The following is a 214,794-nucleotide window of genomic DNA, read 5'->3' as shown; positions in this document are numbered from 1 at the left end:
AAAAAAAAAAAAAAGAAAGAAAATGTATGTGTGCAGCTAATCAGGTTGGTCTGTTACAGGTATTATCGTGGAACAGGCGCATACTTTTTGGCAGCTTTCCAGTCTTTTTCTTTTATAATTGCACTTAGCTTTAAGAACAGGTTGGAATAATACTTCACCGTCACAGTACAGCCCTTTTGAAAGTAATCTGTTAGATTACACCGTGCTGATTCCAAAAAAAACCCACAGAATTTCCTTGCCAGCACTTGATTGCACCTTTGCCTTTTCCTTGGGAAGGGAGAGGAGTGATTCTGCATGCTTCCATTATTTTAATATTTGTTTAGTTACGGATCATAGGGGCTCACATCTGGTGAGTATGGACTTGGCACACCCAGTATCCTGAGCTGGATATCATCATTCTTCTTTCTTCTCTTTCTTAGTGATTCCCTTCTACTTCTCTCTCTCTCTGGGTAACTCAGAATTTTTTTTTTTTTTTTGGCCTGGTGCAGAATAAACCTCAGGCTTCCTTGCACCATATGACGAATAATAATAATAATTATTATTATTTTGATAAATAAAATAAAATTGTATAATTATTATTATTATTATAAATTTATTTAATGTAAACAAATTCTCTTGATAAAAATAAATTGTATTGTATTGTATTATTATTATTATTATTATTATTAAAAACTTAATTAACAGGATGTTGAGACTTTTAATGGGGACAAACTTTTGGAATGACCTAAATAAGAGAAGGCAATTTTTGTTGAAATATAAAATACTGTATCCAGTTCAAAAACTGAAGTTAAATTGACTCTTGAAAAATCTTAACACTATTTTTGAAGAGTCGAATCTGCAAAGAAATGTCTCACATAATTTAAGGAACCCAAAAGCAATTGTTTTTCCTCACCCTAGGGTACTAAATAGATTTGGAGATAGGCATACAATGAATATAATAAACAACTTGTTGGCTAGGGTAGATTTCAGGCTCCGGAGAAGTGTACAGGAGAAGTTATTCTAGCTGCAAATTAAAATTTTTAATAAGAAAATTTTTGATGCTCAATGATACAGTAGATTAGAATTGCTATGCAGATAAATTGCTAACTCTGTTTGCAGTGCGAAATGTACTGTATTGTGATTTCATTATCTTTTCTGTTAGATAACAAATTTGTATGCAAAAACTGTTGTAAATGAAGAATTACAACTTGTTGTCAAGAAATTTACTTTTCTTAACAAGTTCATTTATTGTAAACAAATTCTCTTGATAAAAATAAATTGTATTGTATTGTATTATTATTATTGCTCTTATTATCTTATTTCTCCCTGATTGGGGATTCCACCTCGTGACGAGTATTGCTACCAAGTACACAGGGTGGTTGTTGTTATGTCTGGTGTTACTGTTAGTCGTGGAACTCTCCGACTATCCTAAAGGTGTTCAGGATTGCGACTTTCTGGAGTGCCTGGTACGTGTTCGTTGGGAGACCTATTGCTGCTAGGCTGTTATGTAGGGTCTTTGGTACCATGCCTGTGGTTGACACGATGATCGGGATGGTCGTTACTTGTTGCATATGCCATGTTTCTTTGATCTCCTGTCTTAGGTTCGTGTACTTCCTGATTTTTTCCCCATGGGTTTTCTGCAGGTTGCCAGTGTTGGATACCGCTGTCAGTCAGTTAGGTAGCCTTTTCTTTCCTGTCCACAAGTGTTATGTCTGGTCTCTTGTGCGGGATTGTCCTATCCGTTATTATGGCGCGATCCTAGTACAGCTTGTGGGTTGGGGTCTCTAGTACTGCTTGGGGTTCGTACTTTATTATTATTATTATTATTATTAGCCATATGGTGCAAGGAAGCCTGAGGCTTATGCTGCACCAGCCAAAAAAAAAAAAAAAATTCCCACATTAACCTGAGAGAGAGAGAGAGAGAGAGAGAGAGAGAGAGAGAGTCAGAAATAGAAGGGAATCACCAAGAAAGCAAGAAAGAGAAGAATGGTGATGACTTTTACGGTACACTTTCTTCGATCAACTGGTATTTCCTTGCTAGCTTCTGATGTATTATCCTGGCTACCTGATCGTGTCTTTGAGTGTGCTTAGTCTGGGTGATCAGACCTTGTATCCCTCAGTGATGTGTTGGATCGTTTCTGAGGCCAGGTGGCATCGTCGGCATGTGTCATCGGACACTTCGGTTCCTTTGTGATGTATTTTCTATAGTTCCTGGTGTTGATTACCTGGTCTTGGATGGCGAGCATGAATCCTTCAGTCTCGGGGAAGAATGCCCCGCTCGTGAGCCATGCATTGGAAGCAATTTTATATATGTGATCTTGATGGAGATCATTGTAGTGTTCTGCCATGGAGTGTCTTCTCTGCCCATCTTTCTAGCCTCGTTGTACCTCCTGGTTGGGGGGGGGGACTTCTCGCTTAGGTTGAATTGGGTATACCGCTTGTCTATCTTCCATATGGCCTGGTGGAGTGCTGCTGTGTGTTTCTGGAAGTAATCCTTCAGGTTAACTATTGCTGTCTTCTGTTGCTCAATGAGGTCTATCAGGCCCCTTCCTCCTTCCCGGGCAATTTTTTCGTTTCTTCAACACCACTCGAAATCTGCGTTTCTCCACGGCAGATTTCGGGTGGTGTTGGCGGCTCTTGGTCATGATATCCTTCATCTGTCTTTCTCATGATATCCTCCAGCTCGGTGTTAGTCCAATCAGAGACGCAGGCTTCTGAGTCTCTGATGGTATTTTTCGGTCAGGTAGGCCTTAATTTCCTTGTGCTGTAACTGCTGAGCCTGCATCATCCTTAAGTATTTGTGAGCCTCTTCCTCTGCCATGGTTTCGATCTCTTTACCACTCTGCAGCTGGTAGTTTCTGTTGACTAATTTTCCCTGACATAATCCGTGGGTCTTGCATTTGTTCAGACCAAATTCCATCCTAATATCATTGCTGAATTCTTCGATGATCTGGAGTAGTTGCTGAAGGTGCTTCTCGGTTCCCGCGTAGGGCTTGATGTCATCCATGCACATCAGGTTGGTGAGGGTGTACAGGTTCTTCCTTTCTTCTTTGAGGTTATATCCGTACTTGCTACTGTTGAGCATGGTAGATATCGGGTTAAGTGCTAGACAGAACCATAATGGTCTCAGGGCATCTCCCTGAAAGATTCCACTCCTCATGGGGATTGGCCTGGTTGTGATGTTTTCGACCTTAATAATGGTTCTCCATTTCGCCATAGTTTCTCCTAGGAAGTTTATCACTATTGGATTGACTTTGTAGATGTTCAGCACCTCTCTTAGCCAGCTATGAGGCACGGAGTCGAAGGCCTTGCGGTAATCGATGTAGGCTGTGTACATGTTTCGGCGCTTCTTGTAGGCTTGCTCCATAACCGCGTCATCTATGGTTAATTGTACCTTGCATTCTTTGCTCAGCCGCTTGCATCCTTTCTTCAAGGATGCAAGCGGCTGAGCAAACCGGTCCCAATCCACAAGCTGTACTGGGACCGCGCCATAATAACGGAAAGGACAATCCCGCATAACAGACCGGACATAACCCTTGTGGACAAGAAGGAAAAGGCTACTGATCTGATTGACATAGCGGTACCCAACACTGGCAACCTGCAGAAAACCCATGGCGAAAAAGTCAGGAAGCACACGAACCTAAGACAGGAGATGAAAGAGATGGTCGAGGAACTCCAGAAAGTATCAATCCTGAACACCTGTAGGATAGCCAGAGAGTTCCTCGACCAACAGTAACACCAGACATAACAATAACCATCCTGTGTATTTCGTAGCAATACAAGTCACGAGATGCTATACCCAATCAGGGAGAAATAATATAAGAATAATAATAATAATACAATTTCATTAAATACAATACAATTTATTTTCATTAAAATTGTTGTATTGTATTATATTATTATAATAATATTATTGTTATTATAGTTTATAATAAAAATTTATAATTTATTATAATAATAATAAAAACGAACTCCAGGCAGTACTAGAGACCCTAACCCACAAGCTGTACTGGGACCGCGCCATAATAATGGATAGGACAATCCCGCACAACAGACTGGACATAACGCTTGTGGAGAGGAAGGAAAAGGCTACCTATCTGACTGACATAGCGGTACCCAACACTGGCAACCTGCAGAAAAACCATGGGGAAAAAATCAGGACGTACACGAACCTAAGACAGGAGATCAAAGAGATGTGGCATATGCAACAAGTAATGACCATCTCGATCATCGTGTCAACCACAGGTATGGTGCCAAAGACTCTACATAACAGCCTAGCTGCAATAGGTCTCCCAGTATTTGCATTCACATGATGCTACAAAATACTGTAGGATTCCTGTTAATCGTCGTAATTGCTTTTTATTAATTTGGTTTTTACTTAAAACATTTTTTTTTTCAATTAGAAGTGAAATTCGTGAAATCTTTATAGAACAAAAACTCTCTGAGGAAGGCACACTTACTCATGAAAATTTCATTAATTCATGAATGTTTATATTAGTATGCAATTGGCTTAGGAAAAAATTTGAAAAATTTTTGGTGGAACCCCGATCTATGAAAATTCAGAGATTGGGCTCCACCCTCTTAGTTCTTAACAACAGTTCCCAATATTAACAGCTCTACTTATTAGACATAAGTTATTCTTCCGGGTATTTAACACTGACTCTGATTTGTAGAGGTATAGATTACGCAGTAATCTATACCTCGCAGTAATATATTACTGGTATAGATTACACAGTAATCTATACCTCTACAAATCAGAGTGCAAAATGTAAGGACCAGTCAGATTTTCACCTGTAGCTTCTCATAGGAGTGGCCTGGATAACGGAAAACCATACCAAAGAAACCTCGTGAGGTACAGAAATGATGAAGGTCATAACAACGGAAACAAAACGGTACAGAGGAACTTTATTCAAAAATGGCAACATAGCACTGGCTGCCATGATACAGATGCATCACTGCCAAAGATGGAACAAAGGGAAGAGGTGGTCCCCAATAGTAGATATGGCCACCCCTAATGTCGATGCAGGCTTTTCACCTCCTGTACATACTTAGAACAATGTTGTTGATGAGTTCTTGCGATAACATCGTCCATTCCTCTGTCGGTCCCATCTTCAGCTGGTGAATATTTTCTGGTGGGTGTGAACGTGCCGCTACGCGTCTTCCCAGAGCGTCCCAAATGTGTTCGATAGGATTTAGATGGACTGAACGGCAGGCCAATCCATACGAACAATTTCCTCACTTTGCAAAAGCATATCAACAGCTGCAGTTCGATGGGGTGTACCGTTATCATCCATAAACACGAACTCCGGGAAATGGAACCTCGGAACAGACACACATGGGAAGTATTACCTCAGTACAGCAACGTGCACTGGTTACAGTACCGCCTTCCAGTATCTGCAGTTGTGTACGTCCATCCAAGGTATTTAGGTATTTGGTATGTTAAAGGTCTAACGGTTCCTGAGATTTCTCCCATCCCCGCGCATGTTCTCTGTATCGGTCAAGCCAGAGATTTAAAAGTGTGTGGGATATGTACTATGTAGTATGTTGTGCTCATTGTTCATCCGGCCTGTTAGCCGCTGGGCCCCTAGTGGGGCAATGTCTACCCAGACGAGACACCTCAACCGCCATATCGATACCTTTCAGTGATGTTTGCGGGGTGATACCGTGTGCCAACCTCTCGCCAGATTAGCTGACATCCAGAATCGCTGCTGAGACTGAATCTACTCTCATCAGTAAAAAGTACCTTAAGTAAAGATTTTGTGGTTGTAACCTTTCGACATAGTGTTGGTCCTTAAGTTTTGCACATCAATGTAGTAGACGCAAATGTGCACATTGGGAGATTAAGTATGCTTCCACAAAAAAAAGTGTCCTCGTAGGTCACTTGGTAGCATCACCGTCCTCTCCACCCCGGGGTGGAAAAGACTTGAGTTCGAATCCCATCTATGACGGGAGGGGTATTTTTCACAACGTGGCTGATTTAGTCGGTCTCTGGCGAGGGTAGCATGGTTTTTTCTCCCGGAAACTCGGGAGAAAAATAACATGCTACCAGCAAACAGCAAATCGACCTCAGAACACATGCCAGTTACAGACAATATATGGAGCAACACGGCCTTAGTTGCGGATGTTCCTGAAACTCAACAACAACACAAAAAAGTTCAGAACCCATTGAGAATTCAGGCGCTAGTGCATTGGCTGCCAGAAGCAGTTAAAATGAAGCTGTGAACTCTTTTGGCCACCTTGGGTCTGTATGGAAGTATAAAAACAAATTTTTTTGTGACGCAACATCATTTGTCTATTATTCATTCTCCATGCTAATATAGTGTAGGAAAAATAGGGAAAGTTAAGAAATTCACTAGTGCAGAGGTCCCAAAGTGTGGGGCACCCTCCCCTGGGGAAACACTTTGTTTTTTTTTTAGGGGGGGGGGGGCTTGATTTTTTCATGAATCACTTTTTTGAACGAAATATGGACAAACCAACTCACTAATTCAGATACGAAGCTTTTGTTTTTTAATTAATTTCTATTATTCGTACTTTTTTCTTTGAGATTAAATGTTCTGAAGTAAATATTAATTTTTAAATATATATATACAGTATATTTATAATTAAATTTCAGATCAAATCCGTTTATTTGAACTTGTTCTGAACTTAGGGGTAGGCACATGAAATTTATGAAAATTTCATGGAGAAATTTGGTTGGCCCAAATTGTTCTGCAGGGAATTTGGCAAACTACAATTTTCTGCGGGCAGCACGTAAAATAAAATGGTCTTTTAAAGTAAAAAACCAAACGCCATAAAAAATTATTTTATTCATTCATTTTTATTATATATCTAAATCAATGAGATATTTGTTTTTCTTTGTGATCACTCAATTTTTTTAAATTTAATTTCAGTATTCGTAGTTGCACAACTTAATTGATTTTCCAGATTTTCATCAGTTATTGAAGCTCGAGATGTACTTTAAATAAATTTAATTTTTGAAAAAGAAATATTCAGAAACTTATGTGGATCTGAAGGTGCTCAATGTTTTTTTTGTGCAAAAAAACCTTAATTCGGGATACCTTTCTGCTGTCACACGTTGCAGAGGCGGCTTGGCCATAGACACTGCAACACCCCCATCTATTTAAATCTAGATATACAGTGAACGGAATTATATGAAATTTTGTGAAGAACAACGCAACACAGTGAATATTTTTATTAACAGAACCCGCAAATAGTATGCGTATCCTCTATTTCCAGTAATAATTTCAATAATAAACGAATAAAAACACGAAATCGTTTCCAACTTTGAAGTTTATTTAACCGTAGGCCTCACTGTGCGCAAGGCAGTGACACATTTTGCATTCTAGTGACTATCTGTAGTTGGTTGCCATTGGAAACTTGCCAATATACATTTTTTATAGGTGAAACGAATCAAAGTCACTGTAAAGCGCGCAGAGCAGATTTCATCGTTGGCCATGATGGGGTGTGTAGCCACAGTGTCGGTGTCTTTTTGTTATTCACCCGAATTCCCATTAAGTAACTAAATAATATCAGTGTTAAGTCAATACCCAACATTCAACAGTGACAGGGCCGGTTCTGGTAGGTTCTGGTGCGTGCATGCACGCAGGCGGCCAAATCCGTAGGGCGGCCGATAGTGCACTTTAAAGGATAAAATTAAAATGTAATTTAATATTATTGTAATATAGTGGTCGGCCATGAAACAGCGAACGTGGCATTGCTAATAAATAATATTATATTCTCTAAAGGCCCATTCACAATGAAAATTAAACATAAAAACAAGTAATATAAAAAAAAAAAAATTTTGTCAATTCCTACTTAGGTCAACAAAGAAAAATATTATTTTAGTTACTTTTTATTAAATAATTACAATTAATATAAATATGTATATACATATGACAAAATCACAATATTAAGTGGGGAAAAAAAAGCGAATTTCCTTGCAATTTTCCATTTTCCTTTCTATATATGCTGTTGGACTATTATTTTTATTCACATGTTTCATTTTCCATTTTGTTCCCTCCTTGACTCAGACTAGAACCCAGAATGAAAAAAGAATCTGAAAAATAAATTTTTTTCCAGCGATCTACACGCTTCGCCACTGACGGTATTTATTCCTAACTTTATATCCTGCTAAATATCTTATATAAAAGAAATTTTTTTCTCCCATATAAAACTAAAATTAATTAATTAAATTTAATTAATGAATTAACATTTGAAAAAAACTGTATTAACATCAAGTGTCATCCACTACAAGTTTAAAAAAATTGATTTGAACTTGAGTGGATGAATAAAAAGTATTTTATTAACGATTGAAAATTTGAACAAGATATATAAATATATATATAGGGAGAGTGTGAACTAATAGTAGGAATTTAATAACGTAACGAACGTTAACGTAAAATTAAGAAGTCATACCAACATTCACAATGGGAACATAAACATGACCGTAAACATATTTGGTAACCATGGAAACACAACATACTCTTCTTTTATACTTCAAAACATTGATGTTTTCATTATATAGCTGTGCAGTTTATGGTTATAAATAACGCCGAAGTATACATGTGTTTTGCATCAGAAAACTTGGAAGTGCAAGCACAGGCGATGGTAGGTTCATCCGTTCAACCAGAGAAGGATTCAACAATGGGACTTCCATAACCTCTACGACTGTGTCTTGTTTTAAACCACGTAAACAAAAGCATAAAAGCTTGGAGTTGGCAAACTTTCATATTAACGTCTTATGATTAAGTTTAAGGTTACACTAACGTAATTCATTATGAATGGTTTCATTAAATAACATAGGTACAAGGTTTATGCTTATGTTACGTTTAATTTTCATTGTGAATGGGCCTTTATTCCTGTACTGTTAATCTTAAAGCATCATTGTTTTAATTGTTAACGGAACCGAAAGGAAATTTTAAATAAAGAGAGAAATGCGCACGAACGTCGTTATTCATTTAAATATTCACCCAACAGTCAATTCTCTTGTCGACCGTTTTCGACATTTTTCCAGCAAAAAATTCGTTACTACCGATCCGCATTGATAAGGGCGGCCAAATATCTCTAGCGGCTAACAGCTCAAAACCGGCCCTGAATAGTGTAATTATGTGATTACAGCTTAATTGCGAATTGAGCTTGAACTTGGTAAGTTGAAGTTATATTGTGAGGTGATGTGTAAGTAAAACATTAGTAAAATAATAAGAGGAGTTTACCTCAATATAGTGCGTAGAACACTTCCGTATGATACCCTCCTTATGATACCCTACGGAATGATTCCGTATGATACCCTACGGAAGTGTTCTACGCACTATATTGAGGGAAACTCCTCTTATTATTTTACTAATATTATTATCAACGTAGAACATATTGAGTAGTACAGCTCTGATTCATACTATGTAAGTAAAACATTATTTCTACGACACACGATTTTGTAAAATTTGATTCGATCATGGCCTCCATGCTTCCCCATGAAGTAAATCACGTGACAGTGAATAAACTTCAGCAACTTAGTTTTTCATAATTATCTCTCCAAGAAAAAAGTGCGATTAAAAAAGAAGGCCGCCCCACACTAAAGATTCAAATTTCTCAGTGGGGAATAAGTAATAATAAGAAATATATTCGCAGTTTTAAAGTGGTTGTGAAGTTAAAAATGCATTGTTTTGTTTTCCTTGGTTACTGTTCGGAGGTGATTTAACGTGGACAAAAAGTGGCTTTACAAACATAAAAGAATGAAAGAAAAAAACTCTAAACATGAGCGTTCGAAGAAACATAATGTGATTATGTGATTTCACTTTTAGGAAGCATAAATATTAAAGAACAGCTTAATGAGGCCTACAGACTTCCGAACTGCAAACATAATAGAAAAGTTACCAAGAATCGCGAGGTGTCACTTAAAATAATAGACCTCATTAAATTTTGTGTAGAGTTTGAAATCCCTTTACGTGGATATGACGAAAAAGATGATTATAAAAATCCAGGAGTATTCAGAGGATTAATAAATTTTGCCTGTACGTTAGATTCCAATTTAAAGAACCATTTAGAAAGTAATGCAGCATTTAAAGACATTTAAAAAACTATTCAGAATGATATCCTTGATTCTTGACTATTTGCTGCAAATATTCCCGGATGAAATAAAAAGAGAAATTAAAGAAGCTTCATTCGTAGCTTCCATGGCTGATGACACAACAGATGTTCCAGAACATCAGGGCCGTTTTAAGAACTCTGCTCCCCCCCCCCCCGGCGAATTTCCAATTGTGGCTCCTATTCAGTTTAAATTTTGTTTTTTAATTTTTTTTTTTTTGGGTCTCTCAGTCGCATTCCTAGCCCTAAATGAGGCTCCCAGTAGGCCGAGGCCCCTGGCGTCTGCCGTGTCTGCCCATGCGTTAAAACGGCCCAGCAGAACATGTACAAATAGTAATTGTTGTGAGTTATGAATTGAATGGAGACATTTTTCTGGATTTTTCACTCCGGATAACCAAACGGCAGACGGAATATCGAAGTGCATTCTAGATCAGTTAGACATAATCCTCAAAGGAAATACTCAAAAACTGGTTGCTCAGATATTTGATGGCGCAAGTGTGATGAAAGGCAGGAAAGGGGGAATTCAGGCTAAAATAAAAGAAGTACAAAAATGCACATTTTATTCACTGCTATACACACCAACTGAATCCGATGATAAGAAATGCAGCAAGTAGTACCCGAGATTCAAGAATATTCTTTTCGAACCTCACGTCGATACCAACATTTTTCTCGAGATCACCACAGCGTCTCTCTGTTCTCAAAAAGCATATGGACAGCCGTGTTGCCCGACCTTCCCCTACAAGATGGAACTTCAATATACGCACCGTGAACAGCGTTTATGAAAATTTTGAATCCTTAAAAAAGTGCATGGAGGAACTACAAGCGACAGCAAAAGCAGATAAGACGATTTCAGAAGCCACTGGAATTTTGCACATCTTGAGTAATGAAAAATTGGAGTTCTGATTAGAACTTTTCCATCAAATAATGCCTCACGTGGAAGTTGTTTATAATCAAATGCAATCTCGAGAAATTGAGACAGTTAAAATACATGAATATATAGGAAACTTTAAGAATGCCATTCGAAAAATCAGGAATTAAATGTACTGTGAAAATCCTTCAAAAACACTCATGCTTAAAGCGAAGGAAGTATGCGACTATGTAAGTGTTGACATGCACTGTGCTGCCACTTTATTAGGTACATCCCTGCTGTGCACACAAATGGTTTGTCGCACAACGTTGCAATTCACGCGATCCAGTTGTGGATATAAATGCAGCAGAACGACCTTTCTAGTATCAGTTAAGCATACAAACCGTAGCAAGCATGGGGAAAGGAGTGATTTAAATGACTTCTAATGTGACATGGTAGTAGGTGCAAGACGAAGCATATCTGAAACGGCACTTCTCCTGAACTCTTCACGCACCGCAGTTTCAAAGATGTATCGAGAATGGTGCAACGAACAGAAAATATCCTCTCAACGGCACTCCTCTGGAAGAAAATTGCTTGTTGATGGGAGAGGTTAGAGGAGGATGGCTAGAATTGTGCAAGCAAACAGACGGGCCACAATGTCGCATAACACGTCAGAATACAACCTTGCGTGGAGCGCAGAGCAAAATATCGTAAGGGACCACTAGTCGCACTTTGTCGCCAATGGGCTGCTACTACAGCCAACAGCCACATTGCGTACCTTTGTTATCAATGAAGAACAAGAGAACACGCCTTCTGTGGGCACAGCAACACCTGCACTGGACTATCGAAGATTGCAAAACAGTTGCTTGGTCTTACGAGACGAAGTTCCTGGAAGGCTCAGAATTTGGCGAAAACAACATGAATCCATGGACCCGTCATGTCTGATGACTACTGTGCAAGGTGGCGGGGGCAGTGTTATGGTGTGGGGAATGTTTTCTTGGCACACGTTGGGTCCATTGATACCCATATATTCATGTCTGAATGCCACATCGTTGCTAACCAAGTTCAACCGTTCATGTTGACAGTTTATCCTCAGTCAGATGGTTACTTCCAGCAGGATAATGCGCCGGTGCACAAAGCACGAATCACTACGGAATGGTTCCAGGAACATGACAATGACTTTTCTTTGGTGCAGTGGCCCGCTCAGTCCACGGATCTCAATCCTATTGAGCATCTTTGGGATGACCTGGAAAGGCTGTTCGCTGCAGGCCTGCACCTCCGTCGAATCTCAAGGAACTGCTTGACACACTCATGTCTGCATGGACTCCATTCCTGCACAACGTTTTCAGCATCTTGTTCAATCCATGCCTAGACGTATTCAGGCTATTTTGAAGGCAAAAAAACCGGCACTAATGAAATGATGAAAATTAAATTGAACCATGATTACTACCGTTTACTTTATTGGAGTATATAATTATTAGTTTACTGATTAGAATCAAAAGAGCATTGCAGCCCAATATATCCTATTATTACAATCTTAAATTAAAAGAGGAAACCTCTTACCTTTTTAAGAGGGTTGATTCAGCCTTTTGATAACGATTTTTACAGTCACACGTTGGGTCCATTGATACTCATAGATTCACATCTGAATGCCACATGATATCTAAACATCGTTGCTGACCAAGTGCATCCGTTCATGTTGGCAGTTTATCCTCAGTCAGATGGTTACTTCCAGCAGGATAATGCGCCGGTGCACAAAGCACGAATCACTACGGAATGGTTCCAGAAACATGAGAATGACTTTTCTTTATTGCAGTGGCCCACTCAATCCCTGGATCTCAATCCTATTGAACATCTTTGGAATGAGCTGGAAAGGACTGTTCGCTGCAGGCCTACACCTCCGTCGAATCTCAGTTCCTTGAGATTCGACTCATGTCTGCATGATACTCCATTCCTGCACAACTTTTTCAGAATCTTGTTCAATCCATGCCTAGACGAAGTCAGGCTGTTTTGAAGGCTAACGGAGGCCCAACACGCTACTTGTTAGATGTGCCTAATAAAGTGGTAACAAAGTATAGGTGAGAGATATTCTTTTACAATGCAGTTAATTGCTGATAAATTGTTTAACAAGGAGAACTTTATTTTTCGTACGAAAATGCCCATGGAAGAGGTACGGGAGACTACTGAAAGAGAAAAACTTCTTACGGAATTACAAGTTTTCTATAGCGGACATGTTCTACACATTTATTGCAAATTAACTGACTTGCTGAAATTTATCTCAGAAAATAATCTAGCTGAAGTTCTTGGTGAACTTAGAAAACTCATAAAAGTTCTTTTGACCATTCCAATGACTACTTCAGAGCCCGAACGCTGCCATTCGACATTAAAAAAAAAAAAAAAAAAAAATAGAAACATTTTTAAGGAGCACTATGAATCAGGAAAGGCTTAATGCTGAAGCAGTGCTTTCAATAGAGAAAAGCTTGGTCAGCAATGCACCAAACTTGAATGAAAAAGTTATTAACCTATTTTCAACAAATAAAAACCGAAGAATGGATTTAGTTTTTAAATATTAAATAAAAGTTCAAGTCTGTTAATGGTAAATGTCTAGGTAATGCTTTGTAGTATTTGTAACTTGCTTATTATTATTACTGTGTATGTCTACATGTCTAATAACCAAGGCAATTTAATGTAACTTTAAGACGCAGCAGCCCCAAACATCAGAGTCACGAGCGGCCACTGCATACGTGATAAAACTTGATTTTTGATGGCGTGGTGTGAATGTGTTTTAATTCATTGTTGCACTGTAAATCAATTACTTCCATTTGCAGAGTTTCCAGTTCGAAGAAGGGTAGGAATGGTGGGGATACGGTGAAGTACAACTGGTCTGGTATTATATTTCTCGTTATTTATCATGCTTGGTGAACTAGTGAAATAATTCCCACTGATGTAGTCAGTAGCATAAAAATCATCTGTGGGACACAAAAAAGAATGTGGTGGGCCGCGGGTTGGTCAGGCCTGTTTTAAGGGGTTTCAAGGTATAAAAGGTTAGGAACCTTCGCACTAGTTCTTTTATTCATTATGAAAAATAGGTTAGTAGAGGGCGCTGTACTCTAACCTTGGTGGAAACAGGTGATACTGATTGCTAACATTTTATATTGTATAGCAAGCTAGCGTTCCTAAGCTTGGTGCTCTCGTTGTGTTTTTAAGGTTCAATACAAACTGACAACATTTAAGTTTGTCACTGAAACAACTTATCATATGTCTTTATTATTCTGACAGACATATGGGAAAGAATTATTAAGTTATTTTCTTGAAATAGTATTTTAAGTTGGAATAAAAATTGTTTAGTGATTATTGTTATATTAAAACTGTATGTATGTAAGATGAAAAATTTTTTTATTTAAAAAATTCATTCGTTGTTTAATTAAGTTCAGCGAGTTATGTGAGTCATATCAAGAAAGCGTGGCGGGACTGGGATTGTTCATAAGAATTTGTATTCCGTTCATTATATGAAACAGTGAGTTTATTTCTAGAAAATTATTTTCGGAATCAACTGAATTTATTGCATCATATTTTTTGAAATGTTTAGGTTAGATGAAAAGCAAAAAAAAAAAAAAAAAAGAGCATATAGTTGAGTAACTCCCTCTGCTCCATTTATGAAGATTAGTTGCCTGCCGCAACTAGTTATATTTGTGTGTGCGTATCATTCATCGAGCTGCATTTAATGAAAAGTTCTCTTTATTTTGTAGCGTCTGGTGAATTTCACAGAATTGGGCATAGAGATATTGACCGAAAGGAGAGAAAATTCAAGGTTAGGAAGATTCTTACAAAGAATATCAGAGTAGACATACACAGAAATATTGTACTACTTTTAAAATTGGAGCAATCATAGAATAATTAAGATGGGTAATACAGTAGTGGATTCAGGGGTATGCTTCTTAGGTTATTCCAAAAGCAGGTGCTTGTGTGTTATGCATCTGCATTATCTGTAAGCAGAATAATTTAGATTTTTAATTTTTTTGCTTGATCAATTTTTGTGAATTTCAAATTGTGGTCACAATGAAATCTTGCTTAAAAAATGAGTAAATATAAAATATAAAAAAATAAAAAAATAAATATAAAACTTTCCATACATTTATTCCCAATAGTTGATAAGCATTCCATTTCAGTAAATAAACAATGGGAGAAAGAGTATGAGTGTAGCAAGGTTATTAATATAATGATTTGAGAAGTGCATATGAGGAAACCATTCAGGCTAAAAAGAGTAAGGTTTCAGGAATAAATGGTTCAATACAAACTGACAACATTTAAGTTTGTCACTGAAACAACTTATCATATGTCTTTATTATTCTGACAGACATATGGGAAAGAATTATTAAGTTATTTTCTTGAAATAGTATTTTAAGTTGGAATAAAAATTGTTTAGTGATTATTGTTATATTAAAACTGTATGTATGTAAGATGAAAAATTTTTTTATTTAAAAAATTCATTCGTTGTTTAATTAAGTTCAGCGAGTTATGTGAGTCATATCAAGAAAGCGTGGCGGGACTGGGATTGTTCATAAGAATTTGTATTCCGTTCATTATATGAAACAGTGAGTTTATTTCTAGAAAATTATTTTCGGAATCAACTGAATTTATTGCATCATATTTTTTGAAATGTTTAGGTTAGATGAAAAGCAAAAAAAAAAAAAAAAAAGAGCATATAGTTGAGTAACTCCCTCTGCTCCATTTATGAAGATTAGTTGCCTGCCGCAACTAGTTATATTTGTGTGTGCGTATCATTCATCGAGCTGCATTTAATGAAAAGTTCTCTTTATTTTGTAGCGTCTGGTGAATTTCACAGAATTGGGCATAGAGATATTGACCGAAAGGAGAGAAAATTCAAGGTTAGGAAGATTCTTACAAAGAATATCAGAGTAGACATACACAGAAATATTGTACTACTTTTAAAATTGGAGCAATCATAGAATAATTAAGATGGGTAATACAGTAGTGGATTCAGGGGTATGCTTCTTAGGTTATTCCAAAAGCAGGTGCTTGTGTGTTATGCATCTGCATTATCTGTAAGCAGAATAATTTAGATTTTTAATTTTTTTGCTTGATCAATTTTTGTGAATTTCAAATTGTGGTCACAATGAAATCTTGCTTAAAAAATGAGTAAATATAAAATATAAAAAAATAAAAAAATAAATATAAAACTTTCCATACATTTATTCCCAATAGTTGATAAGCATTCCATTTCAGTAAATAAACAATGGGAGAAAGAGTATGAGTGTAGCAAGGTTATTAATATAATGATTTGAGAAGTGCATATGAGGAAACCATTCAGGCTAAAAAGAGTAAGGTTTCAGGAATAAATGGAGTACATACAGGTATATTAAAGAATGCAATAAGGGAGTGCATCATACTATTAGGATTGCCACTAAGATCATCGTTAGACTGTGGGTGATTCCTTTTGACTAGAGAAGTTGTAGCATTGGATTCCTTCCTATTTGTAATATATATATGAATAAAATTTAGTGACAGTAGATGCAAATGTCTGAATGGATGGAATTTGTGTGTGTGTATATGTTTGTATATATATATATATATATATATATATATATATATATATATGCTAGAAAATCTAACTGGTTATAGAAATACTGGTTTGATAAAATTAATTACAAAAAGAATGGAAATAATAAAAATGAAATAAGCACTTCGTAATGTAAATCATGTTAATCTGAGGATTAATTACAAATAATGGAATAAAGGTCGAAAATTGAATGGATCACTGACATGCAACACTTGCTTCACGCATTTTGGATTAGTGTTCTGAATGGTAGTGCTGTGCAAAACAGGCTGATATTGTGGAGGGTCAGTCTAGAATTTATACTAGAGTTTTGCCTCTGTGAAGTATTCTTTCTTGGGTGGTATGGTAGTAATTAATTTGCTAAATAATTTATCTGAATTTCAGAGTATAACGGATGATAGTCTTTTAATATAATTATTGATTTCGCTTGAACTTCCATATATTTTTTTATATACATATTGTTTTCAGTAACCTATTTTGATTGATGAAAATTAGCTGTATGATATTTCTTGAAATAACTAGTGATTATTTTATCTAGTAAATAGGGATTAGGTTGATTACATGGAGCAACATTTTTCCCCCCCTTTTAAATGAAAAAATGTGATTCAAATGTGCTGAATTTATAATTAAATGTAAAATCCCATATCACCCACCAATTTTTTGGAAAATAAAAACAAATGATCCATGTTAAATTTTATTTTCCCTTTTAACAAAAGTGACATTTGAAGTCATTTAAAATTCTTTTGAATTGTTTGAAAAGCTTTATAGCTGAAAGCTGGTGTATTCATAATTAGCCCAATAGTAGTTCATCAGCTTGCTTGATTCCATCTTTTCTGGCAGTGCTCTTCCATATTAGAATTCTTAATGGAACCTTCGTATGGGTGTGAGTGAAGAAAATGTTGCTTTCGAGATAGTCCATTGTCTTATAAGCTCTTAACACTCTTGAGATCAGCATGGATTTTTGGCTTTAACACAGCCTAAGAAATTCACTTTGAACACAATGGTGCTGTGCTAAATGTGAAGTTTAGCAGAGGTGGTGTTGCCATCTAGGGTTGCTTCTTGTGGAAGTCTCATGCTGCTTTTTTTTTTCTTTTTTTTTTTAGAACATCATCAAACACTTCTGAAGATGCCTTTATAGGCACTAGAAGCACAGGAGTAATAAGGCAATGTTTTGAATTTTTAATACTTGGTTGGGGATCAGAACTCCACCTCACATATGCTAAACAAAACCCAAAGCCAGTATTGGCTATGGGAATCTAATCTAGTCAGTTGTTCTTAACAGCAGATGAGTGCTGTTATATGATTTCCCCATAAGAATAATTGAGTAGATAGATAGACATTTCCATCACATAGTAGAACTACCTTTACACTTTACTTTGTGAATCAGTGAATAGTCAATATTCATTCAGATTGTTCTTGACCAAAATCCTTCAAGATAGTAGAGTGGGTCACTTGTTTAGAAAAAGTGTGTACTTGAATACTACTAGAAATGGAGGGAATTCAGGAGTTTGTCTTTTGGGCTATCTATATCTCAGGTATATTAAGCAGAGTTCTCCCCCCCCCTGGATTATTTTGTTTTTCAAAACAGTTCATGGTGGGGGGGGGGACTCTGCACAACATACAGATTGGCCTAGGTTTTAGTATTAGTAGTGGTAACAATGCAAGAAAGCTTCTACACCATTAGCCAAAAAAAAAAAAAAAAAAAAGTTAGTCAATCAACACTTCTCTGCACCCATTCCAAAAGAACTACATCTTTCCTAAAATCATACTTCCAGCTCTGTATGTGATACTAAAAATATAGCCTAATAATTATACAACAGGATAATTGCTTCCTTATCCTTGTTCATAAAATTTCTTTATATCATCGAAAAAACCTCATGAGCTATCTGGCATCCTGTCTGCACTACCCACATCTGGCTGCATAATTACCTCCAGGTCTTTTTCATTCTTCACTACACTGAGTGTGGTAATACACAGTTTGTAATCTGGGATTACTGCCATGCATATGCAGTATCTTGCATTTGTCAGTGTTAAATTACAATTGCTACTTTCAGCCCATCTGCCTAATTTTTCTAGCATACTCTGGTTACTGTCTCATTAGCTACCCTGCCCACCCACCTTCATATCATTTTTAAGCTCAGACATCAAACCTGATATGCCTTCATCAGCATCATTAATAAACATAGGAAAAAACAGTGGACCCAGTACTGAAATCCACTAGTATTGTTAGTCCACAAAAAGCAGTGCACATTAATAACTACTGTCGTCTCCCACTTAACCATCTCCTTATCATTAACAGTAATGTGCCCTTAATGTCAGGTTGCTTCAGTTTATATAGCAGTCTCTTATGTGCAACAGTGTCAAAAGCTTTTTTTTTTTTAATCCAAGTGCAGAATGTCAAAATTATTTTTTGCACTCAGTTCCTTAGATATGCATCATAGTATCTAATCATTTTGATTGGAGAAGATTGCTCTTTAACAAATCCATGTTGTGACTGCAATATTACTGCATTCCTGTATAGATTGTCCTGCGCTACTTCATTAACATAATTTATCCCCTTTGATCCCCTTTGTGAATTGGGGATATATTTGCACTTCTACAGTCCACAGGAACCTTTTCTGAATCCAAGGATGCTCTAATAATTATGGCTTATTGTTTGCTTACATCATTTTTGTCTCCCTCAATATTATTGAATGGATCCAATCCACCACTGGTGCTTTTTTCTTTTAGCTTCAATATCTCTTCTACTTTCCTCTTAGTTATCAAAAAAAAATTCATTTAGCTTCCTGTTAGAATTTGATAAACATCTAGCCTTGCCATCCCTAAAAAATGCCTGCTGTGTGAATGTAGATGTAAAATACTTATTCAGTCTGACAGCAACCTGAGCAGGATCATAATGATCATCAGTTAAACTGCTCATATATATTAGTTTGATCTTCTGTTTACAGAAGTAAAAAAAAAAAAAAAAAAAAAAAAAGCTTTGCTACTTTTCTCTGCATTCTTTGCTGGAGACTTCTCGTAATCTTCCTTAGCTTGTTTAACCTCCTTTGTGACCTGATTATGTGCTAGTTTATATCTACCGTAGGGTTTTCTATCACCTGATAATTTATGTGCATCCCATACATTTTTTTTTCTCTGCTACAAGTCTCATTAGTGCATAAATCCATTTTGGTCTAAGCCTTGAAGAGTATCTCTTATTTGGTATAAAAAGCTTAGGAGCTTTTATGATTACTTCCCTGAATGCTTCCCATTTAGAATTTGCTTTCGGTAACATCAACAGTTGGCTCCACTGTTTAGAATTTAAAAACTGTTTGTGACAACTGTAGTGACCTTTATGTAAGCAAAAGCCCTACTTCCCTTTGCCATTGACAAATACTGTCAAGGACAAAAGGAAGGTCTTTTGCTTTTAACTTTCAGTATCTGAAAGTTAATTTCCCATTATGACATTCTGATTTACTGGCCCACTATATATGTATGTAGAGTTGCCTGTTTTAGTGATCACAGTCATTAGGCCTGTAACATACTCCTACTCTTATTTTTGTTTTCCCAGCTGTTATGTCTTACCATAGCTTGCAGTTGCTGTTAATCTGTGTATCCTCTGTAGCTAACAGTTTACCCACCTACCTTACCAAGAGAGGCTTAAGTTCTGCAAATTGCAGTGGCTAGAGACTAGGCACCTGCGTGGTGATCTGATTGAGGTATATAAGGCCTTGAATGGGTTGAGCATGCTGAATTCTGATGGGATCCTTCCACTTGTTCAGATTACGAACCTAAGGGCATAAATTCAAATTAAGAAAGGACAGATGTAGAATAGATGTGCGGAAATTTGCCTTTAGCCAGCGGGTGGTTAATTGCTGGAACAAACTTCCATCTGTCGTTGTGGAAGTTGATAGGTTATATAAATTTAAGGAGGAACTGGACAGGCATTTGGAGGGAATGGTGTGATTTTTTTTTTTTTTTGGCTGATGCTGCATAAGCTCATACACTTGCTTTCTTGCATCACATGCCACTACTACTGTTCCAATAGCATTCCTGTAAAAACAGTCTCTCCTATTAACAAACACAGACAATGCCAAGAAAAATTGAGCACATTCTCTCCAGTGCCATATTGATTGACAAGGCTCTCATCACATATTTCCTCCTATAGTGCCTAGGTAGAATTGCAGACATCATGCAGAACATGTTGAAATTTGCCTATATGTGCAATAAATATCAAAGGTGGACAGATCATAGCAATGCTTTTTGGTTGATTCTAATAGATTTGCAATCCATAACACAACGATTTTAGTCGTTCTGTCAGCGTGAAAAGTGTATATTTCTTAAAAATTACATCATTAAAAAATTCTATTATAAACCAAAATACTGTTACGCTCATTTTGGGATAAACTACCTTCACACATCAAATCTCTCCTATACTGTAAAAAATTCATCACTGATGAATTAATTGCTTTGAGCTTGAGAATGATACCTGTATCTCTTTTTAGATGTAGATAGCTGATGAAAATCGTAAATTTAAAATTTACTATCTTAAAATAAGATAAACAACTCTTATAAAAGCGAAGACTGTGAGAAACTAACATTTTTGAAAATTAACTACCTACTGGTGCAATGACCTGTCCATTGCCAGAGCAACACTAATCACATCCAGTGTCTTCTCCTGTGAGGAATATATCTATCTGTGTAAAAGCCAAAACATGTTATTAAATTCTGTATCAATAAAGGGTTATTTGAAACATTCAGACGTTTGGGTTACTTTTGGTAACGTAATGTGTGTGTTAATATAAAAGCCTGAAATCCAGTAAATCATGAATTTACCAATTCAATTTTGTGAAAATCTGAATCTTTTCTATTATTTGACTGAAGTATTCTGTATTAAGTCTGACATGTCTTTACCTATGTACACTCTAGAAGGAAAGGGATGAATCAGATTGGTCCACTGGATATTGATGGTTCAACTGTTGATGATCCTGCTCAGGTGGCTAACAAACTAAATAAGTATTTTGCATTTACATTCACCCATGAGGAATTATACAGGGAGGGGAATGCCAGAGGTGAGTTAAACTCTGGCAGTGAGCTAGATAATTTTGTAATAACTGAGAGGAAAGTGGAGGGGAAATTGTTGAAGATAAACATAAAAAAAAGGCACCCGGGGTGGACGGGATCTATCCAGTTATATTAAAGGAGGCAGCAAAGGAAGTAAGAAAACCCTTAGCCATAATTACGAGAGCTTCTTTGGACTCAGGGGAGGTACCCATGGACTGGAGATGTGCAAATGTAACCCCAATTCACAAAGGAGGATCAAAAGGTAACACAAATAATTATAGACCTGTTAGTTTAATTTCTGTTTCAGGAAAATTAATGGAGGGACTGGTTAAAGAAGCACTGCAGGATCATCTAGATGAGACTTCAGTTATAGCTCGGACACAGCATGGTTTTGTTAAGGGAAAGTCTTGCCTGACCAATTTGATTGGATACTACGATGTGGTCACAAAGGAACTGGATGCAGGGAATAACTTTGTTATCATATATTTGGATCTTAGAAAGGCTTTTGATACTGTTGCACATGGAAGACTGCTGCACAACTTGGAGCAGTGTGGCATTGGAGGCAAATTGCTGCTATGAATAAAGGGATGGTTGAGTGGGAGAAGACAGAGTGGTAATCAATGGGCACTGCTCCTTGTGGACTAATGTTAACAATGGAGTCCCTCAGGGTCCATTGTTGTTTTCTGTATTTATAAATGATATTGATGATGGTATATCAAGCTTGATGTCCAAGTTTGCAGACAATACGAAGGTTGGCAGGGTTGTTAAGGACACTAACGACAGTACGCTGCTGCAACAGGATCTAGAAAAGTTGAGCAGATAGGCAGAGAGGTGGCAAATGAAGTTTAACATTGACAAATGTAAAGTACTACATATGGGAAGCAGCAACCCCAGAGTGACGTATCAACTCTGTGGTACTACACTGACAGTGGTAGAGAACGAAACGGACCTGGGGGTAATTGTGCAGGCAGATATGAAGTTTTCTGTGCAGTGCAGACAGTCTGCAAGAGTAGCTCATAGTGTCTTGTCAATGATATACAGGAATTTTTCTAGCAGGGATAAGGAGGTGATTATCTCCTTATATAAGGCAATGGTCAGGCTACACCTTGAGTACTGTATACAGGTCTGGAGGCCTCATTTTAAGAAGGATGTAGAGCTGCTGGAACGAGTACAGAGAAGGGCAACAAGATTAGTGAATGGAACAAAGGGTTGCTCTTACGAAGAAAGGCTTAAATTTTGCAAATTACAGCATCTGGAGACTAGGCACCTGCAAGGTGATATGATTGAGGTGTATAAAGCCTTGAATGGTTTGAGCATGCTCAGTGCTGATGGAATTCTTCCTCTTGCTCAGAATAATCATTTGAGAGGGCATAAATTCAAATTGAGAAAAGGCAGATGTAGGATAGATGTGCGAAAGTTTGCCTTTAGCGAGCAGATGGTTAGTTGGTGGAACAGACTTCCATCCTTTGTTGTGGAAGTTGATAGCCTAAATAAATGTAAGGCTGAGCTGGACATGTACTTGGAACGAATGGAGGGGTGAAATGGGAGAGTTTTTTTTGGCTGATGTTGCATAAACTTGCTTTCTTGCATCATATGCCTATCCTAATGTCAATACATTTCACTTTATTTTAGACTTTACCAATCTGAGACAGTCAATTGCAATATTTAAGCTTTAATGAATTCTCTTGAATGTAGTTTGCACTGGTTAAAGTCTATTCAAGAATTGCATATGCCTATTTTCTATTTTATTATTATTACTATTAGCTATATGGTGCAAGGAAGCCTGAGGCTTATGCTGCACCAGCCAAAAGTTCTGAATTATCCTGAGAGTGGGGGGGGAAGTCAGAAGTAGAAGGGGAATCACCAAGAAAGAGAATATTCACTATATTTGCAGTGGTGCTTCAAATATAATGAATATTTTACCTTAAAGAAGCACTGCAGGATCATCTAGACAAGAATTCAGTTATAGCTCAGATGCAGCATGGTTTTGTTAAGGGCAGGTCTTGCCTGACCAATTTGATTGGATACTATGATGTAGTCACAAAAGAACTGGATGCAGGGAATAACTTTGGTATTATATATTTGGATCTTAGAAAGGCTTTTGATACTGTTGCACATGGAAGACTGCTGCACAAATTGGAGCAGTGTGGCATTGGAGGCAAATTGCTGCTATGGATAAGGGGATGGTTGAGTGGCAGAAGACAGAGAGTGGTAATCAATGGACACTGCTCAACGTGGACTAATGTTATTAGTGGAGTTCCTCAGGGTTCAGTGTTGGGTCCGTTGTTGTTTTCGGTGTTTATGAATGATATTGATGATGGGATATCAAGTTTAATGTCCAAGTTTGCAGATGATACAAAGGTTGGCAGGGTTGTTAAGGACACTACTGATGCTATGCTGCTGCAACAGGATCTGGAAAGGTTGAGCAGATGGGCTGAGAGGTGGCAAATGAAGTTTAACATTGACAAATGTAAAGTACTACATATGGGAAACAGTAACCCCAGAGCAACGTATCAACTCTGCGGTACTACACTGACAGTGGTGGAGAATGAAAAGGACCTGGGGATAATTGTGCAGGCAGATATGAAGTTCTCTGAGCAGTGCAGACGAGCTGCAAGAGTAGCTCATGGTGTCTTGTCAATGATAAAGAGGAATTTTTCTAGCAGGGATAAGGAGGTGATTATTCCCTTGTATAAGGCAATGGTTAGGCCACATCTTGAGTACTGTATACAGGTCTGGAGGCCTCATTTCAGGAAGGATGTGGAGCTGCTGGAACGGGTACAGAGAAGGGCAACAAGATTAGTGAATGGAACAAAGGGTTGCTCTTACGAAGAAAGGCTTAAGTTTTGCAAATTACAGAGTCTGGAGACTAGGCACCGGAGAGGTGATCTGATAGAGGTGTATAAGGCTTTGAATGGTTTGAGCATGCTCAATGCCAATGGGATTCTTCATCTTGCTCAGAATAATCAGCTCAGAGGGCATAAATTCAAATTGAGGAAGGACGGATGTCGGATAGATGTGCGGAAATTTGCCTTTGGCCAGCGGGTGGTTGGTTGGTGGAACCAACTTCCATCACTTGTTGTTGAAGTTGATAGCCTAAACAAATTTAAAGCTCAACTGGACAGGTATTTCGAACCAACGGATGGGTGAAATGGGAGTGGTGTGTGTTTTTTTTTTTTTTTTTTGGCTGATGCTGAATAAGCTTGCTTTCTTGCATCATATGCCTCTACTAATGCTAATGCTAATAACTCTGCAGGGATAGCAGATATATCCATCCCCTATGCCCTTTTTTAAAAATTAAAAAGGGAATGAGCCAGTAAATAATTTTTCTTTATGCATTGTCCAGTTATCACATTTTCAATTTTTGAACAAAGGGCATGGTGGAATATATTCCCTATCTACAAAAGATGATTAGTGATGGTGCAAAAAGAAATACAGCAATAATTTTGTTTCATTCACTTTTTTAAATTTTAAATGTGGGGATAGTAAATTCACCTTATTCCAAATAGAGTTATGTTTGTTACCCATACAACTTTCTGGGGATAGCAGATATCTCCTGTTTAAAAATCAAAGTTAGTGAACCATTGATGTGGAACATTCTTTGCTATTTTTGGCTTTTACCAAAAACAATTGGTAAGTGCTAGGATTTACTGGATTTTGGGCTTCTGCAGTAACACACACACACACACACACACACACACACACATATATATATATATATATATGTGTGTGTTTTTTTCCCGCGTCTCGTCATTGTGGTAAGTTTTCCTTACACGTTATACTATGCCGTAAGTAATCAGGAACTGGCCATTCCTTTCTTCTTCTTCATTCAAGATTATATTTGATTCTTACTTTCCAAATTGGCTGTTTAATTCTATTACAATACCAGGTTCTCTTACTAGAAGGGACGGGAAGTTACGCTCCCGGTATGTTCCGACGTAAATTTGCCTTACTACTATTCCTTCACTTTATCTATATGCTATCTTTTTCTACATTTCATACCTCAAGAACTATTAGAGCAATTCGAGGGGGATTGAGGTACTATTACTTTTCTATCACCTAATCTCCGTTCTCCTTATTTAGCAATAGCTGACTATCTTTTGTCATCCAATAACATGTTATATAGTATTATTGGTTCTTTACTGTCACCATTATTTGCTTTTTACTTTGATTTCGTTGTCTGGGCTATCGGTCGGGCTAAAGTCATCTAGCTTGTTAACCACCTTAATTCGTTTACCTCTCTACCTATTTATCTTCTATCCACTACTATATTCTAGGTTAATCTTAACTTAACTTAGTTGTCACCTTACAGATATCCTTATGATATCTATTGACCATTCGTCAGGAATAACAGGCAGATGATGACAGAAACTGATAGCTCGCCAATTGTAGGAGGACACATTGTAAGGGTTAGCCCTCGATAAAGTCCTTTGCAATGTGTCCAACCTATCTTTACTACAATTGGCTTGACATAGTGATTTAGTAATTATCCTTATATATATATGTTTCATTTTTGCATATAACCATTGTTTCCCTACCAGGTTATTACCATGGACCAGAGACAGCTATGACAGCTATCACAGCACTTAGTTACCACCTGCTCATTCACATTATGTTCATAGATATTAAGACTGATGTAATGTTTTATCTAGACATTGATGGCATTAATCAGCTCTTCTCTCCCTTGTCAGGTTCTTTGTTTAGGTTTTCACTGATTGTATCACCATTATAATTAATTATCTTACGTTTATAACTGTTAACTATTTGCCATATCCACTATATATATATATATATATATATATGAAGGTGTTTCTAAATTATAGAGACATAATTATAGGGGTATCTCTACATAACAAAACAAGTAAAAAAAAAAAAAAATTACACAAACCTGTTTGGAAATGTCTCCTTTCTGAGTTATAACCCAGTTTTTTTATGTATTTATTATGGTGCAAGGAAGCCTGAGGCTTATGCTGCACCAGTCAAAAAAAATTTGAGTACACAGAGAAAGAGAGGTAGGAGGGATTAGCAAAAAAGAGAATAATGATATCCAGCTCAGCCTTAAATTTATTTAGGCTATCAACTTCTACAACAAAAGATGGCTGTTCCACCAGTCAACCACCTGCTGGCTAAAGGCAAATTTCCACACATCTATTCTACAATGGTCTTTCCTCAATTTGAATCTATGCACCGTCAGGTTCTTAATCTGAGCAAGAGGAAGAATCCCATCAACATTCAGCTACTCTCCAGGCACTGCAATTTGCAGAACTTATGCCTTTCTTGGTAAGAACACCCCTTTTTTGGCCTCACGAATCTTGTTGCTTTTCTTTGTACTCTTTTTTGCAACTCTACATGATTCCTAAAATGAGGTCTCCAGACTTGTACACAGTACTAGGTGTGACTTGACTATTGCCTTCTACAAGTGCAAATTGTGTTAGTTGTCTGATGGCACCAGGAGTTTCTCCCATCTCCGTGTTGTGTACTCTGTTTAGCAACTGGATAATCACCTCCCCGTCCCTGCTAGCAAAATTTCTATATGTTATTGACAAGACTCCATGACCTGCCCTGGTAACCCGCCTGCACTGCTCAGAGAACTTCATACTTGACTACACAATTAACCCAGGTCTTTTTCACTTTCCACTTCCCTGAGTAGTATCACACAGTTGGTACATTTCTCTTGGGATATTGCTACTCATATGAGTATTTGCATTTGTCAATGTTAAACTTCAGTTATCACTTCTCAGCCCATTTGCCCAACTTATCTAGATCCAGTTTGAGTGGCATACTGTCTTTACTGTCATTAACAACCCTGCCAACCTTTGTATCATCTCCAAACTTGGACATTAATCCTGATATACCTTCATCAATATCATTTATGAATACACAGAACAACAATGGGCCCAGCACCGAATAACATTTGTCCACAACGAGCAGTGTCCATTGATTACCACTCTCTGTTGTCGCCCACTCAACCATCCCTTTATCCATTGTAGCAACTTACCCTTAATGCCATACCTCTCCAATTTGTAGAGCAGTCTTCCATGTGCAACAGTATCAAAAGCTTTCCTGAAATTGAAGTATATGATATCAAAATTATTTTTGACATTCAGTTTCTTTGTGACTACATCATAGTATCCAATCAGATTAGTCAGACAAGACTTTCCCTTGACATACCCATGCCGTCTGAATTATTACTGCAGTCTTGTCTAGATGATCCTGCAATGCTTCTTTAACCACTGACTCCATTATTTTACCTGGAACACAAGTTAAACTATCAGGTCTATAGTTACTTGTCTCCTTTTGAAACCCCTTTGTGAAATTGGTGATACATTTGCACACTTGCAGTCTATGGGGACCTTCCCTGACTCCAAAGAAGCTCTCATAATTATGGCTAAAGGTTTGCTTACTTCCTTTGCTGCCTCCTTTAATATAACTGGATAGATTCCGTCCACCCCAGGTGTCTTCTTTGTGTTTAACTGCAACAATTTCTCCTCCACTTTGCTCTGAGTTATTACGAAATCACTTAGCTCGTTGTTAGTTTAACTTCTGGCATTCCCCTCATTGAATAACTCCTCGTGAATGTAGATGCAAAATATTCATTCAGTTTCTCAGCTACATGAGCATGATCATCAATTGTCAACCCATCTATGTTAAGTGGTCCAATCTAATTCATCCCTTTCCTTCTAGAGTTTACATAAGCAAAAAACTCTGCTGTTTTCCTTTGCCAAAGATTTCTCGTAATCTGCCTTTGCCTGCTAACCTCCTTTTTGACTTGATTAGACAAGTTTATATCTACCATAGGCTTCTGTGTCACCTGATAATTTATATGCATCCCATACATTTTTCTTCTCTGCCACGAGCCTCATTAATTCATCTGACATCCATTTAGGCCTGGGTGCCTCCGAAGCCAGGTGGGAAGGAGCAGCAGTGCTTAGCACATGCTTCTTGATTAGACTGGGGTTTGAGCCCGTCACCACCAAATATGGAGGATGTGGAAAGGGCAAGGAATGAACACCGCATATCCCGGAGTAATATGGCCTTAGTTGTTAATGCTCCTAAAAAAAACCAAATGACTAACTATTTAGGCCTGAACCTTGAACAGTATTTCTTAGTTGGAATGAAAAGCCTAGTAGCCTCCAAGATTAAGTCTCTGAAGGCTTCCCATTTAGAATTCAGTGTTAGTAACATCATGAGTTGATCCCACTGTACAGAATTTAAAAACTGTCTGAGAACCCTGTAGTCACCTTTACTAAAGCAAAAGCCCTTCCCTTTAGCCTTGATGGTAGTTACATCTTTAAGTAATTCCCATATCAGTACATTGTGATCAATGTCACCCAGTGGTTCCTTTATTTGCAAATTCTTAATGCATGAATAATCACTGCTGATAATCAGATCAAGAATATTACTCACTCTGGTTGCCTTTTGAACATGCTGCTGTAGAAAACAGTCATCCAATAAATCCAAAAAAAAAGTCTTGCTAGTGTGCAAGTGACCAACCCACAAGGGTATAAAGTAATGGGCCAAAATAATTTTAATGGTGAACTCTGAGGTACACAGAAGAGAGCGATTAGTGTTCACGGAAGAGAGCTATTTGTGTTAGCTCTTTTAAATGCAGTTTTCACACATCCTTTCATCGTGTTTGGCAATCACAAAATACTGCCAAAAGCATTAGCTTGAAATGTGGCAACATAGCCTGCCTTGACCTTATGTTGACTGCTGCACACATTCAGAATGTGGATTCTCCTCATTTTTCATAGATTTTTCAAATACCAGGACCTTAAGGTGTTCCCATAAAAAAGATATCCAGATCAATGATCCACTGACCATAACACCACCATTTCCATTTAATTTCTCTTGATAGTTAACAGTCAGATGGTTATGCACCAGTGTGGTGGTCCCTAACCATCTTTCCTGGAAAATACTCTGGAACACCTTCTGGTAATTCAAGCAGAGTACAATTATTATTTTATTAATTTTTTTTTAAAAAGAATTCTGCCCATCACTTGTCTAATATGCAGAAGTGGCCATAATTTGCAAAGGGAACATTTCTAGATTTGTTATATGAACTTTTTTACTTGTTTTGAAATGTAGAACTGCCATTATAAATTTGGTGTACTTTAGAAATACTATAAATTTGTTATAATTTTTTACATACATTTTAATTATTATGGTTTATATTTATACATTTGTAATCCATATAGAACATTGTCACTCTAGTAAACACCATACAAAAGTGTGATAAAATGGAGCAAATGCGGAAAATTAACAGGTTTTTTTTTTTTTTGGACTAGTGCATACCAGGCCAAAATGGGAAAAAATAAACTTTTGTATATATATTGAGATACCCAGCTGGAAGATGTTATTACATCTTTCAACTTTAAGTAAAGATAGAGATACCATTTTCAAAGAGAAGTAGCATTCAGAAAAGAATTGTCTGGATTGCAAATGGCACTGACAAGTGAGAACCTTCTAACCATTCTCTCACTGACATAGTACAAGAGCTTGCAACTTATGTGGGGGTGGTAGATTCAATCACTTGTGTAGATTTCTTACTTTGTATAATATGATTCAGATGCTTTATAAGCAATAGAATGAGTTTGTTTTTGGTGTTTTAAAGTAAATTCTACATATAAAACAAGAACTATCGGGAGATATATATATATATAGTACTGTATGTAGAAAGTGTGAAGAAGATTTTTGTTTAATCCTATTGAATCTACGGTATACACCAGAAGTGAATTTGACGAAATGGATAAGGAATGTAGCGATATATGGTAGGATGAGGTGACCAGGTAAGATATGAAAAAGAGTGACAGATAGTTAGCAAGAAACCTTCGGGAGGGTATCAAGCTCAGAGGGGATTCAAGTGGTGGTAACCTGACCTTTTTTCGCCATTATGGCAAGCATTCATTAGGGCACATTATTGAAGTACAAAATAAAAATACAGTAATAAAAAAATTTTTTTGTTAATAAACAGTTTATCAACTAGTCCACCCATGATTCTAAAGAAGAAAGATCAGGTTAACCCCTCCACTTTGGGAGGGATTCAAGCTCCCATGAGAGTGGGGTAACATGACCTTTTTCCACTATTATGGGAAGTGTTAGGGCAAGTTATCATTGAGGCAAGTGACCATTAGGGCAAGTGAGACTAAACCAATGTAATCGTCTGTTGTGTTCATGCACCAATCAGTACATAATTTGCCATGCCTACCTGTCAATAAATATACCGATAGCACCTACTGTTTGTTTACCGAGTGAGCAGCACTAGTTTGCGTGTCAGCAAACAAATTTTCTGGGTAAGTTAACCAATGTTTCCTCCCGTGGTTGTCGTATTGGCTTTATTTACCTTCGCCATCCATGCGTTTCTCTTCTTATCTAACAGTCTGATTCCTAATATAATTTGTTCCATTCTTTGCTGTATAGCTCTCAGCTTCTCTTCTATTCTTTTGGTGAATGCCCAAGTTTCACTTCCATATTTACCCCAGGGGCTCACATCTGGTGAGTATGGGTTTGGCGCACCCAGGGTTCTGAGCTGGATGTCATTATTCTTCTCTTTCTTGGTGATTCCCATCTCTCTCTCTCTCTTTCTCTCGGGGTAACTTGGGAATTTATTTTTTGGCTGGTGCAGCATAAGCCTTAGGCTACCTTGCACTGTGTGGCTGGTAATAATAATAATAAAAATTAAAATAAGAAATGAAAAGGCAACCAAAATAAGACTACACTGGAGCGTTTTTCACAATTTCAGTGTAATGTAATGTAATGCAATGTAGTCTTATTTAAACACTGCAATGTAGTCTTTTGGTTGCCTTTTCATTTCTTATTTTAATTTCTTGCCAACTATCTGTCTCTTTTTCATATCTTACGTGGTCACATCCTACCATATATTGCTACATTCCTTATCCATTTCGTCGAATTGGATTAAACAGGATTAAACAAAAATCTTCTTCACACTACACACACACACACACACACACACACACACACACACACACACACACACACACACACACACACACACACACACACACATTATGGCTGTAGGGTATGTTTTGCTAATGCAGTGTCCCTGATCCATAATCAACATTATCTTCCTTAATGTACTCTTACTCTCCACCTTCTATGATTACTTAGCTTCTTAATACTATTATTCTTTTATTACACACACAGTGGTGGACAAAAAAATTGCACCACTTGCAAATTTTGTAAATAGTTTTGCATTGTGGGTTGCAGAAATGTTTTGAAATGCATTTGTTAGATGGGATGTATACCTCTCAATGATGAAATCCAATATAAAAATATTTGTTAATTGGTTTTTAGGAGCATTAGCAACTAAGGCCATATTGCTCCGGGGATATGCGGTGGTCACTCTCTGACCTTTCCGCATCCTCTGTATTTGGTGGGCACAGGCTCGAACCCCTGTCTAATCAAGAAACGTGTGCTACGCACTGCTGCTCCTGCCCACCTGGCTACGGAGGTGCCAATATAAAAAGACTCCACCACCTGATATACCTAATTGTCATAAATATCTTCCCAAAGGATAAAATGTGTAATTAATGAAAATATGAGAAATCATGCAAATAATAATCATGACAACCAGAAATACATTTTATTGCATTTACGTGAACAAACTGAAATGACAAGTTAACGTAATAGTATTGTGTACTGTAAATCAGCAAAATAAGTCCTCAATATTTCTCAGTTCCTCCTCGAGCTGCAATTACAACCTTGCAACGATCTGGCATAGAGTTAATCAACTTCTGGATTTATTGTTGCCCAGTTTTTTGGTACCACACCTTTACAATGCTCTCCTGCAGCTGAATCTTACTTGTTGGCTTCTTCTGAGCAATTTTAGATGACATTATGAACCAGCAATTTTCAATGGGATTCAAATCTGCACTGTTGCCTGGCCAGTCCAACACTGTAATGCCAGCATTTCTTAGGTATGACTACACCTTAAGGGAGAAAAACGAGGGAAAACATTGGTGTATGTTTTAAGCCTTATGAGACAAGAAGACAAGCTTATCATTAAATCTAAATAGCATAAAACTTATCAATTTTGCTGTGTGGCAAGGTGCTGAGTTCTGTTGAAAAATGCAGTTTTAGATGTCTGTGTGGTGATCCCTAAAATGGGTTTCAGGCACTCCTCCAAGATAGCAGTGTAGATTTCTGCATTCACCGTTTAGTTAATTAACTTAATTCACCCCACCCCTTTGCTTATTAAGCATCCCCAGACCATCTGACTGGTGGGGAATTTTACAGTCGATGTTATGTAGTCAGGGTGATATGCCTCTGATTTTCGTCTTCTGACATATATCACTTCCCATCCGAGCCACTCAGGCTGAATTTCGATTCTTCGGAAAAGATGACAGTGTCCCATTGCTCTTTTGTCCATGAAACATGCGTTTTAGCCCAAGCAAGTCGCTTCTTCATCATTTGTTGGGTCAACAAAAGGCTTCTTCTTGGGCCGATAGGCATGCAGACCACATTCTGAAAGCCGTCTTTGGATAGTTTTTGTACTTGTTTCAACACCAGAGGCCATCTCAAAGTCCAGTTTTAGATCAGGAGCACTAGCATGGCGATTACGAAGGCATAGCCATTTCAAATATTGATCTTAGGAAGGTGTAGTCACTCTCTTATGGCCTGATCCTGATCTTCTCTTCACATCACTGGTTTCACTCTTTAATTTCAGCACCCGGGATACTGTTGACTGGTGGCAGCCTATTTTATCAATGATAGCATGCATAGAAAGCCCTTCCTGGGGCAGAGCAACAACAACTACACTTTTTTTTTTCTTGGTGTCAGCTGAACATATACAACCCCAGGAGCTCACATCTGGTGGGTATGGGCTTGGCACACCCAGGGTCCTGAGCTGGATATCATCATTCTTCTCTTTCTTGGTGATTTCCTTCTCCCTCGCTCGCTCTCTCTCTCTCTCTCTCTCTCTCTCTCAGGGTAACTCAATTTTTTTTTTTTTTTGGCTGGTGCAGCATAAGCCTCAGGCTTACTTGCACCATATGGCTAATAATAATAATATGGAGCCATACTTGCACCTCTGCAAAACAGGATATATACACCCTTCCAATGGCTGATGCAATACCTTGCAATTACTGTCTGATAAAATACAAGCATTATCTGCCGCAATACCTTTGCTTTGCGACAAACAAAATGACTGTAATCCAAAAATATCTTGTACGTTTCACTGCAAATGTTAATTTTTTTTTTTAAGGTGAGCAGTATTTTTGTCTGCCACTGTATATATATATATATATATATATATATATATATGAAACATTTTGATGAAAATGTCTAAGGCAGGGGTGGGCACGCATGAGGTCAATGAGAGCCGCATTCCGGTTTTTCATATATTATAAAGAGCCACACCATAGTTACATAGTATTAAATACACAAATTCAAATTTAATTTAATTTAATTAATATGATTACATATTCTACACAAGCCTTAAGTGCTATGTAAAGTATACATATATAAGAAAATATAATTAAGAGAAAGAAAATACAAAATAATTATTTCAAAATTTTAATAATAAAAATGCATTAATAAAAAGTATAACATTTAACGAAGACCTTTGGTCAAATCTTTGAAATTTGGTGTAAAATTTGTTAAAGCCGTTCGCAGCAATTCAGCGAGATGATGATTGGTCAACTGTGAATGATATTTCGACTTCACGAACTTCATTGTGGAGTACAAAGATTCACAGCAATATGTTGTACCAAAAATTGAAATTAGACGGCAAGCAGCTTTCCTTAAATGTGGATATTTTGATTCTGGCATGAGTTTCCAAAATTCAATTACATTAGTAGATTTGTGCTGCATTTGCAATGCCTGATCCTCTTTCATCTCTAATAACTCCAATTGCCCAGCCGCTTTTTCAACAAATATTATTTCAGAAATTGGAAATCCATCTTCAATAATATCACAAATAAATGGGTTCACAAAATATGCAAATATAGATTTCAAACTTTTCAAATCTTCAAACCTATGTTCGAAATCTGCTTGCAATTCTTCCAATTTTTCTTTGTATTCGTCTAACTTTTCTTCTTTGATATTAATTATATTTGCTTTTACTCGTGGAAAATGATTAAATATTTTGTTCTTAAGATCGTACACAAAAAGCCGAAGTTTAGCTTCAAAACTAAATACAGTTCGTGACAAATCAATAATTTTTTCCTTTCCTTTCCTTGTAATGCCAAATTAAGTGTTTGCAAATGTTCTATAATGTCTGTAAGGAACATTAAGTCAGAAAGCCAAGTTTCATTTTCTATGCTTTTACATTTTACAGAATTAGCAGAAATGTAAATGCTTTTACATTTCTGCTAATTCTGGGTATTTTTTACCTTTTTCTTTTGTAAATGTTATGATAGGATTTAGGAGTTCCACAAAACGGCCCAAAACATTGTAAGTTGACAGCCATCTTACAACACACCATAGGGATAAATCACTGGGCAATTCATCTGTTTCGTTATTCCCTCGCAACTCTTCTAAAAAGTTCTTAAATTGACGATGTGTTTTGGCATTTGTTCTAATTAAATTCAAAATCTGCAAAACAATCTTCCACACATTTTCGTATTTGAAGTACTTCGCTATGAGATGCTCGCGGTGAATTATGCAGTGAAGAGGTAAGAAAAGTGAAATTTTAGGATCGCTGTTTAAAAGACCAATGAGACCTTGGTTTTTCCCTACCATTGCAGGCGCTCCGTCAGTCGCAACACTTACAAGTTTATCACGAGGCAATTCAAACCTGTTCATTACTTCATCAAGCGCATTTCTAACACCGATACCGCGAGTTGTTTCGATAAGAGCTACTAGGTCTAACATTTCTTCCTTCACATTTACGTCTGCAGATACATAGCGGACAAAAACGGCCAATTGTGGAACATCCTGAATGTCTGTAGACTCGTCGAGAGCTAAACTAAATGCTGTACAATTTTTCAAATCACACATCAAACTATTTTCAACATTTTTACTAATTGCACCAATACGACGCTCAGTTGTATGGCGTGACATAGGAACCTGTGCGATCAATTTATGCAGTTTTGTATTATCTGGATCCAAAACTTTAACCACTTCTTCCAAGTTTCTTTTAATAAATTCCCCTTCTCCATATGGACGTTTGGCACGAGCAATATTCCAAGCTATCAAAAAACTAGCTTCGTTTGCTCTGTCATCTTCGCGAATAAAAGAAGACAAGAGTCCTTGTTGCTTATGAAGACCAGATTGCAAGGACTTAAGTTTCTCTGTTCGCAATTTTGAATTTAATGGATATTGAGTTGCAAAGTGGGGATGACTTACTTCGTAATGTCGACGTAAATTCCTTACTTTGTAGTTTGCAATTGTAACTTTACAAATAAGACACAACGACTTTCCATTATTGTCAATAAAAGCAAAATTTTCTACCCACTCTTCTTGAAAGATTCTATTTTCTTGTTCGTATTTTCGTTTTTTGATATTTTCTGAGGTCATGTTATCAAAAAATTTAAATAACTTTAATTCCAAAGTCTGAAATTGAAACAAAATAATTAAATTAATTTACGGCGCGGAAAAATTACACTCGTAACGTTTTACGCACAAGTCCACTGATGGCGCCAGCAGTGTAAATGCGCACGGATTTATTTATAATCAAAATAAAAATAGCAAGATATCTAGACAAAAAAAAAAAAAATAAATAAACACAACATAAAATCCGTATAACAAAATATTAGTTACTTAGTTATATTTTTATAATTTAACAAGATTCACTGAAAAAATTTCTGAAATAATAAAAAAAAAACGGATTTAAATTTTCAATGGGAGCCGCACTTAACTCAACGAAGAGCCGCATGCGGCTCTGAGAGCCGCATTTGCCCACCGTTGGTCTAAGGTAACAATCTGTAAGAAGTTTAGTTGAATATAGTTATACTGTCTTTGATACTTGCTAATTAATAGTAATAACTGGTCCTTGAGTCCTTGAGGTTGTCAAGGACATTAATAGTAGACATTAATAGTAATAACTGGTCCCTGGTCCTTGAGGTTGTCACAGACATTCTCTCAGATATGCCAGACAAGCTGTACTTGCTACCTGGGAGTCTAAAACGCTGATGGAACTGATATTCGGGTGACACTCAAGTCAAGTGGACCCAATTTCGGCGAAGTCCGGACGGTCTGTGACAACCAAATCCTCTGCTTGCACCTTCATGATGGTGGGACTGTTAGTAATCCTGGGTATAACCTCCATGCACAAGCACATGGTGGGTGACCACCCAGGTGTGAACCAACGTAAGCAGGGGTCGAGGTGTGGCGCCCACACCATATGGAGGAATGCCGCCCCTCTATGTTACCAGGCAGTACTAGGTGGTAGATGACTCTCATCAACCGGTGAAATACCACCACTTTGCTTATTGGAGGCTTGAAGTGGTGGAACCCATGTTTAGTCTCTAGAGCTAAGTTCCGGTCAACCCTTCCCTATCTCTTCCATCATGCAGTATGATTGATGACTCTTGAGGTTATGATGAACGTTGTGGCGAGATCCAATATTCCTTACATTTCGAGGGTACAGCTCTAAAACGGTTTTCGCAGGCCGGCCGCTAGTTAGTACACCGGACCGAACCTATTGGTAACTCTCTAGGAGGCTTCCGGATCAGCTAGTGTATAATCTTGCTACCTGTACTCTGCCAGATAGTGACTGGAGGGAGTCCGAGTAGTGTGTATGCGGGGAGCATTGTCGAGGCCACGTTATGTCAAGGATCTGGGTATATTCTTCCCACATGTACGCCATATCCAAAAATTTCATTACTTCATACAGCATGTCCCACCCACTTTTTCTTACTATTGAATACACCATGAATTGTCAAACTAATAGAACAAGCTTATCTGCGAAAAGATCTAAACCTCCCAAGGATTTCCTAATTCATTTCACAAATATACGTGGTCTCAATTCTAATCTCAACGATGTCCATTTCCACTTGCAGTCTGCCAAACCCCATGTACTTTTTCTGACAGAATCTCAGTTATCGGTTGATTCAACTACTGTTCATCTCAGATGCCCAAATTATTCGCTGTATGATTCCTTTCGCCTCAAAGGTGGTACTTGTGCATATGTCCGTTCTGATATTCCCTGTCAGAGACTTGGCAATTTGGAATCTCCTCTCTTTGATCTTCTCTGGCTTAAAATCTCTCTACCTCATTGTGTCAAATTCATCTGTTGTCTCTACCGTTCTCCCAACTCCACTAATCACTTGGAGCTCTTTGACTTCCTCTCGTTGCAACTTGACTTTCTCCAGTCCAACTTTCCTAACAGTGAGGTAATTTTCCTTGGTGATTTTAATGTTCACAACTCCAGCTGGCTTCCGTTTTCTAGTCACACCGACCCAGCAGGTCGAGATGCTGAGGCTTTTGCAATTACTAATGACCTAGCACAGATTGTTCATTTACCTACAAGAATACCGGACAATCCGAATCATACAGCCAATACGCTTGATCTTTTTCTCACAAACAACCCTTCTAAGTACACGGTCGAAGTGAGAGGTCCTTTAGGCACTTCAGATCACAACTTGGTGATTGTCTCTTCTCCAATGGAACCTTTATCTCATGGCTATTCCCAACCTCGTGTTGTTTGGCATTACAAGAATGCAAAATGGGATGACCTGCGAGACTTCTTTTCTTCTTTTCCTTGGTCAGATTACTGTTTCAAAACTCCTGATGTCAACGTTTGCTCAGATCGTGTCAGTGAAATTATTCTTGCAGGAATGGAATTCTTTATCCCACACTCCACTTTAAAATCTCGTCCTTTATCTAAACCTTGGTTTTCCAATAAATGTGCTAAGGCTGTTCAAGAGAAGAATGTTGCATATCGTAATTGGCTTGTTTCTAATTCTTCAGTTTCATTTTCTGCCTACACCAAAGCTCGCAACAATTGTAAAGCAGTTATTAATCAGTCCAAACTAGAGTTTGAACAGGCTAAGAGTAGAAAACTTGCTTCTTGCCCTAATGGTAGCCGAGCATTCTGGTCTCTTGCCAAAGTTATTGGCCGCAACTTTTGCCCATCTCTGCTTCCACCTCTGTCCAAACCAGATGGTTCTGTTGTCACTTCAGCCAAGGATAAAGCTGACCTGCTAGCATCCCATTTTTCTTCCAGCTCATGTATTAATGAACTTGGTAAAACACCTCCCACCATTCCCAACACGGTCCATTCAATGCCTCCTGTGGTCTTCCGTCAAAAGGATATCAGAAGGATTTTGATGAATCTTGATGCTAAGAAAGCTCCAGGTCCTGATGGTATTTCTCCACTTGTTCTCAAAATCTGTGCTCCTGAACTTACTCCTATTCTTTGCCGCCTTTTTTCACTTTCTTATTCCAAAGGTGTTTTTCCTTCTGCTTGGAAATTTGCTCATATCCAGCCAGTTCCTAAAAAGGGTGACAAATCCCTCCCATCCAATTATCGTCCCATTGCAATTACTTCTACTCTTTCTAAAGTAATGGAGAAATCAATTAACCGCCAACTCTTAAACTACCTAGAAACCTTCCGTCTGATCAACGATCGCCAGTATGGATTCCGTCGGTGTCGATCCACTGGTGATATTCTGGCTTATGTTACCCATTTATGGACTACTTCAATGGAAAGGTTCGGTGAAACACAAGCAGTTGCTCTTGACATCTCAAAGGCTTTCGATCGTGTTTGGCATAAAGGTCTTCTAAACAAGCTTCCATCTTATGGTTTGCCAACTGTTTTTAGTAATTGGTTATCCAGTTTTCTCTCTGATCGCTCACTGAGGGTGATGGTAGATGGCTCTCTGTCTTCTAACTTCTCCACTAATGCCGGTGTCCCCCAAGGTTCAGTTCTTTCCCCCACTCTTTTCCTCTTGTATATCAATGACCTTCTTCCATTGACTGGAAATCCTATCCATAGTTTTGCCGATGATAGCACATTGCATTCAACTTTCCATTTTGAGAAACCTTGCCCTGCTCAATCAGCTTCAACTTCTCGAAAATCTGCTACCAATTCCTTAAATGCCGATCTTCAGGTAATTCTCCAGTGGGGCAAAGACAACTTAGTTGATTTCAACCCTTCTAAAACTCAGTCTTGTCTTATATCTCGCAAAAAGGATTCTTCTGCTCCTATGCTTATCTTTAGTGACACTCCAATTTCTAGGCAAAAGGATATATCTCTTTTGGGGATTACCCTGACTTCTAATCTCTCTTGGCACAAGCACATTACAAATATTGCTTCCTCTGCATCTAAAAAACTTGGTTTTCTCTTTCGCTCTCAGCGTTACTTTTCTTCCAAACAGCTGCTCACTCTGTATAAATCGCAAATCCGCCCTGCCATGGAATATTGTTCCCACATTTGGGGTGGTGCCCCCAAAACCTCTCTCAGGCTTCTTGATTCCATTCAGAAGAGGGCAGTTAGGTTAATTAATGATTCATCTCTAACGGAGTCTCTCCACTCGCTTTCTCATAGACGTACTGTTTCTGCTGCATGCCTCTTCTACAGATATTTCCATGGGCACTGTTCTTCTGAATTGGCTTCTATAATTCCCGCTCTCTCTTTCAAAACAGTCCGAACACGTGCCGCCACCAGCCATCATCCATTTACTGTCCAACTTCAAACCCACAGAACCAACTTTTCATCTTCCTCATTTATTCATTCAACTGCCGTTTTCTGGAACAACCTTCCTTCATACGTATTTCCTGAAAATTACAATCTACAGAAGTTCAAGTCCAATGTCAACAAATATCTTCTTTCGTCTTCTCAACCTCCAACCCAAGCACGGTACTAAGTACTATAGGTTCTAATACCTCTCGTGTTTGGGGTTCACATAAAAAAAAAAAAAAAAAAATAACATGTTGTTACATTACAATATGAGGTGAATGTGTATTCTTATTTTTCTTGGTGAAAAATATTTAACAGAAATATCTTATCAGAAACACTAAAATAGGGATAATGAGGTGATTATTCCCTTGTATAAACCAGTGGTTAGGTCACATCTTGAGTACTGCACATAGGCCTGAAAGCTTCATTTTAGAAAGGATGGTGAACTGTTGGAACAGGTGCAGAGAAAGGTTATCAGTGTAGTGAGGATAACAAAGGGGTATTAATTCTTACCAAGAAAGGCTTCAGTTTTGTAGATTGTTAGAGACCTGCAAGGAGATCTGATTTTTTTTCTTTTTTTTTTTTTTATGAAAACCCCAAACACGAGAGGTATTAGAACCTATAGTACTTAGTACTGTGCATGGGTTGGAGGTTGAGATGACGAAAGAAGATATTTGTTGACATTAGACTTGAATTTCTGTAGACTCTAATTTTCAGGAAATACGTATAAATGAAGGTTGTTTTCAGAAAACAGCAGTTGAATGAGTAAACAAGGAAGATGAAAAGTTGGTTCTGTGAGTTTGAAGTTGGAGAGTAAATGGATGTTGGCTGGTGGTGGCACATGTTCAGACTGTTCTGAAGGAGGGAGTGGGAATAACAGAAGCCAATTCAGAAGAACAGTGCCCATGGAAGCATCTGTAGAAAAGGGCATGCATCAGAAACAGTACATCTATGAGACAGAGTGGAGAGACTGTTACAGATGAGTCATTAATTAACCTAACTGCCTTCTTCTGAATGGAATCCAGAAGCATGAGAGAAATTTTGCGGACACTGTCCCAGATGTGGGAACAATATTCTGTGGTGGGGCAGATTTGCGATTTGTACAGAGTGAACAGTTGTTTGGAAGAAAAATAATGCCGAGAGCGAAAAAGAAAACCAAGTATTTCAGAAGCAGAGAAAGCAATATTTTGTAATGAGCTTGTGCCAAGAGAGAGAGATTAGAAGTCAGGGTAATCTCCAAAAGAGATATATCATTTTGCCTAGAAATTGGAGTGTCACCAAAGATAAGCATAGAAGCAGAAGAATCCTTTTTATGGGATATAATACAGGACTGAGTTTTAGAAGAATTGAAATCAACTAGATTGTCTTTGCTTCACTGGAAAATTACCTGAAGATCGACATTTAAGGAATTAGTAATGGATATTCAAGAAGTTGAAGCTGATTGAGCAGAGTGGGTTTCTCAAACTGGAAAGTGGAATTCAATGTACTATCATCAGCAAAACTGTGGATAGGATTTCCAGTCAATGGAAGAAGGTCATTAATATACAAGAGGAAAAGAGTGGTGGGGGTGAAGAACTGAATCTTGGGTGACACCAGCATTAGTGGGGAAGTTAGAAGACAGAGCGCTATCTACCATCACCCTCAGTGAACTGTCATAGAGAAAACTGGATAGCCAATTACAAAAAACAGTTGGCAAACTAAAAGATGGAAGCTTGTTTAGAAGACATTTATGGGAAACACGATCGAAAACCTTTGAGATGTCAAAAGCAACTGCTTGTGTTTGACTGAACTTTTCCATTGAATTTGTCCATAAATGGTTAACATAAGCCAGAATATCACCAGTGGATCGACACTGATGGAATCCATACTGGCAATCGTTGATCAGATGGAAGATTTCTAGATAATTTAAGAGTTGGCAGTTAATTGATTTCTCCATTACTTTAGAAAGAGTAGACGTAATTGCAGTGGGATGATAATTAGATGGGAGGGATTTGCCACCCTTTTTAGCAACTGAGTGGATATGAGCAAATTTCCAAGCAGAAGGAAATACACCTTTGGAATAAGAAAGTGAAAAAAGGCAGCAGAGGAGTAAGTTCAGGAGTGCAGATTTTGAGAACTAGTGGAGAAATACCATCAGGCCCTGGAGCTTTCTTAGCATCAAGATTCATCAAAATCCTGACATCGTTTTGACGGAAAAAACAGGAGGCATTGAATGGAATGTTGATAGGAATGGTGGGGGTTGTGTTACCAAGGTCATGAATTGGAAGAAAAATGGGATGCTAGCAGGTCAGCTTTATCATTGGCTGAAGTGACAATAGAACCCTCTGGTTTTGACAGAGGTGGGAACAGAGATGGGCAAATGTTGCAACCAATAGCTTTGGCAAGAGACCAGAATGCTTGGCTACCATTAGGGCAAGAAGCAAGTTTTTTACTCTTAGCCTGGTCAAAATCTAGTTTGGACTGATTAATAACTGCTTTACAATTGTTGCGAGCTCTGGTGCAGGCATAAAATGAAACTGAAGAGTTGGAAACAAGCCAATTACGATACGCAACATTCTTTTTTTGAACAGCCTTAGCACATTTATTGGAAAACCAAGGTTTAGATAAAGGACACGGTTTTAAGGTGGAGTGTGGAATAAAGGATTCCATTCCTACAATAATAATTTCTCTGACATGATCTGAGCAAATGTTTACCTCAGAAGTTTTGAAAAAGTAATCCGATCAAGGAAAAGAAATCTCGCAGGTCATCCCATTTTGCATTCTTGTAATTCCAAACAACAGGAGATTGGAAATGGCCATGAGATAAAGGTTCCATTGGAGAAGAGACAATCACCAAGTTGTGATCTGTGGTGCCTAAAGGACCAGTCACTTCGATCATGTACTCAGAAGGGTTTTTTGTGAGAAAAAGATCAAGCATGTTGGCTGTATGGTTAGGATTGTTTTGTATTCTGGTAGGTAAATGAACAATCTGTGCAAGGTCAATAACAATTGCAAAAGCCGCAGCATCTCAACCAGCTGGATCTGAGTGACTAGAAAATGGAAGCCAGCCGGAGTTGTGAACATAAAATCATGAAGGAAAATTACCTCACTGTTAGGAAAGTTGGAGTGGAGAAATTCAAGTTGCAAAGAGAGGAAGTCAGAGTTCCAAGTGATTAGTGGAATTGGGAAAACAGTAGAGACAACAGATGAATTTGACCGAATGAGGTAGATTTTAAGCCAGAGAAGATTCCAAATTACCAAGTCTCTGACAGGGAATATCGAAACTGACATATGCAGAAGTACCACCTTTGAGGTGATAGGAATCATACAGCAAATAATTTGGGCAACTGAGATGAGCAGTGGGTTGAATCAACCTATAACTGATTTTGGATTTTTTCAAGAGATAACTTTGCTCTGTTAGTCTGACAATTCCTGGTGTATTCAATAGTAAGAAAAAGTTGGGGGTGAGCGGGGACATGCTGTATGAAGTAATGAAATTTTGGATATGGTGGACGCATGGTGAGAATATACCCAGACCCTTGACATAACGTGGCCTCGACAGTGACCCCTCTCCCCCCACACGCACTACTCAGACTCCCTCCTGTCAGTATCTGGCAGAGTAGAGGCAGCAAGATTATACACTAGCTAATCCTGAAGCCTCCTAGAGAGTTACGAATAGGTTCGGTCTGGTATACTAACTAGCGGCCGGCCTGCGAACACCATTTTAGAGCTGTACCTTCGAAATGTAAGGAAGTTTGGATGTCATCATGGTGTTCATTATAACCTCAAAAGACATCAATCATACTGCAAGATGGAAGAGATAGGTGAGGGTTGACTGGAACTTGGGTCTGGTTACTAAACATAGGTTCCACCACTTCAAGCTTGTAATAAGCAAAGTGGTGGTATTGCACTTGTTGATGAGAGTCATCTACCAACTAGTAATTTGCGGTGTATTAGTAGATTGAGGTGTTTAAGACTTTGAATGTATTGAGTAAGCTAAAGCCGACCGGGCTAGCCGAGTGGGTAAAGAACCTGCCCGGCAACCCAAAGGTCGCGGGTTCGATTCCCGCCTCGGGCTTGGATCAAAGTACTGCAAAAACCTTGGGAGGTGCAATATGGCCACAGAAGCCGATGCGCCAACAACTACCAAATCAAAAAAAAAAAAAAAAAAAAAAAAAAAAAGTAAGCTAAATGCTGATCTTGCTCAGACAACACATGAGTGACAAATATAAATTGAGCAAGGATGGTTGCAAGATAATGTGTGGAAATTTGCTTTCAGCCAGAATGTAGTTAATTGTTGTTGTGTGAGTAGTTTGAATGAATTTAATGAGGAACTAGCCAAATTATTAGATTGGTCTGACTGGTGGTGTGAATATTTTTGTTTTGCTGGTGCTGTATAAACTTGCATTCTTGCATCATTTGTTACTGTTAAATACTATAATATGTTGACCCATATTTCATAGCATCTAGAAAAGTCGGCCGTGCTGCTAGAGGTTATCATCTTTTCAGGTGTTGTGTATTATGATTATTTTGGTGTGGTGACTTAGTTTTCAGATTCAGTCTGGGTTTTTGGTGAAATTTTTGAAAAAATAACTGATTGCAAACCAAACACCATTTTACAAAAAATATATGTATACAGTAATGTGCAGTAATGGGGCACTTATACTTGAATTAAATTGAACATGGGAGTGCCTGTTCTTCTGTATTTACGATGGATTTTTTAGGATAGTTTAATAAAATTTAATAATGGTTTAATAAGGTTGTATCATAGTGGCATTTTGAGTACTCTGAGGTGCCACCTTTTACACCAATGCTGTAAGTTATTGAACCTGATACCAGTATTTTATCATGAATATATATTGTTATAATTTAGCAGAATCGTTTAAGGCATGATAAATTTAAATTGATTTGATTTAATAGAGCTATCCACAAAAAAAGACATAAATGAAAAATTAATGAATAATTTCTCTGACATGATCTGAGCAAATGTTTACATCAGAAGTTTTGAAAAAGTAATCCGATCAAGGAAAAGAAATCTCGCAGGTCATCCCATTTTGCATTCTTGTAATTCCAAACAACAGGAGATTGGGAATGGCCATGAGATAAAGGTTCCATTGGAGAAGAGACAATCACCAAGTTATGATTATTATTATTATTATTATTATTAGTAGCTAATATAGCTAATAATTATTATTATTAGCTATATGGTGCAAGGAAACCTGAGGCTTATGCTGCACCAGCCAAAAAAAAAAAAAAAAATCCCAAGTTACACTGAGAAAGAGAGAGAGAGAAGTAGAAGGGAATCACCAAGAAAGAGAGAGAAGAATGATGATATCCAGCTCAGGACCCTGGGTGTGCCAAGCCCAAACTCACCAGGTGTGAGCCCCCGGGGTCACTACATTGGTCAGCTTTAAAGAATTATAGTAAAGAAACACTTGCAAAATTTGCAGTAACAAATTTTCCTGTGTAAGCTGTATGTTGCTATATTAAAAATCATTACATAAATTTGTCTAAAATTTTTGGTTTCTAATTTTACTGTTTTAAAACAATTACAGTAAACCCCCGCTATTCGCGGTATCTGTATTCGCGGTCGCTGATTTAATATAAAATGAAAAAATGTGAATTTTAAAGCGCCGTGAACATTTTCCGCCATAAAAAAACATTGGCGTGGCTAAAATTATCTTTCCGGGTCAAAACAGCGCTCGGTGGGTGGGGGGAGAGGGGTAACAAAATCGCGAGCGTGGATGTTTCTCGCTAATCCTTATTCAGTATGTTTTATGTGCTTATCATGGAAGGTTTCGTCGTTTGCTTTTAATTTATATGCTTATAAATTGAATAAATTTATCAATTTATAAATTGATATGCTTACAAAAGTGATAAATCTACTGTTTTGCAGTGTAAAACAGGCTTTTCCGAGTGTATTAACGGAAGAAAGTGACTTTATTGTGGACAAGTTCTTTCTAACCCGTACAAAAATATGGCCACGAATAACAAGGGAAATGTGAAAAGATCAAAGAAGATGATGACATTAGTGAATAAAATTGATTTATTTGATAAAATTTCTAATGGTGAAAGTGTCTCAGTGGCAAAACATTATAAAATCAATGAGTCAACGGTACAATCAATCAAGGAATCGGAAGAAAAAATCCGCCATAGTGTCTGTGAAAACGCGCTATTTGCTTCAAAAATTGCTCTGTAACTTGTGAAGTTAAATTTAGAAAAAATGGAAAAGGCTTTAAATCTGTGGATAGAAGACCGAACTCAAAATAAAATTCCGTTAGGTTCACTCATCATTCGTGAAAAGGCAAACTCCTTTATCAACACTTTAGCGAAACTGTCGATAGCACTGGCTGGATAAGTTTTTTAGCTAGCAAAGGTGCTAGTTTGAAAAATTTGTTTGAAATTTCTAATAAATATTACATTTAATATTAAATTGTTTCTTAATTTCATTTCGATGCCATATGCTTGCATTTCACTATGTACTGTCTATGTACATAGTCATGAAGGTACATATAATACATACATAGACAAAATATTTTAGACTAGTTTTTCTTATATATTTCGTACTTTGGAACGGAACCCCTTTATTACTATGGGAGCCATAACTCAGTATTCGCGTTTTCGGTATTCGCGGCATTTCTCAGAAACGTAACCCCCGCGAATAGCGGGGGTTTACTGTATTTGTATTGCAAAATAACAAATTTGTTTTAATGCACTTTTTTGACATTTTTCATAAGAAACTTGAAATACTTGTACATAACTTTGAATAAGCTTGATAATAAAGAGTTAACTGATCTACATATAAACTACAGTAAACCCTCACTATTCGCAGTTTCGCATATTCACGGTCGCTGATTTAATATAAAATGAAACCTGAAAAAATGTGAATTTTAAAGCGCCATGAACATTTTCCGCCATAAAAAAAACATGAGCGTGGCTAAAATTATCTTTCCCGGTTAAAACAGTGCTCAGTAGGTGGGGGGAGAAGGGTGACAAAATCGCGAGCGTGGATGTTTCTCGCTGATCCTTGTTCAGTATGTGTTATGTTTCGTCGTTTGCTTTTAATTTATATGCTTATAAATTGAACAAATTTATAAATTGATATGCTTACAAAAGTGATAAATTTACCGTTTTGCAGTGTAAAACAGACTTTTTCGAGTGTATTAATGGAAGAAAGTGACTTTATTGTGGACAAGTTCTTTCTAACCCGTACAAAAATATGGCTACGAATAACAAGGGAAATGTGAAAAGATCAAAGAAGGTGATAACATTAGCGAATAAAATTGAGTTATTTGATAAAATTTCTAATGGTGAAAATGTCTCCTCAGTGGCAAAACATTATAAAATCAATGAGTCAACGGTATGATCAATCAAAAAATTGGAAGAAAAAATCCGCCATAGTGTCCGTGAAAACGTGCTAATTGCTTCAAAAATTGCTCTGTAACTCGTGAAGTTAAATTAGAAAAAATGGAAAAAGCTTTAAATCTGTGGATAGAAGACCGAACTCAAAATAAAATTCCGTTAAGTTCACTCATTTGTGAAAAGGCAAAACTCCTTTATCAACACTTTAACGAAACTGGTGATAGCACTGGTGGGATAAGTTTTTTTCAGCTAGCAAAGACTCTGGTTTGAAAGATTTGTTTGAAATTTCTAATAAATATTACATTTAATATTAAATTGTTTCTTATTTTCATTTCGATGCCATATGCTTGCATTTCACTATGTACTGTCTATGTACATAGTCATATTATGAAGGTACGTATAATACATACATAGACAAAATTTTTGACTTGTTTTTCTTATATATTTCATACTTTGGAACGGAACCCCTTTATTACTATGGGAGCCATAACTCAGTATTCGCGTTTTTGGTATTCACGGCATTTCTCAGGAACGTAACCCCCGCGAATAGCGGGGGTTTACTGTATTATTTGGATAAATCTGATACATAATTATTGAATAATGAAAAATACCAAATAAGCAGAAGTACCATACAAATCAAATTTATTAGTATTATGTACACAAGGGTCCACCATTGTGGAAACTATAAAAATTTTCCTTTATTTTTTGAAATTTAATAAAAATCTATAAAATCTTAAGATATGCTTAAAATATGTAAAATGCTTATATATATAGAAACATCTTTGTAACAAAAACAGTGTAGTAGGTTCTAGAAATATAAAAAATAAATACAGAAAAAACTTGAGTGTGAAATATTCACATGCATTTCAACTATTCCCTAAATGTAATTTTAAATTTATATTATAAATATAATGCATGATGGAAAGATTGTTTGTTTTATGATTGCCTTAACACAGATAATATATGCAATACAGTACATTCAGGTTCATTCAGTTATCAAATAACATATCTCAGTGGTTACAAACTTCAGTGCTTTACTCAAGAAGTGTTTACCAGAACTTCACATTATATTTGTGTGCTGGGTAACAGTGAGGTTTGTGCAATGATTCTTTTTTTAGTATAGGAGATGTGCAGAGGGAAAATGGGGCACTTATTGGAATGAAATTTGATACAAGGATTCTGAGCTAACCCTGAAGTTTTAAAAAGGATCAAACCACTATGATTTCTTTCTCTAGGGAGTAAATTTGGTGTTAGTAGCTATGGAATTTGACCAGGAATATGCTGTAAGGGGGTTCTGTGAGGCCCTTGTTAAAAAAAGAACAGCTTGATAAAATATAACAGGCTTTTGATCAGGTATGATCCTTAGCTGAAATTCTTGAAACTTCAAGAATCTTGAATCCTTCTTGTTAACAAATTGGCAGCACACCTCTGAATTTGATCTAAAATATTTTCAATCAAATGTGTTCTAAAATTCTGTTATTGATCAGACTTACCTTTTCAAGTAATTTCTGAACATTCAAATCTTCAGGGAGCAATGTAATGTATTCTGAAAGTTTGGTATCGATCAGACTTTACCTCAGGTAATTCTTGAGTTTGTTATGTTTGTTATTTGGTTTTTAGGAGCATTAGCAACTAGGCCATATTGCTCCGGGGAGGGCTCCTCCGTAGCCAGGTGGGAAGGAGCAGCAGTGCGTAGCACATGCTTCTTGATTAGACCTGGGTTCGAGCCCGTCACCACCAAATACGGAGGATACGGAAAGGTCAGGGAATGACCACCGCATATTCCCCCGGAGCAATATGGCCTTAGTTGCTAATGCTCCTAAAAACCAAATAACAACAACAACAGCTCCGGGGATATGCTGTGGTCATTCTCTGACCTTTCCGCATCCTCCGTATTTGGTGGTCACGGGCTCGAACCCTGAGTCTAATCAAGAAGCGTGTGCTATGCACTACTGCTCCTGCCCACCTGGCTATGGAAGTGCCTAATTCTTGAGTTCCCAAACATATTTATGTGCATACATTTTTGTAGGAAAGGGCTGTTGTTGGACAGGGACAATGGTATTGAAATTGTTTCTACCGAACATGAAAATTGATTCATTTGGACAAAAGCTTTTAAGGGTTTCAATAGTTTTATGCTTAAAAAAATAATAATAATAAAAATTATAATCTGTTTGTCATAATATCTTTAGCATATGTACTAATTTATTCAAAATTATTTTAAATAAATTAATTTACTGAAATGTATATGTTAAGAATTATTATGGGCTCGAATGTAAAAGCATTGTTTTGGATTAATAAAATGATTTGTTTAGTTTTGTTTGCCTTGTAGTGAACTGTTTGATAATTTTAAGTTTTTAAACTGTTTTATTTATTAATTTCTTTATAGAGGGTTGTCACATGCTGATTAAGGATGTGGTTCCTGTATAAAATGTACAGTTGCTGAGGGCCTGATCAGTTTTCAGTATAGTCATCAGGATCTCCAAGTCTGTATAGTTGATAAAATGTCTAGCATTTTAATTTTCTGTAGCATTGTGCTATTAAAAGGTAAAAAATAACTTCATATACATATTTATATAATATTAATAAATATTTAGCCCTTTTTAAGTTTAAAAGATGTGTGCTCTTCACCTTCCCAAAGGATTTTAATATTTAACTATTTAATCCTAGAACAGTCATGCCCAAAAGTGTACCAATAACAGCAATTCAGTTAATTATTGAAAACTTCAATAAAATGAAAGGAAAGGAAGGAATTGAATCACGTTTGGCCACTTTATATATGGGTTAACTGTTGATGACCCTGCACAGGATGCAGACAAATTGAATAGTATTTTGCATCTAAATTCACACAGTAATTTTTTAGGAAAGGAGATGCCAGAAGTTTAACAAACTATAATGAGGAGCTAAATGACATAACTGAAAGGAAAGTGGAGAAGAAATTGTGGATGGACATAAAAAAGCACCCGTGGGAGCCGTGGAATCTATCCAATTATATTAAGGGGGGCAGCAAAGTAGGCAAATAAACCCTTAGCCATAATTATGAGAGCATCCTTAGATTCAGGGGAGGTCCAGTTCCTTATGGACTGGTGAAGTGCAAATATATCCCCAATTCATAAAGGGGGATCAAAAGGCGATATGAGTACATTACAGATATTAACTTAATGTCTGTTGCAGGGAAAAAAATGGAATCACTGGTTAAAGGAGTAATGCAGTACCATTTGGACAGGCATGCAATTATGATAGGTTACTATGATGCAGTGACCAAGGAACTGGATGCAAAAAATTATTTTGAAATCATATACTTAGATTTCAGGGAGGCTTTTGATACTGTTGCATGTAAAAGACTGCTGTACAAACTGGAGCAGTGTGTCTTTAAGGGCAAGTTACTGCTATGGATAAAGGGATGGTTAAGTGGAAGAAAACAGAGAGTGGTTATAATTGGGCACTGCTCTTCGTGGACTAATGTTATTAGTGGGGTCCCCCAGAGTTCAGTGCTGGGTCCGTTGTTGTTTTCAGTATTTATAAATGACATTGATGAAGGTATATCAGGCTTAATCTCTAAGTTTGCAGATGATACGAAGATTGGCATGGTGGTTAATGACAGTTATCAGGGCGAGCTACTGCATGAAGATCTAGGAAAATTTGGTTGATGGGCTGAGAAATGGCAACTGGAGTTTAACATCGACAAATGCAAAGTACTGCACATGGGTTGCGGAAACCCTAGAGCAGAGATTCTCAATGGGGTGAAAATTGGTTTGGGGGGGGGGCAGAAAAATCATGGATATTACAATGATTTGTTGCCCTCCAAAGTTCATCCCTACCCAACAACATCTTATTCCTTAATATTTAATTTCTCTCATTGGGTTTTCTTTTCCCTTGAGACAACTGATTTTTGACATATATTTGGAGTGAGTAAGAAATTTTGATAAAAGCAAGATAGTGGGCGTGATTTAATTCAACCATCTTTGCTTTTCATAGTCATTAAATGCCTAAATGCTTTCAGAGGTAATGTCTTCGCAATCCTTGCTATTGTGCCTTTCCAACAACTGCGAGCCTGGTGGTGGTGTGGTTGGTGTGGTTTATTTATTTATTCTTTTGTTTCATTGGTCAATATATGAGACACATGGATGGGATGAGGAAATGTTTCAGTCTGTTGTTTCTACTTTCTATGCGACAATTAGTATTGATTTATTGTTTTCTCGTGGAAGTTGTTTATTTTTGTTCCACAGTGCTTTTGTGAGTGAACTGGGCTATGAGAGTTAAATAAAAATAGTTTATATTTTATTATTTAATTCTTTGTAGTTATCCAACCCATTGTGAATCATGCTGAAAAAAAAAAAAGTGTCAACAGTATCTGGATGAATATCCAGCTTATGGTTTTATTGAAAGCCCTTTCGACTCAAGATAGCCTAATGTGTTTTATGTGTAATAGTTTTATCAAATGAGGCTATGAAACCATCAAGACTTTTAGACCACTTAAAAAGGAAACATCATGATAAAGTTGGATGAAATGATTGCATCTTATAAAATTGCAGAAATCATTGCAAAAACGTGTAGTGCTCATACAGTTGCTGAGACTGTTATACGACCCGCATTAGAGACTGTAGTTTCAACACGTTATGAGATGTCTTTGGCTAAGAATGCAAAGAGAAGTAGCAAAGAATTCTTTGCTAACATTAACACCAGAACATTAGCCCACTACATATGAATGGTTTAACCATTGATGATCCTGTTGAGGTTCCTGACAAGCTAAATAAATATTTTGTCCCTATCTGTACAAGAAGATTTTAGGAATACCAAAAGTACACTATGTTATAACTAGAAGCTAAATGATTGTGACAACTAAGAAGAAAAACCATTGAAGCTAAAATTAAATAAGGCACCTGAGGCTGATGGATGGAATCTGTTAAATTATATTAAAAGAAGCAACAACACAGGCAAGCAAACCTTTGACCCTTATTAAGAGATTACTCTTGGGATTTGAAGGAAGAGTTAGCTTAGGAGGAGGGGTTAGATTAGAGATATGCAAATGTCTGTCTTGTTAACAGGGGCGGGAGGAAAGATATCAGAGAGTAACTACGGAGCTGTAGGCTTGACATCTGTTCCATGGGAAATAATGAAGTCACTGGTTAAAGGAGTAATGCAGAACTATCCAGCCATGAACACAGTTATGCAGCAATCACAGCATCAATTTCTAGTGATTTTTTTTTTCTGACCAATCTGATTAGCTACTATGACAGCTGCAAAGGTACTGGAAACAAAAAGTAATTTCAACATATACTTAATTTCAGAAACTTTTAGTACTGTTTCATGTGAATGACTGCTATACAAATTTGGAGCAGTGGGGCATTAGGGAAAATGCTATGGATGGGTCAGGTATAAGGAGATTGTTGAGTGGCAGAGGACAGTTGTTCCCAACACACATTGCACTTCTTGGACAAATGTTATTAATAGATCCCAGGCATCGGTGCTGGGCCTGTTGCTGTTTTCACTGTTTATTACAATACTGATGAAGGCATACCAGGTTTAATGTCTAAGTTTGCAGATGTTACAAAGGGCAGTTGATAACAATAATCAAGGATTGCTATTGCAACATTATCTGCACAATTAACCCCCCCCCATGGTACTGCATAAACTACCATACTAACTGAATATCATACCAACTGTGTAGTACCACACTCAAGTTTGCAGACAATGAAAAAGACATGGGGGGAGGGTTAATTGTGCAGTCAATGACATTCTCTGAGAAATGCAGTCAGGTGGCTGGGAGAGTTCACAGGGTTGTCATGATTAGGGTTCGAATTTTTATGTATTATCATATTCATTTTTTGTTTACATAAAGGCATGAAACTTAGTGTGTCCATGTTACATGGTCTGAGGATCCTAAAGAAGCATGTTTGTAATTTCATATTTCATCATATTTTACACATTAGGTCATAATTTCGAAAAAATCATATTTAATAGCATATTTTATACTTTTCAACATAAAATTTTCATATTTCTGTCTTACGATAATCGACAAATTATTTATCAAATTAATTTTAATTATATTTCTAAAAAACTGTGGGAATTTACATTTAATAATTTCACATTCCAGCGTGGGCGGGCACAAGCGGCTAAATCCCACAGTCATTTCGATTCGTAGTGTCATTTTAGCTACAATTTAAAACTTTACAGTAGTTTTGCCTTATACTGAGCTCAACAAATTATTCGTTCAACTTATTTTATACAGTAGAAACTTCAACTGTTGGCGAAATGAAGCCAAAATTGAGCATTTTTAAAAAATGGATTTCTTCTGTTGTGAAAGAAGAGTCCAAAGACACATAGCAAATGGATGAAAAAATAAAATACAGTAAACCCCCGCTATTCACGGGGGTTATGTTCCTGAGAAATGCCGCGAATACCGAAAACGCGAATACTGAGTTATGGCTTCCATAGTAAAAAGGGGTTCCGTTCCAAAGTATGAAATATATAAGAAAAACTAGTCTAAAATTTTGTTTATGTATGTATTATATATACCTTCATAATATGACTATGTACATAGACAGTACATAGTGAAATGCAAACATAAGGCATCAAAATGGAAATAAGAAACAATTTAATATTAAATGTAATATTTATTAAAAATTTCAATCCAGCGCCTTTGCTATAGCCAAAAAACTTATCCTGCCAGTGCTATCATCAGTTTCGCTAAAGTGTTGATAAAGGAGTTTTGTCTTTTCACAATGATGAGTGAACTTAACATAATTTTATTTTGAGTTCGGTCTTCTATCCACAGATTTAAAGCCTTTTCCAGTTTTTCTAATTTAACATCACGAGTTACAGAGCAAATGTTTGGAGCAATTAGCACGTTTTCACGGACACCATGGTGGATTTTTCTTCCGATTTCTTGATTGATCGTACCATTGACTCATTGATTTTATAATGTTTTGCCACTGACGAGACACTTTCACCATTAGAAATTTTGTCTAATAACTGAATTTTACTCGTTAATGTCATCACCTTCTTTGATTTCACAATTCCCTTGTTATTCGTAGCCATATTTTTGTAGGGGTTAGAAAAGAACTTGTTCACAATAAAGTCACTTTTTTCCGTTAACACACTCGAAAAAGTCTGTTTACACTAACACACTGCAAAACGGTAGATTTTTCACTTTTGTAAACATATCAATTTATATAAAATTAAAAGCAAACGACGAAACATTCCATGACAAGCGCATAACACATACTGAACAAGGATTAGAGAGAAACATCCACGCTCGCGATTTTGTCACCCTTCTCCCCCCCACCCCCCATTGAGCGCTGTTTTGACAGGGAAAGATGATTTTAGCCACGCCCATGTTTTTTTATGGCGGAAAATGTTCATGGCGATGTAGAATTCACATTTTTTTTTAGGTTTCATTTTATGTTAAATCAGCGACCGCGAATAGCGGGGGTTTACTGTATTGCAACGCATGCAATAAAGATGTACGTAAATTAATTAATAAATATAATATCGGTGTAGATACACTATAGGTAACTCTTAAAGAACAATTACGATAGTAGTGTGAAAGGCATCATTTCGTCTGTATCTCATATTGTGTATACTGTATCTCATATTCCTTCACAATGAGTAGCACATGTATTGCACTACCTCGAATAAGTTGTTATGTTATGTTATTGTTGTTATTTGGTTTTTAGGAGCATTAGCAACTAAGGCCATATTGCTCCGTGAATATGCGGTGGTCATTCCTGACCTTTCCGCATCCTCCGTATTTGGTGGTGACGGGCTCGAACCCCGGTCTAATCAAGAAGTGTGTGCTACGCACTGCTGCTCCTTCCCACCTGGCTATGGAGGCGCCTCCTCGAATAAGTAACGCTTCACTAATAGAGAAGACTATTGTTACTTATTCTCGGTGAGTACCACCACCCAGACGGCACCGTTTCAAAGCTAGTTGAGTCTTCATCTGTGAGTGGTGGTAAGACAAATAATAATAGTCTTCTCTATTAGTGAAGCATTACAGGTAGTGCAATACATGGGCAACTCGTTTTGAAGGAAGAGCACAATATGAGATACAGACAAAATGATGCTTTTCACACTACTATCGTATCTTCGCCGATATTATATAGAATCTTACTCTTAAATATTATGACTTTTGCATTTAGTTTATTTAAGTAAATTAATTAATTACCTGGTAATAGATCTATCATAATTTTTATTTTTGGATGCTTCCACATATGGACATCCAAATTTAATGCTCATGCATATTTAGTTTTAATATGCATGCCTTTTACCTAAGTTGGTAAAGTACTTAGCAACTTAAGTGTTAGTAGCCTAGTACCTTAGCCTATACATTTTGGTTTTCGTATGTTTAAAAAATTTATTTTAATGTTTATATTTCAAAAAAAAACCCTCAAATTGTGATATTTTCATTATATTACTTGTTAGAAATTTATATAACAAGTCGTACGTTAAAAGAATAAAAAAAGTAAATATCATTTATACTGTATGTAAAGTTAAATTATTTAGTCATATTTGAGGTCATATTTGGTTAAATTTAATGACATGTTTTCATCGTGTTTTGACATTTTTAAGGTCATAAAAATCTGAACCCTAGTCATGATATACAAGAATTTTGTGAGAAATAATGAGGTAATTATTTGACTCTATGAGGCAATGGTAACACCCCACCTTCAGTGTTGCATACAGGAGTGACAGCCTCATTTTAGAAAGGATGTAAATCTGTAGAAATCGGTGAAGGTGAAGAGTTGAAATAGTAATAGAGGCATATGATGCAACAAAGCAAGTGTATGAGCTTATGTAGCATCAGCCAGAAAAAAAAAAAAAAAAAATTCACACAACCTCTAAAAGTTTGTTCAGTTCCTCCTTGAACTTATTTAAGTTATCAACTTCCACAATGACAGATGGAAGTTGTTCCAGCAATTAACCACCCCGATGTATAGAATTTAAATGCTGAGACAGTATTTAAATTCTATACAGTGGGACCAACTGATGATGTTACCAACAGCAAATTCAAAATGGGAAGCATTCAAAGAACTTATCTTGGAAGCTACTAGGCTTTACATACCAACTAAGAAATATTGTTCAAGGTTTAGGCCTAAATGGATGTCAGATGAACTAATGAGATACATGACACAGAAGCCTATGATAGATATAAGCTGGTCTGTAACCAAGTCATAAAGGAGGTTAGGGCCGACCGGGCTAGCCGAGTGGGTAAAGTACCTGCCCGGCAACCCAAAGGTCGCGGGTTCGATTCCCGCCTCGGGCTTGGATCAAAGTACTGCAAAAACCTTGGGAGGTGCAATATGGCCACAGAAGCCGATGCGCCAACAACTACCAAATCAAAAAAAAATAAAAATAAAAAAAAAATAAAGGAGGTTAGGCAGGCAAAGGCAGATTATGAGAAATCCTTGGCAAAGGATACAAAGAAAAACAGCAAAGAGTTCTTTACTTATGTAAACTCTAGAAGGAAGGGGATGAATCATATTGGTCCACTTGATATCGATGGTTCAACTGTTGATGATCCTGCTCAGATAGCTAACAAACTAAATGAATATTTTGCATCGACATTCACACATGAGGAGTTATTCAGCGAGGGGAATGCCAGAGGTGTATTCAACTCTGGCAGTAAGCTAGATAATCTTGTAATAACTGAGAGTAAAGTGGAGGAGAAATTGTTGAAGATAAACACAAGAAAGGCACCTGGGGTGGATGGGATCTATCCAGTTATATTAAAGGAGGCAGAAAAGCAAGTAAGCAAACCCTTAGCCATAATTATGAGAGCTTCCTTGGACTCAGGGGAGGTACCCATTATGGAAATGTCTTGATGAAACCGTTCTCCTTGTTCATCACTCACATCTCCGAGATTTTCAGGGAAAAATTCTAGATGGGAATGAAGAAAATGAATTTTCAACCACATTCAATAGCCCATGTTTTTATAGCACTCAAATAAATTAGGCACCAACATTTCATTGTTTTCTTCTTTCCTATTACCCAAAAAACCATGTGCTACTGTCTTAAATTATCTATCACCAAGCTGTCAATTCAACTGCCTTTAAATGGTTTGAAATGTATCTTTCAGGAGTTTCCTAATTTTAGGTTCTACGAAAATTCCTTCCTTAAGTTGGGCATATGTTAAATTAGGAAACACACTTCTCAAGTATGCAAATCCCTTACCTTCTTTATCTGGTCCCTCCATGAAATTTTTCATCAATCCAAGTTTGATGTGCAGGAGTGGAAGAAGAACCTTGTTTGGTTGCACAGAAGGAATATATTTTACATTATATTGTCCTTGTAGAACTTGTCCCAGTGTTGCACAACATAACGTTCTTTTGTCGCACGGCTGCCCCACAAACACAAAAAACAACAATATTTTGTGAACCCCCCCCCCTGCAAACCAACAAGCAAACCTTAAGATGATTGCAATGCAGAACCTTAGACATGCTTTCATGACTTTAAGTCCAACTGAATGAAACAGGAACTGATGGAAATTCGTTGTCATTATGATGCCATTAGGATTGAACAGGAAGACCAACTTTAGTGACAGATGAGAACGTTGAAAAAAATTTGAGAGATGGTCTTCCAAGGCCATCAGATGAGCAATTTACTAATTGCAGAACAGTTACACATTGACAAAGAATCAGAACAATTTTGACAGAGCCATTGGGTGTGAGAAATGTGTACGTGCAAACAATTCTGTGCATCCTTACAGATTATCAGAAGAAGAAATGTGTTGAAGTTTGCATGTCAGATTTGAAAAAAATTCATGAAACTCCTAACTTTCTGGATTCAGTGATAACAGGTGATGAATCTTGGATATTTCAGTATGATCCACAAACCATCCGTCAAAGCATGGCACACTTCTCCTCCCATTTTAAAAAAAGCAAGAATGTCTCAATTGAAGATAAAGTCCATTCTTGATGTTTTCTTTGATTGTGTGGTTGTTTATCATGAATTTGTCCTGCCAAATCAGATTGTTAATCAGAAAATCTTTGTTGAGATTTTAGGAAGACTGTGAAAAATAATTCGAAGGACACTGCCTAGTTTATGGCTGGACAAATAGTTTTTACATCATGAAAATGCACACTGTCATTTGTTATAGCGTTAATTCCGCCCCTCCCTTTGTTTTCTAATTATGGTTAAGTAATGACTGAAATTACCATACCCGTCCCACCTAGATATCTTTCAAAATTTCAATTTAATAATAACCTAGAGTTTCACATAAAGAGTAAAAACAGATTAAATATCATTAAGAAAAGAGCATATGTTTTTGTAAAGAAGTTGGTGAAATTAGTTGCTATAACTGTGCAATAGAGATGTGTTTAAAAGCCTACAGTTTTTAGCCAGCAACAGCTATTTCGGCTCATCACTCACAAGTTCAAAGAGATAGATTTCTATATACACCAGAAGGATTCACTCAGCCCGGAATGTAAATTTAGGGCTAAGAGAGGAGGCAAGAAGCCATGATACTCATGTGAACAGACATCTAAGATACCTCTCAACCTATGTAAACTCTGCATAGATGTAAGCAACAGCTTTACCTTTACCTTAAAAGGAGATATGGAAGAGTGGCTACATGTGTAGCAGGGATATTCGTTACATAGCATGATGAGGGGGTGACTAGTTACCCCTTTGATTAAGTTTCCAACACGTACCGACCGAGTGTCTTAAGACATGGATCTCCCCAATGAGAGCAAAGTGTTGAATAAACAGTTTGGGAGAACTTGGGACATAAAAGCGGATCTTCGGGAGAGAAGTGGTGTGATGAGTGGTTCGAGAGAAGAGTTGGGCAGTCGTTATTGTGGAAGGACCAGTGAGCCAAGCCTAAGGAAGAAGCCAACTTCTGTTGAGACAATGCCCAGAGTCGCCTGAATTGACTGAGGAATCAAGAATCGTTTGCTGATTGAGCCAGTGCTACATCTTAAGCTGGTAAGTCGAAATGATACAAGTATGGAAGCATTTGTAAGCATGATAATGAGATGGTTTCTTTCTAGTTCATATAATTTATATTTTAAACGTAAAACACATAAGCTTTTCTATTGATTGCTTGAATATTTTTGGCAAACATGAAGTGTCATATTATGCCTATATTAATGGAAAGAATGAAGTGTGTATGTTCTTTCTTGTAATAAATCATGTTATGTTTTGTGTTATAAAGATTTCTCTTTTCTCTGCCAAAACCTCTCATTCAACCAGAGAGCAATAGAGTTAAAGTATGATTAAAGGTTTATTGCGGCATTGAGTAAATTATTTGCATAATTGCTCGATGTTAATCACAACCCTCAAGTCCAAACTGCGGGATGGAGAGGGGAAGTAAACTTCTCCCTCTTTGTTTGAGGGTATACGAGACTTTGTCCTATAAAACCACTAGACAAAAACAGAAGAGTAGAAGTCGATACCAGACAATACCAATAGGCGAATATGTTAAGTTAAAATAAGATAGCCAAGAAACGTCCTAACTACACTAAGAAGAAAAAGTATTAGTTAACGCCTAGTCTGGCTATATCTTTGCGGCCACGCCCTAGAGCCCACGAAAGCTAGAAGAGTGTGTGCTGGTTAACACATTCCTCTGTCCCAGTGCGAGAGTTTTTGATGAAAAACAAGATCGCAACATGGGAGCACCTGCCATGTTGCGATCACCAGATTTGCCATTGTACAACTTTTTTCTGTTCCTGAGAATTAAAATCCACTTCAAAGGTTTGAGGACTTAACAGACATTCAGAATCACACAATGCAGCAGTTAAAGGCAGTATCTTCCATGGACTTCCACTGCTGTTTTAGGTCCTGGAAATTGATTGGAGTGCTGCATAAGCATGGCTGGAGAGTACTTTGATGGGCATAAACATAGCTACATAACTATATTATACTATTTTAAAAAGTGTAAATGTAAACTTATACACTCATGTTATTTAAAATATTCAGTAAGGTGTGGATCTGGTGCATTTTTAAATCAATTCCTGTTCCACAGTGTTCTCAACATGATTTATTGCAGAGAAATTATTTTCTGTTGCAGTTGGAAAACCTTCATTTAATCTATGCAGTACATCTGCCTTCCAGGCATCCTGGCAAGTAAGTACAGTAATCCATTCTTTTCTTTTTTTTTACATTGTCATCATAATCTGTTTCATCCTCTTGTTCTTGTTTTTTTTTTCTGGAAAATTATCTGTGCATCATTTAAATACAATCCACTAATTTTATTATCGCTGTCAACATTTTTGAAATTGTCAAATTAAACTGTTTCAGTTACACCCAAAGCAGAAATTAGATCATTCCAGCTATCACTTATTTACATCCTCCTCACTCTCCACAACAGAACTTGTTGGAAATCCAAGTAACCTGAAGTGATTTGTGACTGTTTTTGCTTTTCTCATAGCATGCAGTAAATTGATTCCAAGAACATTTCTATCTTCTGTGTCTTGGATGTACTTCTGTACAATTTGCTTTCAATATTTTTTCTTAAAATTCTGAATTAAATTCCTTGGCCCAGAGACTGAAGCTTTGATGTTGTGTTTGACAGAATAAATTTAATTGAAACAGCAGTTAATGTTGGAATAACATCAAGCTGTGCACTTATCAATAAATATATATATATATATATATATATTTTTTTTTTTTTTTTTATTTGCTTGTATGATCTGACTTCAGCAGCCATTCAGAAAAAGAATTGTGTTATCAAAGCTTTAGTCATCTTCATAGGGAGGATTTTCATACCAGAAAATCTTTGTGCCTTCAAAGATTTTTAATTCACCAGAGAGGGTAATTTCTTCTTTTCATTCATGTTGCTACCCAAAAGAGGAGTCAGTTCTTTACTATGCTTGGCACCATCAAGAAATTGCTTTCAGAGTCATTGTTTCAACAGCAAACATTTGTAGAACAAATCTGTGTCATCTCCATTGAATGTATCACTAGGACTGTAATCTTTTAGAATTACAGAAATTTTTGCACCATTCATTACAGATCTCATCACTATATGTTTCTCCACAAGTATTTTGAAAAAAAAAATAGTCATGGAGAAACATATTTGAACATATTTTTTGTGGAAATTTACTAGCCATCCACTACTTGTCTTAAATCCTTCATGATTAAGATTTTTAGCCAGTTCTTCAGCATTTCCATGAATGGGTGGCTCACTTAAAGGAATGTTCTATTCTTGGAACTGAGAAAACCACTTTAATACACATTGGTCTTCATCTGGATAATGTGCATTACTCTTGTTTCTTATGTCTCGTTTGCAGATAAATGCTTTTATATTTGCAATTAAACAAGAGTTTATTGATAGCTAGTAGAGACAAGCCTCCCCGAGACAGGGGCGGTGACGTGTCCCCGGAAGTTGACTTGTTGATGGGGGGGGGTACGGCAAAGGATCAATAAAGGATAAATTATAGATTAAATATTTTAAGTGCGAATGAGCTGTTGCTCAGGTAGCGCATTATACAAGTAGTGTAGGTTAGTGATGATGATGATGTTTCTTAAAATTCTGAATTAAATGTCTAAGGGATTGGGTACGTTCTCTCCTTCCAAACTCATCCTTATTTGCTAGATAAGTCGAGAGTACGATAAGGGCAGTCCCAAATTCAGCCGCAATTATAGACTTCCTTGTGGCCTTCACGAACCGAGTAGATACATACACTTCCACCAAAATGTATGTATATACTTGAAATCAAAAACCAAAACAGGCTAAACTGAAAAAAAAAGGAAAAAAAGAAACTTACCCTATCTTCTGTCTTTCCAATCCTGTAATAATTTTATCTAATTTTTTAATTTTATTCAAATTACCCATTTCCACAACAACAAATGGAAGTTTGTTCCAACACTCAGCCACTGTCCTAGCTGCCTGTGTATAGTGCTCAGAGAACATGTCAGATTGTATAATTAATTTCTAGGTTTCTTTCATTTTCCACCAGAATAACATACCCAAATGGTATGTTATTCTGGAATTTCCTGTATGTGGTACCTTGAATTTATCAATGTTAAACCTCAATTGCCAGTTCACAGCTCTTCTGTCCTATTTTTCTAGGCCTTATTGCAATAGTATGCCTTAATTCCTATCATGAACCACCCTGCTCAGTGATGTGTTATGCAGATAACTTAGCTTACTTAGTAACAATTGCTTTTTTTTTTTTGAGACTGTTGTTCCAATTGTTTTTTTGTTATCCTAAAACATCAATTTATTGAACAAAAGAAACTAAATCTCTCCTACCTTAATGGTGAGTTTGTTTGCCCTGTCTGAAAAACTTCTTTTTAGAGTTCAAATTCGTGAACATCTGATGTAACTTGTCACTACTACAAATTAGAGTAATTTTTTTATTGTTAACAAATTCATAGCTCAATTCAGTAGTTAACAGTAGTGTTGTAATAATTATTCAGAACAATTAACCAAGTATGCCCACAAGCAGCGTCAACAGTGTGGTAATGAAAGAATGAAGTAATGAGATAATGAAATGCTGTGGATGTAGGTTTACTTGTAAAATTTCTGTCATGCTGCTCTTTTGCCTGATAAACCAAGTTTAGGGGGATTTTAAGATACATGTGTGCAGTTTTTAGAATAAAAACATTGGGGAACATCTTTCTCAACTTTTTTTTTTTGTCAACTTTTTTTACAAAAAAAAAAAAAAGCTTATTTAGACAAATTCTAAAGTTAGAAATTATGAAATTTTATTTGTAAACTCTAATCAAATGATATCTTGAAAGTTCAGGAAAAAAATATAGCATAAAAGATGTTCACATAAAATTTCCTAACTTTAAAACTTTGAGTTAACAAACAGCTGGTGCATGTTAAATCTGTATATTGCATGATTTCACACGTAAGTTTTTAGATCTCATGCCTCAGGTAGGCATTCCAAAATGCAGAAATAGATTTGTATCAGGATTTCAAAGTTTATCATGTATGGGACAAAATACATTCTAATGTTGATATCTTAAAATTATAGTGTCTCAAAAGTTCCAGAACTGATTTTATAAAAATTCTGGAAGTGCTTACAAATGGTACTTTTTTACTTCAAAGTAATCTACCTCTGCATCAGTGTAACATTGTCACTGAAAGTTGTCCAAGCAAATTTGGAAGTCATAGAAAGTTATATTATATCTGCTTAAACACATGTTAAAAGCATAATAAATAAATTTGAATTTCAAGTTATGTGCAGTCATCAAATTCTGATATTTAGGAATATCAGAAATATAGTGTCACTGTAATATTGAATGTGCAGAATTTGAATATGGCTAGTATTCAAAATTTCCTTTCTGTAGACAGGAGATTACAGAGCGGGGTTAATGCTCTGGTGAAGAAATGCATAGAACCTAAAAGATTGTAAAACAGTATACTCAGTTGCCATGGGTTATCAGTAATGTTGAATTGGTCTGGTGTTAACATAAACACTGGAATATCAAAAATCAGAGTATGAATATGTTACAGGACAAATGATTATGATGAGTATAATGAACAGTTGTACAGATGTATAGAGTGGACCAATAAATTGAACGTTTTACGATGGGGGATTTCAGCTTTCTGAATGTTGATTGAAACTTGAGGTTGGAACATTCTGAATTTACTGTATACAGTCGAATCTCGTTAATACAAAATTCAAGGGACCTAAATTTTCATGTTTTGCAATAACGAGGTCCGTCAAAATTTTGCCTTTTTTTTTTGTACGTACTCCAAGAATAATAATAAATAATAATAATATCAAAAATAAATGAAAAAATAAATTAATTTAAATTAATAAAATAAAAATAAAAGCCTTGTCTAATAATACAGTAATAGAAATAACACATTTTTTTAAAGATTTTATTTTATTTGTAAGGTAAACTAAGAGAAAAGCAATTAACGGAAATGAAAATATTGTGCACTATATATTTTGAAATATACAATATTTTAGTATCACACTAAAAAGAATTACAATCTTAATATAAAAGGAGACAATACAAACCATTAACTTTTTAATAAATTATTAATCTAATTTAAAGAAAGAATCCAATGTTGTTTATGCAGTGTTTTTCCTATATGCATTTTTAACTATAGCACAGATCAAATGCAATGTTATTTCTTTATCAACGTTACTGCGGGCCAACACATTCTCTATTATGCTTAATGCATTTTAGGCATTTTTTTTTAGATGGCAGTGTGTACACTTCACTTTTGTTGTCGCTGGTAACAAAAGCATCATTGTTTTGCTTGGTGCTCAGCAACTCATCTGTTTATGGCATTTCTGTGGTAGCAACTTCATCATCCACCTTCATAAACTCTTCAAATTTGCCAATGAAATTCATATGCTCCTTCAAATTTCCTCATTTTCAATGTTGCTATCACATTCATCTGCTGGACTATGTTTTTCAATGATATTCTCTCCAAAGCCACTCTTTCTGAAGCAAGTTGATTATTAAACTTGATGCAATACTGTCCCAGTCAATAACAAGATTATGGATATAGCATCCAAGACATTCCAATTTGGCTACAAATTGTTCCCTGCTTCTGTGTTGCTGATCAAGTACCTTATCAGGTAGGCTCTGTATTCTCTCTTGAGGTTATAAATGATGCCTTGATCCAGTGGCTGCATAAAACTGGTGATGTGGGGAGATAAAAACAATGGCCGTATGTTTGTCAACTTAAGTGTCTCGGCAGAATGTGCTGTACCAAGGATCTAGAATCATCAAAATATTCCTTTTTTCTGAAGCTATTCTTCTGTCTACTTTTGATAACCAAGACTATAAAATTTTGACCATAAGTCAAGCACTTCTATTGGCCTTATAATCACAGAGAAGTTGGTTAACTTCTTTAAAATGTCTTAGCTTGGATAACTTACCAATTAGAAGTGGGCTTAGTTTTGTACTGCCATCTGAATTACAGAACAGCGAGTCTTTGTTTACTTAATTTTCCACCATGACAAGATTCTCCTCAAACAGCAAATGTTTTGCTGTTTGAGGAGAATATTATAATATATTAAAATAAATTTGTCTCGTCAAGATTAAAAATATCATCATTTTTCAAGAATGGACCGCACAGAACACAACCATTCTTTGCCTTTTCTTTTTCGACTAATCCAGACTCGTGACAAACATTTCACGAAACCAAGTTATTCCTGTTTTTAAATTTTTGGAGCCAGCCACTGCGCATTTGAAGTCGCTAATTCCATGATGTTAGATAATTTGCCTTTTCTTGTAAAATCGCACCTGATATTGGCAAATTAGATGCAAGATTTGTTGGTACCACTCAAAATGGATGCTGGGATGGATGAATATACAGAGCTGGCCAGTCAAATAAACCAGAAAAAGACAGCATGGGAAAGTTAGAGCAATGAAAAGTACTGAAGCCTACAACAGCTACAAGTTGTTCTGTAATACTACCAAAGATAAGATTAGGAAGGCCAAGTCTCAGTAAGAGAAAGAAATGGCTAAGAGAGTAAAGGAGGAGGACAAGGAATATTTCATGTATTTAAATACAGAAATAAAATTGGATCCTTGTGCACCTGATGAGGAAAAGCCTTATAAAACTCAGCTGACGTTGCTGATGAATTGAATAAGTACTTTGCATCAGTCTTTACTGACGAAGGACTCCTTATGCTGAGAACAGGCTGCACGAGACTGAGCCACATGAAATTAATGATTTCTAAATTACAGATTACTGTTTATTAGAAAAATGTTCGAGCCTAAAGGCAAGTAAGGCTCCCGCAGTTGATGGCATACACCCAGTAATTTTGAGGCAGTTGATCAGAGAGTGTATTGAACTATTGAGGTTAATTATGAGGGCATCTTTGAACCTGGGAGAGATTCCTTGGATTGCAGAAGTGTCAATGTATCACCAATACATAAAGACGGTTCTAAGAGTGAAGTTGGTAATTACAGACTGGTTGGTCTGACTTCAGTGATAAGGAAAATCTTGGAGGCAATGGTTAAGAGTGGTAAATCCAGTTATATTTAGAGAGAAAAGGCATTCTGAAGGATATAAACATGGGAAAATCATGTTTACTAAATGGTAAGCTATTTTGACACAATTACAAATGACTTAGATGTAGGGAAGAACTTCGACAATTTATTTGGATTTTAGCAAGGCATTTGACTCCATCCCTCTTGAGAGGTTAATGTATAAGCTGGAATATATTGGGATTACTAGAGAGATTCTAAGATGGATTCAGGGTGGCAGAAGGTTGTGATTAATGGATATTCTTCATATTAGTGTAATGTCAGAAGTAGAGCCTCCCCAAGGATTGGTTCTTAGCTCACTTTCGTTTTTTTATTTTCATAAATTACATTGAAAAAGGGATAGAGAGTGTGGCGTAAATATTTGCAGACATTGTAAAGATCAGCAAAGTCATTAATGATTGGTGTCAGTGTTTGACACCAGTGTCTCTTTTTCAGCAGAGTCATTGATTGGTGTCAAACAGCCATTAATGATTGGTGTCAGACAATGTCAACGTTTGCTCTGATCGTGTCAGGGAAATTATTCTTGTAGGAATGGAATCCTTTATTCCACACTTCGCTTAAAAATCTCGTCCTTTATCTAAACCTTGGTTTTCCAATAAATGTGTTAAAACTGTTCAAGATAAGAATGTTGCATATCATAATTGGCTTGATTCCAATTCTTCAGTTTCATTTTCTGCCTACACTAAAGCTCGCAACAATTGTAAAGCAGTCATTAATCAGTCCAAACTAGATTTTGAACAGGCTAAGAGTAGAAAAGTTGCTTCTTGCCCTAATGGTAGCCGAGCATTCTGGTCTCTCTAGCAAGGGCATGATGCAAGAAAGCAAGCTTATATAACTTGTCTTCAATCAGCAAAAAAAAAAAAAAAAAAAATCCCTTATTATTTCACCCATCCACTTTCTCCAAATGTTTGTCTAGTTCTGCCATGAATTTGTTTAAGCTATCAACTTTAACAACCATAGATGGAAGTTTGTTCCAGCAATCAACCACCCGCTGGCTAAAGGCAAACTTATACAAATCTGTCCTACAGCTGTCTTTCCTCAATTTGAATTTATGCCCTCTCAGATGATTATTCTGAGCAAGAGGAAGAATCCCATCAGCATTGAGTATGCTCAAACTGCTCAAGGCTTTATACACCTCAGTCTGCAGGCACCTAGTCTGCAGGCACTATAATTTGCAAAACTTAATACTTTCTTCGTAAGAGCAACCCTTTGTTCCATTCACTAATCTTGTTGCCCTTCTCTGTACATGTTCCAACACCTCTATATCCTTCTTAAAATGAGGCCTCCAGACTTATATACAATACTCAAGGTGTGGCCTGACCATTGCCTTATACAAGGGGGTAATCACCTCCTTATCCCTGCTAGAAAAATTCCTGTATATCATTGACAAGACACCATGAGCTACTCTTGCAGGCCATCTGCACTGCTCAGAAAACTTCATGTCTGCCTGCAGAATTACCACCAGATCCTTTTCACTCGCTACCACTGTCAGAAATGCCTCACGGAGGGTTTCTTTCCAACTTTGTGGAAGATAGCCGAAGTCAGACATCCTGAAAAACCCCACTAAACCCCAGGACATGCCAGGCTCGTACAGGCCTATCACTCTGCTGTTGATGCTGAGCAAGCTCTTTGAGTGACTCATCTACCACAGAATTGAAAACCGATACCAGAATGCTCAATTGATGTCAAGAAATCAATTCGGTTTCAGGAGGGGATGCTCCACCACTGATGCCCTCGAGAGGATCATTTATGTAGTCAGAAACTGTAACTGGAAATATTTCCTCCTCATCTCAATTGACTTCGCTGGAGCCTTTGACTCCCTCTGATGGCCCAGTGTTCTGGCTAGGCTCCGGTGTGCTCAGATCCCATCAAATCTATTTTGCTGCCTGGAAAGCCAAAGAATCATGGTCAGCACTCCCTTTACCTCTGTATCAGACCTGTTTGCAAGGGCTTCCCCCAGGGATCCATCCTGGGACCACTCCTGTGGAACCTGGTACTTGATGAGTTTTTAAATCTGGATATTCCAGTTGTCACTACACAGGCATATGCTGATGATCTGATTATGATGCTTCAAGCAGACAGCAGGGCTCAGCTGGAGGCCATTAGGCAATCATGCCATACACATGCTACAGGATTGTGCCAAGAGGAATCTTCTAACGATCTCAACCGAAAAAACAAACTTAATACTCCTCAGGTGCTCTTGGATCTCAACCGAAAAAAACTCAGTACTCCTCAGGTGCTCTTGGATCTCAACCGAAAAAACGAACTCAATACTCCTCAGGTGCTCTTGACCGTGGTAGACCTGCACTAATCAAAATAAATGGAGTGACCATCAAACTCAAACAGGAACTAAAATATTTAGGAATAATACTAGACCGAAACTTGAACTTCACATCTCATCTCTCTTACCTCAGAACCAAAACAAGGAGGCTCTCGGCCCTGATAACCAAAATCACCAGGAGGCACTGGGGACTAAAGAAGAGGGCGCTATCCCTTCTATACAAAGCACTCTTCATCCCTATCCTGACCTATGGTGCAGGTGCCTGGTATCAGAAAGCAAACACAGCAGTCAACAAGAAAAAGAGTCGATTCACCGATCCATACTATTGACAACAACTAGAGCCTGCTGCACGGTGAGCACCCATGGCTTCCAGGTCCTGGTGGGCTTCCTTCCCCTGGAGATTGTGCGCTGTGAGCTGCTGCACCAACATTCGAAAGGAAGAATCACAACTTATCTAGACTACACAACAGATCCACAGAAAAACAAATCCTCAGAAAATAAGAGATTAGCATTAGTAGAGGCATTTGATGCAAGAAAGCAAGCTTATGCAGCATCAGCCAAAAAAAAAAAAAAAAAACCCCCACTTCCACTTCACCCCTCTGTTCGTTCAAAATACCTGTCCAGCTGAGCCTTAAACTTATTTAGGCTATCAACCTCCACTACAAGGGATGGAAGTCTGTTCCACCAACCAACCAATCGCTGGCTAAAGGCAAATTTCCGCACGTCTATCCTACATCTGTCTTTCCTCAATTTGAATTTATGCCCTCTCAGGTGATTATTCTGAGCTAGAGGAAGAATCCCATCAGCATTGAGCATGCTCAAACCATTCAAGGCTTTATACACCTCTATCAGATCACCTCGCTGGTGCCTAGTCTCAAAGACACTGTAATTTGCAAAACTTAAGCCTTTCTTCGTAAGAGCACCCCTTTGTTCCATTCACTAATCTTGTTGCCCTTCTCTGTACTCGTTCCAGCAGCTCTACATCCTTCTTGAAATGAGGCCTCCAGACCTGTATACAGTACTCTAGGTGTGGCCTGACCATTGTCTTATACAAGGGAATAATCACCTCCTTATTCCTGCTAGAAAAATTCCTGTATATCATTGACAATACTCCATGAGCTACTCTTGCAGCCCGTCTGCACTGCTCAGGGAACTTCATATCTGCCTGCACAACCACCCCCAAGTCCCTTTCATTCTCTACCACTGTCAGTGTAGTACCACAGAGTTGATACGTTGCTCTGGGTTTGCTGTTTCCCATGTGTAGTACTTTACATTTGTCAATGTTAAACTTCATTTGCCACCTCCCAGCCCATCTGCTCAACCTTTCCAGATCCTGTTGCAGCAGCATAGTGTCAGTAGTGTCCTTGACAACCCTGCCAACCTTTGTATCGTCTGCAAACTTGGACATTAAGCTTGATATACCATCATCAATATCATTTATAAATACAGAAAACAATAATGGACCCGACACTGAGCCCTGAGGGACTCCACTAATAACATTAGTCCACGATGAGCAGTGTCCATTGATTACCACTCTCTGTCTTCTCCCCCTCAACCACCCCTTTATCCATAGCAGCAATTTGCCTCCAATGTCACACTGCTCCAATTTGTGTAGCAGTCTTCCATGTGCAACAGTATCAAAAGCCTTTCTAAGATCCAAGTATATAATATCAAAGCTATTCCCTGCATCCAGTTCTTTTGTGACTGCATCATAGTATCCAATCAAATTGGTCAGGCAAGACTTCCCCTTAACAAAACCATGCTGTGTCCGAGCTATAACTGAAGTCTTGTCTAAATGATCCTGCAGTGCTTCTTTAACCAGTACCTCCATTAATTTTCCTGGAACAGAAGTTAAGCTCACAGGTCTATAATTACTTGTGTCAGCCTTTGATCCTCCTTTGTGAATTGGTGTCACATTTGCACATTTCCAGTCTAAGGGTACCTCCCCTGAGTCCAAGGAAGCTCTCATAATTATGGCTAAGGGTTTGCTTACTTCCTTTGCTGCCTCCTTTAATATAACTGGATAGATCCCATCCACCCCGGGTGCCTTTCTTGTGTTTATCTTCAACAGTTTCTCCTCCACTTTACTCCCAGTTATTTCAAGATTCTGTAGCTTACTGCTAGAGTTGAATACACCTCTGGCATTCCCCTCGCTGAATAACTCCTCATGTGTGAATGTCGATGCAAAATATTCATTTAGTTTGTTAGCTACCTGAGCTGTATCATCAACAGTTGACCCGTCAATATCAAGTGGACCAATCTGATTCATCCCCTTCCTTCTAGAGTTTACATAAGTAAAGAACTCTTTGCTGTTTTTCTTCGCATCCCTTGCCAAGGATTTCTCGTAATCTGCCTTCGCCTGCCTAACCTCCTTTGTAACTTGGTTGCATATCAACTTGTATCTATCATAGGCTTCTGTGTCATGTGTTAATTTGTAAGTATCCCATGCATTTTTCTTCTCTGCCATATGCCTCATTAGTTCATCTGACATCCATTTTGGCCTAAACCTTGAACAATATTTCTTAGTTGGTATGTAAAGCCTAGTAGCTTCCAAGATAAGTTCTTTGAATGCTTCCCATTTTGAATTTGCTGTTGGTAACATCATCAGTTGGTCCCACTGTATAGAATTTAAATACTGTCTCAGTCCATCGTAGTCGCCTTTACGGAAGCAATAACCCTTCCCTTTACCCCTAATGGTAGTTACCTCTTTGAGTAAATCCCACTTCAGCACACTGTGATCACTGCCACCTAGTGGTTCATTTATCTGCAGATTCTTAATGTATGAAGAATCACTGCTGATAATCAAATCAAGAGTATTACTCCCTCTAGTTGCCTCCCGAACATGCTGATGTAGAAAACAATCATCCAATAAATCCACAAAAGCCTTGCTAGTGTGTGAGTGACCAGCCCCCAAATTCCAGTCAATATCTGGGAAATTAAAATCTCCCATTATAAGACTCTCTGATTTACTGGCCCACTCTATTTCCCTGTACAGTTTCTTATTATACTCATCAGAGTCATTAGGCGTATAGCACACTCCTACTCTCAATTTTGATCTCCCAATGCTTATGTCACACCAAACTGACTCAATACTGCACTGTCCAGCGATGTCAACTGGCTTCACTTCCTTGGTTTTTATGTGTTTCTTAACTAATAGCATAACCCCTCCCCCTTCCTATCCTGTCTATTCTTTCTGTAGACGTACTCCCCAAATTCCAGTTCTGCATCCCTTATATCTGTGTGACACCACGTCTCTGATATCCCAACAATATCTGCCTTTGATGTTTTGAGCAATACCTCAAATTCATCAAATTTATTTACTAAACTCCTAGCATTGGTGTACACGCAAGTATACCTGCACCTGTTTCTATTCTTAGCTACCCTAACACAACCCATGTGTTTACTTGTACCGCAATGGCTCCCAGCAGTCTCTGAAATATCATGCATCTTGATTTTCAGGCTTCTGCTCATTCTAATAGAAGCAGTGCAAGAATCTCTTTCACCTCTGCCAGTGGCTACTGTCAATCTATTGGTCTTTGTCCCCCCCGAAGCTAGCAGTTTTCCGACCCACCTAACACTGCCTCGATAGCATCAGCAAATATTCTTGCACCCTTTCTATTTAAGTGTATCCCATCCCTGTAGAAGAAATCTCTCCTGTTAACAAGTACAGTCCAGGCTGACAAAAATTCTACCCATTGAGCCTTGCACAATCTTTCCAGGGCCGAAGGTTAACGGAACATCTGCAATCTATCTGGCAAAATAGATGGAATCTTACTACATAAGGGCAAGTCACCAAAAAATTTATACCCTATGTCAGCAGGGTATATCCTATCTCCCCGTCCTGGTTTTCCCCTGGCTTGCACACCACATTCCTTCTTACGGGATACGGCTCCTTCAGGGGGAAACTCCACGAGCTGGTAATCTCCAACAACCCGAGCTGTAACTGCGGGCAGGAGAAAACCTGGGAACACCTTATCCATGACTGTGACAACTATGCGAACCTCAGATGTCAGCTATACACATGTATCAACTCCGTTGCTAAGGAACCAAGAAGAAATAATATTGCAAGAAGAATATAATTACTGGGCTTTCACTCTTTGCCAGCAAACTCTTTGAAAGACAAAGATCCTTGCCAACATCATCACTAACCTATGAAAACACAGACGTTACTACCTGAAATGACTGCAAAACTCTGAACTGGTGACCACCTGAAGTAGATACAACACCTGAACGTGACGAACTGGACTTGACTTCTGGACTTGGACCTCCACCGGACTAACACAAAGATGAAGATTGCAACTTGGACTCGGACCTCCACTGGTATAACACAAAGGTAAAGATTGCATCTTATGATGCCATACAGCCATATGGCGCCCAGCTAGACGCTGCCTAGCCTGCTTTTTACTCCTCTTTCCCTGGCAGTGGGGGAGGGGACAGCCTGCTGTCTCCTGCCACACCCCTCTTTCTCCTCTGGTGGGGCCTGGGCATGCCCCACTATTTCAACAGGGGTCATCTTCCCTATCGACCCCCCTACTTCCAATTTCCAACTCCCCAGCCTTCTGCCTCCCCTCCCATCTCTTTCCCCTTACACAGCACCTGCCCCACACGTCCAAATTTAAAACACCAAAATTCATGCCCGACCTATTAGGAAATCTTATCACTTACAGCACATATTCCTTATAGCCCCTCTAAACAGCATATAATATACCATCCCAACTGTGCCCAAAAGAAAAGAAGAATTTTTTTTTTTTTTTTTAGGTCCTAGCCACTGAAATCTCAGGAAAGTAGGTGGCAGGACCTGACAGAGCAAACTTTAAGGGAACACCTGGTTGGCCTCCACGTGGTGGTGTACGTAAATGTCAGGCCCCTGATGGGACCTGAAGGCTAACAAGCCAGATGAACAAGGGGCACAACATATTACACAACACGTGACCCACACTTTTAAACCTTGACAGCGTACTGTCCTCAATACAAAGAACATATGCGGAGAGGGGGTAAATCCCTGGTGCCGTTAGACCCAAAAATACTCTGTCATTGTCCTACACAGTTGATATGATACTCTGGGATTACTGCTTCCCATATGCAGTACTTTCCATTTGTCAATGTTAAACATCAGTTGCCACCTCTCAGCCCATCTGCTAAACTTTTCTAGATCCTGTTACAGCAGCGTACTGTCATTATTGTCATTAACAACCCGGCCAACCTTCGTATCGTCTGAAACTTGAACATTAGGTTTGATATACCATCATCAATATCATTAATGAATACTGAAAACAACAATGGACCTAACACTAAACCCTGGGGGACTCCACTAATAACATTAGTCCACAAAGAGTAGTGTCCATTGATTACCACTTTCTGTCTTCTCCCTCTCAACCATCCCTTTATCCTTAGCAGCAATTTGCCTTCAATGCCACACTGCTCTAATTTGTGCAGCTGTCTTCCATGTGTAACAGTATCAAAAGCCTTTCTAAGATCCAAATATATGATATCAAAATTATTCTTTGCATCCCGTTCCTTTGTCACTACATCATAGTATCCAATCAAATTGGTCAGACAAGACTTCCCCTTAACAAACCCATGCTGTGTCTGAGCTATAACTGAAGTCTTGTCTAGATGATCCTGCAATGCTTCTTTAACCAGTCCTCCATTAATTTTCCTGGGATAGAATTTAAACTAACAGGTCTGTAATTACCTGTGTCTCCCCTTGATCCTCCTTTGTGGATTGTGGTCACATTTTCACATCTCCAATCCATGGCTACCTCCCCTGAATCAAAGGAAGCTCTCATAATTATGCCTAAAGGTTTGCTTACATCCTTTGCTGCCTCCTTTAATATAACTGGATAGATTCCATCCACTCCAGGTGCCTTTCTTATGTTTATCTTCAACAGTTTCTGGTCCCTTTGCTCTCAGTTATTACAAAATCATTTAGCTCACTGCCAGAGTTTAATACACCTCTGGCATTCCCCTCCCTGAATAACTCCTTGTGTATAAATGTAGATGCAAAATACTGATTCAGTTTGCTATCTACCTGAGCAGGATCATCAAAACTTGAACCATCGATATTAAGTGGACCAATTTGATTCATCCCTTTCCTTCTAGAGTTTACATGAGTAAAGAACTCTTTGCTGTTTTTCTTTGCATCTTTTGCCAAAGATTTCTCATAATCTGCCTAATGTCCTTGGTGACTTGCTTACAGACCAGCTTATATCTACAATAGGCTTCTGTGTCACCCATTAATTTATATGTATCCCATGCATTTTCTTCTCTGCCACATGTCTCATTCATCTGACATCCATTTGTGCCTAAACCTTGAACAATATTTCTTAGTTGGTATGAAAAGCCTAGTAGCTTCCAAGATTAATTCTTTGAAAGCTTCCCATTTAGAATTTGCCATTGGTAACGTCGTCAGTTGGTTCCACTGTATGGAATTTAAAAACTGTCTCAGACCGACATAGTCACCTTTACGAAAGCAAAAGCACTTCTCTTTACCGTTGATGGTTATTACCTTTTTGAGTAAATCCCACATCAGCTCACTGTGATCACTGTCGCCCAGTGGTTCCTTTATCTGAAGAGTATTACTCCCTGTAGTTGCCTCCCGAACGTGCTGCTGTAGAAAACAATCGTCCAATAAATCCACAAAAGCCTTGCTAGTGTGTGAGTGACCAACCCACAAGTTCTGGTCACTATCTGGGATATTGAATTCCCCCATTATAAGACAGTCTGATTTACTGGCCCACTCTATTTCTCTATAAAGTTGTTCATTCTGCTCATCCAAGTGATTAGGCCTCTAATCACTTGAATGAGCTTTGCCAGTGTTTTTCACACCAAACTGTCTCAACGCTGCACTATCCACCCATATCAACTGGCTGCACTTCCTTAGATTTATTGTGTTTTTTAACTAATAGCATAACCCCTCTTCCCTTTCTTTCCTGTCTATCTTTTCTGTACACATTGTTAATCCCCAATTCCATTTCTGCATTCCTTATATCTCTGTGTCACCACGTCTCTGATATCCCAATAATAACTACCTTTGATGTTTTGGCCAAGACTCAAATTCATCAAATTTATTTCCCAAACTCCTAGCATTGGTGTACTCACAAGTATATGTGCACCTGTTCTTATTCTTAGCTACCCTAACACAGCCCATGTATTTACTTGTTCTGTGATGACACCCAGCAGTCTCTGAAATCCCCTACACCTTATTTTCCAGGCTACTGCTAATTCTAATAGAAGTGAATTGCTGAAAGTGAATGCAAGAATCACTTTCACCTCTGCCAGCAGCTGCTGTTATTCTATTAGTCTGCATATCACCCCCAAGCTAGCAGTTTTCCAACCCACCTAACACTGCCTCGATTGTTATGAAACACCTAATAGCTTTTATGATTATTTCATTGAATGCTTCCCATTTAGAATTTGTATTCGGTAATATCATTAGTTGTACCCACTGTATAGAATTTAAAAACTGTCTGAGACAAGGGTAAAGGGAAAGGTGTTTGCTTTACGAAAACTAAAATCCTTCCCTTTACCTTGATGGTAGTTGCATATTTAACTAAATCCCAAATAAATGTACTGTGATCACTGCCACCTTGTGGTTCTTTTATCATCCTTTTTTATGAATAATTGCTAATAATCAGATCAAGATATGATTGCCTTATTCCTCTTGTTGCCCCTCTAACATGTTAACTGTAGAAAACAGTCATGCAATAAATCCAGAAAAGTCTTGCTATTGAATGACCAACCCACAAGTTGCAGTCAATATCTGGAAAGTTAAAATTGCCCATTTTAAGACATTCTGATTTACTGGCCCACTCTATTTCCTTGTACAGTTGTTTGTTGTACTCATCAGAGCCATTAGTCTTATAGCACACTTCTACTCTCATTTTTGCTTTCCCAGTGCTATTGTCACACTAAACTGACTCAACATTGCACTAGACACCCGTGTCAAATGGATGTACTGCTTATATTTAATATGCTTCTTAACTAAGAGCATAACACCTCATCTCCTCCTCTTCTGTCTTTCCTTTCTGTATACTTTGTACTTCCCATAATTCAAATTCATCATCACATATGTCTGAGTGACACCATGTCTCTGCTGTCCTTACAATGTCTGCATTTGATGACAATCAGTACTGCAAATACATCAAATTTATTTATAGGGCTCCTAGCCTTAGTGTGCATGCAAGTGTATATGCACGTGTTCTCTTTTAGCTACCTTTGCACAACTCATGTATTCAGTAGTTCCATGATGATCCACAGGAGGACCTGAAATCCCTGACATCTTGCGTTCCAGGCTGCTGCATTTTCCAGTAGAAATAGTGCAAGAATCACCTTCACCTCTGCCTGCAGCTCTAGTTAATCTGTTAGTCTGTGTACCCCTCCAAGCTATATCTGTGTGACGCCATGTCTCTGATATCTCAAAAATATCTGCCTTTGATGTCTTGACCAGCACTTCAAATTCATCAAATTTATTTACTATACTTCTAGCATTGGTGTACATGCAAGTATACATGCTTCTGTTGTTACTCTTAGTTATCCTAACACAGCCCATGTATTTACTTGTTCCATGATGACTCCCAGCCGTTCTTGAAATTCCCAGCATCCAGGCTGCTGCTCATTCCAATAGAAGCAGCAAGGATCACTTTCACCTCTGCCTGACTACTGTTATTCTATTAGTCTGCGAATCCCTCCAAACTTAGTTTTCTGACCTCCCTAACACTGCCTTGTTAGCATCAGCAAATATTCTTAAAATCCTTTCCATTTGAGTGTATCCCAATCCTGTAGAAGCAGTCTTTCCTGTTAACAAGCCCAGATTACATTGATAAAATTCTGCTCCATGAGCCTTTCTCAATCTGCCCAGTGTTAAATTGATTAACAAGGCTGTCATCATGTGCTCCTTCCTATGTCTGGGCAGAATTGCAGACACTTTCAAATTGAACTCTAACTCAATTTTTTCCCCCCTCTCTCCCCAGCATTGACCTGTACTGTGTTAATTAAGTGTGCAGATCTATACTCTTAATTTTATTAGTGCCAATGTGTATTGTACAACAATATCACCTTTTTTTCCCTTAAAAGATATCTGCTCTACATCAACTTTTGGCCTTGCAGACATACGCTGGTCCTATTCCACCTATCCTTTTGTGCAATATTTTTCCCATTTCCCTGACTATAGAAGCATTGACAACTGGTTCCTGTGGGACCAGCACATTCTGCTTGAGGTTTCTGCTGTGTTGCCTGATGATCAAGTGCAGGCACTGATGTGGACTGCTGAGAGCTTGATGTGCCCTCCAATATAAATTCTTCGTGGGCATCCACTCTGTTCTTCAAGCTCTCATAAAGGCCCATAACAACGTTCAATTGGTGCCCGATACCCTCATATTCCTTACATCAAACACACAGCAACAAGCTCTGAAATTTGTGCAGTCTTTGACATAAAGGATTTAATTCGAGCACTGAGTGGTTTGATAAATTTTAGAAGCACCACAGAATTCCGGAAATGGTTTTTGTGGAGGAAAGTCTTCATGTAACTGAAGAAGATTGGAGGAACAACACCTTAAAGAACATTTTGGAAGAATATGAAGAATTTTTTTTTTTTTTTTGTCTGATGCTGTATAAGCTTGCTTTCTTGCATCATATGCTTCTATCAATGCTAATATGAAATAAAATATATAAAGAATAAATGTACCCATGTTTTCATTTTTTTTTTTTTTTTCGAATTAGGTCGCAATTTACATAAAAAAGATATTCTCTGTGTAATGAAATGTCTCTATAATGAATTTCTTGCTACATTTATCGAATTCATTATTGCGAAGTTTGACTGTAGGTTGCTTTTTATTTAAAGTATATGCAACTTCCCAACACCTGGGTTTTGATTCTGCTTGGAGTCTCATCAGTGGGTAGGTAGGCATACAAAAATTTATTGAACATGTTGCTCATAATTTCTTTCTGTGTGTAGCTGTGAGTAAACTGTGTTTTCTATTTGTGCATTGATTTTATTATTTTGGATGCACTTAGCCATAAGTTGTCCACAGCTGCTTCAGAAAGGGGCTATGTCCGACCTATACAATTATGCAACAATATAAAAGGTGCTAAACTGTCTCTAAGCTTTCATTCTGAACTATAACAGTTATCTATTCCCAAAGTTACCTGATGCTCATCCCATTTATTTCTAAAGAATTTGCTATATTGTTTAAAATGATTGATTTGAATAAATAATGGTAAATGATGTCAATAAATGGCTAATTACAGAACTTAATGTCTTCCTCACAAATTAAGTGATGAGGATTCCATTCCAACAGTAACAGTAATGAAGGAAGCAAACTTAAATGATGGACGAGGGGAGAACTGTGAGACCAAGAATTAGCCACACAGAGGGAGCAGCAGCATTAGATAAAGCTCTTTGCTCCTTGGAACAAAGAAATTGTTTCCACACTCAATCTTCTCTTCTTTCTTGAAGAATTAGTGAGATTGTATAGCTGCTGATAGTTTTTATGCTTTCCCAAAGGAAGGTCAGAAATTTTATCAAAAAAGATAACCATGAACAGTTGGCCTACTATGCTAGTTTAAATGGAAATTTATTGGAACTTTGCTAATGAAATATATTAGTTATTTTTACAACTTTAAGTGTTGTAATGTATGTTACAAACTTCCCTACTTTTGTTGTACTTTTTACATACTCAGTACTACTGTATGGTAGTACTTCCATTCTCAACATGCATTAACTGTAATGCCATAAATACAGTAATAAATGAGTCCCAGACTCTTGTTTGAAAATGTTGGATTTCTGTTAGCTCAGGTTGCATTGGTCTCATTTACCTGAGATAATTGAGGTCTTTTATTTGTATAACATTTTGGATGAATAATTTTCTAGTTATTCCAAATTATAGATGTAAATGTATTTCAGTATAAAATTTCTATTTTAGTTTTAATGATAAATAACGTTGAGGAAAAAAAAAAAAAAAAAAAAACAAACATTGTTTTTAGCAGGAAGGAAGAAGGGATAGCAGCTATGGATTATGCCATGCTCTGTTAGACTAATAGCATCCTCAAGAGAAAATGAATTCAATGGGTAATTTATTTTTCTGTTTCTTACAGTATATACATAGAATGGCTAGTTAATTAGGCATATCAATCTAATTGCACATGCATGTATCTACCTACCACAGACACACAATCCCTCATTATCTGATGTTTTATGTAGCTTGGCATGAACATATGGTCTGTGAAAAGCCAGTTCCTTGGATGGTGAGGATGTACTTAATAAATTTCCATTTCCACTAAATGTATTAAAAAAAAAAAAAAACAAGCACCTCTTTCTGGAAGATATTCTGTAGAAAATTACCAACTCATAGGCAATCATCATTTAACTGTAATCTTTACTCCTGGATAAACTTAGTTCCTGATTGTAGGCCACATTTAAATTGAGATTCAATCTCATGACAAGAATATTTCTATAATTTCTAAATAACACTGGGCAACACTTTTGCACTAAATACACATTCATTTACACACACACACACACACACACACAGAGAGAGAGAGAGAGAGAGAGAGAGAGAGAGAGAGAGAGAGAGAGAGAGAGAGAGAGAGAGAGAGAGAGAGAGAGAGAGATTATTGAATATCAAAAAAATCAGGAAGCATTTGATTGTGATTTTTAAATAGTTATTCTTATTTCTGTAGCTAACAAATTCCACTGTTGCAACTCTTTAAATTCCAGGAATTTTGACATAATGCTTTTGCAAGTGAGAGTCTTGGATCATATCATTGAATTTAATTTGTTCTGTTAATTGTGATGTTTCATTTTCAGGAAAGTATATAGTATCTGATGTAATTATCTTATCTTCATCATCTCTTGCCTATATAGTTGAGTGAGTAGAAACTGGCCATCTACATCTATGCAGTATTGGTTTTCATGGTGTTGAAATGCTGTATTGCTTTTCTATGAAAAGAAACTAGAAATTTTTGTTATTCAAAATGTTTGTTGGCTCTTACCTTATTTTGTGAACAGTAAAAAACAATGTTACTTATCCTTTTAACCATTGTGTGAAGTTTGCTCTACAAGATCTATTTTTTATGTTTGGGGTTCAGCTTTTAATCTCCAAGGTCATAGCCAATACAAGCAATAAGCTGTCATTATAATTTGTGGAATTGGCCTTCATTGAGTGATTGTAAATTTACCACACATGTAACAGAAATTATCCACTGGGAAGACTCAAACATTATTTTTTGAATACCTGTGATCAAGTTAGTTGTTCTTTAAACAACAGCTTTAACTGGTGTATTGGTGGTAATGCATTGAGGGCTGAAAAAAATACACATTTGAGCATGCTGCATTTATGGAAATGATCAAATGGGGGAGGATGTCTTATTTTTATTCTTTTAAATGTTTCTGAACGTGGTCAAAATATGATTTAGTTTATAAAACTTAGAAACTGCATGAGCTTATCTATTTGAATATACTCGTATTCTCTAACCTATGTCAGGACACAAAATGAAAAAGAATGAAGTTATAAAAAAATTAATGTGAATCTTGCTCTCCTCATCCCACATAATCTGAGTTAGTTCTCTGTTTGAACTGGATTTTCTCATTCTTGGTTTAATTGTTGTTCCATATCATTCCAGTGGTGGTGGTGGTTGTTGTTGTTTGGTTTTTAGGAGCATTAGCAACTAAGGCCATACTGCTCCAGGATATGCGGTGGTCATTCCCTTCCTGCATTCTCCGTATTTGGGGGCGACGGGCTCGAACCCCTGTCTAATCAAGAAGCATGTGGCACCACTGCTGCTCCTTCCCGCCTGGCTACGGAGGCGCCATTCCAGTGGTGTCCAATTCAATTCATATCTGGACTCAACTGGAAATTGGAGGTCTACATTATTTTCTTCAAAAACTGCATGGCTGCCATCTCTGGATTTATGATGAAGAATCCTTTTCTTTTTATTTGATTCCCCATTTCATTGTTGTTTTGTAGTTGGTGACAAATAGTTTCTCAGTTTTTTTGCATGAAAGCAGTTTTTCTCCATCTTTTCACAAAAAGTAATAAAACTATTAATTGGATATTTTAAAAAAATTTTGCAAATATTTCTGCTTAGTTTCATTACGGAATTGGGTGCCGGGTGTGCTGTGCTATGGTGTCATTGCAAAATATAAATGTGCAATAATAACATTGTTCACTGTAATGTACAGTAATTTCTCAGTATTAGTGTAGTGTAGTGTGAAGCTAATCAATAATTCCTTTCACTAAGATGCCAAAGAAATACAACATAATTTCAGAACAGGCATACACAAGATTTTCCAAGTTGTAAAATCTGAAAGATGTAACGTGTACTGTGCCTTGTGTACTATGAGTAGATGTAATATTTCAGTTTTAATCAGTGGAAAACAATTTAATCAGACATTTTCAAAAAAAAAAAAAAAAAAAAAAATAAGGATTAATAACAGCACACAGCACATAGAAAGAAATACAAAAGCAGATGTTGCATTTCCTGGTGGTTGATGATGATAATGGCATATTTTCTTTGCTAAATGTTTATTTGCATCCTTTTCTGATAAGTTGTGCTGATCATGCAGCTGATTGTTCAGAAACGTTTCCTATAGCAAAAAAAATATATATACAGGCATACCTCGAATAACGAATAGGATGCGTTCCATGAAATTACTTTGTTAAGCGAAACTTCGTTTTCAGAGGTAAAAATACTATGGCCAGAATAGGGATACGTTCCTACCTAAAGAAAATGAAAAGCTTTTTTTTCGAACAAAGAAAAGTTTTATTAAATAAACAGTCGACTTACATACAAAGTGAAATCACATTTTAAAATAGGAGCCTAAAGTTGATTGCTTATGCTTTTTTCTCTTTCATTTAACAATTGCCTATACGGAGTTATTGCATTTAACACTGATCGCTTAACAATAAAACTTCTTCCTAAATCAGGATCATTTTCACTAAAAAAATTTAAAACGTTTTCAATGTCATTTAAGCACCTTTTTAAATCTTTGGTTGTTAACACTTTTTCGGCAGGAACTTCTTTAACTTCATCTTCATTATCTTTGTCTTCGTTGCTAACAAGGTTTTCTAAATCTTCCACTGAAAAACCATCATCTTCTGCATTCAATAAATTTCTAACATCCTCTTCATCGACATTTTCGAAACCTATTGATTGAGCCATCTGGATAACTTCATTTCTAATTTCTTGGATGTTATTTTCTTCTTCTAGTACAACTTCTGGCCATATTTTGCGCAAAACTCCATTTAAGCATTTCTTAGTGACTTCTTTCCAAGAACTATCAATGTTTTCAATTGCGTTTTTAATGGTGTAGTTTTTCCAAAAAGTTTTAACTGTCATTTCCTCTTTATCCTCTAGTTCAGTTAAATTGCTTAATGTTCGATGCAGATAATAAGCTTTAAATGATAAATGATGCTATTATTCCCTGATCCAATGGTTGAATCAGGGAAGTTGTGTTTGCTGGAAGAAACACAACTTTGACAGGAATGCATGTGTCCAACGTGTTAAGATCAGTATGATGTCCAGGAGCATTGTCTAACAACAAAAGAGCTTTTTCTTCAAAGTTGTTTTTTTGACAATACCGTTTTACTTCAGGACAAAAGTGGTTAACAAACCAATCAGTAAATAACTCCTTGGTAACCCACGCTTTTCTATTTGCTTTCCATATTACAGGTAAATTCATTTTTATGTTACCTTTTAATGCCCTCGGATTTTCTGAATGGTAAACTATGTAATAACAATTTTAATTTATAATCGCCAGAGGCATTTGATCCAAAGAGTAACGTTAAACGGTCTTTGGCTGCTTTGAACCCAGCAGCTGATTTTTCTTCAATAGAAATGAAGCTTTTTGTTGGTAGCCGTTTCCAGAACAAACCGCTTTCGTCAACACTGAACACCAAATTTGGTGGAAAATTTTCACGTTCAATTATTTCCTTTAGTTTTTCTGGAAACTTATTTGCAGCTTCTGTTAATTTTACACTATGAATCCTGGCCCGTTTTTTAAATTTCTCGAACCAACCACGAGAAGCCCAAAGGTTTCCGTAATTTCTTCAATTTGTTTAGATTTCAGGTGATTAAACTGGAATATTTTTTAATGTTAAATGGGGCTTGAAATTGCGGACTTCGTTATATCGAAGCTTCGTTATCAGAGGTAACGTTAACCGAGGTATGCCTGTATTATGAAATTACATGTACAGGAGAAAAAAAGTAGTAATGACTTTAAAAAAAAATGAGCCATTTTTGATTTCTACAGATGGCAGTAATCAAAGTTATTCCAAACTATATCCCATTGTGGTGACCTTTTATAATAATAAAAAAAAGAAATTGTCAAATTGAAAGAATCTTGCTCTTGGTGGTGCCAGATAAACTTAAGATAGTGATGCTTACAGGGTTCAGTATTAGGTATCTTCCTTTGAACAACCTGAAAGAATGTGGGATTCCTTGAAAAAGCTCTCTGCTACTTAGTGTTAATAATGCTCTATGGTAGGCCTAAAACCTGGAGTAGCAAGGGTATTAAAAGAGAGGATTGAGCACTTGGTGACAATTGGCTGTCCATGTAATCATATTGATTTGTGTTTAAAAATTAATCAGATAGTATGAATCAGAGCTGTAATACTCAATATGTTCTACGTTGATAATAATATTAGTAATATTGTATAGTACGTAGAACACTTCCGTATGATACCCTCCAGAAATTAAAACGGAAAAAACAAAAAAAATCGACAACTTACCGGTACATTAAAGTAAAATATAAATAATTAAATAATCAATTTAAAACAATTAAAAATCAAATTAACGCAATTAAAAGAATCTAACGAAAAAATTCAAAACGATTTTCCTTCCTTACTTCCTCCCTCCTTCCTCACTTCCTTATCAAAAATCGTTTTGAATTTTTTTGTTAGATTCTTTTAATTGCGTTAATTTGATTTTTAATTGTTTTAAATTGATTTTGAATTGTGTTAAATTGATTATTTAATTATTTATATTTTACTTTAATGTACCGGTAAGTTGTCGGTTTTTTTCGTTTTTTCCGTTTTAATTTCTGGAGGGTATCATACGGAAGTGTTCTATGTACTATATTGAGGTAAACTCCTCTTATTATTTTACTAATTGATTTGTGTGAAAAGGGAAGGCATGCAGGTCCCTTTTCAGGGACCTGCATGCTTTCCTCTGAAAGTGGGTGAATATTTGGTAGGCATTTTCTACTATCTAGAAAGAAGTGCTACAAGGAAAGATAGATTTAAACCATTTCAATTGATGTGCCACTGAAGTAAAAAATATTTTGAAGAATGTGTGTACATGTTCTGTTTTTGATGAAGTGTGTAACTAGACTGGTAGAACAGTAGCAACTTTTGACAAATCTGTTTAAAGAAAAGGTTAGAAGTGGTGTGAAAAGCAGTATGAGCACTTTTTAAGATTGCTAAATTGAAAAGAACAAGCGACCACTAACTCTGTTGAAATCCAATTCATGATTCAAAAGTTTTGAAAGAAGACAAATTGATAAACTTAAGAAAAAGAACTCTTGATTGCAAACTTCTAGTAAATGCTATCCTAAGCAGGTAAGTAAGTTGATAATTCTAGGCATTTTATCCTTTTCACTCATGTAGAGCACCTGTTCATGTTTCTCTCTTCTGGCTTGAATAAAGCAATTTGTTTTTTATTTTGAATGTTATGCCAATGTTTGGAAATGTGAACATAGCTCTTCAATCCAGCATACCTCCCACCCATGTACTGAGGTCATTATTCCTAGGTATGTTGAAGAATATTATTTTAAAATTTATTTTACCAGCAGGCATTTCTGATGCCAAAGTTGTGTAAAATCTGAAACAAGAGGAGGGAATTCTGGTTTTTGACTCAGTGGGGAAGTACGTTATGGCATTATGACTACATGGTGTTTCCATTAGACTACAAGAATTTCCATTAGGCTACAAGGGTTTCCATTGAAAAGTTAAGTTGTTAAGTGTTGCAGTAGCACAAATTCCATCAATTGGCAGTACATCATTTTCAAATTTGAAATTTTTTGTAGACAAGTTTCCACTACTTCTTGCCATTATTAAACATAAAGAAGTGGATGAAGCAATAAATATTTTGCATCATCAGTTTTGTCAGTTTCAGTGTGAGAACCTACCAGATGCTACACTGGTGTGCAAAATTTAAGGACCAGTCAGATTTTCACCTGTAGCTTCTCATAGGAGTGGCCTGGATATGGGAAAAGCATACCAAAGGAACCTTGTGAGGTACAGAAATGATGAAGGAAACAACACCAATACAACAACGGAAACAAAATGGTACAGGGGGACTTTATTCAAAAATGGCAACATAGCACTGGCTGCCATGATACAGATGCATCACTGCCAAAGATGGAACAAAAGGAAGAGGTGGTCCTCAGTAGGAGATATGGCCCTAATATTGATGCAGGATTTGTACCACCTATCCATACTTAGAACAATGTTGTTGATAAGTTCTTGCGGTAACATTGTCCATTCCTCTGTCAGTGCCATCTTCAGCTGGTGAATATTTTCTGGTGGGTGTGGACGTGCCGCTAAGTGTCTCTCCAGAGCATCCCACATGTGTTCAGTGGGATTTAGATTGGGGGAAATGGGCAGGTCAATCCATACGAACAATGTCCTCACTTTCCAAAAGCTTATCAACAGCTGCAGTGCGATGGGGTGTGGCGTTATCATCCATAAACACGATTAACGACTCCCCAAACGAGAACACCTCGACCACCATATTGATCCCTTTCAGTGATGTTTGTGGGTTGATACCGTGTGCCACCTCTCGCCAGATTAGCTGACATCCAGAATCGCTGCTGAGACTGAATCTGCTCTCATCAGTAAAGAGTATCATAAGTAAAGATTTTGTGGTTGTAACCTTTAGAAATAGTGTTGGTCCATAAGTTTTGCACACCAATATATTATGAAAGAATGAATTATACAGTAGTCCTTGGCTGGGGAAATGACAAGCGTACAAATGAAACTTGAAATATAACAAATTATCCTAAGGCATGCTTGGCATTTTAACAATTTCGCATAGCGGTGCTGAGAGTGATAGAATATTCAACCAGTTTAGAAAAACAAAATCTGAGTTCAGATCTCTTTTTGCAAAGCTTTGGAAATGCTCCTGACATCCAAGTCCAGACAGCAAGTCTATTGTTATGAACAAAATTTTGATCTAACATTTATGAAGAGGGCAAGGTCTGCAATAGTACTTTTCTTGAAGCAAAGCCACTGTTGTTCTGACTGTTTTGAGACACTGAGCAGATACAGATTAATAGATTAACAATAGCTGCAGCAGAGGTGAAAGTGATTCTTGCACTGCTTCTATTGGACTGTGCAGCAGCATTGAAAGTAAGGTGCTGGTGATTTCAATAACTGCTGGGGTCATCATGAAACAAGTAAATATATGGACTGTGTTAGGGTAACTAAGAGTAAGAACAAGTGTATGTATACTTGCATGTACACCAATACTAGGAGTATTGTAAATAAATTTGATAAATGTGAAGTGTTGGTTAAGACATCAAATGCAGATATTGTTGGGATTTCAAGGATGTGGTGTCACTCAGATATAAGTGATGCAGAATTTGAATATTAACTGTTTGAAATGAATATTTGATTATTGACCATTCAAGGCCTGATTGAGGTGTATGGAGACCTTGAATGGTTTGCGCAAGCTCAGTGCTGATGGGATTCTGGAAAGACGGTTGTAGAATAGATGTGCAGATTTTTGCCTTTAGCCACCAGATGGTTAATTGCCGGAACAAACTTCCATCAGTCATTTTGAAAGTCAATAGCTTAAATAAATTCAAGGAAGAACTGCACAAACTTTTAGAGCAAATAGATGGATGAAATGGAGTTTTTTTGGCTTGCTTTCTTGCATTACATGCTTCTACTAATGCTAATGTTAGCATGGGGAGTATAGTGTATATAAGAAGGACAAATGTCAGATGTGTCATGTATTCTTGTTTAGGGAATCCAGGGTTCCCCCATTTGCCACTATAGCTTCTGTACTTGGCATAAAGCCAATGCTAGCCTTATAGGTTTGTGAGGTATGGTTGTGTTGTTTTGTTGTTAGCCAGCTTCTGATGTTTTGCAGTTCTCAAAAGTGAGGGAAGTGAGATGAAGGATTGTGGTCAAACAATTGGGGTTAGGTGCTAGAATAGAACAGTTGGAGTAAAAGTAGAAAGCACTCCATTGAAATTTAGAAGATAGAATAGAAAAATTGAAAAGTGTAGATGTACAGTGAAGTCCAAATCATACCCTCAAAGGGTCAGCAATTCTGATGACAATCATCAGAGAAAGAATATCCTACCCAGGACTAGGTTTGCAAACTCCCACCCCTCAAGGGGTTCAACAAATCTGACGAGTCAGAAGAACATCCTACTGCAGATGGGGTTAGCAAAACTCCCACTCCAGCAATGAAGCCAGCACGATTCTTTGCTAGGTGAATCCCAGCATAAAGCTGCTCACTAGTCCCTCCAGGAGGGATGGGGGTCAAGAGGCCAGAGAATATCCCACTCGGTGCTTCCGTAGCCAGGTAGGCAGGAGGAGCAGTGCGTAGCACACGCTTCTTGATTAGACCGGGGTTCAAGCCCGTGACCACCAAATATGGAGGATGCGGAAAAGTCAGGGAATGACCACCGCATATCCCCGGAGCAATATGGCCTTAGTTGCTAATGCTCCTAAAAACCAAAAATAACAACAACAATATCCCACTCTATCAGGAGCCAGTAAGATTTTAGCTCAGCAGTGGCAAGTTACGAGAATCCCACTCGGTATTGGGGTCAGCATCAGTCCAGTTCCTGAGTCACAAGTAAGTTGGTTATTACGTGCTTTGAAAAAGAATCTTTAGGTGATTATTGTGTATAGTTTGATGTGGTAGTGGACCAAGGAAAGGTCTCTTGAAGTTAAACCTAGCTTCTGGTGTTTTTGTTGGTGATCTTGCAGTGATTTTAGATCGTGAACATCTAGAATTTAGGGTTTCTGATAGCTATTCCAGGTGTTGTGCACTTAATTCTTCTTTGGAAAGCTTTGTTTGCAAATGTGGAGAACGCAATAAAGTTAGAAGATTCTTGGCAGTTAATATTTTGAGTCTGAATTCGCATTGCAGCTCTAAGATCAGTGTAATGGGGACATTCATAAAGTATGTGTCTCGACGTTTCTCTGTTTCCACGGTGATAGTACGGTGTTGGCGAAGAGCTGAAATGAAAGATAATCATTTAAGCTGCCATGTCCTGGTGAGAAGTAAAGTTGCTTCAAACCTTGGATTGAACAATTAGTTGTTCCTTCGAGTACTCTTAAACTGTTGGTAGAAAGGACATAGTGTAGTTTGATTTGCAGTACTGGGGGTTCCCCCCAACTCTGAGGTACAGTACTCTGTAAAGGTGTGATAGTGTGAGTTAGCGTTACACCACAGGGTGGCATGTGGGCTGAGTCAGTAGGAAGGACTCTGGCAGGACAAACTCTATGGTCTTCCCTGAGCTTCCCAGGGAAGGCCCAGAAAAAATAAAAATGAAGAAAGGAAGATGGGAGAGATAGTGCAAATAGGGGATAAAACAGTGGGGACAGTAGTGAAGGTGGTCACCAGGTTGAAAAGGAGTGACAGTAGGGGAAATCTCTAGTAGGAAACCCATCCTGCCCCAGAGAGGAGGAATTAAAAAAAGTGATGGTGGGCTAGCCACCAGGCAAAAGTGCGATTTGGCAGTCCACTTGTGAGGAAGTAAAGATATAGGGGAAGGAATCCTTACAGTAGTGAAAAGGAGGAGGGATAGAGTGGGGGTAGGGGAGGAAGTAGAAGCAAAGAGGTGGATGTAGCTGGAAGCATCCACCTTAGGGATTTGATAGGGAAGGAGGTTGGGGGGGGGGTCATGGCTAAAGCCCACGAGGTTGCCACGTGGACATGATCCTATGCCGTTAGGGTGTAAGCAAATCAGTGTTGCCAGGGCAGACATTCCACGCTGTGACAGCATCAGAATCCCACACCTAATGGCATCAGCACCCTAGGTTAGTCAAAATGGACCTCTATTAGACAGGGTATCTCATGGTATTGAGGTGCACTGGTGTATCCAACACCAAGCATGGTGTGAGCAAATGGGAGCCATCAGTGGCTCATCCAGATCTACTCTAGGATCTAATCTCACACTGCGACAGTGTCAGCATCCTACACCATTAGGCGTTAGTCAAAATTGGATGTTAGAATCGGGTGGTCCAGTTAAGGTAGTTATTTAGACGAGTGCTTAAGTTGGGTCCTCTCCACAGTCTCTTACTCTTTGGGTCCCATTCATATTTATTGGAAGAGTTGTGAATACTGCCTGTGCTTATTCAGTCAGTGCCTTTGTAGTAATGCTCATGTGTGACAAAAAGGTTTCATCACCATTTGGCACTGGTGTATCCAACACCAAGCATGGTGTGAGCAAATGGGAGCCATCAGTGGCTCATCCAGATCTACTCTAGGATCTAATCTCACACTGCGACAGTGTCAGCATCCTACACCATTAGGCGTTAGTCAAAATTGGATGTTAGAATCGGGTGGTCCAGTTAAGGTAGTTATTTAGACGAGTGCTTAAGTTGGGTCCTCTCCACAGTCTCTTACTCTTTGAAATTAAGTGACATCTGTGGTCCTCATGTGGGCAGTGATACATAAAATGTTCCCACATTTCACTTACACTACAGTTACATGTAGGATCATCAGTAATTCCCAGAGAGGTCAGCTTATCCTTGAAGGATCCATGTATTGTGATAAAGAACGTCGATGGACATCTGGGAAAAACCACGGCTGGGCCTTGGAGTTTGTCAGTTTTACCTTCGATTAAAAGCACCTGGTTATCACACCTTTGGTACTTTCATCCCAGCGTACCTGCTGTATTCTGTGAAGTATCCTCCACGATACACTTTCTTTCTTGTTTGATATCTCTATCAGTATCAAAGCTTATGTTAAGGATAGTTATGGCAGTACCTTTCTTATGTAGGAATATCATGCCATGCCAGGACTTGTAGGGCAGGAGTACTCGCAGTACAGCACACCCTCATGGAGAGAAGCAAAATGATTTGCTGAATTGAATCTAGTTTACCTCTTTCTTAGAAATGGCACCGTACAACCTCACCATAACATATCACTGGGAGGAAAACTACTTTGTAAATCAATGCTAATGTTCTCTTTTTTTATCCCATTTAGTTCAGGTTATTCTGGCTATCATGTGAGCATACTTTCTGACCTTTTTAGTCAGATGCTCCAAGTGCATATAGAAAGTTAGTTTAGTATCAAAGATGATGCCCAAATATTTGTGCTAAATAACCAGTGCGGTGGTTCTACCATTTATCTTTATGCTGGGACATTTTTGTAAGGTACCCTTCAGAAGCATTGACCTAGTCTTTTCACTTGAAATAGAATTTGTGGATGCAAATCCAACACTGTATCCTGTCTTGGGCATGGCTTGCCTGAAAATACAGGCAAGCCATAGAAAGGGCATAGTATATAGTGTAATTTGACCAACGGCACATAGGATTTCCCCAACTCTGTGAATTGGTACTCTGTGACATGTACAGGCTTCTGTAGAGGCTAGATAGTGTGAGTTAGTTTGTGAAGTGTTAGTGCAGGGTTATTTTATGCTGTTCATCCAGCCACTTAGCCTAGGGATCTGTGGAGGCCACAAACCCCTAGTTACTGTCCCCTGCCATGTGTAGGCAAGCCGGGTCAGCAGGAAGAAATAGACTGGAGGAATGAACCCTGAAGTTGCCTGAAACCCCCCTAGGGAAGGGCTCAGAAAAAAGGGGTAAAAATGGAAGTGGGAAAAGGGGTGAAAGTTGGACCCCTGAAACTGGATACCTATCCTGCTTAAGCTGGGGGTAGGTTTTAAAAGGTAAAAGATTAAATATGTAAAAAGGATATTGTATGTCTAAGGTCTCCCCCCCCCCAGACTGACATCAATAAAATAAATAAATATATTTTATTTTATATTTATTTATTTTTTTTTAATTGTAAATAAAGTGTTTTTAGTTACACGCTGATGATTAAGCTTCACACCAGCTGGAAGATAAATTCAAAACTGTAACTAAAAACACTTTATTTACAATAAAATTTACAATATTTTATCAGTGTTAATTATATTTTATTTTATATTTATTTATTATTTTTTTTAAATTGTAAATAAAGTGTTTTTAGTTACAGTTTTGAATTTATTTATCTTCCGGCTGGTGTGAAGCTTAATCATCAACATGGTTTGTCCCAGCCTTGTAGGCCTATTTAGAGATATGACATCCATCACCACCTGTATCTTCTGTATTCAAGTAGAACCTATGCAAATGGACCTGCAGTGTAGTATGTGTGTAATGTGTTGTTTAAAAAAAAAAAAAGGCCTCTTTGTCACCAGGGAGCAGGTACCACCCATGTATCTGCTTCTTGGTGCCCTTAAACTGGTAGAAAGGACAGACTGAATAGTATTAGTAACGGCCGCATGGTGCAAGAAAGCCTATGGCTTATGCTGCACCAGCCAAAAAAAAAAAAAAAAAAAATCTGAACAAAACAATGATAAAATAAATAAAATAAATAAATAAATAATAATAATTAATAAATAAAAAAATAATAAAAAAAAAAATTTAAAAAAATTAAACCTATCATCCTATGCGCTTCCCTTACCCGAAAGTACTATCCAGATGACTTTTTAATTTCCCCAAACTGTTGGCCTCTACCACCCATGAAGGCAGCTTATTCCAGTAATTTATAACTCGCTGGTTAAAATAAAACTTCCTCAGTCCAATCTAAACATTTCCCCCCGTAACTTGAATTTATGCCCCCTAGTTCTAGCATCATTTATAATCTTGAAAATTTTGTCCTCATTCATTTTACTGATGCCTCTCAGAGCCTTAAACACCTCAATCAAATCTCCTCTAAGGTGTCTAGTTTCCAAACTCTGCAACCCACATATTCGAAGTCTTTCTTCATAAGGACGCCCTTTTGCCGATCTCACCAGGCGAGTTACCCTTCTTTGCACCCTTTCAAGAAGCTCGATGTCTTTCTTTAGGTGCGGTCTCCATACTTGAACACAGTATTCCAAGTGTGGTCTAACATAAGCCTTATATAATGGGATTATCACGTCCCTATCTCTACTTGCAAAAGTTCGATAGATCATCGATAGGACACCATGGGCCTTCCTTGCAACCTGTTTACAATGCTCAGAGAATTTCATGTCTGACCGTATCGTAACACCCAAGTCCCTTTCCTCCAGTACTGGGTTTAGTTGAACTCCACCAAGTGAATAAGTTTTTTTGGGATTACTGTTTCCTAGGTGTAATACCTTACACTTTGTTGGATTAAAGCACAGCTGCCATTTTTCTGACCATTCCTGAAGTTTATCTAGGTCTCTCTGAAGAAGCTCAGCTTGACAGTGATCATTAACTACTCTACCGATTTTAACATCATCTGCAAATTTAGACATCATGCCCTCTATCCCTTCATCAATGTCCTTTATGAAAATTAAAACAACAGTGGTCCTAATATTGATCCTTGGGGAACCCCACTTGTGACATCAACCCAATCTGAGGAATAGCCATTTATCACAACCCTCTGCCTCCTGCCCTGAAGCCATCCTTCTATCCATTTAAGGATTTTCCCAGTGATTCCAACCTGTTCCAGCTTATAAAGCAACCGCTCATGTGGGACTGAATCAAAAGCTTTGCTGAAATCTAAATAAACAATGTCGAAATTATTCCCTAAATCCAGCTCGTGAGTGACCCTTTCGAAATAGCGAACCAGATTTGTTAAACATGATTTTCCCTTTACAAAACCTGCTGAGTATCCTTGAGAATTTCAATTCGATCCAAATGATCCTGAATTCCACCCTTGATCATTGCCTCCATGATTTTCCCTACTACTGAAGTCAGACTGACAGGTCAGTAATTTCCAACTCACTTTTAGAGCCACCCTTATATATGGGAGATACATTTGCACTTTTCCAATCCAAGGGAATCTCCCCAGAGTCTAGTGATGCTCGCATAATTAGCCTCAATGGTTCAATGCACTCGCTTGCCGCCTCTCTTAATATTATAGGGTATATTCCATCAACTCCAGGAGCCTTACTGGTCTGTAGGCTCGAAAGTTTTTTCATTAAATAATCTTGCGAAATTTCAATATCATTAATTACATATTTTTAAACTTCGCTCCCACAATTTCCCATTGCCACAAAAGGCTTTTCATTTGTAAATATCGATGCAAAATAACTGTTGAGTTCATCTGCAATGGCTGCTGGTGTATTTATTACTATCCCCTTTCCCTTACATAAAGGTCCGATCTGGTTTGTCCTGCTCTTCTTGGCATTTATATATGTGAAGAATTCTTTATCCCCCCTCTTTGCTCTGTTTGCTAGTGATTTCTCATAAACTGCCTTTGCCTGTCGAACCTTTTCTGTGGCTCTATTACACATCACCTTGTAGCTGTTATAGGCTTCAGTACTTTTTATTGCTCTGTAACCTTTCCATGCCACCTTTTTCTGCTCAAGTAATGTGGCAACTTCACTATTCATCCAACTTGGAACCCTTCTCGTGGAGTATTTTTTTAATGGTATATACGCATTCAAGGCATCTGTGATTAATGTTTTAAAAGCGTACCACAGTTCAATTGTATTCATTTTCTGCACGATATCTACCCAGTTAATAGAGGCCATGTAGTACCTTAAGGCATCGTAATTTCTTTTTCTGAAATTAAAACCCATTCCTTTGCCTTTTACTTCTGCTACCTCTCTCGTCATCATCCACCGTAGAACTCCGTGATCACTTCCTGCTACTGGTTCCTCTACTGTCAGCCCTGTTATGTCATCTGATTCATGTGTGATGATGAGGTCTAGGATATTCTTTTCTCTAGTACTTTCCCTGACATGTTGATACCAATAACAGTCATCTAGTTGATTTAAAAATTTTGTTCCCCATGTCGAGTTTCCTTCCCATTTACTCCAATCAATTAGAGGCAAATTGAAATCACCCATAATAAGGCATTGACGCTTACTTGCCCATTCCATTTGCATGTAGAGGCTTTTGTCATAATCTTCACAATCACCTGGTCTGTAGATTACTCCTACTCGCATTATACCTTTGTTTTCAACTATCTCACACCATACAGACTCTATACTAGCATGTGAAATGTCTGAATCCGGGAAAGCTATCGTCGCACTCAGGCTGCTTCTGATAAGAAGCATTACCCCACCACCCCTTCTATCTACCCTATCCTTCCTAAATACATTATACAAGCTGTACTGAAACTCATCCACCCCAATTTCCGGGTGGCACCACATCTCTGTAAGCCCTATTATGTCCGCGTTACTTGTTTTAACCAGCAGTTCGAATTCGCTCATTTTATTGACGACACTTCTAATGTTACTGTATAAACAATTAAGATTTACTGTTCTTGTATATTTAACAACCCTAACACAACCCTTGAAGTTTTTTAGGCTCTCTTCCCTGATATTAGCTACCCGCTCACGTGAAACGTCTTTGCCCCCAGAACATCTAGATAATACGTCCAGTTGGGGTAACAGATAAGAACTCTTAAGGTAGTGCAAGAGTTACATTGACCAATATTATCAGATAGGAGGGGTCGTTGCTCTTAGTTAAGAAACAGTCTAAGGCATTGCTTGATATGGGTGGCCAGTGAAGTGTTGAGTCAGTTTGGTGTGACATAAGCACTGGGAAAGCAAAATGAGAGTAGGGGTGTGTGTTATAGGCCTAATGACTCTGATGAATACAACGAACAGCTGTACAAATAGTGGGCCAGTAAATCAGAACTTCTTATAATGGGAAAATTCAACTTTCGAGAAATAGAATGGAACTTGTGTGTTGGGCACTCATATGGATTTATTGGGCACTTTTATGGATTTATTGGATGACTATTTTCTATAGCAGCATGTTAGAGAGGCAACAAGAAGAATAAGGGCGTAATATGCTTGATCTGATTATCAGCAGCAATTATTCATAAAAAATATAAAAAACCACTAGATGGCAGTGATCACAGTATATTTATTTGGGATTTACTTAAAGACATAACTACCATCAAGGGTAAAAGGAGGGATTTTCGCTTTCATAATTGTGACTATGGTGGTCTCAGACAGATCTTAAATTCTGTACAGTGGAGCCAACGGATGAATTTACCATCAGCAAATTCTAAATGGGAATCATTCAAGGAATTAATCACAGAAGCTACTAGGCTCTTCATACACTTCATCTAAGAAATACTCTTCAAGGTATAGGTCTAAATGGATGTCAGATGAATTGATGAAACTTGTGGCAGAGAATAAAAATGCATGGGATGTATATAAATTATCAGAAACACAGAAGCCTATGATAGATGTAAACTAGTCTGTAATCAAGTCTTCACAAAGGAGGTTAGGAAAGTGAAAGCAGATTACAAGAAATCTATGGCAAAGGATGCAAAGAAAAGCAGCAAAGACTTCTTTACTTGTTTAAACCCTAGAGGGAAGGGATAAGCAAATTGGTCCACTCGATGTCGATTGATTGATAGTTGATCCTGCTCAGATTACTGACAAAGTGAGTGTATTTTGCATCTACATTTCACACATCTACACATGAGCAATTCTTTAGTTTAGAGCATGGGTTCCCAAAGTGGGCAGTACCGCACCCCCAGTGGGCGCTGAAGCCTTCTAGGGAGTGATAGTGGGTTCAGAAGCAATTGGGGGCATTCAGGCGGTCTAGGGGATGGTAGCTCCTTATCCATATTTTTCTCCTCAGGTACAGTGGACCCAGTTAAAAGGTCAACTAATAAATTCCATAATTTTTACTCTATGGACACAGCTGAAATTCGCTATAGGTGAAGCCAGAACTGTTTTCTTCGATTTTCCCACTTCAATTTTCAAAACCTTCTATTGAATTTCACGCAAATGACAAAAATGTGGCATCAAGTGTGTATTTTTCTAGGCCTTTTTCTGTTATTTTTCTAAACCCACCCTAATTAGCCTAGGGCCTTTGAAACGCGACAACGCGAGCTACTGTGAGTTGACATAAGAAGCAATAAAGCGAAACAGTAGCAACAACTGTTTTTGAAAGGCGAACAGATCGTATTTCCTTTCTTCAACGTGTATTGCTCCTACAAACAGAAAATCAGGGAAATCCATCTTTTAGAAACGAGAAAAACTGGTGTAAAACTGATAACACTGCAATGCTTATTTGATAAAAAAAAAGTTTGCTTTATTGTAATTGTTTTTAGTAAACAATATCGGAACAGCAGTTTCCTAGGTTTGATCTTCTAACGAAATTTCGAGAAAATGTTTCTATTTGTAGCTGCGTTATAAACTTCAAAAACTGGTGTGCAAAAGAAGAAAAAAGAAATCATCCGCTATGAATAACGGATTGTTTCTTGAAATGTGTGTTTTTCACAAAACAGCAATATTTTCTAACAGTACAAAGCTAACAGATTGTGACTAACGGCTGCTCAAAAAGTATTCTTAGAAGATATTTGCTTGTTACGCTTTGATGTCATCGCAAAGGGAGAAATTCTGTTTTAGTACAGCAGCTGAATAAATTCACTATCCAAGGTCATAATGCTGTTCTGAACTGCAATAAACAGATAAACCCCGCGGAAAAATAGATTTTCTCCCCATCACTTCTCTTGCTTTGCTGTGGTTTTTGGCGAACAATTTCACACAATCAAGTCGGTGACTGCTAAATGTGATGCGGTTTCTTGTATTCTCTCTCTCTATTTCGGGATCTCTGACCGTGTGATCTCATCTCGTCCTGGAGTATAAACAGAAAATTTGTTAGTTGTAATGCTGCCCACCAATGGCACCAATTATCAACTCTTTTACTGCCCTTCTAATTTTCAATATGTGCAGATAATTGACTTGGGCAAAATTCAAAAGTGCTATTTCAATTAGGAGCAAAAACCGTTTGCCCCAACATAATGAATTATTTTAGGTACAATAAAGCACGACTACTGATTTTACTGACTGGAAGGAAGTGTCCACAACTGTACAAGGCAGTCACTCAAAGGAAAGTAACTGTAGTCATTTGTATTCAAGGACAAGCTATACGGCGATGTTTGAAATGTAGAAGTAGCATTAGCATTAGTAGAGGCATTTGATGCAAGAAAGCAAGCTTATGCAGCATCAGCCAAAAAAAAAACAAAAAACTTCCACTTCACCCCTCCGTTCGTTCAAAATACCTGTCCAACTGAGCCTTAAACTTATTTAGGCTATCAACTTCCACGACAAGGGATGGAAGTCTGTTCCACCAACCAACCACCCGCTGGCTAAAGGCAAATTTCCGCACATCTATCCTACATCAAAACTAAAGAACTAAAATGGTCTTGGGCAGGACACATAGCTCGAAGACATGATGACAGATGGACTAAGAAAATAACAGAATGGTATCCAAGAGGAGCTAGAAGAAAACCCGGAAGACAAAGGCGGAGATGGATAGATGAAATTCATGAGTTTGTGGGTAGTAAATGGATGTCCAGTGCTCAAAACAGAAGGAAATGGAAAGTTGCTGGAGAGGCCTTCATCCTGCAGAGGATTGAAAATGGCTGATGATGATGATGATGATCCTACATCTGTCTTTCCTCAATTTGAATTTATGCCCTCTCAGGGGATTATTTTGAGCGAGAGGAAGAATCTCATCAGCATTGAGCATGCTCAAACCATTCAAGGCCTTATACACCACTATCAGATCACCTCGCTGGTGCGAGGTGATCTGATAGAGGTGTATAAGGCCTTGCAAATTGCAGTGTTACTTGCAAATTAGTGTTGCAAATTACAGTATTACCTCCAGACACTGTAATTTGCAAAACTTAAGCCTTTCTTCATAAGAGCACCAATTTGTTCCATTCACTAATCTTGTTGCCCTTCTCTGTACTCGTTCCAGCAGCTCTACATCCTTCTTGAAATGAGGCCTCCAGACCTGTATACAGTACTCTACGTGTGGCCTGACCATTGCCTTATACAAGGGAATAATCACCTCCTTATCCCTGCTAGAAAAATTCCTATATATCATTGACAATACCCATGAGCTACTCTTGCAGCCCGTCTGCACTGCTCAGAGAACTTCATATCTGCCTGCACAACCACCCCCAGGTGCCTTTCATTCTCTACCACTGTCAGTGTAGTACCACAGAGTTGATACGTTGCTCTGGGTGTTGCTGTTTCCCATGTGTAGTACTTTACATTTGTCAAGGTTAAACTTCATTTGCCACCTCTCAGCCCATCTGCTCAACCTTTCCAGATCCTGTTGCAGCAGCATAGTGTCAGTAGTGTCCTTGACAACCCTGCCTACCTTTGTATCGTCTGCAAACTTCGACATTAAGCTTGATATACCCTCATCAATATCATTTATAAATACAGAAAACAATAATGGACCCAACACTGAGCCCTGAGGGACTCCACTAATAACATTAGTCCACGACGAGCAGTGTCCATTGATTACCACTCTCTGTCTTCTCCCCCTCAACCACCCCTTTATCCACAGCAGCAATTTGCCTCCAATGCCACACTGCTCCAATTTGTGCAACAGTCTTCCATGTGCAACAGTATCAAAAGCCTTTCTAAGATCCAAGTATATAATATCAAGTTATTCCCTGTATCCAGTTCCTTTGTGACTGCATCATAGTATCCAATCAAATTGGTCAGGCATGACTTCCCCTTAACAAAACCATCCTGTGTCCGAGCTATAGCTGAAGTCTTGTCTAAATGATCCTGCAGTGCTTCTTTAACTAGTGCCTCCATTAATTTTCCTGGAACAGAAGTTAATCTAAACAAGTATTTTGCATCTACATTCACGCATGAGGAGTTATTCAGGAAGGAGAATGATGTAGGTAAAGTAAACATTGGCAGTGAGCTGGATGATTTTGTAATAACTGAGAGGAAAGTGGAGGAGAGATTGTTGAGGATAAACATAAAAAAGGCAATTGGGGTGGATGGGATCTATCCAGTTATATTAAAGGAGGCAGCAAAGGAAGTAAGCAAACCCCTAGCCATAATTATGAGAGCTTCTTTGGACTCAGGGGAGGTACCCATAGACTGGAGATGTGCAAATGTAACCCCAATTCACAAAAGAGGATCAAAGGCTGATACAAGTAATTATAGACCTGTTAGTTTAACTTCTGTTCCAGGTAAATTAATGGAGGCACTGGTTAAAGAAGCACTGCAGGATCATCTAGACAAGAATTCAGTTATAGCTCAGACGCAGCATGGTTTTGTTAAGGGCAGGTCTTGCCTGACCAATCTGATTGGATACTATGATGTAGTCACAAAAGAACTGGATGCAGGGAATAACTTTGATATTATATATTTGGATCTTAGAAAGGCTTTTGATACTGTTGCACATGGAAGACTGCTGCACAAATTGGAGCAGTGTGGCATTGGAGAAAATTGCTGCTATGGATAAGGGGATGGTTGAGTGGCAGAAGACAGAGAGTGGTAATCAATGGACACTGCTCAACGTGGACTAATGCTATTAGTGGAGTTCCTCAGGGTTCAGTGTTGGGTCCATTGTTGTTTTCGGTGTTTATGAATGATATTGATGATGGGATATCAAGTTTAATGTCCAAGTTTGCAGATGATACATAGGTTGGCAGGGTTGTTAAGGACACCACTGACGCTATGCTGCTGCAACAGGATCTGGAAAGGTTGAACAGATGGGCTGAGAGGTGGCAAATGAAGTTTAACATTGACAAATGTAAAGTACTACATATGGGAAACAGTAACCCCAGAGCAACGTATCAACTCTGCGGTACTACACTGACAGTGGTGGAGAATGAAAAGGACCTGGGGGTAATTGTGCAGGCAGATATGAAGTTCTCTGAGCAGTGCAGACGAGCTGCAAGAGTAGCTCTTGGTGTCTTGTGAATGATATACAGGAATTTTTCTATCAGGGATAAGGAGGTGATTATTCCCTTGTATAAGGCAATGGTTAGGCCACATCTTGAGTACTGTATACAGGTCTGGAGGCCTCATTTCAAGAAGGATGTAGAGCTGCTGGAACGGGTACAGAGAAGGGCAACAAGATTAGTGAATGGAACAAAGGGTTGCTCTTACGAAGAAAGGCTTAAGTTTTGCAAATTACAAAGTCTGGAGACTAGGCACCGGTGAGGTGATCTGATAGAGGTGTATAAGGCTTTGAATGGTTTGAGCATGCTCAATGCCAATGGGATTCTTCATCTTGCTCAGAATAATCAGCTCAGAGGGCATAAATTCAAATTGAGGAAGGACGGATGTCGGATAGATGTGCGGAAATTTGCCTTTGGCCAGCGGGTGGTTGGTTGGTGGAACCGACTTCCATCACTTGTTGTTGAAGTTGGTAGCCTAAACAAATTTAAGGCTCAACTGGATAGGTATTTCGAGCGAATGGAGGGGTGAAATGGGAGTGGTGTGTGTTTTTTTTTTTTTTTTTGGCTGATGCTGAGTAAGCTTGCTTTCTTGCATCATATGCCTCTGCTAATGCTAACTCACAGGTCTATAATTGCTTGTGTCAGCCTTTGATCCACCTTTGTGAATTGGGGTGACATTTGCACATCCCCAGTCTGTGGGTACCTCCCCTGAGTCCAAGGAAGCTCTCATAATTATGGCTAAGGGTTTGCTTACTTCCTTTGCTGTCTCCTTTAATATAACTCGATAGATCCCATCCACCCCGGGTGCCTTTCTTGTGTTTATCTTCAATTTCTCCTCCACTTTACTCTCAGTTATTACAAGATTCTCTAGCTTACTGCTAGAGTTGAATACACCTCTGGCTTTCTCCTCGCTAAATAACTCCTTATGTGTGAATGTCGATGCAAAATATTCATTTAGTTTGTTAGCTACCTGAGCAGGATCATCAAAAGTTGACCCATCGATATCAAGTGGACCAATCTGATTCATCCCCTTCCTTCTAGAGTTTACATAAGTAAAGAACTCTTTGCTGTTTTTCTTTGCATCCCTTGCCAAAGATTTCTCGTAATCTGCCTTTGCCTGCCTAACCTCCTTCGTAACTTGGTTACAGATCAACTTGTATCTATCATAGGCTTCTGTGTCATGTGTTAATTTGTATGTATCCCATGCATGTTTCTTCTCTGCCATATGCCTCATCAGTTCATCTGACATCCATTTAGGCCTAAACCTTGAACAATATTTCTTAGTTGGTATGTAAAGCCTAGTAGCTTCCAAGATAAGTTCTTTGAATGCTTCCCATTTTGAATTTGCTGTTGGTAACATCATCAGTTGGTCCCACTGTATAGAATTTAAATACTGTCTCAGTCCATCATAGTCGCCTTTACGAAAGAAAAAACCCTTCCCTTTACCTCTGATGATAGTTACCTCCTTGAGTAAATCCCACTTCAGCACACTGTGATCACTGCCACCCAGTGGTTCCTTTATCTGCAGATTCCTAATGCATGAAGAATCACTGCTGATAATTAAATCAAGAGTATTCCTCCCTCTAGTTGCCTCCCGAACATGCTGATGTAGAAAACAATCATCCAGTAAATCCACAAAAGCCTTGCTAGTGTGTGAGTGACCAGCCCCCAAATTCCAGTCAATATCTGGAACATTAAAATCTCCTATTATGAGACTCTCTGATTCACTGGCCCACTCTATTTCTCTGTACAGTTTCTTATTATACTCATCAGAGTCATTAGGCCTATAGCACACTCCTACTCTCAATTTTGATCTCCCAATGCTTATGTCACACCAAACTGACTCGACACTGCACTGTCCAGCGATGTCCACTGGCTTCACTTCCTTGGATTTTATGTATTTCTTAACTAATAGCATAACCCCTCCTCCCTTCCTATCCAGACTATCCTTTCTGTAGACGTTGTACTCCCCAAATTCCAGTTCTGCATTCCTTATATCTCTGATATCCCAACAATATCTGCCTTTGATGTTTTGAGCAATACCTCAAATTCATCAAATTTATTTACTAAACTCCTAGCATTGGTGTACACGCAAGTATACATGCACCTATTTCTATTCTTAGCTACCCTAACACAACCCATGTGTTTACTTGTACCGCAATGACTCACGGCAATCTCTGAAATATCCTGCATCTTGTTTTTCAGGCTTCTGCTCATTCCAGTAGAAGCAGTGCAAGAATCTCTTTCACCTCTGCCAGTGGCTACTGTTAATCTATTCTTCTTTGTCTCCCCCAAGCTAGCAGTTTTCCGACCCACCTAACACTAGTAGTAGTGGCATGTGATGCAAGAAAGCAAGCGTATGAGCTTATGCAGCACCAGCCGAAAAAAAAAAAAAATCATACCATTCCCTCCAAATGCCTGTTCAGTTCCTCCTTAAATTTATTCAACCTATCAACTACAACAACAGATGAAAGTTTGTTCTAGCAAGTAACCACCCGCTGGCTAAAGGCAAATTTCCACACACGTATTCTACATCTGTCTTTTCTTAATTTGAATTTATGCCCTCTTACGTTCGTAATCTAAACAAGTGGAAGGATCCCATCAGAATTCAGCGTGCTTAACCCTTTCAAGGCCTTATACACCTCAATCAGATCACTGCACAGGTGCCTAGTCTCCAGCCACTGCAATTTGCAGAACTTAAGCCTCTCTTGGTAAGAGGATCCCTTCACTTCCCTCAGCAATCTTGTTGCCCTTCTCTGTACACGCTCAAGCAAATCTACAACCTTATCCTTCTGAAAGAGGTTTCCATACCTGTACACAGTACTGAAGGCATGGCCTGACAATTGCGTTATACAGAGGGACAATCACCTCCTTTTCCCTGCTTGCAAAATTAGCATTAGCATTAGCACTAGTAGAGGCATTTGATGCAAGAAAGCAAGCTTATGCAGCATCAGACAAAAAAAAAAAAAAAAAAAAAACCCACTTCCAATTCACCCCTCTGTTCGTTCAAAATACCTGTCCAGCTGATCCTTAAACTTATTTAGGCTATCAACCTCCACCACAAGGGATGGCAGTCTGTTCCACCAACCAACCACCCGCTGGCTAAGGGCAAATTTTCGCACGTCTATCCTACATCTGTCTTTCCTCAATTTGAATTTATGCCCTCTCAGGTGATTTTTCTGAGCTAGAGGAAGAATCCCATCAGCATTGAGCATGCTTAAACCATTCAAGGCTTTATACACCTCTATCAGATCACCTCGCTGGTGCCTAGTCTACAGACACTGTAATTTGCAAAACTTAAGCCTTTCTTCGTAAGAGCACCCCTTTGTTCAATTCACTAATCTTGTTGCCCTTCTCTGTACTCGTTCCAGCAGCTCTACATCCTTCTTGAAATGAGGCCTCCAGACCTGTATACAGTACTCTAGGTGTGGCCTGACCATTGCCTTATACAAGGGAATAATCACCTCCTTATCCCTGCTAGAAAAATTCCTCTTTATCATTGACAAGACACCATGAGCTACTCTTGCAGCTCGTCTGCACTGCTCAGAGAACTTCATATCTGCCTGCACAATTATCCCCAGGTCCTTTTCATTCTCCACCACTGTCAGTGTAGTACCACAGAGTTATACGTTGCTCTGGGGTTGCTGTTTCCCATGTGTAGTACTTTACATTTGTCAATGTTAAACTTCATTTGCCACCTCTCAGCTCATCTGCTCAACCTTTCCAGATCCTGTTGCAGCAGCATAGTGTCAGTAGTGTCCTTGACAACCCTGCCAACCTTTGTATCATCTGCAAACTTGGACATTAAGCTTGATATATCATCAATATCATTTATAAATACAGAAAACAACAATGGACCCAACACTGAGCCCTGAGGGACTCCACTAATAACATCAGTCCACGATGAGCAGTGTCCATTGATTACCACTCTCTGTCTTCTCCCCCTCAACCACCCCTTTATCCATAGCAGCAATTTGCCTCCAATGTCACACTGCTCCAATTTGTGTAGCAGTCTTCCATGTGCAACAGTATCAAAAGCCCTTCTAAGATCCAAGTATATAATATCAAAGTTATTCCCTGCATCCAGCTCTTTTCTGACTGCATCATAGTATCCAATCAAGTTGGTCAGGCAAGACTTCCCCTTAACAAAACCATGCTGTGTCTGAGCCAGAGGCGGATTTAAAGGCGGGCGCACAGGGCGCGCGCCCTGGGCCCCGACTTCTGAAGGGCCCACGCAACACCCCAACAAATTAGTTGAACATATTAGTTCAAAACTTTGTGATTATTATTATGCTATTATTAATTATATTATACATATATTATATTTAAATTTTATTGGAAATAAAACATTAATAATACATAATATTTTTTATTTATTTAAAAAAAATGGTTAACATGTATTTTTATTTTCCCTGTCTCTCCCTTTTTTTCAAGGGGCCCAATATTTCCTTCTGCGCCCGGGGCCTCAACCGACCTTAATCCGCTCCTGGTCTGAGCTATAACTGAAGTCTTGTCTAAATGATCCTGCAGTTCTTCTTTAACCAGTGCCTCCATTAATTTTCCTGGAACAGAAGTTAAGCTCACAGGTCTATAATTACTTGTTTCAGCCTTTGATCCTCCTTTGTGAATTGGGGTCACATTTGCACATTTCCAGTCCATGGGTACCTCCCCTGAGTCCAAGGAAGCTCTCATAACTATGGCTAAGGGTTTGCTTACTTCCTTTGCTGCCTCCTTTAATATAACTGGATAGATCCCATCCACTCCGGGTGCCTTTCTTGTGTTTATCTTCAACAGTTTCTCCTCCACTTTACTCCCAGTTATTTCAAGATTCTGTAGCTTACTGCTAGAGTTGAATACACCTCTGGCATTCCCCTTGCTGAATAACTCCTCATGTGTGAATGTCGATGCAAAATATTCATTTAGTTTGTTAGCTACCTGAGCAGGATCATCAACAGTTGACCCATCAATATCAAGTGGACCAATCTGATTCATCCCCTTCCTTCTAGAGTTTACATAAGTAAAGAACTCTTTGCTGTTTTTCTTTGCATCCCTTGCCAAGGATTTCTTGTAATCTGCCTTCGCCTGCCTAACCTCCTTTGTAACTTGGTTGCATATCAACTTGTATCTATCATAGGCTTCTGTGTCATGTGTTAATTTGTAAGTATCCCATGCATTTTTCTTCTCTGCCATATGCCTCATTAGTTCATCTGACATCCATTTTGGCCTAAACCTTGAACAATATTTCTTAGTTGGTATGTAAAGCCTAGTAGCTTCCAAGGTAAGTTCTTTGAATGTTTCCCATTTTGAATTTGCTGTTGGTAACATCATCAGTTGGTCCCACTGTATAGAATTTAAATACTGTCTCAGTCCATCGTAGTCGCCTTTACGGAAGCAATAACCCTTCCTTTTACCCCTAATGGTAGTTACCTCTTTCAGTAAATCCCACTTCAGCACACTGTGATCACTGCCACCTAGTGGTTCATTTATCTGCAGATTCTTAATGCATGAAGAATCACTGCTGATAATCAAATCAAGAGTATTACTCCCTCTAGTTGCCTCCCAAACATGCTGATGTAGAAAACAATCATCCAATAAATCCACAAAAGCCCTGCTAGTGTGTGAGTAACCAGCCCCCAAATTCCAGTCAATATCTGGGAAATTAAAATCTCCCATTATAAGACTCTCTGATTTACTGGCCCACTCTATTTCCCTGTACAGTTCCTTATTATACTCATCAGAGTCATTAGGCCTATAGCACACTCCTACTCTCAATTTTGATCTCCCAATGCTTATGTCACACCAAACTGACTCAACACTGCACTGTCCAGCGATGTCGACTGGCTTCACTTCCTTGGATTTTATGTGTTTCTTAACTAATAGCATAACCCCTCCCCCCTTCCTATCCTGTCTATCCTTTCTGTAGACGTACTCCCCAAATTGCAGTTCTGCATCCCTTATATCTGTGTGACACCACGTCTCTGATATCCCAACAATATCTGCCTTTGATGTTTTGAGCAATACCTCAAATTCATCAAAATTCCTATATATCATTGACAAAACCCCATGACCTGCCCTGGTAGCCTGTCTGCATTGCTCAAGAAACTTCATATCTGACTGCACAATTACTCCCAGGTCTTTTTCATTTTCTACCACCTTAAGTGTAGTATCACACAGTTGGTACTTTTCTCTCTAGATTCTGTTGCAGTAGCACACTGCCATTACTGTCATTGACAACCCTGCCAACCTTGTATCATCAGTAAACTTCGACACTAAGCCTGATATGCCTTCATCAATATCATTGATAAATATACAAAACAGCAATGAACCCAACACCGAACTCTGTGGGACTCCACTAATAACATTAGTCCACGAAGAGCAGCACCCAGTGATTACCACCCTCTGTCTTTTCCCACTTAACCATCATATATAACTTTCTCAAGATGATTAAAGTATATCACCTCCTTTAGTTAGCAAAAAAAAAAAAAAAAAATTCTTCCTTTTTTCCATTTTCTCTATTTGAGAAAAAATGGCATACATAATTATCATATGTATGGTGCAGTATGGTCATAGTTGCCGATGCGCCCAATAAATCCCGAAACAAACAACTTAACCATCCTTTTATCCATTGTAGCAACTTACCCTTAATACCATTCTGCTCCAATTTGTACAATAGTCTTCCATGCACAACAGTGTCAGAAGCTTTCCTGAAATCCAAATACATGAATTCAAAATTATTTTTTGCATCCAGTTCCTTTGTAACCACATCATAATAACCAATCAAATTTGTCAGACAAGACTTTCCCTTAACAAACTCATGCTGTGTCTGAATTATTGCTGCAGTCTTGTCTAGATGATCCTGCAATGCATCTTTAACCAGTGACTCCATTATTTTACCTGGAGCAGAAGTTAAACTAACTGGTCTGTAATTACTCGTGTCACCCTTCGATTCCCCTTTTGAATTGGGGATACATTTGCACATCTCCACGCCGTGGGAACCTTCCCCGAGTCCAAGGATGCTCTCATAATTATGGCTAAGGGTTTGCTTAGTTGCTTTGCCACCTCCTTTAATATAACTGGATAGATCCCATCCAACCCAGGTGCTTTTTTTATGTTTAACTTCCCAAATTTCTCTTCCACTTTGTTCTCAGTTATTACAAAATCATTAAGTACCCTGCTACAATTCGATAACCTTCTACCATTTTCAAACCTTAATAATTCCTCATGTGTGAATGTAGATGCAAAATACTCATTCAGTTTGTTTGCTATCTGAGCAGGATCATCAACAGTCAAACCATCGATGTCAAGTGGACCAATCAGATTCATCTCCTTCCTTTTAGAGTTTATATAAGTACAGAAATCCTTGCTGTTTTTCTTAGCATCTTTTGCCAAGTATTTCTCGTAATCTGCTTTCTCCTGCCTAACCTCCTTTGTGACCTGATTACAGACTAGCTTATATCTGCCATAGACATCTGAGTTGATAATTTATATGCATCCCATGTATTTTTGTTCTCTGTTACGAGTCTCATTAGTTCATTTGATAACCATTTAGGCCTAAACCTTGAACAATATTTCTTAATAGGTATGAAACTTTTAGTAGCATCCACGATTAATTCCTTGAATGGTTCTCACTTAGAATTTACTGTTGGTAACATTGTCAGTTGATCCCACTGTACAGAATTTAAAAACTTTCTGAGATCACTGTACTCACCTTTACGGAAGCAAAAACCCTTTCCTTTACCCCTGATGGTAATTAAATCTTTAAGTAAATCCCACATCAGTACGCTGTGATCACTGCCACCTAGTGGATTCCGGTTATTTGGGCCACCGGTTAATTGGGGCAGCAGTTACAGGGTTTACTTTGCTTAATTGGGACAGCATGCCGTTTAATTAGGGCAGGAGATTGAAGCACTGAAGATTACCCTATGATTGTCTCCGACGGTACCACGTGGTTTGGTCGAAATTCTGGAGGTCACAACCATAAAACAAAATTAATTAGCAGTCACATTTTTATTGGGCTTTTCTGTTAGTGCAGTCTATCATAAACGGATAGTAAACTTGATCTTACTGAATTTGCGATAATACCGACAGCTGGAATTCTGTGGGTTATTATGGTGAAATGTGTTTACACTTCCATGAAATCTTCAATCATTTATTCCGATTATGACGTGTATTCTTCTGATTTTAATGTATCATTTAATTTTTTCATTGGTAAGGTAATAAAGGTTAAATTTGTGCTTAATATATCTTTACTTTTATAGCCTGTAAATAATATTCCTCCTATTTTAGCTAATTAGAATTGCTGTTTAATAGAATTAAAATTCAATTAACAAACTTGATCACAATGACCAGCGCTTACTATACATCGTGTAGTGAATGGTACTTTACTATTGTGAGTTTGTTGTAACGTGAATAAATTGTAAAGGGGAGGGACACTGTATTTTTAACTATTTATGTGAAACTTCGGATAATTGGGGCAGCCGCTTAATTGGGCCAAAATGCACTAGTCCCGATGTGTCCCAAATAACTGGAATGGACTGTACACGAATGATCACTGCTGATAACCAGATCAAGAGTACTACTCTCTATGGTTGCCTCTCGAAGATGCTGCTGCAGAAAACAATCATCCAATAAATCCACAAAAGTCTGACTAGTGTGTGAGTGACCAGCCCACAAGTTCCAGTCAATATCTGGGAAGTTAAAACCTCATTATAAGACATTCTGATTTACTAGCCCACTCTATTTCTCTGTACAATTGTTCATTGTATTCATTCAAGTCATTAGGCCTATAACACACTCCTACTCTTATTTTTGCTTTTGCAGTGCTTATGTCACACCAAACTGACTCAACAGTGCTCTGTTCATCTATATCAACTGGGTGCACTTCTTTTGATTTTTTGTTTTTCTTACTTAACAGCATAACACCTTCTCCCTTCCTATCCTGTCTATCCTTTCTGTACGCATTGTACTCCCCAAATTCCAGTTCTGCATTCCTTATATCTTTGTGACACCACGTCTCTGCTATCCCAACAATATCCACCTTTGATGTCTTGACCAACACTTCAAATTCATCAAATTTATTTACTGTACTTCTAGCATTGATATACATGCAAGCATACATGCACCTATTCCTAGTTACCCTAACACATCCCATATACCCACCTATTTCACGATGACTGCCATCTGTCCCTGAAACCCCCAACACCCCTCGCTCCAGGTTGTTACTTATTCTAATAGAAGTTGTGCAAGAATCACCTTCACCTCTGTCTGCAGCTACTGTTAAACTATTTGCATTTATTATACTTGCATTTCAGGAAAGCTTTTGATACTGTTGCAGATGGAAGACTGCTGTACAAATTGGATCTGTCTGGTATTGGAGGCAAATTGCTGCTATGGATAAAGGGATGGTTGAGTGGGAGAAGACAGAGAGTGGTAATCAATGGACACTGCTCTTCATGCTCAATTAAGCATGCTCAATGCTGATGGGATTCTTCCTCTAGCTCAGAAAAATCACCTGAGAGTGCATAAATTCAAATTGGGGAAAGACAGATGTAGGATAGACGTGCGGAAATTTGCCTTTAGCCAGCGGGTGGTTGGTTGGTGGAACAGACTTCCATCCCTTGTGGTGGAGGTTGATAGCCTAAATAAGTTTAAGGCTCAGCTGGACAGGTATTTTGAACGAACAGAGGGGTGAAGTGGAAGTGGGTTTTTTTTTTTTTTTTTTTTTGTGGCTGATGCTGCATAAGCTTGCTTTCTTGCATCAAATGCCTCTACTAATGCTAATGCTAATCATGGACTAATGTTATTAGTGGAGTCCCCCAGGATTCATTGTTGGGTCCATTGTTGTTTTCTGTATATATTAATGGTATTAATGATGGTATATCGGGCTTAATGCCGAAGTTTGCAGATGATACAAAGTCTGGCAGGTTTGTTAATGACACTAAAGACAGTGTGCTACCTTCAACAGGTTCTAGAAAAGTTAGGCAGATGGGCAGAGAAGTAGCAACGTTCACAAATGCAAAGTACTCCATGTGGGTAGCAGTAACCCAAGAGAAATGTACCAACTGTGTGGTGCTACACTCAGGGAGGTGGAGAATGAAAAAGACCTGGGGGGTAATTGTGCAGTCAAATATGAAGTTCTCTGAACAGTGCAGACGGGCTACCAGAGCAGGTAATGGATTTTTGTCAATGATATATAGGAATTTTGCTAGCAGAGACAAGGAAGTGATTATCCCCTCGTATAAGGCAATGGTCAGGCCTCACATTGAGTAGTATACAGGTCTGGAGGCCTCATTTTAGGAAGGATATAGATTTGGTAGAACGAGTACAGAGAAGAGCAAAAAGATTGGTGAAAAGGATAAAGGGATGTACTTACGAAGAAAGGCTTAATTTCTGCAAGTTGCAGCATCTGGATACCAGGCACCTGCGAGGTGATCTGATCGAGGTGTATAAAGCCTTGAATGGTTTTAGCAGGCTCAGTGCTGACGGCATACGTCCCCTTGCTCTGATTAAGAACCTGAGGGGGCATAAATTCAAATTGAGGAAAGACAGTTGTAGAATAGATGTGTGGAAGTTTGCCTTTATCCAGCGGGTAGTTGATTGCTGGAACTGACTTCCATCTGTTGTTGTGGAAGTTGATAACTTAAATAAATTTAAGGCTGAACTAGACAAACATTTGGAGTGAGCGGATGGGTGAAATGGGAAGGGTTTTTTTTTTTTTTTTTATATATATTTTTTGGCTGATGCTGTATAAGCTTGCTTTCTTGCATCATATGCCTCAACTAATGCTAATGCTATTAGTCCTTGTATTTCCCCAAGCTAGCAGTTTTCCGACCCACCTAACACTGCCTCGATAGCATTAGCAAATATTCTTGCTCCCTTTCTATTTAAGTGTATCCCATCCCTGTAGAAGCAATCTCTCCTGTTAACAAGTACAGACCAGGCTGAAAAAAATTCTACCCCTTGAGTCTTGCACAATCTTTCCAGGGCCGAATTGATTGACAAGGCTCTCATCATATCCTCCCTCCTATCGGGTCTGACAAGAATTGCAGACACTTTCAAATTCAACCTACATAATGCAGTTCACTGGCTAATATTTCCAGGGGGATTATTGCAAGATATTGTTCCAAAAAACAATTACAATAAAGCAATCAGGGTTTTTTATCGAATGCACACTGGACAAAAATCGGACTAATCTGAACTTAGGCATCCTACGATGACTTACTAGAACTGACGTACTAGAACTTCAGCATCTGTGATGGAAAGTTACAGTTGTGGACATTTGACAATTTCCTGGCCTTCCTCCCAACAAAAGAGTATTTTTATTTCTTTCTCTCTGTCTCTTTCCCTTGCACCAGGGGCTATTCTGGGATGGATACAGTGCGAGTTATCCAAGTGATATCTAGATTTGGTTGTGAACTGTGTTAATTCGCTTTTTGTTTATTTTACTTATATAGTTTGCCAAAGCCAGTTTAGCTAGCCCTACTTTCTCGTAGTCTGGGGTGGGCAGTCGGGGAGAATTCCCCGGCCATCTAGACGGGCTAAATTGATTTTGTTTGATTTGGGATTTTCGAGAGCTTGTTAGAAAGCATTTCCGTGCCCTTGAGTTTTGTTCCTGGGACCACAACCCAGGTTTAACTTGGGTGTGGGCGGTTTTAGTTGATTTCTGATAGATTTCAGAGATCTTTTAGTAAGTTCATTAAGCAGCTGTGTTTATTCAGTGTTCATTGTGCAGGACTCTCGAGCTGTGTATATATTGTAAATAGTTGTTATTTCTCACTGTTGAGACTTAACTTTTAAATTGTAAATAGTTGTTTTTATTGTATACATGGCAAGTATTGAAGAATCAGATGTAACGTCAAGTGAAGAAGAACTGGCGGGAGTAATATCTGAGGCTACAGATGACGAAAAGATGGAGATAACAGGAGAAGTTCCATCTAAGCAAGTTCAAGAACTGTCAGAGATGCAGGTCTTTGCTGGAAGAACCTTGTTAAGGACTCTTCCACGTCTTAGGTCCTCCTCTCTCTCAACTTCCCAACAGAATTCAGAAAGTCATAAGAAAAGGAAAGCAAGAGCTGGTAATAGTGTTAAAAAGAACAATCAGGAAAGTGTAAAGAAAACTGGTTCTCATAAGAAAAGAAGAACTGATGGGAGCAAAGAAAGATCCAAGTACAAAGGATTAGAATATGTCAAAGAAATAAGGGGTAGGCTTAGAACCTACTTATATGATACGCAAAATAAAGTTCCCATAACAGCTATGAAAACAATTTTAGATCTGTGGGACATCTTGGAAATGAAGGCTATGGATGTTCACATAGAAAACTTGTTATTAAAAGAAAACTAGAGGGAAAGGAAAAAGAAAAGAAAAGCTACACTTATGTGGCTCAAGAACCAGTAAAAGAAACCAAGAAACCATCAACGTGTGTATTGATTAAAGCAGCAAGTGAAAGATTCAAGACAAGCGAAGACGTAAACAAGAAGTCTTGAAAGAACTTAGACCAGTTCTGAAAGAAGTAAAAGTAAAAAATATAAGAACAATAAGAGACTGCGCGATTGTGTTGGAGGCAGAGGGAGAGGACGACATTAAGAAAATTAGAGAATGTTCAAAGATACAAGAAGTTGGATTAAAATATGTAATTCCAAAAGTTGTTCATCCTAGGATTGTCGTTTTTGACATTGAAAAGGACATTCAGAAAGATGATTTTCTGGAGCAGATTTGGATAAAAAATTGTAAAGAATATGGGGTATCCAGGAAAGAATTCAATGAAAATGTCAAAATTGTCTCTATAAATAATGTTAAAAATGGTAATGTGTCAAATTGGATATTGGAAGTTAGATCGAAGCTTCTGAATATAATAAGACAGAAAGAAAGATTATATGCCGATTGGATGGCATATAAATACAAAGAAATATTCTCTGTGGCTCAGTGTTACAAATTCTTAGGATTCGATCATGTATCCAAATATTGTAAAAGAGAAACTGTATGTGGACGTGCCCAGAAGGGATATGCATACAGAGACTGTAAAAACAAGGCAGAGGGACCAGTCTACTGTAACTGTAAAAATAGTAGCAGAAAATGTGATCACACTGCTACTGATAAGGATTGCCTTGAGTACAAAAGAGCTTTGGAATTATATAAAAATAAGATCAATTATGGCTGAAAAACTAAGTGTGCTACAACTAAATGCACAACGAGCAAAGGCTGTAGAGGCTTAAATTCACTTAGAAATGGAAAAGAAGGGTATTGACATAAATCTATTGCAGGAACCCTATGAAGTAGGGGGCAACGTACGAGGATATCCAAGTAATTATAAGTATTTTGACAGACGGAAAAAGCTCGAAAGTTGCGATAGTGAGAAGACATAATCTTGTGATTACTATGATCACAACTCTATCAAATGAAAACACATGATATGTGCTGAAGTAATTGGTGCATTTGGTAGAGTGTACATGATCTCACTATACTGTCAGCACTCGGTTGATATAAATCCTTATATCAATTACTTGATATAAGTAATTGATATAAGGATTTACTTCAAGGTTGCCATATAGTTGTTGGAATGGACTCTTAACTCTAAATCTGTATTATGGGGTAGTGCGGAATCTGATGATAAAGGTGAGATCCTTGAAGACTTCCTATCTACCTCTGGTATGGTGGTTGTCAATACTCCTGGCCATATACCAACATATAGCTCTGCATATGTTGGCAATCCTATATAGATGTTACATTATATACTACGTCAATTCTTGATAAGATACATGACTGGAAAGTAGTTGATTATTTGACTAGAAGTGATCATAATGGTATTTTGTTTGAACTGAATCAGATAGAGAAAGTACGGCAAATAAAGGAAACGGAAAGGTTTTCTGTCAAAACAGTTAATTGGCAAAGCTTTGATCTAACCTTCAATCATGAAGTAAATGAAATAAACTGGGATTTACTAAGTCCTGAAGAATACAAAGGGTACTAGGAAAGTTTTGCAATATGACGCAACAATGAATCACAGGAAGCTGCTCGTTGCTGCATGTTGAGACATGTTCATACGTGCATAGTAGCCGCCGTGCCAAGTCGATGGGCTCAGTTATTCATTAGTAGTGAGAGTGTAAAGTGCTTGCGATGGCATCGTGGTCACGAAATGAGATAAGGACAGTTTTGCGGTATAATTTCGTGCGTGGTTTAACCATAGACCAGTGCTTAGAAGAAATGACTCTTGCACTAGATGATGATTGTCCACATCGTACAACGATATTCAGGTGGTATAGAGAATTCCAAAGGGGAAATTTCACTCTGGAGGATTCTGAGAAGCCGGGAAGGCCACGAATGTCAGTTACGGAGGAAAATGTTACTGCTGTGAAGAAAATGCTTGACGAAAACAGGCGAGTGACCTACCAACAGATAGAGGATACTTTGGGCCTAAATGCACCAGCAATTCGTTCGATTCTGCAAGATCATTTGCACGTGAAGAAACTTTGTTCTCTCTGGGTGCCGCATCAACTGACTGAAGAGCAGATGACACGACGTGTGACTTGGTGCCGGGAGATGTTAAAAAAGTTTGATAAGGGACAATCTCGGTATGTGAACAACATCGTGACAGGTGACGAGACTTGGCTGTACTATTACGATCTGCCGACCAAGGCTCAAAACAAAGTTTGGGTCTTTGATGATGACGACACACCCGTAATTGTCAGAAAATCCCGATCTGTAAAGAAGAAAATGATAGCTGTATTTTTCAAATCGAGTGGAATTGTGGAACGTGTCGTTTTGGACACGCAGAAGACAGTCACAGCTAAGTGGTATACTGAACAATGCCTGCCTAAAGTCATTGGATCTATGAAGAACCTGCGGCCAAAGTCAAGAATGGACACCTGGCCTCCATCACGAAAATGCTCCAGCTCACCGCGCCAAAGCCTGCACCGAATATTTGACCACGACAGGAGTGAAACTTCTCGAGCACCCTCCCTACAGTCCAGACCTTGCTCCCTGCGACTTTGCACTGTTCCCGCATGTGAAAATGAAGCTAAAAGGGAGGCAGTTTTCCAGTGATGAGGACCTTCTACGGGCTTGGGACAACGAGTGTGCTTTACTCCCTAGTGAAACTTGGCAGAACTGGTTTAAAAATTGGTTTCGGAGGATGGAGAGGTGTATTGAATGTAGAGGAAATTACTTTGAAAAAATTAAATAAACAAAGCTGTATTGCAAAACTTTCCTAGTACCCTTGTATGTATGTAAATTTCAGGACATAGTTTATAGAGCTTAAAAATTTTCAATGAAAAAGAAAAAGCTTGTAACCAGACTTGTAATGTGGTGGAATAGGAACTTGCAACAAATGAAGAAAGAACTAAGAAAAGCCAGAAAAAGATTCCAAAGGTATAGAAGGTTGGGGGACGCTCAAATGACGGAATTGTATAAGAATACGTATAGGAATCTATGTAAAAATTGTGTTAAAGCAATTAACATAATTTTTTCAAAGCAGACTTCTTGGAAGTCGTATGTGACAGAAAAAGGCTCGAGAGATCCCTGGAATACTGTTTTTAAATTAATTACAGAAAAGTATATTTTTAATTCCATAAATTTTACTGTCAGAACAAGAAATATGGATACCTTAGGATGGAGTGGGTCCATGGACGTGATCCTGGATGAGTTGTTTCCTGATATGGACACACAAGAACTAAGCCAAGAACAGAAGGAAGTGATATGAGGCAATGCCACTCAACGTTCCAATATATATGAACAAAATTTTGCCATGGAAGAGGTTCAAGATGCTGTTGCACAGGTGGTTGATGGCTGGTCGCCTGGTCCTGACTTAATAGAAGTTAAAATAATGAAAAGGGGTTTTAATATAAGACCTGATTTAATGGTCAAGATGTTTAATAAATGCTTGGAGATGGGTTCGTTCCCCGAGGTGTGGAGAGTGGCAGTTTTGAAACTGATTATTAAAAGTCCGGATAAACTACCAAGTGGAGCGGGTTCGTATCGTCCCATAGCATTGTTGTCTGTAATAGCTAAAACTTATGAGCAATTGTGTATCAGTCGACTAATGATTAAATATGATGAGAATCAAATGTCCTCTGATAACCAGTACGGTTATAAAACAGGTAAGTCTACAGAGGACGCTATTTATCAGATGACAGCATACGTTCGGAGCTATGAGGGGCGTTACGTTCTTGGAATCTTTGTTGATTTTCACGGTGCATTCGACATGCTTTGGTGAGAGGGAATCCTCTCCAGGATTAGAACCATTGGATGTTCTGAAAAATTGTATTCAGTTTTTAAAGAATATTTTTCAAATAGAAAGATAATTGTTAGAACAAAATATACTAAAATAAAAAGGAATGTTAAATGAGGTTGTCCACAGGGCTCAGTAATTGGTCCTCACGCCTGGACAATAGTTATGGATGATTTTTTGAAAAAAAATCACGTTGGTGTGAATGTAGTGGCATATGCCGATGACTTGTTAATTCTGGTATATGGCAATGCAAGGTCCCAACTAGAGGTACATGCCTCTCAAATAATGGAGGAACTGATGGAGTGGTCCAAATTGTATAAGTTACAGATCTCAAAATCAAAGACTGTACAGATGCTGCTCAAGGGATGCCTGAATATGAATAGAAATCCAGTAGTTAAAGCATTTGATATGTCAATTAGGTATGTGACCTCTATAAAGTACCTCGGTGTGTGTGTGTAGGGGGAGAGGATGGCGTTTTTGGAGCACATGAAGTACTTAAAAAATAAAGTGTGCGTGCTATACGCCAAGCTGAGAAGAATGATCAGAACAGATTGGGGGATAAAAGTAAGAGGCCTGAATCTCCTTTATGATTGTGTATTTGTCCCCATAATCACATGTTCTTCTGTGGCTTGGTTGCACCGAATAACTAATACTGTTGAAAAGAAGTACTTGCTCCAGGCGCAGAGGTTTGCTCTCTTATGCACAGCACGAGCCTGTAGAACAGTGTCGACATATGCTCTGCAGGTATTAGCTGGACGATTTCCGGCTGATTTGCAGACCATCTTGTTGGTGTTACTATATTGCACTAGAAAGAACATCAGGAAAACTATGTTGGGTGTGTCCTCTTGCCCAGATCTAAATAAGATATATTCGAGATCTGATTATAAACAAGAAAAGGCAAGAATTAAAAATGAACTCATGGCTGTGTGGCAACAGAGGTGGGACACGAGCGAAAAAGGCCATGTCACCTATATGTATCTACCAAGAGTTGACATATTAAATGTGCGGGCAAATCCTTGGCAGCAGTGTGGACTACATGCCACTTTTCTTATCACTGGACATGGATTGGCAAAAAGACTCCATGAGTTGGGCCTTGTGGAAAATGATTTATGTTCTTGTGGGTTACAAGAAACTAGTGTCCATATTATGCTCCATTGTGATCAATATGTTGATCTAAGGCATGAACTGGAGATAAGTCTAGATAGACTTGAACAACAAAATCTATGGATCATGTTCACGATAGGGCTCTCCTATGGTACTTCAATAAGTTTGTGAGTTTAGTTTTTAAACGGAGAGCAAGACTAGATAGTTGTGCCTGCCTCCTCGTGGCTGGCACGCCAATTAGGATATGTGAGACGATGATAGCTAATACTATATCCTTCTTGGCTGTGGCTAAGAGGATTAGTGCTCTCCCAAGATGTGTTGTGTTGTTTGAATTTTAAATAGTATTTTATTATTACTATATTAACATTTTAAGAACAGCTCAAAATAATAACACTGAAGTAATATAATCAACATATAAGCCTAGGCTTAGGAGGTGGATTTGCTGAAGGTGAGTTGAATGAATGTCTCTTTCCCTTAGGGTCGGACTAGAAAGGGTGAATTCCTCCCCTAAGGAGTTTTCCACCCCCCCCCCCCCCCCAAGTGAACAAAAGGAAGTGGAAATTACAGGAAATTGAACCCCGTTTTCCTTCATTCATTTTCCGTTTTCCGGAACTTCATTCCGTTTTCCTTTCCTTCGTTCATAGGGCCTCCGTAGCCGAGTGGTCCGGAGCGGGAGTGCAGTAGCACACGCTCTTTGAGTTGACCGGGGTTAAGGCATGAACTGGAGATAAGTCTAGATAGACTTGAACAACAAAATCTATGGATCATGTTCACGATAGGGCTCTCCTATGGTACTTCAATAAGTTTGTGAGTTTAGTTTTTAAACGGAGAGCAAGACTAGATAGTTGTGCCTGCCTCCTCGTGGCTGGCACGCCAATTAGGATATGTGAGACGATGATAGCTAATACTATATCCTTCTTGGCTGTGGCTAAGAGGATTAGTGCTCTCCCAAGATGTGTTGTGTTGTTTGAATTTTAAATAGTATTTTATTATTACTATATTAACATTTTAAGAACAGCTCAAGATAATAACACTGAAGTAATATAATCAACATATAAGCCTAGGCTTAGGAGGTGGATTTGCTGAAGGTGAGTTGAATGAATGTCTCTTTCCCTTAGGGTCGGACTAGAAAGGGTGAATTCCTCCCCTAAGGAGTTCCCCCCCCCAAGTGAACGAAAGGAAGTGGAAATTACAGGAAATTAAACCCCGTTTTCCTTCATTCATTTTCCGTTTTCCGGAACTTCATTCCGTTTTCCTTTCCTTCGTTCATAGGGCCTCCGTAGCCGAGTGGTCCGGAGCAGGAGTGCAGTAGCACACGCTCTTTGAGTTGACCGGGGTTCAAGCCCCTGACTGCTGAATATGGTCGATCTGCCAACCCGCATTGGACCAGCGTGGCAGATGGTCCATTTCCCTCAACATGAATTGTTGAGGAGGCTTCCATCCTGCAGTGGGTTGATAATGGCTGCACTTTTTTTTTTTTTCCTTCATTCGGCAAACAGCAGCTCTGTCAGCACAAGAGAAGTGAAATTACATTTGCAGCTCAGAATGGAATTCAAGCAAGCAAACATATGACACTTTATGGTGAATTTTTCGGGCATGTGTGTGTGATAATGAAAATTAAATTTTTCCCTCAAATTTTTTGATGGTATCAAATGCATATAAAACAATCCGTTACTCGTAGCACATATATATCTATATATATATATTTTTTTTTTTTTTCGTTTGCACACCAGATAAGATGCATGCGAGTTGAAGTTCCTTCAACATCAGTTTTCGAAGTTTATAACGCAGCTATGAATAGAAATATTTTCTTGAAAATTCGTAAGAAGATTAAATATACATCCATGAAACTGCTGTTTCGATTTAGTCCTCTAGAAACAATTACATTATGAAATGCGCATTGTAGTGATCAGTTTTACGACAGTTTTTTTTCCCCCCTTCCGTTTCCAGTATGGCTTCCAATAGATGAATTTTATATTTTTTGTTAATAGATACAATACATACTGAAGAAAGGAAATGCGATATTTTTGTTTTTCAAAACCAGTTCGTTGCAATTCTTTTGTACAACAATTACGAAAAGCAGTAAAAGCAAAATGTTGTGACAGAGTGACAATGCAAAATATTGTTCGCAAGTAATGATGCTCAACTGTTTTTGTTTTCCACAAAAATTGTTTACAGTTTTATTTTCTTCTTGGATCACCTTGGTAACGCTAATGACGTAAGCTTGACCAGTCAATTATATCTCCACGTTTGTTGATTCGTTTGAGACAGATTAGGCGCGAATTTTAAACTAATGCCGGAGCACATTTCACCTTCAAAGCTTCCAAGGCCGTTTTGCCAACGTAATAATTCATAAATTGATATGTGATTGTGCATTTTTGCTGTTTAGGAATAAGTTTCATTATTTTTTGTGTGCTTTGCCAACAATTATCAGTCGAAAGTGTGATAGATAAGTGGAGTCATACAAAGTGTAAATTAAACCTTTTATTTTGTGAATATTGTTGCAAATTTTATTACTTCATTATGTCTGAATCTAAGAAGAATGTCGACAGTGCAGTATTGAGTATTTGAAATATGGCTTTATTCAGTCTACTACGAACCAATTATTACCTATGTGCTTGATTTGTCAAAAAGTATTTTCAAATGAAGCATTGAAGCCTTCTAGGCTACAAGAGCATTTGACTAAAATGCATGCTGATGAAAAGGATAAAGATTTGTCCTATTTTCAAGTACTAGAAGAAAAATATTTTAAACGTCCAACTATATCAAAACTTTTTGCGTTGTCCACTAAACAAGATAATGATGGATTACAAGCTTCTTATAATATTTCATTATTAATCACAAAAGCGGGAAAACCACACACAATTGGTGAGGAATTAATCTTGCCTGCAGTAAAAGAAGTAATAAACACTGTGCTTCATAAGCTAGTGTCAGATATCATTAGGAAAATTCCTTTGAGCAATAATTCAGTGCAAAGAAGAATCGATGAAATGCCTGAAGACGTTGAAAAATCATTGTGCGATTATTTGAAGACATGCCAATTTTCCATTCAACTCGATGAATCAACTCTCCCAAATAATGAAGCACTACTCTTATCATACGTTCGATTCATAAAAGAAGAAAAAGTTTGTCAAGAATTATTATTTGCTAAAAATTTGGAAGTGGATACAAAGGGAGAATCTATATTTAATACCATGAATAAGTTTTTTCAAGAGAAAGACATTCCTATTCATAATATTCTGTCTGCTGCTACTGATGGTGCTCCAGCAATGACAGGGGGCCATAAGGGTTTCATAACACATTTGATACAAGCAGTACCAAATGTACACGCTATACATTGTGTTCTTCGTCATCAACATTTGGTTGCGAAGAATTTAAGTGAACACTTGCATACATCGCTCCATTACGTTATTAGAGCAGTCAACAAGATTAGAAGCAATACATTGAGTGACAGATTGTTTAGCCAACTTTGTAGTGAAAATGATGAAGATTTCAATCGTTTGCTGCTTCACACAGAAGTTCATTGGCTTTCAAAAGGTATTTGTCTGAATCGATTTTACAATTTGTTTGATTCAGTAGTAGAGTTTCTAGAAAACAGAGACGACGGATTGCGGGCCAACCTGATTACATCCAAAAATGACATCGCTTATTTGACAGACCTCTATAAAATATTTAATGAAGTCAATCTACAATTACAAGGTGATGAATGGAATTTAATTAAAACGTTATTGCTGCTTTTGTGGGGAAACTTCTTCTGTTCAAGCGGAATCTAGGCCGAGGGGAATATAGCCACTTTTCAAATTTATCAGCAGTGTCTCTCAATAAGGAAGATTTACTTACATACTGCCAACACTTGGAGGTTCTCCATGCTGATTTCAATGAGCGATTCAAGGATATTCTAAACATGAATATACCAAATTGGGTTCTAGATCCTTTCTCACATGTAAACACAGTAGGATCATCAAATTTAAAAGAGCAACTCATAGAACGCAACAAATGAAGAACTAAAAATAAAATTCAAAAGTCGATACCAAGAGTTCTGGCTTCAGAAATCAGTACCGACACTGTACCCAGATTATGGGAAATAGTGCAGAAATTTTTAATTCCATTTCCATCTTCTTATTTGGCTGAGCGTGGGTTTAGTGCTGTAGCAAATTTACTATCTAAGAAAAAGAACCAATTGCATATAACTGAGCGTGGCGATTTACGACTGTTTTTAACGAAAGTTGAACCCGATATTAACAAACTTTTAAAAATGCATCAGGCTCATCCGTCACGTTAATTTATTTTTTCTTTGTAAGTTCGAAATAAACAATTTTCTAGTACATTGGATGGTGTTTTAATTATTACAATAAGATTCTTACTAATGTAATACAATCTCCTAATATGTATTCCGAATTTTCATATTTAAACCATTGTATGAAATTGTGCATAATGTTATTCGAGCATACACTTTACAATCTTTACATATGGGCTGTTTCATCAAAATCGGTATAGCAATAACTGTGTTCAAGATGAAGCACATATTGGCCACCACTACTTTTTCAATAATTTAATGGCATGAAGCAGTAATGTATCATTAGTTGCTATTTACATCGAAAATATCAAATGGCTTGAATGCGGAAAACTGTTATAATGGGGGGCGTTACAAAATTTATGTCTTGCAAAGTGGGCGGTGGCCCGAAAAAGTTTGGGAAACTATGGTTTAGAGGATACTGGAAGTTTATCAAATTCTAACAGGTACTAATGATTTTGTAATAACTAAGAGGAAAGTGGAAGAGAAATTGTTGAAGTTAAACATAAGAAAGGCACCTGGGGTGGATGGCATCTATCCAAGTATATTAGTGAAGGAAGTAAGCAAACCCTTAGTCATAATTATGAGAGCATTCTTGGATTCATAGGAGGTCCCTGTGGACTGGAGATGTGCAAATGTATTCCCAATTCACAAAGGGGACTCTAAGGGTGACTAGAGTAATTACAGACTTGTTAGTTTAACTTCAGTTGCAAGGAAAATAATGGAGTCACTGGTAAAAGCAATAGTGCAGGATCATCTAGAATAGGCTGCCATTATACTTCAGACACAACATGGGTTTCTTAAGGAGAAATCTTGTTTGACCAACTTGATTGGATACTATGATATGGTCAGAAAGGAAATGGATGCAAAAAAAAAAACAATTTTGATATCATATACTTGGATTTCAGGAAAGTTTTTAATATAGTATCACATAAGACTTGTATAAATTGGAACAATGTGGCAATAAGGGCAATTTTCTGCTTTGGATAAAGAGATGTTGAGTGAGAAGACAGTGCGTTAATCAATGGACATTGCTCTTCATGGACTATTATTATTAGTGGAGTCCCCCGAAGCTTTCAATGTTGGGTCCGTTGTTAATTAATCAGTGTTGTATTAATCAGTGATATTGAAAGGCTTATCAGGCTTAATGCCCAAATTTGCAGATGATATGAATGTCAGCAGGGTTAGAAAAGTTAGGCAGATGGGCTGATTGCAATTGAAGTTTAACATTAATAAATACAAAGTACTAAAGTAATAAATACACCTCGGGTAGTGAAGAATGAAAAAGATCTGGGGGTAATTGTGCAGCCAGATATGAAGTTCTCTGAGCAATGCAGACAGCCTGCCAGGAACAGCTCATGGCTTTTTTCAACGACATACAGGAATTTTGCTAAGGATGTGATAATCCCATTGTATAAGGCAATGGTCAGGCCATATCTTGAGTACAGGTTTGGTGACTTCATTTTTTGAAGGATGTGGAGCTCCTGGAACAAATACAGAGATAGGCAACAAGATTGATGAGTGGAACAAAGGGTGCTCTGATTAAGAAAGGTTTCCATTCTGCAAATTGCATTGTGTGGAGAGTAGGCACCTGAGAGATGATCTGATTGAGTTTTTTGAGGCTTTGAATTGATTGAGCAAGCTCAGTGCTGATGGGATTCTTCCTCTTGCTCAGGCCACACCCACGATGGGACATAAATTCAAATTGAAGAGGGATGGTTGGACAATGGATATGCAGAAATTTGCCTTTAGCCAGCAGGCAAGTGACTGGAACAAACTTCCTTCTGTTGTTGTGGAAGTTAATAGTTTAAATTCAAGGAATGTCGTGTTTTTTTTTTTTTTTTTGCTGAATCACAAGGGTTCTCCCAAACCCAAAAAATTTTGGACAGAGTTTTCAACTGGGAAGATTATGGCCACCATTTTTTGCAATGCTGAAGAAATTTTGTACTTGGAACACAAGCAGACAGTCACTGGGAAGTCTTATGCATCCCTACTGTGTAACTAAGGAACATCATAAAGAAAAAATGCCATGGAAAACTTTTCAGAGGTATGGCTGCTTCATGACAACACACACCAGTGCACAGGTCACGTGCTGCTGCTGCTTTGAGAGACTGACTTTACAGAACTTACCCATCTACTTTCCAGGGTCAGATCTGGCCCCAGTAACTATTTCCTGTGTCAGCACCTCAAGAAAAACGTACATGGATGTCACGTGGCTGATGATAATGAACTGAAATCTGCTGTTTCTACATTTTGTGATGGAAGGACAAAATTTTATTTTTCTGGTATTTCCATTTTGTTGTTCTATTTTGTTGGCAAGCTTGCCAACAAAATGGAACAAGTGTGTTGAAGTTGAAGTACATTAAAAATAAAACAGATTTTTCCTCTATCTAATTTCCTTCATAGGTAGATAGATAATTTATTGAATGTCCCTCGTATATGCTATTAGTTAATAAATTAATAAAGGAATTTAGCATTTTATATCTCCAATGGTGCCTCCGTAGCCAGGTGGGAAGGAGCAGCAGTGCATAACACACGCTTCTTAATTAGACCGGGGTTCGAGCCCTTCACCACCAAATACGGAGGATGCGGAAAGGTCAGGGAATGACCACCGCATATTCCCGGAGCAATATGGCCTTAGTTGCTAATGCTCCTAAAAACCAAATAATAGCAACAACAACAATATCTCCAATTTTTCAAAACTGGAAAAAATTCCAGTTTTGCAAAAATGAGTTATTTTTGTATAAATGGAGTTGTTCTCATAACATTGTCCAAAGTTAACTGGTAAGTCAGCTTTGAGATTTCACAACTTTCAAGCCCAGTATTCTAAGCCTAAAATAAGTGTAATTATTGACAATCTAACAAGGTCACATATTCAAAGTATTAAAGTACAATATATCTCTACGATACTTTAATGTTATTTTTTTATAATCCAAATACAACAAATCACACTTTATATCCCATAAGGAAAGAGATAATTCCTGCTTTAAGTAACTAATATTTTCATTATAACATAAATCATATCAAGTGTTACTCCCAGAAATTTCTATTTCTTAGCTGGTTACACCTGCTACTTATCCAATTGGACATAAAGAACTTTTAGGAATGTTCAGCAGCAAAAAAATGACATACAGTAAACTTTGTAAAATCCAGCACTTTACAATCTGGAAATATTAAGAAAGCAGTCCAGCACTAGTATCAATAATCATATTTGTCTTTAGGAATCCATACAAAAAATGCATTTCTCCCTTTATAAGATGCTTATAGGACTATCTTGTATTTTAATCTGTTTTTGTGACCAGAAAGATTTTAGCTGCATAGATAATGCAATCATTTTGATTCTCACAGCAGAACAAAATTGCCTTTACAGCAAGCTGCTCTAGTATGCACTATTTCCAAACAGATGATCTTTCCAAAGGCCATTAATTGGCCAATTGTTTTAAAGATATGACTGCTATGGCAACGTGTTTCAGTACTAACTGTTCCCTTGTTGATAGCAGGTGGCATCTAGTGACAACATGCAAAAAAAAAAAAAAAAGAAAATGTTAAATAATTGTAAAGCAGCTTTTTTTTGTGAGCTTCTTCTGCAGTATATGAAATCAGTGTTTTAAAAGTTGTAATACAATTAAAGCTATATTTGAACTTTGAAAAGTGACTGGAAACCAACTACTATTAGATGAGGGACCGCCTAGTCCTGAAACAGTATGTCATAGCAATGTCTCATCTTTTAAACAATTAACCAATTAATCTTTTGGAGTGGAGTGGCCACCTGTGTGAAAGTATGCAATACCAGGACAATATGTTATGAAGGAAAGTTTATTCTGCTGTGAGAATTAAGATCTGCATTATGTATGCAGTTTTAATCCTGCTGGCTGCAAAAATGAATGAAAGGATAAAATAGTCCTGCAAACATCTTATAATTTTCTCTTTTAGTACTACTTATTTAGTGCTTACTGCACTTGTAAATTACAGCTATGTTGGCTAGCTATACAGAGCTTTCTCTGCTAGTAACCAATTTGATATTCTGTAACTCTTAACACACACACACACACACACACACACACACACACAGTTTGCAACTAGAAAAATGTAAGCTTGATTAAATGTATGGTTTACATCCTTGATTATAGCATTTTTTTTTTTTTTTTAACTTTGCTGTCAATGAAAAAAAAGTGCAGTCTCCTCTTATTTTCATGTTATGTTGTATTGTATTCTGAGAAATAAACCAATTTAATCTGAATTTTTATAGTTATGCTTTTAATGGTGGAAGAAAAATTCTAAAGATTTTTGGCTATCTTGTTTTGTAGAGCCATCTTTGAAGTATCTGCAGTAACTTTATTGATCATCATGTTGCTGTTAGTAGTAGGATGCACAATTTTGGGTTGTCTGATAACGCTAATACTTCAAGCCTACCTCATCCAAAAATATCTTCTTAAGATACCTCTAGCTGAGCCACCATTAGTGCCTCAGATTAAGCAGTGTCAGTTACCCAAGGTAAATAGTATTTTAATTTATTGAGTTTATATTAACCTTTCAGTGCTAGTTTGGAATCTAATAGATGTCACTTTTAAAAATATTTCTGCTATGTTTTTAAATTTAACAATAAAAAGAAATCCTAAGTGCCCTTCCCTACTGATATTCTCTAAATGATTATGCAGTATTTTATGTTTTTGTTTCAATTACTATGGATTAACAAGAAATTCTTAATTTATAGATATAGTGGAGTACAAGAAACAGATAATTTCTCGATATGCAAGCAGTTGCATCAGTTTCTTTACTCCACTTCTCTTGTGGCATCTGTGAAACATGAGTGGTAGGTGTTTAATTTTCCATTAATTTTCCATCTTTGGTTTCATTGACTCTGAGGAATGAAATGCCAAAACAACTTGTGAGGTATGTCAGATTTGATATGAGCATCTGTGTTTTAATTTGGGGGATGAGTAACTGCTTGAATTTTAAGGAATACTGCAAAACCACAGTATTGTTCCTTTATAGCAGGAAAGGACCTGAAGTCACTTTACCTAATCATATTGTAAGATTATGTATATTTTGATTATTATTTTCATCAAAATTTGGTGTTGTGTATAGCATTAATTTTATACATTTCATAACATTTACAAAAGATAAAATGAAAAAAAAAAACAAGATGTGTAAAAGAGATTAAATTCTAACAAAACTCAAACCTCACTTTGAAAGCTAATAAAAGCTAAATGAATAAAAGAAATTTGAAATGAGTTCATAATGTTAAATCAATTTACAAAAATTTGCATACGAGGTCAAATAGTTAAACCTTCTGGTAAGCACATTCCTCAACATCCCTGTTCTTTTATAGCAGAAAAGAACTAAAAATTATTAATGGCAAACATGTTAGGAAACAAGCCTACACAACATTAGCGAAAAAGAGAGAGAGAGAGAGAGAAAAAAACCTACTCTCCTCATCTGTCCAAATGCCAAAACAACTTGTGAGGTATATCAGATTTGATATCAGCCAGCAATTTTAAACTTTTTTTTTTTGATAACATGAACGAAATCAACTGATTTTTGACTAAATCACGTGTGCTGAAAATGAAAATGATAGTAGAAAGTTTGTAGCATGTCACATTTTCATGTTATGACTGCATGCTCCTTTTTTCCAAAAATTTGAATTTTTACTTATCTAAATGTACTTGACTACTTTTCTTGTAAATTAATTGCTTGAAATGCAAATGATGACCAGTAAACATTCCAACCGGATAAAAAATGACATATTTAAACTTTATAAACACCTATTTGGATTTAAGTAAGCAATTAACCCACAAAAGTGGAGGCAAAAAGAGAAAATCTTACTACTTACAGTTATTTTTACCTCCTATGAGCAGAATGGTCCATCCTTTTTCAATTTAAATTTGTTCCCTTATGTGTGTGTGTGTTGTCCAAGAAACAAAGGATTACATCAGAATTTAGTTTATATTTTAGGGAATTTACTTCAATTACTTCTCCTTTCAGGTGTCTAGTTTTGTAGCAGATGTTCAGAACTGAAGTCTTTCATGATAGAAGTACCCTTTTTGTGTCCTTGACTAATCCTCTTGGGATGGTCACTTCTTTGCCATTGCTGGCAGAATTCCCATATATTATTGAAAGAACCTCACGAGTATCTTAGCACTCTATTTACACTACTGGATAATTAATTATCCCTAGGTCTTTTTTTGTTTGCCACCATCTTGAGTATGGTACCACCTGATTGATATGTTATTCTGGAGTTATTGCCTTTCATTTATTAATATTAAAGCTCAACTGCTTAATTTTTCTAGGCGTTTTCCCTGACAGTAACCACCCTGCCAGGCATTGTCACCCACAAACTTAGACATTAAGCTTGCTATAAATCTATCAATATCATTAATAAATATTGAAAACAGTAAAGGATTCAGCACTGAATCCAATGGGAATTTATAATGACATTAATCTAAGAAGGGCAATGCCCATTTATAACTGATATCTCTAACCATAGCAGTAACTTGCCCATATGCCATACTGCTGCAATTTTTACAGCAATGTCAAAAGCTTTACTGAAATCTGAGTATATGATGTCAAAATTATTTTTTGCAATTAGTCTCTTTGTTATTGTATCATGGAAAGTAACCATACTGGTCAGACAAGACCTTTTAACAAATCTGTGCTGTTATTGCAATGTCACTGCATTCCTTTTTTGACCACTGGCTCATCTGTTTCCCCTGGAACATAAGTAAAACTTACAGTTCTGTAATGACTCACTTTGCTATTTGATCACTCCTTCATGAGTGAATAGGAGAGACATTTGCACATCTCCAACATATAGAGACCTCCCATGAATCCAAGAATGCTCTCATAATAATGACCAAAGCTTTGCTCTCTCTTCCATCTCCCTCTCAGTTATCACAAAAACATTTAGCTCCTAAATGGATATCAGATGAACAAGTTTAGAACTGTGTATACTTTTGGTATCTTCATCCCTAAAACTTTTTCATGCATGAATCAAGATGCAAAATATTCAGTTTGTAAGCAACATGAACATGATCTATACTTATTTCTTTCATATTTAGTGGACCACTATGCTTTATCCTTTTCTTCTTAGTGTTACCACAAGCAAAGAATTTCTTTGTTCATTTTCTTTCATTCTTAGCCAAACACTTAACATAATCTGCCCTAGCCAGCCTCACCCCATTTGTTACTTGATTGCAGACTGGTTTGTACTTACTGTAGGTTTCTGTGTCTTCTGATAACATCACTCTGCATAGTTTTTGATGTTTATAAACTAATAGCTGTTCTTAATTCAGTTTTTTATGCTGATTTCAGAAAATTTTTTTGTTTTTTTCTATTGCATTCTGTTTTTTTCAAAAATCACTATTTTTGCCTCCACTTTTATGGGTTAATTGCTTACTTAAATCCAAATAGGTGTTTATAAAGTTTAAATATGTCATTTTTTATCCAATTGGAATGTTTACTGGTCATCATTTGCATTTCAAGCAATTAATTTACAAGAAAAGTAGTCAAGTACATTTTGATGTCATGAGTTGTCAGGGGTAAATGCTGGGAATTTGTAAACTAAATCTTCACATGTTGGCAGTACTGCCTTCAGTCATTTGATCCTTGACTTTGAGAGCTCTATGCAGCATTGTTTATCAGTGTGAGCTCAGTTTATTTTTGAAGTTACTGTGTCAAACTTTTACTGAAAACTGAGTAAAATGTCTTCATGCAAGTGTTTTAAAAATCCAGACTTAATTTGTCTGGATTTTTCTGTGGAATTTATGCAGTCCTCAAGCAAAGACAAGATATTACAGAATTTGTAAAAAACGTGTATTGTACTTATTTTGGAGTTCACTCGGTGACCAAGATAAACAATGGGCTCCATATAAAGTTTTCTGAACCTGTATGAAAGCATTAAAATTGTGGAAAATGGTTAAAGAAGGCTATGCCAATTGCTGCATGCCTGGAGAACATTTGGTCCAGCCCTCAAATGTTTTCAGAACATGAACTCGAATCTGCAGAACTCCTTGGTTCTAGACTTCAGTCAAATAATTTTCTAACACATGGCATGTTTTTCTCATGGTGCAGACACAGAGAACGACTACTAGTCCCTTTAATGAGGATGTTTCTATGGATTTTTTTTGCAGTAATATTAATGACTTAATAACTATTTAGGAATTAGTTACAATTCTACACAACAGAGACTTTTTATTGACTCATCAAAGAGGATTATCAGGTCTGTGCTGACTTTAAAGTGATAGCAAAATGCCTATCACTTTAGTGTGATAGGCATGTTACTTCTGCTATACAAAAATGCCTTGCTTTTTTGTGTGAGTAGGACAATCTGGTGAGGAGTAAGCACTGGAATGTCAAGGTCTGGCCAAAGAGGGGCAGTTTGATGTCTGGATCAAAGAACATAGTTCATAAACCCCAAAAATGTCCTCCTTGCACATCAAACTGGGTTTGATGAAACAGTTTGTGAAAGCTTTATCTCAGGAAGGCCCCTGCTTCAACTATTCTAAATTTGCATCGATCACCCAAGAGAAGCTGAAACAAAGTGCTTTTGTTGGACCTCAAATTTTGCAAATTGATAAGGCACCGAGATTTTGAGGGAACTATGAATAAAAGAGAAAAACAGGTATGGGTTAGCATTAGGTCTGTTGTTGAGAACCTTTTAGGGAGCAACAAGGATCCAGACTACAAGAATATAGTTGAAAAACTTCAAGAAGCTGAGCTACAACATGAGTGTCAAGATACATTTTTTTACACTCCCACGTGGACTACTTCCCAGACAATCTTGGAAGCGTTAGTGAAGAACACGGTGAGAGGTTTCACCGGGACATTAAAGACACGGAGGTGAGATACCGAGAGTTGGAATGTAAACATGATGGCTACTATTGCTGTATGCTGAAGAGGGACTGTGAAGTAGGAGCCACAAGAAAATCAAAGAAATGAAAATTTGACCCATTGTAGATCAGTTTTTAAAATGAGGCAAGAGGTGAGTGTTTAGTAGACTTTTTACCACATTGACCTTTTTAACAGTGTTTTCAACATTTATTTAAACATTTTATTATAATTTTAAAATTCAACATTTTGTTATAATTTCAATGTACAAATTCTACCAAAATTAATAAAAATTAGTGGAAAATCAACTTTTCTAACTTTTGAAGAAACCTGACATGAAGGAAACAAACAGAAGTCATTTTTGAAATCAGCATTAGAAAATTATTCAGAAACACTTTTTCTGAGGAAACATCAGTGAATATTTTTTTCAAAATGCAGAGTAGTGTAATTTATAATCATCCCATGCATTTTTTTGCACTCTGCTATTTGACTCATCAACTCCTCTGATGTCAATTTAGGTCTAAACCTTGAACAGTATCTCTTACCTCCTATAAAAAGCTTAGTATCTTTTATGATTTGTTCTCCGAATGCTTCCCATGGAGAATTGACAGCTTGAAACTTAAGTTGGATTGTTGTTTTGGTTTTTAGGAGCATTAGCAACTAAGGCCATATTGCTCCAGGATATGCGGTGGTCATTCCCTGACCTTTCCGCATTTTCCGTATTTGGTCTTGATGGGCTCGAACCCCGGTCTAATCAAGAAGCATGTGATATGCACTACTGCTCCTTCCCACCTGGCTATGGAGGCACCGCTTAAGTTGGACCCACTGGATAGAACTTAAACTGGAACAGGGGTATAATACTTCTGAGATGACGTTTAAGTGCATAGACATTGCCCTGTAATTGGGACTGTGTGGTATTACTTATAGGTTTTCATGTGAAGCTTTAAAAAAAAAAAAAAGAAAAAAAAGTTTATAAAATTTCACAGCCCTGGAAAGACTTTTGTGGAATGCCATTTGGATGCCACCATCCTGTGATGAATTAAGAAAATATATGCAGAATCAATTCTGTGATAATATTGTACACTTATAAAATTGGAAAAAAAAAAAAAAAAAAATTAAAGCTGAATATGTGAAGTGGACAAAGTTGACAAAGCAGACATCATGGACAAAGTTGAAGTCAGAGCTGTAATTTGGTATCTGTTCTTGAAGGGGAAATCTCCTAAAGAAATCGTAGCCAGGTGGGAAGGAGCAGCAGTGCGTAGCACACGCTTCTTGATTAGACAGGGGTTCGAGCCCGTCACCACCAAATACGGAGGATGCGGAAAGGTCAGGGAATGACCACCGCATATCCCGGAGCAATATGGCCTTAGTTGCTAATGCTCCTAAAAACCAAATAACAATAACAACCCTAAAGAAATCCATGAGGAGGTGACTGCTGTATATAAGGATGAAGCCCCATCCTATGGCATTGTGAAGCACTGGCATAGACAGTTTAGTTCTGATCGGACATCATTAGAATCTGAGCCCATTCCAGGTTGTTCTCATTCAGCCAATAATCATCACGATTGGAAAAGTGGAGTCGTTAATCATGGAAGATCGCCGGTTATCTGTGCGTGAATTGTCCCAGGAGGTGAAGATTAGTGTGGGCTCTGTTGAAATAGTCCTTCATGACCAACTCCATTTATGGAAATTGAGTGTAAGATGGATTCCCCGATTATTGATTGGTTTCCAGAAGGCTGATCGGCAACAGAAATCACAAGAGTTGTTAGCCTTCTGCCAAAAAAATGAGGAAGACTTTTTCTCTCGTCTAATCATTCAGGATGAAAGTTGGATACACCATTTTGACCCTGAAAGTAAAAAGCAGTCCATAGAATGGCAACATCATGGTTTCCCACCCCCCAAGAAGGCAAGGGCCCAACCGTCAACAGGAAAGGTCTTGCTGACAGTGTTTTGGGATGAGAAAGGCGTAATAATGACTGATTACCTGCCGAAAGGTAGAACAATTACAGGTGCCTATTATGCCAACTTACTCACAAAATTAAGGAAGAAAATCAAAACATGTAGGCGTGGCATGCTGTCCAAAGGTGTGAGAATGCTTCAAGACAATGTCCCAGTTCACACTTCTGAAATTGCAACAACACAAGCGGCCACTTGTGGATATGAAATACTGCTCCATCCAGCCTACTCACCCGATCTTGCACCATCGGACTTCTTGCTTCCTTCCCTCAAATCATTTCTTCAGGGGACTCACTTCCCTGATGACAAGACACTCATTTCTGCAACAGGGTCATGGTTCAAAGGCCAACCTCACCACTTCTACAAAAACGGTATCTGTAGCCTCATCCATCAATGGGAAAAATGTGTAAATCTGCACAGTGGCTATGTAGAGAAGGACTAAAACCTGTGCCAAGAATCAACAGGCTAGCACCTCTGCAGCTAGGTCAGGGTGATTCTTTATTGAACCACCCTTGTAGATTTGGAATTAAAGCTGAAAAGGATTAGAGTGGAAAATAAAAAGAATAAAAACAACATGGAAGGATATTATTGAGGCAAAATTAAGGGAGAGGATACTGGAAAGACATGATCAGCTAAATAACCAAAATATAAATGGTAATTGGATAAGTTAAAGAGAAAATATAAACAAATCAGCTGAAAAGAAAATGAGTTATATGCAGGAAGTGAGACCTAGGAAACCATCAGTGACAGAGGATATGATGAGAGAAATGGAAGAAAGAAGGATACTGAGGATGTTGGGTATGGAGAGATTAACAATCAGCTTAGAAGAACAACAGATCAAGCAAGAGAAGAATGGTGAGGTGGGATTTGTGGGGAATTAGAAGTATTAGAAAGGTTAGAAAAATATGATTTAATGTATGAGAGAGAGTAAAGAATATGAGTATGGAGAAAAAGGTAAAAGGTCAGGATGTTGTAGAGTGAAGGCTGGAATGAGAATCAGTGACGATAAGGGGGAAGCATTAGAAAGGCAAAAGGTAATCACAGCACTGAAGGAAATTTAGAGAAATTAGGTTTTGAAGGAATTCCAGTAGAGTTTATAGGGAAGTGTGTTTAAGGTAATTAACAGACTTATCTATATTAATAGATGAGCAAGGGGATTGACCAGAAGATGTTCAGACTACAATAATCATACCAATAGAAATGAAAAGCCATGCAGTGAAATGCAAACTATAAGTTTGGTTCTGCATGCAGCAAAAATAATGCTGAGAATATTAAATACAAGGATTTTAAGAAGAACAGTTTGGTTTTAGGAGGGACAGAGGAAGCAAGAGATGCACTAGGTGGGAGGAGAATTTGACAGAAAGACATCTGAAAGTGAACAAAAATGTATGTATATGCTTTATATATTTGGAGAAGGTTTTTGATCGGGTCTGTTGGGTTAATTATTGAAAGGAGTGGATTGGAAGGACAAAAGAATGGCAGTAGATTATAGTAATAGTATTCACCATATGGTGCAAAGAAGCCACAGGCCTTTGCTGCACTGGCAGGAGGGAAAAAATCAACCAAGTAGACAAGAAAACACATTATATGCACACACAGTCAAGTATCCAGCAGACCTTTGAATTTATTCAAACTGTCAGCCTCTACCTGTGAGGGCAACTTGTTCCAACTGTCAATGACTCGCTAGCTAAAAGTCAACTTCCTACAATCTAATCTTAACCTCCTGTAATTTGAATTTATGAACCCAAGTTCTGGAATTGTTAAGAACAGTGAATTCCACCTTCATTCTTTTTACTAATTCCTCTCAGAACCTTATAAACCTCAGTCAGGTCACCTCGGAAGTGCCTGGTTGCCAAGCTCTGTAGCCCACATAATTGGAATCTTTCCTCATACGGTTGTCCTTCTGCTGATCTTACCATTAGAGTTGCTCATCTTTGCACCCTTTCAAGGAGCTCTGTCTTTTTTCAGATGAAGTCTCCATACTTGAACACAAATGTGATCTTACAATTGGCTTATACAGTTTGATTATGACCTCCCTATCTCTACAGGATAGTGTTTGATAAATCATTGATAGGACACCGTGGGATTTACTGGCTGCCTCTGTACACTGTTCAGAAAACTTCGTATCTGCCTATGTTGTAACTCCCAGATCCCTTTCCTCCTCCACTGTTTTTAATTCAACCCCACCTAGTGTATAATTTATTTGTGTTGCTATTCCCTAAGTGTTAAGACCTTGCATTTAGCAGCATTAAAACATAGCTGCCAATTCTCTGACCATCTTTGAAGTCTGTTCAAGTCATCCTGAAGGGCATCTCCGTAGCCAGGTGGGCAGGAGCAGCAGAACATAGCACATGCTTCTTGATTAGACTGGGGTTTGAGCCTGTGCCCACCAAATACAGAGGATGCGGAAAGTTCAGGGAATGACCACCGCATATCCCCGGAGCAGTATGGCCTTAGTTGCTAATGCTCCTAAAAACCAAATAAACAACAACAATCATCCTGAAGGAGTGCCTCTTGGCACTGATCATTGATGACTTTTCTAAACTTTGTCAACTGCAAATTTTGGCATCACACCTTCAATCCCTTTGTCAATGTCATTTATGAAAATGAGAAACAACAGTGGTCCAAGAACCAATCTTTGAGGGCCCCCATTCCTAACATTAGACGAATCTGTAGAATATCCATTAATCACAACCCTCTGCCTTTCTGCCCTGCAGCCACACAGCATTCCATCTTACAGTCTTACCAGCAATCCCAACCTGTTCAGGCTTATACAGTACCTCTCCTGAGGGACCAAGTAAAATGCTTTGCTAAAATCCAAATATACTATGTCTATATTATTCCCAGCTCATGAGCAACTCTGTCAAAATAGTCTGAGTTAGTTAAGCATGATTTATCCTTAACATAGCCATGTTGTGTGTGTCCTTCAAGCATTGTTATATTTAGAAAGATATAACAATGCTATATCTATCTAAATGTCCCTGGATTGCACTCTTAATTACTGCCTCTATGATTTTTCCTACCACTGAAATCAGACTAACTGGTCTTACCAACTTCATTCTTAGAACCACTTTTATATATTGGCGATACATCGGTACTTCTCCAATCCAAAGGAATCTCCCCTGAGCCCAAAGGTGTCCTCATAATTAACCTCAGTGGTTCAATGCACTACCTCGGACTCGTCCTCAAAACTACATGGTACATGCAATCAACTACAGGAGCCTTACTCGCCATTATGCTCAAAGTTTTTTCAAATAAGCAATCATCTAATTACGACATTACTAATTTCATATGGCTCAGTCTCACTCACACAGCCTTTTCTTAGCATAAACGGTCTTTCATCAGTAAAGATAGATGCAAAGTACCTGTTCAATTCATTTGCAATGTCAGCTGGGTTGTCTAAGATTTTCCTACACCCAGTGCACAAGGATCCAATCTCATTTACTTTTTTCTTCCTTGTATTCACATACGTGAAAAATTTGTTGTCACCATTCTTTGCTCTCTTAGCCAATGTTTTCTTATATGCAGTTTCCCTATTATAGGCTTCAGTACTTTTCATTGCTCCATAACTGTTTCATGCTATCTTTTTCTGCTATTTTTGACCAGCCAGCTCCGTAGTGATTCATTTCGGCATCCTCCTCCTGTAATATTTTCTTAAAGGTGTGTATGTTTTCATGGCTTCTATGATTTTTGCTTTTAAAGTATTCCATAATTCAAATATATTGGGCATCCCTCATTCACAGATATCATATAGTACCTTAAACTGTCAAAGTCCCCTCTTCTGAAGTTAAAACCCATGCCTTTACCTTTAACTACTGCAACATCTTTCTTCATCTTCAAGCTGATGATTGCATGATCACTTCCTGACAATGCTTCCTGTACTTTAAGCCCTGTGATGTCATCTAAATCGTTAGTAATGATGAGGTCAAGAATATTCTCACCCCTAATACTTTCTCTATGCATGCTGGTACAGATAATCTAATTTATTTAAAAAGGTTTTTCCCCATCATGAGTTTCCCCTCCCACTTATTCCAGTCAATCTGGGGCTGATTAAAGTCACCAATAATAAGACATTCACGCTTATTTGCCTATTCCATCTGCATGTAAAGACTCTCATCATATTCTTCACAATCTTCTGGTCTATAGATTACTCCCACCCTCATTGTTTCTTTGCTTCCGACCAACTCACACCACACAGATTCTATGCTGGCTGATGTAACTTGATTTAGTAAAAGCTCTTTTCGCACTCGGGCTGCTTTTGATAAGAAGCATGACCCGTCCACACCCCTTCTGTCTTCCCTCTCTTTCCTAAACACCTTATACATATCATAGTGCAACTCGTCATCACCAATTTCTGGGTGACACCATGTTTCTGTTGGCCCTATGATATCAGCATTAGTTGCCCTAACCAGGAGTTCAAATTTAACCATTTTATTGACAATGCTCCTGACATTACTGTAAGCACAGTTGAGACTAAGTAATCTTCCGTAGTTTACTACCCTGCCACTCCCCTTGAAGTTATTTAGGTTTGTATTCCAAGCTATATTCTCATATGAAACATTGCTACCCTCAGAACATCTTATCAACATTGGCTGTTGTGGTAACAAACAAGGATTCATGAGGTGAGGGCAAGCATTACTTTGATCCATATCATCGGAAATTTGCCTTTAGCCAGCGGGTGGTTGGTTGGTGGAACAGACTTCCATCCCTTGTAGTGGAGGTTGATAGCCTAAATAAGTTTAAGGCTCAGCTGGACAGGTATTTTGAACGAACAGAGAGGTGAAGTGGGTTTTTTTTTTTTTTTTTGGCTGATGCTGCATAAGCTTGCTTTCTTGCATCAAATGCCTCTACTAATGCTAATTAGATAAACATGCATCTAAATTGCCCTTCTTTCCCCCCTAACTAGCAGTTTCTCTGAACCCTTAAGGTATCCTCAATGATACTGGCAAAAAAAATCCTTGCACCATCTTTTAAATAGGACATGGCGACACTGTATAGACAGGAAGAGGTGTGAAACAGGGGTGTTGTTCTTTCCCGACTGTTAATATACAGAACATTAAATATGTAAAAGAAATGGTTCAGGAGGCATATGGTAGAGGAAATATGGATGAGGAAGAATTGCATGGAGTGAGGATGTGCAGAAAGGTTACTATCTGTTAGATATGCAGATAATATGGCACTGGTAGCAAATTTTGAGAAAAAATTGCAGGAATTGGTTAATATGCTACAGGAAAGTTGATAGGTTTGTGATGGGAATAAATATTGAAAAAACAAAGGTTATGAGATTGGGTAGAGAAAGCTGCAAGTTAAATATTGAAATAGGAGAGAGAGAGAATAGAACAAGTGGGCAAATATAGCTATTTGGGAAACTTAATGGTGGCAGAAGTAAAAAAAAGCTTTTGAGAAGCAAAGAACAATATGTGAGACATTAGGAATTGGTTTAAGGAAAAGATTAGTACGCTTTCTGGTTCTTTATGGAACAGAAACATGGACATTGAACATGGAAGATATCAGAATATTGCAAAGTTTTGAGATGTGGTTATGGAGGAAAATGAAAATGGAAAAGATAAGATGGGTTGATAAAGAAATGAGGAAGTTTTGAGATGTGTAGGTAAGATGAGATGCTTGACTGAAATAATCAGAAGACAGAAGAGAAATTAGATTGGACATGTGTGGTGAGGTGAAGGATGTGATGGATGGAAAAGTTAAGGGTGAAGCCGCCAAGAGGGAGATTTATATAAACTCTGATAGATGAATTGAGAAGGGATGAAGAGGAGGGCTGGGGATTGGGAGATATTGTGAAGTGAATATTGATGAGATATTGTTGAATGTATGCCTGGACTTGCCCTTGACAGAGCAGTGATGATATGAAAGTAAAATAATCTTGTTGTGGGTGGGGGGGGGGAAGTATATGCACATGCAGTCTCATATATTATGAACTCTCATTGTTCCCACGGTGCCTCCGTAGCCAGGTGGGCAGGAGCGGCAGTGCGTAGAACATGCTTCTTGATTAGACCGGGGTTCGAGCCCATGACCACCAAATACGGAGGATGTGGAAAGGTCAGGGAATGACCACCGCATATCCCCGGAGCAATATGGCCTTAGTTGCTGATGCTCCTAAAAACCAAAATAACAACAACAACATTGTTCCCAAATAGGTGAGAATCTGTTGTGTGAATTGGATTGGTTATGAATGTAGTGGATTGTATTAATATGAGAGGGAGAGAGACCTAAGCCATTTATACGTTAGAAAAATTCATTTTACCTTAAAAATTTTTTAAATTTGAGCCAGTGAGGGTATATTTCAGTTAAATATCATTTCACCTATAGTCTGATGAAATGAAACTGAGATATTTATTCAGTAACAATTAAAGCTCATTTTGTGGTTTTGGGTGTGATAGGATAGATAGAAGGTCAGTAGCTGTTATGAGTGTACCAAGCAAAGGAGAATTTGTAATTTATTTTGTCACCAGTAGGTTTACAGATTATTTGACATTAGTGGTATATATAGGGAGTTTCAAAAGAATGTGCCAAAAATTTTGGAATGCATTGTAGGAGCCAAACTTAGGGAGGGGAGAGAGAATCATATAAGCATGTCTGGTTCTAAATAGTTAAAGCTTTTTTTTTTTTTAAATAGCTATGAGGTTCTTGAATTTTTTTAAGTAGTAAAAATAATACAAAAGAATATGCAGACATACTTAAAATAACCATTTTACCTGTTATTAGGGTTTCTCTATGTATGTGGCTTTCTTAATTCTGATAATTCCCATGAAAAAGAACCTGCTTTCTGGGATTTCCAGGAAATGGTGATTATTAAGAGAACAGTAATTTTTTTTTATTGTTTGGTGTTAAGATACCCTTATAAAATTAGTAAAATTAATTGCTCGTGCCTAGATGACCATTTATACATTGTAATACTCAAATTATATTCAGTATCAGTGGTGGCCTGGAAATCGCAGGAAACAGGTTCTGTTTTTTTCTCAGGAATTATCAGAATTAAAAAAGGCACGTACAAAGAGAAACCCAAATAATAGGTGAAATGGTTATTCTAAGTATGTCTGCATATTCTTATAAAAGGACTTAAATCAGCAGCCATGAGCAGTAATACAGAAAGACAAATGATACTGCGACTGAAGAATGGCAATGGTGTACTTATAAATAGCAGAGAAGGCATAATTTAGCAAAAGACTACTATAGAGAAATATACAAGGAGCGAGGGGATGATGCCAGACGTGGGGAAGATGGATCGCAAATTAGTAACACATATGACATACCTGATATCCTTCCTGATGAGGTAGATTCCCAGGAAAATGAAGAATCAGAAAGCTCTGGGGGAAGATAGTTACTGTAGAGTTGTTAAAATTGGGAGGAAGAGACAGGACACAAAAACTTCTGAGCATTGTAAACAGGTTGCAAGGAAGGCCCATGGTGTCCTATCGATGATCTATCGAACTTTTGCAAGTAGAGATAGGGACGTGATAATCCCATTATATAAGGCTTACATTAGACCACACTTGGAATACTGTGTTCAAGTATGGAGACCGCACCTAAAGAAAGACATCGAGCTTCTTGAAAGGGTGCAAAGAAGGGTAACTCGCCTGGTGAGATCGGCAAAAGGGCGTCCTTATGAAGAAAGACTTCGAATATGTGGGTTGCAGAGTTTGGAAACTAGACACCTTAGAGGAGATTTGATTGAGGTGTTTAAGGCTCTGAGAGGCATCAGTAAAATGAATGAGGACAAAATTTTCAAGATTATAAATGATGCTAGAACTAGGGGACATAAATTCAAGTTACGGGGGGAAATGTTTAGATTGGACTGCAGGAAGTTTTATTTTAGCCAGCGAGTTATAAATTACTGGAATAAGTTGCCTTCATGGGTGGTAGAGGCCGACAGTTTGGGGAAATTCAAAGGTCATCTGGATAGTACTTTCGGGTAAGGGAAGCGCATAGGATGATAGGTTTAATTTGCTTTTTATTTATTTTTTATTTTATTTATTTTTTATTTATTAATTATTGTTATTTATTTTATTTATTTATTTATTTTTTGTTTTTATCATTGTTTTGTTCAATTTTTTTTTTTTTTTGGCTGGTGCAGCATAAGCCATAGGCTTTCTTGCACCATGCGGCCGTTACTAATACTAACTTGCAAGACCCTTCACAAAATTGCATTAGAAAAGGTGAAAAGTGTGATGCCTAAGGAGTGGAATAATGCAATCATAGTTTTGCTGCATAAGAAAGGAGCTAAATTAGAAATTTGAAATTATAGACCAATTAGCTTGTTATTCCACATCTACAAGTTGTTCACAAAGGTTTATTACTAACAGATTAGAAAGAATACTTGATGATAATCAACCAAAAGAGCAAGCTGGCTTTAGGACAGGATTCTCAACTATGGATCACATTCACGTAATGTCACAGCTAATGGAGAAAGCACATGAATATAAAACACCATTATGCCTGGCATTTGTCGATTATGAAAAGGCATTTGACTCCATACAGCATAAGGCAACGTTTCAGGCACTGGAAAGACAAGGCATAGATGCCCTATATATTATGATTTCGAAGAAAATATATGAAAACACTACCTCCTTTATTAGACTAGACAAAGACAGTAGCAAATTTAAAATTGAGAAAGGAGTTTGACAAGGACAATAAAGTAGAAATTATAGGAGGGAAAAAATAATCATGTGCATTTAGAATTAATTAAGGTAGAATAAATTCTTTTTAAAGTTGCAGTGTTCAGTTTGTATTAAGATAATTAAGCTAGCCAGGTGGAAATCACTCTAAATAAAGCTTTTCCATTTCTTGCAAAAGTTTTGGTATCAAATAGGTTTAGATTCAAATTGTATGTTAACAAGCCTTTTTTTTTTTTAATTTAATTTCCTATTAAATTGCAGGTATTAAGGTTTCAGATCCAAATTCCATATTGTTCATTAACATTACTACCCATTTAAAAAAAAGAAAAGAAAAAGAGGAATTGCTGTGAGATCCTAGCAGTCATTCTACGTAAACCAAAAGTTTTACACTTGTACTCATACCTTATCAGATTTTTTTTAATAGAGAAATCTGGTAAAATCATTCTGCATTTATTTCAATAGGATAATGCTTTCTTTACTCTAAAGATTCCAGATTGAACACTATATTCTGTAATAGAACCATAGACTTTAGGCATTCTTTCAGTAAACTTTATCAGTAAAATCGTGACAAATTTGTTTAAGTAATCTCACCATATTCTTGTTTGTTTATTGTATTAATGTATGATTCATTATTACCAAATATCATTTTAGGAAGAATGTAGAGTTGCTAGAACAAGTACAGAGAAGGGCAACAAGACTGGTGAGGGGAACAAAGGGGTGTTCCTACAAAAAAAGGCTTTAGTTCTGCAAATTGCAGTGTCTGGAGACCAGGCACCTGTGAGGCGATCTGATTTAGGTGTATAAAGCCTTGAATGGATTGAGCAGGCTCAATGCTGATGAGATTCTTTCTCTTGCTCAGATTACAAACCTGACGGGGCATAAACTCAAATTGAGGAAAGACAGTTGTAGAATAGATGTGCGGAATTCGCATTTAGCCAGTGGATAGTTGATTGCTGAAACAAACTTCCATCTGTCGTGGAAATTGATGGCTTAAATAAATTCAAGTAAGAAGTGGACAAACTTTTGGAATGAATGGATGGGTGAAATGAGGTTTTTTTTTTTTTTTTTGTTTTTTTTTTTTTGGCTGATGCTGTATAAGCTTGCTTTCTTGCATCATATTCCTCCACTAATACTTAGAGGAATTCCCTAATCCTTACACAGTGCGGTTGCATTTTATATGAGGGATGTGTTCCTGAAGATCTATCTTTCTCATACGAATAAATGTAAAATTGAGTGGGGGAATGTGTTCTCGGAGTGCATAAATTTACAAATATTGTAGTGTATTTTTGTTTTTAAACATGATTATTTTATTAATGTTGTCTTTATTTTTATTACATTATTATATCAACATCATAATCATAGCCTGATGGCACTGAAGGAACCAGAGATGCAACAGGCATCAAATTAGGACATCTGTTTTCCCACTTGATATTGGTGCTGGCCTGATTCCATTGAAATTCTTTTTCTGAAGAAAGAATCCATTTTGGTTTGAGTTTTTTCCTTCCTTTTTTCTCTCAGGATTTCTTGGTATGCAGAGACACATTCCATCATCTGCTGCACTGCCGAGCAACTGCGATTCATGTTTGGATCATCTTCTTCAAAAATAGCAATAGCTGCTGAAATGTTGTGAAAAGCCAGTGGCTTTACCATCAGTTGTTGCTGGTGGTTCAGGCTTGATTGGTGGTGTCCTGTCCTCCTTTCTGCTGCCTTTCCATTTCTAATTCGAGCAAGTTTTCATTTGTTAATTCTTGGGTGTGTGACTCAAGCAAATTTTTGATGTCACCTTCATCAACTTTCCACAAACCTACTTTCTGCTTCACCTTCACAGATTCCTTATTAGCAGTTATTATATTGTTTTCAGATTAAAGCTTCTTAAGTCATTGTAGAAATGGGGACAAATTTTCTTCCATACTCCATTCATGCATATTTTAGGATCTAAAATATTTTAGATTCCGCATAATACAGTGGCTGTTTTGGAGTAAATTTTTATTTATTTTATTTTTTTAAAGTGTTATAGTTTGGCAAGAAGTAGATTTTTCTGCTATCACATAGCATTATTAAGTTGTAATCCCTGGATGAACATTGAAATATTGGATGTGGCTCATAATGCATGCTATCTCTCATGATTAGAGGTCCTCCACATACATGTCATGAGTTCCATTATTAATAGTGATTCTGGGAATTGCATACATCTTATTATGGAGGCCGTTATTCTGCATAATGATGAGAGATGCAGTGTACTGTGTTCAGAGACTGGTGGTTTAATCGCCAAAGAATTCTGACTTATGTTAGCCCACCTCTTCCCTTTCCTTCCAGAGAGTGTGTGTTCTCCCCCCCCCCCATCCACCAGGCTTGATGCATACAAGAATGGCTGTTATCATTTCAGTTGAGGTTGGAAAAAAAGAGGTCTATGCCTCAAGCTCCTTGCACAGTGTTTATTCTATTTGTTGTTTCACCTGTATTTATTCTTATCGCTTTCAATTTACATATTTTATTTTTTTTATTTGGTTTTATTTATTCACTTTTAATATCTTTTATGTTCATAATAGTATGGCATTCTTTTATTTTAATGCCTATGTATTTTTAAATTAAATTATTTAACATTTCAAGTCAGTGGTTGCAATATTTTTATCAATATTTTTCTTCCATCCTTCGATTGGTCAGTTATGCTATGAGCATTTGTAAATTGAAATGTCATCTTTTTAATTGTATAAATAAATTTTTACATTATAAGCAAAAGTTTTTTTTTTTTTGGAAAATGTCAATGATGTTATTGGAATTGCAATACAAAATATCATGTTTACAATTTCAGTAGTAACAGAAAAAGTTGTAACATCATCCCTTTCATTTTTCAGAAAAGTTTGTGCTTTCTCATGGAACTGCAGAAAGTTGGGCCTTAAAATAAACAAATCAAAACAGTTGATATAAATTGTTTACTTTGAACTGTTAACTCTCCACGGGAAAATTTGCACCATTATTCACTTGAGGTACATGACAGACTTCATTTGTGAGCTCTCTGTAGCATTACATTCATAGCAAGAATATCATGTTCATATACTACAAATATAAGATATTCATACTCATAATTTGTCTATATGCTCTATCTCACATAATTATGTGAGCTAGAGCAATACAGGTTTAGGTTAGGAATTATAATTCAAACTGGACTCAACCCTTATGTGTCACTGATTAAAAGTAATGCCACAGGTTTGTTCTGTTGGGCTCATTTTCAATTCAAAAGTGTAAAATGTAATTGAAAAATATAGTTCAGATATAATGGAAAGTAGAGTTCTGATATAAAAATGTCTGATCATATTTATTACACTTGTTTGATATTTCTTAAATTTACATATTCATTACTTTGAGATATTTTGATATTTTACAGGAATTGTTAAAAGTTATTGAAACTGGAATTTGGAAGAAAAATACAGAAAGTTGCATAGCAACAAATTTGATATTTCAGTTTCTCTTCAGAGAGTGGAAAGATACAACAGTTGTGCGCAGGTAAATATATTAGTTTGTTTTTGATCCTTTGGCAGTCAAAAATTCATGTACAAAATCCTATTTGGATCTATTCAATGGAAATTTTTAATAAACTATGAAAAAACAATTGCCTTGTAAATCATCTTGAGTTACTACTAACTGTACTGAATGGTTTTTGAGTGCAAGTAAGGGCAGAATGCATAGCTACCAACTCTCTGGATTTATTAGTATTAGTAACGGCCGCATGGTGCAAGAAAGCCTATGGCTTATGCTGCACCAGCCAAAAAAAAAAAAAAAAAAAAAATCCGAACAAAACAATGATAAAAACAAAAAATAAATAAATAAATAACTAAATAATAATTAATAAATAAAAAAAAAAATATATATATATATATGTATATAAATAAAATAAATTATAAATAAAAAGGAAATTAAACCTATCATCCTATGTGCTTCCCTTACCCGAAAGTACTATCCAGATGACCTTTGAATTTCCCCAAACTGTCGGCCTCTACCACCCACGAAGGCAACTTATTCCAGTAATTTATAACTCGCTGGCTAAAATAAAACTTCCTGCAGTCCAATCTAAACATTTCCCCCGTAACTTGAATTTATGTCCCCTAGTTCTAGCATTATTTATAATCTTGAAAATTTTGTCCTCATTCATTTTACTGATGCCTCTCAGAGCCTTAAACACCTCAATCAAATCTCCTCTAAGGTGTCTAGTTTCCAAACTCTGCAACCCACATATTCGAAGTCTTTCTTCATAAGGACGCCCTTTTGCCGATCTCACCAGGCGAGTTACCCTTCTTTGCACCCTTTCAAGAAGCTCGATGTCTTTCTTTAGGTGCGGTCTCCATAAATGAACACAGTATTCCAAGTGTGGTCTAACAAAAGCCTTATATAATGGGATTATCACGTCCCTACCTCTACTTGCAAAAATTCGATAGATCATCAATAGGCCTTCCTTGCAACCTGTTTACAATGCTCAGAAAATTTCATGTCTGACCGTATAGTAACACCCAAGTCCCTTTCCTCCAGTACTGGGTTTAGTTGAATTCCACCAAGTGAACAAGTTATTCTGGGATTACTGTTTCCCAGGTGTAATACCTTACACTTTGTTGGATTAAAGCATAGCTGCCATTTTTCTGACCATTCCTGAAGTCTATCTAGGTCTATCTGAAGAAGCTCAGCTTGACAGTGATCATTAACTACTCTACCAATTTTAACATCATCTGCAAATTTAGACATCACGCTCTCTATCCCTTCATCGATGTAGTTTATGAAAATTAAAAACAACAGTGGTCCTAATACTGATCCTTGGGGAATCCCACTTCTTACATCAACCCAATCTGAGGAATAGCCGTTTATCACAACCCTCTGCCTCCTGCCCTGAAGCCATCCTTCTCTCCATCTAAGGATTTTCCCAGTGATTCCAACCTGTTCCTGCGTATAAAGCAACCGCTCATGTGGGACTGAGTCAAAAGCGTTGCTGAAATCTAAATAAACAATGTCGAAATTATTCCCTAAATCCAGCTCGTGAGTGACCCTTTCGAAATAGCAAACCAGATTTGTTAAACATGATTTTCCCTTTACAAAACCATGCTGAGTATCCTTGAAAATTTGAATTCGATCCAAATGATCCTGAATTCCACCCTTGAACATTGCCTCCATGATTTTCCCTACTACTGAAGTCAGACTGACAGGTCGATAATTTCCAACTTCACTTTTAGAGCCACCCTTATGTATGGGAGATACATTTGCACTTTTCCAATCCAAGGGAATCTCCCCAGAGTCTAGTGATGCTCGCATAATTAGCCTCAATGGTTCAATGCACTCGCTTGCCGCCTCTCTTAAGATTATAGGGTATATTCCATCAACTCCAGGAGCCTTACTGGTCTGTAGGCTCGAAAGTTTTTTCATTAAATAATCTTGCGAAATTTCAATATCATTAATTACATATTTTTAAACTTCGCTCCCACAATTTCCCATTGCCACAAAAGGCTTTTCATTTGTAAATATCGATGCAAAATAACTGTTGAGTTCATCTGCAATGGCAGCTGGTGTATTTATTACTATCCCCTTTCCCTTACGTAAAGGTCCGATCTGGTTTGTCCTGCTCTTCTTGGCATTTATATATGTGAAGAATTCTTTATCCCCCCTCTTTGCTCTGTTTGCTAGTGATTTCTCATAAACTGCCTTTGCCTGTCGAACCTTTTCTGTGGCTCTATTACACATCACCTTGTAGCTGTTATAGGCTTCAGAACTTTTTATTGCTCTGTAACCTTTCCATGCCACCTTTTTCTGCTCAAGTAATGTGGCAACTTCACTATTCATCCAACTTGGAACCCTTCTCGTGGAGTATTTTTTTAATGGTATATACGCATTCAAGGCATCTGTGATTAATGTTTTAAAAGCGTACCACAGTTCAATTGTATTCATTTTCTGCACGATATCTACCCAGTTAATAGAGGCCATGTAGTACCTTAAGGCATCGTAATTTCCTTTTCTGAAATTAAAACCCATTCCTTTGCCTTTTACTTCTGCTACCTCTCTCGTCATCATCCACCGTAGAACTCCGTGATCACTTCCTGCTACTGGTTCCTCTACTGTCAGCCCTGTTATGTCATCTGATTCATGTGTGATGATGGGGTCTAGGATATTCTTTTCTCTAGTACTTTCCCTGACATGTTGATACCAATAACAGTCATCTAGTTGATTTAAAAATTTTGTTCCCCATGTCGAGTTTCCTTCCCATTTACTCCAATCAATTAGAGGCAAATTGAAATCACCCATAATAAGGCATTGACACTTACTTACCCATTCCATTTGCATGTAGAGGCTTTTGTCATAATCTTCACAATCACCTGGTCTGTAGATTACTCCTACTCGCATTATACCTTTGTTTCCAACTATCTCACACCATACAGACTCTATACTAGCATGTGAAATGTCTGAATCCGGGAAAGCTATCGTCGCACTCAGGCTGCTTCTGATAAGAAGCATTACCCCACCACCCCTTCTATCTACTCTATCCTTCCTAAATACATTATACAAGCCGTACTGAAACTCATCATCCCCAATTTCCGGGTGGCACCACGTCTCTGTAAGCCCTACTATGTCCGCGTTACTTGTTTTAACCAGCAGTTCGAATTCGCTCATTTTATTGACGACACTTCTAACGTTACTGTATAAACAATTAAGATTTACTGTTCTTGTATATTTAACAACCCTAACACAACCCTTGAAGTTTTTTAGGCTCTCTTCCCTGATATTAGCTACCCGCTCACGTGAAACGTCTTTGCCCCCAGAACATCTAGATAATACGTCCAGTTGGGGTAACAGATAAGAACTCTTAAGGTATGTGCAAGAGTTTCATTGACCAATATTATCAGATAAACGCGTGTCAGTATTACCCACACCCCCCCCCCCCTAACTAGCAGTTTCCCTGAACCTTTAAGGTATCCTCAATAATACTGGCAAAAACTTTTGCACCACCTTTGTTTAAGTGTATCCCGTCTCTACAAAACAAATTCCTTCTGCCTACAAGTGTGGGCCATGCTGATAGAAATTTACCCCCTAAAGCCTTGCAGATTCCTTCAAGTCTTGAGTTAATCCACAAGGCTCTTAACATATAATCCCTCCTATCGTGTCTGGGCAGAATTGCAGACACATAGACATTATGGCGTAGCTCCCGACATTTCCTCAGCATGGTCCTGTATTTATGATAGAGAAGAATGTCTTTTTTGCTTGATTTGACTCTTTCTTGCTGTTGTAACATAGTTTGATAAAACGTTTCTCCATCTTTTTGCAAAAAACTGTTTTTCCCATTCTTATTCTTTTTTAAAAAAAATTAAAAAACTACATTTAAATTGGAATAAAAAATGAGTCTTCTTAGTGTGCTAGTCTGTGTTGCAGAATGGAAATGTGTGACGATGTCATTGTTCTCTCTAATATGTAATCATTGTGTCATACTTCAGTGAAGAGAAGCTAATTAGTGTTTTTTGGTAAGAAGCCTAAGAAATTCAATATTAAGTTTTTAGGAAACATACAAGGTGTGGCTATAAAGTTCCTGGATGGGTACAGTAAAAAATAACACAAAGGGAGACAGCTAAAAATGGTATTATTTTTATTCAAAGTAATTGCCACCTGGTTGAATTCACTTATTACATTGTTATAAAGTTTGGGAAAAGAATCAGCGAAGGTGCCCAATGAGATGATATTCAGTGGTTAAGTTTTTCTCTGCATCAATAACATCCTGAAATCTCTTTCCTTTGGTGCCAGTTTTCACCTTGAGAAAGAGGAAGAAGTCTGCTGGTGCTAGAACAGGAGATCAGGGTGAATGGTTGACCTGTAAAATGCCATGTTACATTAGAATTGTCTTTGCAACAAGAGCGAAATGGGTGGTGGCATTGTGCAACAAGAACCAGCTGCTTTTCTCTGAAAATTGTGGCCTCACCACTTTGGTGAGGTGGCTGCTGAAGCACCTGTACATAGAACACTGCATTGACTTTCTCCCCTTCAGGTACAAATTTCTTGTGACTTGCACCCTGTTTGTTGCAAAACATGATCAGCATAGTCTTGCTCCTGGACTTCTGTAAATTAAACTTTTTGGGGATTGGTGATGATTTTGAAGTCAACTGCATTCTATGATGCTTCCTCTCTAGGGTTATTTTGACAAGTCCAGATGAAGTCTTTGCATGATGACACTCTTTGCTTCTACTTTTCTGTGAGGTGCAGCACAAATTTTGCACAGATCTTCCTTTTCCCTAAATCTTAATGCAGAGTTTAAATCATCTCCTTATTCATATTCAAGTCATCGGCCTTCATTCTGAGAGTTAAACAATGATATCTTTCTACAATTTCCTGAGATTTTGCAACTCTGTCCTCATTTTAAGAGGTTTATGGATGCCCACTTCATGGGTCATCACAAACATCCTCATGTTCCTCTTTGAATCACTTATACCATCGTACATATGCACATGATAAGTCTTAATATTTCACATGTTTTTGTTGCAGATTTTCCCAGTTTAAAGCAAAATATGATACAGCAGACTCTCGATTTACCGGGATCGGATTAACTGGGACACTTCAAGACTCCAAATTAAAAATAAAAAAAAATCAACCAAAGATCATGAAATTCAAGTAATAACTAGAGTAGGTATAAACAGATGTTTTGCAAGTCGTAAATAAGCGACAAGAAGCAGCATTATAAGTCGAAATCGCAAAAATGATGGGTAAATGCAAAGAAGTTGCGCTTTCAGTTAAACAAAAACTTGAAATTATTCAAAAGTTTGAAAACGTGCATCAGTTAAATCTTTAATGATGAACCATTATAATGTTGGTGACCAAACCATATACAACATCGTAAAAAATAAAGGGATTCTATTAGATTTAATATAGACATCGCAAAAAATAAAGAGAAGCATCATATTGAACACGCAAGTAGTACATGGTAAGTTTTTCATTTATTTTATATTGCCATATTTTTTTTACATAGGTTGCTGAATTTGATACAGTTAGTCCCCGACTTACGCAACTTGGGACTTACGTAAATTTTTTTTTCTCTCTTTTTTTTTTTTTTTTTTTAATTTTTTTATTTTAGGATTGTAAAATTTAAAAAAAAAAAAACATAAAATAAGCAATCAATAACGACGATCACGGCTTGCACAAGTGAGATACGGAGTAACAAGCAAAAAAATAGGAAAAAACAAAAGATTCTTACAATTTATTTATGGTTTTTTTTATATATGACTAAAGATTTCAGTGAAGGGGACTTGCATTTCACCATAATAACGTAAAGATCCACAGAATTGCAGTTATCGGTATTTTTGCAATTGCAATAAGATGAGTTTCCTAGCGTTTATAATTAGATGCACGAACAGAAAAGCCCAATAACACGGAAAGTGCAAATTGTTTTTATTATTTTTTGATAGTGACCTCCAGAAATGTGCTTTAGTAAAATGTGAGCTTGTGCGGGATGATAATAGTGAGTTTTCTCCTTAACCCTGTTAAGTTCTTTACAGAAAATTCATTTTGATTGTTATCATAGTGCTGGCGACTAGTGACAGCGGTACTAGTAAATTTACCAAGAAAAGGAAAGCGATCGATTTGGATCAGGAAATTAAACTAATAATCAAGTATAATGCTGAATTCAGATTTGTCAATAATAATATAGTAGCAATATGTTATTAATCATTCCCAAGTTACATAAAACTCTACGAAGTAAGAAGTCCTGGAATGTATCTTTTATGTATGTCGGGGACTTCTGTATTTTTGGATTACTGTATTCATTTGTTGCTCCATTTCAAAATTGTTACATGGAATGTTAACGCTACTAATGAAACTGGTTGTCACTTACAACCTGTCAACCTACTGGACAATCTCTGTTCCACCATCTTTTGGAAGAAGTTTGAATTACAATATGCCACTTCTGTTTATTTTCAAGCTCATTGAACATGGCAAAAGCACCAATCTGTGAACTTTATTGCCTCACCTTGTATGTGCAAGGTTTTCTCTGTATTGTAAAATCTGAAGGAGTTAACATATTTGCCTTGTGCACTGTATGTAGATGAGATTTTTCAATCTCAAGTGATGAGAAATAGTGTAAACAGACAATTGCAACAAATAAGCAAAATGATAGTGTGTCCTGCATGGAAAGAAATGACAAAATTGATGTACCATTTCATGGTTACAATGTCGATACGTGTTAAATGTTTCTTTTCATCTTTTGTCATCATTTTTTCATCTTGAGTTTAATGTCTGTTGATCATGCAGACACATTATTCAGAAATATGTTTCCCCAGTAAATAAATAGAAGGGAACCACAGTGGTTAGGAATACAAAAACAAAAGTCATCAGCAAAATTACACAAATAGGAAAAGCAGTGATAGTTCTGAAAAATGGACCATTTTCAATTGCCAAAGATTGGTAGTAATCAAAGTGAATCAAAGCTATATCTTGTATTTATAAAATCTTGTATTAAAAAAAAAAAAAAAGGAAAAAAGGTCAAATCAAAAGTAGCTTGCTTTCATTTGAAGGTGGCTCTACAAGGCACAACAATGGACGTGATATGAACGACCTTTGGATTCCTTCGGAAAACTGCCTGACAGTGTTGACAATGCATCTGATATGGTTGGACTAAAAACTAGAGTACCAATGGTATTAAAAGACAAAAGCTAGCACTGTTTGACAATAAATTGTCCTTATCATCTTATTAATTTGTGTGCCGAGAAGGGATCTGCATGCTTTCTTCTGAAAGTGTATGAATATGTTGTGGAAATTAACTACTGTTTAGAAAGAAATGCTAAAAAGGAAAAATAGATTTAAACAATATCAACTGATGCATGGGATTGAAGTAAAAAAGATTTTCAAGCATGTGTACACTTTAGCAGTCTTTGTAACTAAATTGGTTTGATAACTCTGTGAATGTGTAACTAGATTGCTAGAACAAAGTGTAAAGTGTGTTAGTTGTCTGACAGCACCGCGGGTTTCCCCCTCAACTCCACGTTGTATTCTTTGTAAGTGATACAGAACTCTGTGGTGGCCAGAGATTTGTAAAGTGTGTGGGGAGTGGCTTGTTGTGTAGTGTTATGTTTTGTTGTTTCTCTGATCATTTAGCCATTGGGCCCCTATTGGGATCCATTGTTGCCCACACTTTGCCACGAGGTGACAGGTCAGGCACCCAGTAGATTATTTAAGCACTCTGGCAGGCTCCACAACCTAATTTCCAAGGATTTCAGTGGCAAGACACATATATATATATATAAATAAAAGGAAGGGTGATTGAACACTAGAATTTGGTAAGGCCAAATGGGTTTATGAGAAAGCAGTTGAATTTTTTGACGCTGATTTAAATTTGGTGGCATTGTTAGGGTCTACTCAGTCGATTTAGCTAGAGTAGGGGAAGACTGGAGTCTGGGGGAAAACAGGTAGAAGGTTGGGGACAATAGAGTAGGCATCACCAAAGAAGTCAGTGGGGACAAGCCCCACCAGGGGAAGTATAGGAGGAGACAGAGACCTGTCTCCTCCCTCCCCTGCCTGGGGATGGGGTTTTAAAGGGAACCGAGTTAGAGTACCCAGTTCAGATCGCCAAATGGCATGTTCTGCATATTTCAAATACTTTCCTGCATGAAGGTTGTAAAGGCTTTATAATTTTCCTCTTCTATAATGAATAGATGTTCTTCTCCCCTTGGAAGGGGGCCAATCTGGGGATGTCATAAATTATACATTCATATAGAATGTGTGCCCAGTCTTCACTCTCACCACAGGTGCAATTTGGGTCATCGGCCCTAACGAGGTTAGTTTTCCCTTGAGGGAGCCGTGACCAGTCAAAGGGAGAAGGTCATTAATATACAAGAGGAAAAGAGGGGGGAAAGAACTGAACCTTGGGGGACACCAGCATTAGTGGAGAAGTTAGAAGACAGAGAGCCATCTACCATCACCCTCAGTGAGTGATCAGAGAGAAAACTAGATAACCAATTACAAAAAACAGTTGGAAAACCATAAGATGGAAGCTTGTTTAGAAGACCTTTGTGCCAAACACGATTGAAAGCCTTTGATATGTCAAGGGAAACTGCTTGTCTTTCACAGAATTTTTCCATTGAATTTACCCATAAATGGGTAACATAATCCAGAATATCACCAGTGGATCAACACTGATGGAATCCATACCGGTGATCGTTGATCAGACGAAAGGTTTCTAGGTAGTTTATTAAGAGTTGGTGGTTAATTGATTTCTCCATTACTTTAGCAAGAATAGAAGTAATTTCAATGGGATGATAATTGGATGGAAAGGATTAGTCACCCTTTTTAGGAACTGGCTGGATATGAGTAAATTTCCAAGCAGAAGGAAAAATACCTTTGTAATAAGAAAGTCAAAAAAAGGGGGAAAACAACAGGAGTAAATTCAGGAGCACAGGTTTTGAGAACAAGTGGAGAAATACCATCAGGACCTGGAGCTTTCTTAGCATCAAAATTCGTCAGAATCATTCTCACATCCTTTTGATGGAAGACCACAGGATACATTGAATGGAGCATGGTGGGAGGTGTTTTAAAAAGATCATTAATACATGAGTTGGAAGAAAATGGGATGCTAGCATGTCAGCTTTATACTTCGGCCAAGGTTAAAGCTGACCAGCTTTATCCTTGGCTGAATTGACAACAGAACTATCTGGTTTTGACAGAGGTAGGAGCAGAGATCGGCAAAAGTTGCGGCCAATAGCTTTGGCAAGAGACCAGAATGCTTGGCTACCATTAGGGCAAGAAGCAAGTTTTCTACTCTTAGCCTGTTCAAAATCTAGTTTGGACTGATTAATAACTGCTTTACAATTGTTGCGAGCTTTGGTGTAGGCAGAAAATGAAACTGAAGAATTGGAAACAAGGCAATTATGATATGGAACATTCTTCTCTTGAACAGCCTTAGCACATTTATTGGAAAACCTAGGTTTATATAAAGGACGAGATTTTAAAGTGGAGTGTGGAATAAAGGATTCCATTCCTACAAGAATAATTTCACTGACACGATCTGCGCAGATGCTGACATCAGAAGTTTTGAAACAGTAATCCGACCAAGTAAAAGAAGAAAAGAAATCTTGCAGGTTATCCCATTTTGTATTCTTGTAATTCCAAACAACACTAGGTTGGGAATAGCCATGAGATTAAAGGCTCCATTGGAGAAGAGACAATCACTAAGTTGTGATTGTCTCTTCTCCAATCTGAGGTGCTTAAAGGACCACTCACTCCGACCGTGTACTTAGAAGGGTTGTTTATGAGAAAAAGATCAGTCGTGTTGGCTATATGGTTAGGATTGTCCATTATTATTGTAGGTAAATGAACAATCTGTGCGAAGTCATTAGTAATTGCAAAAGCCTCAGCATCTCGACCAGCTGGGTCGGTGTGACTAGAAAATGGAAGCCAGCTGGAGTTGTGAACATAAAATCATCAAGGAAAATTACCTCACCGGCAGGAAAGTTGGACTGGAGAAAGTCGAGTTGCAAAGAGAGGAAGTCAAAGAGCTCCAAGTGATTAGTGGAGTTGGGAGAACGGTAGAGACAACAGATGAATATGACACAATGAGGTAGAGAGATTTTAAGACAGAGAAGATCGAAAAAGGAGATTCCAAATTACCAAGTCTCTGATGGGAATATTGGAACGGACATATGCACCAGTACCACTTTTGAGGTGAAAGGAATCATACAGCGAATAATTTGGGCAACTGAGATGAGCAGTAGTTGAATCAACTGATAACGGAGATTCTGTCAGAAAAAAAGTACATGGGGTTTGGCAGACTGCAAGTGGAAATGGACATCGTTCAGATTAGAATTGAGACCACATATATTTGTGAATTGAACTAGGAAGTGACATGCTGTATGAAGTAATGAAATTTTTGGATATGGCATACACATGGTAAGAATATATCCAAATCCTTGACATAACGTGGCCTCGACAATGCCCCCACATTTACACTACTCTGACTCCCTCCAGTCACTATCTGGCAGAGTAGATGTAGCAAGATTATACGCTAGCTGATCCAGAAGCCTCCTCAAGAGTTACCAATAGGTTCAGTCCTGTGTACTAACAAGTGGCCGGCCTGCGAACACTGATGAAATGTAAGGAAGATTGGATCTCGCCATGATGTTCATCATAACCTCAAAAGTCATCAGTCATATTGCATGATGGAAGAGATGAGGAAGGGTTGACCGGAACTTAGTTCTGGAGACTCAACATGGGTTCCACACTTCATGCCTCTATAAGCAAAGTGGTTCTATTGCACCGGTTGATGAGAGTCATCTATCACCTAGTATTGCCTGGTAACATAGAGGCGTGTCATTCCTCTATGTGGTGTGGATGCAACACTTACGACCCCTGCTTACGTTGGTTCACACTAGGGTGGTAACCCACGGTGTGCTTGTGCGTTGAAGTTATACCCAGAATTACTATCAATCCCACCATCGTGAAGGTGGAAGCAGAGGATTTGGCTGTTATAGACCGTCTGGACTTCGCCAAAATTGGGTCCACTGGACTTGAGTGTCACCCCAATATCAGTTCCATCACTATTTTAGACTCCCAGGTAGCAAGTACAGCTTGTCTGGCATATCTTAGAGAATGTCTGTGACAACCTCCAGGACGAGAAGAGACATTAGCTGATAGCGCACCCATGTGAGAAATATGGAGAAGGCTGGTTTTCTTAATGGCCCGGCAAGAAGCACAATTCTTCTCCCCATGGCTACTTGGGAAAGTTTTACGGCCTTTTTTTCTTATAACTCTCTTGTTTATAGCAGTTTTTCTTTTTATTACTATTATTTATCTATTTCTTTATTTGACAAAACAATATATGTAGGTTTTAAATTTTTGTGCTTAGCAGTTTTATAATTTTCAAAATGAAAGTGATGAATAGTTTCAGGTTTAAAAATGGGTTTCTTTTTATTTTCAATAGCATTAATAAAAGTTTGATTTCATTGGAAATGTGTTAAAAAACAGCATTCAGCACATATTGGAACTAGGGCTTACAATACCAGTCAAAATCTTAATACCGGTATTTCGGTATTTTAAATTTATGAAACTGGTATTCCTAAAAAAAAAAAAGTTTTTCTCAATAAATTTTGATGACAGTTAATAAAGTAAGGAAAAAACAAGTACTGTAATTACTTGAATTCAAGTTTCAATTAAACATTTATTGCAGCAATAAATATTGTGAAAAAAATCATTAAAATACAGTTATTCTAAAAAAAAAAAAAATACATATTGGTACTGCAAAGTATAGTTATGTTTAAGCATCCACACTACCTGTCTGAATAAAGTGAGCTCTTAAGAAACATAAGCAATCAATAGTATGATTGTTTAAAATGTATCTAATTTTGGTACATACAGTATTTGATTACCAGCAGAAAACGCCCTTTCGGATTCTATTCTGGTACTATTATACTGAGATAATCGTAGACAATCTCGGTCCATATTTAACTCAACAGTTACTTTGCATTGATATTTACAGGAGAAAACCCTTCACGTCAATGAGAAATTATGGGAATGAAGTTAAAAAAATGTAATTAATGATGTTGAAATTTCACATGGTGATTTAATGAGAACTTTCATGCCCACAGGCGAGTAAGGCTCATGTGGTTGATGGCATATACCCTATAATCTTAAAGGAGGTGGCAAGTGCATTGAACCAGGCAGGGGGACCATTAAGGCTAGTTATGAGAGCATCACTGGACTCGGGAGAGATTCCATTGGATATGTGTAAATTGGAACATAAAGGCGGTTCTAGGAGTGTAACAGGAAATTACCGACCAGCCAATCTAACTTCAGTAGTAGGGAAAATCATAGAGGCAATGATCAAGGGTGGAATTCAGGATCATTTAGATGGAAATGGAATTCTGTAGGATACACTGCATGGTTTTGTAAAGGGAAAATAATGTTAAACAAATCTGGTTAGCCATTTTGGCAAGTCACCGTGAGCTGAATTTAGAGAATAATTTCAACATTGTTTATTTAGATTTCAGCAAAGCATTTGACTCAGTCCCATGTGAGCAGTTACTTTATAAGTTGGAGCAGGTTGGAATTATAGGGAAAATCCTTAGATTGATACATAATGGCTTGAGGGGACCAGGCAGGGGGTTGTGATAAATGATTATTCCTCAGATTGGGTTAATGTAAGAGGCGGGGTTCCCCAACCCAAGGATCAGTATTAGGACACTGTTGTTTTTGATTATTTTAAATGACATCTATGAAGGGATATAGGGTGTGATGTCTAAACTTGCAGATGATGTAAAGGTCAGTAGAGTAGTTAATGATCGCAGCTAAGCAGAGCTTCTTCAGAGTGACCTAGATAGACTTCCGGGATGGTCAGAAAAGTGGCAGCTATGCTTTAATTCAACAAAATGCAAGGTCTTACACCTGAGGAACAGTAACCCCAAAATAACTTATACACTTGGTGGAGTTGAACTAAAGTCAGTAGTGGAGGAAAGGGACTTGGAAGTTACGATATGGTCGGACATGAAGTTGTCTGAGAATTGTGAACAGGTTGCAATGTTGCATACGGAGGATGCGGAAAGGTCAGGAAATGATCACCGCATATCCCTGGAGCAATATGGCCTTAGTTGCTAATACTCCTAAAAACCAAATAACAGCAATGTTGCATGGTGTCCTATCGATGATTTATCTAACATTTGCTAGTATAGATAACAACGTCATAGTCTCATAAAGGTGATTTTATAACCTTTATGTGATTAGATTATAAACTATTTTATTTTTTTTTTAAATTAGTACCGAAAAAGCAGTATTTTTGTATCAATACCGGTATTTGAATACCAGAAACAAATGACCGGTATTCGGGATCCCGGTATTGTAAGCCCTAATTACAACCCATTAATAAAAGGTCAGGTATTGGTGTGCTACAAGTAGAACCTAAAAGTGAAAAAACAGAGAGAAACATTTTTATAAATGTTCACAATGCTTCACAATCACTTTTATGATTGGAGGTCATTGCTGGGTATATGGCCAATCAGTTATTATAAAGAACTGCCTGGCTGTAGGCTCTATTAGAGTAGAAGTGGAAGTCTTCAGAAACTAGTTAATCAACAGAACCTGGGTTGGTTATATCATTTCCATCATGTCACCCAACATCAACAGTACAGCAATTTTTATTGAATATTAATCCACTGAATATTGATTAATATTCAATTAAAATAACTCCATAATATCAAGTACTAGCTCCATCAAGTGCCCTCACCACTGCCTGCAAAAAAAAAAACAGTTGTGATGATGTCATCTCTGTACAGCTGGTATGAAGCATCAGTAGCCAATCAGTTAGAGATTCAGCAATATCCCTTCTTTCCCAGAAGATTTACAAGCTTAAAAGCATTTGTTTATCGACTTGCACTGCAGTTAGATGCTGTGAATTCTCATTCATTCAGCTAACTTTACTCCAATATGATAACAGAATCTGCAGTAATTTTCCACTCTTTGTTCTTGGTCCCATTTCTTTCAGAGGAAGACCTTGAGCAAAAGCTGAGTGGAACAACTTGTTTTTGATGTGACTAATTGAGTTAATTTTTTTTTAGTGTTAGGTAGTTGCACAGCAAATAAAATTGTTCCAAATAAAAACACATTGCAATGTTCTTTAACAGTGCAGAAAGATTTTTCATTTGAAGCAGAGAAAGGGTTAAGAACTGAAAAGATTATTTAAAAATCAGTTTTACTTACTTTTTTTTTATTTGCTTATGAATTAGTATCCTTAGTTCATTAATTATTATTTTCAGATGGTTTATAAAAAAGCTGAAATGGGAATTCCTAGAATTTCAGAAATCTACTACAGGAAGATTACTGGAACAAATTACTGTAAGTTACCATTATAGATGTTCAAACCATTCATCCTTTTTTCTTCACTTCTTAAAATACTGTGAGAAAAGTTGATTTGATTATATAATTGTTACCTGTTACCTATTTTCACACCCTTGTTATTGAAAAGTTGTTTTTCACTTTGGCATTAATATTAAAAATTGTCTGCCCCAGGAAACCGCAAAGTTTTTGAAAAATTTTTTGCTGTTTTATTGATCTAATTGTAGTATTAAATCATATTCTATAAGTAGCTTTATAGTCTTAGTTATGCACCTTAGTTTATTTTGAATTTAACTAGAGATTTTGTAGGTTACTACATAGTATACCTAGAATCTTGTACCATTCAAAACTATCCACCAGTTTTTTAGTATATTAGATCAATACAGTATAGCATAACGTATATCTCAAAGTTGATAGTGTGAAGTATAACGTGAAACTAGATGGTGTAGTATTGTCGATTAATCAATTAAATTTATTAATCTTATTAAATTTCCTTGCTAATCAATTAAATTGTATTTAAACGGAAATCGTGTCCCAGACTAGAGGAGCAAAGCAATGGGCACAAAGTAGTGGGAGTGCTGTGGCTCAGGGGAGAACTGAAGGGGGTAATTCTCCAATGCATCAGTCTAAAAAAATGTGCAGAATGTGAAATGTTTACGAACTTTCTGGAACAGGACATGATCTAGCCGAGGAGGATGTCTTTGTGTCTGCTAGGTGTAGAGTATGTGTGAAGACATTAGGTGTCAACTCAACATCTATGAGAATTTGAGGCCCTTGAAGGAATTAAAATGGGGGAGGGGGCGGCATCAAGCTCTCAGCTGCCCAACTGTATGCCAGAGCTCACTCTTGTGCATCAGGCAACACAGTGGCAATCTTCAAGGCAGAATGTGCTGGTCTCACAGGACTCTGACTGAATTGCCAGGGAAATTGGAAATATATTGTGCAAAAAGGATAGGTGTAGGGCAGACTACAATGTCATCAACTTTTGCCCCTGCCAAAGTTGATGACATTGTAGAGCAGATATAATTTTTTAAGGGCACAAAAGGTAATATTTTTGTACATGTTGGCACTATTGACATTAAGAGTAGCAGATCTGCAGACTTATTTAACAAGCAGGTCAATGTTGAAAAAAAGTTGAGTTAGGGTTAAAAACGAAAGTATGTGCAATTGTTCCCAGACATGATAGGAGGGAGTATGTGAAGAGAGCCTTGTCAATCAGTTCGACCCTGGAGAGATTGTGCAATGCTCATGGTGTAGAATTTTTCTCGGCATAGTCTGTGCTTGTTAAGAAACAGGAGAGACTGCTTCTACAGGGATGGGATACACTTAAATAGAAAGGGTGCAAGAATATTTGCTGATGTTGAAGCAGTCCTATGTAGGTTGGAAAACTGCTAGCTTGGGAGAATTCACAGACTAATAGATTAACAATAGCCACAGGTAGAGGCGAAAGTGATCCTTGCACAGCTTCAATTGGAATGAGCAGCAGTCTTCAAAACAAGGTGCTTGGTGGGGGGGGGGGGGTCAAGGACTGCTGGGATTCATCAAAATAAGCAAATACATGGGCTGTGTTAGGATAACTAATAGTAAGAACAGGTGCATGATGGATACACTAAATGGATACTTGCATGTGCAGCATGCTAGAATATAGTAAATAAATTTAACAAATTTTAAGTGCTGGTCAAGACATCAAAGGCAGATATTGCTGGGATATCAGAGATGTGGTGTCACACGGATATAAGGAATGCATTATTAAAAATTGGGAAGTACAGTATGTGCAGGAAGGACAGACAGGATAGGAAGAGAAGAGGGATTATGATGTTAGTTAAGAAACATGTAAAACTAAGGCTTAGCATCCAGTTGATATGGGTGGACAGTGCAGTGTTGTTTGGTGAGACAAAGCACTGGGAAAGCAGAAATGAGGGCAGGAGTGTGTAATAGGCCTAATGACTCTGAATACAACGAAAAACTGTACAGAGAAATAGAATGGGCCAGTAAATCGGAATTTCTTGTAATGGGGGGGATTTTTGTGGATTAATTGGATGATTGTTTTCTACAGCAGCATGTTCGAGAGGCAACTAGAGAGAGTAATACTCTTCATCTGATTATCAGCAATGATTATTCATGCATTAAGAATTTTCAGATAAAGGGACCACTTGGTGGCAGTGATCACAGAAATGGGAGTCCCTTAAAGATTTAACTACCATTGTTAAAGGGAAGGGACTTTGCAAAGTTTGACTATGGTGGTCTCAGACAGTTTTTAAATTCTATACAGTGGGACCAACTGATGATGTTACTAACAGCAAATTCTAAATGGGAAGCTACTAGGCTTTTCATACCAACTAAGAAATATTGTTCAAGGTTTAGGCCTAAATGGATGTAAGATAAACTGAGACTCGTGGCAGAGAAGAAAAATGCATGGGATGCATATAAATACAAGAAATCTTTGGCAAAGGATGCAAAGAAAAAGAGCAAAGACTTTCTTAAGTAAACTGTAGAAGAAAGGGGATGAATCGGATTGGTCCACTTGATATCAAAGGTTCGACTGTTGATGATCCTGCTCAGGTAGCTGACAAACTGAATGAGTATTTTTGCATCTACATTCATAATGAGGAATTCTGTGGGGAGTTGGTGGCTATAAGTTTATTAAATTCTAACAGGGAGTTAAATGATTTTGTCATAACTGAGAGCAATGTGGAGGAGAAATTGTTGAAGTTAAACAAAAGAAAGGCACCTGGGAGTGCTAATGATTGATGTCACCTAGGGAGTTTCATGGCCAAATATGAGAGAAAAATTGTAACGAAGAAATGAATGTGTTATGAGAGAATGAAATTGTGAATATATAGGATAATTGCAAGCAGTTTCACAATATTTACCCCAATCTTGTTCTGTCGGGTCTTTGAGACCCCCACACAAAGTTCAGTTATAATGTGTTCATCTACTTGACCCATGCAGCTGAAACTCACAATCTTTCAACAAAAATGTTTTCTTTGATTTTCCATTGAAATTTGAGAAATTTGTTAATTATCACACAGATGGGAAAAATACAGGATCAAGTTAAGCCTGATAATTATATGCACATGATGAAAATTATGAATATAAAATTAGCAGCATCTTCCACATGCAGTTATTAAAGTGCATGCTCTTTGGCTTAGTGTCATGGAAGAGCCTAGTTGGCATACAATTGATGAAGTGCTTGAGTTTGTAGATTGACATTCTACTCACTGTTAGTTAATGATAAGGGAAATATTCAAAACTCCCCAATTAAATTGGAGTAAAAAACATGTCTAATGCACTTCAGAGTTGCTTTATTTTCAAAAATAATTAAAAATATGTTTTTAATATAAAAAATGGATTTTTCATAGTTCTGTTCATAATAAATTTAAAATAAAGGTAACATCAAAAAAGTGAACAATTGGATATCAGATAGCCACCCAAAAACCAACTGTCATCCATATCTGCAAATTGCAAGCTGTGTATGTGGACCATAAAGCTGAATAGCATTCCACTTGTGATGGTCAGAAGCTTTTCCTTTTTTGTTCTGATTGAATACAAAATTAAAATTTCATGACCAAATATCAAAACTCAGTAGAGCTTGTCTATCAAAATTAAATATATTTAATCCATGTTATTGTGCAGACAGACATAGTGTCTCTCTGCACCCCAATGCACCTATATAAATCTCTTATTAGATCCCAACTAGGTTACAATGTCTCAGTTCACACAGCATTCTTCATAAGTTAGATGTCATCCACCATAGAGCACTTGGCACTGTGTCAGGTTAGCTTTCAGAACTTCTTCAGTATACTTCTTATATCTGGAAGCAATGGAATCTTTATTACAAATGCAAAGAAAATTACTTCTTGGTATCTGTGCAGCAAAAATATGAAGGCTCCTTTCTTACCTGAATTGGAAAATATTATTTGGCCTGCAATGGGATGTTAAATAAGGGCTTAAAGAATCAAATGAATATCCATCAAATTAAGACAATTTTTTTATCTCAACAGAAATGTGACCGGTAAACCTCTTTGGATGTCATTTAACTTAAGCGCAGAACTCTGGTTCTCTTTTTCTCTCTCTCATGCTTGCGCACACACACATATAGGCATAGACAGTAATTTTCATTGCTCAACTAGCAGCTGTTTGTGTCTCTCATAGTGGTAGAACAGCAGTAGATATCAGCTATACACAAATGGATCTAAGAATAAACTTATTAGTTGCAGTATCATCGTTTCTAAGCATCCAGATCTCAAAAGCCGTTCCATCATCACTGCCATATGGACTACTCAGCTATGAATGGTATAGAAATGTGTTCCCCCCCCTGCCATAATATATACTGACTCCTTATGTGCTATAACTGCCTTTGTTGGAATTAACTTTATTGTGCATCATCTGATTAGCATTAGCAAAGGCGCGTGATGCAAGAAAGCAAGCTTATATAGCATCAGCCAAAAAAAAAAAAAAAAACCACACACCCTTCTCATTTCACCCATCCACTTACTCCAAATGTTTATCTAGTTCTGCCTTGAATCTATTTAAGATATCAACTTCTACAACAACAAATGGAAGTTTGTTCCAGCAATCAACCACCCTCTGGCTAAAGCCAAACTTCCGCACATCTATCCTACAACTGTCTTTCCTCAATTTGAATTTATGCTCTCTCAAGTGATTATTCTGAGCAAGAGGAAGAATCCCATCAGCATTGAGCATACGCAAACCATTCAAGGCTTTGTACACCTCAATCAGATCACCTTGCAGGTGCCTAGTCTCCAGACACTGTAATTTGCAAAACTTAAGCCTTTCTTCAGTCAATCAAGAAATTGTGCAAACTGAATCAAGATATAATGATATATTGAATCTCCAGTTATGTGGGCATTAGTGGCATTGAGGAAGCTGATCAATCTGCAAAGCATCCTAATGAATAAGATCTGGAGACCTTTCATATATTCCTTGTATGGATTTTAAAGTCTTTGAAGAGAACGTGGTGCATCATTGTGGAACTGGTATAGGTTCCAGAACTTGATTCTTTTTATAAAAGTAATTATTGCAGAGTAACAGTATTTTGAAGTGAAAAGAACATTGTGTATCACACTGTAGAACTGGTATAGGGTCCAGAACTTGATTCTCTTTATAAAAGTAATTATTGCAGAGTAACAGAGGTTTAAATTGCAATAATCTCTTAATGGAAATAACCCACAAAAGCAGCAACTTATTTAGTCATTCAGTCAAAATGGAAATGTTCTGTTATTGAGTGACCTACAAGCCTAGTCAGTATCTAGGAAGTTAAAATCCACCATGATAAGACATGTTGATTTACTGGCCCACTCTGTTTTTGTGTAGTTATTCATTCTACACATTGGAATTCTTTTGGCCTGTAACCTACTTGACTCTTATTTTTGTTTTCACAATGTTTTCCATTGTGCTAGCAAGCTATGTCATTTGGGTGTACTATTCTCTTATTGAGGTAATCTCTTACTTTTTAATACTACTTTCTTAAATACTTTCAGTGATTCTTAACCATAGATTCTACATCTCTTGTGTGAGAGTTATACTAGATATTCCTTTAATGTCTGCATTTGATGTACTTTAAATTCATTATTTTCTTTGCATTCAGAAATGCAATACTAGTTGTGACTTAACTTGTAAACATGTGGTGACACTGAGCTTAATTAGATTTAAGAGAGAAAAGGTTATTTTTTTTACAGTACACAAAGTGTAGCTTATATCAAATCTGTTATCTTGAGTACTGCATACAGGATTTGCAGGCCTCATTTTAGAAAGAATGTAGATCTGCTGGAACAAGTACAGAGAATGGCAACAAGATTGGTAAGCGAAACAAAGGGATGCTCTTATCAAAGGCTTTAGTTCTGAAAATTGCAGCATATGGAGACTAGACACCTACGAGGTGATCTGATTGAGGTGTTTAAAGCTTTGAATGGACTGAGCAAGCTCAGTGCTGATGGGATTCTTCCTCTTGCTCAGACTACACATGAGAGGACACAAATTCAAATTGAAGGACAGTTGCATAATAAATGTACAGAAGTTTGCATTTAGCCAGCAGGTGGTTGATTGCTGGAACAAACTTCCCTATGTTGTTGTGGAAGTTGATAACTTAAATAAATTCAAGGAAGACTAAGACAAACTATTGGAGGGAATGGATAGGTGAATTAGGATTATTATTATTTTATTTATTTATTTATTTATTTTTTTTTTTGGCTGATGCTGTATATAGGCTTACTTTCTTGCATCATTCGCCACTGCTAATGCTATTTAAGGAATAATACAGCAATTATTGATAGTTTGTTATAGTACCTAGAACTTGGCAATTCTAATATAGCAGACACTCTTCTTAAATGTTAGTGTCATTCTGCAGCATTTCTCTGTTCCCAAAACAATAACAGTTATTGATTAATACAGATCTGTCTCCTTGTGATTCTTGTGGATCTGACAGTTTAATCAGAAATAGAAGCTGCTTAAATAGTGAAAGCTGTCTGGTCTTTTTTTGATTGTGTGCCTACTATACCATTTGTCAATAATAATATAAGAAAAAAAAAGTATTATAAAAGACTAATGTAAGCTATTCTCAGTATAGGATATTCCCCCATGTCAAACCCCATCTCATGATTTTCAAGAACATCTTGATTCTGCTAATTGGATCAATTTTGAAGCCAAACTAGTAATAGTAATCTGTTAGATTGCAATCTCCTTATGTTCTTACAAGTATTACAGTTACCTGCAAGAACTTTAGTCTATTAATGCTTTTTCAATTAGTGGAATGGCAGAGGCAGATTGATCTTCAGCATATGATAGAAGTGCTTGAGTCCACTTTTCATACCTATTGAAACTCTTCAGATCCATCTTGAAAGATGCTTTCTTCCCCAAATTTAGAATGTGTTTGTGGACACCCTACTATTTTATTTCCAAAACACAACATGAGTGGCATTTTTGATGTATTTTATGCCCAGCACTTTAAGAGTGTGAAACCTTGAGTAGGCTGTTCCACTAATCTCTCTCTAGGGATTCATTATTCATTGCCATACTAGTTCGTTAAACCTTCTGTTTAGTGATGGGAATCAAAAATTTTAAAAACTGGTTCTCTATCAGCTTACTCCCTCTTTTCAAGGTGAAAAAAGTAGCGTAGCTTGCATGCCATTCAGTGTGAATGGCCTTTAGGGACCAGTTTGGCGAACTCGGAAAATTCTAGGAACAGGTTCGCGAGAACCAGCTGAATCCCACCACTGCTTCTATTCCTTCATCAGTATCATTAATAAATACTGAAAACAACATTGGGCCCAGCACTAAAATATTCATAATAACTGCACAATCATACACCAACCATTATTAAAATTATAAATAGTGTTATGTTATATTAAAACAATGATGTAGATAAATGAAATAAATAGAATGATAAAATTCCACCGCATAAAACTAATAAAAAGGTAACTGTCTGTACAATAAAATATGAAATTTTAAACTGCAAAGAATTATTTACAATAAAACAATGTAGATAAAACACAGCATAGCATGATAAAAGCGCTAAAACACTGTAGCTTTCAGAGGCATCCGCCTCCTTTTTCAACAGTGAGGTTTATCGTACATCACATCCTTAAATATCAGCAGGCTCATGGTTCTCAGCATGTGGTTCTACAGGAGCATGGGCAGTATTCTCCTCATGTGCACTGGAACCGAAAATGGCTTGGGAGCGTGCCAGGCGGAACCACTCATCCCGTCCAAGAACCACCACCTCGAAGAGGAGATGAATGCAGATTCCCCTGTCTCTATTAATGGTATTGCTCGCAGAGGAACAAATCCGCAAGCTCTCGAGCCATTTGCGGTCCCAAAATCTATGTGCCCGGTCGACAATAACAGCTTTGCCTGGAGCAGATTTGTTCCTCTGAGAGCAATACCATTAATGGAGACAGGGGAATCCGCATTCATCCCCTCTTCAAGGCAGTGGTTCTTGGATGGGATGAGTGGTTCTGCCTGGCACGCTCCCGAGCAATTTCCGGTTCCAGTTCACATGAGGAGAATACTGCCCATGCTCCTGTAGAACCACATGCTGAGAACCATGAGCCTGCTGATATTTAAGGATGTGCTGTACAATAAACCTCACTGTTGAAAAAGGAGGTGGATGCCTCTGAAAGCTACGGTGTTTTAGCGCTTTTATCATCCTGTGTTTTATCTACATTGTTTTATTGTAAATAATTCTTTGCAGTTTAAAATTTCATATTTTATTGTACAGACAGTTACCTTTTAATTAGTTTTATCCGGTGGAATTTTATCATTCTATTTATTTCATTTATCTACATCATTATTTTAATATAACATAACACTATTTATAATTTTAATAACAATTGGTGTATGATTGTGCAGTTATTATGAATATTCCCAACCCCAGAGGCCTGTTTGAAGACCCTGCACTAAAATCTTGGAATTTTCACTAATTAATCCAAGAAAAGCAGTGCACATTAATAACTTTTGTCTTCTCCTACCCAGCTATCCCTTCCCATAGCAGTACTTTGTCCATATTGCCACACTGCTCCAATTTGTACAGCTGTCTTTTATGTGGAATGATATCAAAAGTATTTTTTTGCATGCACTTTTTGTTATTTGTCATGGTATCCAATCAGACTGGTCAGACAAGATTACCCCTTAACAAATCCATGCTGTAACCGTAGATTACAGTACAGCTGCATCCTGTTCGATTTGCCTGCATTACTTCTTTAAATTCAACCCCAGGGGCTTACATCTGGTGAGTATGGGCTTGGCACACCCAGGGTCCTGAGCTGGATATCATCATTCTTCTCTTTCTTGGTGATTCCTTTCTAATTAATTCTGACTCTCTGTCTCTCTCTCTCTCTCTCTCTCTCTCTCTCTCTCTCTCTCTCTCTCTCTCTCTCTCTCTCTCTCTCTCTCTCTCTCAGGGTACTTGGGAATTTTTTTTGGCTGGTGCAGCATAAGCCTCAGGCTTTCTTGCACCATATGGCTAATAATAATAATCATAATCATTGACTTCATTATGTTCTCTTGAACAGAGTCAGACCTACGGGTTTGTAATTATTTCATATTATGATCCCACCTGTATGAATTGGGAATACATTTCCATATCTCCAGTCCATAGGCACCTACCCTGATCTTTATGCCAATAAAGCACCATAAGCCAATGGAGAGGTTAGAAGACTCTCAATGCTTGAATTATCATTTCTCCAGTAATATAAACACTGACTCACTGATGGTTTGACATAAGCTTCTCTCAAGGCTTATGTCAAACCCCACCCTTTCACTTTCATTTATTAAGATAAAATCTACATTCACTTATTAGCATTAGTAGAGGCATTTGATGCAAGAAAGCAAGCTTATGCAGCATCAGCCAAAAAAATAATAATAAAAAAAAAATAATAATAAAATAAAATAAAATAACCACTTCCACTTCACCCCTCTGTTCGTTCGAAATACCTGTCCAGCTGAGCCTTAAACTTATTTAGGCTATCAACTTCCACGACAAGGGATGGAAGTCTGTTCCACCAACCAACCACCCGCTGGCTAAAGGCAAATTTCCGCACATCTATCCTACTTATGTCTTTCCTCAATTTAAATTTATGCCCTCTCAGGTGATTATTCTGAACAAGAGGGAGAATCCCATCAGCATTGAGCATGCTCAACCCATTCAAGGCTTTATACACCTCTATCAGATCACCTCGCTGGTGCCTAGTCTCCAGACACTGTAATTTGCAAAACTTAAGCCTTTCTTCGTAAGAGCACCCCTTTGTTCCATTCACTAATCTTGTTGACCTTCTCTGTACTCGTTCCAGCAGCTCTACATCCTTCTTGAAATGAGGCCTCCAGGCTTGTATACAGTACTCTAGGTGTGGTCTGACCATTGCCTTATACAAGGAGAATAATTACCTCCTTATCCCTGCTAGAAAAATTCCTATATATCATTGACAATACACCATGAGCTACTCTTGCAGCCCGTTTGCAATGCTCAGAGAACTTCATATCTGCCTGCACAACCACCCCCAGGTCCCTTTCATTCTCTACCACTGTCAGCGTAGTACCACAGAGTTGATACATTGCTCTGGGGTTGCTGTTTCCCATATGTAGTACTTTACATTTGTCAATGTTAAACTTCATTTGCCACCTCTCAGATCCTGTTGCAGCAGCATAGTGTCAGTAGTGTCCTTGACAACCCTGCCAACCTTCGTATCGTCTGCAAATTTGGACATTAAGCTTGATATATATACCATCACCAATATCATTTATAAATACAGAAAACAATAATGGACCCAATACTGAACCCTGAGGGACTCCACTAATAACATTAGTCCACGATGAGCAGTGTCCATTGATTACCACTTTCTGTCTTCTCCCCCTCAACCACCCGTTTATCCACAGCAGCAATTTGCCTCCAATGCCACACTGCTCCAATTTGTGCAGCAGTCTTCCATGTGCAACAGTATCAAAAGCCTTTCTAAGATCCAAGTATATAATATCAAAGTTATTCCCTGCATCCAGTTCTTTTGTGACTGCATCATAGTATCCAATCAAATTAGTCAGGCAAGACTTCCCCTTAACGGCGCCTCCGTAGCCAGGTGGGAAGGAGCAGCAGTGCATAGCACACGCTTCTTGATTAGACCGGGGTTCGAGCCCGTCACCACCAAATACAGAGGATGCGGAAAGGTCAGGGAATGACCACCGCATATTCCCGGAGCAATATGGCCTTAGTTGCTAATGCTCCTAAAAAAAGAAAAAAACCAAAACTTCCCCTTAACAAAACCATGCTGTGTCCGAGCTATAACTGAAGTCTTGTCTAGATGATCCTGCAGTGCTTCTTTAACCAGTGCCTCCATTAATTTCCGGGAACAGAAGTTTAACTCACAGGTAATTACTTGTGTCAGCCTTTGATCCTCCTTTGTGAATTGGGGTCACATTTGCACATCTGCAGTCCATGGGTACCTCCCCTGAGTCCAAGGAAGCTCTCATAATTATGGCTATGGGTTTGCTTACTTCCTTTGCTGCCTCATTTAATATAACTGAATATATCCCATCCACCCCAGGTGCCTTCCTTGTGTTTATCTTCAACAATTTCTCCTCCACTTTACTCTCAGAGATTACAAGATTCTCTAGCTTACTGCCAGAGTTGAATACACCTCTGGCATTCCCCTCGCTGAATAACTCCTCATGTGTGAATGTCGATGCAAAATATTCATTTAGTTTGTTAGCTACCTGAGCAGGATCATCAACAGTTGACCCATCGATATCCAGTGGACCAATCTGATTCATCCCCTTCCTTCTAGAGTTTACATAAGTAAAGAACTCTTTGCTGTTTTTCTTTGCATCCCTTGCCAAAGATATCTCGTAATCTGCCTTTGCCTGCCTAACCTCCTTTGTAACTTGGTTACAGATCAACTTGTATCTGTCATGGGCTTCTGTGTCACGTGTTAATTTGTATGTATCCCATACATTTTTCTTCTCTGCCATATGTCTCATTAGTTCATCTGACATCCATTTAGGCCTAAACCTTGAACAATATTTCTTAGTTGGTATGTAAAGCCTAGTAGCTTCCAAGATAAGTTCTTTGAATGCTTCCCATTTTGAATTTGCTGTTGGTAACATCATCAGTTGGTCCCACTGTATAGAATTTAAATACTGTCTCAGTCCATCATAGTCGCCTTTACGAAAGCAATAACCCTTCCCTTTACCCCTAATGGTAGTTACCTCTTTGAGTAAATCCAACTTCAGCACACTGTGATCACTGCCACCTAGTGGTTCATTTATCTGCAGATTCTTAATGCATGAAGAATCACTACTGATAATCAAATCAAGAGTATTACTCCCTCTAGTTGCCTTCCGAACATGCTGATGTAGAAAACAATCATCCAATAAATCCACAAAAGCCTTGCTAGTGTGTAAGTGACCAGCCCCCAAATTCCAGTCAATATCTGGGAAATTAAAATCCCCCATTATAAGACTCTCTGATTTACTGGCCCACTCTATTTCCCTGTACAGTTTCTTATTATATCATCAGAGTCATTAGGCCTATAGCACACTCCTACTCTCAGTTATGATCTCCCAATGCTTATATCACACCAAACTGACTCGACACTGCACTGTCCCGAGATGTCGACTGGCTTCACTTCCTTGGATTTTATGTATTTCTTAACTAATAGCATAACCCCTCCTCCCTTCCTATCCTGTCTATCCTTTCTATAGACGTTGTACTCCCCAAATTCCAGTTCTGCATCCCTTATATCTGTGTGACACCACGTTTCTGAAATCCCAACAATATCTGCCTTTGATGTTTTGAGCAATACCTCAAATTCATCAAATTTATTTACTAAACTCCTAGCATTGGCGTACACGCAAGTATACATGCACCTGTTCTTTTTCTTAGCTACCCTAACACAACCCATGTGTTTACTTGTACCCAAATGATTCCCAGCAGTCTCTGAAATATCCTGCATCTTATTTTCCAGGCTGCTGCTCATTCCAATAGAAGCAGTGCAAGAATCACTTTCACCTCTGCCAGTGGCTACTGTTAATCTATTAGTCCTTGTATCCCCCCCCAATCTAGCAGTTTTCTGACCCACCTAACACTGCCTTGATGGTATCAGCAAACATTCTTGCACCCTTTTTATTTAAGTGTATCCCATCCCTGTAGATGCAGTCGCTCCTGTTAACAAGTACAGACCAGGCTGAAAAAAATTCTACCCCTTGAGCGTTGCACAATCTTTCCAGGGCCGAATTGATCGACAAGGCTCTCATCATATACTCCCTCCCATCGTGTCTTGGCAGAATTGCAGACACTTTCAAATTCTACCCTAATTCATGGCTTTTTTTCAACAGTGACCTGTACTTGTTAAGTAATTCCGCTGGTCTCATACTCTTAATATCATTAGTGCCAATGTGTACAACTATATCACCTTTTGTGCCCTTAAAAGATGATATCCGCTCTACAACATCATCAACCTTTGCCCCTGGAAGACATACCCTGGTCCTGTTCCACCTATCCTTTTTACAAAGCATCTTTCCCTTTTCCCTGACAATAGAATCACCAACAACTACTAGTTCCTTTGGGAGCAGCGCATTCTGCCTTGGGGGCTGCCGCTGTGTTGCGCGATGACCAAGTGCAAGCTCTGGCATTGGTGTGGGCAGCTGAGAGCTTGATGGGCCCCTCACTTTTAATCCTTCGAGGGCATCCACCCTGTCCTTCAAGCTCTCATATAGGCCCATAACAACGCTGAGTTGTCGCCTGATTTCCTTACACTCCTTGCATCGCGCACAAACAAAGACATCCCCCCATGGCAGTATCATGTCCCGTACCCGACTGCTCCACAAACATCAAGCAAGTAGTGCATTTTAAAAAGCTGTGATTCAGAGGGCAACTGTCCCCCTCAGTTCTCCTCTGAGCCACAGCACTCCCATTAGCTTGAGCCTTTTGCTTTGCTGCTCTGGTTTGAGTCATGTTTTCGATTTAATTTCAATAACATTTCAATTTCAGTACAAAATTAAAACCCTAAACTTGTATCCCAACACAGTTATAACGCTATATTTATGTTTCAGTATCGAGTGTTATCTACGAAATCCCTTTATATAACTTCCGTATCAAGTTAGTATTAATTTATTTTTTTAATTATTTATGTTACGTAACCTAAGTCGTTATATGTATAGTTAAAAGTACAATTTAATTGACAATGAAGTTCTACAAGATTAATAGATTTTACTGATTAATTGACAATATTATGTACTATACTATACTATATTAAGCTTATGCTATCTAGTTCGTGATATTTTGTATCGCGTTACAATGGTGGCAATTTACGAACAGTCAACACGTGGATTTGATACCCTTACCGATACTAAGTAATACCTACAAAATCTCTATCTAAGTTACTTTAAACAAGTATCTTAAATAGGAATATAAAGCTACTCTAGAAAATAAGTTAATATGCCAAGTTAAGCTAATAAAACAGATATAAATCAGAAAAAACTTCTCTGTTCCAGGAGCAGCAAAAAGCTACATCTGCACAGGCTACTCTCGTTGCAGGTTATTTTTCACTCATGTAGATATACATACGAAGGATGGTCAATAAGTATTTACCATCATCTATAAATTATAAATATTGAAGTTAGAGATTTGATATTAAGTATATATACCTACTAGAGCTTACAATACTCGTCAAAATCTTAATACTGGTATTTCGGTATTTTTAATTTATGATACCAGTATTCCAAAAACAAACGTTTTTCTCAATAAATTTTGATCACAATTAGGTGCAATAAAGTAAGGAAAAAAACAAGTACTGCAATTACTTGAATTCATGTTTTAAATAAACTTTTATTGCAATAATAAATATTCTGAAAAAAATCAGTAAAATACAGTTATTCTAAAAACAAAAAAATGCATATTGTTACTGCAAAGTTTAGTTATGTTTAAGCCTCCACACTACCTGTCCGAATAAAGTGAGCTCTTAAGAAACAAGCAATCAATAGTATGGTCGTTTAAAATGGATCTAATTTTGGTACATACAGTATTTGATTAGCGACAGAAAACACCCTTTCAGATTCTATTCTGGTACTATTGTACTGAGATAATTGTAGACGATCTCAGTCCATATTTTCTATGCTTTGAACTTTTTTAGCAAAAATAGTTAAAAGTATTTCCTTAATTTCTGACTCAAGTTCATCTTTTAAAATCTCATTGGAGTCAGGCAATTTCTTATTTTGGAAAGAATTTGCGGAACACCGACGTTCTGTTCCATGTTGGCCTTCCATGGTTGAATTATGTTCATCATTTTCTGAAGGAGAAAGATATTTTATTAAGTGAAGTATAATTTTCACTGTAATATCTTTACTGAGTCTGGGAAAGTGCAAAGAGTGGGGATAAGGAATAAAGAAGCAAAGAGTGCAGTTAAGGAATTCTTCATGTATATAAATGCAAAGAACAAGAGGACAAATCAGATTGGACCCTTATGTAATGGACGTGGGATAGTATTAGATAACATAGCTGAAGTTGCAGATGAACTCAACAGTTACTTTGCATCGATATTTACATAAAAAAAAATATTTTGTGTCAATGAGATATTATGGAAGTGAAGTTGAAAAAAATATAATTAATGATGTTGAAATTTCAAATGATTATTTAATGAGAACTTTTGTGCCTACAGGTGAGTAAGGCTCCTGTGGTTGATGGCATATACCCTATAATCTTAAATTAAGTGGCAAGTGGGTTCATTGAACTCACTTGCCACTTGAACCCACTATCAAAGGCTAGTTATGAGAGCATCACTTGACTCAGGAGAGATCCCGTTGGATTGGTGTAAATTGGAACATAAAGGCGGTTCTAGGAGTGTAATGGAAATTACCGACCGACGTAGGGAAAATCATAGAGACAAGGATCAAGGGTGGAATTCAGGATCATTTAGATGGAAATGGAATTCTGTAGGATACACAGCATGGTTTTGTAAAGGGAAAATCATGTTTAACAAATCTGGTTAGCCATTTTGATAGGTCACTCATGAGCTGGATTTATCCAGGGAATAATTTCAACATGGTTTATTTGGATTTCAGCAAAGCATTTGATCAGTCCCACATGAGTGGTTACTCTATAAGTTGGAGTGGTGCCTCCATAGCCAGGTGGGAAAGTAGCAGCAGTGCGTAGCACACGCTTCTCGATTAGACCGGGGTTCAAGCCCGTCACCACCAAATACGGAGGATGCGGAGAGGTCAGGGAATGACCACTGCATATCCCGGAGCTATATGGCCTTAGTTACTAATGCTTCTAAAAACCAAATAACAAACAAACAAACATAAGTTGGAGCAGGCTGGAATCATAGGGAAAATCCTTAGATGGATGGCACGATGGCTTGAGGGCACCAGGCAGAGGGTTGTGATAATTGTTTATTCCTCAGATTTGGTTAATGTAAGATTTGATTAATGTAAGAAGTGGGGTTCCCCAAGAATCAGTATTGGGACCACTGGTGTTTTTGATTATCTTAAATGACATTTATGAAGGGATGGAGGGCATGAGGTCTAAACTAGCAGATGATGTAAAGATCAGTAGAGTAGTTAATGATCGCCGCCAAGCAGAACTTCAGAGTGACATAGATAGACTTCTGGGATGGTCAGAAAAGTGGCAACTGTGCTTTAATTCAGCAAAATGCAAGGTCTTACACCTGGGGAGCAGCAACCCCAAAATAACTTATACACTTGGTGGAGTTGAACTAAAGCCAGTAGTGGAGGAATGGGACTTGGAGTTACGAATTGGTTAGACAGGAAGTTATCCGAGAATTGTTGGCAGGTTGCAATGTTGCATGGTGTCCTATCAATTTTATCGAATATTTGCTAGTAGAGATAACGGCATCATAATCACATAATGATTATTTTATAACCTTTATGTGATTAAATTATGAACAATTATTTTTTAAATTAGTACCGAAAAACCGATATTTTTTGTATAAATATAAATATACAGATTATGCATATTTATGAATTTTATGAGAATATGAGAAAACAAAATAGGAAAGAAAAGGAGAAAATTTATTATTTAACATCTAAGTACTAATAGTCAGTTCACTACATTACTGACAATAATCACAGTTTAATATGAAAATCACCGATTAAAATTTGCAAAAAAAAAAAAAAAACCCCGAATTATAATCAAACATGCAAGTACTCTATTGTAATAATATTATTCTTCCTTGCATTTTCTTTGCATGTGTATCAATGAATCATTAATTTTTCTGATAACTCCGGATCCTCAGCTTATCTTGCAATATTGCAGTACAGATGCATATATAATAAAAAGGTTATAAAATGTATTGTTTATAGGCTGCAACCAAACCGTCTCGTTTTCGGTATACAAAGGAAGAATTAGCCATAAGTAGACTCTTGCTGTGAAAAAAGGAAAAAAAAAAGAATGTGAAAATCATAAAGCGAACTGCTGACAATTGAATTAGTGGCTGCAGACACCCCTGAAAGCCGCGAGACTCTTTATAATTACAATTACAATAGCATCTGTCAGGAACCAATTCAGGCGAACATATTCGCGGCCTGCAATCTTGTTTGTGATATACAAACAAAGAATTAGTCACAAGCAGACCGTTTGCGTGAAACTATCAAGGGATGGTTTGTGTGAAAATAAAGGGAACCATAAAACAAAAATGTGGACACTTGAAATAGTGGTGTTTAGTTACAATTTGTGCAGCCAGAAATATTGCCCATTTAATTATTTTGAAATTTTCATGTCTTGAATTTTAGTGATTTATTTTTGCCGTCTACCGACTAAGAAGTACCACACTTAGTTGACGTGATTTTTCGTGTTGTTTATTTGACATAAATTTATTGAATTCATGTTTTATAAAATAAAAATTACTATTTTCCACAGGGGGGGGGGGGGAAACTCACCCCTCTGGATTCAACACTGCTAAGTCTCATAAGTTAATTTGTTTGTCGTTCTAGATCCATCTGTTACTGAACTAGAGCCATAAATACAGTGACAGGTTATATCCTGGAGAAGGTGAGGTCTGATCCTTTATAAAATTGATTCAGCTACAAGACAAAGAAGCAAAATAAATCCTCGAAGAGATGAAAGCCATATATGAGGAGGATTATCCATCATATAAGACTGAAAAATTGGAAATGATGGTTCAGGTGTCAGGCAATTGGAAATGATGGTTTAGCAGTCTGCGTGATGCCCAAGAGAAGAAAGACCCATCTCAGCCACAGTCCCTGCCATTATGACTAGTGCAGCAGCTAGTCATTGAAGATAGATGTGTGACTATTAATTTTATAGCAATGAAGTGAACATCAACCATGGGTCTATTTGCATGATAATGCAAGACTTCCTGCACATGTAATAAGGTGGCAGTGGAGTGGGTTCCGAGATTGACACCCCAAAAGTTCCACAGGAGAGCATGTTCTGTACAGTTATTAGAGCCTTCTAATCATCATCATGAATGATGATGATTAGAATGTTGATGATTATTTTTACTGAATTATAACAGTGGTAGAATTCTGAGGACATCACTGTGACCCAGAAACTAAACAGATGAGCAAACAATGATAGTATTCATCTTCACCAATCCCCCAGAAGAGCCAAGGTTCAGTTGTCTGCCAGCTAGGTCATATCTGTTTTCTGGGACTCTAAAGGTATCATCCTTACAGATTACCTTCCAAAAGGCAACAACATCACTGGAAAGTACTACAGAACCCTCTTGGGAAAGTTAAGAGAGGCTATCAAGTTTAAAGAGATGTAGGGAAGCTATTCAGAGGTATCTGCCTCTTATCGGACTGTGTTCTTGCTCACATGGCTACTCTCACAGTGGGCTTTGTAGTCAAGTGTGGTTTTGAAAATTCTTCTGACCTCTCGCCTTCAGACTTCTTCCTCATTCACTAAATTGAAGAAACCATTATGGGATCAGCGATTTCAGTCTGATGAAACTAGTTATAGTAATTAGCCAGAAATTGCCAGCCAAGTTTCAAGTTCCTAATTCAAATATTTATAGGTGAGGGTAATTACTTATTGACTGCCCCTTTTATGTGGAGGCCTACATTTGTCTATAAATATGCATTGATAAGACTAAAATCCAAAAGAACCTTTGTGTAGTAGTAGTAGTGGCATGTGATGCAAGAAAGCAAGTGTATGAGCTTATGCAGCATCAACCAAAAAAATAAAATAAAATAAAAAATTTTTAAAAATTTACACAACAATTCCCTCTAAATGTTTGTCCAGTTCCTCCTTAAATTTATTTAATCTATCAACTTCCACAACGACAGATGGAAGTTTGTTCCAGCAATTAACCACCCGCTAGCTAAAGGCAAATTTCCACACATCTATTCTACATCTGTCTTTCCTCAATTTGAATTTATGCCCCCTTAGGTTCGTAATCTGAACAAGTGGAAGAATCCCATCAGAATTCAGCGTGCTCAACCCATTCAAGGCCTTATACACCTCAATCAGATCACCTCGCAGATGCCTAGTCTCCAGCCACTGCAATTTGAAGAACTTAAGCCTCTCTTCGTACCACCTTACGTGTGTGTGTGTGTGTGTGTGGTGCTTACGTAGCCAGGTGGGCAGGAGAAGCAGTGCGTAGCAGACACTTCTTGATTAGACCGGGGTTCAAGCCCGTGACCACCAAATACGGAGGAAGCGAAAAGGTCAGGGAATGACCACTGCATATCTCTGGAGCAATATGGCCTTAGTTGCTAATGCTCCTAAAAAAAAAAAAAAAAAACCTTAAGTGTAGTACCACACAGTTGGTACGTTTCTCTGGGGTTACTTCTAACCATATATATTTGTCTATGTTAAACTTCAGTTGCCACTTCTCAGCACATTGTCATTACTGTCATTAACAACCCTGTCAACCTTTGTATCATCTGCAAACTTTGACACTAAGCCTGATATACCTTCATCAATATCATTGATAAATAAACAAAACAACAGTGGACCCAACACCGAACCCTGTGGGACTCCACTAATAACATTAGTCCGTGAAGAGCAGCACCCATTGATTACCACCTTCTGTCTTCTCCCACTGAACCATCCCTTTATCCATTGTAGCAAATACCATACTGCTCCAATTTATACAGTAGTCTTCCATGCTCAACAGTGTCAAAAGCTTTCCTGAAATCCAAGTATATGATATCAAAATTATTTTTTGCATCCAGTTCCTTTGTAACCACATCATAATATCCAATCAAATTTGTCAGACAAGACTTTCCCTTAACAAACATGCTGTGTCTGAATTATTGCTGCAGTCTTGTCTAGATTCATCTTTAACCAGTGACTCCATTACGTTACCCGGAACAGAAGTTAAACTAACTGGTCTGTAATTACTCGTGTCACCCTTCGATCCCTCCTTTGTGAATTGGGGATACATTTGCACATCTTCAGTCCGTGGGGACTTCCCTGAGTCCAAGGATGCTCTCATAATTATGGTTAAGAGTTTGCTTACTTCCTTTGCTGCCTCCTTTAGTATAACTGGATAGATCCCATCCACCTCAGGTGCCTTTCTTATGTTTAACTTCAACAATTTCTCCTCCACTTTGTTCTCAATAATTACAAAATCATTAAGCACCCTGCTAAAATTTGATAACCTTCTGGCATTTTCAAACCTTAACTCCTCGTGTGAATGTAGATGCAAATACTCATTCAGTTTGTTATTTGAGCAAGATTATCAACCGTTGAACCATCAATATCAAGTGGACCAATAAGATTCATCCCCTTCCTTTTAGAGTTTATAAGTAAAGAAATCCTTGCTGTTTTTCTTATCATCCTTTGCCAAAGATTTCTCGTAATCTGCCTTCGCCTGCCTAACTTCCTTTGTGGCTTGATTCCAGGCTACTGATATCTGCCATAGGCCTCTGTGTCACCTGATAATTTATATGCATCCCATGCATTTTTCTTCTCTGCCACGAGTCTCATTGGTTCAGTTGACAACCATTTAGGCCTAAACCTTTGTACAATATTTCTTGATAGGTATGAAACTTTTAGCAGCTTCTACGATTAATTTTAAATTAACTTTGCTAGGAAGGTTGAGAAGTTCCCATAATATCTTACTTTCTTTTTTCTTTTATTGAATTAGTAATTGCTTTTTCAAAAGCTATATATGTTTATTTATTTATACACTTGAAAGGAAACTATTAATCAAGATTTTGGAAATAATGGATTTGAAAAGTATTTTATTGCATGTATAAACTATTTAATGGAAAAATGCAGCATTCAAACTTTTAAATATTATCTTGTGCTTTTCTCAAACCATAGAAAGAGTTTTTCTGAAACGTTCAGGTTTATTAAGCTTAGAGTCATGGTCTGTAGCATTCTACAGATTTTAGCTTTGGTTTCTGTAATTGAAGGTAGTGACTATTCAAGGGGACGTTCAGGTTTATTAAGCTTAGAGTCATGGTCTGTAGCGTTCTGTAGATTTTAGCTTTGGTTTCTGTAATTGAAGGTAGTGACTATTCAAGGGGATTTGTGTAGGGGGGGGATAACCACAAATGAATGTTGTTTTTGTTTACAGATAATGAAAGAAAATGGGACTATGGCATTGGTTTCATGGTTTAGAAGAAGAATACAGCAAAGCCAGTGGAAGCAGTAACTAAAATAAATTTAATAAGTTTTAATATGACAAGTAGCTTTCGGGGTAAAGAACCACTTCCTCAGCAAGAAAGATACGTACATACATACTGAAATGCAAACATAACATAAAACGTTAGGAATGGAATAAATTATACTAAATATGCTATGCATTATCAGATGACTGTGAGAGTGTTCAGTCATTCATTAGGCCAGATCAGGCAATTGTTGTTGGTGCGTGGCGTGCATATAGGATTGCTGCCAGTGTTTGTCATGTTTCAGAACTACTGACTCCAAAATTGGATATAGTCTTTTACCTCTACTGTAATTTAAAACTCTGTGACAGCTGGATATATTTAGGAACTCTAACCATAGGTGGTGATAGTAGTGTCAAGATTGGTTGATCACCTCACTATTGCGCCTGGGGTTGAGGTCATGATGAATTGACCAAAATTGTTCTGCGATTGCAGAGTTCTCAGAATCACCCAGGCGGATGGACCTGTCGTGTTCTGCAGGGCAGTCCTGAAAACGTCTAGAGCTTCCCCCTACATAGCAGCTGCCACAATCGTGGCAAGTAATCCGGTATACAATACTGCTGCGTAATAGAGGGGCGATGGAAGTTTTTAATCTCGAGACCAGAGATCATAGATTCCTACCAGGCAGTTGTATGTATTTCATGCGGTACCCGTGCAGGATCTTAGAAATCTGGTCTGAGACTCCCGGGTAATACAAAATATAAGCAGTAGGTACACAGTCACTGCGCCGAGTTGTCTTTGCACATAATAGCCACTGCTGCTAACGCGGCAGTAAAATTTCAAACAAAGCAACCAACTGTCGCAAGGGGACAAGGGCCTCGGATGAGTTTCAAGCTCTTATGCTTGTAGTAAGCATCTGTCTAACACATGAGCTGGGTATCCACAATTGGTGAGGTCATCTTTTACTCTAGAAACCTCGGTGTGCCTGGCTTCCTCTTAGTTGGAATGGCTCCAAGCTCGAGAGAATAGAGCGCTTGCAGGGCTGTTTAGATTACAAAGGGCATGGGCTGACCTGTAGTTCGTGAATTGCCCACAGCACGGTTTCTGGTGTACTGAGGGTTCCAGATGAGAGCCCAATCGCCTCACCAAAACATCTAGGAAAGGAAGTGTCCCATTTGCTTCCAATTCCAAAGTGAACTGGATGAAGGGGGATAGGGAGTTGAGGTTAATGGCAGTGCATCCGAACCTCGGGGATGACGTTGAAAATATCATCCACATACCTGCACCACATGGTGATTGGTATTGGTACCGGTGGTTTCAGGAATATGCATTCCTCTAACTCCTGCATTACGATGTTGGCAATGACAGAGCTGACAGGGCACCCATAACCGTGCCGTGTATCTGTTTGTAGAAAGAATTGCCAAATCTGATGACACTGCCTGACAAACACAGTTTAAGAGCAGCACAGATATCTTCTGTAGTAATGTTCTATCCTATAGGCTGGGGTCATTCTCTAAAAGCTGTTCTGGCACATACAACAGCCTATTGGACTGGAATGGAGGTAAATAGGGAGATAACCTCAAAGGACACCATGATGAGACGAAGGAACTCCTTGCTGTTAGAGACGGTGTGGACAGTATTTCCCACTAGGGTCGTTAGGAGACAGGCAACGTGTTTTGATAGCTCGTAGATTGGCGAATTGCAACAGGAGACAATGAGCCAGAGAGGGACACCTGACTTATGCACCTTTGGCAGGCCGTAAAATTGCGGGAGCTGGCAGCCTGTGGCATGCAACTGCCAATCCGTCGACCTTGAGATCTTCCCCAATTTGAACCAACTTGTTAACCTTTGACTCTAGTCACCCCGAGACCTTGATGGGTGGGTCACTTACAGGTTCGTAGACATTATGATCAAGCAGCAGGGTGAGAGCCTTGTTCAAATACTTTGAACGATCCAATACAACTGTGCGGTGTCCCTTGTCAGCAGGAAGGATGATGATGGTGTCGTCTTTCTTGATGGAGTTAAGAGCAGCGTGTTGTCGGCAGCTGAGGGTGGGGTTAGCAGGCCACCCTTGCTGAAGAACAGAAGCCGTCCTAAAACGGATGTCATTAGCAGTCTCTTCAGGGAGGTGGGCTAAGGATGCCTCCACTCCCGTGGCAACTTGTGTGATTGGTGGTCTCGACGGTAGAATGACGAACTTCATACCGGAGGCGAGAAGATCGGTCCAATCAGAGGTCAGTAGGGTGCATATGTGTTCTTGAAGAGTGAGTCTCTCTGATTAGGTTAAGGAACTTGCATTGCTGGCGAGAGTGGTAAGTGTCGGACACATGGTTGGCCTGGCAGCAAAGAGTGTGAATTAGCCTTGAGAATGCTGATGGGGAAATCAAACCTCTGAGCTCCTTCATGAGTCTGGATTTGTTGAAGCCAGCCCTCTGTAGTTCGAGGTGGAGGTAACCAATCCACTTTCAAGGTTTGGAGATCTATGTTGAAGTAGGCGCGTTTCATGAGCATGGTTGAAGGGAGCTTACTGCTCTCGCCATTGTGGTTGAAGGGAGCTTACCACTCTCTTGTATTTTAATTTTAAAAAAATATATGTATACATATTTTTTTTTGATTACTGTATCTGCATTTTTACTTATTTACTGTGGTGGTATTTGTCTAAGCCAATACAACTGCAAAACTAAACTGAGGACTAATATATGACTGTATGAAAAAGTCCTTATTGGTGAGAGTTAGAATTAAGCAAACACAGTAAGTTGTTAAATATTTTGGTACACTAATGATTTTTGTCAAGTGCATCAGTTATTCAAGTGATACACCAATTAATTTGGTTTATCATATGATGTTTGTATGTGTTTCAGTAAAAGGTCACTAACAGTGCCTCTTGATGCTATCAAAAACTTTTCTGTAACTCTTTACATTGGTTGCTAGCTTGGTAATCATTATCTATAACCATATCAGCAGGCAGACCCAAACTGTGAAAACTGATCATTTGCTAAACTGTTGCCTCACCTATCTCTTCCATACAAGAACATGAAAGATCCATTGGGGTAATTATTATGTCATACTTTTCACGAAATCCACCCTTGTGACTAGGTAAGTATGTCTGGATATGGGCACGGATGGTCTGATTTTAGCGAGTTGCTAAAAATAGTGAAGGGAAAATCAGTAATAATTCTTGATCATTCTGTTATCATGCAGGAACAGTAAATTATATAAAATCCATTTTCATTCTGTTTTATTTATAATACTCTGCATTCTTTATTATTGATAATTTTGAAGGTGTTTTTGAAGAGTATGAAATATTTCATGAATATTTTTTATAAGAATAATTAATGCATTAGATTAGACAAAACTACTGTTGGTAAAAGAATTTGAAAGTGTCTGCAATTCTGCCCAGACACGATAGGAGGGAGTATATGATGAGAGCCTTGTCGATCAATTCGGCCCTGGAAAGCCCTGGAGGGATTGCTTCTACAGGGATGGGATACACTTAAATAGAAAGGGTGCAAGAATATTTGCTGATGCTATCGAGGGCAGTGTTAGGTGGGTCGGAAAACTGCTAGCTTGGGGGGGATACAAAGACAAATAGATTAACAGTAGCCACTGGCAGAGGTGAAAGAGATTCTTGCACTGCTTCTATTGGAATGAGCAGAACCCTGAAAAACAAGATTCAGGATATTTCAGAGACTGCTGGGAGTCATTGTGGTACAAGTAAACACATGGGTTGTGTTAGGGTAGCTAAGAATAGAAATAGGTGCATGTATACTTGCGTGTACACCAATGCTAGGAGTTTAGTAAATAAATTTGATGAATTTGAAGTATTGCTCAAAACATCAAAGGCAGATATTGTTGGGATATCAGAGACTTGGTGGCACACAGATATAAGGAATGCAGAACTGGAATTTGGGGAGTACAACGTCTACAGAAAAGATAGACTGGATAAGAAGGGAGGAGGGGTTATGCTATTAGTTAAGAAATACATAAAATCCAAGGAAGTGAAGCCAGTGGACATCGCTGGACAGTGCAGTGTCGAGTCAGTTTGGTGTGACATAAGCATTGGGAGATCAAAATTGAGAGTAGGAGTGTGCTATAGGCCTAATGACTCTGATGAGTATAATAAGAAACTGTACAGGGAAATAGAGTGGGCCAGTAAATCAGAGAGTCTTATAATGGGAGATTTTAATTTCCCAGATATTGGCTGGAATTTGTGGGCTGGTCACTCACACACTAGCAAGGCTTTTGTGGATTTATTGGATGATTGTTTTCTACATCAGCATGTTCGGGAGGCAACTAGAGGGAGGAATACTCTTGATTTGATTATCAGCAGTGATTCTTCATGCATTAAGAATCTGCAGATAAATGAACCACTAGGTGGCAGTGATCACAGTGTGCTGAAGTGGGGTTTACTCAAAGAGGTAACTACCATTAGGGGTAAAGGGAAGGGTTATTGCTTTCGTAAAGGCGACTACGATGGACTGAGACAGTATTTAAATTCTATACAGTGGGACCAACTGATGATGTTACCAACAGTAAATGCAAAATGGGAAGCATTCAAAGAACTTATCTTGGAAGCTACTAGACTTTACATACCAACTAAGAAATATTGTTCAAGGTTTAGGCCTAAATGGATGTCAGACGAACTGATGAGGCATATGGCAGAGAAGAAACATGCATGGGATACATACAAATTAACACATGACACAGAAGCCTATGATAGATACAAGTTGATCTGTAACCAAGTTAAAAAGGAGGTTAGGCAGGCAAAGGCAGATTACGAGAAATCTTTGGCAAGGGATGCAAAGAAAAACAGCAAAGAGTTCTTTACTTATGTAAACAGTTATATTAAAGGAGGCAGCAAAGGAAGTAAGCAAACCCTTAGCCATAATTATGAGAGCTTCCTTGGACTCAGGGGAGGTACCCATAGACTGGAGATGTGCAAATGTGACCCCAATTCACAAAGGAGGATCAAAAGCTGACACAAGCAATTATAGACCTGTGAGTTTAACTTCTGTTCCAGGAAAATTAATGGAGGCACTAGTTAAAGAAGCACTGCAGGATCATTTAGACAAGACTTCAGTTGTAGCTCGGACACAGCATGGTTTTGTTAAGGGGAGGTCTTGCCTGACCAGTTTGATTGGATACTATGATGCAGTCACAAAGGAACTGGATGCAGGGAATAACTTTGATATTATATACTTGGATCTTAGAAAGGCTTTTGATACTGTTGCACATGGAAGACTGCTGCACAAATTGGAGCAGTGTAACATTGGAGGCAAATTGCTGCTGTGGGTAAAGGGGTGGCTGAGGGGGAGAAGACAGAGAGTGGTAATCAATGGACACTGCTCGTCGTGGACTAATGTTATTAGTGGAGTCCCTCAGGGCTCAGTGTTGGGTCCATTATTGTTTTCTGTATTCATAAATGATATTGATGATGGTATATCAAGCTTAATGTCGAAGTTTGCAGACGATACAAAGGTAGGCAGGGTTATCAAGGACACTACTGACACTATGCTGCTGCAACAGGATCTGGAAAGGTTGAGCAGATGGGCTGAGAGGTGGCAAATGAAGTTTAACATTGACAAATGTAAAGTACTACACATGGGAAACAGCAACCCCAGAGCAACGTATCAACTCTGTGGTATTACACTGACAGTGGTAGAGAATGAAAGGGACCTGGGGTGGTTGTGCAGGCAGATATGAAGTTCTCTGAGCAGTGCAGACGGGCTGCAAGAGTAGCTCATGGTGTATTGTCAATGATATATAGGAATTTTTCTAGCAGGGATAAGGAGGTGATTATTCCCTTGTATAAGGCAATGGTCAGGCCACATCTAGAGTACTGTATACAGGCCTGGAGGCCTCATTTCAAGAAGGATGTAGAGCTGCTGGAACGAGTACAGAGAAGGGCAACAAGATTAGTGAATGGAACAAAGCGGTGCTCTTACGAAGAAAGGCTTAAGATTTGCAAATTACAGTGTCTGGAGACTAGGCACCAGCGAGGTGATCGGATAGAGGTGTATAAAGCATTGAATGGTTTGAGCATGCTCAATGCTGATGGGATTCTTCCTCTCGCTCAGAATAATCACCTGAGAGGGCATAAATTCAAATTGAGGAAAGACAGATGTAGGATAGACGTGTGGAAATTTGCCTTTAGCCAGCGGGTGGTTTGTTGGTGGAACAGACTTCCATCCCTTGTCGTGGAAGTTGATAGCCTAAATAAGTTTAAGGCTCAGCTGGACGGGTATTTTGAACGAACAGAGGGGTGAAGTGGGAGTGGTTTTTTTTTTTTTTTTTGGGCTGATGCTGCATAAGCTTGCTTTCTTGCATCAAATGCCTCTACTAATGCTAATGCTAAAAAGTGGCAATATATGCTTTGCTACCTTTATGGATTTACACAGCTTTTGACTATGGTTATTTGAAAGTTGAAATTTGAAAAGACTGAACTTAGCAGAAGAGACAAGCTCGTCTTAGTAAGCATATAGTGTTACTTCACAGCAGTCTTTAAAATCCTCCTCGATGCATAATGACCTTTAGGTGTTGTTGCATTGTAAAACCTCCAATAACAACAACAAAATCCTCCACAACAGGCAACATAGTACAGTGTAAATGAAGTCTAAGATTTAAAGTACTGCCTTGCATATGCATATTTATTTTTTTTTTAAATAGTAAGCTTATAATTATAGTACTAATTCCTAACATTTATTAGAATGCATAATCAAATATCTTTCAATAAAGTCAAATTTTCAAAAAAATATTTTATTAATGAATTGAAGATGAGTAATATAAGTTCAAAAATGAGGTTCCACTTTAAGACTAATAGTATTCACCATATACTGCAAGGAAGCCACAGGCTTTTGCTGCACTGGAGGAAGGTGGGAAGAGAATGCAATTCAAATTGTGCTTCCCTCCTCACATAGGTAACTATTCTGTTGAAATATTCAGACTGTCAGTCTCAACTATCTGCAAAGGAAACTTATTCCAGCAATAAATGACTCACTAGCTAAAAGAACACTTCCTACAGTTTAGTCTAAACCTCTTCCCCTGAATTTGAATTTAATGTCCCTAGTTCTGAAATTCTTTGTAACAGTGAAAATTCACCTTCATTCATTTTACTAACCCCTCAGAGCCTTATAAACCTCAATTAGGTCACCTCTGAGGTGCCTGGTTACTAAGCTCTGTAGCCCCTCATAATGGAGTTTTTCCTCATACAGTAGCCCTTTTGCCGAACTTGCCATGCAAGTTGCCAATCTTTGAAGAAACTGCCCCTCTTTCTAGAAACTGTCTTTTTTCGGATGTGGTCTCCATACTTGAACACAGTATTCCAAATTACAATTGCCCTATACGGTGGGATTAGAATCTTCTATCTATTGACAGGACACTGTGGCTTTCCTGGCTGCCTGTTTACACTGCTCACGTGTGCCATATTAAAACTCCCAGATTCTTTTCTTCCTCTACTGTTTTTAATTCAACCCGACCAATTTATTTTGAGGTTGCTGTTCCCCAAGTGTAAGACCTTATACTTTGCTGCATTAAAACACGGCTCCCGCTTTTCTGTTCAAGTCATCCCGAAGGAGCACTGCTTGGTACATCATTAACAACTCTACCAGTCTTTGTTATCTGCAAATTTTGACATCATGCCTTCTGTCCCTTTGTCGACAATGTTATGAAAATCAGAAACAACAGTGGTCCAAGAACCAATCCTTTTGGGACTCCGCTTCAAACATTGCACCAGTCTGAATATCTATTAATCACAAACTTCTACCTTCTACCCTTCAGCCACAGAGCAGTCCATCTTAGAATCTCTCCAATAATCCTGAAATGTTCCAGCTTACACTGAGTGGACAGAAATCGTGGGATATCTACCCAGAATAAAGGCAGTCACACAGTGAGGTATTGAGTCCACTAGTTCAAGAAAGCGTTCCACAGGTATTTCCATCCATCCATGCTTGCTGCACCGCTGTCCATAATTCTGTCTCATTCCTGGATGGAGGATCCAAAGCTTGAACGGATCTTTCCACAGCATCCAAAAGATGCTCTGCAGGGTTCATGTCTCTGAATAGAGAGGCCATTCCATGGTGATAAAATCTGCAGAATGCTCTTCAAACCATGCTCATGTCAACATGGCTCTGTGGTGAGGTGCATTGTCTTGCTGGAAGAGTCCATTGCACTGTGGGTGCACGATGACCATGAAGGGATGCAGATGGTCTGTAAGGGTGGACAAGTAACCTGGACTGTTCAGAGATGCATCTAGATACAACAGTATCAAGAGTGTCAAGTAAAGTTTTGCTTTACATTCTTGATATTGTTGAACAGGTATAGTGCATAATTTCTGTACAACCTCCGCGATGTAGTGGCCCATGCATCTGACACCCACTATCATACTGCTGTCAAAGTCTGTTAACTCATGATGTTTATCCATACTGACATCAAATTACTGTCTATGTGAATGCAGTGTACCTATATACCTGCCAAGCGGTGGGTTTGTCCACTAGCGAGAGGGGTGACAGCATCTCGTTGCTTAGGAACCAGATATCCTGTGAATTCTGTCCTTTTAGCATGCACAGTAATCACTCATGAAGGACTGAGTCAAAAGCTTTGCTAAAATCTAAATAAACTGTCAGAATTTTTCTCCTACATCCTGCTCATGACTAACTGTGTCAGAATATTCTACTAAGTTAGTTAAACATGTTGTGTGTGTCCTTCAGAATGTCATATCTCTCTAAATGTCCCTGGATTGCACTCTTAATCATTGCCTCTAAAATTTTCCCAACCACTGAAGTCAGACTAACTGGTCTGTAGTTACCAACTTTGCTCTTAGAACCTTTTTTATGTGTTGGCAATATATTGGTACTTCTCCAGTCCAAAGGAATTAGCATTAGTAGAGGCATATGATGCAAGAAAGCAAGCTTATTCAGCATCAGCCAAAAAAAAAAAAAAAAAAACACACCACTCCCCATTTCATCCCTCTGTTCGCTCGAAATACCTGTCCAGCTGAGCCTTAAATTTGTTTAGGCTATCAACTTCAACAACAAGTGATGGAAGTCGGTTCCACCAACCAACCACCCGCTGGCCAAAGGCAAATTTCCGCACATCTATCCGACATCCGTCCTTCCTCAATTTGAATTTATGCCCTCTGAGCTGATTATTCTGAGCAAGATGAAGAATCCCATTGGCATTGAGCATGCTCAAACCATTCAAAGCCTTATACACCTCTATCAGATCACCTCGCCGGTGCCTAGTCTCCAGACTCTGTAATTTGCAAAACTTAAGCCTTTCTTCGTAAGAGCAACCCTTTGTTCCATTCACTAATCTTGTTGCCCTTCTCTGTACCCGTTCCAGCAGCTCTACATCCTTCTTGAAATGAGGCCTCCAGACCTGTATACAGTACTCAAGATGTGGCCTAACCATTGCCTAATACAAGGGAATAATCACCTCCTTATCCCTGCTAGAAAAATTCCTGTATATCATTGACAAGACACCATGAGCTACTCTTGCAGCTCGTCTGCACTGCTCAGAGAACTTCATATATGCCTGCACAATTACCCCCAGGTCCTTTTCATTCTCCACCACTGTCAGTGTAGTACCGCAGAGTTGATACGTTGCTCTGGGGTTACTGTTTCCCATATGTAGTACTTTACATTTGTCAATGTTAAACTTCATTTGCCACCTCTCAGCCCATCTGTTCAACCTTTCCAGATCCTGTTGCAGCAGCATAGCGTCAGTGGTGTCCTTAACAACCCTGCCAATCTTTGTATCATCTGCAAACTTGGACATTAAACTTGATATCCCATCATCAATATCATTCATAAACACCGAAAACAACAACGGACCCAACACTGAACCCTGAGGAACTCCACTAATAAATCTCTCCCAAGTCAAGAGATGTCCTAATAATTAAACTCAGTCATTCAGTACACTCTCTGGTAGCCTCCCTCAAAATTAATGGATGTATGCCATCAACTCCAGGAGCCTTACTTGTCTTTATGCTGAAAAGTTTTTCTAATAAACGGTCATCTTTAATTTCAAAATCACTAATTTCATATGGCTGAATCCTCATACAGCCCTTCCTCAGCATAAGGGGTCTTTCTTCAGTAAATACAGATATAAAGTACCTATTGAAGTCATCTCTGCAACATCAGCTGTTTTATCTAAGATTTTCCCATGTGCACAAGTGCACATGGGAAAATCTTAGAGACTAGTGCACAAGGGTATGATTTCTGATTTACTTTCTTCTTCATTGTATTCACATGCATGGAAAATTTCTTGTTCCCATTCTTTGCTACTTTAGCCAGTATTTTCTCGTATGCAGCCTTGGTCTCCCTAACCTTATTTATGATATATTACATGTGGACATGTGTTTTTGTAAAGGGCGGCTCCTAGAATGTTGGTTCAGCTCTGCCTCATATTTCTATGAAGAACAGTATCACTACCAACAGGCCAGTTATGGAGATTTGTGTATATTATGTGTGTTCTGTTATGTCTAGCTACTTGGCTACCCAGAAGTATCAGTCACCTGGACAGATGATTCTGGGTACTTGTCCACACCACGGGAAGGTGGGACAGTCCCAGTTGGGTTCATAGTGTCTCAATTCGAGACTCTGACCCACCTGATGTTGCCAAAAGGTGGGCCAAATTCCTCAGAGGCCCACTCCAGGGAAGAAAAAAAAAATAATAATAATAAAAAAAGTTCCTGTGGTGTATTTATAATAAAAAAATAAATAAAATAATTTTGGAAAAAAAAAAAAAAAAGATTAAGAGGGAAAATAACGGTAGAGGAAGAAGGGAAAAAAAAAGAAAGAGGAAGAAAGAAAGAAAAAATAAATAATAAAATAAAAACATGAAGAGGGAAAAAAAAGATGATGGGGGAAAAATTTATCTATATAGTAATAGATAAATAAAACACAGAAGAAGGGGGAAAACGTTCTCATAGTGCATTTATATATATAAAAAAGAAAGAAACGAAGAAAGAGAGGTTTAGTTGGAGTTAGTTTGTTGATAGTTTGCAATCAGTGACTTCCACTGGGCAAAGACGTCTACGGCGAAGGCTTGGAAGGCAGCGAGGTAAGTTGAGGTGCTGATAAGTTGATGGACCAGGTCTGGGGAGAAATCAGGGTTCTTGCTCTTGAGGCAGTCTCTGTATTCTTGATACTGGACACATTCAAATATTAAGTGGTGCTAATTTTTGCTCTGTCCACAGCAGTATAAGTTAGTATTTATAAGCCCAAATTGATGAAGTTTTTTGTTAAGTGATCCATGCCCAGTTATAAGGAATGAGCATTCAAGACTGAGGGAGAACCAGATCCTATTCTTTTTGGGCATCACAAAGGTCACATCTGGTAGAAAATTTCTGGTCACCACCTCCACAGCTGAGGTGCCCCATCTGGTCTACCACACATTAATAAGCTCATTTAAGCATCGAGCTTTCTCTCTTTTAACATCTGTATTTAAGGATAGTTCTATGTCAAGGATAAAGGCAGGAATGACTTTCCTAAGTCAGTAGCAAAGACCTCTATAGATTATGTATAAGTCTAATGGAAGGGTGCCTGCTATCACTTGGATTGCAGCTGTGGAGACTGTACGACAGACCTGATGGGTTGCCAAAAGCATTCCTCTCTGATTTGAATTGAGTTTCTCTCTCTCTCTCTCTCTCTCTCTCTCTCTCATTTTGATGATAGCATCCTGATGAAACCAATCCCCAGCTGCGAAGGAGACAATTGGGAGAAAAACGGCCTTGTAGTAGAGCATCAGTGTATGGTTTGATAGTCCTCACTCTTTCCTGGATATTCTTACGATGGAGGCTGTGAACTTCTTGGTCTTTGTACTGAGATGCTGGAGATGTGGAAGGAATGATTACCACTGGCTATCATTCCTCCCACAAGGACTTTGGTTTGGTCAGTAATAGGTATTTGGATTCTGTTGATTTTGACTTGGGGGGGGGGCCTTTCACAGATCAAGCCTGGTTTTAAAAACCATCATTTTGGATTTGGTAGGATTTATCTGAAGTTTGTTAAGCATTGTCCAGGTGGTGAGGTTATTGAGGACCCACTGTGCTGTTGATTCTAGTGCTGCTCTGGAGTGTCCAGTGACGACAGTAGTAAGATCGTCAGCAAATGCAGTGATTTTGGTTTTTTTTCAAAGGTGTTGTTAAGCCAGCTTTGCAATACCATATTCCAAACCAGGGGCCCCCAAAACCGAGCCATGAGGGCAAACCCGGTGGATTGATCTTTGGACTTTGAGGTGCTTTGATTTTACTGGTATAGATCGTTCAGAAAAATAACTCCTGAAGAGCCAGTAGAGGTTATGTGGACATTCAGCTGCTCGAAGGCGTTCCAATGCACTTTCCCACCAAACGTTGTCAAAGGCCTCCTCGAAGTCGATGAAAAGGTCTAATTCATACTTTGTGATGTTTCCAGGTGCAGGATCAGGTCAGTGAGGACATCTTCATATGACCTGCCCTGGGTAAAGCCATATTGAGCTGGAGAGATCAGATTATTAAAAAGAAATAGATTGGTGATACGGAGGGCCATAAGTCACTCCAAAGTTTTCTCCAGGTTTGGCAATAGGCCTGTAGGATCTAGGATCAGTTGTTGGTTTGTTAGGCTTGGCAATTAGGCATAGCAGTGCTACCTTCTAAGGTTGAGGGAACCTTGATTGGTGTAGGCATTTGTTGTATAGTAAGAGCAGATGTTCAGTCTTTAGCTTGTGGTATCTAATTACAAAGGCATACTCAATCAGATCCACTCCAAGGCATTTTTTGACATTTACATTTTTAAGGGCAGCACCAAGTTCTTGACTTGTAAATGGTTCAGCTTGTGTTGAGGGAAATCGTCTAGGGGGTTGTCATCGGGGAAAAGCTTATTATTGCATTTACTGATTCAGTCCAGTTGGTAGTTTCGATCTGATCTATTTGTATAGTTCCAAAGACGTCTGATGTAAAGCTTTCATCCTGTGCAGTTTTATAAAGTAGTCCCCATGGGTTTGAGTTACCCGTTTCAAGCACTAAACTGTACCAAGTTTCCCTTTTCCTGGAGCGATTGCCTTAGGATATATATTTTTCTTATTTATGTACTCTCTATGGAGCTGGGCTACATCTGGGGCAGGGCAGGCCAGTCTCTGTGGTTCTGGTAGTTTTTACGTACTTGGTGAACTTCCTTTCTGAGCTTTAAGAGATCAGCAGACCACCATGCACAAGTTCTGTGGCAAGGAACTTTCTTTCTTGCGGATCTATAGGAAGCTTTAATGATTGATCTTTGGATGATATTGCAATATTCTTCTAAGGTTGTGGCATTGTTATTGGGAGGGGTCCTGAGTAGGAAAGTCGTGTTTGATAGACTCATCAAATGTTTCCCAATCGACAGTCTTCAGGGAAAACTTCACTAACTTTGGCACTCGGAAATCAGGCACTGCTAGAGGCTGTGTGTAATTTTTAAAGTGAATAACCCAATGGTCGCTGAGAGTCCAGTCTGGTATTGTAGTCCAATTCAGAATGTCATTGGTCGTTATGGTAACGTCGATATTCGATCGTCCGATGGTGCTGCGGTAGGTAGGAAGATTACGGATGGCCAGATTTCTGCTGAGGATAACGTCTTCTAGAAGCTGTCCTCGTGCATCCGTAGCCGAGGAGTGCCAAAGGTGGGATTTTGCATTAACATCTGGTGAGATGAGGATGTTACTTGAACCCAGGAAGCCCACCTGCAAGGGATATTGGTTGATATCCCTTGCAGGTGGGCAGTAAAGAGATATTAAATAAATGACATGGAGAAGTACCTGACCTGTATGCAAGTTGCAAATTTCGTACAGAGTCCATGGATGATTAGTGCATCAATGAGTCTGTTTAGAATCACAATACAAGACTTTGGGTCAGTGCTGGTGGGCTGTATAAGTCTTGTTTGGATAGAGTAGCCTGTGATTATTACAGATCAACTTTTACCTGTTGTAGGCTTCAATTAATTTTTTCACTCTGTAACTATCCCATGCTCTCTTTTTCTGCTATATTTGATTGGCCAGCCCTGTTTTTATCCATTATTGACATCCTCTTCCTGAAATATTTTCTTAATGGTATGTCTGTGTTCATGGCTTCTGTGATTTTTGCTTTAAAGGTATTCCATAATTTAAATGCATTCATCCTCATTTTGCATTCTGCCTAATTAATAATGCTATATAATGCCTTAAACTTTCCAAGTGCCCTTTTCTGAATTTAAAATGCATTCTTTATGTTTAACTACTGCAACAGCTTTCTTCATCTTCCAAATGGAAATTTTGTGATAACTACCTGACAGTGTTTCTTGTACTTTAAGCCCTGTGATTTGTGAGTATTGATTAGGTCAGGAATATTCTCAAACCTAGTATTTTCTCTAATATGATGGGTGTAAATAATAATCTAGTTTTTTAAAAAAATTTTCTCCCCATGCATTCCAATCAGTCTAGTGCAGATTGAAGTTACCCATAATAAGACATTTGTGCTTGTTTGCCCATTAAATCTTCATGTAGAAACACTCGTCATAATCTTCGCACTCTTCTGGTCTATAGATTACTTCCATTCTTGTTATACCTTTTGCTTACAACTAACTTACACCACAGATTGTGCTGGCAGACATAACATCAGACTAAGCAAATGGTCTTTTAATGCTCAGGCATGCTTTTGATAAGAAAAGCATGAGCCCACAGCCTGTATCTTCATTACCTTTCCTAAATCCATTATACATACTGTTATGTAACTCATCATCCCCAATTTCTGGGTGGCACCACATTTCTGTTAGCCACCACATTAGTTGTCCTAACTAGAATTTCAAATTCAGCCATTTTATTGACAACACTCCTGACATTACTGCAGACACAGTTAAGCCTAAGTTTTCTTCTATAGTTTACTACTCTGACATACCCTTTGAAGTTATTTAGGCTTGTTTCCTTAGTTTTTATCTTCTTGCTCATTTGAAATGTTGCTGTCCTCAGAACAACTTGCCAATATCAGCTGTTGCAGCAGCAAACAAGAATTGAGGTGAGTGCAAGCATTACTTTGACCCATAACATCAGATAAACATGGATCTATTTTAGTAACCAGCAGTTTCCCTGAACCCTTAAGGTATCCTCAATGATACTGGCAAAAAATCCGTGCACAACCTTTGTTCAAATGAATACCATCTCTTCAGAATAAATTCCTTCTGCCTACGAGTGCAGGACACACTGGGGGAGGGGACCATACAGCACAGCCTGAAGGTGCCCCCAAGTTTTGAATTATCCACAAGGTTTTTAGCATATAATCCCTCCTATCGTGCCCGGGCAGAATTGCAGACAAATGCACATTCTTGAGGTGAACCATGCTGCATTTTTTCAGCATGGTTTTATATTTATCGAACAAATGTTCAGGTCCTGTATGTTTAATATCATTTTATTCCACACAAATAATAATGCTCTCTTTACCTCCCTTAAAATCTGACAATCCATAGGTAACATCAGTCGTTGTTTCTGAAGAACACACTCTGGTTCTGGTCCACTTATCTTTACTGCAAAAAATGTTACCTGTTTTCCTGATGGTAGAATCTCCCAATCAGTGTTCAGTGATTACTTTACTTAATCAGTGAATTCCATTTCAGTGACATGCATTTTTATTTATCTCTCTTATTTATATTTTTCTCTCAGAAGAATCAGCAAATAATTATTTGATTGTGACATAGGCTTCTCCTTTATCAACCCTTACATAATAAAAATGTGGGAATCTGTTATGTTACTGTTTCAGCTGCTGTTGATGTGCTTATGTCCCAGTTTGCAATGTCAGTTAGTTAATTAGGCAGATGCATCAATTAATTTTGTGTTGAAAAATTAACTCATTCATTTCTGGTTAATATCATAAATTTAAATTCTGGTTGTGACTTTTTAAATACTTTTTATTTAGCTTTACAGATGAAAAACTCAAGCCCAGTATCACAAACATGTATTTAAGGATAGTTTTTATAATGTATAATACATTAAAATCCCTGCAGCATTCATTGACCCTTTGACTATCTGTTATATTTATATGAACTGAAATGAATTCAAATAATCACGTAAATTGAATTTATCTGCATTCCTTGATTTGAATGTTTAGTTATATAGAAGTGGTTTTATTATTATTATTTTTTTTTTTTTAGTGTAGACCTTCATTATTAATATTACTCTTTCAATTAACCCTCTGTGTAATAGGTTCGTGATATTCAGTTAGGTACAAATTTTCCGATTATCAAAAACATTGAAATTGAAAATATAAGCCTACACGAAGAGAAGAAAACAATGGAGGTAGGTGTGTTTTTATGAAACTTGTTGGTAAATTCAATTCTGTATAAATATTGTTTAAACCTTCACCATCATAAAATTTAGTTTCCCTTCCAGTTTTACAATCATTGGTGTTGTCAATTATGAAATTTATTTTCCCACTGTGCTGGCATAATTATTGTGCTTATGCTTTCATTTACACTTCTATTTATGAAAAACTAGACTTTTTTTTTTTTTTTTTTACGTAAACCACAAACACGAGAGGTATTAGAACCTATAGTACTTGGTACCGTGCTTGGGTTGGAGGTTGAGAAGACGAAAGAAGATATTTGTTGATATTGGACTTGAACTTCTGTAGACTGTAATTTTCAGTAAATACGTATGAAGGAAGGTTGTTCCAGAAAACAGCAGTTGAATGAATAAACGAGAAAGATGAAAAGTTGGTTCTGTGAGTTTGAAGTTGGACAGTAAATGGATGTTGGCTGGTGACTGCATGTGTTCGGACTGTTTTGAGAGTGTGGGAATTATAAAGCCAACTCAGAATAACAGTGCCCATGGAAATATCTGTAGAAGAGGCAAGCAACAGAAACAGTACGTCTATGAGACATCGAGTGGAGAGACTGTTAGAGATGAATCATTAATTAACCTAACTGCCCTCTTCTGAATGGAATCAAGAAGCCTGAGAGAGGTTTTGGGGGCACCATCCCAGGTGTGGGAACAATATTCCATGGTAGGGTGGATTTGCGATTTATACAGTGAGCAGCTGTTTGGAAGAAAAGTAATGCCGAGAGCAAAAGAGAAAACCAAGTTTTTTAGATGCAGAGGAAGCAATATTTGTAATGTGCTTGTGTCAAGAGAGATTACAAGTCAGGGTAATCCCCAAAAGAGATATATCATTTTGCCTAGAAATCGGAGTGTCACTAAAGATAAGCATAGGAGCAGAAGAATCCTTTTTGCGAGATATAAGACAAGACTGAGTTTTAGAATGATTGAAATCAACTAAATTGTCTTTGTCCCACTGGAGAATTACCTGAAGATCCGCATTTAAAGAATTGGTAGCAGATTTTCGAGAAGTTTAAGCTGATTGAGCAGGGCAAGGTTTCTCAAAATGGAAAGTGGAATGCAATGTGCTATCATCGGCAAAACTATGGATAGGATTTCCAGTAAATGAAGGTCATTAATATACAAGAGGAAAAGAGTGGGGGAAAGAACTGAAGCTTGGGAAACACTGGCATTAGTGGAAAAGTTAGAAGACGGAGAGCCATCTAGCATCACCCTCAGTGAGCGATCAGAGAGAAAAACTAGATAACCAATTACAAAAAACAGTTGGCAAACCATAAGATGGAAGTTTGTTTAGAAGACCTTTATGCCAAACACAATCGAAAGGCTTTGAGACGTCAAGAGCAACTACTTGTGTTTCACCGAACCTTTCCATTGAGTTAGTCCATAAATGGGTAACATAAGCCAGAATATCACCAATGGATCAACACTGATGGAATCCATATTGGCGATCGTTGATCAGACGGAAGGTTTCTAGGTAGTGTAAGAGTTGGCAGTTAATTGATTTGTCCATTACTTTAGAAAGAGTAGAAGTAATTGCAATGGGACGATAATTGTATGGGAGAGAGTTGTCATCCGTTTTAGGAACTGGCTGGGTATGAGAATTTCCAAGCAGAAGGAAAAACACCTTTGGAATAAGAAAGTGAAAAAAGGTGGCAAAGAATAGGAGTAAGTTCAGGGGCACAGGTTTTGAGAACAAGTGGTGAAATATCATTGGGACCTGGAGCTTTCTTAGCATCAAGATTCATCAAAATCCTTCTGACATCCTTTTGGCAGAAGACCACAGGAGGCATTGAATGGAGCGTATTGGGAATGGTAGGAGGTGTTTTACCAAGATCATTAATACATGAGTTGGAAGAAAAATGGGATGCTAGCAGGTCAGTTTTATCCTTGGCTGAAGTGACAACAGAACCATCTGGTTTGGACAGAGGTGGGAGCAGAGATGGGCAAAAGTTGCAACCAATAGCTTTGGCAAGAGACCAGAATACTTGGTTACCATTAGGGCAAGAAGCAAGTTTTCTACTCTTAGCCTGTTTGAACTCTATTTTGGACTGATTAATAACTGCTTTACAATTGTTGCAAGATTTGGTGTAGGCAGAAAATGAAACCGAAGAATTAGAAACAAGCCAATTATGATATGCAACGTTCTTCTCTTGAACAACCTTAGCACATTTATTGGAAAACCAGGGTTTAGATAAAGGATGAGATTTTAATGTGGGATAAAGGATTCCATTCCTGCAAGAATCATTTCATTGACACGATCTGAGCAAACGTTGACATCAGAAGTTTTGAAATAGTAATCCGACCAAGGAAAAGAAATCTCACAAGTCATCCCATTTTGCATTCTTGTAATGCCAAACAACACGTGGTTGGGAATAGCCATGAGATAAAGGCTCCATCGGACAAGAGATAATCACCAAGTTATGATCTGAAGTGCCTGAAGGACCTCTCACTTCGACCGTGTACTTAGAAGGGTTGTTTGTGAGTAAAAGATCAAGCGTGTTGGCTGTATGATTAGGATTATCCGGTATTCTTGTAGGTAAATGAACAATTTGTGCAAGGTCATTTGTAATTGCAAAAGCCTCAGCATCTCGACCAGCTGGGTCGGTGTGATTAGAATACGGAAGCCAGCTGGAGTTGTGAACATTAAAATCACCAAGGAAAATTACCTCACTTGTAGGCAAATTGGACTGGAGAAAGTTAATTTGCAAAAAGAGGAAGGCAAAGAGCTCCAAGTGATTAGTGGAGTTGGGAGAATGGTAGAGACAGCAGATGAATTTGACAGAATGGGGTAGAGAGATTTTAAGCTAGAGAAGATTGAAAAGAGAATATTCCAAATTACCAAGTCTCTGATAGGGAATATTGGAACGGACATATGCACAAGTAACACCTTTGAGGCAAAAGGAATCATTCGGCGAATAATTTGGGCAACTGAGATTTTCAGAAATTCTCAGTTGAATCAACAGATTTTCTGAGATTCTGTCAGAAAAAGTGAGTGGGGTTTGGCAGACTGCAAGTGGAAATGGACATCGTACAGATTAGGATTGAAACCACATATATTTGTGAAATGAACTAGGAAGTGTTTGGGAAGTTTAGATCTTTTCGCAGATAAGCTTACTCTATTAATTTGACAATTCGTGGTGTTTTTAATAGTAAGCAAATGGGGGGGGGGAAATGCTATGAAGTAATGAAGTGTTTGGATGTGGCGTACACATGGTGAGAATATGCCCTGCTCCTTGACATAACATGGCCTCAACAATGCCCCCCTGCATATATACTACTCGGACTCCCTCCAGCCTCTATCTGGCAGGGAGAGGTAGCAAGATTATATACTAGCTGATCCGTAAGCCTCCAAAGAGAGTTACCAATAGGTTTGGTCCAGTATACTAACTAGTGGCCGGCCTGCGAACAGCGTTTTAGAGCTGTACCCTCGAAATGTAAGGAAGAATGGATCTCGCCATTCTGTCCATCATAACCTCAAAAGCCATCAGTCATGCTGCATGATGGAAGAGATGGGGAAGGGTTGACTGTAACTTAGCTCTGGAGACTAAACCCTAATTCTACAACTTCAAGCCTCCAATAAGCAAAGTGGTGGTATTGCACCGGTTGATGAGAGTCATCTACCAACTAGAATTGCCTGGTAACACAAAGAGGCGGCATTCCTCCATGCGGTGTGGGTTCCACACCTAGACTCCTGCTTACGTTGATTCACACTTGTGTGGTCACCCACAGTGTGCTTGTGCATGGAGTTTATTCCCAGGATTACTAACAGTCCTACAATCGTGAAGTTCCAAGCAGAGGATTTGGCTGTCACACACCATCCAGACTTAGCCGAAATTGGGTCCAATTGACTTCAGTGTCACCCGAATATCAGTTCCATGAGTGTTTTAGACTCCCAGGTAGCAAGTACAGCTTGTCTGGCATATCTGAGAGAATGTCTGTGACAACCTCAACGATCAAATTTTCAGTATATAAAAAAGAAACATTATCCTTTGTGTGTCTGCTGATAAAATTGTAATAAAAAAAAATTTTTTTTTTCCCTATAAAAGTTTTTCCCTAGTAGGTTAGCATGGATCCATAGCCTGGGGTATCAGAACTTATATGTGAAAGGGATGGCAGGTAATATTGAAACTGATGGCATTGATCCTGCTCTTAATTACGTGTCATCTGACACTGAAATATGTTTCAACGATGTGGATTCCAAATCTTGTTCAAATGCATCTGGTGATATTATAATACTAAAAACAACAAATGTCAGTGTTACTTGGAGTGATGACCCTTCACAGATGAAATCCCTTCCATTTACCAAAATGCAGTGCCTGTGAGAAATGATCCAATTAGTTACTTTAAGCTGCTTGCAATCAATGAATTTTATCATTTGCTTGTCAATGAAACCAAAGCTTTTGTAGCCATTGTATGTGAGATGTGCATAGAAACTTGCTCATGAATAAGTGAATGAAAAGATATTAATGTAAAGGAAATAAATTTTTTTGTAATGAGTCCATATGGAGACAGTGCAAGCACCATGATTATTGCAAAAAAAAAAAAAAAAAAAAAAAAATCCACTATTTGCATTGAAATGCTTCTTATTATTTGTGAGCAGAAATAGTTTTACTAAAAATGAGATGGCTGCACTGGAGTTCAGACATCTCGTTATTGTTTTACTTTGCACAAAATCTAGAACTGTCTGTCTAGTTTAAAAATTAAAAAAAATCAAATGTTAAAAATTTGCAGGGATGGGATACACTTAAATAGAAAGGGTGCAAGAATGTTTGCTGATGCTATCGAGGCAATGTTAGGTGGGTCGGAAAACTGCTAGATTGGGGGGATACAAGGACTAATAGATTAACAGTAGCCACTGGCAGAGGTGAAAGTGATTCTTGCACTGCTTCTATTGGAATGAGCCGCAGCCTGGAAAATAAGATGCAGGATATTTCAGAGACTGCTGGGAATCATTGGGGTACAAGTAAACACATGGGTTGTGTTAGGGTAGCTAAGAAAAAGAACAGGTGCATGTATACTTGTGTGTACACCAATGCTAGGAGTTTAGTAAATAAATTTGATGAATTTGAGGTATTGCTCAAAACATCAAAGGCAGATATTGTGGGGATTTCAGAGACGTGGTGTCACACAGATATAAGAAATGCAGAACTGGAATTTGGGGAGTACAATGTCTACAGAAAGGATAGACAGGATAGGAAGGGAGGAGGGGTTATGCTATTAGTTAAAAAACACATAAAATCCAAGGAAGTGAAGCCAGTCGACATCGCTGGACAGTGCAGTGTCGAGTCAGTTTGGTGTGACATAAGCATTGGGAGATCAAAATTGAGAGTAGGAGTGTGCTATAGGCCTAATGACTCTGATGAGTATAATAAGAAACTGTTCGGAGAAATAGAGTGGGCCAGTAAATCAGAGAGTCTTATAATGGGGGATTTTAATTTCCCAGATATTGACTGGAATTTGGGGGCTGGTCACTCACACAGTAGCAAGGCTTTTGTGGATTTATTGGATGATTGTTTTCTACATCAGCATGTTCGGGAGGCAACTAGAGGGAGTAATACTCTTGATTTGATTATCAGTAGTGATTCTTCATGCATTAAGAATCTGCAGATAAATGAACCACTTGGTGGCAGTGATCACAGTGTGCTGAAGTGGGAGTTACTCAAAGAGGTAACTACCATTAGGGGTAAAGGGAAGGGGTATTGCTTTCGTAAAGGCGACTACAATGGACTGAGACAGTATTTAAATTCTATACAGTGGGATCAACTGATGATATTGCCAACAGCAAATTCAAAATGGGAAGCATTCAAAGAACTTATCGTGGAAGCTACTAGGCTTTACATACCAACTAAGAAATATTGTTCAAGGTTTAGGCCTAAATGGTTGTCAGATGAACTAATGAGGCATATGGCAGAGAAGAAAAATGCATGGGATACATACAAATTAACACGTGACACGGACGCCTATGATAGATACAAGTTGATCTGTAACCAAGTTACAAAGGAGGTTAGGCAGGCGAAGGCAGATTACGAGAGATCCTTGGCAAGGGATGCGAAGAAAAACAGCAAAGAGTTCTTTACTTATGTAAACTCTAGAAGGAAGGGGATGAATCAGATTGGTCCACTTGAGATCGATGGGTCAACTGTTGATGACCCTGCTCGGGTAGCTAACAAACTAAATGAATATTTTGCATCGACATTCACACATGAGGAGTTATTCAGCGAGGGGAATGCCAGAGGTGTATTCAACTCTAGCAGTAAGCTAGAGAATCTTGTAATAACTGAGAGCAAAGTGGAGGAGAAATTGTTGAAGATAAACACAAGAAAGGCACCTGGGGTGGATGGGATCTATCCAGTTATATTAAAGGAGGCAGCAAAGGAGGTAAGCAAACCCTTAGCCATAATTATGAGAGCTTCCTTGGACTCAGGGGAGGTACCCATTGACTGGAGATGTGCAAATGTGACCCCAATTCACAAAGGGGGATCAAAGGCTGACACAAGTAATTATAGACCTGTGAGTTTAACTTCTGTTCCCGGAAAATTAATGGAGGCACTGGTGAAAGAAGCACTGCAGGATCATCTAGACAAGACTTCAGTTATAGCTAGGACACAGCATGGTTTTGTTAAGGGGAAGTCTTGCCTGACCAATTTGATTGGATACTATGATGCAGTCACAAAAGAACTGGATGCAGGGAATAACTTTGATATTATATACTTGGATCTTAGAAAGGCTTTTGATACTGTTGCACATGGAAGACTGCTGCACAAATTGGAGCAGTGTGGCATTGGAGGCAAGTTGCTGCTATGGATAAAGGGGTGGTTGAGGGGGAGAAGACAGAGAGTGGTAATCAATGGACACTGCTCATCGTGGACTAATGTTATTAGTGGAGTCCCTCAGGGTTCAGTATTGGGGCCTTTATTGTTTTCTGTATTTATAAATGATATTGATGATGGTATATCAGGCTTAATGTCCAAGTTTGCAGACGATACGAAGGTTGGCAGGGTTGTCAAGGACACTACTGACACTATGCTGCTGCAACAGGATTTGGAAAGGTTGAGCAGATGGGCTTCGAGGTGGCAAATGAAGTTTAACATTGACAAATGTAAAGTACTACATATGGGAAACAGCAACCCCAGAGCAACGTATCAACTCTGTGGTACTACACTGACAGTGGTATAGAATGAAAGGGACCTGGGGGTGGTGGTGCAGGCAGATATGAAGTTCTCTGAGCAGTGCAGACGAGCTGCAAGAGTAGCTCAGTAGCTCATGGTGTATTGTCAATGATATATAGGAATTTTTCTAGCAGGGATAAGGAGGTGATTATTCCCTTGTATAAGGCAATGGTCAGGCCACACCTAGAGTACTGTATACAGGCCTGGAGGCCTCATTTCAGGAAGGATGTAGAGCTGCTGGAACGAGTACAGAGAAGGGCAACTAGATTGGTGAATGGGACAAAGGGGTTCTCTTACGAAGAAAGGCTTAAGTTTTGCAAATTACAGTGTCTGGAAACCAGGCACCAGCGGGGTGATCTGATAGAGGTGTACAAAGCCTTGAATGGTTTGAGCATGCTCAATGCTGATGGGATTCTTCCTCTAGCTCAGAAAAATCACCTGAGAGGGCATAAATTCAAATTGAGGAAAGACAGATGTAGGATAGATGTGCGGAAATTTGCCTTTAGCCAGCGGGTGGTTGGTGGGTGGAACAGACTTCCATCCCTTGTCGTGGAAGTTGATAGCCTAAATAAGTTTAAGGCTCAGCTGGACAGGTATTTCGAACGAACAGAGGGGTGAAGTGGAAGTGGTTATTTTTATTTATTTATGTTACTTTTTTTTTTTTTTTTGGCTGATGCTGCATAAGCTTGCTTTCTTGCATCAAATGCCTCTACTAATGCTAATGCTAATTTATTATTTTGGAAAACAGATGTTACTAGACAAATCTTTAATCCTTTGGAGAGGCTGTCTACTTTTTAGGCAATACGTCTTAAATAAAAGATATTTATGAATAAAACATGCCAACTTAGCTAAATGGTCTTGTATTAAAGTATTTAGTATGTATAGTGTTGGATGAGATGGGAGGTAAATGGTGTGCAGCAAATGTAGTACTGAAACTTATGGAAGAAAAGGTGCATGTTGGACGTTCGTTTAATAATTTCCAGAATTCCTATACTCTTATAATACAATGACTTGAGGCCAGGATATGCTGCACTGGTTGTGCTGCAAGAAAAGAAAATCCGAAGAGTGTCTCAACAGCAAAGCTAAAAAAAAGAGTGAAAGTATATGCAGTTATGCCAGTAGTATGGCTGTTTCAAAATGGAAGGACAGGAGAAACAACGTTATATTTTCTACTGAGTTTAAGCTAGAAATGATAGAAATCAGAAACAAGATGCCAAACAAAACTGAAGCACAAAGCCATTTTTGAATATAACAAATGTGTCTGGAGTGGATTGTGAAGATCAAATATCTTACTATTCGTGTGTGTGTGAGAGAGAGAGAGAGTTTATTGGTACAAGAAACTGGCAGTTCACATTTTCAAAGTTTTGCTTCCAAATGCATTTCTCTTTTCAATAAGTACTCGGGAATAAAAAACAAATTTGTATGATTTTGGCATTGCTGTCATAAGGGAGCTTGCTTCTCAAAGTTGTAATTGCCCTACTCCTTCACAGTAGTCACCAGAAGAACACCAAAAGATATATTTTGCAGCTTTTGAAATTTCTTCTAAATACAAAGGATATGCAGAGTTCTCCCCGGGACCTGTCGAATGGGTACACCGCTCGGTGATTTTAACTGACCACTCGGCTAAAATTTAAGCAACTCTCGCGGTACCATATGGTCTACTCACTGATCTTGATCGGTATTAATTCAAACATACTATGTGACAGGAGCATTATAATGTTAAATTATGCAATTAATTTTTGCTCTTGATCACTTAAGTCACATTTATAAATAACAGAAAATTTTATATTGTGAAGTATTACACTTCCCCAACTGGCTACATCATAATGCCACCAGTCTGGCAAAATTTTCTGGAGAGAACACTAGATATGTAATGTAAAAAGGCTGTTCTTCATTGCCTTTGGTCTGGCAAAAGGAAAGATACAATATATTATTCCAAGGAAGTCTGGAGAAGCCAGCACTTTGTTTTGTCTGCTTTGATGATTATTATAAGGAGCAATACTGAAATATAAAATAAAGTTGAATGTGTAATGTAACTGAGAATAATAAATCAGAAATGATTTCTTGAAAAACTATGCTGGCCTCATTCAAAATATTTGTTTGCCTTTTCCAAAACAACATGGCTAAAAGGTATCAGTATGGGGGAAGGGAAAGCCCATGAAATATATTGGTTTAAATCACATTGTATCCATTGGAATGTGATTTAAACCAGTAATTTTTTCATGCAATATATAAGAAGAGCACTTGTCACTGGGTTGGCCATGAACATCACTGTATCTCATTGTCAGTTTACCTGTGTTACAAGACTCAGTAAGAATCAGCTGCTGTAGTTATGTAGAGTGATCAAAAATGAGGAAGAAAAATATATTTTTTAAAAGCATGATAACAGTCATTCTTGGAGTTAAAAGTTTAACGTGGTGATTTCTCCCTTTCATGATTCTTGCCTATGTGTGTTCTACTATTATAGTTTAACTATAATAGTAGAACATTATTAGTTTTGTTTATAGTTTTTATTTAGTATCATTTGGAATATTTGAATTAGTGAAATGAAGAGAAGCAAGTTACAGTTTTATTTCCTGTGTGAATTTTGTACCTTTCATTATAAAATGTTTTTAATGTAAAGTAAACATCCCTTATATCATGACATTTCAATATAGCGTACCAGCCTTTAAGTTATAAATGCTGTTTAGTATAAAGCATTTATATTTCTTCTTGTAATTGCTAAATTGTAATGTAATGTAATTGTAATGTAATTGCTTAAACTTACAGACACTTGACCTGGCTCTAGATCTGGAATATGCTGGAGGGTTTCAACTAGCTATTGATGCTGACATGGTCCTAGGTAGAACAGCCTTTCTTTCAGTGTGTATTACTTGCTTAAAAGGAAAAGCGAGGCTTGAATTGACAAGACATCCTTTTACTCATTGGTCTTTCTCATTTTATGAGGTGAGTGGGTTATACCAAATTTCTCAATTATTTTATCTATTTTTGTTCATCTGCAAACATACATATGTGAATTTATTATTTTCTTCAAACAATAAAATTAAGTGTGACATTTTTATCTTGCAGCTAAATGGTTTTAAAAGCTTGTCTCATAAGAATTTAAAGTTTTATTTTCTTTAATTTTTCAATGTGATTTTTTTCCAGTATACTTGCATTGTTCTGTTCTGTTTGGAATTATAAAATTTGTTAATACTGTGAAATGTTAATATCATGAAAATTGTACACATTATTCATTTATTTTCAGTTCTGGGAAGACACTGATCCCTCAGTGATAAAGACGAACTTTTGACCTTATGGTCTTAGGCATTGATATAAATTTCTAATATCATTTTAATATAAACAATAGCCACAAAAATGTGGATCTCCTTTTGATGGGATGATGGACGGCCTCTGTTAGCATAATTACACTCGGTAATCACAGAATTATGACTACCTACCTAATACCGTGTTGGGCCACCGTTGCACAGATAATGGCTTCTATTTGCCTAGACATTGACTCCACTAGGTGTATGAAGATGTCTGTAGGGATTTGCAGCCACGCGGCCTGTAAGGCTTTCTACAGTCTGGGAATGGATGATGGTTGCGTGTCCATATGCCGTACTTCCCTTTCAAAAACATCCCACAGGTATTCAAATGGGTTGAAGTCAAGCTAATATGAAGGCCAATCAAGATGGCTGATATCTTTGCTTTGTTCCTAGAACCACTCGTGCACAGTGTGGGCCCATTGATATTGCGTATTATCATCTTGGAAGATCCCATTTCTGTCCAAGGAAAAATGCATCATGTCAGGGTGCATGTGTTCTCATAGTAGACCTCACCAGTGAAATGTTGGTCCGTACACACCAGGGATCGTAGTTCTTGCCAGTAAAATATGCCCCATATTGAGCATCCACTGCCACCTACCTGGATAGTGGGCACCATGCATAGTGGGTCCATGGACTTGTGTTGCTTGTGCCCCACACGGTGTCTGTCAGTGTGTTGCATCAGGTATTTGGATTCATCCGACCATCATGCTCATTTCCAGTCCTCCTGTGTCCATCCAACATGTTGGCACCACAGCATTCGCTGTCGATGATGATCGGTGGGGGGGGATGTCTCGTGGGTCATTTGGGATATTGACCTTGCATTCCCTATATTGTACTATTGCGATGTCAACCGTTGCATAGTGACCTGCCATTGAGTCTGTATAACATGCTGTATCCTTCTCTCACTATAAACATCCACCTTATATAATCCTTTACAGTTTCATTGGCTGGAGGTGGTTTGACTCATTCAACACCATTCTTTGTACATCTTAATTACAGTGGGCCTGTGAGCAACTGACAATATGTGCCACATCAAAGAGCACCCAATGCATGAGCTCCTACAATCATGTCCTTTTGTTACTGTGTCTCATAACTGCTACTTTATTACTTTGAATTGTGTGACCAGATGCAAATTGCCACTGCTCTAGCATAAGCTGTTCAGCTTTTTATACTGAGCTATGTGGTAAAATTCATTATAGATGGGGTGGTTACAGTTCAGTGATCACTGAGTGTATATTGACTGATGAATGTGTTTAGTTAAATGAGCAGCCAAGTTTTGTTTGTAAGAAAAGCTAATTACTTGAAGTTTTATTCTCTTTCATACACCACATGATTGTACCATATCTGAGCAAGCCTCTATAGAGTCCTGTGTGGGTCCATTTTATTAGACCCACACCTTCAGTAATTGGAACCAAATCTAATTCACATTGTTTTGTACCTGACTCACAACCTGCCAGAAAAAAATATAAACTTGCATATTAAGAAAAATTCCCTTAAATTTTTTATATATTAATAATAATGCAGTAGTTAGTTTTAAATTAAGATCAATCAACAATATTAATATTTGTATATTATAGAATACACATGAATTTTAATAAACAATTAAATAGAAAAAAGTAATTAAATTATATTCATAATATAATTAATTTTACACATTTTTTGGCAAATTGCTGTGCAGAATTAGGACATCAATAGTTTCTGGTTCATCTGTTTATTGGATTAGAAATCTAGCTACAGAAGTCTCTTTTACTGGCTGCTTGGCTGAAGGTGGTTTGACTGTAATCATTTCACAAACAAGCCACATCCACAGAATTTTGGGGGGGGGGGGGATCTTTTACTTGCCATTTCAGCCAATTGAAGATTTTTTATCAGAAGATAATTTTGAAGGTTTCATTCTGTTATAGTTTTGGATTTTGCTCACCAGAGATTCAAAATTTTCATTGCTTAAATCTTCCAGGTCTAAATAGATTTATCTTTAATTGAGGGGTCTAGATGCAAAACTTGTCATGTCCATTTCTTTTATAATTTAATTATGAGTGCCACATGGAATCTTTGGTTAAAATCTATGACATATTATTTGAAAAAGTTGCAAAATTAATCAAGTCTAGTATAAAATCTAATCTAAAATTTCAGTTTAGGTGCAAAATTCTTCATTTCCAATACTAGTTGAGATTCAGAATTCGTCGTCCTCCATTACAAAAGAAATGGACTTGGTGATTTTGCATCTAGACCTTTCAATCGAATCTTTAAATTCTGTGTTTTTTAAATTTATGATTTGTCTAAAGATGAGTAAGCCCACATATCACCATTAGATTGATACTGATGGAATCCAGATTGGTGACTATTGATCAGATGGAAGATTTCGAGACAGTTTGAGTTGGCAGTTTCTACAGTCTGGGAATGGATGATGGTTGCGTGTCCATATGCCTTCCTTCCTTTCGAAAACATCCCACAGGTCTTTAAATGGGTCTCCACTACTTTGGAAAGAGTAGATGTGTGATGTGATGATAACACTGACCACAATTTTTACTTCCACTAATGTATCAGCTTTTTTCAGTCAGTTTTTAGATATGGATTTCAAAAAGAATTCCTAATTTCATATTGTACCATAATTTTTACATATAGAGGCATTTTGTATTTATCCATTATATGTATATCTCAATCACATATATTATTGATGCCTCAAAATTTTGCTTAAAAGCAGCTTTGCTGCACAGTGGAAATGTATTCCCATCAGTTCCTCTATTTCATGCTGTTGGCTTGAAAGAAATGTATGTATGTCCAAGATCCAGAATGCAATAAAGTACTATGACTTTGTTTGGAATTTCTGGTGATCTTAAGTGCAACAGGAAAACATATCGTTCAGCACTGGGAAAAGGGAGGCTAGGGATTTTTATCTGAGAAAAGTAATGTAAAATATACTCCACTGATTGAACCAAAATTGGTTTTTCTTCTGCCTTTGTGTATAAAGCTTGGATTAATGAAGAATTTTGTAAAGGCTGTGGATAATGAAGAAAGTGGATTTTGTGTAACTTAAGAGAAGTATTTCCCAATTTAGCAAATTCAAAACTGAAAGAAAGACAGAATTTTCATTGCGCCTCAAACAAACTTTTAAGATGATGTACTTGAAACATAGTTGCAGGATACTGAACTGATCGTTTGGTAATCATTTAAAGCAGTTGCGCATGGATTTCTTGGAAGAAGGAAAGAAGATAATTGTGAATATCTAGTGTGAATATTACTGCAACGTTATAAAGATGTGTGCTGAAGTCTTTGAAAATGTATTTTGTTTATTCCTATCTCATTTCTCCCCCCCCCTCAAAATTTGGGAGGTTTAAGTGATGTTGAGCAAGGGGAATGCTTTCATCAGGATGTATCTATGGTGAAAAAGCAGTACCAAGATCACTAGGGTAGTTCCATGATGTGAGATTACTGCTGGTTTCTTAAGAGGGGAAAGAAAATAGTACTAGTAGAACTCTCTAACAAACATTTCTAAGGAAATAGAATGTATGTACTATAACATATTATATGTTTGGTTAAAGTATTTTAAAATGAATAGGACTAATGTCTAAGATAGCATAAGTATTATTGGATGATATTTAAATCAGACGTTTACTAAGTTTATAAAATTTCTGTATATCTTTCAATGGGGACATCATAGAGATATAAAAATTGGTATTTTTGAAATTAGTGGAACAATTTACTTTAGAATCTGCAACTTTTGTCCAGAGGAATACAAAAAGAAATTTTTTATTTCCAATTACAGCCAGTGTAATTGGAAAGGAGGCAGTTGTCATCCATTTTTAGGAACTTTTGAAAATTTTCAAGCAGAAAGAAAAACACTAGGAAGGAATATGAAAGTGTGAAAAGATGACACAGAACAGGAAAAAGCTCAGGAACACAAGTTTTGAGAGCAAGTGGAGATATATCATCATGATCTGGAGCTATTGAATACACCATGAATTGTCAAACTAATATAGTAAGCTTATCTGCGAAAAGATCTAAACCTCCCAAACACTTCCGAGTTCATTTCACAAATATACGTAGTCTCAATTCTAATCTCAACGATGTCCATTTCCACTTGCAGTCTGCCAAACCTCATGTACTTTTTCTGACAGAATCACAGTTATCGGTTGATTCAACTACTGCTCATCTCAGTTGCCCAAATTATTCGCTGTATGATTCCTTTTGATTCAGAGGTGGTACTTGCGCATATGTCCATTCCAATATTCCCTGTCAGAGACTTGGTAAATTGGAATCTCCTCTTTTCGATCTTCTCTGGCTTAATATCTCTCTACCTCATTGTGTCAAATTCATCTGTTATCTCTACCGTTCTCCCAACTCCACTGATCACTTGGAACTCTTTGACTTCACTTTGCAACTTGATTTTCTCCAATCCAAGTTTCCTAACAGTGAGGTAATTTTCCTTGGTGATTTTAATGTTCACAACTCCAGCTGACTTCCGTTTTCTAGTCACACTGACCTAGCTGGTCAAGATGCTGAGACTTTTGCAATTACTAATGACCTTGTACAGACTGTTCATTTACCTACAAGAATACTGGACAATCCTAACCATACAGCCAACATGGTTGATCTCTTTCTCACAAACAACACTTCTAAGTACACGGCCAAAGTGAGTGGTCCTTTAGGCACCTCAGATCACAATTTGGTGATTCTCTTCTCCAATAGAGCCTTTATCTCGTGACTATTCCCAACCTCGTGTCGTTTGGCATTACAAGAATGCAAAATGGAATGATCTGCGAGATTTCTCTTCCTTGGTTGGACTACTGTTTCAAAACTTCTGTCAATGTTTGCTCAGATCTTGTCAATGAAATTATTCTTGTAGGAACGGAATCCTTTATCCCACATTCCTCTTTAAAATCTCGTCCTTTATCCAAACCTTGGTTTTCCAATAAATGTGCTAAGGCTGTTCAGGAGAAGAATGTTGCATATCATAATTGGCTTGTTTCCAATTCTTCAGTTTCATTTCCTGCCTACACCAAAGCTTGCAACAATTGTAAAGCAGTTATTAATCAGTCCAAACTAGATTTTGAACAGGCTAAAAGTAGAAAACTTGCTTCTTGCCCTCATTGTAGCTGAGCATTCTGGTCTCTTGCCAAAGCTATTGGGTCCAACTTTTGCCCATCTCTGCTCCCACCACTGTCAAAACCAGATGGTTCTGTTGTCACTTCGGCCAAGGATAAAGCTGACCTGCTAGCATCCCATTTTTCTTCCAACTCATGTATTAATGATCTTGGTAAAACACCTCCCACCATTCCCAACACGCTCCATTCAATGCCTCCTGTGGTCTTCCGCCAAAAGGATGTTAGAAGGATTTTGAGAATCTCGATGCTAAGAAAGCTCTAGGTCCTTATGGTATTTCTCCACTTGTTCTCAAAACCTGTGCCCCTGAACTTACTACTGTTCTTTGCTGTGTTTTTTTCACTTTCTTATTCCAAAGGTGTTTTTCCCTTCTGGTTGGAAATTTGCTCATATCCAACCAGTTCCTAAAAAGGGTGACAAATCCCTCCCATCCAATTATCGTCCCATCGCAATTAGTTCTACTCTTTCTAAAGTAATGGAGAAATCAATTAACTGCCAACTCTTAAACTACCTAGAAACCTTCCATCTGATCAATGATCGCCACTATGGACTCTGTCAGGGTCGATCCACTGGTGATATTCTGGCTTATGTTACCCATTTATGGACTAATTCAATGGAAAAGTTGGGTGAAACACAAGCAGTTGCTCTTCACAGTTTTTTATAATTGGTTATCCAGTTTTCTCTCTGATCGCTCACTGAGGGTGATGGTTGATGGCTCTCTGTCTTCTAACTTCTCCACCAATGCTGGTGTCTCCCAAGATTCAGTTCTTTCCCCCACTCTTTTCCTCTTGTATATCAATGACCTTCTTCCCTTGACTGGCAATCCTATCCATAGTTTTGCCGATGATAGCACATTGCATTCCACTTTCCATTTTGAGAAACCTTGCCCTGCTCAATCAGCTTCACCTTCTCAAATATCTGCTAACAATTCCTTAAATGCTTATCTTCAGGTAATTCTCCAGTGGAACAAAGGCAACTTAGTTGATTTTAATCCTTCTAAAACTCAGTCTTGTCTTATATCTCGCAAAGAGGATTCTTCTGCTCCTGTGCTTATCTTTGGTGACACTCCGATTTCTTGGCAAGTTGATATATCTCTTTTGGGGATTACCCTGACTTCTAATCTCTCTTAGTACAAGCACATTACAAATATTGCTTCTTCTGCATCTAAAAAACTTGGTTTTCTCTTTTGCTCTCGGAGTTACTTTTCTTCTAAACAGCTGTTCACTCTGTACAAATCACAAATCTGCCCTACAATGGAATATTATTCCCATATTTGGGGCGGTGCCCCCAAAACCTCTCTCAGACTTCTAGATTCCATTCAGAAGAGGGCAGTTAGGTTAATTAATAACTTAACTCTAACAGAGTCCCTCCACTCTCTGTGTCATAGACATACTGTTTCTGCTGCATGCCTCTTCTACATAGTGGACATAGTGTTTTTTGTTATGCGGTTCCCATGGTTTCCCACAAATCTTGTTAAGTACTCGATTAACATATCAAAGCCAGTCAGTGTGGGTTATGTGTGAGTAGTGTGTTGTTTGTGTTGTTTGACTGGCCTCTTCGTTACTGGGAGGTGCGATCACCAGAAAGGAGCCTCCCAGCATCCGTCCACTGGCACGAGGAGCCCAACCAGGGAGTAAAAGACATCTGGCGCATCATCCACACTCCTGCAGGAACGAGCGTGGGGTGGACCAAGGAAAGAGCAGAGAAGAGACAGGAAAGTGGAAGACAGGCAAGATAGCAGGGGATGACAGGCATCCCCCACAGGTGAAAAGGATCAGGAAGAGTGCTGGTGCAGTTGTGGGAGTCCTGGAGAAGGACTGTGGGTAGGAAGAAGAGAACAGGTAAAGTTCAAATTAAAGAGTCTAAGATCGTCACAATAGAGAATCACAGAGCGGCGTCGGCAGGGCTGGCCTCAATTTTCAATTTCATGACTGGAGGTTTTCGGTGCTTTGTATCAGTTGCTGTGTGGAAGAGGTTATCCAGGAGTAGTGTTCGGGAGTTGCAGGTGATGCCAGCGACTACGAAAGACCTCGTTTGCATGAGTGGTTAGTGCACGGAAAGCATTGTTCGATTCCAGTAACTTGGTTTCTGGCCGAAGTGATGAAGTGTGGAGGTCTAGGAGTAGTTGGATTCTTAGGTCTAAGTATATGTTGCATGAGTGCATCACGTGATCCCAGTATTCAGGTTCTCTGCAGGTACAGAGGGCATCCTCGACTAGGCCAAACTCCAGAAGGCATCTCTTGAAGGACCCGTGGCCAGTTAATAGGAAGGAAGCATAGATGTTTGGGAAGAACCAAATGGAACGTTGTTTGTTGAAGATTACCTCGGGGAGGAAAAGTTTAGTAGTTGCACCAGTTGTGGAGTTATTCCAGCGGGTTTGCCATAGATTTATCAGTTCTAGCCACGCACGTTTATGTTTCTGTTTGATGTTTGTATCGGTACGGGTTTGAATAGTGAGGAAATCAGTTTCCTTATTCTTCTTCATGGCATGAGAGAGAGTCCGATAAAAGCGACATGGAGGTCCAAGGGGA

At 37.9% G+C, this 214,794-nt stretch overlaps 1 protein-coding gene across 1 annotated transcript; it reads left to right on the top strand.

The window, feature by feature from the left end:
• The first annotated feature begins 49,923 nt into the window (after positions 1-49,923).
• On the top strand, positions 49,924-207,144 carry LOC150090914 (PDZ domain-containing protein 8-like). The gene is made up of 9 exons (XM_090377279.1): positions 49,924-49,995; positions 60,461-60,516; positions 79,631-79,712; positions 126,391-126,577; positions 144,887-145,005; positions 159,246-159,324; positions 196,552-196,644; positions 206,622-206,798; positions 207,100-207,144. The coding sequence occupies exons 3-9, from the start codon at positions 79,660-79,662 to the stop codon at positions 207,142-207,144; spliced, it is 753 nt and encodes a 250-aa protein (XP_090233405.1). The 5' UTR covers positions 49,924-49,995; positions 60,461-60,516; positions 79,631-79,659.
• The last annotated feature ends 7,650 nt before the right edge of the window (positions 207,145-214,794 follow it).

This window comes from Mastigoproctus giganteus, chromosome 1 (assembly GCF_048544385.1).
Source record: "Mastigoproctus giganteus isolate SK-2022 chromosome 1, ASM4854438v1, whole genome shotgun sequence".
NCBI lineage: Eukaryota > Metazoa > Arthropoda > Arachnida > Uropygi > Thelyphonidae > Mastigoproctus > Mastigoproctus giganteus.
This window is presented reverse-complemented; position numbering and strand designations above follow the sequence as displayed.

What these genes read in the sequence shown, in the direction of transcription:
- LOC150090914 (XM_090377279.1), top strand. Translation starts at nt 79,660, where the DNA reads ATGCCATGCTCTGTTAGACTAATAGCATCCTCAAGAGAAAATGAATTC. An exon ending in GATACAACAGTTGTGCGCAG is followed by an intron (nt 145,006 to 159,245) that starts GTAAATATATTA and finishes TATTATTTTCAG; the next exon opens with ATGGTTTATAAAAAAGCTGA. An exon ending in GGTCTTTCTCATTTTATGAG is followed by an intron (nt 206,799 to 207,099) that starts GTGAGTGGGTTA and finishes ATTTATTTTCAG; the next exon opens with TTCTGGGAAGACACTGATCC.